The sequence below is a fragment of the Pseudophryne corroboree genome, chromosome 8 (genome assembly GCF_028390025.1).
Source record: "Pseudophryne corroboree isolate aPseCor3 chromosome 8, aPseCor3.hap2, whole genome shotgun sequence".
Taxonomy (NCBI): Eukaryota; Metazoa; Chordata; class Amphibia; order Anura; family Myobatrachidae; genus Pseudophryne; species Pseudophryne corroboree.
Genome location: NC_086451.1, coordinates 478,380,593 through 478,668,950, shown reverse-complemented (window position 1 = coordinate 478,668,950; position 288,358 = coordinate 478,380,593). Strand labels below are relative to the sequence as shown.

Sequence of the window (288,358 nt, the reverse complement as noted above, 5' to 3'; positions counted from 1 at the left end):
TAACCTTCCCCTCCTGCAGTCTAACCCTAACCGTCCTCTCCTGTAGCCTAACCCTAATCTCCCCTCCTGCAGCCTAACCTTAACCGTCCCCTCCTGCAGCCTGACCCTAACCTCCCCTCCCCTCCCCTCCTGCAGCCTAACCCTAACTTCCCCTCCCACAGCCTGTCCCTAACCCTCCCCTCCCGCAGCCTAACCCTAACCTCCCCTCCTGCAGCCTAACCCTAACCTTCCCTCCTGCAGCCTAACCCTAAACTTTCCCTCCCACAGCCTGACCCTATCCGTCCCCTCCCACAGCCTAACCCTTACCTCCTCTCCCGCAGCCTGACCCTAACCTCCCCTCCTGCAGCCTAACCATAACCTCCCCTCCTGCAGCCTAACCCTAACCATCCCCTCCTGCAGCCTAACCCTAACCTCCCCTCCCGCAGCCTGACCATAACCTCCCCTCCCGCATCCTAACCCTAACCATCCCCTCCTGCAGCCTAACACTAACCTCCCCTCCTGCAGGCTAACCCTAACCTCCCACCTGCAGCCTAACCCTAACCTCCCCTCCCACAGCCTAACCCTAACCATCCCCTCCTGCAGCCTAACCCTAACCTCCCCTCCTGCAGCCTGACCCTAACCGTCCCCTCCCACAGTCTAACCCTAAACGTCCCCTCCCACAGCCTAACCCTAACCCTCCCCTCCCGCAACCTAACCCTAACCTCCCCTCCCGCAGCCTGACCCTATCCGTCCCCTCCCACAGCCTAACCCTAACCCTCCTCTCCCACAGCCTAACCCTAACCTTTCCCTCCTGCAGCCTAACCCTAACCGTCCCCTCCCACAGCCTAACCCTAACCGTCCCCTCCCACAGCCTAACCCTCCCCTCCCACAGCCTAACCCTAACCCTCCCCTCCCGCAGCCTAACCTTTCCCTCCCACAGCCTAACCCTAACCATCCCCTCCCGCAGCCTAACCCTAACCTCCCCTCCCACAGCCTAACCCTCCCCTCCCATAGCTTAACCCTAACTGTCCCCTCCCACAGCCTAACCCTAACCCACCTCTCCCACAGCCTAACACTCCCCTCCCGCAGTCTAACCCTAACCTCCCCTCCCGCAGTCTAACCCTAACCATCCCCTCCTTCAGCCTAACCCTAACCTTCCCCTCCCACAGCCTAACCCTCCTCTCCCGCAGCCTAATCCTAACACTCTCCTCCTGCAGCCTAACTCTCCCCTCCTGCAGTCTAACCCTAACCGTCCCCTCCTGCAGCCTAACCCTAATCTCCCCTCCTGCAGCCTAACCCTAACCGTCCCCTCCTGCAGCCTGACCCTAACCTCCACTCCCCTCTCCTCCTGAAGCCTAACCCTAACTTCCCCTCCCACAGCCTGTCCCTAACCCTCCCCTCCCGCAGCCTAACCCTAACCTTCCCTCCTGCAGCCTAACCCTAACCGTCCCCTCCCACAGCCTAACCCTCCTCTCCCACAGCTTAACCCTAACTGTCCCCTCCCACAGCCTAACACTCCCCTCCCACAGCCTAACCCTAACCTCCCGCAGCCTAACCTTCCCCTCCCACAGCTTAACCTTAACTGTGCCCTCCCACAGCCTAACCCTAACCCTCCTCTCCCACAGCCTAACACTCACCTCCCGCAGTCTAACCCTAACCATCCCCTCCCACAGCCTAACACTCCCCTCCCGCAGTCTAACCCTAACCTCCCCTCCCGCAGTCTAACCCTAACCCTCCTCTCCCGCAGCCTAACCCTTACCGTCCCCTCCCACAGCCTAACCCTAACCGTCCCCTCCCACAGCCTAACCCTCCTCTCCCACAGCTTAACACTAACTGTCCCCTCCCACAGTTTAACCCTAACTGTCCCCTCCCACAGCCTAACACTCCCCTCCCACAGCCTAACCCTAACCCTCCCCTCCCACAGCCTAACCTTCCCCTCCCACAGCCTAACCCTAACCATCCCCTCCCGCAGCCTAACCCTAACCATCCCCTCCCACAGCCTAACCCTCCCCTCCCACAGCTTAAACCTAACTGTCCCCTCCCACAGCCTAACACTCCCCTCCCACAGCTTAAACCTAACTGTCCCCTCCCACAACCTGACACTCCCCTTCCACAGCCTTACCCTAACCCTCCTCTCCCACAGCCTAACATTCACCTCCCGCAGTCTAACCCTAACCATCTCCTCCCACAGCCTAACACTCCCCTCCTGCAGTCTAACCCTAACCCTCTCCTCCCACAGTCTAACCCTAACCCTCCCTTCTCTCTGCCTAACCCTAACCCTCCTTTCCCTCCATCCTAACCCTAATCCTCCCCTCCCACATTCTAACCCTAACCCTCCCCTCCCGCAGTCTAACTCTAACCCTCCCTTCCCTCCATCTTAACCCTAACCCTCCCCTCCCACATTTTAACCCTAACCCTCCCTTCCCTCCACTTAACCCTAACCCTCCCCTCCCACAGTCTAACCCTAACCCTCCCTTCCCTCCACCTAAACCTAACCCTCCCCTCCTGCAGCCTAACCCTAACCCTCCCCTCCCGCAGCCTAACCCTCTCACCTGCAGCCTAACCCTAACCGTCCCCTCCCACAGCCTAACCCTAACCCTCCCGCAACCTAACCCTAACCATCCCCTCCTGCAGCCTGACCCTAACTGTCCCCTCCCACAGCCTAACCATAACCGTCCCCTCCCACAGCCTAATGCTCCTCTCCCACAGCTTAAAACTAACTGTCCCCTCCCACAGCCTAACACTCCCCTCCCACAGCCTAACCCTCCCCTCCTGCAGCCTAACCTTCCCCTCCCACAGCCTAACCCTAACCATCCCCTCCCGCAGCCTAACCCTAACCGTCCCCTCCCACAGCCTAACCCTCCCCTCCCACAGCTTAATCCTAACTGTCCCCTCCCACAGCCTAACCCTAACCCTCCTCTCCCACAGCCTAACACTACCCTCCCGCAGTCTAACCCTAACCATCCCCTCCCAAAGCCTAACACTCCCCTCCCGCAGTCTAACCCTAACCTCCCCTACCGCAGTCTAACCCTAACCATCCCTTCTCGCAGCCTAACCCTAACCATCCCCTCCCACAGCCTAACCCTCCCCTCCCACAGCCTAACCATCCCCTCCCACAGCCTAAACCTAACCCTCTCCTCCTGCAGCCTAACCCTGACCGTCCCCTCCTGCAGCCTAACCCTAACCGTCCCCTCACACATCCTAACTAGTGATGAGCGGATTACTAATCCTAACCCTCCTCTCCCGCAGCCTAATCCTAACACTCTCCTCCTGCAGCCTAACCATCCCCTCCTGCAGTCTAACCCTAACCGTCCTCTCCTGTAGCCTAACCCTAATCTCCCCTCCTGCAGCCTAACCTTAACCGTCCCCTCCTGCAGCCTGACCCTAACCTCCCCTCCCCTCCCCTCCTGCAGCCTAACCCTAACTTCCCCTCCCACAGCCTGTCCCTAACCCTCCCCTCCCGCAGCCTAACCCTAACCTCCCCTCCTGCAGCCTAACCCTAACCTTCCCTCCTGCAGCCTAACCCTAAACTTTCCCTCCCACAGCCTGACCCTATCCGTCCCCTCCCACAGCCTAACCCTTACCTCCTCTCCCGCAGCCTGACCCTAACCTCCCCTCCTGCAGCCTAACCATAACCTCCCCTCCTGCAGCCTAACCCTAACCATCCCCTCCTGCAGCCTAACCCTAACCTCCCCTCCCGCAGCCTGACCATAACCTCCACTCCCGCATCCTAACCCTAACCATCCCCTCCTGCAGCCTAACACTAACCTCCCCTCCTGCAGGCTAACCCTAACCTCCCACCTGCAGCCTAACCCTAACCTCCCCTCCCACAGCCTAACCCTAACCATCCCCTCCTGCAGCCTAACCCTAACCTCACCTCCTGCAGCCTGACCCTAACCGTCCCCTCCCACAGTCTAACCCTAAACGTCCCCTCCCACAGCCTAACCCTAACCCTCCCCTCCCGCAACCTAACCCTAACCTCCCCTCCCGCAGCCTGACCCTATCCGTCCCCTCCCACAGCCTAACCCTAACCCTCCTCTCCCACAGCCTAACCCTAACCTTTCCCTCCTGCAGCCTAACCCTAACCGTCCCCTCCCACAGCCTAACCCTAACCGTCCCCTCCCACAGCCTAACCCTCCCCTCCCACAGCCTAACCCTAACCCTCCCCTCCCGCAGCCTAACCTTTCCCTCCCACAGCCTAACCCTAACCATCCCCTCCCGCAGCCTAACCCTAACCTCCCCTCCCACAGCCTAACCCTCCCCTCCCATAGCTTAACCCTAACTGTCCCCTCCCACAGCCTAACCCTAACCCACCTCTCCCACAGCCTAACACTCCCCTCCCGCAGTCTAACCCTAACCTCCCCTCCCGCAGTCTAACCCTAACCATCCCCTCCTTCAGCCTAACCCTAACCTTCCCCTCCCACAGCCTAACCCTCCTCTCCCGCAGCCTAATCCTAACACTCTCCTCCTGCAGCCTAACTCTCCCCTCCTGCAGTCTAACCCTAACCGTCCCCTCCTGCAGCCTAACCCTAATCTCCCCTCCTGCAGCCTAACCCTAACCGTCCCCTCCTGCAGCCTGACCCTAACCTCCACTCCCCTCTCCTCCTGAAGCCTAACCCTAACTTCCCCTCCCACAGCCTGTCCCTAACCCTCCCCTCCCGCAGCCTAACCCTAACCTTCCCTCCTGCAGCCTAACCCTAACCGTCCCCTCCCACAGCCTAACCCTCCTCTCCCACAGCTTAACCCTAACTGTCCCCACCCACAGCCTAACACTCCCCTCCCACAGCCTAACCCTAACCTCCCGCAGCCTAACCTTCCCCTCCCACAGCTTAACCTTAACTGTGCCCTCCCACAGCCTAACCCTAACCCTCCTCTCCCACAGCCTAACACTCACCTCCCGCAGTCTAACCCTAACCATCCCCTCCCACAGCCTAACACTCCCCTCCCGCAGTCTAACCCTAACCTCCCCTCCCGCAGTCTAACCCTAACCCTCCTCTCCCGCAGCCTAACCCTTACCGTCCCCTCCCACAGCCTAACCCTAACCGTCCCCTCCCACAGCCTAACCCTCCTCTCCCACAGCTTAACACTAACTGTCCCCTCCCACAGTTTAACCCTAACTGTCCCCTCCCACAGCCTAACACTCCCCTCCCACAGCCTAACCCTAACCCTCCCCTCCCACAGCCTAACCTTCCCCTCCCACAGCCTAACCCTAACCATCCCCTCCCGCAGCCTAACCCTAACCATCCCCTCCCACAGCCTAACCCTCCCCTCCCACAGCTTAAACCTAACTGTCCCCTCCCACAGCCTAACACTCCCCTCCCACAGCTTAAACCTAACTGTCCCCTCCCACAACCTGACACTCCCCTTCCACAGCCTTACCCTAACCCTCCTCTCCCACAGCCTAACACTCACCTCCCGCAGTCTAACCCTAACCATCTCCTCCCACAGCCTAACACTCCCCTCCTGCAGTCTAACCCTAACCCTCTCCTCCCACAGTCTAACCCTAACCCTCCCTTCTCTCTGCCTAACCCTAACCCTCCTTTCCCTCCATCCTAACCCTAATCCTCCCCTCCCACATTCTAACCCTAACCCTCCCCTCCCGCAGTCTAACTCTAACCCTCCCTTCCCTCCATCTTAACCCTAACCCTCCCCTCCCACATTCTAACCCTAACCCTCCCTTCCCTCCACTTAACCCTAACCCTCCCCTCCCACAGTCTAACCCTAACCCTCCCTTCCCTCCACCTAAACCTAACCCTCCCCTCCTGCAGCCTAACCCTAACCCTCCCCTCCCGCAGCCTAACCCTCTCACCTGCAGCCTAACCCTAACCGTCCCCTCCCACAGCCTAACCCTAACCCTCCCGCAACCTAACCCTAACCATCCCCTCCTGCAGCCTGACCCTAACTGTCCCCTCCCACAGCCTAACCATAACCGTCCCCTCCCACAGCCTAATGCTCCTCTCCCACAGCTTAAAACTAACTGTCCCCTCCCACAGCCTAACACTCCCCTCCCACAGCCTAACCCTCCCCTCCTGCAGCCTAACCTTCCCCTCCCACAGCCTAACCCTAACCATCCCCTCCCGCAGCCTAACCCTAACCGTCCCCTCCCACAGCCTAACCCTCCCCTCCCACAGCTTAATCCTAACTGTCCCCTCCCACAGCCTAACCCTAACCCTCCTCTCCCACAGCCTAACACTACCCTCCCGCAGTCTAACCCTAACCATCCCCTCCCAAAGCCTAACACTCCCCTCCCGCAGTCTAACCCTAACCTCCCCTACCGCAGTCTAACCCTAACCATCCCTTCTCGCAGCCTAACCCTAACCATCCCCTCCCACAGCCTAACCCTCCCCTCCCACAGCCTAACCATCCCCTCCCACAGCCTAAACCTAACCCTCTCCTCCTGCAGCCTAACCCTGACCGTCCCCTCCTGCAGCCTAACCCTAACCGTCCCCTCACACATCCTAACTAGTGATGAGCGGATTACTAATCCTAACCCTCCTCTCCCGCAGCCTAATCCTAACACTCTCCTCCTGCAGCCTAACCATCCCCTCCTGCAGTCTAACCCTAACCGTCCTCTCCTGTAGCCTAACCCTAATCTCCCCTCCTGCAGCCTAACCTTAACCGTCCCCTCCTGCAGCCTGACCCTAACCTCCCCTCCCCTCCCCTCCCCTCCTGCAGCCTAACCCTAACTTCCCCTCCCACAGCCTGTCCCTAACCCTCCCCTCCCGCAGCCTAACCCTAACCTCCCCTCCTGCAGCCTAACCCTAACCTTCCCTCCTGCAGCCTAACCCTAAACTTTCCCTCCCACAGCCTGACCCTATCCGTCCCCTCCCACAGCCTAACCCTTACCTCCTCTCCCGCAGCCTGACCCTAACCTCCCCTCCTGCAGCCTAACCATAACCTCCCCTCCTGCAGCCTAACCCTAACCATCCCCTCCTGCAGCCTAACCCTAACCTCCCCTCCCGCAGCCTGACCATAACCTCCCCTCCCGCATCCTAACCCTAACCATCCCCTCCTGCAGCCTAACACTAACCTCCCCTCCTGCAGGCTAACCCTAACCTCCCACCTGCAGCCTAACCCTAACCTCCCCTCCCACAGCCTAACCCTAACCATCCCCTCCTGCAGCCTAACCCTAACCTCCCCTCCTGCAGCCTGACCCTAACCGTCCCCTCCCACTGTCTAACCCTAAACGTCCCCTCCCACAGCCTAACCCTAACCCTCCCCTCCCGCAACCTAACCCTAACCTCCCCTCCCGCAGCCTGACCCTATCCGTCCCCTCCCACAGCCTAACCCTAACCCTCCCCTCCCACAGCCTAACCATCCCCTCCCGCAGCCTAACCCTAACCATCCCCTCCCACAGCCTAACCCTCCCCTCCCACAGCTTAAACCTAACTGTCCCCTCCCACAGCCTAACACTCCCCTCCCACAGCTTAAACCTAACTGTCCCCTCCCACAACCTGACACTCCCCTTCCACAGCCTTACCCTAACCCTCCTCTCCCACAGCCTAACATTCACCTCCCGCAGTCTAACCCTAACCATCTCCTCCCACAGCCTAACACTCCCCTCCTGCAGTCTAACCCTAACCCTCTCCTCCCACAGTCTAACCCTAACCCTCCCTTCTCTCTGCCTAACCCTAACCCTCCTTTCCCTCCATCCTAACCCTAATCCTCCCCTCCCACATTCTAACCCTAACCCTCCCCTCCCGCAGTCTAACTCTAACCCTCCCTTCCCTCCATCTTAACCCTAACCCTCCCCTCCCACATTCTAACCCTAACCCTCCCTTCCCTCCACTTAACCCTAACCCTCCCCTCCCACAGTCTAACCCTAACCCTCCCTTCCCTCCACCTAAACCTAACCCTCCCCTCCTGCAGCCTAACCCTAACCCTCCCCTCCCGCAGCCTAACCCTCTCACCTGCAGCCTAACCCTAACCGTCCCCTCCCACAGCCTAACCCTAACCCTCCCGCAACCTAACCCTAACCATCCCCTCCTGCAGCCTGACCCTAACTGTCCCCTCCCACAGCCTAACCATAACCGTCCCCTCCCACAGCCTAATGCTCCTCTCCCACAGCTTAAAACTAACTGTCCCCTCCCACAGCCTAACACTCCCCTCCCACAGCCTAACCCTCCCCTCCTGCAGCCTAACCTTCCCCTCCCACAGCCTAACCCTAACCATCCCCTCCCGCAGCCTAACCCTAACCGTCCCCTCCCACAGCCTAACCCTCCCCTCCCACAGCTTAATCCTAACTGTCCCCTCCCACAGCCTAACCCTAACCCTCCTCTCCCACAGCCTAACACTACCCTCCCGCAGTCTAACCCTAACCATCCCCTCCCAAAGCCTAACACTCCCCTCCCGCAGTCTAACCCTAACCTCCCCTACCGCAGTCTAACCCTAACCATCCCTTCTCGCAGCCTAACCCTAACCATCCCCTCCCACAGCCTAACCCTCCCCTCCCACAGCCTAACCATCCCCTCCCACAGCCTAAACCTAACCCTCTCCTCCTGCAGCCTAACCCTGACCGTCCCCTCCTGCAGCCTAACCCTAACCGTCCCCTCACACATCCTAACTAGTGATGAGCGGATTACTAATCCTAACCCTCCTCTCCCGCAGCCTAATCCTAACACTCTCCTCCTGCAGCCTAACCATCCCCTCCTGCAGTCTAACCCTAACCGTCCTCTCCTGTAGCCTAACCCTAATCTCCCCTCCTGCAGCCTAACCTTAACCGTCCCCTCCTGCAGCCTGACCCTAACCTCCCCTCCCCTCCCCTCCCCTCCTGCAGCCTAACCCTAACTTCCCCTCCCACAGCCTGTCCCTAACCCTCCCCTCCCGCAGCCTAACCCTAACCTCCCCTCCTGCAGCCTAACCCTAACCTTCCCTCCTGCAGCCTAACCCTAAACTTTCCCTCCCACAGCCTGACCCTATCCGTCCCCTCCCACAGCCTAACCCTTACCTCCTCTCCCGCAGCCTGACCCTAACCTCCCCTCCTGCAGCCTAACCATAACCTTCCCTCCTGCAGCCTAACCCTAACCATCCCCTCCTGCAGCCTAACCCTAACCTCCCCTCCCGCAGCCTGACCATAACCTCCCCTCCCGCATCCTAACCCTAACCATCCCCTCCTGCAGCCTAACACTAACCTCCCCTCCTGCAGGCTAACCCTAACCTCCCACCTGCAGCCTAACCCTAACCTCCCCTCCCACAGCCTAACCCTAACCATCCCCTCCTGCAGCCTAACCCTAACCTCCCCTCCTGCAGCCTGACCCTAACCGTCCCCTCCCACAGTCTAACCCTAAACGTCCCCTCCCACAGCCTAACCCTAACCCTCCCCTCCCGCAACCTAACCCTAACCTCCCCTCCCGCAGCCTGACCCTATCCGTCCCCTCCCACAGCCTAACCCTAACCCTCCTCTCCCACAGCCTAACCCTAACCTTTCCCTCCTGCAGCCTAACCCTAACCGTCCCCTCCCACAGCCTAACCCTAACCGTCCCCTCCCACAGCCTAACCCTCCCCTCCCACAGCCTAACCCTAACCCTCCCCTCCCCTCCCGCAGCCTAACCTTTCCCTCCCACAGCCTAACCCTAACCATCCCCTCCCGCAGCCTAACCCTAACCTCCCCTCCCACAGCCTAACCCTCCCCTCCCATAGCTTAACCCTAACTGTCCCCTCCCACAGCCTAACCCTAACCCACCTCTCCCACAGCCTAACACTCCCCTCCCGCAGTCTAACCCTAACCTCCCCTCCCGCAGTCTAACCCTAACCATCCCCTCCTTCAGCCTAACCCTAACCTTCCCCTCCCACAGCCTAACCCTCCTCTCCCGCAGCCTAATCCTAACACTCTCCTCCTGCAGCCTAACTCTCCCCTCCTGCAGTCTAACCCTAACCGTCCCCTCCTGCAGCCTAACCCTAATCTCCCCTCCTGCAGCCTAACCCTAACCGTCCCCTCCTGCAGCCTGACCCTAACCTCCACTCCCCTCTCCTCCTGAAGCCTAACCCTAACTTCCCCTCCCACAGCCTGTCCCTAACCCTCCCCTCCCGCAGCCTAACCCTAACCTTCCCTCCTGCAGCCTAACCCTAACCGTCCCCTCCCACAGCCTAACCCTCCTCTCCCACAGCTTAACCCTAACTGTCCCCTCCCACAGCCTAACACTCCCCTCCCACAGCCTAACCCTAACCTCCCGCAGCCTAACCTTCCCCTCCCACAGCTTAACCTTAACTGTGCCCTCCCACAGCCTAACCCTAACCCTCCTCTCCCACAGCCTAACACTCACCTCCCGCAGTCTAACCCTAACCATCCCCTCCCACAGCCTAACACTCCCCTCCCGCAGTCTAACCCTAACCTCCCCTCCCGCAGTCTAACCCTAACCCTCCTCTCCCGCAGCCTAACCCTAACCGTCCCCTCCCACAGCCTAACCCTAACCGTCCCCTCCCACAGCCTAACCCTCCTCTCCCACAGCTTAACACTAACTGTCCCCTCCCACAGTTTAACCCTAACTGTCCCCTCCCACAGCCTAACACTCCCCTCCCACAGCCTAACCCTAACCCTCCCCTCCCACAGCCTAACCTTCCCCTCCCACAGCCTAACCCTAACCATCCCCTCCCGCAGCCTAACCCTAACCATCCCCTCCCACAGCCTAACCCTCCCCTCCCACAGCTTAAACCTAACTGTCCCCTCCCACAGCCTAACACTCCCCTCCCACAGCTTAAACCTAACTGTCCCCTCCCACAACCTGACACTCCTCTTCCACAGCCTTACCCTAACCCTCCTCTCCCACAGCCTAACATTCACCTCCCGCAGTCTAACCCTAACCATCTCCTCCCACAGCCTAACACTCCCCTCCTGCAGTCTAACTCTAACCTCCCCTCCTACAGTCTAACCCTAACCATCCCTTCTCGCAGCCTAACCCTAACCGTCCCCTCCCACAGCCTAACCCTCCCCTCCCACAGCCTAACCCTTGCCTCCCCTCCCGCAGTCTAACCCTAACCCTCCCCTCCCACAGCCTAACCATCCCCTCCCACAGCCTAACCATCCCCTCCCACAGCCTAAACCTAACCCTCTCCTCCTGCAGCCTAACCCTAACCGTCCCCTCCTGCAGCCTAACCCTAACTTCCTCTCCCACAGCCTAACCCTAACCTCCCTTCCTGCAGCCTAACCCTAACCTCCCCTCCCGCAGCCAGACCCTAACCGTTCCCTTCCACAGTCTAACCCTAACCGTCCCCTCCCGCAGCCTAACCATACCCTCCCCTTCCGCAGCCTAACCCTAACCTCCCCTCCCACAGCCGAACCCTAACCTTTCCCTTCCACAGCCTAAGCCTAACCCTCCTTTCCCACAGCCTAACCCTTCCCTCCCACAACCTAATCCTAACCTCCCCTCCCACAGCCTAACCCTGACCATTGATAAAGCTAGATATTTATTTTATATAAAACCCTTTGTGAGGTCTAAGAACACTGTACGCTATCTACGTATGAAGTACCGTAAGGGTACGCACGTTGCGTAACAATCGCTTAGCCGTAGTCGAGACGCTCAAGCGTCACGTTCGCTCACGGCCAAGAGATCACAGGCAGCCACGTTATTGGCTGCCGACTAACGTAATGATTCGCTATAGCGTAGCGGACGCTCGGGACCACGAGGAGATCACCAGCGGCGCTGACGCTCACAATGTTAAACCTTTAAATCTAAACCATAAACCGTATAATATGCTGTAAAACCTTTTGTGTAGAAATAGGGTGTAGATGCAACCTAGTGTAACCTTATTAACTTAAAAGCTGTTTGAGCGTTACCGACGCTCTGAGAATACTTAGCACTATAAGTAATACACAGATACCGTGCTTAGGGTCCAACGCCTAACATATATATTATGAATGATATACTTGCAAAAGAATTAACACAATACAAGTCATACACTACAATATAACATAGACTACCTAACCAGATAACTACACAGGAAATACAATACAATTACGTTTTAAGGGAAAATAAGAGAGAAAGAGGAGAAGAGAGAGAGAGAGAGAGAAATGGCCCACAATAACAGTAAGAACAATATGGTTGCGGAGAAAAACTTACGCACAAAGGAAACGATCGCATGCGCCTCTGGACATCCAGCTCCCGATTTTCAGCAATGATAACCGTTGAAGAGTGAGAGCTGGATGTGATCGGCTTGTCTATTTATGCCCCACACACAATACAATTCAATGGTCCCTACAATCTCATTGTTCATTGGACACAGGAATATTCCTCCTCGCATTATAACAAAAGGTCATAGGTTGATTCATACAGGTGGGCCGTGACTATTTCCAACAGCTCAGGTGGGAGGGAAACTGGGTTTCCCGCCGCATGGATAAGTAAGTGCAAATACAGTAAATGTTCATAAACTTCTTATGTCCATAACTATTCGCACGAGCGATTAATCTGCTTCAAACCAACACCGGAATATTGCTAATTAAATACTCTTCCGATGGGTACTAAACACCACTGTATTACTTCTGTCTGACCCTTCGTATCAAACAAAGAGGGATTTCTCTGTTCACGAACATTCTATATTAACCAAACTTTCAGAATCTATCAAAGGGACCATGATCTACAAAATACATTATATAGTGAAAATATGTAACGATTGAGTCGCACGCTACGATCACACAAACTCTACCGTAAATACGCATACCGTGCGCCTGCGGGTGCCCGCGACTGTGAGTATGCGCACGTACGGGAGAGCGTACGCATGCGCAGCACGGACCTGTGTGAGGTGCAAATATGGTAGTGTGCATAGAGATATTTTTCTGACTTTGACACCGTCCCCTCCCACAGCCTAACCCTAACCCTCCCCTTCCGCAGCCTAACCCTAACCTCCCCTCCCACAGCCTAACGCTAACCTCCCCTCCCGCAGCCTAACCCTAACCATCCCCTCCCACAGCCTAACCCTAACCTCCCCTCCCGCAGCCAGACCCTAACCGTCCCCTTCCACAGTCTAACCCTAACCGTCCCCTCCCGCAGCCTAACCCTCCCCTCCCCTTCCGCAGCCTAACCCTAACCTCCCCTCCCACAGCCGAACCCTAACCTTTCCCTTCCACAGCCTAAGCCTAACCCCGTCTTTCCCACAGCCTAACCCTAACCCTTCCCTCCCACAACCTAACCCTAACCTCCCCTCCCACAGCCTAACCCTAACCGTCCCCTCCCACAGCCTAACCCTATCCCTCCCCTTCCGCAGCCTAACCCTAACCTCCCCTCCCACAGCCTAACGCTAACCTCCCCTCCCGCAGCCTAACCCTAACCATCCCCTCCCACAGCCTAACCCTAACCTCCACTCCCGCAGCCAGACCCTAACCATCCTCTTCCACAGTCTAACCCTAACCATCCCCTCCCGCAGCCTAACCCTACCCTCCCCTTCTGCAGCCTAACCCTAACCTCCCCTCCCACAGCCGAACCCTAACCTTTCCCTTCCACAGCCTAAGCCTAACCCTCCTTTCCCACAGCCTAACCCTAACCCTTCCCTCCCACAACCTAACCCTAACCTCCCCTCCCACAGCCTAACCCTAACCCTCCCCTTCCGCAGCCTAACCCTAACCTCCCCTCCCACAGCCTAACGCTAACCTCCCCTCCCGCAGCCTAACCCTAACCATCCCCTCCCACAGCCTAACCCTAACCTCCCCTACCGCAGCCTAACCCTAACCCTACCCTCCCACAGCCTAACCCTAACCTCCCCTCCTGGAGCCTAATCCTAACTGTCCCCTCCCACAGCCTAACCCTAACCCTACCCTTCCGCAGCCTAACCCTAACCTCCCCTCCCACAGTCTAACCCTAACCTCCCCTCCCGCACCCTAACACTAACCATCCCCTCCCACAGCCTAACCCTAACCTCCCCTCCTGCAGCCTAACCCTAACCCTCCCCTTCCGCAGCCTAACCCTAACCTCCCCTCCCACAGCCTTACCCTAACCTCCCCTCCCGCAGCCTAACCCTAACCATCCCCTCCCACAGCCTAACCCTAACCCTCCTTTCCCGCAGCCTAACCCTAACCTCCCCTCCCGCAGCCTAACCCTAACCTCCCCTCCCGCAGCCTGACCCTAACCATCCCCTCCCACAGCCTAACCCTAACCTCCCCTCCTGCAGCCTAATCCTAACTGTCACCTCCCACAGCCTAACCCTAACCATCTCCCCTGCAGCCTAACCCTAACCCTCCCCTCCTGCAGCCTAATCCTAACTGTCCCCAGGCATTGTGAAATGCTGCCGCTACTAATTAGCGGCAGAATCAGCAGTGGTAAGTATTGCAGGAACAGCTGATCATCAGATTGATTTGGGACAGTATTTTAGAATGCATTAGCGCAACAAGTGTTGGATACTTAATTATGGGGCCAATCGGTCCTTGGTAATGAATAGACCCCATAGACTTATACTTTATTCCCATTCACTGAAGCCTCGAGAGTGCCCAATGTGTATTGGGAAATGGCAGCAAATGATGGGAATGGAATGACGTGTGAACGAGACATACTGTACTTTTGCTGGTTTAGATGTAGTAGACGTTACGGGGTTTATGTACTAAGCGTTGGAGAGAGATAAAGTGGATGGAGGGAGCACCAACCATTCAGCTGCTAACTGCCATGTCACAGGCTGTGTCTGAAAAAATGACAGTTGGGAGCTGATTGGCTGGTACTTTATCTCCATCCACTTTATCTCTCCCCAAGGCTCAGTACATAGACCCCCTAAATACAGTATGTGTCCAGAATGTCTGTAAATAGAATATTAAAAAATAGTTTTTATTTTATGTTTGTTTTGCTAAAAATGAGATTACAGACAGATAAGTGCAGAATAGTGTTTCTATCTGGATCCTGGTTTGAGGTCTCCATTTGGAACACATAAAAAGTTATAGGACGTAAGAGGTTAATTTTTTTTCTTTTCTCCGATGTCCTTTTAAATGTTAAACAATACAAAATGCAAATGACTGATTTTTTCCCCTTTGCAACAGACAAATTATGCATCTTTAGAGCACAGTTCAGACAAAATGGTTTATGAATTAATTATTCTTTGCAGTGAACTGGTTAATGAACATAAATTGACTGAGAAAGCACTTACCGCACCAACCTGCTCCCTAACAAACAAAATCAGATAAAACGAACAAAAAAAAAAGGGAAAAAAATGCTTTAATCTAAATGTTTGCCTAAAACCAATAAAGATAAAAAGAAACCATTTCCACTCCGCAAACAGAATCATTTTTGTTTATTAACCAACAAACTACAATGTTTTATTTTTATTTTTATTTTTTTATTTTGAGAATGACATTTTCATTTCAACATCTTGATATTACAAAACATAAGACCCATTGAGCCTAATGAGCATTATGATTAAATCACTTACTTACAGATCAAAGAAGATTTTAATTATGTAAAGAAGTTGTTCTGAAACATAAAATGTTCCATTAAGCTACACAATTAATATATGCAATATTTATGAGCTTGAGATTTTTTTATTTTTTATTTTTTGCTGGTCTTAAAAAAAATAAAAAAATAAAGTTGCCGTTTACAAAATTCTGTAATACGCAGAAATCAGCATGAAAAAAAAAAAGTTAGAAAATGGGGCTATAAATTAAGGATTTGAACAATGCTTTTTATGACATATATATTTTTTATTTTCATGCAAAACCAAACACCTTGTCACCAGATGTTCATTACGGACGCAGGGAAACGCTCAATGCTCATTCCCTGTCTTCCTACACAGCAGGATGACTCTTGTGCGAGGCTTCAAATAAGAATAAGACAAGAAGCCGCCTCCCAAGACTGCCCATGACCTTTCATGTCCTTCAAACATTACCCATTCCCACCGCCGATCAATCAATAAACTCAAGGAACGCGGATGACAAAGGTGTGCATTAAGGCCGACGTACGGTTATATCTTCGCCAAGTATTTAAGTATAAAACATTATCTTCTAATTTCAGACATAAAACATGTTGTTCAACGGCTGCTCTGCAATATTAAAACCAGAAATTAAAAATCACCTTTAAAATATTTAGGACGGGTAAGCATCAAACCTTCAACGCAAAGTGCTTCGCCGAGGTGAAATGACTGAAACTTTAACGGAATGATAAAATATGTAAGCTATATTAGTTATAATTTATTTTCAGGCGACATTTTACAAGGGAAGCACCTCCAGAGAATAGTGGCTTGATGACACTAAATAATGGCAAAGAATTGGAATACAGTCGGTATGAGAGCAATTACTTAAAAATGATGAATACAAATTCGCAGTTCTAAAACCAAATCCAAGAAGACTTTTTTTTTTCCCTTCTCTGTTCCTTGGGATTTGGCCAAAAAAACTTTCAAAAACACCTTTAGTCGTCTCTTCTTTCTTCTGAGGTAGTTTGAAATACATCACAAAAAAAAATATATCTGGCAGTGACCTTTCCTTTAATTTATTGGTTCAAGATGCAGCAATGGCGCAGTTTCACACCTAGGCCTTTGTACGCTGGCATTTCAGCTTCGTTCCTTTCCAGTGCAATCCAGAGTCTAATCAGGGGAGCACTTTCTTCATTAAGGAGGACGTATTATAACACATTTCTCAAGCAATATAGCAGAATATCTGCACGCTAAGGTCGGCTGGAAGAGAGTAAAACATTCACAATGGAGGATCAGCGGAAGTTTAGAAACTTTAGCAGGACAACGCGAATGAGGGAACTTTATTCAGATTAAGGGTTTGATTCAGTGAGGATTGCAAATTCTTCTAATTAGCAGAACTTGCAATACTTTTGTTTGCATGCTGGTTGATTTCAATGCTCTAGTAAACGTCTTATTGCTATGGGATGCATGCGGCATGTGACCAATGCCAGAAACCCAATACCCCAGTACCCCTCAGGAGACCGACACCAGAACACTGACAGCCGACATCCCAAAGGTGAGTATAGGGGTGGGGGTTAGGGTTACGGGCCGGGGTGGGTGGGTGGGGGGGAGTTAGGGCTAGGCACTGGGGTGGAGGGGAGGTATCTGTAGCCGACACCCCCATAGGGTTAGCCATAGCCGACACCCTTGGAAGGTCAGCCCCTGGAGGGTTAGGGGAGGGGAGAGGGGTAACATACTTACCCCCATCCAGTGTCAGGAGTCTCACTGTTGGGATGCCGCGGTAGGTCATGTGACCACCTGCATCCCGACTGCTTGCATTTCATACCCAATCCGTCTTAATTTGTGCCACTTGCCAAGAGAAGGGGGGTTTCCAGGCAACCGGAACCACCCCTCCCTGCGTTTGCCTATGCACTCTCCTTGCAACATAAGTTTTTCACTCTCAAAAGCAGACAGGTAACAGGAAAGATAGTGCAATATCGCCAAATATCTGATGCTTCTGATAAAGGACTGTAAACTAAATCCGTCTAGCAGATGACGTCTGGAGACTTGGGGAAACCACTGAGGGAACCTACCTTTGCCTGACCAAGGAGCAGGAGCACCGGTGTCCGGGACTTGGCAGGTCCAGGTCAGTTTTATTTGGAGGAGGGTAATCGTGTGGTATCGGTTTGCAAGTGACCCTGTTCACCCACCCACTATTATTATTATTATTATCCATTATTTATATGGCGCCACATCGGATCCGCAGTGCCCAATTACAGAGTAAACAAATACGCAAAACATGAAGACAGTGACTTACAGTTCAATACAATATAGAACAAGTGCAGGGTATATAAACATAGCTGTGTCAGTAAACAGCACTGAAATAAGTAGCAAAAAATGGAGGGATTTGGTGCCATCAAAGGGAGTATTGAAAAGATGATAGGTTAAGTAAGAGACATAAAAGGCACATGAGGGAAGAGGGCCCTGCTCGTGAAAGCATACATTCTAAACTATTGTGGTGTTATAAGCTTTTATATGTATGTTAAATGTTTCATGTTTTCTGTTTGCTTCTGAAACTGAACAATTTACTTTGCAAGGCGAGTGTGCATTAAAATCATCTTGCCTACTATCCGACCATGCCCCAGTCACGCTCACACTTTCTCTTCGGCATCCAACCCCCAAACACTGGCGCTGGCGGTTCAATGAACAACTCCTTCGGGACCCTGTTTACCGAGCCCAGATTGAGAAGGCAATAGAGGATTACGTCTCTTTAAATATGACTGGTGATGTCTCCCCGGTAACGCTATGGGAGGCACATAAGTGTGTGATAAGGGGTAAGTGCATACAACTGGGCACACACCTGAAAAAACAAAATGGTGAGTGTAGAAACGCCCTACTAGAGAAAATAAAAAAATTAGAATTGGCACATAAATCCACGTTAGCGTCAGACACTTTTGCCGAACTCCAAACGGCGAGACAAGCTCTTAACACTTTGCTCAGCGATGGTACCCGCAGGGCATTTCATAAATGTCGACATAAATACCATAGGTGGGGAAATAAACCCGGTAAACTTCTGGCACGTGCTCTTAGAGCTCAGAGATCTTTAACGTATATATCTAAACTCACAGACGCTGACGGGTTGTCCCATGCCTCCGATACAGAGATAGCTGGGATTTTTCATACTTATTACTCGGCTTTGTATAATCTGACCTCTACATGTACATCGTCTGCACGCATAGATCACAAACACAACATACAAGCATTTCTAGAAGAAATTACTTTTCCGACTCTCCCAACGGGCGTTACTCAAGCCCTAGATGACCCTTTTACTGAGGAAGAACTGCTGGCCGCCCTAAAGTCATCCCCCAATGGTAAAAGCCCAGGACCGGACGGTTTCCCAGTCACATATTATAAGGCTTTTCAAGATAAGCTCGGCCCCCTTCTCCTGCAGGCCTGCAATGCCGTATCATCAGCGGTCCCTTTGTCGGGCCAGTCCCTGAGTGCCCATATTACTGTCATTCCAAAGACTCTAAAGATCTGACACTCCCTTCCAGCTATAGGCCGATATCGCTGCTGAATGTAGATATCAAATTATTTGCAAAACTCATGGCTAATCGCCTTAGGCCATTATTACCAGATATAGTACACCCTGATCAGGTCGGCTTTGTTATGGGCAGAGAGGCAAGGGATAATACTATCAGAGTCATTGATCTTAAAGCACACGCACAGGCAACTGATGCCCCTTTTATGCTCCTCTCCACAGACGCGGAAAAGGCCTTTGATCGGGTGGACTGGGACTTTATGGAAGCGGTGCTCAGACGTCTGGGTCTGGGAGATGTTTTCCTGCAGAGGATTCTCTCATTATATAGAGCTCCATCTGCTCAGGTTAGGGTAAATGGCGTTCTTTCTGATACAATACCAATATACAATGGCACGCGCCAGGGCTGCCCACTGTCGCCTCTAATATTTGTCCCATGTATGGAGGCTCTGGCCCGTGCAATCAGATGCAACCCTAACATTGCGGGCCTGCAAGTAGGCAAGGTTGACCACCGCCTGGCCCTCATCGCAGACGACTTATTGGCGGTCATAACGAATCCTTTGATCTCTCTACCCAAACTTATGAAAGAATTCAAACGATTCGGAAACCTATCAAATTTTAAAATTAATTATTCTAAATCTATGGCAATGAATGTTACGCTCCCACCTGCAACGGCCTCTCTCTTGGCGCAGTCATTTCACTTCACATGGCAAAAATCCCATATTACATATCTAGGGATTCAAATCCCTTCATCGCTCAACGCTGTAGTTGCCATTAACCACACCCCTCTTCTCCGCAAACTGCGACATTGGCTCACGCAGAGGTTTTCATGGCTCGGCCGTATCAATATAGTAAAAATGAACATTCTCCCCAGGCTGTTATATCTTTTTCAAACCATCCCTCTGAAACTCCCCCCTCAATTTTTAGCTGAAGCGCACAAGGCGATAAGCCACTTCATATGGGGCGGACGGAAACCTAGGTTTAAGCATAGCCATTTGTCTAGACTGAAATCTCAAGGCGGACAACAAATGCCTATGATTTCTGCATACTATCATACCACACTGCTGCATAGGATTGTAGATTGGTCCTGCCCCAGTCCATATAGGAAACAGTGGGTGGACCTGGAGGCCTTTTCCACCAATCTTAATTTACAAGCAGTGCCCTGGTCTCCTAAATTCAGCCGCTCATTCCATCCCACTGTGGGGCCCACTTTAGCTTTATGGCGGACGCTTCGTTTCAAGATGGGAGTCTCGTCTAGACGAACATCCCTTATACCTATTTTTGATAACCCGATGTTCCCCCTGGGAAGGTCCAATACGATTGCCTCTAGATGGGAGAGGGCAGGTATGACTAGGGTGATTCACTTGCTTGCACATGGCAAACCCAAAACATTCTCTGAGATACAGGCATTGGGCGATATACCTGCGAAAGACTATTGGTTCTACCTTCAGGTGAGCCATTTCATTACCTCGCAAAAAGGAGCGGTGGACCTTTATAAGGCTCTCACTCCCTTTGAATCCATGTGCAATCAGGAGATGGCCCCCTCACATGTCGTGTTGGGTATTTACAAAATCCTTCTGCAGGGCTGCTTCCCTGCTGTCCCTTCTTTCTGTGATGCTTGGGATAAGGACTTAATGCATGGGGCTTCAACCTGTGGCCCTCCAGCTGCTGTGGAACTACATATCCCAGCATGTGCTGACCCAGTTTTGCTAGTAAGGTGTGCTAAAACTGAGGCAGGGCATGCTGGGATGTGTAGTTCCACAGCAGCTGGAGGGCCACAGGTTGAAGACCCATGACTTAATGCATTGGGGAATCAAGATCAACTGGGACACACATTGCAAGGTTATGGCACAATGCTCCACTAGCCTGGAAGTTGTGGAAACACAATACAAATTACTGACGAGATGGTATAGGTGCCCGTCTCTCCTACATACATTTTACCCCTCAGTTTCTCCCATGTGCTGGCGATGTGGTAGGGATACTGGTATGTTGATCCACATTTGGTGGGACTGCCCGTCTATTGCCCCCTTCTGGAGCACGATTATTAAATTATCAATAGAAATTTTGGGCGGCCCAGTGCCAACGGGTCCGGATTTTTGGCTTTTATCACACTCAAATATCCCCCTGTCTCACTATAAGAAATCCCTCCTTAAACATTTAAATAACGCGGCAAGAGCTGTACTCCCAGTACACTGGCGATCCGTTAACCCGCCGACAATATGTGAGTGGTTCCAACGCATTCATTTTTATATGTATATGGAAGATGTTTACTTGCCGCCTTAGACAAATACTCAGATTACATAGCTACTTGGCTTCACTGGATAGAATTTAAGACCACTAAGACCTATGCTGATTACGCACCCCTGAATACACACTGAGGTTGGAACTTGCTGATGCCTCCTCTCTGGTTTCTGAATGAACCTCATCGGTGACCTTTTCCGCTCCCCCCCCTTCCCCCCCCTTTTTTCCCCCTTGTCCTCCCCTTTTTAATTTTTAATTGTTTCTAAATGTTTGCTACCTCACATTTTGTATAGTTACTATGTTACTGAGTGGTATTGTTACGAGGTGGTTTTTTTTCTCTCTTCTCTTCTTTATTTCAGATGCTATGTCTTATGTTAAATGACGTATAGCATGAGATGACGTATATGTATCTACTAACCTTTCTTTGTTGCCATCTTCGTAACCACAGTCACTATGCTATAGGACTACTATCTAAGTTCTATTTGTTTTTGTTTGACATATATGCTGGAATATATGGAAATTGTTTTAATCTGCAAAATGAAAATAAAGAATTTAATTTAAAAAAAAAAATCATCTTGCCTTATATAAAGGATTGCATTCTACCACAAGGACGGTGGAAAAAAGGAAATAAAGTCCAACTGCTCAATTTCTGCATCATTCAAAGAGTAAGACTTTATTTAACAAGCTGAATTATTTATGCTGTGGATGCGTCACTGTGGAACAATTGTCCACTTACCTGTATATATTTATTGGAGGTAAAGGTTCCATTGCGTCTTCACAGGCTGCAATCATAGGTGTTTGCTCAGATTTTAAATAAGTTTCTTTGTAATATTACAAAGCGGAATTGGCAGACTGATGTCCAGATGTACTAAGACTTGAAAAGTGATAAAGTGGAGAGTGATAAACTACCAGCCAATCAGCTCCTAACTGCCATGTCACAGGCTGTGTTTGAAAAAATGACAGTTAGGAGCTGATTGGCTGGTACTTTATCACTCTGGGCGAGATGTACTAAACGGAAAATGCGGTAAACTCCCTTTTACCGCATTTTCCTGATGTACTATCCCCCGGCCGGCAGGACAGCGGCGGGGTTCGCCAGCTTTTGCTGGCGATACCCCATAGAAGCCTATGGGCTTCTCTCCAGAATGCCTTGCGCCCGCCCCCGTCACCACGCACATGCGCAGACTGACTCCCGGGGCCGAATCCTGGAAGTCAGGCTGTCGCTGCGCTTCACGGAGTACAGCACTTATCGGAAGAGCTGTCCTCCACAATGCTGATCACATATGTAGTACATATATATATATATATATATATATAAAGAGACTTGTCATAGTTCACTTTCCACAGTTTTATCCTCTTCTCTACTATCCTCCTAGCGCCAATGACACTGCACATTTTGTATGAAGCTTGTTTTTAGAAACATCACTCGTCATTGGTAATTAATGTATGAGTATCATGAAAAAATGTATATTGAATGCATTTGGTCCTGAGTGGGAGAAAGAGGAGCTGATATAGCATCCGTCACTAAGATTCAGAAACAGGCATGAAAATAAAAATCTGAGTGATTGGCTTGCAGTCTCCTTGGTAATGTAACTGCCCTGTATTAAATTTACCAGATTCTAAAACATGAATCCAAAGATATATAAACAGCACCCAGTATATCATGCACCGCATAATAACTGATATTTCTATATGACTCCGATGCTACTGCTGAGATTTGAGATACTCCTGATAGTAGTGCCTTTAATAACATCTCCATCTTATCATACTGGACTTATTATTGGTAGGTGCTCCCCCAAGTTAGTAGCCTTGGGATCGCTACAACCTAAGGGGGTCATTCAGACCCGATCGCTGCTGTGCGTTTTCACACTGCAGAGATCAAGTCTGACCAGCGCATGCGCCAGCAGCGCAATGCGCAGGTGCGAGGCCCCGCCAGTGACGGGAGCGCCGGACTGCGACGGCATGGACGACAAAAGCGATCGCACCAGTGATCAAAAGAAGATTGACAGGAGAAGGCCATTTGTGGGAGTCAACTAACCGTTTCCAGGGAGTGTCCGTGAAAACGCAGGCGTGTCCAGGCGTTTGAAGGGAGGGTTCCTGACGTCAGCTCCGAGCCGATCATCGCAGTGGAAGCGTAAGTCCTGAGCTGTGCAGAGACTTCACAAACTTTTGTTTGTGAAGCTCTCTGCACATGCGATCGCATCCCTGCACAGCGAATTCCCCCTCCCTCTGTAGGCGGCGACAACCTGATCGCAGGGATGCAAAAAACGCACCCTAGCGATCAGGTCTGAATTAGGCCCTGAGTCCGGGACGATCACACCTAACATGCTAATCTGGTCTACATGTGGTGTGTACATTAGGTGACAATGAGAAGCATTAGCTGCATTTGCACAACATTTTAAGCCTTGTGTCTAAATGAGCCCATATTGTTTTGTCTAAAAATGAGGATTTAATGAAATGTACGGTGAGAGTCTGGGCCATTCTTAGGTCTTATAGTACCAGGGAACAACTAGAAAACAAACAAAAAGAAAATGAGTGGATGAAAATGGGCGAGGTTCTGCAGAGATTGACCACTGCCAGGGCAAATATGGGGCATAGGCAAATATATTTTTTGTTTTCCAGAATAGAGGTGACAGGATAGAGATGACAGGATGGATGTGACAGAATGGAGATGACAGGATGGAGGTAACAGGATGGAGGTGACAGGATAGGGGTGACAGGATGGAGGTGACAGAATGGAGGTGACAGGATGGAGGTAACAGGATAGAGGTGACAGAATGAAGGTGACAGGGTAGAGATGACTGGATGAATGTGACAGAATGGAGGTGACAGGATAGAGGTGACAGGATGGAGGTGACAGGATGGAGGTGACAGGATGGAGGTGACAGAATTGAGGTGACAGGATGGAGGTAACAGGATAGAGGTGACAGAATGAAGGTGACACGATAGAGGTGACAGGATGGAGGTGACAGGATAGAGGTGACAGAATGAAGGTGACACGATAGAGGTGACAGGATGGAGGTGACAGGATAGAGGTGACAGAATGGAGGTGACAGGATAGAGGTGACAGGATGCAGGTGACAGGGTAGAGATGACAGGATGAATGTGACAGAATGGAGGTGACAGGATGGAGGTGACAGGATGGATGTGACAGGATGGAGGTAACAGGATGGAGGTGACAGGATAGAGGTGACAGTATAGAGGTGACAGGATGGAGGTGACAGAATGGAGGTAACAGGATAGAAGTGACAGGATAGAGGTGACAGAATGGAGGTGACAGGATGGAGGTAACAGGATAGAGGTGACAGAATGAAGGTGACAGGATAGAGATGACAGGATGGATGTGACAGAATGGAGGTGACAGGATGGAGGTAACAGGATGGAGGTGACAGGATAGAGGTGACAGGATGGATGTGACAGAATGGAGGTGACAGGATGGAGGTAACAGGATAGAGGTGACAGAATGAAGGTGACAGGATAGAGGTGACAGGATGGAGGTGACAGGATAGAGGTGACAGGATGGAGGTAACAGGATAGAGGTGACAGGATAGAGGTGACAGGATGGAGGTGACAGAAGGGAGGTAACAGGATAGAGGTGACAGAATGAAGGTGACAGGATAGAGTTGACAGGATGGAGGTGACAGAATGGAGGTGACAGGATGGAGGTAACAGGATAGAGGTGACAGAATGAAGGCGACAGGATAGAGGTGAGAGTAGAGGTGACAGGATAGAGGTGACAGGATAGAGGTGAGAGTAGAGGTGACAGAATGGAGGTGACAGGATAGAGGTGTCAGGATAGAGGTGGCAGAATGAAGGTGACAGGATAGAGGTGAGAGTAGAGGTGTCAGGATAGAGGTGACAGAATGAAGGTGACAGGGTAGAGGTGACAGAATGAAAGTGACAGGATAGAGGTGACAGAATGGAGGTGACAGTATGGAGGTTACAGGATAGAGATGACAGGATAGTGACAGGATGGAGATAACAGGATAGAGGTGACAGAATGAAGGTGACAAGTTACAGATGACAGGATAGAGGTGAGTAGAGGTGACAGGATGGAGGTGACAGAATGGAGGTGACAGAATAGAGGTGACAGAACAGAGGTGACAAGATGGAGGTGACAGAATGGAGGTAACAGGATAGAGGTGAGAGTAGAGTTGACAGGATGGAGGTGACTGGATAGAGGTGACAGGATGGAGGTGACAGGATAGAGGTGACAGGATGGAGGTGACAAGATGGAGGTGACAGAATGGAGGTGACAGGATGTAGGTGACAGAATAGAGGTGACAGGATAGGGGTGACAGGATGGAGGTGAGAGCAGAGGTGACAGGATAGAAGTGACAGAATAGGGGTGACAGGATAGAGGTAACAGAATGAAGGTGACAGGATAGAGGTGACACTATGGAGGTGACAGGACACAGGTGACAAGATGGAGGTGACAGGATAGAGAGGACAGGATGGAGGTGACAGGATGGATGTGACAAAATGGAGGTGACAGACTGAGGTGACAGGATGGAGGTGACAGAAAGGAGGTGACATTATAGAGGTGACAGACTAAGGTGACAGGATGGAATTATCAGAATTAAGATGACATAATGAAGGTGACAGGATAACAGGACATATTGGTTTAAATGTTATCCTTAATGATATCTTGATAAATAGGACCTTTACTATAGGGAAGCAGCTTCTAAGATGTGAGTAAGACTTTGATAAATATCACCTACAGTAGCTATAATTGCATGAAGATCAGAGTAAATTGTGGATATCCTTTTCCCAATATATAAATCATCATTGTTATTGACAGTTCAGATGTCAGGGCCACCGATGTAAAGTGCTGCAATTTCCTGTGTACTTACTGTACAGGAAGTGTGTCTAAAAGCTTGGATACATTTCATGACAATGTTTCATGTAACTGGGACACTTAAACAATCCATCTGAAACACTGAGATGCAGAAAATACTGAACTAAAGTTACAATCAATAGAGAAGAGATCCAGCGTATTCAGGCTGGGAGACAGGACCGTTTGTGAGGCTTACACTGCTCTCTAGTGGATTCTGCTAAAGGACCACAACCACTGTATTATACACTCTGTACAAACAGCCTGTAAAGTTATCAACGGTTATTTAGGATTAGAGCTGTGCAGCGGACACTTTTCGTGTTTTGTGCTTTTGTTTTGGATTTGGATTAGTTTTGCCAAAACCACCTTTTCGAGTTTTGGTTTTGGATCTGGATATTTTTGAAAAAAACATAAAAACAGCTAAAATCACAGAATTTGTTTTTTTGTTTGTTTGTTCCTACAGTATTATTAACCTCAATAACATTCATTTCCACTCATTTCCAGTCTATTCTGAACACCTCACAATATTATTTTTAGGCCAAAAGGTTGCACCAAGGTCACTGGATGACTAAGCTAAGCGACACAAGTGGGCGACACAACCACGTGGCCCATCTAGGAGTGGCACTGCAGTGGCATAGAGGATGGCAGTTTAACAAACTAGACCCCAAAGAGCACATAATTCAAAGAACAAAAAGAGGTTCAAGATGGAATTGTCGTCGGGCTCTCCCACCCACCCTTATGTTGTATAAACAGGACATGCACAGTTTAATAAACCCATCATTTCAGCGACAGGTGGTCCCTCTGGGAAAAGCTCGCCAAGTTCTCCGAATCATAGCTAGCTACAAACATACCACCTCCATATTTGATGACTTTTCACATTATGAGAAGAGGCAAGAGGAAGAGGACAGTGTCAAGAAGGTGATTAAAAATTAGAGAGGCACACGCAATCTGGAACAACACACAGGCTTTCACCTCAACTCCTATATAGGTGTGGAACAGAAAGGACTTCAACCAAGCAAATATATAATTACCACATTATTGGATAAACTGAAAAACTAGGAGCCAAAGCCGCCGAATTTGTACCCCCTTTTCCATTTTCAGGGATTACGATAATCTCTGATTTGATGCTGGGATGCAAATAAACTGGTTTATACCACAGGATCAAGATTGGATATTTTCCCCTCCACAGAGTCTGTATTTTGTGAAAATCTTGTGGGTTTCTTTTTTTCCATTTTTTTTATTGCATTTTTATTTACGTATTTTGTGGCAGATGCCTTATTTTTCTTTTTCACAGCTCCAGTTACACGCATGTGAGCATACCTGTGTGTCCCAGTTACACTCATGTGAGCATACCTGTATGTCTTGTTTATTTTATTCATATTTTATTTTTAAATAAAGCAGCCCCTTAGATATTTTAGCAGCCCCTCGTGAGCCCCCACAGCAGCCCCGGATTGGGTAAATTGAGTTCGGGTGGGTTCGATGCAGTACTAAGCAGGACTGTGCAGCAAATATTATTTTTTTGAGCCCCTGCCCTAGTGGAGCTTACCACTCTAATCAAAACTCATTTCATATTACAAGTAGGACTGTGGGAGGAAGCAATGCTAACCTCTGTGCTACCAGCATACCTCAGCCTGGCAAGCCAGACAGCTTCCTGGCTGTAAGCCACCATGCGACTCCATACTGGGCCCTTATTCAGTAACTATTTGTGCCTGACAGGAGCTCCTGGCCCATCTAGTGCTGCAGTGCAATGGAAAGCTGATGCAATGCAAGATCACTGAAACTCTGTTCTTCTAACACCGCGAGGTCTTACGATAGCTCTACGCAGCCCTTACATTGTACAATAATTAAGGAGAAAACATTTACAAAATAAAGGAAAAGAACCCTGTACAACAAATGTGCATCTTGTAAATAATCCCAAAATGTGGAACATTAATAAATCAAAATTAAGGTTGACTAATTGGAGCCATTCATTTGAGTCCCTAACATGAAACAATTGAGAAGACCCTCTCTCTAATGCTGGGTACACAGTGCACACTAGAAGATATATCTACTAGAGATGAGCGAGTTCAGACAGAGCATCCCTGGAATTATATGGCAGACATATGGACATAAATGTGTTTGGAAAATCCAGTTTTCTCTGGCAGTTGCCAGAGAAAATGAAGTAGGAGATGTTGCCATGTCACGTCCTGCTGGATTATGATTCTGTCTCTTCTCAATCTGACTGACTTTGGCCACAAATGTGGTCTTTCCCCCACTTTATTGGAAAACACTTTGTTAAAATTGGAATTTCCATTTCCACCTTTGTGGCTATATGTTTTCACAAATCTGGTTTTGACGTTGAAGCTTGTTTCATATTCTGCTCTAGGCTTTAGTTTAAACTTTAAACTAGGGTCAAGTACAGCAGCACCCGTGGAATTATATGGCAGCTTCTCTGGATTTATACAGCAGATAGGCAGCATCCCTATATTTTTATAGCATATAGGACAGGGCCACAGCGTTCCTTTATTTTTACAGCACCCGACAGGGCCACAGTGTTCCTTTATTTTTACAGGACCCTTATATTTTTACACCATACAGGACAGTGCCACCGCATTCCTTTATGTTTACAGCACCCCTATATTTTTATAGCATACAAGACAAGGCCACACTGTTCCTTTATTTTTACAGCACCCGACAGGGCCACAGTGTTCCTTTATTTTTACAGCACCTGACAGGGTTACAGCATTCCTTTATTTTTACAGCACCCAACATGGCCACAGCGTTCCTCTATTTTTACAGCACCTGACAGGGCCACAGCGTTCCTTTATTTTTACAGCACCTTACAGGGCCACAGCGTTGCTTTATTTTTACAGCACCCCTATATTTTTACAGCACACTGGACAGGGCCACAGCGTCCCTTTATTTTTACAGCACCCCTATATTTTTACAGCATACAGTACAGGGCCACAGTGTTCATTTATTTTTACAACACCCGACAGGGCTGCAGCATTCTTTTATTTTTATAGCACCCAACAGGGCCACAGCATTCCTTTATTTTTACAACACCTGACAGGGCCACAGTGTTCCTTTATTTTTACAGCACCCTTATATTTTTACAGCATACAGGACAGGGCCACAGTGTTCATTTATTTTTACAGCACCCCTGTATTTTTACAGCATACAGGACTGGGCCACAACGTTCCTTTATTTTTACAGCACCCAACAGGGCTACATCATTCTTTTATTTTTATAGCATCCAACAGGGCCACAGCGTTCCTTTATTTTTACAGCACCCCTATATTTTTACAGCATACAGAACAGGGCCACAGTGTTCATTTATTTTTACAGCACTCCTGTATTTTTACAGCATACAGGACAGGGCTACAGCATTCTTTTATTTTTACAGCACCCAACAGGGCTACAGCATTCTTTTATTTTTATAGCACCCAACAGGGCCACAGCATTCCTTTATTTTTACAGCACCTGACAGGGCCACAGCATTCCTTTATTTTTACAGCACCCGACAGGGTCACAGTGTTCCTTTATTTTTACAGCACCTGACAGGGCCACAGCGGTCCTTTATTTTTATGGCACCCCTATATTTTTACAGCATACAGGACAGGGCCACAGCGTTCCTTTATTTTTACAGCACCCCTATATTTTTACAGACTATATGGTAGGGACACAACATTCCTTTATTTTTACAGCACCCAACAGGGTCACAGCATTCCTTTATTTTTACAGCACCTGACAGGGCCACAGCGTTCCTTTATTTTTACAGCACCCCTATATTTTTACAGCATACAGGACAGGGCCACAGCGTTCCTTTATTTTTACAACACCCCTATATTTTTACAGACTATAGGATAGGGACACAACATTGCTTTATTTTTACAGCACCCAACAGGGCCACAGCATTCCTTTATTTTTACAGCACCCGACAGGGTCACAGCATTCCTTTATTTTTACAGCACCTAACAGGGCCACAGTGTTCCTTTATTTTTACAGCATCTGACAGGGCCACAGCGTTCTTTTATGTTTACAGCACCCCTATATTTTTACATCATACAGGACAGGCCCGCAGCATTCCTTTATTTTTACAGCACCTGACAGGGCCACAGCATTCCTTTTTTTTTTTTTTACAACACCCCTATATTTTTAAAGCATACAGGATAGGGCCACAGCATTCCTTTATTTTTACAGCACCCGACAGGGCCACAGCATTCCTTTATTTTTACAGCACCCGACAGGGCCACAGCGTTCCTTTATTTTTACAGCACCACTGTATTTTTTCAGCATACAGTACAGGGCCACAGCATTCCTTTATTTTTACAGCATCCAACAGGGCCACAGCATTACTTTATTTTTACAGCACCCGACAGGGCCTTAGCGTTCCTTTATTTTTACAGCACCCGACAGGGCTACAGTGTTCCTTTATTTTTACAGCACCCAGCAGGGCCTTATTCCTTTATTTTTACAGCACCTGACAGGGCCACAGCGTTACTTTATTTTAACAGCACCCCTTTTTTTACAGCATACAGGAAAGGGCCACAGCGTTCTTTTATTTTTACAGCATCCCTATATTTTTACAGCATACAGGACAGGGCCACAGTGTTCCTTTATTTTTACAGCACCCCTTTATTTTTACAGCACACAGGACAGGGCCCCTAACAGTACAGGACAGCACCCTTGTACAGCACGGGATAGCAGCACCCCTGTACAGCACCCCTAACAGCACAGGACAGCACCCCTGTACAGCACAGGACAGCAACACCCCTGTACAGCACCCCTAACAGAACAGGACACCCCAGGACAGCACCCCTGTACAGCACTCCTGTACTGCACAGGACAGCAACACCCCTGTACAGCACCCCAAACAGCACAGGACACCCCTGTATAGCACCCCAAACAGCTCAGGACACCACAGGACAGCTCCCCTTTACAGCACCCATAACAGCACACATGACAGCACCCCTAAAGAGCACACACTGACCCCACCCAACACCACCCCCCACAGAGAGACAGAGGTCTGTCTCCCTCACTCTCCAAGTCTGGAGTGAAAATGGCGGCGACATGCGGCTCCTTATATGGAATGCAAAACCCTTGAGAATCTGACAGCGGGATGATGACGTTTTGCCTCGTTATGTTTTCTGAGTCTGGCGGGAAGTCCCGAGCTGGGCTCGGATCCTGAAGTCCGGGGGGTTCGGATCTCGGAGATCCAAACCCGCACATACCTATTTAAGATAAATAGAAAAAAATATAGTTATACATTATCCATCCCGGAGCTACTTCCAAACATGCAGCGATGGATGGATTTTGCATCTAAATCACATGTCTAAAATGCATCCAGCAAAAGGTGCATCCTTCCGTATTACAAGATGCATGCACAGAGCCGGCCATAGGCATAGGCAAACTAGGCAATTGCCTAGGGCATTTGATATGCCTAGGGGCATCAGCAGCTTCTGCTGATTAAAATGATATGTGGCATGCCTATATTCTGTGCGTAGCATTTCATATGCAGATATAGCCACAGTCTCACATAGTATATAGGCATGCCGCATATCATTTTAATCAGCAGAAGCTGCTTGTGCATCCTAGCCACATAGCAATGCAAATAATTTTCATTAAAAAAAAGGTGTGCCCGACGTTAGCATTGAGGCAAGATTTATGAGGACACATCTGTATCCAAGCAGAGGCAGAGGTCAGTGTTAGCGGCAGTGTGAGTGCTGTGTGCATGTGAGTGGGTTGGTTGTGCAGTAGTGTTCGGCATATGTGTGAGGGGCATTATGTGTGTCATGTAAAAATGCATTAATAATGTGCAACATATGTGTAAGGGCAGTATGTGTGTCATTATGTGTATAAGGGCACCAATAATGTGCGGCATATGTGTAACAGGGTACTACTGTGTGTGTGTCATTATGTGTATAGGGGCACTAATAATGTGCAGCAAATGTGTAGGGGGCACTATGTGTGTCATTATGTGTATAAGAGCATTAATAATGTGCGGCATATGTGTAAGGGACATTATGTGCAAAAGGGCATTAATAAAGGTTGTCATAATGTGTAAGGCGTATTATATTTATAAGGACATTAATAAGGTGTCTCATATGTGTAAGGAGCATTACTGTGTGGAATGTGTATAAATGCATTACTAATGTGTGGCATGTGTATAAGGTGCTCTACTATGTGGCGTTGCATATAGAAAGGGCACTACTGTGTCATCTAATGTGAATAAAGAGCAATAGGGTGTGGTGTAATGTGAATAAAGAGCAATTCAGTGTGATGTAATGTGAATAAGGGGCTCTACTGTGAGGAGTAACATTTATAAGGTAAAGTGATACTATGGGATGTAATATGAATTATGGACACTATCACATGATCAAATGTGAATAAAGTTGCAGTACTGTGTGGCGTAATTGGAATTGGGGTTACTATTGTGTGGCCATGCCCATTGCCAGCAAAAACACACCCATTTTTGGGCTGTGCGTCAAATGTGAGAAATGTTCCTAATTAAAATATAGGGGGCACAAACACCAAAATAAGGACTACTACCGGTGAGGGGTGATAGTGCTGGGAAAGAGGTGCAAGGTCAGAGGCGGAACCAGCGGTGGTGCTAGGGGGCACCAGCCAAAATCTTGCCTAGGGCATCATATTGGTTAGGGCCGGCTCTGTGCATGCAGCTCGGCAAGTGTAGCGTATGTGCCTGGTGTTCGTCTCAGAAAACAGCAGCGTATGTGTCTGATTTGCACCAGGAAATGTGGTTTAATAAAAAATAAATACACATTTACCATGTCAAAGGCAATTAAGGAGGAAATACAAAATAAACAGAAAACAGAGAGGGGAGTGCTTTCCCCCCTGGTATCCCCTGCACACTAAAAAGTACCTGCAACAATACTTGAATACTATATGGTTATAGAAATTCAGAGATATTTGTTGCATATATTTGCAAATACATGGTAAGCTGCCTAGTCCCTTCACGACTTCTCTGATCATCGGCAGTCCCTACACTGTATGATACCAGTGCCCACTTAGGCCCATGTAATTGCATATTGTATGGCCTCACGATAAAGGGCCATACAGAAATTTATCCAAATTGAGGGCTAGCTAACCTAGGAGCCACCCCTGGGATCTCCAAGTGACACTACAGGAACCAGCATGCCTTACAAATGATAATCCCATATAATGCCTCTCACAAGTGTACACACAGTGGAAGCTGCTCAATCAGTTTGGCAGCACTTATTAGGTGTATGAAAGGGAGGGGTCACAACTAACATTAAACAGAAAGGGGGCTGCTCCCCCCCTTTCCCCACCGGTATCCACTGAACGCAAAATAGTACTTGCAACAATACTTGAGAACTATATGGAAGGCATGCTGGTTCCTGTAGTGCTAAAGTACTTGGAGATCCCAGGGGTGTCCTTTAGGGACCTACAGTGGACAGTTGGCAAGTGTTCTATTCTATAATATATCAGTCTCTGTATTGAATTAATATACAGTATCACTTGCCCAGGATATATTTGAAAATGAGGGTAATATCATTGTATATGTTCCTGGAAAAAAAAAAAAAGTTTAATAAGAATAATAAGATGCAGCTAATAAACCAGTATCCGTAACCAGCATTGACTACGAAAATGTCTGAAAACCGCCAATATTTTTCTATGACCTTAAACACCAGAGCTGTTTTATATGTTCGTGATCTAAGCAAATTTCACAATTTAATGGGTCATTTAAATGGAAAATAACTTTTAACTACTTTGTGTACCCAAGATAACTATGTGATTGCTTAAAGGACAGATATGTTTTTTTGTGTTTTGTTTTTTTAAGTATCATTGTTAAAAAATTCTATTCTGTTTTTTAAGAAAGAATTTACAAAAATAAGGAAAAAAATCTTCTTTATTATTCTTATATACTGTACATAGTGAACCTCATCAATTTATTTAGCAGCTTTAAAACTTATACGTTATACTGTATATACTTTTGTTGGCAGTTTAATGAGTGTGGGAAATTTATTAAATACATCAGTGAATAAATGTCTTCATTTTATTTTACACATTTTATAATTCTTCTTCCTCTTCTCCTCCTCTTCCTCCTCCTTCTTCTCCTCCTCCTCTTCCTTCTTCTTCATCTTCTCCTCCTCTGTCTTCTCCTCTTCCTCCTCCTTCTTCTTCTTCTCCTCCTCCTCCTCCTCCTTCTTCTTCTCCTCCTCTTCCTCCTCCTTCTTCTCCTCCTCCTCCTCTTACTTCTTCTTCATCTTCTCCTCCTCATTCTTCTCCTACTTTTAAAATAATAACAGAAAATACATTTTTACAGTACAAGGAGAGGAACTTAGAAATGTCGGTCATTATGACCCAACTAGATACCAACAAGGAAAGTGGGGGACTTTTACAGTATTAGCAGATAGAACCAAAAGTAGTGTCAACTAATTATACTGTATCAGAAGTGTGATCATTTGGGGTGTTAGATGAAATTGGAACCTCTCGTGCTTCTATTATATGGGCTATCCAGGCAGGATAACCCCGTTTGTCTATGTTCGCTCCCCATAGAAGTGTGAAAAACAAACAAGGGTTTCCCTTCTCTATTTAGCAGTAATATGTGCAGCAGCATTGCGGAACGTTCAGACGGAACCTAGTGCTTAATAAAGAAGCTCATCGTATGTATAAAATCTGATGAAGAAGGTAATAGAACCTTGGTGGATTACATGTGTACAAAAAGTGTAGGTGAAAGCATCTAATCCAACGATTTCCATGAGAGTCAGGCAGCACAAAATCAGTTCACAAGATTGTCCAAACTTGATTTTGTTATTGAATGTCAAATTGCTATTTATAGCAATATATATGATTCCATATGTAGCTTGCTGCCTCACAGCACTGAGGTCTTTGATTCAATTCCCACTGAGAAGTGGAGTTTTTATGTTCTTCCCATGTTTGTGTTAACACTGATATGTGTGCATATTTTGGGACAGATCCAATTGAAGATGGGAAATTGTAAAAATCCTACGGTGCAGGGGTTTTCCCGCAGCCGCAGGGTTTTGGTATTCAATGAATGGGGTGAAAATGGGAAGCAGTGATTTCTATAAAAATGAAGCCAGCTGCTGGGAGAACTACATCTCCCAGCAGCCCTTACTCCTCCTAGCACCCCTGGAGCCGCCCAGCAGCCCCCAGTACTCTCAGCAGGCCCCTTCACAGTGGGAAGATGGAGGGGAGACCACCGGGAGCCATGGAGACCCCATAACTGTTTACAAATAAGCTAATAAGTAAATAGTAAAAATTCCCTCCTGGTTGCACCTACAAGTATTGAGGAGAGCCCTTCCCTAGTCACAAGATGACCTGGACAGGACCTGCCTTTGCAAAATGGTTAATCTATTTGGAAACAAACATCTTTGCCCCTCTCAATTCTGCAATTATAACACAGCACTTCAGCGAAGAATGATTAAATAACCGTACAATTAACTGTCATTAGGCAAAATAATTGCAACATAATTACAATGATCAGAAGTCTGCCTGTTCGGTGTGTATACGTCAATTACTTTCTTCTTACCTTAAAAATCTTTATTTTTATATGGCAGAATACAAACGCTGGTAGAACACCTAGCTTTGTGTCTGCAAGACTCCCAGCATTAATATTTAAATCACAAGAGCACTGGGGCTCAGAACACATTTATATAATTAATGCCAAAACCTTTTAATGTTTTCAAATGGATAAGCAGGACAAAACCACGAGAATGCGTTTTATTGCTTGCTATGTAAATTGGATGGAAAGGGAACAGAACACTATTCAGCCCTGTAACTATATAACAAAACAAATTACAGACCATGTTCTCCGTGTTAGAAGGCAAGAAACAACGTTGGAGTCTGCCAAAGACGGGTTTGTACGGATGCAGTTCTGTATAATGAAGTGGTATGTGACAACAGCGCCCTATAGAGGATTCTAGTAATGGTATAAACTACTACTAGTAAAAAAAAAGTGAAAAGGTATCGTCTTATAATCTCCAGCTATAATGCACCTCATTACTCTGACAGCTACTAGAACATGGATAGAGAATGGAAATCCCTAACTTGTACATTAAGGTGAGCCGATAGGGAGCACATTAAATTACGGCTGATTATTGATCAACTGTGCATGCATACAGATCGTAATGCGCAGGTGCGAGGCTAAACTGCGGAAAAAATCCTGCGTTGTTTTTATTGCTAGGCAAACGCAGGCTGACTGACAGGAAAGAGACGTTTGTGGGTGGTAACTGCCCGTTTTCTAGGAGTGTCCGGAAAAACGCAGGCGTTCCCAAGCATCTTCAGGGCCTAGTGTGTGACTTCAGCTCCGGGCCTGATCAACCTGTTTGTATCACACTGTAGGAGTAAGTCCTGGGCTACGCACAGAATGCACACACTGGAAAAAAACATTCGATGGTGAGTGAGTTGTGAACGGATTTGCAGCTGACTGGCATCTGCAAAGCTTTTTGCATGGCGTACGCAGACTTGCACTGGGCAAATTTTCACTCTGGCTGGGCTCCGACCATCCGATCGCAAACCTCTGCAAGTTCGCACAACAGTGATCAGGTCTGAATTAGTCCCTCGGTTGGGTCAGCATCCTGAATAGACTTAATATTTTTTTACATCAAGAATTCTGTTTTAATCTTATTTGATATCTTCAGTGATGATTCTTTCAGGGTTCACTGAAGTGTTTTTTCTTTGTCAACCAGGAAAATAGTTCAGTATAGACGTCGACCAGAGATAAACCACAAAGCAAATAGTTTCTGCTACAGGCAGGCTAGAAATATGACAGTTTGAAGCTGATTGGTTGATACTTTATCACCCTCCACTTTATCTCTCTCCAATATTTGATACATCTCCCCCGCGGTATGGCAGTCGTTGAGCAGGTTTCCCACTGACCCTCTTTGCACACTGTACTCCAAGAAACCTTTTTTTGCTTTATAGTTAATGGTTTCCATTTTTTGGAAATGGCGTTTGTCCACCATTCAATCAACAGATTATAGGTTTGACCATTCAATTACTTGTATTTATACTAGAAACTCAGGCAACTCTTAATAAGTTGCATATTTTAAACTTCTGAACAATATACAATAAACATTGAAACATTTACTGTATAGTGTCAGTGCTGTTGCTATCTTGCTCCATATATACATTGTAAGATACATTTTTAATATTTTGTTTTTCATTACAATAACTATTTGTGGCAAATGCAACACATTAATTTGCATTTGCTTTTATGTGACATCTACACAGCAAACTTTATTAACTATGCATACTGCATGTATGTACCATATCTATAAAGATATATTTATGCGTGGTTCTCTGAATAATATTTATTTTAGTTTTTTTTACTGTAGTAAATGGATTATTACAGGCTCTGACATTACATTGTGTTGGTGTTTGTCGTAGGAATGACTCTTGCCTCCACTCTTGTCTTTAGCAGGACTCTTGTTACTTCCCCCTTTCACATCACAACAGAGAGGCAAGGATTCCCCCCCGCCCCACCCCCACCCCCAGAGACAGACAGTAATCAGACCAGAAATTGTACCAAAAAAAGTAGTATCTATTAATAATAACACCACCAGATAGCCTAAGATGGGGCATGTGATTTGTAATGTTATTTGTGATAAGTGAATTGGCATAAAATACAAATAAACCTGAAATGATCTTACAATAATGCCACTTTTTAATTAACAACTCACTAATTCTATAAATAATGCTACTAAACAGATATAACACTACAATTGCTTACTTAGTTCGATATACACCACAGTAGAAGTTTAAGTATATTTTAAATCAAAATTATAAGCTTATGACTTGATTTACAAAAGGCCAAACTGCTAAGCACCTCTTTAGCTATCACCATCCTGACATTTTACAAGGTAAGACTCGAATAGTTGAATATTATGAAGATGTGGTCCTGTAAACCACCAGAAAACCTGACATTGGTTTATGAGCAGATCAGAGGGATTGATTTGAGTTAGAGGGGTCATGTGACCAGCCATATGAGAACAGGTAAGGAGAACTGTCTATTTTTTTTTTTTTTGTATATAGATTGCTAGCTCTCATGGGTAGGGCTCACATTCAGGTCCCACTTTTCTGCTGTTTTGCTGCCTACCCCTATTCTGTCCTCCCCTTTCCTATCAGTTAACTTAAGCCTGATAACTTTGGTACTGCTGATTGATGTATTTGTTTTGGGTGTATGTGTAGCTTGGAATGTGGATACATTTTATTAAAATAATAGAACAATAAACCCAGAGCCGTCTTAACAGCAATGTGGGCCCCTGGGCACAGCAATGCACTGGGGCCCCTACCCATCCTCCAGGGAAGGGGGTGCTATCAGCGGCAGCTTTGATGTCCCGCGGGCGGTAGGGGGTGTTCTATCTTCCACTCAGCATATAGGACCTGGAGCAGTAATTTCTGCTAATTACTACTTTACTGCACAGATGGGGTGGGAGGCAGTACACTAAAATGTAGAAGGTGGCATTGGGCTGAATGAAGGGGCCCCGGTACATGACTTCCAGGGTGATATGGGGTGTTTAATATGTAATGGAGGGGTTGATAGTGGAGTGGGCTTAATATTCATCATTTTCTGTTGAGAGAGCAGCTTGCATGACTGCAGATATCTCAAGTTCCTGGAAAAAGATTTCTTAGCTTTGGATGGGATAAAAAATTAGCGTGTCTCACCTGTCAGGAGGTACTGGGGACTTGGGGATCAGAGTTCAGGAGCCAGAGCAATCCACCAATGAATATATAAAACTGCATATTAGGCGTGTGGAGCTGGAGCAGGGACCAGCTGCTTGAAGGCTGATATCTCTGGTTCTGGGCATAGTAGAGACGAGCTGCCAGTGTCCACCAGAAGGGGAGAGTCCCAGCTTTTGAAATGTACCCACAGAAAAACTGTAATACAGAGCGTGAGATATCTGGTTGGGAAGAGCAATTAACAGGCTTGGATGGGGACCACTGCTTTGAAGTCAGATATCTCTGGTTCCTTATGGCCAATTTTCAAAAATCTGGTACCCCTGGAAAGAGGGGACCCTCAGCTATCATACTAGGGCCCTTATACTCCCGGGGCCCTTGGGCAAGAGCCCATTGAGCACATACGAAAAGACGGCCCTGAATAAATCAGTGTGGAATGGAGGCTGTGGAACAGGGTTAAATAAATATGAATCCAAAAGCAGTATAGTAGATAATACAGTAGGACAGACCAGAAATTAAGCATTGGAGGGGATCCGGGGCACTTAAGACAGGGAAGCCCAGGGGAAGGGAGGGTGTGTATATTAAATTGTGCATATCTTCCAACATTACACAATTTAAAAAATGCTCTCTACCTGTACTTCACTCTTAAAATATGATTGGCATCATCTGTGTTGAACTATTTAATTGATAAGAAAGGTATTTCAACAGATGGTGATTGCAATCATAAATTAAGAAGGAAGTCCAGGTAGAGAGCATTTTGCCCCTCCTGAAATGGGTCATGGTGGGAGGTATAAATTGTGTATATTAAATTCAAACCAATGGTGTATATTAGATTTTAACTAATAGTTTAATAATGCCTGGGTACTGTTTATAGCTCCAACTGATTGAGAGACAACAATTTTGTAAAGTTTTCTTGTAGTGACACAAATAAAACATAAAACAACATTAACATACACAGATAAATAAAATCTAAAATTTATCTTGCAAGAATATAATAGCAGGAGTTTCTGTACTACTTACACACTGGGACATGACTCAGGAGGACTCTATGTGTGTGTATATCTCTTTCTCTCTTTAGACTTAATGCTCCCATTAGATAACAGGTTACACAGGACCCAGACACCCTGGCATGGAGTAGGTGGCTGGGTCCTGTGTAACCTGTTATCTATCTCTCCTCTGGTCGGGAAGCTCCATCGGTATCTAAGGAAACATGATACTCCTGTGTCTCTGTCTGTACTGCATACTGTCCTTCTCACATTCTGGTTGTCTGGTTCTGCTGTTGCACAAGAGGGAGAGCTAGTGATGTCAGTGTGCTCTGGCCAGGGGGGCCACCTGTCAAAGGGGGGCCCGGGGTATAGTATGCCCTGCACACCATCTTAATCTGGCTATGCAGTAGGCAATGTGGCATTCAGTCTGTCCCAGTAGTGTATGGTTGTCATGCAGGCTGCTGGCAGCTTTTGGTAACAGCTGACAGGATATTAATCATATTTTAAAAGATAAAACAGTAGCTGAGAGCGGATGATGGGTGTCTGAGTGGATTCATAACTTATAAAATAATATACCTGTCACATTTTCGTACACAGAGTTGGTGGAAATGATTAGAACAGACTTGTGTGTATACATTGTTACACAGACACCAGACTCCATGTACCATTGTACAATATATTATCCTGGTCAGTGACTAAATTCTCCATGCTGATAGCGCAAATCAGATAAACTGGAATGCTTTATGCTAGTCTCTGGTGTTGCAGGCGGGTTGCAGTCAGGATCCACACAGCAGAATCCCAATGGTCAGAATCCTAATGGTGAGTACAGGGGTTAGAGTTAGGCACTAGGGGAGGTTAGGCTGTGGGGGTGGAGAGGTTTGGTTTAGGCAGTGGGGAAGGGAGGTTAGGGTTAAAATGCAGGGGGGGCAGAAGGTTAGTGTTAGGCTGTGGGAGGAATGGATTAGGGTTAGGTGTAGGGTTAAAATGGGTGTGGATCATTAGATCGACAGTGTCTAGGTCGACAATGTTTAGGTCGACCACTATAGGTCGACAGTCATTAGGTCGACAGGGTTGGAAGGTCTACAGGGTTTCTAGGTCGACATGTGCTAGGTCGACAGGTCAAAAGGACGACATGAGGTGTTTTTTTTTTTTGTGTCATTTTCTTCGAAGAGTGACCGGGAACCCAATTAGTGCACCGTGTCCCCTTGCATGGCAAGCGAGCTTCAGGCAAGGTGCCTCGCTCCGCTACCGCTTCACTCGGCACAGGTTATCATTCCAATCGTAGTCCACGTGGATCGTTAAGTATGAAAAAGTTCAAAAAGATAAAACATTTTGAAAAACTCATGTCGACCTTTTGACCTAGCACATGTCGACCTAGAAACCCTGTCGACCTTCCAACCCTGTCGACCTAGTGACTGTCGACCTATAGTGGTCAACCTTAACGTTGTACACCTAGACAGTGTCGATCTTCAGACCGGATCCCAGTTAAAATACTGGGTTCCATCTGGATTTTGACCATTGGGATGCCACTGTCGGCATTCTGACTGTCAGGATTGTGACTGTTGAGATTTCATACCCAACCCATTGCAGGCTGCTGCAGGGGGTCCACAAGGGTCTTCATAGAGGAGAAATAGTGTTCACAGAGTGTTTCCCATATCTGTCTACCTGAACATGAAAGGTCTGCTGGCCAACAAGCACATAGTAACTCATATTGTATCCTATTCTAGTGACGATTATTCTGGTATTTCTGAATGGAAGACCTGTCATTCAGAAACTTTATTTTTTTACTTATTATTATTAAATATTATATATAGGTGGCCTGTCACTCAGAAACAGTTATTATAATATATCTCCTATATAATAGCCCTATTCTGTGACCTTGTGATTCATTTGCTAACGCTGGGCGGAGTTACAACACTGGGCGGAGTTAGTCAAATGAGTCACAGAGATCTGGCCAAATCTACAGGAGACTAGGAGCAGAAGCAGATATCATGGGCATTGGGCATGGCACAGGCAGGGGTGCAGACCTCCCAGCTTTCTGCAGGAGCTTTATCCAGGCAGAAGGAGGGAAACACACTCGGCGAAAAGGGGGCGTGGCTTCACGGGAGGGCCCCGTTTTCGTCAGTGAGGGGGCATGCCCAGCGCTCTGTGAGCTGCTGGCATGCCCCCAGGGGCTGATTATGAGTCCGGGGGGCCCAGGGCACTTGAGACAGGGGAGCCCTATCTCATTGCTGTGCCTGCTGTGGGTTGGGGGCGTGGCCTAATCGCGGCCCGCGCGGCCACGCCCCCTTATGCAAATTCCGATTTTTTTTTTTTTTTTTTTTTTTTTTTTATGGGATTTTGACCCCTCAGCTAGGGCTAAATCCAGAGGACGTGGTCGCTCCCCCTACACACCCGCACAGGGAGAAGAAAGCAGGGAGACTGCTGCCTCCCTGCAACACCACAGACCTGCCAATATGCAGCAGCGTGTGCTGACTGTAGCACAATGCTGCCGCTGTTGCTGGCAGGACGGGGGGAGCTTCTGAGCTGGGACAGAGCTACTCCAGCCGGGAGGCCCCCTAAAACTGTGGGGCCAACGGTACGTATCCCCTGCCCCCCCCCCCCCCTTAATCCGGCTCTGCTACTGGAACCCCCCATTAATCCGTACCCCCTGATGCCCCCTCTCCCTCTGTCTCCACTATTCACCGCTGCTCTGCTAAGCAGAACAGCGAGTACAGGAGCTTTCCAACTGCCCCCCCACACCACCGCGGGACACTGCGACCCGCGGGTGGGACAGCGGGACAGACCCCAAAAAATGGGACTGTCCCACGAAAATCGGGACATTTGGGAGGTATGGGGGTGTGTGAGGGGTATGTCATACAGACAGACGGGCACCGGCTCACTGTGTGCTTGACCCCCCACATCGGCATACTCAGCAGGGGCTCTCTGGCGCGGAGGAGCGTCACTTTCTGGCACACTCCACACTTCTTAGCTGCAGTTTAGTGGGGCACCTGCCGCTGTGCAGGTTCCGTACTGCCTCTGTTATCTCCAGCCCCAGCAACCCCACCGCTAGCTGCAGCACTGCCACCCGCAGTGAGGTGCGCCCAGCTCCTTCACACACTTTAGCTGGCAGGTAGCGCTACAGAAATCCGAGCTGCTTGCAGGCTCCGGCCCCCTCCTCCCTCCAGCCGCAGCGTCTCCTGGCAGCTAACCAGTCACTCCCAGTCTCCCCTTACCACAGTGCCCGGAAGCCGTGAGGTCCACGCCACGTGCATGCTATGACCCCTTCCTCCCTCAAGCCGCAGCATCTCCTGGGGGCTAACCAGTCACTCCCAGTCTCACCTTACCACAGTGCCCGCCAGCTGCGCGAGGTCTGCGGTGTGTGACTGAGGAGGGGGGGAGGGATGCGGATGGGCAGAGGAAGCAGGAATCCAGCCTGAGAGAGTCAGCCATGCCAAGTCTCCAGCAGCAGCAGATCCCAACAGGTTGGAGTGGAACAGCAGCAGCCAGCAGCAGTGACTCCGGTAAGACACATCTGTCTGTCACCACTGTTTTGTCCCTAATACCAATCTCTCCCGTGCCCTGTGTTCTGTCATGTCCCTGTCACCCCTGGCCTTGCCCTGCCACCCTTATCCTGGCCCTTTCACCCTTATCCTGGCCCTGTCACCCTTATCCTGTCCCTATCATTTCTGTCCTGGCCCTGTCACCCCTGTCCTGGCACCGTCACCCCTGTTCTGACCCTGTCACCCCTGTCCTGGCCCCGTCAACCCTGTACTGACCCTGTCACCCCTGTCCTGGCCCTGTTACTGCATACCCTCCAACTACCTTTTATGGCATATACAGTACCCGCAGCGCCTCCAGACCTCTCCCCAATGCACCACACCTCCGCACCTTCCCCTCCACCACATGCGGCACTCCACCCCTCCCCCACATGCTGTGCCTCCAGACCCCCTACACCACCCGTGGCTCCCACTCCTCCACCCCTTCACCACCCACAGCACCTCCAGGCCCCTTCCACCATTCACCCCCCTTATATGCCTCCCCCCACACCTGCCCCCCTCCACCCGCAGCATCTGCAGACACCCTCCTCCATCAGCGGTCCCCCCCTCACCCACCCCTCCCCCACCAATGGCACCCCCGCACCTGCCCCTCCACCACCTGCAGCACCTCTGGACCTCCTTTCCCATCCGCCGCAACACCCGTACCTGCCCCTACCCTACCCATGGTGCCTGCGGTCCCCTACCCCACCCCCGGCACTCCCATCCCTTCCCATCCCACAGCACCTCCGGAACCCTTCATCCATCCACAACATCCCCACACCTGCCCCTCTCCCACCCGTGGCACCCCTGTCCCTCCCCCACCTTCAGTGCCTCTGGACCCCTCCCCCATCTGCATCCCCCACTCCTCTGCCCCTCCCCCACGCGCAGCACCTCCCGAACCTTCCCCATCCGGGCCCCACCCCCACTTCTGCCTCCCCTCCACCCGCAGCATCTACAGACACCATCCGCAGTCCCCCCCGCACCCGCTACATTCTGTACATCGTGCCCTGCAGGTGCTGTTCACGCCGTCGCAAGGGGCTGCGCCTCCTTCACCATCGCACGCCCTTTCATTGTGCAATATTTAACCACTAACAAAGGAATGCAGGTAATACTCCATATAATACAAATATTAAACCCCAGAAAGGCATGCAAGGGTTAAGGGGGCGTAGCCCCTTGCGACGGTGTGAAGAGCGCCCGTAGGGCGCGATGAAGCACCTAGTTACTATTTAAGAGGCCTGTCATTTAATAACATTATTATTATTATTATTATTATTATTATTATTATATATTACTATATAGGATGCCTGTTGTTTAGTAACTATTATTATTATTATTATTATTATTATTATTATTATTATTATTATTATTATATTACTATATAGGATGCCTGTCATTTAGTAACTATTATTATTATTATTATTATTATTATTATTATATTACTATATAGGATGCCTGTCATTTAGTAATGTATTATTATTATTATTATTATTATTATATATTACTATATAGGATGCCTGTCGTTTAGTAACTATTATTATTATTATTATTATTATTATTATATTACTATATAGGATGCCTGTCATTTAGTAATTTATTGTTATTATTATTATTATTATTATTATATATTACTACATAGGAGGCCTGTCACTCAGAAACAGTTATTATAATATTTCTCTTACGTCCTAGAGGATGCTGGGGACTCCGTAAGGACCATGGGGTATAGACGGGCTCCGCAGGAGATAGGGCACCTAAAAAGAACTTTGACTATGGGTGTGCACTGGCTCCTCCCTCTATGCCCCTCCTCCAGACCTCAGTTAGATCTTGTGCCCAGAGGAGAATGGGTGCACTGCAGAGAGCTCTCCAGAGTTTTCTGTGGAAAAAGAATTTTGTTAGGTTTTTTATTTTCAGGGAGTCCTGTTGGCAACAGGGAGCCTGCATCGTGGGACCGAGGAGAGAGAAGCAGAGCTGGCTTGTTAAGTTTGGCACTGTTTCTAAGGCTACTGGACACCATTAGCTCCAGAGGGAGTCGGAACACAGTTTTCACCTGGGGTTCGTCCCGGAGCCGCGCCGCCGTCCTCCTCACAGATGCCGAAGATAGAAGCCGGGTGAGTATGAGAAGGCAAAGAAGACTTCAGGCGGCAGAAGACATCAGATCTCCATGAGGTAAGCGCGCAGCGGTAAGCGGCGCGCCATTGCTCCCAGTCACACACACACAAGCAGGCACTGAAGGGTGCAGGGCACAGCGGGGGGGGGGGGGGGGGGGCAGCAATATTCCTCATTTTGGCATGGATACACATGGATTAGGCTGTGGCACAGTAAATCCGGTAACCCCCGCCATTTTTTCTATACAAAGTTGATGGGACCGAAGCCCGCCGTCGGGTGGGCGGGGCTTGATCCTCAGCACTAACCAGCGCCATTTTCTCCACAGAGACTGCACGAGGAAACGCTGGCTCCCTGTTCTCTCCCCTGCTGAGCTTCACAGGCTGGAAAAAAGAGGAGGGGGGCACTTTGGCGACGCAGTGAGTGGAGATTACAATTATATACATATAACAGCACTATCTGGTCATATATTCCAGTGTTTTTAAGCGCTGGGTGTGTGCTGGCATACTCTATCTCTCTGTCTCTCCTAAGGGCCTGGTTGGGGTTTTGTCCCCTTATAAGTAACTCCCTGTGTGTGTGGGGTGTCGGTACGTGTGTGTCGACATGTCTGAGGCGGAACGCTTCTCCAAGGAGGAGGTGGAGCAAATGAGTGGTGTGTCCCCGTCGGTTGTGCCGACTCCAGATTGGATGGATATGTGGCATACGTGGCATGCAAGTGTGGCATCTTTACATTAAAGGCTTGATAAGGCTGGTTTAGGGGGGACATCAGGCGGTCAATCCTCAGATTGGACCGACTCACAGGGCCCGTCGGGGTCTCAAAAGCGTCCCTTGACACAAGACACTACTACAGACACGGATTCTGATTCCAGTGTCGACTATGATGAAGTAAAATTGCACCCTAGGGTGACTAAAACCATTCAGTGTATGATTGTGGCAATAAGGGATGTGTTGCATATTGAGGATGAACCCTCGGTCCCCGACACAAGGGTACACATGTTTAAGGAAAAGAAACAGATTATTAATTTTCCCACATCTCATGAATTAAATGAGTTCTTTGGAAAAGCTTGGGAGACTCCGGATAAGAGACCGCAGATCCTCAAAAGAGTTTTTATGGCATACCCTTTCCCTAAGCAGGACAGGGAGATTTGGGAATTACCCCCCACTGTGGACAAGGCCCTGACGCGCTTGTCCAAGAAAGTGGCGCTACCGTCTCCTGACACAGCGGCCCTTAAGGACCCTGCAGATCGCAGGCAAGAAACTACATTAAAGGGTATTTATTCTCATACGGGTGCTGTGTTAAGACCGACGATTGCGTCGGCATGGGTGTGTAGCGCAATTGCAGCTTGGACAGATGAGCTGACAGATCAATTTGATACTATGGATAAGGATACTATATTCCTAACTCTAGCCCATATAAAAGACGCAGTCTTATTTATGAGGGATGCTCAAAGGGACATTGGATTGCTAGCTTCCAGGGCCAATGCCATGTCTATCTCAGCGAGAAGATCCTTATGGACTCGCCAATGGACGGGTGATGCGGATTCAAAAAAACATATGGAAGTACTACCCTATAAGGGTGATGTATTGTTTGGGGATGGGCTGACGGACCTGGTTTCCACAGCTACAGCAGGTAAATCTAATTTTTTACCATATATTCCCCAACAGCAAAAGAAAGCAACACCCTATCAGATGCAGTCCTTTCGGTCGCACAAGTCCAAAAGAGGTCGGGGATCCTCTTTCCTCGCCAGAGGTAAGGGCAGAGGCAAGAGAGCACCTGCTTCGGCAGGTGCCCAGGAACAAAAGTCCTCCCCGGCTGTTCCAAAACCCACAGCATGACGCTGGGACTCCCCTGAGGGAGTCCGCACCGGTGGGGGCACGTCTTCGACTTTTCAGTCAGGCCTGGGTCAGTTCGGACCTGAATCCCTGGGTGTTGGAAATAGTTTCCCAGGGTTACAAATTAGAAATCGAGGATGTGCCCCCGCGTCGATTTTTCAAATCGGCCCTACCAGCTTCCACATCGGAAAGGGATATAGTGTTAGCTGCAATTCAAACGCTGTGTATACAGCAAGTGATAATCAAGGTTCCCTTGTACCAGCAGGGAAGAGGTTACTATTCAACCCTATTTGTGGTCCCGAAACCGGATGGTACGGTCAGACCGATTTTAAATCTGAAATCCCTAAACCTGTACATAAAAAGATTCAAATTCAAAATGGAATCTCTCAGAGTGATAATAGCCAACATGGAGGAGGGGGAGTTTATGGTGTCTCTGGACATAAAGGATGCATACCTTCATGTCCCCATATATGCCCCCCATCAGGAATACCTGAGATTCGCTGTACAGGATTGTCATTACCAATTTCAGACGTTGCCGTTTGGACTTTCCACGGCCCTGAGGATTTTCACCAAAATAATGGCGGAAATGATGGTGGTCCTGCGCAAGCATGGAGTCACAATTATCCCATACTTGGACGATCTCCTGATTAAAGCGAGATCAAGGGAGAAATTGCTGAGCAGTGTGGTGCTCTCTCTGAGAGTGCTCCAGCAACACAGTTGGATTCTAAATCTACCAAAGTCACAGTTGATTCCGACAACTCGACTACCGTTCCTAGGTATGATACTGGATACGGAACAAATGAAGGTCTTTCTCCCAATAGAGAAGGCCCAAGACATCCAGAACATGGTCAGAGAACTGCTAAAACCGAAAAGAGTGTCAGTTCACCAATGCACTCGAGTTCTGGGAAAAATGGTGGCGGCCTACGAGGATGGGGAGCGGTCACACGGAAAGACTTTTCAGGGTCTTTGGTCAGACCAGGAGTCCTGTCTACACATCAATGTGTTGGAACTCAGGGCCATTTACAACGGCCTTCGACAAGCGGAGAGTTTTCTTCGAAACCTACCGGTTCTGATTCAATCAGACAATGTCACAGCAGTGGCTCATGTGAACCGCCAAGGCGGGACAAGAAGCAGAGTCGCGATGGCGGAAGCCACAAGGATTCTTCGCTGGGCGGAAAATCATGTAAGCGCTCTGTCGGCTGTCTTCATTCCGGGAGTAGACAACTGGGAAGCAGACTTCCTCAGCAGACAAGATCTCCATCCAGGAGAGTGGGGACTTCATCAAGAAGTCTTTGCAGACGTAACACGTCTTTGGGGAACCCCTCAAATAGACATGATGGCGTCACGCCTCAACAAAAAACTTCGGAGGTATTGCGAAAAAGGTCTCAGGACCCTCAAGCAGTAGCAGTAGACACACTGGTAACACCGTGGGAGTTCGAATCGGTCTACGTGTTTCCTCCTCTTCCTCTCATCACGAAAGTGTTGAGGATCATAAGACGAAGAAGAGTACAGACGATACTCGTTGTCCCAGACTGGCCTCGAAGGGCCTGGTACTCGGATCTACAAGAGATGCTCACAGGAGACCCCTGGCCTCTTCCTCTGAGGGAAGACCTGTTGCAGCAGGGGCCCTGTGTATTTCAAGACTTACCGCGGTTACGTTTGATGGCATGGCGGTTGAACGCCGAATCCTAGCAAAAAAGGGGATTCCGGAAGAGGTCATCCCTACTTTAATAAAGGCTAGGAAGGAGGTGACGATAAAACATTATCACCGTATCTGGTGAAAGTATGTGTCTTGGTGTGAGACCATGAATGCACCTACGGATGATTTTCATCTGGGTCGTTTTCTCCACTTCCTACAGACAGCAGTGGATATGGGCCTGAAATTAGGCTCGGTTAAGGTACAGATTTCGTCCCTCTCGATTATCTTTCAGAAGGAATTGGCTTCTCTTCCAGAAGTCCAGACGTTTGTAAAGGGAGTGCTGCACATCCAGCCCCCTTTTGTGCCTCCAGTGGCACCATGGGACCTGAACGTGGTGTTGCAGTTCCTAAAATCACACTGGTTTGAACCGCTTAACAAGGTTGAGTTGAAATTTCAGACTTGGAAGGTGGTCATGTTGTTGGCCTTAGCATCAGCAAGGCAAGTGTCAGAATTGGCGGCTCTCTCACACAAGAGCCCCTACTTGATTTTTTCATGTGGATCGAGCTGAATTGAGGACACGTCCGCAATTTTTGCCTAAAGTGGTTTCTTCGTTCCATATGAATCAACCTATTGTGGTGCCTGTGGCTACCGGTGACCTGGAGGATTCCAGATCCCTAGACGTAGTCAGGGCCTTAAAGATTTATGTAGCCAGGACGGCTAGAATTAGGAAAACAGAGGCTCTGTTTGTCCTGTATGCGGCCAATAAGATTGGTGCTCCTGCTTCAAAGCAGACTATTGCTCGCTGGATCTGTAATACGATTCAGCAGGCTCACTCTACGGCTGGATTGCCGGTACCAAATTCGGTTAAGGCCCATTCCACTAGGAAGGTGGGCTCTTCTTGGGCGGCTGCCCGAGGTGTCTCGGCTTTACAACTTTGCCGAGCGGCGACTTGGTCGGGGTCAAACACTTTTGCTAAGTTCTACAAGTTTGATACCCTGGCTGATGAGGACCTAGCGTTTGCTCAGTCGGTGCTGCAGAGTCATACGCACTCTCCGCCCGATTGGATGCTTTGGTATAAACCCCATGGTCCTTACGGAGTCCCCAGCATCCTCTAGGACGTAAGAGAAAATAAGATTTTAAACCTACCGGTAAATCTATTTCTCCTAGTCCGTAGAGGATGCTGGGCGCCCGTCCCAGCGTGGAAACTCTGCAAGACTTGTATATAGTTGTTGCTTACATAAGGGTTATGTTACAGTTGACATCGGTATAGGACCGTTACTGTTGTTTTTGTTCATACTGTTAACTGGTTATGTATGTTCCAGGTTACATGGTATGATTTGTGTGGGCTGGTATGAATCTTGCCCTTGGATTGCTAAATCCTGCCTTGTATTGTCCATCTCCTCTGGGCACAGTTCTCTAACTGAGGTCTGGAGGAGGGGCATAGAGGGAGGAGCCAGTGCACACCCATAGTCAAAGTTCTTTTTAGGTGCCCTATCTCCTGCGGAGCCCGTCTATACCCCATGGTCCTTAAGGAGTCCCCAGCATCCTCTACGGACTAGGAGAAATAGATTTACCGGTAGGTTTAAAATCTTATTATTACTATATAAGAGGCCTGTCATTTAATAACATTATTATTATTATTATTTATTACTATATAGGAGGCCTTTCATTTAGTAACATCATTTTTATTATTATTATTATTATTATTATTATAATAATACATCTCCATCATACATCTCCTCACTCATCTCAAAATATCTCCCTACCAGACCCCTCCGCTCTGCACAAGATCTGCGTCTCTCATCCAGATGTATTACCTGTTCCCACTCAAAATTACAGGACTTTACCCGGGCTGCACCCACTCTGTGGAATGTCCTTACTCGGTTTTACTCGGTTCTCAAAACCGAATCTTATTGGCTATCCAAAACACGTGACATCCGTGAGCCAATAAGATTCGGTTTTGAGAACCGAGTAAAACCGAGTAAAACCGAATCCGCTCATCACTCGGCGGCACAATAAGACTTTCCACTAGTCTCCAAACCTTTAAACGTTCCCTGAAAACTCATCTCTTCAGACAAGCCTACCAAATTCCTGACCCACATACATAACCTTCAATGCTTCCCTATCCAGTTACATTCCCTCTGCACAGTCCCCATAACCTCACATTTTGTCTTCCAACATTGCTGGGTGATCATATCATACAACCCATTAAGAACCTAGCAATCTGGGGAAACATTGGCCCTCATTCCGAGTTGTTCGCTCAGTATTTTTCATCGCATCGCAGTGAAAATCCGCTTAGTACGCATGCGCAATGTTCGCACTGCGACTGCGCCAAGTAACTTTACTATGAAGAAAGTAATTTTACTCACGGCTTTTTCTTCGCTCCGGCGATCGTAATGTGATTGACAGGAAATGGGTGTTACTGGGCGGAAACACGGCGTTTCAGGGGCGTGTGGCTGAAAACGCTACCGTTTCCGGAAAAAACGCAGGAGTGGCCGGGGAAACGGTGGGAGTGCCTGGGCGAACGCTGGGTGTGTTTGTGACGTCAACCAGGAACGACAAGCACTGAAATGATCGCACAGGCAGAGTAAGTCTGGAGCTACTCAGAAACTGCTAAGTAGTTAGTAATCGCAATATTGCGAATACATCGGTCGCAATTTTAAGAAGCTAAGATTCACTCCCAGTAGGCGGCGGCTTAGCGTGTGTAACTCTGCTAAATTCGCAATGCGACCGATCAACTCGGAATGAGGGCCTTTATGTAACAGGTAGCATCTATCCTTGTGTATCAATACCTATTTCCCTATAGATTGTAAGCTTGCGAGCAGGGCCTTCCTACCGCTATGTCTGTCTTTGCCCTGTTTTGTTCTATAACTGTTGTTCTAATTGTAAAGCGCAACGGAATATGCTGCGCTATATAAGAAACTGCTAATAATAATAATAATAATATATATTACAATATAGGATGCCTGTCGTTTAGTAACTATTATTATTATTATTATTATTATATTACTATATAGGATGCCTGTCGTTTAGTAACTATTATTATTATTATTATTATTATTATTATTATTATTTATTACTATATAGGAGGCCTTTAATTTAGTAACATCATTATTTTTATTATTATTATTATTATTATTATTATTATATATTACTATATAGGATGCCTGTCGTTTAGTAACTATTATTATTATTATATTACTATATAGGATGCCTGTCATTTAGTAACGTATTATTATTATTATTATTATTATATTACTATATAGGATGCCTGTCATTTAGTAACTTATTATTATTATTATTTATTACTATATAGGAGGCCTGTCATTTAGTAACTTCTTCTTCTTCATCATCATATTTATTACTTTATTGGATGCCTGTTATTTAGTAAATTATTATTATTATTATTATTATTATTATTGTTATTATTATTATTTAATTACTATATAGGAGGCCTATCATTTAGTAACTTATTATTATTATTATTATTATTAATTACATATTACTATATAGGAGGCCTGTCACTCAGAAACAGAAATTATAATATATTACTATATAAGAGGCCTGTCATTTAATAACAACATTATTATTATTATTATTATTATTATTATTATTATTATTATTTATTACTATATAGGAGGCCTGTCAGTTAGTGGCACATGCACAAAATTTTCCTTTTGGAGATCTTTTTTTTTTTTTGGGGGGGGGGGCATTCTTAATCTTGCCCTGGGCTTGGGGTGCATCATGTGTCAGCAAAAGGATGATGAGGTGCAGAATAGATGCGGGGACAAAAGTTCTGTGAGCATTGAAAGGTCATTGGACTTACAAGGCTTTGGGAATGAGTGGTAAAAGACAGATATACAGTATATTCTGGTGAGGACACAATCAGGTGGTGCCTGCCATTTGCACGAGTTCTGGCGAGGGGTTGGAACTGGGACCACCCATTACCAAATGTCTAGTTTCGCCTATGGATGTCAACACCTACCGTTTACTTCCAGGAGATTCCTTGAAGTTGTTTAAAACTGAACTTTCAATGATTCTACATTTTGTGGTTGAAAATAACATCATTCCTTCTGAACTTAGAGAGAGCCTGCTCATCCCTTAGTACCTATTTTTTATACTATACCTAAGTTTCACAAATCGATGGTTAAGCCCCCCCATAGACCCATCATTGACATGCATGGGGGTCTTTTTCAACCTACCTCAGCCCTTTATTAGGGAACATCCATGTTATCTGCTTGATACTTCATCCCTACTTACTAAATTGCAAGGACTTCCGATTCTTGACTGGTACATCTGCACGTTCACCTTCGATGTTTGTAACCTATATACGGCAATTCCCCATGAGATGGGACTGTCCTTTGTAAGACGCTTTCTGACACGGCATCCTTGTTATACTGGACCTGATGCTACCTTAATAATCAAGTTGTTACATTTGATTTTGACAAAGAACTTTTTCCTGTATGATAATTAGTTATATTTACAACAGATTGGTTGCGCAATGGGGGCTGCGGTAGCACCCCCATACACCAATACTTTATGTTTGATATTGAGGGTTCTGTTTTCTTTTCTGACCCACTTATTGCTAACCACATTCTTTTTCCCAGTTGCTATATTGATGTTAGCTTTAATATGGTTCATTTTTTAGATCTGGAAATTTAGTGCAAAGAGGGGGGTTGATATTCACTAGCCGACAGATAGAAACAATTTATTGTTTTCTACTAGATGTCATCCAAAAGCAATGATTAAGGGATTACCCTACTCCCAGCTTTTGCGAGTTAAGCACATAACGTCAGACCCCATCCAAGCGGAATTACAGATGGACATTATGATTGAAAATATATTGCACTTGGTTATAACCGGAGCCACTTACAACAAAGTAAACGTAAGGTTCTTGCTATTGATAGAGCCTCATTATTTACCCTTTAGAATAAAGCACAGTCTCCGGATTTACCTTGGGTCAATAAATGTAATCATGCAAGCCCAGTAATTAATAAAGTCTCAAAAAAACTTTGGCCCATCATTAAATCCGATACGGATCTTAACCTTACTGACACACGTATCATGCCACGCTATAGTCGGGGATGCAACTTAAGAGACATTTTGGTCAAAACAGATATTTCAAAAAGTATAGATTTAGGTATCACTGAGAAAAGTTGTACATATGTAACCTGCCATTTTTTCAATCCCAGGTGATACATTTTATCATCCTCATACTGAGAAACCATTACAGATTCTTTTTAGGCTCACATGAAACACCAAATTCCCTGTCTTTCAAATTATTTGTTCTTGTGGACTGTCATACGTTTGTCTGCCCATTGTTCTTCTATAAAAGCAGCTATGGTTGAAGGTACCAGCGAGGCATTTTGCCCATGCATCACACAGTCTTTTTACGATACCGTATGATTGGTCACATTCCACCATTAATACGTGGAGGTAATTGAGGTTTGCTTCTTTTATAATGTGAGGCACTATGGATTTTCCGCCTTGGGACGTTGGACCCAAAGCTTAATGAGCAATCTGGTATTAATATGTTGTCCATTTAAGTGCTTTAACTTTAGCCCCTCTGCTGACATTTATGTCTTTTATAAGTTCTATGTCCACTGCTGTATTTCTTCATTGCTGTCGGGTTTACATACTTATATATTTTTTGGGTTGGTATCGAAATCCTGGCTGTCGGGATCCTGACCGCCGGAATGCTGTCAGCGGGGCGAGTGCATGAGAGCGGTGGTGCGCTATCACGCTATTTAATCTCCCTCCAGGGGAGTCATGGACACCCCTGGAGGGAGAATAGGTGTCGGTATCCCGGCGACGGTATGCTGAGCACCGGGATCCTGACAGCCGGGATATTGAATGCCTCCCATTTTTTTGATAGCTGTAATATTGATATTTTGCTATTGATGTTATATATACGTTATGGTAAGATCTTACCATTGATAACGTTATTTCTCCTAAGTCCACAGGATCCCCAGGATAACAATGGGATATGATAAAGCGACAGCGGATTTGCACAAATCGGTCAAAGCTTTCCGGCCTCCCAGCATGCAACGGGTCCATCCATATATCCCCGCTTCCTGGCTCAGGCAAATCAGTTGTATTCCAAGGGTGTAGTACGGCTGACCGGCGGTCAGGAGACCGCCGGCCAGCTTACCGACGCCGGGATCCCGGCAGCATACCGACGCCGGGATCCCGGCGGAGAGGGGCGAGTGCAGCAAGCCCCTTGCGGTCGCCACGGGTTCTATTCCCACTCTATGGGTGTCGTGGACACCCACGAGTGGAAATAGTCCCTCTTGGTCGGCATGCCGACCATCGGGATAGTGAGTGGTCGGGATGGTGTAGGAGGTCATGTGACTGTCGGTCACCCGACCGCCGGTCACATGAATACCACCCGTATTCCAAAGCTCAAGGCAGGAGCATCATAGAGAGCCCTAATCAGGCGATAAGAACACACATGCACACCCTTCCATACAAGAAGGAAGAGGTTAGTGAGTAAAATGATCCTCAAATCAGGTGTATCAGGGTGGATCCTGTGGACTTAGGAGAAATACCGTTATCAACGGTAAGTTCTTACCATAACGTATATTTTTCCGGCAGGGTCCACAGGTTATCCACAGGATAACAATGGGATTTTAGTGGTGGGGACGCTCCTGAGTGGACAGGAGAATCCTTCTCCCGAATTCAGCGTCATGAGAGGCAAAGGTATCCAAGGCATAATGTCTAATGAATGTGTTAATGGAAGACCATGTGGCCGCCTTACATATCTGTTCTACTGAAGCACCACGTTGTTCTGCCCATGATGGACCTACGTTATGAGTAGAGTGAGCAGAGACATTAGCCGGAATAGGAAGATCAGCCTGACAATATGCTTCTGAAATCGTCATCCGAAGCCATCTTGCCTAGAGATGAGCGGGTTTGATTCGTCGAGATCCAAACCCCCCCGAACTTCACGTGGTTTATACGGGTCCGAGGCAGCCTCGGTTCTTCCAGCCTAACACGCAAAACCCGAACAGGGGAAAATGTCATCATCCCGCTGTCGGATTCTCGCGAGATTCTGATTCCATATAAAGAGCCGCGCGTCGCAGCCATTTTCACTCGTGCATTGTCGATTGAGTGGAGAGGACATGGCTACATTCTCTACCTGAAAAGCTCAATATCTGTGCTCAGTGTGCTGTATTGTGGTGACCACCAGTATATAGTAGTACAATACAGTAGGCCATTGCTGTATCTTGCAGCTCCGTGTCAGACTCAGTTCTAGTATCCTGACCAGTGCTCAATATCTGCTGCATTGTTGTGACCAGTATATAGTAGTGATGAGCGGGTTCGGATCCTCGGGATCCGAACCCGCCCGAACTTCACCTTTTTTTTCACGGGTCCGAGCGACTCGGATCCTCCCGCCTTGCTCGGTTAACCCGAGCGCGCCCGAACGTCATCATCCCGCTGTCGGATTCTCGCGAGATTCGGATTCTATATAAGGAGCCGCGCGTCGCCGCCATTTTCACACGTGCATTGAGATTGATAGGGAGAGGACGTGGCTGGCGTCCTCTCCGTTATAGTAGAAAAGACTGAGTGACTTAGTTATAATTGTGGGGAGGATTGGGGACGGGGAGCAGCTGTTAGGGAGTACAGTGCAGGGTTTTGATTATACCACCAGTGAGTTTAATCCGTTGTTTCTCTGCCTGAAAAAAAACGCTCCACCATATCTGTGCTCACTCAGTGTGCTGCACTGCTGCATATATCTGTGCTGAGTGCACTGCTCACACTGCCTAATTGTGGGGACTGGGGAGCAGTTATAGCAGGAGTACAGTGCACAGTTTTGCTGACAGTGACCACCAGTCCAGTATACGTTTGTCTGCCTGAAAAACACTCCTGTGGTGGCTTTTTTTTTCTTCATACTAGTTTAGCAGTCTGCTGACAGTGTCCACCAGGTCCGTTATTATTATACAGTATATTATATATATATATATAGCAGTACGGTAGGCCACGGCTGTACCTACCTCTGTGTCGTCAGTGCACTCGTCGTCCATAAGTAATATAATACTATACTATCCATCCATCTACATTGTATACCTGTGGTGGTTTTTTTTTTCTTCATACTAGTTTAGCAGTCTGCTGACAGTGTCCACCAGGTCCGTTATTATTATTATACAGTATATAATATATATATATATATATATATACTAGGTGCTTCATCGCGCCCTATGGGCGCTCTTCACACCGTCGCAAGGGGCTACGCCCCCTTAACCCTTGCATGCCTTTCTGGGGTTTAATATTTGTATTATATGGAGTATTACCTGCATTCCTTTGTTAGTGGTTAAATATTGCACAATGAAAGGGCGTGCGATGGTGAAGGAGGCGCAGCCCCTTGCGACGGCGTGAACAGCACCTGCAGGGCACGATGTACAGAATGTAGCGGGTGCGGGGGGGACTGCGGATGGTGTCTGTAGATGCTGCGGGTGGAGGGGAGGCAGAAGTGGGGGTGGGGCCCGGATGGGGAAGGTTCGGGAGGTGCTGCGCGTGGGGGAGGGGCAGAGGAGTGGGGGATGCAGATGGGGGAGGGGTTCGGAGGCACTGAAGGTGGGGGAGGGGCAGGGGTGCCACGGGTGGGAGAGGGGCAGGTGTGGGGATGTTGTGGATGGATGAAGGGTTCCGGAGGTGCTGTGGGATGGGAAGGGACGGGAGTGCCGGGGGTGGGGTAGGGGACCGCAGGCACCATGGGTAGGGTAGGGGCAGGTACGGGTGTTGCGGCGGATGGGAAAGGAGGTCCGGAGGTGCTGCAGGTGGTGGAGGGGCAGGTGCGGGGGTGCCATTGGTGGGGGAGGGGTGGGTGAGGGGGGGACCGCTGATGGAGGAGGGTGTCTGCAGATGCTGCGGGTGGAGGGGGGCAGGTGTGGGGGGAGACATATAAGGGGGGTGAATGGTGGAAGGGGCCTGGAGGTGCTGTGGGTGGTGAAGGGGTGGAGGAGTGGGAGCCACGGGTGGTGTAGGGGGTCTGGAGGCACAGCATGTGGGGGAGGGGTGGAGTGCCGCATGTGGTGGAGGGGAAGGTGCGGAGGTGTGGTGCATTGGGCAGAGGTCTGGAGGCGCTGCGGGTACTGTATATGCCATAAAAGGTAGTTGGAGGGTATGCAGTAACAGGGCCAGGACAGGGGTGACAGGGTCAGTACAGGGTTGACGGGGCCAGGACAGGGGTGACAGGGTCAGAACAGGGGTGACGGTGCCAGGACAGGGGTGACGGGGCCAGGACAGGGGTGACGGGGCCAGGACAGAAATGATAGGGACAGGATAAGGGTGACAGGGCCAGGATAAGGGTGAAAGGGCCAGGATAAGGGTGGCAGGGCAAGGCCAGGGGTGACAGGGACATGACAGAACACAGGGCACGGGAGAGATTGGTATTAGGGACAAAACAGTGGTGACAGACAGATGTGTCTTACCGGAGTCACTGCTGCTGGCTGCTGCTGTTCCACTCCAACCTGTTGGGATCTGCTGCTGCTGGAGACTTGGCATGGCTGACTCTCTCAGGCTGGATTCCTGCTTCCTCTGCCCGTCCGCATCCCTCCCCCCCTCCTCAGTCACACACCGCAGACCTCGCGCAGCTGGCGGGCACTGTGGTAAGGTGAGACTGGGAGTGACTGGTTAGCCCCCAGGAGATGCTGCGGCTGGAGGGAGGAGGGGGTCATAGCATGCACGTGGCGCGGACCTCACGGCTTCCGGGCACTGTGGTAAGGGGAGACTGGGAGTGACTGGTTAGCTGCCAGGAGACGCTGCGGCTGGAGGGAGGAGGGGGTCGGAGCCTGCAAGCAGCTCGGATTTCTGTAGCGCTACCTGCCAGCTAAAGTGTGTGAAGGAGCTGGGCGCACCTCACTGCGGGTGGCAGTGCTGCAGCTAGCGGTGGGGTTGCTGGGGCTGGAGATAACAGAGGCAGTACGGAACCTGCACAGCGGCAGGTGCCCCACTAAACTGCAGCTAAGAAGTGTGGAGTGTGCCAGAAAGTGACGCTCCTCCGCGCCAGAGAGCCCCTGCTGAGTATGCCGATGTGGGGGGTCAAGCACACAGTGAGCCGGTGCCCGTCTGTCTGTATGACATACCCCTCACACACCCCCATACCTCCCAAATGTCCCGATTTTCGTGGGACAGTCCCATTTTTTGGGGTCTGTCCCGCTGTCCCACCCGCGGGTCGCAGTGTCCCGCGGTGGTGTGGGGGGGCAGTTGGAAAGCTCCTGTACTCGCTGTTCTGCTTAGCAGAGCAGCGGTGAATAGTGGAGACAGAGGGAGAGGGGGCATCAGGGGGTACGGATTAATGGGGGGTTCCAGTAGCAGAGCCGGATTAAGGGGGGGGGGGCAGGGGATACGTACCGTTGGCCCCACAGTTTTAGGGGGCCCCCCAGCTGGAGTAGCTCTGTCCCAGCTCAGAAGCTCCCCCCCCGTCCTGCCAGCAACAGCGGCAGCATTTGTGCTACAGTCAGCACACGCTGCTGCATATTGGCAGGTCTGTGGTGTAGCAGGGAGGCAGCAGCCTCCCTGCTTTCTTCTCCCTGTGCGGGTGTGTAGGGGGGGAGCGCCCACCTCCTCTGGATTTAGCCCTAGCTGAGGGGCCAAAATCCCATCAAAAAAATAAAAATAAAAATAGAAATTTGCATAAGGGGGCGTGGCCACGCGGGCGCGATTAGGCCACGCCCCTAACCCACAGCAGGCACAGCAATGAGATAGGGCTCCCCTGTCACAAGTGCCCTGGGCCCCCCGGACTCATAATCAGCCCCTGGGAGCATGCCAGCAGCTCACAGAGCGCTGGGCATGCTCCCTCACTGACGAAAACGGGGCCCTCCCGTGAAGCCACGCCCCCTTTTCGCCGAGTGTGTTTCCCTCCTTCTGCCTGGATAAAGCTCCTGCAGAAAGCTGGGAGGTCTGCACCCATGCCTGTGCCATGCCCAATGCCCATGCTATCTGCTTCTGCTCCTAGTCTCCTGTAGATTTGGCCAGATCTCTGTGACTCATTTGACTAACTCCGCCCAGTGTTGTAACTCCGTCCAGCGTTAGCAAATGAATCACAAGGTCACAGAATAGGGCTATTATATAGGAGATAGCAGTACGGTAGGCCACGGCTGTACCTACCTCTGTGTCGTCAGTGCACTCGTCGTCCATAAGTAATATAATACTATACTATCCATCCATCTACATTGTATACCTGTGGTGGTTTTTTTTTTTCTTCATACTAGTTTAGCAGTCTGCTGACAGTGTCCACCAGGTCCGTTATTATTATTATACAGTATATTATATATATATATATATATATATATAGCAGTACGGTAGGCCATGGCTGTACCTACCTCTGTGTCGTCAGTGCACTCGTCGTCCATAAGTAATATAATACTATACTATCCATCCATCTACATTGTATACCTGTGGTGTTTTTTTTTTCTTCATACTAGTTTAGCAGTCTGCTGACAGTGTCCACCAGGTCCGTTATTATTATTATACAGTATATTATATATATAAGCAGTACGGTAGGCCACGACTGTACCTACCTCTGTGTCATCAGTGCACTCGTCGTCCATAAGTAATTTAATACTATACTATAGTATCCATCCATCTACATTGTATACCTGTGGTGGCTTTTTTTTTCTTCATACTAGTTTAACAGTCTGCTGACAGTGTCCACCAGGTCCGTTATTATTATTATACAGTATATTATATATATAAGCAGTACGGTAGGCCACGGCTGTACCTACCTCTGTGTCGTCACTCGTCCTCCATAAGTAATAAAATACTATACTATCCATCCATCTACATTGTATACCTGTGGTGGCTTTTAGTTGTGCGCATTAAAATATGGAGAACAAAAATGTGGAGGTTAAAAAAATAGGGAAAGATCAAGATCCACTTCCACCTCGTGCTGAAGCTGCTGCCACTAGTCATGGCCGAGACGTTGAAATGCCAAAAGATCAGTAAAATGACCCAAAAATCAAAATTAAAAGCGTCTGAGGAGAAGCGTAAACTTGCCAATATGCCATTTACGACACGGAGTGGCAAGGAACGGCTGAGGCCCTGGCCTATGTTCATGGCTAGTGGTTCAGCTTCACATGAGGATGGAAGCACTCATCCTCTCGCTAGAAAAAAGAAAAGACTTAAGCTGGCAAAAGCACAGCAAAGAACTGTGCGTTCTTCGAAATCACAAATCCCCAAGGAGAGTCCAATTGTGTCGGTTGCGATGCCTGACCTTCCCAACACTGGACGGGAAGAGCTTGCGCCTTCCACCATTTGCACGCCCCCTGCAAGTGCTGGAAGGAGCACCCGCAGTCCAGATAGTCAAATTGAAGATGTCAGTGTTGAAGTACACCAGGATGAGGATATGGGTGTTGCTGGCGCTGGGGAGGACATTGACAAGGAGGATTCTGATGGTGAGGTGGTTTGTTTAAGTCAGGCACCCTGGGAGACACCTGTTGTCCGTGGGAGGAATATGGCCATTGACATGCCTGGTCAAAATACAAAAAAAATCAGCTCTTCAGTGTGGAATTATTTCAACAGAAATGCGGACAACTGGTGTCAAGCCGTGTGTTGCCTTTGTCAAGCTGTAATAAGTAGGGGTAAGGACGTTAACCACCTCGGAACATCCTCCCTTATACGTCACCTGCAGCGCATTCATAATAAGTCAGTGACAAGTTCAAAAACTTTGGGCGACAGCGGAAGCAGTCCACTGACCAGTAAATCCCTTCCTCTTGTAACCAAGCTCCCGCAAACCACACCACAAACTCCCTCAGTGTCAATTTCCTCCTTACCCAGGAAAGCCAATAGTCCTGCAGGCCATGTCACTGGCAAGTCTGACGAGTCCTCTCCTGCCTGGGATTCCTCCGATGCATCCTTGAGTGTAACGCCTACTGCTGCTGGCGCTGCTGTTGTTGCAGCTGGGAGTCGATCGTCATCCCAGAGGGGAAGTCGGAAGACCACTTGTACTACTTCCAGTAAGCAATTGACTGTCCAACAGTCCTTTGCGAGGAAGATGAAATATCACAGCAGTCATCCTGTTGCAAAGCGGATAACTCAGGCCTTGACAACTATGTTGGTGTTAGACGTGCGTCCAGTATCCGCCGTTAGTTCACGGGGAACTAGAGAATTGCTTGAGGTAGTGTGCCCCCGTTACCAAATACCATCTAGGTTCCACTTCTCTAGGCAGGTGATACCGAGAATGTACACGGACGTCAGAAAAAGAGTTACCAGTGTCCTAAAAAATGCAGTTGTACCCAATGTCCACTTAACCACGGACATGTGGACAAGTGGAGCAGGGCAGACTCAGGACTATATGACTGTGACAGCCCACTGGGTAGATGTATTGCCTCCCGCTGCAAGAACAGCAGCGGCGGCACCAGTAGCAGCATCTCGCAAACGCCAACTCGTTCCTAGGCAGGCTACGCTTTGTATCACCGCTTTCCAGAATACGCACACAGCTGAAAACCTCTTACGGCAACTGAGGAAGATCATCGCAGAATGGCTTACCGCAGAATTGGACTCTCCTGGGGATTTGTGGCATCGGACAACGCCAGCAATATTGTGCGTGCATTACATCTGGGCAAATTCCAGCACGTCCCATGTTTTGCACATACCTTGAATTTGGTGGTGCAGAATTATTTAAAAAACGACAGGGGCGTGCAAGAGATGCTGTCGGTGACCAGAAGAATTGCGGGCCACTTTCGGCGTACAGGCACTGCGTACAGAAGACTGGAGCACCACCAAAAACACCTGAACCTGCCCTGCCATCATCTGAAGCAAGAGGTGGTAACGAGGTGGAATTCAACCCTCTATATGCTTCAGAGGATGGAGGAGCAGCAAAAGGCCATTCAAGCCTATACATCTGCCCACGATATAGGCAAAGGAGGTGGAATGCACCTGTCTCAAGCGCAGTGGAGAATGATTTCAACGTTGTGCAAGGTTCTGCAACCTTTTGAACTTGCCACACGTGAAGTCAGTTCAGACACTGCCAGCCTGAGTCAGGTCATTCCCCTCATCAGGCTTTTGCAGAAGAAGCTGGAGGCATTGAAGGAGGAGCTAAAACAGAGCGATTCCGCTAGGCATGTGAGACTTGTGGATGGAGCCCTTCATTCGCTTAACCAGGATGCACGGGTGGTCAATCTGTTGAAATCAGAGCACTACATTTTGGCCACCGTGCTCGATCCTAGATTTAAAACCTGCGTTGGATCTCTCTTTCCGGCAGACACAAGTCTGCAGAGGTTCAAAGACCTGCTGGTGAGAAAATTGTCAAGTCAAGCGGAACGCGACCCGTCAACATCTCCTCCTTCACATTCTCCCGCAACTGGGGGTGCGAGGAAAAGGCTACGAATTCCGAGCCCACCCACTGGCGGTGATGCAGGGCAGTCTGGAGCGACTGCTGATGCTGACATCTGGTCCGGACTGAAGGACCTGCCAACGATTACTGACATGTCGTCTACTGTCACTGCATATGATTCTCTCAACATTGAAAGAATGGTGGAGGATTATATGAGTGACCGCATCCAAGTAGGCACGTCAGACAGTCCGTACGTATACTGGCAGGAAAAAGAGGCAATTTGGAGGCCATTGCAGAAACTGGATTTATTCTACCTAAGTTGCCCTCCCTCCAGTGTGTACTCTGAAAGAGTGTTTAGTGCCGCCGCTCACCTTGTCAGCAATCGGCGTACGAGGTTACTTCCAGAAAATGTGGAGATGATGTTCATTAAAATGAATTATAATAAATTCCTCCATGGAGACATTCACCAGCAGCAATTGCCTCCAGAAAGTACACAGGGAGCTGAGATGGTGGATTCCAGTGGGGACGAATTAATAATCTGTGAGGAGGGGGATGTACACAGTGAAAGGGGTGATGAATCGGACGATGATGATGAGGTGGACATCTTGCCTCTGTAGAGCCAGTTTGTGCAAGGAGAGATTGATTGCTTCTTTTTTGGTGGGGGCCCAAACCAACCAGTCATTTCAGTCACAGTCGTGTGGCAGACCCTGTCGCTGAAATGATGGGTTCGTTAAAGTGTGCATGTCCTGTTTATACAACATAAGGGTGGGTGGGAGGGCCCAAGGACAATTCCATCTTGCACCTCTTTTTTCTTTCATTTTTCTTTGCGTCATGTGCTGTTTGGGGAGTATTTTTTTGAAGGGCCATCCTGCGTGATACTGCAGTGCCACTCCTAGATGGGCCAGGTGTTTGTGTCGGCCACTAAGGTCGCTTAGCTTAGTCACACAGCTACCTCATTGCGCCTCTTTTTTTCTTTGCGTCATGTGCTGTTTGGGGAGTATATTTTTGAAGGGCCATCCTGCGTGACACTGCAGTGCCACTCCTAGATGGGCCAGGTGTTTGTGTCGGCCACTAGGGTCGCTTAGCTTAGTCACACAGCTACCTCATTGCGCCTCTTTTTTTCTTTGCGTCATGTGCTGTTTGGGGAGTATTTTTTTGAAGGGCCATCCTGCGTGACACTGCAGTGCCACTCCTAGATGGGCCAGGTGTTTGTGTCGGCCACTAGGGTCGCTTAGCTTAGTCACACAGCTACCTCATTGCGCCTCTTTTTTTCTTTGCGTCATGTGCTGTTTGGGGAGTATTTTTTTGAAGGGCCATCCTGCGTGACACTGCAGTGCCACTCCTAGATGGGCCCGGTGTTTGTGTCGGCCACTAGGGTCGCTTAGCTTAGTCACACAGCTACCTCATTGCGCCTCTTTTTTTCTTTGCGTCATGTGCTGTTTGGGGAGTATTTTTTTGAAGGGTCATCCTGCGTGACACTGCAGTGCCACTCCTAGATGGGCCAGGTGTTTGTGTCGGCCACTAGGGTCGCTTAGCTTAGTCACACAGCTACCTCATTGCGCCTCTTTTTTTCTTTGCGTCATGTGCTGTTTGGGGAGTATTTTTTTGAAGGGCCATCCTGCGTGACACTGCAGTGCCACTCCTAGATGGGCCAGGTGTTTGTGTCGGCCACTTGTGTCGCTTAGCTTAGCCATCCAGCGACCTCGGTGCAAATTTTAGGACTAAAAATAATATTGTGAGGTGTGAGGTGTTCAGAATAGACTGGAAATGAGTGGAAATTATGGTTATTGAGGTTAATAATACTATGGGATCAAAATGACCCCCAAATTCTATGATTTAAGCTGTTTTTTAGGGTTTTTTGAAAAAAACACCCGAATCCAAAACACACCCGAATCCGACAAAAAAAATTCGGTGAGGTTTTGCCAAAACGCGTTCGAACCCAAAACACGGCCGCGGAACCGAACCCAAAACCAAAACACAAAACCCGAAAAATTTCCGGTGCACATCACTAGATATAGTAGTGCAGTGCTGCATTGTGCTGACCACCAGTATATAGTAGTACAGTGCTGCATTGTGGTGACCACCAGTATATAGTAGTACAGTACAGTAGTCCATTGCTGTATCTTGCAGCTCCGTGTCAGATTCAGTGCTCAATATCTGCTGCATTGTTGTGACCAGTATATAGTAGTACAGTGCTGCATTGTGGTGACCACCAGTATATAGTAGTACAGTACAGTAGGCCATTGCTGTATCTTGCAGCTCCATGTCAGACTCAGTTCTAGTATCCTGATCAGTGCTCAATATCTGCTGCATTGTTGTGACCAGTATATAGTAGTACAGTGCTGCATTGTGGTGACCACCAGTATATAGTAGTACAGTACAGTAGGCCATTGCCGTATCTTGCTGCTCTGTGTCACTTCTATTCTCCTGATCAGTGCTCAATATCTGTGCTGCATTCTGGTGACCAGTATATAGTAGTACAGTGCTGCATTGTGGTGACCACCAGTATATAGTAGTACAGTATAGTAGGCCATTGCTGTATCTTTCAGCACCGTGTCAGACTCAGTTCTAGTCTCCTGACCAGTGTTCAATATCTGCTGCATTGTTGTGACGAGTATATAGTAGTACAGTGCTGCATTGTGGTGACCACCAGTATATAGTAGTACAGTACAGAAGTCCATTGCTGTATCTTGCAGCTCCGTGTCAGACTCAGTTCTATTCTCCTGATCAGTGCTCAATATATGCTGCATTGTTGTGACCAGTATATAGTAGTACAGTGCTGCATTGTGGTGACCACCAGTATATACTAGTACAGTACAGTAGTCCATTGCTGTATCTTGCACTCCGTGTCAGACTCAGTTCTAGTATCCTGACCAGTGCTCAATATCTGCTGCATTGTTGTGGCCAGTATATAGTAGTGCAGTGCTGCATTGTGCTGACCACCAGTATATAGTAGTACAGTGCTGCATTGTGGTGACCACCAGTATATAGTAGTACAGTACAGTAGTCCATTGCTGTATCTTGCAGCTCCATGTCAGATTCAGTTCTATTCTCCTGATCAGTGCTCAATATATGCTGCATTGTTGTGACCAGTATATAGTAGTGCAGTGCTGCATTGTGGTGACCACCAGTATATAGTAGTACAGTATAGTAGGCCATTGCTGTATCTTGCAGCTCTGTGTCACTTCTATTCTCCTGATCAGTGCTCAATATCTGGGCTGCATTGTGGTGACCACCAGTATATAGTAGTACAGTATAGTAGGCCATTGCTGTATCTTGCAACTCCGTGTCAGACTCAGTTCTAGTATCCTGACCAGTGCTCAATATCTGCTGCATTGTTGTGACCAGTATATAGTAGTACAGTTCTGCATTGTGGTGACCACCAGTATATAGTAGTACATTACAGTAGGCCATTGCTGTATTTTGCAGCTCCGTGTCAGACTCAGTTCTAGTATCCTGATCAGTGCTCAATATCTGTGCTGCATTGTGGTGACCACTAGTATATAGTAGTACAGTACAGTACAGTAGGCCAATGCTGTATCTTGCAGCTCTGTGTCAGACTCAGTTCTAGTATCCTGATCAGTGCTCAATATCTGTGCTGCATTGCAGTGACCAGCATATAGTAGTACAGTGCTGCATTGTGGTGACCACCAGTATATAGTAGTACAGTACAGTAGGCCATAGCATTATCTTGCTGCACCGTGTCACTTCTAGTATCCTGATCAGTGCTTAATATCTGTGCTCAGTGTCAGTGCTGCATTGTGGTGACCAGTATATTACAGTACAATAGTCCAGTGCTGTTCTCACTGCTCAGTGTCAGTTCTCTGTAGTATTATCAGTGCTCAGTAAAATCAGTGATCAGTATAATCAGTGCTCAGTAAAATCAGTGCTCAGTAAAATCAGTGCTCAGTAAAATCAGTGATCAGTATAATCAGTGCTCACTATAATCAGTGCTCAGTAAAATCAGTGCTCAGTAAAATCAGTGCTCAGTAAAATCAGTGCTCAGTAAAATCAGTGCTCAGTATAATCAGTGATCAGTATAATCAGTTCTCAGTATAATCAGTGCTCAGTATAATCAGTGATTGATCAGTATAATCAGTGATCAGTATAATCAGTGCGCTGTTAGACGTGCACCCGTTTTCCGCCATTAGTGCATTGGGATTTAGACAATTGATGAAGTTATTGTGTTCCCGGTACAAAATCCCATCTAGATTCCACTTCACTAGGCAGGCGATAGCGAAATTTTACCAATTAATATCAGTGATTTATAATTATTAATTACAGTCATCTTGCCAAATAATTCCAGTGATTTTGTCATTTTCTTCCAGTGATTTTGACCAATAATACCATTGATTAGAACAAATAATTCCTGTGATATTGAGGTGTTTGTGTCGCTTAGCTTAGCCATCCAGCGACCACAGTGCACCTCTTTTTCTCTTTTCTTTGCATCATGTGCTGTTTGGGGACTATTTTTTAAATGCCATCCTGTCTGACACTACAGAGTCACTCCTAGATGGGCCAGGTGTTTGTGCCGGCCACTTGGGTCACTTAGCTTAGTCATCCAGCGACCTTGGTGCAAATTATAGGACTAAAAATAATATTGTGAGCTGTGAGGTGTTCAGAATAGACTGGAAATGAGTGGAAATTGTGGTTATTGAGGTTAATAATACTATAGGATCAAAATTACCCCCAAATTCTGTTTTTGAGGGTTGTTTGAAAAAAAAACCACCCAAATCCAAAACACACCCGAATACGACAATAATTTTTAAGGGAGGTTTTGCTAAAATGCGTTCGAATCCAAAACACGGCCGCAGAACCGAATCCAAAACCAAAACACAAAACCCGAAAAATGTCCGGTGCACATCTCTATTCTTGCCAGCGTCTGCTTATCAGTAGCCCATCCACTCTTGTGAAATCCGTATGAAGAGAGAATCTGTCTTTCTGATGGCACTCGTACGATCCACATAGATCCTTAATGCACGGACCACGTCCAGCGATGCAGCTCCCGCAGAAAGGCCCGGTACCTGAAAAGCCGAGACTACAATTTTTTCATTAAGGTGGAATTTAGACACCACCTTCGGAAAGATACCCAGATCTAGTCCTGAGAACTGCTTTATCTGGATAAAAAAAAGAATGGGGCATGACATGATAATGCCCCCAAATCTGATACTCTTCTAGCTGACGCCATAACCAGTAGAAAGAGAACTTTAGCTGTTAACCATTTAAGATCCACTTAAGATTGGTTCAAACGGGGCAACTTGAAGGGCTTTCAGGACTAGACTTAAGTCCCAGGGCACTGTAGGAGGAACAAAAGGAGGTTGAATGCGCAGCATTCCCTGGAAAAAAGTATGCACATCCTGTAAATTGGCAATTTTCTTTAGGAACCATACAGTCAATGCCGACACTTGCACTCTCAAGGAAACCACCTTCAAACCTTTATCCATTCCTGCCTGAAGGAATGCTAAGACCCTGGAAACTCTGAAAGACTTAGGGTCCATATTCCGTTCACTGCAGCAATGAATATAGGTTTGCCATATTCGGTGATAAATGCGACCTGAGGAAGCTTTCCTTCCTCTGAGCATAGTTTGAATTACCTGTTGTGAGAATCCTCTTGACTTCAGGATAGAGGTTTCAAAAGCCATGCTGTCAAAGACAGTCAATCCAGATGTTTGTGAAAACAAGGACACTGCATCAGTAGATCTGGACGTTGAGGGAGCAGAAGTGGAACATCCATCGACATCTATCATGGCACCTTTTCCTTGCTTTATCTTTCTCACCACCCTGGGTAATAGGGTGATTGGAGGAAACACATAAGCCAGATGAAAGTCCCATCTCACCGACAGGGCATCCACGATGATTGCTCTGGAATCCTTTGTTCTTGACATGTATGCGAGCACTTTGTTGTTCAGACGGGATGCCATGAGATCTATCTCTGACAACCCCCACTTGTCTGCTAGAGTCTGGAAGACCTCCGGATTCGCTTGCCTGAATGGCATGTCGACTGAGAAAGTCCGCTTCCCAGTTTAGGACTCCCGGAACGAACACTATGGACAAGGCTAGATGAAGTTCTGCCCACTTTAGTATGTGACTTACCTCCCTCATCGCTTTTTGGCTGCAAGCTCCTCCCGGATGGTTGAGGTACGCTACTGCTGTCGCATTGTCTGAGCGGATCTGGACTGGTTTTCCCTGAAGAACGTCCTTTGGCTGAATCAGTACCATGTATATGGCCCGAAGTTCCAATATATTTATTGGCAGGCAACTTTCTTCCTTGGTCCATTGCCCCTGAAAACACAACCTTCCTGACACTGCTCCCCAGCCCTGGAGACTGTCATCTGTCATCAGAATTTCCCAATCTGATATCCAAAAGGGTCTCCTCTTGTCCAGATGTGATGTCTGTAGCCACCAGGCTAATGACCTTCTTACTACTATCGTAAGAACCATAGTGTGTGTTTTCATCGTCTGATGCAACCCATTCCATTTGGCAAGAATCAGACGCTGCAGAGGCCTCAGGTGGAATTGTGCATACTCCACCATGCCGAATGTTGACACCATCAAACCCGTCACGCGCATTGCTGCGTGAATGGATACCTTTTGACTGTGTAACAAGTCCTGAATCCTTGACTGATCCCTGGATATCTTGTTCAGAGGTAAAATCACTCTCTGATGACTTGAATCCACTACAGCCCCCAAGTGCGTCATCCGCTGTGACGAAACCAGAGACGATTTTGCCCAATTTATGAGCCACCTGTGGTTCTGCAGACAGGTTATTGTCTGTTGCAGATGACATAACAGCAATTCCTGCGTATGTGCCAGGATTAAAAGATCGTCGAGGTATGGAAATATTCTTATCCCCTGCTGGCTGAGATAAGCTGCCATTACCACCATAATCTTGGTAAATACTCTGGGGGCTGTGGCTAACCCAAAAGGTAGGGCCTGGAACTGAAAATGCTGTTAAAGGATAGCGAACCTGAGATAGCACTGATGGGACAGTGCTATAGGAGCATGTAGGTAAGCATCCTGTATATCACGGGATACCATATAATCCCCTGGCTCCATGGCCAAAATGATGGAACGTAACGTCTCCATATGAAACTGAGGTACCCAAATGTATTTGATCAGCACTTTGAGATTGAGAGTTGGCCGAAATGACCCATTTGGCTTCTGAACTAAAAACAGGTTGGAGTAAAAACCCTGTCCTCGTTGTGCAGGAGGAACTGGAATGACTACTCCTGACTGAAGCAATTTCTGAACTGCCTGTAACAAGGCCCTGGCCTTCGTCTCTAATCGAGACGAAGCTGGTACAAAAACACCTTCGAGGAGAGTGCTTCTTGAAGGCAAAATCATAATATAGAGATACCGCTTCCTGCACCCAGGCATCTGTTGTAGACTGCTGCCAGATCTGTGCAAACTGAAGAAGCCAGCCCCCCACCCTTGGGTCCCCAGGTGGAGGCCCGCACCATCAGGCTAATGGCTTATTATCTGTTTTCCCAACCAGTCCTCTGGTAGCCGAATGCTTTTTAGTCTTACCAGACTTGTTGTATTGGGGCTGCTTGCCATCACTTTTTCCTTTAGCTTTTCCTTGAGACCGAAAGGGCTGAAAAGCCGGAACTTTAGGTTTGAAATTGTATGTGGAAGAAAACTTGACCTTCTTGGAGTCTGCTTCTGACTCCAGAATATCTGTCAATTCTTTACCAAAATTAATATCTCCAGAAAAGGGCAAAGAGTCCAAAACCTTCTTAGATTCTGAATCAGCTTTCCACGTACGTAGCCAAACTGCTCTGCGAGCAGCTATTGTTGAAGCTGATGCCCTGGAGGCAATAGTACCCATATCCAATGCTGCTTCTTCCAAGAACATTGCAGCCTGTTTTATATGTGCTATATGGGATTTTTGCTCTCTAGAAGCTATTGAAAAATCCCCCTCCAATGCATCAGCCCAGGCAGCCACTGCCTTTGCCATCCAAGCTGAAGCCATGGCTGGCCTTATTACTGCCCCAGACAGGGAAAAAATGTTTTCTCTAACGTCCTAAGTGGATGCTGGGGACTCCGTAAGGACCATGGGGAATAGCGGCTCCGCAGGAGACTGGGCACATCTAAAGAAAGCTTTAGGACTATCTGGTGTGCACTGGCTCCTCCCCCTATGACCCTCCTCCAAGCCTCAGTTAGATCTTTGTGCCCGAACGAGAAGGGTGCACACTAGGGGCTCTCCTGAGCTTCTTAGTGAAAGTTTTAGTTTAGGTTTTTTATTTTCAGTGAGACCTGCTGGCAACAGGCTCACTGCATCGAGGGACTAAGGGGAGAAGAAGCGAACTCACCTGCGTGCAGAGTGGATTGGGCTTCTTAGTAGAGATGAGCGCCTGAAATTTTTCGGGTTTTGTGTTTTGGTTTTGGGTTCGGTTCCGCGGCCGTGTTTTGGGTTCGAACGCGTTTTGGCAAAACCTCACCGAATTTTTTTTGTCGGATTCGGGTGTGTTTTGGATTCGGGTGTTTTTTTCAAAAAACACTAAAAAACAGCTTAAATCATAGAATTTGGGGGTCATTTTGATCCCAAAGTATTATTAACCTCAAAAACCATAATTTACACTCATTTTCAGTCTATTCTGAATACCTCACACCTCACAATATTATTTTTAGTCCTAAAATTTGCACCGAGGTCGCTGTGTGAGTAAGATAAGCGACCCTAGTGGCCGACACAAACACCGGGCCCATCTAGGAGTGGCACTGCAGTGTCACGCAGGATGTCCCTTCCAAAAAACCCTCCCCAAACAGCACATGACGCAAAGAAAAAAAGAGGCGCAATGAGGTAGCTGTGTGAGTAAGATTAGCGACCCTAGTGGCCGACACAAACACCGGGCCCATCTAGGAGTGGCACTGCAGTGTCACGCAGGATGTCCCTTCCAAAAAACCCTCCCCAAACAGCACATGACGCAAAGAAAAAAAGAGGCGCAATGAGGTAGCTGTGTGAGTAAGATTAGCGACCCTAGTGGCCGACACAAACACCGGGCCCATCTAGGAGTGGCACTGCAGTGTCACGCAGGATGTCCCTTCCAAAAAACCCTCCCCAAACAGCACATGACGCAAAGAAAAAAAGAGGCGCAATGAGGTAGCTGACTGTGTGAGTAAGATTAGCGACCCTAGTGGCCGACACAAACACCGGGCCCATCTAGGAGTGGCACTGCAGTGTCACGCAGGATGTCCCTTCCAAAAAACCCTCCCCAATCAGCACATGATGCAAAGAAAAAGAAAAGAAAAAAGAGGTGCAAGATGGAATTGTCCTTGGGCCCTCCCACCCACCCTTATGTTGTATAAACAAAACAGGACATGCACACTTTAACCAACCCATCATTTCAGTGACAGGGTCTGCCACACGACTGTGACTGATATGACGGGTTGGTTTGGACCCCCCCCAAAAAAGAAGCAATTAATCTCTCCTTGCACAAACTGGCTCTACAGAGGCAAGATGTCCACCTCATCTTCACCCTCCGATATATCACCGTGTACATCCCCCTCCTCACAGATTATCAATTCGTCCCCACTGGAATCCACCATCTCAGCTCCCTGTGTACTTTGTGGAGGCAATTGCTGCTGGTCAATGTCTCCGCGGAGGAATTGATTATAATTCATTTTAATGAACATCATCTTCTCCACATTTTCTGGATGTAACCTCGTACGCCGATTGCTGACAAGGTGAGCGGCGGCACTAAACACTCTTTCGGAGTACACACTTGTGGGAGGGCAACTTAGGTAGAATAAAGCCAGTTTGTGCAAGGGCCTCCAAATTGCCTCTTTTTCCTGCCAGTATAAGTACGGACTGTGTGACGTGCCTACTTGGATGCGGTCACTCATATAATCCTCCACCATTCTATCAATGTTGAGAGAATCATATGCAGTGACAGTAGACGACATGTCCGTAATCGTTGTGAGGTCCTTCAGTCCGGACCAGATGTCAGCATCAGCAGTCGCTCCAGACTGCCCTGCATCACCGCCAGCGGGTGGGCTCGGAATTCTGAGCCTTTTCCTCGCACCCCCAGTTGCGGGAGAATGTGAAGGAGGAGATGTTGACAGGTCGCGTTCCGCTTGACTTGACAATTTTGTCACCAGCAGGTCTTTCAACCCCAGCAGACCTGTGTCTGCCGGAAAGAGAGATCCAAGGTAGGCTTTAAATCTAGGATCGAGCACGGTGGCCAAAATGTAGTGCTCTGATTTCAACAGATTGACCACCCGTGAATCCTTGTTAAGCGAATTAAGGGCTGCATCCACAAGTCCCACATGCCTAGCGGAATCGCTCCCTTTTAGCTCCTTCTTCAATGCCTCCAGCTTCTTCTGCAAAAGCCTGATGAGGGGAATGACCTGACTCAGGCTGGCAGTGTCTGAACTGACTTCACGTGTGGCAAGTTCAAAGGGCATCAGAACCTTGCACAACGTTGAAATCATTCTCCACTGCACTTGAGACAGGTGCATTCCACCTACTATATCGTGCTCAATTGTATAGGCTTGAATGGCCTTTTGCTGCTCCTCCAACCTCTGAAGCATATAGAGGGTTGAATTCCACCTCGTTACCACTTCTTGCTTCAGATGATGGCAGGGCAGGTTCAGTAGTTTTTGGTGGTGCTCCAGTCTTCTGTACGTGGTGCCTGTATGCCGAAAGTGTCCCGCAATTCTTCTGGCCACCGACAGCATCTCTTGCACGCCCCTGTCGTTTTTTAAAAAATTCTGCACCACCAAATTCAAGGTATGTGCAAAACATGGGACGTGCTGGAATTTGCCCATATTTAATGCACACACAATATTGCTGGCGTTGTCCGATGCCACAAATCCACAGGAGAGTCCAATTGGGGTAAGCCATTCCGCGATGATCTTCCTCAGTTGCCGTAAGAGGTTTTCAGCTGTGTGCGTATTCTGGAAAGCGGTGATACAAAGCGTAGCCTGCCTAGGAAAGAGTTGGCATTTGCGAGATGCTGCTACTGGTGCCGCCGCTGCTGTTCTTGCGGCGGGAGTCCATACATCTACCCAGTGGGCTGTCACAGTCATATAGTCCTGACCCTGCCCTGCTCCACTTGTCCACATGTCCGTGGTTAAGTGGACATTGGGTACAACTGCATTTTTTAGGACACTGGTGAGTCTTTTTCTGACGTCCGTGTACATTCTCGGTATCGCCTGCCTAGAGAAGTGGAACCTAGATGGTATTTGGTAACGGGGGCACACTGCCTCAATAAATTGTCTAGTTCCCTGTGAACTAACGGCGGATACCGGACGCACGTCTAACACCAACATAGTTGTCAAGGACTCAGTTATCCGCTTTGCAGTAGGATGACTGCTGTGATATTTCATCTTCCTCGCAAAGGACTGTTGAACAGTCAATTGCTTACTGGAAGTAGTACAAGTGGGCTTACGACTTCCCCTCTGGGATGACCATCGACTCCCAGCGGCAACAACAGCAGCGCCAGCAGCAGTAGGCGTTACACGCAAGGATGCATCGGAGGAATCCCAGGCAGGAGAGGAATCGTCAGAATTGCCAGTGACATGGCCTGCAGGACTATTGGCATTCCTGGGGAAGGAGGAAATTGACACTGAGGGAGTTGGTGGGGTGGTTTGCGTGAGCTTGGTTACAAGAGGAAGGGATTTACTGGTCAGTGGACTGCTTCCGCTGTCACCCAAAGTTTTTGAACTTGTCACTGACTTATTATGAATGCGCTGCAGGTGACGTATAAGGGAGGATGTTCCGAGGTGGTTAACGTCCTTACCCCTACTTATTACAGCTTGACAAAGGGAACACACGGCTTGACACCTGTTGTCCGCATTTCTGGTGAAATACCTCCACACCGAAGAGCTGATTTTTTTGGTATTTTCACCTGGCATGTCAACGGCCATATTCCTCCCACGGACAACAGGTGTCTCCCCGGGTGCCTGACTTAAACAAACCACCTCACCATCAGAATCCTCCTGGTCAATTTCCTCCCCAGCGCCAGCAACACCCATATCCTCCTCATCCTGGTGTACTTCAACACTGACATCTTCAATCTGACTATCAGGAACTGGACTGCGGGTGCTCCTTCCAGCACTTGCAGGGGGCGTGCAAATGGTGGAAGGCGCATGCTCTTCACGTCCAGTGTTGGGAAGGTCAGGCATCGCAACCGACACAATTGGACTCTCCTTGTGGATTTGGGATTTCGAAGAATGCACAGTTCTTTGCTGTGCTGCTTTTGCCAGCTTGAGTCTTTTCATTTTTCTAGCGAGAGGCTGAGTGCTTCCATCCTCATGTGAAGCTGAACCACTAGCCATGAACATAGGCCAGGGCCTCAGCCGTTCCTTGCCACTCCGTGTCGTAAATGGCATATTGGCAAGTTTACGCTTCTCCTCCGACAATTTTATTTTAGGTTTTGGAGTCCTTTTTTTTCTGATATTTGGTGTTTTGGATTTGACATGCTCTGTACTATGACATTGGGCATCGGCCTTGGCAGACGACGTTGCTGGCATTTCATCGTCTCGGCCATGACTAGTGGCAGCAGCTTCAGCACGAGGTGGAAGTGGATCTTGATCTTTCCCTAATTTTGGAACCTCAACATTTTTGTTCTCCATATTTTAATAGGCACAACTAAAAGGCACCTCAGGTAAACAATGGAGATGGATACTAGTATACAATTATGGACTGCCTGCCGAGTGCAGACACAGAGGTAGCCACAGCCGTGAACTACCGTACTGTACTGTGTCTGCTGCTAATATAGACTGGTTGATAAAGAGATGTCTATGTAACTATGTATGTATAAAGAAGAAAGAAAAAAAAAACCACGGTTAGGTGGTATACAATTATGGACGGACTGCCTGCCGAGTGCAGACACAGAGGTAGCCACAGCCGTGAACTACCGTACTGTACTGTGTCTGCTGCTAATAATATAGACTGGTTGATAAAGAGATGTCGTAGTAGTATGTATGTATAAAGAAGAAAGAAAAAAAAACCACGGTTAGGTGGTATACAATTATGGACGGACTGCCTGCCGAGTGCAGACACAGAGGTAGCCACAGCCGTGAACTACCGTACTGTACTGTGTCTGCTGCTAATATAGACTGGTTGATAAAGAGATGTCTATGTAACTATGTATGTATAAAGAAGAAAGAAAAAAAAACCACGGTTAGGTGGTATACAATTATGGACGGACTGCCTGCCGAGTGCAGACACAGAGGTAGCCACAGCCGTGAACTACCGTACTGTACTGTGTCTGCTGCTAATATAGACTGGTTGATAAAGAGATGTCTATGTAACTATGTATGTATAAAGAAGAAAGAAAAAAAAACCACGGTTAGGTGGTATACAATTATGGACGGACTGCCTGCCGAGTGCAGACACAGAGGTAGCCACAGCCGTGAACTACCGTACTGTACTGTGTCTGCTGCTAATATAGACTGGTTGATAAAGAGATGTCTATGTAACTATGTATGCATAAAGAAGAAAGAAAAAAAAACCACGGTTAGGTGGTATACAATTATGGACGGACTGCCTGCCGAGTGCAGACACAGAGGTAGCCACAGCCGTGAACTACCGTACTGTACTGTGTCTGCTGCTAATATAGACTGGTTGATAAAGAGATGTCGTAGTAGTATGTATGTATAAAGAAGAAAAAAAAACCACGGTTAGGTGGTATACAATTATGGACGGACTGCCTGCCGAGTGCAGACACAGAGGTAGCCACAGCCGTGAACTACCGTACTGTGTCTGCTGCGACTGGATGATAAATGATATAAAAAATATATATATATCACTACTGCAGCCGGACAGGTATATATTATATATTATATAATGACGGACCTGCTGGACACTGTCTGTCAGCAGAATGAGTTTTATTTTTATAGAATAAAAAAAAAACCAACACACAAGTGAAGTCACACGACGAGTGTTTAACTTTTTCAGGCAATCACAATATAAGTATACTACTAACTATACTGGTGGTCAGTGTGGTCAGGTCACTGGTCAGTCACACTGGCAGTGGCACTCCTGCAGCAAAAGTGTGCACTGTTTAATTTTAATATAATATTATGTACTCCTGGCTCCTGCTATAACCTATAACTGGCACTGCAGTGCTCCCCAGTCTCCCCCACAATTATAAGCTGTGTGAGCTGAGCAGTCAGACAGATATATAATATATATAGATGATGCAGCACACTGGGCTGAGCCTGAGCAGTGCACACAGATATGGTATGTGACTGAGTCACTGTGTGTATCGCTTTTTTCAGGCAGAGAACGGATATATTAAATAAACTGCACTGTCTGGTGGTCACTCACTATATAATATTATGTACTCCTGGCTCCTGCTATAACCTATAACTGGCACTGCAGTGCTCCCCAGTCTCCCCCACAATTATAAGCTGTGTGAGCTGAGCAGTCAGACAGATATATAATATATATAGATGATGCAGCACACTGGGCTGAGCCTGAGCAGTGCACACAGATATGGTATGTGACTGAGTCACTGTGTGTATCGCTTTTTTCAGGCAGAGAACGGATATATTAAATAAACTGCACTGTCTGGTGGTCACTCACTAGTAAACTCTCTGCACTCTCTACACTTCTACAGTACTCCTCCTAGTCCTAAGCTCCAGTAAATCTCTCTCTCTTATAATCTAAATGGAGAGGACGCCAGCCACGTCCTCTCACTATCAATCTCAATGCACGTGTGAAAATGGCGGCGACGCGCGGCTCCTTATATAGAATCCGAGTCTCGCGATAGAATCCGAGCCTCGCGAGAATCCGACAGCGTCATGATGACGTTCGGGCGCGCTCGGGTTAACCGAGCAAGGCGGGAGGATCCGAGTCTGCTCGGACCCGTGAAAAAAAACCATGAAGTTCGGGCGGGTTCGGATTCAGAGAAACCGAACCCGCTCATCTCTAAGAGGGACGCGGGGAGGTAGGGAGGGGACAGAGACGCGGGGCATAGGGAGGAGGGGAAAGAGACGTAGGGCGGTAGGAAGTGGATACTGAGACGTGGGGTGGTAGGGAGGGGAAAGAGAGACGCGGGGCGGTAGGGAGGGGACAGAGAGTTGGGGCGGTAGGGAGGGGACAGAGAGACGCGGGGCGGTAGGGAGGGGACAGAGAGGTGGGGCGGTAGGGAGGGGACATAGAGACGCGGGGCGGTAGGTAGGGGACAGAGACACGGGGCGGTAGGGAGGGGACAGAGAGGTGGGGCGGTAGGGAGGGGAGAGACGCGGGGTGGTAGGGAGGGGACAGAGAGGTGGGGCGGTTGGGAGGGGACAGAGAGACGCGGGGCGGTAGGGAGGGGACAGAGAGACGGGGCGGTAGGGAGGGGACAGAGAGATGTGGGGCGGTAGGGAGGGGATAAAAACACGCGGGCGGTAGGGAGGGTCCCCAGTGAGGAAGCTGATGAAGAAAGGGGGGAAGTAGTGGAGGGGGTGGACTTGTGTAAAGTGGCGACCAGACATAGATACAGTGGCTAGGATGGTTGGAGGGACTCACCGTTGGGGCTGTGGGTGGCTGCTGCAGGCTGTGAAATAGTCCAGTATCCAGAGGCGTCACCGGGTGTGGGAGAGCAGTCTGTACTATGACATTTCCTCCCCCGCCCCCCCCTCGCACGGCGAAACGGGGCGTGGCCTAAAGTAAAAGGGGGCGTGGCCTCACGGGTATGTTCTCTCTCGCTTCGGGGGTGTTTCCAGCTTGCCTGTAGATGCTAGCAGCCTCCGGAGACTGGAGTGTGTGTGCCGGCTGTGTGACAGGAGGCGAGTGCTGCAGGAGATGACGTCACTGCAGCACTTGGCTCCTGTCACAGCAGGAGAGCGGACAGCTGGATGTGTGCGGAGGAGGCGGCGGGTCTGTGTACGCGGGGCAGGGAGGGCTATGAAGCCTTCTCCTGCGCCACCCTCCTAATGTCTATGCCTGTGGCAGCAGCTGTTGTTGTTCGGCCGGCGCCGTGGCCGGGGAGTCAGAGTTGCTGGGGGGGGGGGGGGGGGGAAGGGGTGTGAGATGGACAGGCAGCAGGAGCAGAGACTTGCTGCACATGTGGTGGGCGGGCTCTGTGACTCCGCCTACCGCTGTGACTCCGCCCAGCGTTACGGCCAGGCACAGAATCACAGACTTGGGCTAATATATAGGAGATGATGGCGGGGCAGGTTCAGGAGTGTTTGCTGGTGCTCCAGTATTCGGCACGCGGTGGCTGAATGCCGAAAGTGGCCCGCAATTCTTCGGACCACCAACAGCATCTCTTGCATGCTCCTCTCATTTTAAAAAAAAATCTGCACCACCAAATTCATTGTATGTGCAAAACATGGGACGTGCTGGAATTTGCCCACATGTAATGCACGCACAATATTGCTGGCGTTGTCCGATGTCACAAATCCCCAGCAGAGTCCATTTGGGGTAAGCCAATCTGCGATGATGTTCCTCAGTTTTTGTAAGAGGTTGTCAGCTGTGTGCCTCTTATGGAAAGCGGTGATACAAAGTGTAGCCTGCCTAGGAACGAGTTGGCGTTTGCGAGATGCTGCTAATGGTGGTGCCGCTGCTGCTGTTGTTGCTGCAGGAGGCAATACATATACCCAGTGGGCTGTCACAGTCATATAGTCCTGAGTCTGCCCTGCTCCATTTGTCCACATGTCCGTGGTTAAGTGGACATTGGGTACAACTGCATTTTTTAGGACACTGGTGACTCTTTTTCTGACGTCTGTGTACATTCTCGGTATCGCCTGCCTAGAGAAGTGGAACCTAGATGGCATTTGGTACCGGGGACACACTACCTCAAGAAATTCTCTAAGTCCCTGTGAACTAACGGCGGATACCGGAGGCACGTCTAACACCAACATAGCTGCCAAGGCCTGAGTTATCCGCTTTGCAACAGGATGACTGGCTCCAGGTGACGTATAAGGGAGGATGTTCTGAGGTGGTTAACGTCCTTACCCCTACTTATTACAGCTTGACAAAGGCAACACACGGCTTGACACCTGTTGTCCGCATTTCTGTTGAAATAATTCCACACTGAAGAGGTGATTTTTTTTTATATTTTGACCAGGCATGTCAATGGCCATATTCGTCCCACGGACAACAGGTGTCTCCCCGGGTGCCTGACTTAAACAAACCACCTCACCATCAGAATCCTCCTTGTCAATTTCCTCCTCAGCGCCAGCAATACCCATATCCTCATCCTGGTGTACTTCAACAGTGACATCTTCAATTTGACTATCAGGAACTGGACTGCGGGTGCTCCTTCCAGCACTTGCAGGGGGCGTGCAAATGGTGGAAGGAGCCACCTCTTCCCGTCCAGTGTTGGGAAGGTCAGGCATCGCAACCGACACAATTGGACTCTCCTTGGGGATTTGTGATTTAGAAGAACGCACAGTTCATTGCTGGGCTTTTGCCAGCTTAACTCTTTTCATTTTTCTAGCGGGAGGATGAGTGCTTCCATCCTCATGTGAAGCTGAACCACTAGCCATGAACAGAGGCCAGGGCCTCAGCCGTTCCTTGCCACTCCGTGTCGTAAATGGCATATTGGCAAGTTTACGCTTCTCCTCAGACGATTTTAATTTAGATTTTTGGGTCATTTTACTGAACTTTTGTTTTTTGGATTTTACACGCTCTCTACTATGACATTGGGCATCGGCCTTGGCAGACGACGCTGATGGCATTGAAACGTCTCTGCCATGACTAGTGGCAGCAGCTTCAGCACGAGGTGGAAGTGGATCTTGATCTTTCCCAATTTTACCCTCCAAATTTTTGTTCTCCATTTTTTAATGTGTGGAATTATATGCCAGTAATATATCAATAGCAATGGCCTACTGCACTGTACTACTATATACTGGTGGTCACCAAAATGCAGCGCTGTACTACTATAAGTATATACTGCTCACAACAATGCAGCACAGATATTGATACTTGAAGTGACATGGAGCTGCAAGATACAGCAAAGGCCTACTGTACTGTACAGCTATATACTGGTGGTCACCAAAATGCTGCACTGTACTACTATATACTGCTCACAACAATGCAGCACAGATATGGATACTTGAAGTGACACGGAGCTGCAAGATACAGCAAATGCCTACTGTACTGTACAACTATATATACTGGTGGTCACCAAAATGCTGCACTGTACTACTATATACTGCTCACAACAATGCAGCACAGATATGGATACTTGCAGTGACACGGAGCTGCAAGATACAGCAATGGACTACTGTACTGTACAACTATATACTGGTGGTCACCAAAATGCTGCACTGTACTACAATATACTACTGTACTACAATATATACTGGTCACACAACAATGCAGCAGATATTGAGCACTGATCAGGAATCAGGATACTGTCTAGAACGGAGTCTGACACAGAGCTGCAAGATACAGCAATGGCCTACTGTACTGTACTACTATAATATACTGGTGGTCACCACAATGCAGCACACTGAGCACATATATTTGCAGCACACTGAGCACAGATATTGAGCTTTTCAGGCAGAGAACGTAGCCACGTCCTCTCCGCTCAATCTCCAATGCACGAGTGAAAATGGTGGCGACGCGCGGCTCTTTATATGGAATACGAATCTCGCGAGAATCCAACAGCGGGATGATGACGTTCGGCCTCGTTCGGATTAACCGAGCAAGGCGGGAAGATCCGAGGCTGCCTCGGACCCGTGTAAAATACGTGAAGTTTGGGAGGGTTCGGATCTTGACGAACCGAACCCGCTCATCTCTAATATATATATATACATATATATATATATATATACACATCATGCTCCATCTAGGGCAGTAAGATGGCTTTTCTCTCTTGACCATGGAAATGAAACAAGCAGAGTTCTTCTTACTCTCCGGGAGACCACCTGCTCCCTCCGTTAGGAAGTAGGATGACAGTAGTAACAGGGGTCTTATCTGCAGAATTTGCCTAATAAAACAGCCGGAGACTTTCTGGTTCATCAGTCGGCGAGGATGATTGCAGAATAGACTATAAAATGGAATGATATATGTACGCTAAGTTTATACGCTAATTGACGGCTTCCATGAAACACCCAGCGCACGATCCAATCTAAGGAGGGAATAATGGGACCTGTTTAATTATGTGCAATAGCTCAACAATGGCCGTTCATTTAAGAGGCTGTTAACGATCAGAGTGACATGACATTTTATGGCTGAGCCCCAACTGTATTTTTAGAGTACATTTGTTACAGACATCTAAACTTCACAGCGAGCGGGACGTGAGCGAAACACGAGAGCTATTCTTGTGCAAAAAAACAAACAAAAACATTTTTATCGAACTAGCCCCTTAAAAAAGTTTCTCTATGTTGTCTCTGATATATATTTCTTTACACAGACTGAAACTTTTTATATACTGTATATTCATAGTAGCTTATAACAAGAGTTACTGACATTGCGCCTGATCAGAGACGGACGCAAACAAGATTTTTTGCAGTTCAGCGATTATCGGCCGAGTATGCATGCGTATCAGTCGCACTGTGTGCCGCGCAGTGGCGGAACTAGCGAGCGGTGGGCCCAGGTGCGACAAAATGCTTTGGGCCTCCCCCCCATCCCATCCAAGTCCACCCCCTCACCCCTGGAGAGGATCTGGTGAAGGGGACCTGCTCAGGGCCAGAGAAATGGATACCTAGCAACAGTGCCGTAACTAGACATTTTTGCACTGTGTGCAAGAAACGGCATCGGAGCCCCACCCTGCATGCAAAAAAAGCCGTAGGCGCGCGCAAAAATACATAGGGGCGTGGCTTCGTGGGGAAGGGGTGTGGCCACTAAATAATACCAATTCATAAAACGGTGCACAGTAGTCTCCATTATTCAAATTACGCCGCACAGTAGCACCACTATACCAGGTAGAGACCCTTTTACACCTTACGGCGGACACATTCCCCTTTTTACACATTACGGCAGACAGCGTGCCTTTTTTACTAGAGATGAGCGGGTTCGGTTCCTCGGAATCCGAACCCCCCCGAACTTCAGCCTTTTTACACGGGTCCGAGGCAGACTCGGATCTTCCCGCCTTGCTCGGCTAACCCAAGCGCGCCCGAACGTCATCATCCCGCTGTCGGATTCTCGCGAGGCTCGTATTCTATCGCGAGACTCGGATTCTATATAAGGAGCCGTGCGTCGCCGCCATTTTCACACGCGCATTGAGATTGATAGGGAGAGGACGTGGCTGGCGTCCTCTCCGTTAGAATAGATAGAGACACTTGAGTTGATTACTTAGTAATTTTGGGGAGCATTAGGGAGTACTCAGAGTGCAGAGTTTTGCTGATAGTTACTAGTGACCACCACCAGTTTTATTTATTATTTAATATAATCCGTTCTCTGCCTGAAAAAAAACGATACGCAGTCACATACCATATCTGTGCTCAGCCTCAGTGTGCTGCATGATAATATCATCTATATGTATATCTGACTGTGCTGAGTGCTCACTGCTCACACAGCTGAATTGTGGGGGAGACTGGGGTGCAGTTATAGCAGGAGTACAGTGCACACTTTTGCTGCCAGTGTGACTGACCAGTGACCACCAGTATATTGTCTGCCTGAAAAAGTTAAACACTCCTGTGATGTTTTTTTTTTTATTCTATAAACGCATTCTGCTGACAGTGACCAGCAGGTCCGTCATTCATTATATTATATAAATATTTACCTGCATTAGTGTTATATTTTTTTTGTTCATCTCTATCATCTTTATCATCTCTATATTAGCAGACGCAGTACGGTAGTCCATGGCTGTGGCTATCTCTGTGTCGTCAGTGCTCGTCCATAATTGTATACCTACCTGTGGTGGGGTTTTTTTTTCTATCTTCTTCATACTAGTAGTTTAGGAGTCTGCTGACAGTGTCCAGCAGGTCCATCATTATATTATATATACCTGCAGTAGTGATATATATATATTTTTTATATCATTATCATCTCTATACTAGCAGACGCAGTATGGTAGTCCACGGCTGTAGCTACCTCTGTGTCGTCAGTGCTCGTCCATAATTGTATACCTACCTGTGGTGGGTTTTTTTTTCTATCTTCTTCATACTAGTAGTTTAGGAGTCTGCTGACAGTGTCCAGCAGGTCCGTCATTATATTATATATACCTGCAGTAGTGATATATATATATTTTTTATATCATTATCATCTCTATACTAGCAGACGCAGTATGGTAGTCCACGGCTATAGCTACCTCTGTGTCGTCAGTGCTCGTCCATAATTGTATACCTACCTGTGGTGGTTTTTTTTTTCTATCTTCTTCATACTAGTAGTTTAGGAGTCTGCTGACAGTGTCCAGCAGGTCCGTCATTATATTATATATACCTGCAGTAGTGATATATATATATATTTTTTATATCATTATCATCTCTATACTAGCAGACGCAGTACGGTAGTCCACGGCTGTAGCTACCTCTGTGTCGTCAGTGCTCGTCCATAATTGTATACCTACCTGTGGTGGGGTTTTTTTTCTATCTTCTTCATACTAGTAGTTTAGGAGTCTGCTGACAGTGTCCAGCAGGTCCGTCATTATATTATATATACCTGCAGTAGTGATATATATATATTTTTTATATCATTATCATCTCTATACTAGCAGACGCAGTACGGTAGTCCACGGCTGTAGCTACCTCTGTGTTGTCAGTGCTCGTCCAAAATTGTATACCTACCTGTGGTGGGTTTTTTTTTTCTATCTTCTTCATACTAGTAGTTTAGGAGTCTGCTGACAGTATCCAGCAGGTCCGTCATTATATTATATATACCTGCAGTAGTGATATATATATATATTTTATATCATTATCATCTCTATACTAGCAGACGCAGTACGGTAGTCCAAGGCTGTAGCTACCTCTGTGTCGTCAGTGCTCGTCCATAATTGTATACCTACCTGTGGTGGTTTTTTTTTTCTATCTTCTTCATACTAGTAGTTTAGGAGTCTGCTGACAGTGTCCAGCAGGTCCGTCATTATATTATATATACCTGCAGTAGTGATATATATATATTTTTTATATCATTATCATCTCTATACTAGCAGACGCAGTACGGTAGTCCACGGCTGTAGCTACCTCTGTGTCGTCAGTCACTCGTCATCCATAAGTATACTAGTATCCATCCATCTCCATTGTTTACCTGAGGTGCCTTTTAGTTGTGCCTATTAAAATATGGAGAACAAAAATGTTGAGGTTCCAAAAATAGGGAAAGATCAAGATCCACTTCCACCTCGTGCTGAAGCTGCTGCCACTAGTCATGGCTGAGACGATGAAATTCCATCAACGTCGTCTGCCAAGGTCGATGCCCAATGTCATAGTACAGAGCATGTAAAATCCAAAACACAAAATATCAGTAAAAAAAGGACTCAAAAATCTAAAATAAAATCGTCGGAGGAGAAGCGTAAACTTCCCAATATGCCATTTACCACACGGAGTGGCAAGGAACGGCTGAGGCCCTGGCCTATGTTCATGGCTAGTGGTTCAGCTTCACATGAGGATGGAAGCACTCAGCCTCTCGCTAGAAAAATGAAAAGACAAGCTGGCAAAAGCACAGCAAAGAACTGTGCGTTCTTCGAAATCACAAATCCACAAGGAGAGTCCAATTGTGTCGGTTGCGATGCCTGACCTTCCCAACACTGGACGTGAAGAGTATGCGCCTTCCACCATTTGCACGCCCCCTGCAAGTGCTGGAAGGAGCACCCGCAGTCCAGTTCCTGATAGTCAGATTGAAGATGTCAGTGTTGAAGTACACCAGGATGAGGAGGATATGGGTGTTGCTGGCGCTGGGGAGGAAATTGACAAGGAGGATTCTGATGGTGAGGTGGTTTGTTTAAGTCAGGCACCCGGGGAGACACCTGTTGTCCATGGGAGGAATATGGCCATTGACATGCCTGGTGAAAATACCAAAAAAATCAGCTCTTCGGTGTGGAAGTATTTCAACAGAAATGCGGACAACATTTGTCAAGCCGTGTGTTGCCTTTGTCAAGCTGTAATAAGTAGGGGTAAGGACGTTAACCACCTCGGAACATCCTCCCTTATACGTCACCTGCAGCGCATTCATCATAAGTCAGTGACAAGTTCAAAAACTTTGGGCGACAGCGGAAGCAGTCCACTGACCAGTAAATCCCTTCCTCTTGTAACCAAGCTCACGCAAACCACCCCACCAACTCCCTCAGTGTCAATTTCCTCCTTCCCCAGGAATGCCAATAGTCCTGCAGGCCATGTCACTGGCAATTCTGACGAGTCCTCTGCTGCCTGGGATTCCTCTGATGCATCCTTGCGTGTAACGCCTACTGCTGCTGGCGCTGCTGTTGTTGCTGCTGGGAGTCGATGGTCATCCCAGAGGGGAAGTCGTAAGCCCACTTGTACTACTTCCAGTAAGCAATTGACTGTTCAACAGTCCTTTGCGAGGAAGATGAAATATCACAGCAGTCATCCTGCTGCAAAGCGGATAACTGAGGCCTTGGCATCCTGGGCGGTGAGAAACGTGGTTCCGGTATCCATCATTACTGCAGAGCCAACTATAGACTTGATTGAGGTACTGTGTCCCCGGTACCAAATACCATCTAGGTTCCATTTCTCTAGGCAGGCGATACCGAAAATGTACACAGACCTCAGAAAAAGACTCACCAGTGTCCTAAAAAATGCAGTTGTACCCAATGTCCACTTAACCACGGACATGTGGACAAGTGGAGCAGGGCAGACTCAGGACTATATGACTGTGACAGCCCACTGGGTAGATGTATTGACTCCCGCCGCAAGAACAGCAGCGGCGGCACCAGTAGCAGCATCTCGCAAACGCCAACTCTTTCCTAGGCAGGCTAAACTTTGTATCACCACTTTCCAGAATACGCACACAGCTGAAAACCTCTTACGGCAACTGAGGAAGATCATCGCAGAATGGCTTACCCCAATTGGACTCTCCTGTGGATTTGTGGCATCGGACAACGCCAGCAATATTGTGTGTGCATTAAATCTGGCCAAATTCCAGCACGTCCCATGTTTTGCACATACCTTGAATTTGGTGGTGCAGAATTATTTAAAAAACGAGAGGGGCGTGCAAGAGATGCTGTCGGTGGCCAGAAGAATTGCGGGACACTTTCGGCGTACAGGCACCACGTACAGAAGACTGGAGCAACACCAAAAACGCCTGAACCTGCCCTGCCATCATCTGAAGCAAGAAGTGGTAACGAGGTGGAATTCAACCCTCTATATGCTTCAGAGGTTGGAGGAGCAGCAAAAGGCCATTCAAGCCTATACAACTGACCACGATATAGGAGGTGGAATGCACCTGTCTCAAGCGCAGTGGAGAATGATTTCAACGTTGTGCAAGGTTCTGCAACCTTTTGAACTTGCCACACGTGAAGTCAGTTCAGACACTGCCAGCCTGAGTCAGGTCATTCCCCTCATCAGGCTTTTGCAGAAGAAGCTGGAGACATTGAAGGAGGAGCTAACACAGAGCGATTCCGCTAGGCATGTGGGACTTGTGGATGGAGCCCTTAATTCGCTTAACAAGGATTCACGGGTGGTCAATCTGTTGAAATCAGAGCACTACATTTTGGCCACCGTGCTCGATCCTAGATTTAAAACCTACGTTGTATCTCTCTTTCCGGCAGACACAAGTCTGCAGGGGTTCAAAGAACTGCTGGTGAGAAAATTGTCAAGTCAAGCGGAACGCGACCTGTCAACATCTCCTCCTTCACATTCTCCCGCAACTGGGGGTGCGAGGAAAAGGCTCAGACTGAAGGACCTGACAACGATTACGGACATGTCGTCTACTGTCACTGCATATGATTCTCTCACCATTGAAAGAATGGTGGAGGATTATATGAGTGACCGCATCCAAGTAGGCACGTCAGACAGTCCGTACGTATACTGGCAGGAAAAAGAGGCAATTTGGAGACCCTTGCATAAACTGGCTTTATTCTACCTAAGTTGCCCTCCCACAAGTGTGTACTCCGAAAGAGTGTTTGGTGCCGCAGCTCACCTTGTCAGCAATCGGCGTACGAGGTTACTTCCAGAAAATGTGGAGAAGATGATGTTCATTAAAATGAATTATAATCAATTCCTCCGCGGAGACATTCACCAGCAGCAATTGCCTCCACAAAGTACACAGGGAGCTGTGATGGTGGATTCCAGTGGGGACGAATTGATAATCTGTGAGGAGGGGGATGTACAAGGTGATGAATCGGAGGATGATGATGAGGTGGACATCTTGCCTCTGTAGAGCCAGTTTGTGCAAGGAGAGATTAATTGCTTCTTTTTTGGTTGGGGTCCAAACCAACCCGTCATTTCAGTCACAGTCGTGTGGCAGACCCTGTCACTGAAATGATGGGTTGGTTAAAGTGTGCATGTCCTGTTTATACAACATAAGGGTGGGTGGGAGGGCCCAAGGACAATTCCATCTTGCACCTCTTTTTTCTTTCATTTTTCTTTGCGTCATGTGCTGTTTGGGGAGTGTTTTTTGGAAGGGCCATCCTGCGTGACACTGCAGTGCCACTCCTAGATGGGCCAGGTGTTTGTGTCGGCCACTAGGGTCACTTATCTTAGTCACACAGCTACCTCATTGCGCCTCTTTTTTTTCTTCTTTGCGTCATGTGCTGTTTGGGGAGGGTTTTTTGGAAGGGCCATCCGGCCTGACACTGCAGTGCCACTCCTAGACGGGCCAGGTGTTTGTGTCGGCCACTAGGGTCGCTTAGCTTACTCACACAGCTACCTCATTGCGCCTCTTTTTTTCTTTGCGTCATGTGCTGTTTGGGGAGTGTTTTTTGGAAGGGCCATCCTGCGTGACACTGCAGTGCCACTCCTAGATGGGCCAGGTGTTTGTGTCGGCCACTTGGGTCGCTGAGCTTAGTCATCCAGCGACCTCGGTGCAAATTTTAGGACTAAAAATAATATTGTGAGGTGTGAGGTGTTCAGAATAGACTGAAAATGAGTGGAAATTATGGTTATTGAGGTTAATAATACTTTGGGATCAAAATGACCCCCAAATTCTATGATTTAAGCTGTTTTTTAGGGTTTTTTGAAAAAAACACCCGAATCCAAAACACACCCGAATCCGACAAAAAAAATTCGGTGAGGTTTTGCCAAAACGCCTTCGAACCCAAAACACGGCCACGGAACCGAACCCAAAACCAAAACACAAAACCCGAAAAATTTCCGGTGCACATCTCTACTTTTTACACATAGAGGCAGACAGCGTCCCCCTTTTTACACATTACGGCAGACAGCGTGCCCTTTTTACACATATTGGCAGACAGCGTCCCCTCTTTACACATTACAGCAGACAGCGTCCCCCTTTTTACACATTGCGGCAGACAGCGTGCCCTTTTGACACATTACAGCAGACAGCGTCCCCCTTTTTACACATCACTGCAGACAGCGTACCCTTTATACACATAGAGGCAGACAGCGTGCCCTTTTTACACATATTGGCAGACAGCGTCCCCTTTTTACACATTACGGCAGACAGCGTCCCCCTTTTTACACATTGCGGCAGACAGCGTGCCCTTTTTACACATTACGGCAGACAACGTCCCCCTTTTTACACATCACGGCAGATAGCGTGCCCTTTTTACACATAGAGGCAGACAGCGTGCCCTTTTTACACATATTGGCAGACAGCGTCCCCTTTTTACACATTACGGCAGACAGCGTCCCCTTTTTACACATTACGGCAGACAGCGTCCCCTTTTTACACATTGCGGCAGACAGCGTGCCCTTTTTACACATTACGGCAGACAGCGTCCCCCTTTTTACACATCACGGCAGACAGCGTGCCCTTTTTACACATTGCGGCAGACAGCGTGCCCTTTTTACACATCACGGCAGGCAGATTCCCCCTTTTTACACATTACGTCAGGCAGATTCCCCCTTTTTACACATTGCCGCAGACAGCGTCCCCTTTTTACACATCACAGCAGGCAGATTCCCCCTTTTTTACACATTACAGCAGACAGTCCCCCTTTTTGCACAGAAAGAAAGAAAGAAAGAAAGAAAGAAAGAAAGAAAGAAAGAAAGAAAGAAAGAAAAATACTTACCCTCTCCGCTGGCTCAGGCTCCTCGGTGCAGCTTCTGGCAGAGATCCCGGCCAGGAGAGAAGGAGGAGGAGGGAGGTGGAGGAGGGAGCCGCAGCAGTGTTATTGGTGGAGGCGCTGCTGCTGCTGTCCCTCTGCTTCACTATAGGCTGTTCTCCGCCGCTGTGAATGCTGGGATGCGCTTCACAGCGGCGGAGGGCAGCCTATAGTGAAGCAGAGGGACAGCAGTAGCAGCGCCTCAACCAGTAACAAAGCGCTGCTGCGGCTCCCTCCTCCACCTCCCTCTTTCTCCCTCCCCGTACCGCTGCGCTCCTCTCCTCTCTCTCCGGGCGGCTGTGTGCTGCGGGCACACAGTTCCGCCTCTGGTGCCGTGATGGTCCTGCAACTGGAGTCACAGTGAGGATTTATTTGCAAAGTAATTGACAGCCGGGGACCGTTTGGGGGAGGTTAACAGGGAGTGGAGGTAAAAACACAGGCGTGACGTGACTCGCAAAACTGCCGGTGGACGTTCCAATACAAATCCAAGCAGCTGCAGCATTTGCATCATTTTGCACAGTCGCTGCATACACATTTGCAGCTGTAGCGCATTAGCGTACATCTCTGTATTATGGGGCGGTCATTCCGAGTTGATCGCTCGCTAGCTAGTTTTAGCAGCCGTGCAAACGCTATGCCGCCACCCACTGGGGAGTGTATTTTAGCTTAGCAGAAGAGCGAACTCATGTGCAGCCAAGTTCTGCAAAAACAGTTTGTGCAGTTCCAGAGTAGCTCTGAACCTACTCAGCGCTTGCGATCACTTCAGCCTATTCGTGTCCGGATTTGACATCATACACCCGCCCAGCGAACGCCCGGCCACGCCTGCATATTTTCATACATGCCTGTGTTTTTGCAAACACTCCCTGAAAACGGTCAGTTGACACCCAGAAACGCCCCCTTCCTGTGAATCTTCTTGCGGACGTCAGTGCGACTGAAAACTTCGCTAGAACCTGAGCACAACCACAAAGGGCTTTGTACCCGTACGACGCGTGTTCGCATTGCGGCCCATATGCATGCGCATAAATGCTGGTTTTTCACCTGATCGCTGCACTGTGAAAATCGGCAGCGAGCGATCAACTCGGAATGATCCCCTATGCCCAGTGCGCTGTCAGATATTGGCTGGTCTGTGTTTTTAGCATGATTATAATAGAACTGCAATATATCACAGAATATTTGTTGTATGTCCACTATCATGTACCGTAGGATGAATCTTCTTCCTTTATACATTGGGGTGACACTTAATATTTGTGTATCCCCCAAAATTTGGTGTTTTGGGGAAATATGCCTCAAATATTAAATGATAAATAGGATACAGCGTATCTATTAAAATGTATCTTCTGTCTGTATTACTGTAGTTTGTACTTATGTATATTGTTGTCAGTTTTATCCCTTTGTACATCACTATAGAATCCTTGTGGCACCTTATACATAATGATGATGATGATGATGATGATGATAATAATAATAATAATAATAATAATTATAGAGCTATTTCTAATTAAATTATTAATTTTTTTTAGCATTTATAAAAGCTTTGAGTTTTTTTTGTGATGTGACATTATGGGTGGAATTCAATTCCAGGAGAAGGGTGCGAATTGCCAATGCCACAACTTCAAAACGCTGACAACGGCACTGCACCTTGTACCCATCACCCGGCCGAATGCCAAAATTCATTCAAATGCGCTCACAACACTATGGGGCATCAATCACTTTTGTGCAAGATCAGTGGCGTCAGAATGGGGGTGCGGGGGGTGCGGCCTGCTCCCAGGTGTCACCAAAATGCCGGCTTCTCCACAGTGACTGGGTCCAGGTGCTGCAGTGTAACATTCTCCTACTGCACCCGGCTCCTGTCATACCGGAGGAGCCGACACTGCATACAGCCCTGTCCCTGGGGGCAGCCGGCATCTCCATGGATGTTGGGCGCGCCTCCCGGAGTGATGAAACCGGGGGCTGACCGCAAAGCCACGCCACTTTCTAATGAGGCCATGCCCACTACACACAATTTCACTCAATGTCACGCCCCTCTGTGATAGGGCACACCCCTTTCCGGGTGCACGGGGGTGCCGCACCAGGTGTCACCTATACAAGTGCGAGATCAAGCTGCTATAAAGTGCAGCTATTGCCGCACTGATTCGGCTGGGTGAATGTATTCACCTGCAATTGAATTCCTCCCTGGGTGACAGAGCGGTGAGGAACTGAGTGACGTCTGACATTGTGTGATTTACAGTGTATGTGAGCAGTGGCAGATACTGGGGTACGGGGCTGCGGACACTACAAGGACTGGATGTGATGGACACCTGACAATGCCGGGATGGGTTACATGCATTACTCCAGCAGGTGGGACGTCGGCTATCTTCCAGAATGCCGGCAGCGGGTCGAGCGCTAAGAGCCCCATTGCGTGCTTAGTGGTTCGTTGTGCTCGCCACAGGATCTGTTGCCGTGGACACCCACAAGTGGGAATAGGCCTGGTGCACTGGGATTCTGCTGCCGGCATTGTCGGCTGTCAGGATTTCGTCTTCGGTATCCTGAATGCCGGAATCCGGACAGCCAGCATTTTAACTGCATCCCGTCTTCACAAACCCCCTCCTCTGAGGCCCCTACCCCATACCTCCGAAACAATTTTGCTCCAAAATGAGTCCAGATCGCTACTGGACCATACCGAAGATTTTTAACAGATCCCCACATTGTACTGTCCGTGTACTGTCCGTATACTGTCTGTGTAATGTCCGTGTAATGTCCGTGTACTGGCCCTCATTCCGAGTTGTTCGCTCGCAAGCTGCTTTTAGCAGCTTTGCACACGCTAAGCCGCCGCCTACTGGGAGTGAATCTTAGCTTATCAAAATTGCGAACGAAAGATTCGCAATATTGCGAAAAGACTTCTCTGTGCAGTTTCTGAGTAGCTCGAGACTTACTCTTCCAGTGCGATCAGTTCAGTGCTTGTCGTTCCTGGTTTGACGTCACAAACACACCCAGCGTTCGCCCAGTCACTCCCCCGTTTCTTCAGACACTCCCGCGTTTTTCCCAGAAACGGCAGCGTTTTTTCACACACACCCATAAAACGGCCAGTTTCCGCCCAGAAACATCCACTTCCTGTCAATCACACTATGATCACCAGAATGAAGAAAAAACCTCGTAATGCCGTGAGTAAAATACCAATCTCCATAGCAAATTTACTTGGCGCAGTCGCAGTGCGAACATTGCGCATGCGCAGTTAGCGGAAAATCGCTGCGATGCGAAGAAAATTACCGAGCGAACAACTCGGAATGACCACCAATGTCCGTATAATGGCCCTCATTCTGAGTTGATCGCAGCAGCAAGAAAGTTAGCAATTGGGCAAAACCATGTGCACTGCAGGGGAAGCAGATATATCATGTGCAGAGAGAGTTAGATTTGGGTGGGTTATTTTGTTTCTGTGCAGGGTAAATACTGGCTGCTTTATTTTTACACTGCAAATTAGATTGCAGATTGAACACACCCCACCCAAATCTAACTCTCTCTACACATGTTATATCTACCCCTCCTGCAGTGCACATGGTTTTGCCCAATTGCTAACTTTCTTGCTGCTGCGATCAACTCAGAATGAGGGCCAATGTCTGTGTAATGTCCGTGTACTGTCCGTGTACTGTCTTTGTACTGTCTATGTACTTTCCGTGTAATGTCCGTGTAATGTCCGTATACTGTCTGTGTAATGTCCGTGTACTGTCTGTGTGATGTGGTGTGTGAACATAAACTAGGACATCAGATAGAGCTCTGTACATACACCTATAAGCAGGACCTGTTCTTCCTTCTAAACAGAATGTTAAAAATGTATTCTTTGAAGCATCCGTCCAAAATTGCCGACACATCATATTTAGCACGAGAGCCTAGCCCACATTTCACCCGTCGCCTTACATTAGTCTACCGAGCCACTGATGCAAGATGATGCGGCTTATGACAACGCAATGTCAGCAATAAAATTTGACTAAAAGGTCCATTTTTTGTCCGAAAGAGATATAAATAAAACCCATCCAGCAATTTTCCTATAGACTTTAAATAAATTACCCCACAATTCAATTTGTTTGTAAAAGTTAGTTACATCACACATAACTTTGTGGCTGGAGCGTACAGATCTGTGCGCAGTATTCCAGGTCAATCGCCTCTTACTTATTCAAATTTATATTGACTCGCTTCGGGAAGCGAAGTTGACAAAATGATTAATTAGTCTACAGACATTTGCTTCTCCCCAGTCTAATAGAATTAGCCGAGCTCAAGTTCAGCTTTAAACACCATTATGATCCTCATATTAAAAGTGTCAGATTATATTTTTCATTGGCGGCCAAATCCAAGATGACGACTTCAAATTTATGATAAAAGAAGGAGAGAAAAAAATAAGACGGACAATTTGGTGAATCATATTCATAGTGCTCTAAGTGTCTTAGACTAATTAGGAGAAGGAGGAAATTGGGCAGTTACTGGGCTATAACTGCAGGTAATAAAAGGAGTCATTCAGGAATACAGCAGGGACATTTGGGGCTTATGCAGAAGGGGACGCAATGCATTGTTGCGGATGTATCTTGCGCTGCGGAACCGTGCAAATACACATGATGCTGACTGTTATCCGCTTGCGTCTGAAGTTGTTGAGGCTTATGCCGGTAGATATGGTTTAGAGAGGGTGTATTCATTTCTTTGTTAATAGAATTGCAGGCTACACCGGTTTTCCGATGGATCTTTTCCACCAAGCGTCGCAGAAATGCGTACAACTGAGTATACGTGCGAATATCTGCAATTATTTCTGTGCACGATATCTGGCTGCAATTACGGCTGAATTGCATTCAATGCTGCATTGGCAGCTTAAAAAGCACCTGTTACTTATATTGCTGGGGCTCTGCACATGTTACATCTGCCCCCCCCTGCAGTGCAGCATGGTTTTGCCCATTAGAGAACAAATTTGCTGCTGCGATCAGGTCTGAATTAGGCCCTATGTTCTTAGGTCCAATCAATTAGGTCTGCCCTTCTGCACACACAGGGACCAATCAGCTTGTTACATTTCTATGACTTACCTTATGTTTAAATAAAGAGAAGGAATTATAAGCTGATAATAGGGGACTCTTCTATAAACTGTGAGAGTTGGTTTAATTCTGACCAGGGCACAATCATTTGGAGGTGGAAGTGTGGTGCCTCAGACCCTGGGTGTACCTACTTATGCTGGGGACCCATGTTAATATATTTATTTGCATAAAAAGAATATGCATATTTGTTGTACCTGACAGAGCAACTTCACCCTTGGAGGGGTGTGGTTAAAGACTCAAACGCCTCTGCAGTGGGAGGAGCATGAGTGCAGCCGGCCGCCCCTTCCTAGCATACTGACCATTTACAGCCATGGTGGCAGAGAAGAGGCGGGGCTAATCATTGCAGCTGTCCTTGGTCCTGAAGTGTCAGCACATTGGAATGAGATGGGTACTCACACAAGCTCAGTCCAGCTATTGCACTGCACCTGCAAACTGCGCTGCGCACTGCAACAGCGGCTGGGCTTGAATAACCCCCTTAGTGTAAAAGGGTCCTTGAAAAATAACCAGTGTTGAGCGACCCTGGTATATAGGGCATTTGCGGCCATTTTTAGGCAAGGCCCTTACTTTACAATGGCGTCTTGTGCATGTAGCATAATGTATTTCTGGCCTCTGGCATTACGGTAGCGCCTTATTACAGAGTGCAGGCAACTCGCAGTTACCCAGGAACCCTATGAGTACGATGCTAGCACTGATTCTGCAATGCTTAGTTAAGCCTTTTCATTAGGCCGGCACATAAATGTACAATGGCTGCAGAGATTCACATTGGAAAGGATAATTTTCCAGTTAAATGCATTATTAACTCGCAAGGTACTATGCAAATGATAAATAATCTATAAGATATAGCATACCTGCCCTAATGGGGAATGCCGGAATTGTGTGTTCAGCATCTTCAGAATACTAACATGCTCCAAGCAGCCAGATTAATTATACTGACACCGTTAATTGAGAGCGGGGATTAGGAAATGCTGAGGGCTTTCAGGCTATAAAGATTATACCGCTCAGCATTATACATGTTATTTCTGCTGCTCAGCTGTCAGTGGCAGCGACCTCTCAGTGCGCCGGGAATCAGCTACTATAGACGCTGCAGCTCCAGCTGTACAGGACTATTGTAATTTATTTATGTATAGTGTTTTCTGCTTTTATTATGTGTGCACTGTACTGTATTGGGGCCCATATATCAAACAGCTATTGGGGCCCATATATCAGACAGCTATTGGGGTCCATATATCAGACAGCTATTGGGGTCCATATATCAGACAGCTATTGGGGCCCATATTCAAACAGCTATTGGGGCCCATATATCAGACAGCTATTGGGGCCCATATATCAGACAGCTATTGGGGCCCATGTATCAGACAGCTATTGGGGCCCATGTATCAGACAGCTATTGGGGCCCATGTATCAGACAGCTATTGGGGCCCATGTATCAGACAGCTATTGGGGCCCATGTATCAGACAGCTATTGGGGCCCATGTATCAGACAGCTATTGGGGCCCATATATCAGGCAGCTATTGGGGCCCATGTATCAGACAGCTATTGGGGCCCATATATCAGACAGCTATTGGGGCCCATGTATCAGACAGCTATTGGGGCCCATGTATCAGACAGCTATTGGGGCCCATGTATCAGACAGCTATTGGGGCCCATGTATCAGACAGCTATTGGGGCCCATGTATAGGACAGCTATTGGGGCCCATATATCAGACAGCTATTGGGGCCCATGTATCAGACAGCTATTGGGGCCCATATATCAGACAGCTATTGGGGCCCATATATCAGACAGCTATCGGGGCCCATGTATAGGACAGCTATTGGGGCCCATATATCAGACAGCTATTGGGGCCCATGTATCAGACAGCTATTGGGGCCCATATATCAGACAGCTATTGGGGCCCATGTATCAGACAGCTATTGGGGCCCATGTATCAGACAGCTATTGGGGCCCATGTATCAGACAGATATTGGGGCCCATGTATAGGACAGCTATTGGGGCCCATGTATCAGACAGCTATTGGGGCCCATGTATCAGACAGCTATTGGGGCCCATGTATAGGACAGCTATTGGGTCCCATGTATCAGACAGCTATTGGGGCCCATATATCAGACAGCTATTGGGGTCCATATATCAGACAGCTATTGGGACCCATATATCAGACAGCTATTGGGGATCATATATCAGACAGCTATTGGGGCCCATATATCAGACAGCTATTGGGGCCCATGTATAGGACAGCTGTTGGGTCCCATGTATCAGACAGCTATTGGGGCCCATATATCAGACAGCTATTGGGGTCCATATATCAGACAGCTATTGGGACCCATATATCAGACAGCTATTGGGGATCATATATCAGACAGCTATTGGGGCCCATATATCAGACAGCTATTGGGGCCCATATATCAGACAGCTATTGGGGCCCATGTATCAGACAGCTATTGGGGCCCATATATCAGACAGCTATTGGGGCCCATATATCAGACAGCTATTGGGGCCCATGTATCAGACAGCTATTGGGGCCCATGTATCAGACAGCTATTGGGGCCCATGTATCAGACAGCTATTGGGGCCCATGTATCAAACAGCTCTTGGGGCCCATATATCAGACGACTATTGGGGCCCATATATCAGAAACTATTGGGGCCCATATATCAGATGACTATTGGGGCCCATATATCAGAAACTATTGGGGCCCATATATCAGACGGCTATTGGGGCCCATATATCAGAAACTATTGGGGCCCATGTATCAGACAGCTATTGGGGTCCGTATATCAGACGGCTATTGGGGCCCATATATCAGAAACTATTGGGGCCCATGTATCAGACAGCTATTGGGGTCCGTATATCAGACAGGTATTGGGGCCCATATATCAGACAGCTACTGTGGCCCATATATCAGACAGCTATTGTGGTTATTCCGAGGATTGTGAAAATGAAACATATCGGAAAATTCCGATTTCACTGTTTTTGACCCAAAAATGACCAGAGTCGGCCAGTTGGGTATTTGTAACATGCAAGATTTTGCCGACTCCACAAGCATCGGATTGGCATCAGCATAAGGGATCTATCCTGCAGATGTACAGGCTGCATATGTCATTGGTATGGGACATCAAACTTGCTTATAGGCCACCTGTACAGATAGGATCATCCATGATGTATAATAAGGGGGTGCTCCCATGGTGGAGAGCTATGCCAAGTTTCAAAATATTCCAGTTCACAGTAGACCTGCAGGAAATTATTTACCAGTGCCCCTCACAGTGGCTTCAGGCATTTATAGAGCAGAATGCAATGGATTGAAGGTAATAATGGGGCAAATGGGATGGGTGGGGGGCATTATCTGTGCAGTAACACATTCCTAACCCCAATACAGACGGGATCATCACACTGATGTATTGTAGTGCAGAACACACATAGGGGGATATCCCATTAGGTCCGGTAAAACATCGGGTGCGAAAAACGTATATTTTTAGCGATTTTTCCTGAAGTTTCCCTGATTTTTTTTTCAGGCTATCCAGATTGGTCGCCTATAAAAAAAATGCCCTTTCTCCCAAAAACACACAGGCTCTGTGAAGCCTGTGTGTTTTCGGTAGAAACAGCCCCGTTTTCGCACGGAAACGGAGCTGTTTCTGGGGATTTGGTTTTGCCTGCAGGCGAAACAATATCCCTGATAAGTGGGACAACCTGGAGCGTCCCATGCCTGCTGCAACAGCAGCAGGCTGGGACTGCAGGCATCCGGAAGCTGCCCTTGGCGCGGTGACCTCCGGCGGAGAAGCGGGGCAGCGCCGTGACCGCATCCCCCCTCTCCTCCGACCCTGGCAGCGGTCACATGATGGGGGAGCGGCCATGTGACTAGGGGAGCCGGAGGAGCAGCGCTGCACTGCGCTGCACTGGGCACTGTCAGGAGCCAGCACCAGGTGCAGCTTCAGGTAACCCTCGTTAAGCCACTGCTCGTGCTGGCTTATCGGGGGTAATAGGATAGCCCCCGGCGGGACAATTAGCCCTCGTAAATTTCCAGGGCTAATTGGATATTCCCCATACTGTGAATCCAAATTCATGCACCCAAATTCTTATCAGCACTATTGCATTTACTAACAAACACAGTGGTAGCTGCTCAACCACACTGGAGATAATTATCAGGTGCTAGAAAAGAGGAGGGGTCACAGCTAACAGCGAAGTGGGTGCTCCCCCCCCCCCCTTGTTATCTTCCCAGCACACTGACTTATACCTGCAACACTACCTGAACCTCTCTGGTAATAGAATTTCAGAGATATTTGTTACATGAATTTGCAATTACATGTTAAGCTGCTGAGCCACATCAGGGCTTCTCTGATACCAACAGTCCTAACACTACATAAGAACAGTGCCCACACATGCAAACAAACACAGTGGTAGCTGCTCAATCACACTGGAGATACTAATCAGGTTCTAGAAAAGGTATTGTTGCGGGTATTAGTCAGTGTGCTGTGGGGATACCGTGGAGGGGGGGGGGGGGGGAAAGCACCCCCTCGCCTTTCTGTTTGCTGTTTGTTTGTGACTGCACTGGAGATACTTATCAGGTGCTAGAAAATAGGAGGGGTCACAGCAAACAGCAAACAGAGAAGGGGGTGCTTTCTCCCCCCCTGGTATCTTCTCAAAACACTGACTTATACCTGCAACAATACCTGAACCTATCTGGTAATAGAATTTCAGAGATATTTGTTACATGAATTTGCAATTACATGTTTAGCTGCTGAGCCACGTCAGGGCTTCTCTGATACCAGCAGTCCTAACACTACATAAGAGCAGTGCCCACACATGCAAACAAACACAGTGGTAGCTGCTCAATCACACTGGAGATACTAATCAGGTGCTAGAAAAGGTATTGTTGTGGGTATTAGTCAGTGTGCTGTGGGGATACCGGGGGGTATAAAAAGCACCTCCTCGCCTTTCTGTTTGCTGTTTGTTTGTGACCGCTCCCCTTTTCTAGCACCTGATATAATTATCTCCAGGAATGATTGAGCAGGGGTGTGGTATGGAGGGTCAACCCCACTTAGGTCGACAGTGTCTAGGTCGAGAGGGTTTCTAGGTCGACAGGGTTTCTAGGTTGACATGTTCTAGGTCGTCTGGTCAAAAGGTCGACATGAGTATTTTTTTTTTTTTGGGGTATTGTTTTCTCTGTACAGTGATCGGGAACCCCAATTAGTGCACCATGTCCCCTTGCATATCGAGCGAACTTCGGGCAAGGTGCATTGCTCCACTACCGCAGCATTCGGCACAGGTTACTATTCCCAATCGTAGTCCACGTGGATCATTATGTATGAAAAAGTAAAAAAAAAATGTGCAAAACTCATGTCGACCTTTTGCTCTGTCGACCTAGAACATGTCGACCTAGAGACCCTGTCGACCTAGAAACCCTGTCGACCAATAGCGGTCAACCTAGACATTGTCGACCTAAGTGTGGTCGACCTAGAAAGCGGATACCATTGAGCAGCTACTACTGTTTGTCTGCATGTGAAAACTTGAGAAGGCACTAAATGGAAGCAGCACAGCAGCATTTGGACGGCATGCTGGTCCTTGTAGTGCTAATGAGAGATCCTGGGGGATATTTGTACATATAGGGCTGAATTCAATTAGGCACTAAATGGCGGTAATTTGCCGCAATTGCAGTTTTCACTACTTTTTTGGCACGGGTATGCATGCTCTGGGAATTCGCCTATTCAATTAAAAATGGGATTACAGTGAAAATTGTTGATGCAAGTGCAAAGTGATTTTTAAAAAAAATCTGCCTGTACCCTCCAAAAAAGCTAAACTAACATCGGACAATAGTATAAAAGTTTATTATTGGTTATAATAAAGTATTTATAGTATTTAAATTAGGTCAAAGGTTATTTTATGTAAAAAAATGAAAGAAAGCTATTTCTTGCAGCAAAATAAGTGCTAAAATTAAATTTGGGATACATAAAAAAGGGTAATTTGGGTCATTTTAGGAGACTTTTTTAAACCTGCAAGTCCCACTCATATAGCACCGCAATATACCTGTCCCATACCTTGTACCCCAATTTCCATAATTTTGTACTTATTCTCCCAAAAATGACATGTCATTATTGGCCGTTCAAAAATAATAACTTCTAAGTGCCTAATTAGTAATTTAGGGGGTTGTCCAAGGGGTTCTGCACCAAAAGCCCGACATTTTTAACTTACTGTAAAATAGGGATTTTCCCAATTTTTGTCACCTGCTCAGAGTTGGTGAATTGAAATTCACGGTGAAATTACAGCAAAACCATTTTCGCGGACAATTGAATAGGCACTTTTTTCATGAATTTGCTGCGATTCGTTGTACATTTGCGTTTTTTACTGCAAAAATTGAATTGGGCCCTTAAACTCTGTATCATTCTGTAACCCCTAAAGACAACAAATACATAGTAAGATTATGTATGTTGGATTCTGAAGTTACCAAACTATTCACTGTGAGGAAAAACATAAAAACTGTAAATAAGTACTAAGAAATTACAAAGTACTTTATTTTTATGGCGGCAATTTGTTGTAATCAGCAATAAGGGAGAAACAAGAGCTAGAAGCCCTGCGTTCCGCGTTAGGGTAATGTCACTTTTTACTGGTCTTGGCAGGGATCAATTTTGGCCCTTTTACAACTTATTCCATGTTATCAAATACTCATTAATTTCAATCATTTTATGTGTCTCTATAATAGGAATTCAATCTCTACTTCCATAAGAGGAAGATAATTTGGACAACCTATTACCGTCACGCGGTGCGAGGTGTCAGGGTTTAAAGACGAAACACTTTTTTGATTTCACGGAAGGAAGAGGGTAACTTACAGGTCAGGCACATTGAATACAATGAGCAATTTAAATTATCCATGATTTCTCCCAGAACACTGATAATTCATTACCACATATCTCCAATAATAAGAGGTGGAATGACATTTACAGCAGAATATAAATATTTAGGGGATGACTGAATGATAACTTATCTCTAGGTCATCCTCTGCAGTTTTGTAATTGAACAATACAAGATGAATCAAAAATTGCAGATACATTAAACCTTCATTCAAAATCAGATTACAGATGGTATCTTCTTTTTTTTTCTTTTTCTTTAACAGTTCTGCAGTTAATGAGAAATTTGCTATAAATGTCAAATAGTTGTCTGTCCCGGGAAAGTCATATGGATCTCTGTGCCCGTTACTCGTACAGTATGTGCAGCGTGAGGGTCACGATCAATGGGCGAAGTCTTGTGTCTGTCTGCAGTGACCCTCGTGCTGTAATCCGGGGGTTCATTGTGTGACCTAGCTCGCATCATAAATGAATGTTTCCCCAAGTTGGCATTTTTGGTGCATTACGCAGGGTTATAAGTGTGCATTCTGTGGGAAGGACATGGTGATCCCCTTATATAATGTGGTCTCGCGCAGCGCATCTATTTAGACGTTCCCAATGTTTGGTGCTATACCATGCAGTCATTAGGTCAACAGTAACAGTGTAGATATTCTTAATGCTGACACTGCAATGCCGGCAGTTATGACTGTTAAAATGTCAACATGAATTGGGGTTAGGATGCAGGATGAGAGGGTTAGAGTCTAACCCTCTCATCCTGCATCCTAACCCCAATTCATGTTGACATTTTAACAGTCATAACTGCCGGCATTGCAGTGTTAGACACTAGGGTTAGGGATAGGCTGCAGGAGGGGAGGGTTGGGGTTAGGGTGCAGGACAGAAGGGTTAGGATTAGGCACTGGGGGAAGGTTAGGGTTAGGCACTGGGGGAGGGTTAGGGTTATGCACTAGGTAGAGGGTTAGAGTAAGGCTCTAGGGTGAGGTTAGGGTTAGGCTGTGTGGGTAGGTTAGGGTTAGGCACTATGTGCAGGGTTAGGGTTAGGCACTAGGGGCAGTGTTAGGCACTAGGGGAAGGTTAGGGCTAGGCACTGGGGGAGGTTAGGTTAGGCCCTAGGGGCAGGGTTAGGGTTAGGCACTAGGGTTAGGGTTTGGCACTAGGGGCAGGGTTAGGATTAGGCACTAGGGGCAGGGTTAGGCTTAGGCACTAGGGGGAGGTTAGGGTTAGGCACTAGGGGGAGGTTAGGGTTAGGCACTAGGGGGAGGTTAGGGTTAGGCACTAGGGGCAGGGTTAGGGTTAGGCACTAGGGTTAGGGTTAGGCACTAGGGGCAGGGCTAGGGTTAGGCACTAGGGTTAGGGTTAGGTACTAGAGGCAGAGTTAGTGTTAGGCACTAGGGGCAGGGTTAGTATTAGGCACTAGGGGGAGCAGTGCTGCCATCAGAAATGATGGGGCCCGGGACTGACAAATTTGGCAGGCCCCCCCCCTGCTTACCAATTCGTGGGGGCCCGGGTGGCAGCAGTGAGGATCGCGGGGACAGGCCTGCTGCCTGCGCACCGTCAGGGCAGGCAGCCACGGATGGATGCAAACACAGAGCTGCGGCTGTAATATTCTTTATACTGAGCCGGCCGTGAGCCAATCGGAGCTCACGGACCGGCAGCCAATCAGGAGCTCCAGCCGATCTGGAGTTCCCACCGTCCCCCCTTGATGGCGGGCCTGAGGGGGAGGTTAGGATTAGGCACTGGGGGAGGTTAAAGCTAGGGTTATGCACTAGGTAGAGGGTTAGAGTTAGGCTCTAGGTTGAAGTTAGGGTTAGGCTGTGTGGGTAGGTTAGGGTTAGGCACTATGTGCAGGGTTAGGCACTAGGGCCAGTGTTAGGCACTAGGGGGAGGTTAGGGCTACAGGATGGGATGGTTAGGCACTAGGAGGAGGGTTAGGGTTAGGCTGCAGGGGTAGGTTAGGGTTAGGCACTAGAGGTAAGGTTAGGCACTAGGGAGAAGGTTAGGGTTAGGCTCTAGGGGGAGGTTAGGTTTTGGCACTAGGGGTAGGTTAGGGTTAGGCACTAGGGGCAGGGTTAAGGTTTTGTACTAGGGGGAGGGTTAAGATTAGGCCCTAGGGGAAGGGTTAGGGTTAGGCTGCAGGGGTAAGTTAGGGTTAGGCACTAGGGGGAAGTATGGGGTTAGGTTCTATGGGGATGTTAGGGTTAGGCACTAGAGGCAGGGTTAGGCACTAGGGGAAAGGTTATGGTTAGGCTCTAGGGGGAGGTAACGGGTAGGCTGCAGGAGGAGAGGGTTAGGCCCTAGGGGCAGGGTTAGGGTTAGGCTGCAGGATGGGAGGGTTAGGATTAGGCACTAGGGGGAGGTTAGGGTTAGGCACTGGGGTAGGTTAGGGCTGGGCACTAGGGGGAGGTTAGGGTTGGGCACCAGTGGGAGTTTAAGGATAGGCTTCGGGGGTAAATTAGGGTTATGCACTAAATAGAGGGTTAAAGTTAGGCTCTAGAGGGAGGGTAGGGTTAGGCTGCCAGGGTAGGTTAGAATTAGCCACTATGAGCAGGTTTAGGCACTAGGGGGAGGTTAGGGTTAGGCACTAGGGGGAGGTAAGGGTTAGACACTGGGGGAGGTTAGGGTATGTGAAGGGTTAAGGCTAGGCACTGGGGGCAGGGTTAGTCACTAGGGGCAGGATTTGGGTTAGGTTCTAGGGGGAGGGTTAGGGTTATGTACTAGGGGGAGGGTTAGGGTTAGGCTCTAGGGTGAGGTTAGGGTTAGGCTGCAGGGGTAGGTTAGGGTTAGGCACTAGGGGCAGGGTTAAATTTAGGCACTAGGAGCAGAGTCAGGGTTAGGCACTAGGGTGAGGTTAGAAGAATTAGGCGCTAGGGGCAGGATTAGGATTAGGGTTAGGCACTGGGGGAGGGTTAGGATTAGGCACTAGGGGAAGGGTTAGGGTTAGGCTGCAGGGGTAGGTTAGGGTTAGGCACTAGAGGTAAGGTTAGGCACTAGGGAGAATTTTAGGGTTAGGCTCTAGGGGGAGGTTAGGGTTTGGCACTAGGGGTAGGTTAGGATTAGGCACTAGGGGAAGGGTTAGGGTCAGGCTGCAGGGGTAGGTTAGGGTTAGGTTCTAGGGGGAAGGTTAGGGTTAGGCTCTAGGGGAAGGTTAGGTTTTGGCACTAGGGGTAGGTTAGGGTTAGGCACTAGGGGAAGGGTTAGGGTTAGGCTGCAGGGGTAAGTTAGGGTTAGGCACTAGGGGGAAGTATGGGGTTAGACTCTATGGGGATGTTAGGGTTAGGCACTAGAGGCAGGGTTAGGCACTAGGGGGAAGGTTATGGTTAGGCTCTAGGGGGAGGTAATGGGTAGGCTGCAGGAGGAGAGTGTTAGGCCCTAGGGGCAGGGTTAGGGTTAGGCTGCAGGATGGGAGGGTTAGGATTAGGCACTAGGGGGAGGTTAGGGTTAGGCACTGGGGTAGGTTAGGGCTGGGCACTAGGGAGAGGTTAGGGTTGGGCACCAGTTGGAGGTTAAGGATAGGCTTCGGGGGTAAGTTAGGGTTATGCACTAAGTAGAGGGTTAAAGTTAGGATCTAGAGGGAGGGTAGGGTTAGGCTGCCAGGGGGAGGTTAGGGTTAGACACTGGGGGAGGTTAGGGTTAGGCACTATGTGAAGGGTTAAGGCTAGGCACTGGGGGCAGGGTTAGTCACTAGGGGCAGGATTTGGGTTAGGTTCTAGGGGGAGGGTTAGAGTTATGTACTAGGGGGAGGGTTAGGGTTAGGCTCTAGGGTGAGGTTAGGGTTAGGCTGCAGGGGTAGGTTAGGGTTAGGCACTAGGGGCAGGGTTACATTTAGGCAATAGGAGCAGAGTCTGGGTTAGGCACTAGGGTGAGATTAGAAGAATTAGGCACTAGGGGCAGGATTAGGGTTAGGCACCGGGGAAGGGTTAGGATTAGGCACTAGGGGAAGGGTTAGGCTGCAGGGGTAGGTTAGGGTTAGGCACTAGAGGCAAGGTTAGGCACTAGGGGGAAGGTTAGGGTTAGGCACTAGGGGCAGGGTAAGGTTAGGCACAAGGGGGAGGGTTAGGATTAGGCCCTAGGGGAAGGGTTAGGGATAGGCTGCAGGGTTAGGTTAGGGTTAGGCACTAGGGGGAAGGATGGGGTTAGGCTCTAGGGGGATGTTAGGGTAAGGCACTAGAGGCAGGGTTAGGCACTAGGGGTACGGCTAGGGTTAGGCAGTAAGAGCAGGATTAAGGTTATGCACTAGGGGGAGGTTAGGGTTAGGCACTAGGGGAGTGTTAGGGTTAGGCTACTGGGGTAGGATAGGGTTAGGCACTAGGGGGAGGTTAGGGTTAGGCACTAGGGGGAGGTTAGGGTTAGGCACTAGGGGGAGTGTTAGGGTTAGGCACTAGGGGGAGGTTAGGGTTAGGCACTAGGGGGGAGTGTTAGGGTTAGGCACTAGGGGCAGGGTTAGGGTTAGGCACTAGGGGGAGGTTAGGGTTAGGCACTAGGGGGAGGTTAGGGTTAGGCACTAGGGGGAGTGTTAGGGTTAGGCACTAGGGGGAGGTTAGGGTTAGGCACTAGGGGGAGTGTTAGGGTTAGGCACTAGGGGGAGGTTAGGGTTAGGCACTAGGGGGAGTGTTAGGGTTAGGCACTAGGGGGAGCATTAGGGATAAACCCTAGGGAAGGTTAGGGTTAGGCTACTGGGGTAGGATAGGGGTAGACACTAGAGGGAGGGTTAGCGTTTGGGTAGGGATTAGGGTTAGGGCCAGTATACTCACTGGAATGCCACTCCGTCAGATGACTACCCGTAACTGACCGTCACATGATCGCCAGGACCTGGAGCTGTCGGGAGCAGGTAAGTCACCTCTGGGGCACTAGGGATAATATTTCAATCTTCCATCATGTCGACATTTTATCAGTGTCTGTCTACAGTACATGATGAATGTCAACATGGCCAATGTCGAGATGCTAATTTATGTGGATGTTATGACCATGTCAACATTGCGAATGCCGACATACCTTACCACACCCCAGCACTGTAGCAGATTCCTATTTTCCTGTAGTTCGTTTTACATATTAAACCTGAGAACCAGTTCTGTGCATCCAACTAGTGTCTCTGCAAAGCAATTTACCGACCCACAAATAAGACGTCTTCTTTGTTTCATTATTCCTATTTGTAAGAAGGGAGCCATTGTATGTACAGATGTTGTAAAATTAGGTATAACAATTTAATATGTGACATGCGATACAACAGACAGAGGCGGCCGCTGAGTTACACGCCATTTGCCTCCGGGCAGATTTTGTACCTGGATATTGGACATTGCGATTAGTGACATTGGGGGTTCTTTTTGACTTGCCCCTTAGTTAATGTGTGTAAGCAGAACTGTAATGTACATGGAAGCTGTACGGCAGCCGGACACTCAGATGCATCTAACAAATGGAAATTCAGCCTAGTTCCTCTGTGTATCACCAGCTTGTTGCATATATTACATAGCAAACGTTTTGTAGGAGAAACCACACAGAGGATAAGAATCTGTGAATGGAAGAAGGAAGGTTTCACAGTCAGCACAGGAAGGAGTCTCTATTGTAAGGGCATTGAAGTTTTGGTTTGTTTTATACCACTTTAGATCAAAATAATTACAGCTTATAAAATGATCAGCTTAATAGTTCTGCCGACATTTTACCATAGAATCGTTGCAAATAATATGACCCTGACAGATTCTGGGGCTGATATTCAATGCTGATGTCCATTTGCCCACATCTATGGGACGGGTTGAGTATGAAATACCTGCAATCAAAATCCCAACGGTCAAAATACCGACAAGGTCAAAATAACGACATCTAAACTACAGACAAGGTCAAAATACCGACATTTAAAATGTCAACAGGTCGAAAAGTCGACACAAGTTTTTCATTGTGTTTTGTATGTCAACATAGGTCGACATGGACACCGTATACGTGTACCGCGTCCCCTCGAATGGTTCGCTGCACTCGCCATGCTTCGGGCATATTCCCCCTCCAGGTCCACTGGGATGGTAAAGTATGAACAAGTCGGTTTCAATGAAATAATCATGAAAAACTCATGTCGACTTTTTGACCTGTCAACAATTTAAATGTCCTATTTTGACCTTTTCGGTATTTTAAATGTCGATATTTTGACCATGTCGGGATTTTGACCTTGTCAGAATTTTGACCGTCAGTCAATGGTCGTCGATATTTTGACCGTCTGGATTTTGATTGTAGGTAAATTGACCGCATCCCCTATGGGACGCCTGGTTGTAAGTTCATTCCAATAGCCTGGAGGCAAAAAGGGGGTGGGTGGACAATAAAGCATGCAGAATCAGCACTCACTGGTGGCTCCCATCTCTCGGTCCAGCAGCAGCGGGTGCACTGTCACTTGCTGCAGCGCACGCTAAGCAGTACCAGGCGGGAACAGTCCTGACCCCCATTGCAGGTGTTAGCAGGGCTCCTGGGAGGCGCAGATTAAGTTTGCAGCAGCGCTGTGGGTGTGCCTCAGAGCTCTCTTGGAGGAGCAGCGGTCACACTTGATCCCGCTGTGAACCACACAGGTGCATCTGTACATGCAGGCGCCCCTTCAGAGCTTGGAGCCCGGAGACAGGTGTCAACTCCCAGGTGGTAACTCCCAGATTGCCTCTGGGAGTTACGAACCTGATTGTGACGACATCTATTAGTGTGCAGATGCACCATCCCTTTCCTTGGTGCAGGGGATCCACCTGAAAACAGCCGACTCGCCCACCTCTGAATAGCCGAAATTCCTGTCTCCATGCCCACAATGTGCTCACAGCACGCAGCAGACTTATTTTACATGGGAATGCCCCAATGCCTCCCAGTTACAGCCACTCAGTCACCAGTGAAGATTGGCTGCAATGACGACTCCGAATTGCCCGCAGTTGCTCACAGTCCCGTACGCAGGCTCCAATGAATGCGTAATAGTTGCAGCGAGAGCCGTTCACAGAGCAGACAAGCCGACAGTGCTGAATCAGGCCGTCTGTATCTAGCTATAACCTTTGTGTCACAGTTGTGCAGTGTAACAATGTCTGGCACCACAACTCCTGCGTTAGGCTTTATTTTCATGTAAGTTTGTCATATTTTTATTATGATCATTAAATTATATCATTATTCCACTCTTTGCTCATACTACAGATTACTCGTGTTTTAAAAACATTTCATTAGAATTTTTGTTCTAGAAATAAATATATAACATTTTGGTTCATGTCACTTAACTTTTATGTTGACTTTAATGTAGAGATTCTCCCAGTGAACACTGATTGTATAGACGTACAGTATTTCTTCCCCTTCACTATTTGCCGCTCCACAAGTACCATGAAGGAAAAAGAAAAAATGCAGGAGCACACATCATTGGAAGGGTCCCTAACAGGCCTAATACTAACTAGTCTCAGCATGATAGCACTTCTTATTATATCTAAAATGATGGTGTGCGTCCGAGCCTCCTCCCTCAGGGCCGTAACTACGTGTGTGCCAAGTGGGCTTGGCACACAGCGCAGTTGCCCTGAGGGCGCACGGCCAGCGGCATGTAATGAGTCAAATTGACTCATTACATGCCGCCTCTGAAGTCTGCGCCGTGCGCCGCGCTGTGGAGGGAGAAGTCAGCAGCGCCGGGCAGCGGAGAAGGAGGAGGAGGGAGGGGGACTGGAGCCGCAGCAGCGCTATTTCATTGGTAGTAAGCGCCGCTGCAGCATCCCCCTCTCCTTCCGTATTGGCTGCCCGGCGCTGCTGTGGGTGCTGTTATGCGGTTCCTCCATCCCAGCATCCACAGCAGCGCCGGGCAGCCAATACGGAAGGAGAGGGGGATGCTGCAGCGGCGCTTACTACCAATGAAATAGCGCTGCTGCGGCTCCAAAACCCCTCCCTCCTTCTCCTTCTCACCTGTCTGCACCGAGGGAGCTGCACGAGGAGCCTGTCAGCGGGGAGATGGTAAGTATGTCTCTCTCTCTCTCTCTCTCTCTGGGGGACACCGTCTGCCATAATGTGTAAAAAGGGGACTGGCTGCCGCAATGTGTAAAAAGGGGGACTGGCTGCCGCAATGTGTAAAAAGGGGGACTGGCTGCCGCAATGTGTAAAAATGGGGCCTGACTGCCGTAATGTGTAAAAATGGGGACTGGCTGCCGCAATGTGTAAAAATGGGGACTGGCTGCCGTAATGTGTAAAAAGGGGGACTGGCTGCCGCAATGTGTAAAAGGGGGACTGGCTGCCGCAATGTGTAAAAAGGGGGACTGGCGTAAAAAGGGGGACTGGCTGCCGCAATGTGTAAAAATGGGGACTGGCTGCCGCAATGTGTGAAAATGGGGACTGGCTGCCGCAATGTGTGAAAATGGGGACTGGCTGCCGCAATGTGTAAAAAGGGGGACTGGCTGCCGTAATGTGTAAAAAGGTGGACTGGCTGCCGCAATGTGTATAAAGGGGGACACCATCTGCTGTAATGTGTAAAAACGGGGACGCTGTCTGCTGTAATGTGTAAAAAGGGGATGCTGTCTGCCGTAATGTTAAAAAAGGGTTCGCTGTCTGCTGTAATGTGTAAAAAAGGGGACGCTGTCTGCCGCAATGTGTAAAAAGGGTCTATCTGCCACAATGTGTAAAAAGGGTCTCTCTGCCACAATGTGTAAAAAGGGGGCCTGGCTGCCGCAATGTGTAAGAAGGGGTCCTGGCTGCCGCAATGTGTAAAAAGGGAGACTGGCTGCTGCAATGTGTAAAAAGGGGGACTGGCTGCCGCAATGTGTAAAAAGGGGGACACTGTCTGCAGTAATGTATAAAAGGGGCTCTACCTGGTGTAGTGGCGCTACTGTGCAGCGTAATTTGAATAATGTAGACTACTGTGCACCGTAGTATGAATTGCTATTATTTTGTGGCCACGCCCCTTCCCCATGAAGCCACGCCCCTATACATTTTTTGTGCGGCTACGCCGCGCACTGCCCCTATCTTACATGGGGGGGCGCCACTGTCGTTTCTTGCACACAGCGCTAAAATGCCTAGTTACGGCACTGTCCTCCCTTCCCCTATAGTTGTGTGGTTGAAACTTCTTGAGTTTGCTATTAGCATTCCCCTTATCTACCAGCACAGGTTCCTACATCGCTGCCTACATATTAGAAAGGGCACTATTATAGGTAAGACCTGGATAAATTGATACTGTGTTAGTATTAGGAATGTCAGGGACCCATCTGATGAAGGTTGCCTGGACGTGGTGGATGGGCCCACAATTTTTGCCAAACGTATATTAAGAACTTCATTTATACTCTGTATTAATTGTGAGAGTTTCTCAAAATTGTTTTTAACTATCAGTATTCCTAGAGTGTGCATCTGCATTTTTATTTTACTCATGGTACTACAAGTTTCAGCTCTTAATTGGAGGAGATGCACTAAACCTTGGAAAGAGATACAATGCATGGAGATAAAGTACCAGCCAAGCAGCTTCTAACTGTCATGTTACAGGCTAAGTTTGAAAAATGACAGTTAGGAGCTGATTGGCTGATACTTTATCTCTCTCTACTTTATAACTCTCCAAGGCATAGTACATCCCGCCCCCTTTTCACTCCGAAAGTATAAATGTTACTACTTAGAGGGCAGGTTTGTTGTGGGGCAAGCGGCAAAAGCACAAGTTGACTCAACGGTTGTGATACAATATGGCGGGGGTCGGGATGCGGGCGTCACATGACCAGCACCAGCATCCTGACAATGAGAATGCTGACAGGGGATGGGGTAATTATTTTACCCCTCCCTTGCCCCTTACCCTAACCCGCCTGGTGTGGTGGCTAGGGCTAAGTTTCAGGGAGTGGCGGCTACGGCTAACACCCCCCCCCCCCCCTCTAGTGCCTAACCCGAATCCTGTCCCCCCGGGCCCTAACCCGAGAAGTCACCACGATACTTACCATTTGGATGTCAGCGGTCGATGTTCCGGCTCCAGGATTCCGAGTGGTGTCTGGATTTCGGGGTCGGGCAAATGAATAGAAAAAAACTCAGATTTTTCAGAGGAGACTCCATGACGAAATAATATATCCATGAATAACCACAGTACAGAGCCCTCGGTGCTCCCCTGGTAGCCTCACACCCAGGACTGTTCCATGCACCACCGCATTATCTCCGCTCTGCATACGTTGTACAGGCCCCACGGCAGAGAAACCACCGATTTACCTCCCACGAGCCAACTAAGGCTCCCGGATTACTTATCAGGTTATGCCGTTGAGTTATTTGAAGACATGATGACACGGAATTAGATTGCAGAAGTACAACCTTTACAATCTGTCACTTCCTTACATCCTTTATGTGCCATTGATGATATCTTGGAAATTTCAATCACCTTGGAGTGCACGGCTTTGGAAATTATTGATGTATGGGACACGGCTATACATCAAGGATACAATGACATTTCTCTGTGGATCCCGGCTTGTGTAGGTATTAAAGGAAATGAAATGGGAGATAAAACAGACAGCAAAGTATTGCAAAATAATTCTGGAGATAGAAATATTCTGTGATTTAAAGAGGTGTTTAATCTCTCTGGAAATGAGGCAATTTGGTGAAATAACACAGCGAAAAGGTTGAAAGAGGGGGAAAAAAATATCCTTTGATATTTTGATAATGTCCTCGGCGGAAACATAATAATTTGAGGTAAATATTGGACGGGGATGTTCTGTCGCAGTTGCGTCTTTTCAGCTAAATTATCCTATGGCAGAGAAAAACAATAACATATATTTTATACAGCACAAAATGGATGCCAGATGTTTGTGACCTGGGAAGTGTGTACATAAAATGGCTGCCGGTCAAATGGCTGGCTCTGTATAAATCCCTCAGAGAAACTGTTAATTATAAGGAGACAGAGAAAAAAAAACCCTGAAAAGAATATTTATCATGGATCTGACTCTTTACTCAGAATTCATTTGTAATAGAATATAGAATGAGTTGTCAGAAAATGGAGAATTTAAGGTTTTATTAATGTCACAGATGAGCGCTGAGAGGAAACCAGCTGTATTAAGTGATAAATATTGCAACAGCTCCTGTTCTACAACATCTGCAAATTATCCGTATTCTCTGATCATCAGGTTTGTGCGATCAGCCTGAGCACAAGTGGGCCGAACAGAACCAAATGCCTTTGCGTATGCGTCCCGATGATTACCGCCATTTTGGATGCGGAGAACTGGTATTTCAGTGGGCGTTACTGGGTGGTAAGAAGAGGGGTGGCTAGACAGGTGTGGGCTTGTTGCAGGCGTCCGCACTGGTGCTGTCTGGCATGTTCCGATGGACATATTGAGCAACAATAATGTTCGATGGTGCAACTGATATGTGACCAATGGTGGCGATGATGCGACTTTTTGCACAAAGCAGCGGAATAGGGAGGCAGTCATTGGGCCTCTCTGTATGAGCGCCATCTGCTGCAGCATTAACTTAGTCATGCTGCGAAAATAATGTCAGTCGCGAATGTATTTGCGTCCACCTCGGAGTTTCAAACCCAGCAACGTTTCCTAAGATCATCTCCTCCAGGAAGATGAGAACAGCTAGATCCACTCCCCAGATCTTTCCCCAACTAGATATACACTGCTCTACAGTAAGTGCTCTCTACAAGTACAGTACCTTCTTTTATTTTTTTCCTTGGATTGCAAGCTCTTTGGACCAGGAACATCATTACTCTTATGTCATGCTAGTATTTTGGGCCTGATATTCGCCAGAATGCGAGTATGTAGGAGTGCACATATCATTAAATGTGTGTCCAACCAACACTCGCCACGCACTTTGAACGTCGTTGTGAACATGTGCTTGGAGCGGTCATGCACGTGGGTGATTCAGTGGCCGAGGAAAACAGTGTGCCAAATAGTTGGTTAAATTAGTGGGCACCGTGTGTGAGTGGTCTGGCAAGCCATGGTGGTAATACCATGGTATCTTAGGCGTGCGCATGTCCAATCCCACTGCACACACGCCTGCTGCTGCCGCCGATTCCCATCTCTTGATGCCGAAGGGAGGAGAGCGTGTCTCTCCTGCCCCTCACTGTTTCCCATCTCCGGCAGGCATTTAAAATGTCTCTGGCTCTCAGCCAATCAGAGATCGCAGACCGGCTTTTGATTGGCTGCCGGCCCGTGAGCTTTGATTGGCTCACAAGCCGGTGCTATATTTCAAATGGCCGCCGGAGACAGGGATACTGTGAAGTGAGGCGCAGAAGAGACACACTGGCAGCAGGAAGGTGAGCACAAATGGGGGCATATATGTATCTGGCATCGCTGGGGGCATATGTATCTGGCACTGCTAGGGACATATATGTATCTGGCATCACTGGGGGCATTTGTGTATCTGGCACCACTAGAGGCATGTGTATCTGACACTGTGGGGGGAGGGTGGGGGGGGAATTTGGGTATCTGGCACTGCCGGGGGCATTTGATTATCTGGCACTGCTGGGGACATATGTGTATCTGGCACCGCTGGGGGCATTTGTGTATCTGGCACCACTGGGGACATATGTGTATCTGGCACCGCTGGGGGCATTTGTGTATCTGGCACTGCTGTTGGTATTTGAGTATCTGGCACCGCTGGGGGAATATGTGTATCTGGTACCGCTGGGGGCATATGTGTATCTGGCACTATGGGGGCATATGTTTATATTGCTTTGAGTGCCAATAGGCGGTGCTAGACATGCCCAGTAGGTGGTGCTAAACACACCCCTCCGATGGTGCACCCACTAATAAAATGTTCTGCGCACGTCTATGCATGGTATAATATACTTCCATTGAGTGAGGTGATGGGTGATTGGTGCGACCACCCTTGGGTCAGTTGCTTTGTAGGCCGTTAGGTGGCCATATGGTTTCACAAAGCATTTCCAAAAAAAACTCTCCTGGATGTTCCTGATCTTACCGCTGTCTCCATAGATTGGTTACCTCTAAAGACTGACTGATTAGTGCTCCAGTGACAGGTCTGTTCATAGCCTTCCACCCACGGGCATAACTAGAATGTTGTGGACCCCACAGCAAAATCTTGAAAAGGCCCCGCCGATGAAAATAACCCATGCCCAGCACTGCAGGCTCAGCCCCTACCGCCATCTTCACATGGCGGTAGCTGCAGGGGCCAGGATCGGATATGCATTCCTGAACTTGGAAAATCGGGCAGAATCGCATCCCCCATTAAAAACCTATGGGGGTAGCGGAAGCAGGCGTATCAGAGATATCTGCTGTGGTCCCTCCTACATACATTTAGGAGATCCTAAATATTTGCTGCTAACCCCCTAAAACTGGTGTATTTGGGGAAATAGCCACAAATATTTTTATTGTTAAATGGGACCCTCAGTGTCTCCCTATCTTCCTTCCCACTTATTCTATAGCGACCCCCCCCCCCCCCACACACACATACACACATTTCATTGTGTCCACTTTTTGCTACACTCATTACACTGAATATCTCCACTCACCCTACACTCTCCCCCGCTTACTCCATTGCAGGGACGAGTTGGGATGGAAAACTAGCCTGGGAAATTTCTGGAAGCAGCCCGAATGGAGGCGGGGTCTGTCGAAGTGGCAGGGTCTGTGAAGGGGGATACTCCCTCATACGGACTGATTATAAGTTGGACACTCCACTAACTTGATGACAATCTAAGCAACCAAAGAAATTATGGCCCTCATTCCGAGTTATTCGCTCGCTAGCTGCTTTTAGCAGCTTTGTACACGCTAGGCCGCCGCCCTCTGGGAGTGTATCTTAGCTTAGCAGAATAGCGAACGAAAGATTAGCAGAATTGCGAATAGAAAATTCTTAGCAGTTTCTGAGTAGCTCCAGACTTACTCCTACACTGCGATCAGTTCAGTCAGTTTCGTTCCTGGTTTGACGTCACAAACACGCCCTGCGTTCGCCCAGACACTCCTCCGTTTCTCCAGACACTCCCGCGTTTTTCCCAGAAACTCCAGCGTTTTTTCGCACACTCCCAGAAAACGGCCAGTTTCCGCCCAGAAACACCCACTTCCTGTCAATCACACTACGATCACCAGAACGATGAAAAATCCTCGTTAGGCCGTGAGTAAAATACCAAACTTTTGTGCTAATTTACTTGGCGCAGGCGCACTGCGAACATTGCGCATGCGCAGTTTGTGACTAATCGCTCTGTAGCGAAAAAAAAATAACAAGCGAACAACTCAGAATGAGGGCCAATGTGACATGGACATTTGGAGTGCCCCCTTCCTCCCCACTACTGGCTTCCAACGGTGGTGAAATAGAGAACTGTCATGGCTGCTTGGGCAAGTGTATGGATTGGGGTGGGTGGGGGCTCAGAGTCGAGATCCCTCAACCTGGCCAATATACTAGCAGTATATAATAGAATAACAATATACTGTATAATAGTCTCCAAACCTTCAAGCGTTCCCTGAAAACTCACCTCTTTAGATAAGCGTATCACATTCCAGAACCACTCACATAACTTTCATAAACCTTCCCATCAAATTGCATCCACTCTGTACAGTCCACACATATCCTCACATGTCTTCTCATTCTTCACTTTCCCTTCCTCTCGAACCCGGTTCATAATTGCTGTATGACCATATAATTCAGCCCACCAAGAACCTTTGCAATCTGGTGGACAACTATGCAATAGATAGCACCTTTCCTTGTATATACATGCCTATTTCCCTATAGATTGTAAGCTTGCGAGCAGGGCCTTCCTACCTCTATGACTGTTTGTTATCACCCAGTTTGTTATTGTTATTTCAAATTGTAAGGGTGTGTACACACGGTGAGATCTTTGCTATGTCCTATTTTTTCTTGAGATTTCCCTTGAACTCCCCGGAGGCCAGATAGTACAGATTTTGACTAACTTTTCTTGAGATCTGTGTTTGTGTGCTTAAGATTTTGGCTTATGTGAGATTTCGGCTTATGTGAGATTTCGGCTTATGTGAGATTTTGACTATCTCATTATAATAAGTGGGATGACATTACAGGGTTGGGGGAGTGTCTTTTTCTGTCATTAACTTAATGGAGAAGGGTCTGAATGTGTTAAAAAAGTACAAAATAAAAATGCGTGGGGTCCCCCCTCCTAAGTATAACCAGCCTCGGGCTCTTTGAGCCAGTCCTGGTTGTTAAAATACTGGGAAAAAATTGGACAGAGGTTCCCCGTATTTCGACAACCAGCACCGGGCTCTTAGTCCGGGCCTGGTTCCAAAAATACGGGGGACAAAAGATGTAGGGGTCCCCCGTATTTTTAAAACCAGCACCGGGCTCCACTAGCCAGGGACATAATGCCACAGCCGGGGGACACATTTATGGAGGTCCCTGCGGCCGTGGCATTACCCCCCCAACTAGTCACCCCTGGCCGGGGTTCCCTGGAGGAGTGGGGACCCCTTAAATCAAGGGGTCACCCCCCCTCCAGGCACCCAAGGACCAGGGGTGAAGCCCAAAGCTGTCCCCCCCATCCGTGGGCGGTGGATGGGAGGCTGATAGTCATGTGTTTAAAGAAGAGAATATTGTCTTTTGTTGTGGAACTACAAGGCCCAGCAAGCCTCCCCCGCTCGCTGGTACTTGGAGAACCTCAAGTACCAGCATGCAGGGAAATAACGGGCTCGCTGGTACCTGTAGGTCTACAACAAAAAAAATACCCAAATAAAAACACAACTCGCACACCGTGACAGTAAAAATTTATTAAAACACACTTACACAGTCACACATACTTACCTACATCCCACGCCGGTCACGTCCACTTGTCCAGTAGAATCCAATAGGGTACCTGTAAAAATGAGAGACAGATTACTTACCTACATCCCACGCCGGTCACGTCCACTTGTCCAGTAGAATCCAATAGGGTAGGGGTACCTGTAAAAAAAAAAAAAAAAACTTAACACATCCACAGGAGAGAGAGAGAGAGAGAGAGAGAGAGAGAGAGAGAGACTAACCTGCTGCTGGTGGGGAGAGCCGCATACACTGCAGGGCCATGCCGCTGCTCCTGTCAGTGGGAGGACAGAGCCGGCGGAGGAGGGGGGAGAGCCGCATGTGGGAGAGCCCCCCCAGTGCCAGATACATTGCCCCACAGTCCCAGATACATTGCTCCCCTAGTGCCAGATACGGTGCCCCCCCAGTGCCAGATACGGTGCCCCCCCAGTGCCAGATACGGTGCCCCACAGTGCCATAAAAATTGCCCCACAGTGCCAGATACGGTGCCCCTCAGTGCCAGAAAAAAACCCCCACACTGCCAGATACGGTCCCCCATAGTGCCAGATACATTGCCCCCCCAGTGCCAGTATACATTGCCCCACGGTGCCAGATATGCCCCTCAGTGCCAGGTTACATTGCCCCAGTGCCAGATATGCCCCCCCCCTAGTGCCAGTATACATTGCCCCAGTGCCAGATATGCCCCCCCAGTGCCAGTATACATTGCCCCACGGTGCCAGATATGCCCCGAGTGGCAGTATACATTGCCCCACGGTGCCAGATATGCCCCCCCAGTGCCAGTATACATTGCCCCACGGTGCCAGATATGCCCCCCCAGTGTCAGTATACATTGCCCCACAGTGCCAGATATGTCCCGCTATGGTGCCAGATATGTCCGTCCCCCCCGGTGCCAGATATGCCCCCCCCCCCGGTGCCAGATATGTCCCCCTATGGTGCCAGATATGACCCCCTATGGTGCCAGATATGTCCCCCTATGGTGCCAGATATATCCCCCCACGGTGCCAGATATGTCCCCCTCCGGTGCCAGATATGTCCCCCTATGGTGCCCCCCCAGTGCTGCCCCCCAACCCCGCTGCTGATATACTTACGTGTCCTTGGATGGTTTTCTCCTCCACGTGCTGCCGCTGCTGCTGCTCCTGAGTCCTTTCTTCCTCCGCGCTGTGAAGAAAATGGACCGGCGGGGAGTGGCCACGTGATGCTGATCGGCATCGCAAGCTCATATCGCAAGGTGCTAGAAACACTTGCGATATGAGCTAGATAGGACACCGATCTAGCAAGGATTGACTTGCCAGCTCGGTCTATCTTTTCTGCCGATGCCGACCGCGCGGGGCAGCGCATCGGCATCGGATAAGGATCGCAAGGTGACTTTCACCTTGCGATCTGCACTATCTTTTCTTCCGATTCTGACTATATAGTCAGAATCGGAAGAAAATATCTTACCGTGTGTACACACCTTAAAGCGCAACGGAATTTGCTGCGCTATATAAGAAACTGTTAATAAATAAATAAATAAAATAAATAATAATAGACCTCCCTCCCTTGAAGGTGGTGGGTCAGGGGCCTGAGGAGGTTTTCTGTGAAAGGGGGGGGGGGGGGGGGGGGTCTAGATGGGACTACAGGTTGAGTCTCCCTTATCCAAAATGCTTGGGACCAGAGGTATTTTGGATAACGGATTTTTCCGTATTTTGGAATAATTGCATACCATAATGATATATCATGGTGATGGGACCTAAATCTAAGCACAGAATGCATTTATGTTACATATACACATTATACACACAGCCTGAAGGTCATTTTTGCCAATATTTTTTATAACTTTGTGCATTAAACAAAGTGTGTCTACACACACAATTCATTTATGTTTCATATACACCTTATACACACAGTCTGAAGGTAATTTTTGCCAATATTTTTTATAACTTTGTGCATTAAACAAAGTGTGTGTACATACACACAATTCATTTATGTTACATATACACATTGCATACACAGCCTGAAGGTAATTTAATACAATATTATTAATAACTTTGTGTATTAAACAAAGTTTGTGTACACTGAGCCATCAAAAAACAAAGATTTCACTATCTCACTCTCACTCAAAAAAAGTCCGTATTTCGGAATATTCCGTATTTCGGAATATATGGATATGGGATACTCAACCTGTAGTATGAGATTTCTCCACTGATTCTGCTCTTTATAGATAGTAAGAATCTATTTATCTTGCTAACGGAAGAAAAGGTCTTTTTTACTTCTATAAATAAATCCCTAAAATTTTACATCAAGTAGAACAGTATCTGACTACTGTAATGCTCTGCTGTCCAGACAAATGACGGCTCATTATCATTTAGAATTTTTGCTGCCATCCAGTAGCTTCTGCCACCTAGTGTCTATTCCACTAACTTCCAGCACAGCGGCGTGCTCCTATTTCTTACCAGCAGCAAAGTACAAATCCCTGGTATTATGCGCCCTGACATACAGTACAGTATCTAGTTGAAAAGGTAAAAAAGTTATTTTGTGGCTTGTGCCTCTTTTCCACTGAGTGTCTCAGATTATTAAGCGTCCTGTAGATGCTTATCACTGGTTCTTAGAGCCCTTATGCTGCAGGGCCACAGACCATGATACAGTAATATTCCAGACATAATAACTCAGTCTTTAGAATGACAATAGATAACAGAAGGAAGCCGTGAAAGGTGCGCACAGGAAAAAGCAGAGCTTTATATTGTGACAGATTTCTGATTAATTTACAGAACAGTTTCGATAATTGCAAAAAATATCACATAGGTGGTCATTCCGAGTTGATCAGTAGCTGCATTTGTTCGCAGCGTAGCGTTCAGGCTAATAAACGTCAGTTCTGCGCATACGTATGCGGCGCAATGCGCACAAGCATCATACGGCCACACCGAACGATGCAGTTTTGCACAGGGTCTAGCGAAGCATTTCAGTCGCACTGCTGGCCGCAGAGTGATTGACAGGAAGAGGGCGTTTCTGGGTAGCAACTGACCATTTTCAGGGAGTGTTCGGAAAAACACAGGCGTGCCAGTAAAAACGCAGGCGTGGCTGGACGAATGCTGGGCGGGTTTGTGATGTCAAAACAGGAACTGAACAATCTGAAGTGATCGCAAGCGCTGAGTAGGTTTTGGGTTACTCTGAAACTGCACAAAAAATAAATTTCCAGTGGGCGTTTGCACGGCTGCTAAAAACTGCTAGCGAGCAATCAACTCGGAATGACCCCCATGGTGCGATGTCCTATCGATCGCAACAAACCCTGCTGCATCTGCGTATTACCACAGGTACACTGAAGGTAAGCAATAGGAGTGGCTCTATGCAGAAGGCAATATTTCTGCAGGAACCTAAGACTGGGAAACATTCTCACACGTGTCCCAGGGAAGGGAATTTGCAGCTGTAGTCCTGAGTGTGATGATCCAGAATACTGTCAGAGCCAGGCGGTGAGGGGCTTGGATGACAATCTGGCACCAGACCTGATCTTCGAGCAGTGGGTGCTGTCTTTGTGCTTCATCCAACTGGCGCTCACTATATATAACAATGTCACCAACATATAATAAAAGCCACAAGTGTTCTGTATATGGTAGATGTGATGCAGCGCCCATCTACAGGGACCAGGATAAATCATCCTCTTCATCCCGCACGTGGCATTAAGCTTAGCCCCACAAATGCCCCCGCAGTCACTAACAACCCCAAGTCTCTCCGGATGGGTTCCATCTGACATATTGACATTTGCAGTTATATAATCTCTAATCCATCTTGTCGACAGGTACTGTAGAATGTGGACTTGCAACGTGTCGACGCCTCTTTTCAACATTGACCCTAAACCAAACTCTACTGCTAACTATACTTCACCCCAAACCCTAATGCTAAACCTACCCCTAACAGGAACCCTAACTATGTCCATCCCCCCAACTCTAACCCTTACTCTACCCCTAACAGTAACCCTAACTATGCCCATCCCCCCAACTGTAACCCTTACTCTACCCCCTAAGAGGAACCGTAACTATGCCCTTCACCCCAACTCTAACCCTTACTCTGCCCCCAACAGGAACCCTAACTATGCCCTTGACCCCAACTCTAACCCTTACCCTACCCCTAACAGGAACCCTAACTATGCCTATCGCCCCAACTCTAACCCTTACTCTACACTTAACAGTAACCCTAACTATGCCCATCACCACAACTCTAACCCTTACTCTACCCCTAACAGTAACCCTAACTATGCCCATCACCCCAACTCTAACCCTTACTCTACCCCTAACAGTAACCCTAACTAGGCCCGTCACCCCAACTCTAACCCTTACTCTACCCCTAACAGTAACCCTAACTATGCCCATCACTCCAACTCTAACCCTTACTCTACCCCTAACAGGAACCCTAACTATGCCCGTCACCCCAACTCTAACCCTTACTCTACCCCTAACAATAACACTAACTATGCCCATCACCCCAACTCTAACCGTTACTCTACCCCTAACAGTAACCCTAACTATGCCCATCACCCCAACTCTAACCGTTACTCTACCCCTAACAGTAACCCTAACTATGCCCATCCCCCCAACTCTAACCCTTACTCTACCCCTAACAGAAACCCTAACTATGCCCATAACCCAAACTCTAACCTTTACTCTACCCCTAACAGGAACCCTAACTATGCCCATCACCGCAACTCTAACCCTTACTCTACCCCTAACAGGAACCCTAACTATGCCCATCACCCAAACTCTAACCTTTACTCTACCCCTAACAGGAACCCTAACTATGCCAATCACCCCAACTCTAACCCTTACTCTACCCCTAACAGGAACCCTAACTATGCCCATCACCCCAACTCTAACCCTTACTCTACCCCTAACAGGAACCCTAACTATGCCCATCACCCCAACTCTAACCCTTACTCTACCCCTAACAGTAACCCTAACTATGCCCATCCCCCCAACTCTAACCCTTACTCTACCCCTAACAGAAACCCTAACTATGCCCATCACCCAAACTCTAACCTTTACTCTACCCCTAACAGGAACCCTAACTATGCCCATCACCCCAACTCTAACCCTTACTCTACCCCTAACAGGAACCCTAACTATGCCCATCACCCAAACTCTAACCTTTACTCTACCCCTAACAAGAACCCTAACTATGCCCATCACCCCAACTCTAACCCTTACTCTACCCCTAACAGGAACCCTAACTATGCCCATCACCCCAACTCTAACCCTTACTCTACCCCTAACAGGAACCCTAACTATGCCCATCACTCAAACTCTAACCTTTACTCTACCCCTAACAGTAACCCTAACTATGCCCATCACCCCAACTCTAATCTTTACTCTACCCCTAACAGGAACCCTAACTATATCCATCACCCCAACTCTAACCCTTACTCTACCCCTAACAGTAACTCTAACTATGCCCATCCCCCCAACTCTAACCCTTACTCTACCCCTAACAGTAACCCTAACTATGCCCATCACCACAACTCTAACCCTTACTCTACCCCTAACAGTAACTCTAACTATGCCCATCCCCCCAACTCTAACCCTTACTCTACCCCTAACAGTAACCCTAACTATGCCCATCACCCCAACTCTAACCCTTACTCTAACCCTAACAGTAACCCTAACTATACCCATCACCCCAACTCTAACCCTTACTCTACCCCTAACAGTAACCCTAACTATGCCCATCACCACAACTCTAACCCTTACTCTACCCCTAACAGGAACCCTAACTATGCCCATCACCCCAACTCTAACCTTTACTCCACACCTAACAGTAACCCTAACTATGCCCATCACCCCAACTCTAACCCTTACTCTACCCCTAACAGTAACCCTAACTATGCCCATCACCACAACTCTAACCCTTACTCTACCCCTAAGAGGAACCGTAACTATGCCCATCACCCCAACTCTAATCCTTACTCTACACCTAACAGGAACCCTAACTATGCCCATCACCACAACTCTAACCCTTACTCTACCCCTAACAGTAACCCTAACTATGCCCATCACCCCAACTCTAACACTTACTCTACCCCTAACAGTTACCTTAACTATGCCCATCACCCCAACTCTAACCCTTACTCTACCCCTAAGAGGAACCGTAACTATGCCCATCACCCCAACTCTAACCCTTACTCTACCCCTAAGAGGAACCGTAACTATGCCCATCACCCCAACTCTAATCCTTACTCTACACCTAACAGGAACCCTAACTATGCCCATCACCACAACTCTAACCCTTACTCTACCCCTAACAGTAACCCTAACTATGCCCATCACCACAACTCTAACCTTTACTCTACCCCTAACAGGAACCCTAACTATGCCCATCACCCCAACTCTAACCTTTACTCTACCCCTAACAGTAACCCTAACTATGCCCATCACCACAACTCTAACCCTTACTCTACCCCTAACAGGAACCCTAACTATGCCCATCACCCCAACTCTTACCCTTACTCTACCCCTAACAGTAACCCTAACTATGCCCATCACCCCAACTCTAACCCTTACCCTACTGTATGTCACACATCGGGGTCTTCACCTCTCTTACCGCATGCTCTGACAATAATAAATAGGAGAATGCAATCACACTCATTCTGCTACTATAGTAACAGCCGGAGAGATGGAATGGGGGCTGTGGCGGCGTTCTCACGTGGACCGCGCAGTCACACAGATGTGCACCACGCAGGCCTGCAGATAAGCAGATATTTATAGGACTATTACGAGACTTAGAATTTGCACATAATAAAAGGCAGGTGTAAGTACATACTGATGGCTTGTAGCAAACCAGATGTGTATACTATACACAGGGGCGGTTTAAGAAAAGAGGGGGCCCCAAGTGCACACCTCCTCTCTGCGGCGCAGTAGACTCTGCAGATGCGCAAGTCTTTGGAAACGTGGCGGCTGCCATGTTCCCCGGCAACTAATAATTCTATTGTACATGCGCGGGTCTCCGGAAATATGGCACTCGCCATGTTCCCGGAGACAAATCTCTGTTGCGCATGCACAATCACCAGGACCAGGCCATTTTTTCTGAGTGATTTCTGCTGCAGCAGCAGCGCCGATGCAGGACTGTGGAGAGGTGAATGAATATGGGTGCAAGTGTGGATCCCCATGGATACAGGGGCCCGTGTGCAACGCACACACTGCATCTATGACTAAACACGTAGAGGCCGACAGACTGAGGCCAGGGAGGTGTGCGTCTGCTTATGTATGGAACTACGCAAGTTTTCCGTACTCGTTCCAAATCAGTGATAGATGCCCATTTTAGTGCTACGAAACAAGGGTCCTCATTCCGAGTTGATCGCTCGCTAGCTACTTTTAGCAGCTGTGCAAACACATAGTCGCCGCCCACAGGGGAGTGTATTTTCGCTTTGCAAGTGTACGAACGGCTTTGCAGACGAGCTCTGCAAAAACATTTTGTGCAGTTTCTGAGTAGGTCTGGACTCAGCCGCTGCGATCACTTCAGTCTTTTTGGTCCCGGAATTGACGTCAGACACCCGCCCTGCAAACGCTTGGACACGCCTGCGTTTTTCCAACAACTCCCAGAAAACGGTCAGTTGCCAACCACAAACGCCTTCTTCCTGTCAATCTCCTTGCGATCCGCTGTGCGAATGGATTGTTCGTTAAATCCATCGCTCAGCAACGATCCGCTTTGTACCCGTATGACGCACCTGCGCAGTGCGAAGCACACGCATGCGCAGTAGTTACCTGATCGCTGCGCTGTGAAAAACAGCAGCGAGCGATCAACTCGGAATGACGCCCAATGGAAATCGGAAAGTCAGATAGGAAGAAACAAGCAGCCTTAGAACATACCGGCTTTTACATATGTACGTTGGTTAAGGATACTCTCCGTCTACAAATGTTCTAGCACCATCTAGTGGAATAATTGTAGAAGTGGATGGTAATGTGTAGCGATTAACAGCGTCGCAAGCTTAAACAGGTACAGTATATAGCTGTCAGCATGGGAATATCACTTCCAGGGACACGTCGTTGATTGACAGCTGAGGAGGAAAAGACTTAGGGGGTAATTCCAAGTTGATTGCAGCAGGAAATTTTTTAGCAGTTGGGCAAAACCATGTGAACTGCAGGGGGGGCAGATATAACATGTGCAGAGAGAGTTAGATTTGGGTGGGCTATTTTGTTTCTGTGCAGGGTAAATACTGGCTGCTTTATTTTTACACTGCAATTTAGATTGCAGATTGAACTCACCACACCCAAATCTAACTCTCTCTGCACATGTTATATCTGTCCCCCCTGTAGTGCACATGGTTTTGCCCAACTGCTAACAAGAATCCTGCTGCGATCAACTCAGAATTACCCCCTTATTCCGAGCCTGATGCAATGTCCATGTTTGACGCAGTTAAGAGATTGTTTTCTTTTGCGTCTACTGTAAGTCGCAGCGCATAAGCATCCCAAGTCTATGTGCAGGAAATGTACTGGAGCGTTTGCCTGCGGCTTTGCTCATTTGGATGGCTTCCAGAAAAAACAAAAATCATCTCCGTAGTTGATAAACAGTCCCTAGAGGTATATTTCGCCCCTAAAAAACACTCGGACATCGACCGCACCATGGGATATTACAGTTACCCTATGGTTGCTCAGAATGTTCGTCAGAACACAGCCACCGGTGCCAGTGGAACTGTGTCTTTTAATGCAATCCCTGACCCAGACACGACGCCGACCGTTAGCAGTTCCCCCCCAGGGACCGCCTAGGAACGCCTATTGGAATGGCATGGACCTCCATGCCATTCCGATATGCAGCCCCCCGGTGGAAGCCATTGGTACGGATGCTATGTTTTGATTTTGTCCACCTCAGAGCTCTGTAAGTAACAAGCTGAATACAGAAGTCAGTCTATCACATGTAATGATTTCATTTGTAGAGAAATAATCAGAGGAATTCATAAGTAATTTAGTTAATGAATAATCTTCATCTAACCGCATCTTGTGGAATGTTAATCAATGGTAATGGGGAAAAGGAATAGCTTCAAAAATAACAAATATAATTAAAAGGATGAATTTCTTAGGCAAAAAGAGACTAATATGTAATTAAAATGCCAGGGCTAATGACTAGCAGTATCTATGGATCGAAGCAGTGTCTGTAAAAACAGCAATTAATCGTACGCATCTTGTTTTATAAATATAAATCTGTTCTCATCCAGTGTATCCTGCGCTCGAACCAGGGGCGGTGTAAGAGAGGCGGGGGCCGGAGTACAGGTCTCTGGCTTTGTGCCAAAGTCTACTACGCAATGCACATACACAGGTCTCCAGGACCATGGCGCCCAAGCCTTGTTCCTGGGGATATCTGCAAATCACTGAGAAAATTACTGCCGCGCCATGTTCCTGGTGATTTCTGTCTGCAGTGCCAGCTGCCACGGAACTCTAGAGGGGTAAGTGTCATATAGTAGTTTGGTAGGGTGGGTAGTGTATGTACAAAATGAAAGAAAAGGAATCAACAGTGGTGTAACTATAAAGGGTGCGGGGCATGTAAATGCTATAGGGCTCGGCCGCTTGATGGGCCCGAAGGCCCAGCAAGCAATCCTACTGCACCTTTCGCCAGGGAGGATGGGTGACAGGGAGCGAATTTATCCTACAAATGTAACGCTGCAGATTATGCAAACGGCAGGTGCTAGATATAATTCTAGACTGATATTCTGGCAAGAGTCACACACCACAAGTTTCAGTAGCACATTCTCAGATTGTACTGGCCATATGTAATTGTGGATGTATACATTTCCTTACTAACAGATTCAAATAGCACTTCAGTATGGGTGGTCTTCTGTATGCCGAATGTCGGGATCCCGGCGCACAGTATACCGGCGCCGGAATCCCGACACCCGCCATACCGACAACTATTCTCCCTCGTGGGGGTCCACGAACCCCCTGGAGGGAGAATAAAATAGTGTGGCGCGCTTAGCGCGCCACTGTGCCCGCAGTGTGGCGAGCGCAGCGAGCCCGCAAGGGGCTCCTTTGCGCTCGCCACGCTGTCGGTATGCCGGCAGTCGTGCTCCCGGCGCCGGTATGCTGGGCGTCGGGAGCCCGAGCGCCGGCATACCGTACGACACCCCTTCAGTATATATGTGTATAAGACTACTGTGTGCAGTTCTGATATGCAATAGATTCAAAAAACACCCCAGTTGATATATAAATGCGAAAGCTTCCAAAGACAGCCCGATGTACAGTACTGTGTGTTTGTGTGTACAGTATATATATATTGTTGTTTCTAGCCAATTTGGCTCCCAGTGCGAGACTTAAAAATGCACCCTCCCCTCCATTGACATAAAAAAATGTGTGCGCCCGGCAAGGGGACTTGACCTCGTTAAAATGGGCGTGGTCTCATTAAAATGGGTGTGGCTTCATGTTAAAAGATGCCCTTACACCCCAGTTTTTGTCTCTGCACTAACTGATCACGGCCACCACAGGAAATAAATTATAATTCCACCATAATAAGCCCCACATAGTAATGCCCCCTGCACCATAATATGCCACACACCGCAATGCCCTTGATACATTAAATCACCATTTTACACACTACGACAGGCAAGAGTCCCCATTTTGCACATTACGGCAGGCAAGAGTCCCCATTTTACACATTACGGCTAGTGATGAGCGGGTTCGGTTCCTCGGAATCCGAACCCCCCCGAACTTCACCCATTTTACACGGGTCCGAGGCATATTTGGATACTCCAGTATTGCTCGGTTGACCCGAGCGCGCCCGAACGTCATCATCCCGCTGTCGGATTCTCGCGAGATTCGGATTCTATATAAGGAGCCGCGCGTCGCCGCCATTTTTCACTCGTGCATTGGAAACGATAGTGAGAGGACGTGGCTGGCGTCCTCTCACTTTGTTTCAGAACTTTCAGGGGGCTGCAAATATCTTTATTCTGGGGACCAGCAGTATTATAGGAGGAGTACAGTGCAGAGTTTTGCTGACCAGTGACCACCAGTATTATACGTTCTCTGCCTGAAAAACGCTCCATATCTGTGCTCAGTGTGCTAAATATATCTGTGCTCACACTGCTTTATTGTGGGGACTGGGGACCACCAGTATATTATATAGGAGGAGCACAGTGCAGAGTTTTGCTGACCAGTGACCACCAGTATTATACGTTCTCTCCTCTGCCTGAAAAACGCTCCATATCTGTGCTCAGTGTGCTGCATATATCTGTGCTCACACTGCTTTATTGTGGGGACTGGGGACCATTAGTATTATATAGGAGGAGTACAGTGAAGAGTTTTGCTGACCAGTGACCACCAGTATTATACGTTCTCTGCCTGAAAAACGCTCCATATCTGTGCTCAGTGTGCTGCATATATCTGTGCTCACACTGCTTTATTGTGGGGACTGGGGACCACCAGTATATTATATAGGAGGAGCACAGTGCAGAGTTTTGCTGACCAGTGACCACCAGTATTATACGTTCTCTCCTCTGCCTGAAAAACGCTCCATATCTGTGCTCAGTGTGCTGCATATATCTGTGCTCACACTGCTTTATTGTGGGGACTGGGGACCATTAGTATTATATAGGAGGAGTACAGTGAAGAGTTTTGCTGACCAGTGACCACCAGTATTATACGTTCTCTGCCTGAAAAACGCTCCATATCTGTGCTCAGTGTGCTAAATATATCTGTGCTCACACTGCTTTATTGTGGGGACTGGGGACCAGCAGTATTATATAGGTGGAGTACAGTGCAGAGTTTTGCTGACCAGTGACCACCAGTATTATACGTTCTCTGCCTGAAAAACGCTCCATATCTGTGCTCAGTGTGCTGCATATATCTGTGCTCACACTGCTTTATTGTGGGGACTGGGGACCAGCAGTATTATATAGGAGGAGTACAGTGCAGAGTTTTGCTGACCAGTGACCACCAGTATTATACATTCTCTGCATGAAATACGCTTCATATCTGTGCTGCATTGTAGTATATAGTAGGAGTACAGTGCATAATTTTGCTGACCACCAGTATATAATATATAGCAGTACGGTACAGAAGGCCACTGCTCTACCTACCTCTGTGTCGTCAAGTATACTATCCATCCATACCTGTGGTGCATTTCAGTTTTGCACAGTTTGCTGACCACCAGTATATAATATATAGCAGTACGGTACAGTAGGCCACTGCTCTACCTACCTCTGTGTCGTCAAGTATACTATTCATCCATACCTGTGGTGCATTTCAATTGTGCGCAATATATATAGTAGTAGGCCATTGCTATTGATACTGGCATATAATTCCACACATTAAAAAATGGAGAACAAAAATGTGGAGGGTAAAATAGGGAAAGATCAAGATCCACTTCCACCTCGTGCTGAAGCTGCTGCCACTAGTCATGGCCGAGACGATGAAATGCCATCAACGTCGTCTGCCAAGGCCGATGCCCAATGTCATAGTAGAGAGCATGTAAAATCCAAAAAACAAAAGTTCAGTAAAATGACCCAAAAATCTAAATTAAAAGCGTCTGAGGAGAAGCGTAAACTTGCCAATATGCCATTTACGACACGGAGTGGCAAGGAACGGCTGAGGCCCTGGCCTATGTTCATGGCTAGTGGTTCAGCTTCACATGAGGATGGAAGCACTCATCCTCTCACTAGAAAACTGCAGTGCCACTCCTAGATGGGCCAGGTGTTTGTGTCGGCCACTTGGGTCGCTTAGCTTAGTCACACAGCTACCTCATTGCGCCTCTTTATTTCTTTGCATTATGTGCTGTTTGGGGACTATTTTTTAGAAGTGCCATCCTGTCTGATACTGCAGTGCCACTCCTAGATGGGCCAGGTGTTTGTGTCGGCCACTTGTGTCGCTTAGCTTAGCCATCCAGCGACCTTGGTGCACCTCTTTTTTTCTTTGCATCATGTGCTGTTTGGGGACTATTTTTTAAATCTGCCATCCTGTCTGACACTGCAGTGCCACTCCTAGATGGACCAGGTGTTTGTGTCTGCCACTTGGGTCGCTTAGCTTAGTCACACAGCTACCTCATTGCGCCTCTTTTTTTCTTTGCATCATGTGCTGTTTGGGGACTATTTTTTTGAAGTGCCATCCTGTCTGACACTGCAGTGCCACTCCTAGATGGGCCAGGTGTTTGTGTCGGCCACTTGGGTCGCTTAGCTTAGTCATCCAGCGACCTCGGTGCATATTTTAGGACTAAAAATAATATTGTGAGGTGTGAGGTGTTCAGAATAGACTGAAAATGAGTGGAAATTATGGTTATTGAGGTTAATAATACTATGGGATCAAAATGACCCCCAAATTCTATGATTTAAGCTGTTTTTGAGGGGTTTTTGTAAAAAAAAACACCCGAATCCAAAACACACCCGAATCCGACAAAAAATTTTCAGGGAGGTTTTGCCAAAACGCGTCCGAATCCAAAACACGGCCGCAGAACAGAATCCAAAATCAAAACACAAAACCAGAAAAATGTCCGGTGCACATCATTAATTACGGCAGGCAAAAGTCCCCAGTTTACACATTACGGCTGGCAAGAGTCCCAATTTTACACATTACAGCAGGCAAGTGTCCCCATTTTACACATTGCTGCAGGCAGAGTCCCCATTTTACACATTACGTCAGGCAAGAGTCCCCATTTTACACATTACAACAGGAAAGTGTCCCCATTTTACACATTATGGCAGGCACAGTCCCCTTCTACAAAGAAAGAGAGAGAGAGAAAAAGTTATACAGTACTTACATTTGCACTGCAGCGGAATCCGCTGGCCAGAGGTCCTCTTCCATCCCGCTTCCGGCTCTTCATTCGGCCCGCGGTGGGCAACCTCTCCCTCCATGTCCCGGGTGGCTCCTCCCCTTCATCAGTACCCCGCTCCGGGGCGGAGAGTTTTGTGTAATGATGCGTTTGCGTTGTGACATCACAACGCAAACGCATCATTGCATGAAACTCTGCCCCCCGAGCGGAATAGTAATGACGGAGAGGAGGGGGAGCACAAACAGAGCGACCTAGAGCCGTAGCAGGCGCCCCGTGCGAATTCACACCTCACCCGCTGCAAGAAACGGCTGTGTATTACCTGCATTCCTAGTTTTGTTAGTGGTTAAATATTGCAAGATGAAAGGATGTCCGATGGTGAAGGGGGTGGGGAGGGGTTGGGGGAGTGGGGGCCGCGGAAGGGGGAGGCGGTCAGGAGGCACTGCGGGTGGGGGAGGGGCAGGTGCGGGTCTGTCGCAGATGGGGGAGGGGTTCCGGAGGCGCTGTGGGTGGAGAAGGAATGGGGGATCCGCGGGTGGTGTAGGGGGTCCGGAGGCATCGAGGTTGGGGGAGGGGTGGGTGCAGCAGATGAGGGAGGGGGTCCATGGGTGCTGCAGGTGGGGGAGGGGCGGGTGCGTGGGGGCCACGGGTGGGGGAGGGGTGGTGCTGGTGTGTTAGGGAAGGCTGGGGGTCGGAAAGCATCGCGGGTGGTAGCAGCTGATGATTTGCTGGGGTCTGGGGGCACTGCGGGTGCCGCGTGTGGGGAACGGGCGGGTGCCATGGGTGGGGGAAGGGCGGGTGTGCCGCGGGATGGGGGAGTACCAATCCCCGTTTTTATTGATAATTGGTTGGGGAGGAGATGATGATGTGGATGTATTGTAATCTCTCCTGTCAGTCAGGGGTTACACATGGAGCTCCCTAAAGAACATAGGGGGGGGAGGGTGATTTGCGGCGATTCTCCTGTCAGGGGTTATACAGGGAGCCTCCTATATAAGGACATAGGGGGAGATGATGATTTGGGGTTATTCTCCTGTCAGGGGTTACACATGGAGCCCCCTATATAAGGACATAGGGAGGAGATGATGATTTGGGGTTATTCTCATGTCAGGGGTTATACAGGGAGCCTCCTTATAAAGACATAGGGAGGAGATGATGATTTGGGGTTATTCTCCTGTCAGGGGTTATATAGGGAGCCCCCTTTATAAGGACATTGGGGGGAGATGATGATTTGGGGTTATTCTCCTGTCAGGGGTTATATAGGGAGCCCCCTTTATAAGGACATTGGGGGGAGATGATGATTTGGGGTTATTCTCCTGTCAGAGGTTATACAGGGAGCCCCCCTCTTTACCTCAGGCAGAGTGAATGATTGGTGGACAGGCATGTGCTGCCGCCATTGGTGGTCTCTTCTCCCCACCACACCCTGTGCATTGCTGCTGCCTGGCGGCCGGGGTGGTGGTCGTGCAGGTGCGGTAGTACTGGCTGTCCCGGATGCTGCTGCTCTCATTAGTCGCGTCCTCCGGCCGCTGACAGAAAGTGGCCCCTGGGGGCTCCCCATCATGCAGCACACCCACAGCATGGCACCCCGACACGTCCGCTGCACAGCTCGGCTCAGGCAGGAGCGTGGAGGCCTCTCCGGGTTCCTCCATCACCCAACGGCGTCTGTCCAGCACCTGACGTTGCCAGGTATTACCGATGGGGGGTGAGGCCTCAGCTGCTGCAGAACCTATATATTAGGGCAGATCTGTGACTCTGCCCAGCGCTGTGACTCCGCCCAGCATTAGGCACACAGGCACAGAGTCACAGATCTGGGCTATTATATAGGAAAGTGTATATATATATATATATATATATATATATATATAGAAGAGAAATATTCGGCACTCGCACTTGTAGAGAAATTCACCTCACCGGGTGCCCTCCAAGCTAAGAAAGCTATGTAGGTAGACGTAATGGCGGCACTCTCGGATTTCTGCACTGCAGTAACGGAGATCACTCGGTGCTGCTCAGACTTAACGTTTCGGTTTTATTCAACCGTCATCAGAAGATACAAAATATCACATAAAACAATCTTACCTTTATGCTCTAAAACACCCCCACGTGCACAGTCCCCGGCTCACGCCGCCGGACTTACTTCCGGGTGCGTCATCACTTGGAGACCACAGAGTCAACGTGATGACGTTTACCCGACCAGTGAACTAAACCATCACCATGGAAACAGTAAAACAAGACAGAATCGTTTGCAGAACTGGAAACTAAGTTACATTCATGCTTTTTTACAAAAATTACGTGAGGTAGACAATCTCCCAGACACTTGCTGGTTATGTACGGCTGACGTAAATATATTAATGAGCTTGATTTGATGTTAGAGAAAGCTGTAAAAGAGGGGATTATTTCCAACAGCACACGTTCAGCACTCATGGTTTCGGCACCCTGTGTGCCAGTTTTTTACACAGATCTTCTGATGACGGTTGAATAAAACCGAAACGTTAAGTCTGAGCAGCACCGAGTGATCTCCGTTACTGCAGTGCAGAAATCCGAGAGTGCCGCCATTACGTCTACCTACATAGCTTTCTTAGCTTGGAGGGCACCCGGTGAGGTGAATTTCTCTACAAGTGCGAGTGCCGAATATTTCTCTTCTATAATATGAGCTCGTCTGCCATAACGAAGCTCCATTAAGGCACCACTATTTATGATTTGCCACCAGCATCATTCTGACAACTACATCATTTGATTTGTTTATCAGCAAGACATGATGGATACTTTGCATGAGGATATACCTGGATTCCGGCAAACGCGTTTGCCACAGGGAGAATTTCTTTCACTGTCGGACATTGATGCAGAGCGTATCCTCATTAAAGACAAGTTTAAATCCACAACAGCGGATGACTCGGCGGAACAGTTGTTTGCACAACTTTTGAAATTAAAGAACCGAGAAACGGACTATTATCTTCATGGGGTCTGTCTCTCAGATTATTACCGCGACAGGATGCTACCAAGGGGATTCCGGATACGCAACACTCCCACCATAGGGAGATTTAATCCGGAGTTCTGCCGCAAGTGGGCCGCAGTACTCAATAAGGCCTCGTTTGACCTCATCCTGCTAGTGGTGGAAGAAGCCACCAGGGAGCTAGAACAGACCCGGATCAAGATAAGGGAACTAGAATTAACCACTCTGCCAATCTTGAATGCTGACATTAATGGCGACTGGATGTCCAAGTTAACGCAACAGGTGGACAAATACAAAACAGACCTAATCAAATTTAAAACCAAGAAGCTAGCTACTGTCACAAAGGACTATGTGGAAAATAAAGTTTACAATTGGGCCAATAATCCATCAGTTAAAACCCACCCGTTTCGACAGAGGCCGTACAGGAGATCTCGACGCTTCCCGCTGGAAGAGGAAACCTCCAGTGGTACTTCTAACAGCGAATCTGACGCTGCTTCCTCACAACGACGTCCACGAGTGCAGCAGGCCCCTTTAGGGGTGAAAACCAGGGCGCAACGAGAAGGACCGGTCGAGCAAGAACCAGACGAGGCAGGCAATGCGAAAGGGAAGGGAGGAAAAGGAACAAAGTCCAAGAAGTAGTATACAATTTGTCTTCACGGACATTAACAGATGCTGAAGTCAGCATACTATCTAAAGGACTGAACTTTGTGCTTACAAATCCACATAAGACATTTAACAGCAAGGTGGATTTATGTAGATTTAACAGGCAATTACGCCTCAAAGAATTTTTTAATTCTAAGCCTGATGTATCAAAGATGGATGATTGTCCTGTGAGGCCAAAATCAACCTTTGATCCATATTCCACCAATGCAGCCATTAAGGTATTTACTAAAACTTTGTCTGATTGCATTGATACTTGTGATGTTAACAGTAAGAATCATACCTCCAATATTACACCAGCAGAGCGGGAGGCTTTATACCATCTTTCGACATATCCTGACATCACTGTGCGCCCCGCGGACAAGGGGGGAGGCATAGTGGTACAGGATCTTGCCGACTATAAAGAGGAAGCATATAGACAGTTAAATGACCTTTCTGTCTACACAAGATTGGTATCTGATCCCACGAGTAAATATATTAATGAGCTTGATTTGATGTTAGAGAAAGCTGTAAAAGAGGGGATTATTTCCAACAGCACACGTTCAGCACTCATGGTTTCGGCACCCTGTGTGCCAGTTTTTTACACAATCCCCAAGCTACATAAAGACCCAGTCCGTCCCCCGGGACGGCCGATAATATCAGCTAGGGGTTCTTTGTATACTAATGTATCCAAGTATGTTGATCATTTTTTGCAGCCTGTAATACAGAGTGAGGCAACCTATTTAAAGGACACCTCTACCTTTTTACAAAAATTACGTGAGGTAGACAATCTCCCAGACACTTGCTGGTTATGTACGGCTGACGTTGTCAGCCTATATACCAGCATCCCACATAGTCGTGGTCTGGAAGCAGTGAGTAACCTCATAGACGGTAATTCCAAATTTGCAGGTCCGGTGATTCAATTTTTTATGAGTCTAATGCAGCTTATACTTAACAGGAATTACTTTTTATTCAATAATGAATTTTTCCAACAAATAAAAGGCTGTGCGATGGGGTCTTGTGCCGCACCGGCATATGCCAATGCTTTTATGTTCTGTGTGGAACAGGCATTATTTTTCTCCAATCCCCAGTACAAATCCAATATAGCTATGTACACTCGCTACATTGATGATGTGTTCATGCTATGGACAGGGACACGCGAGACGTTTCTAGACATGATGCATCGAGTAAATTTGATGGATGATTCCATTAAATTTACTTTTGACATACAGGCAGAGACCATTAATTTCCTGGATGTGAAAATTATTAGAAAAAATGGCATATTCATCACCTCCATTTACCAAAAGCCGACTGATGTTAACAGTCTACTATTGGCCTCCAGCCATCACCCAAAACCCCTGAAAAGTGGTCTTCCGTACTCACAGTACCTACGGGTACATCGGATTTGTAGTAGTACGGATGAAGAATATAAACAAATGGAACTTATGACTTCCAGATTCCTGGAGAGGGGGTATAATAGTGACCTGTTACGATCAGCTAGAAAAAAGGCCATGTCTCAACCAAAAATTCCCGTTGCTGTAACGGCCTCAAAGAAAAAACAGGACAAGGACGTGATTGTCTGTGTAACTGATTATACCACATCTAGTCAAAGAATTAATAAAACAGCTAAAAGATTATGGCCGATAATACAGAGAGACCCAGATCTCTCTAGTATTAGTTCTAGTAAACTGATGTCATGCTATAGGAGGGGCAGCAACATACGAGATGTTGTTGTACACAATGACATCTCGCGATATGCTGCTACAGAGATGGCCACTTTTCTAACAAAAAAACCAGGGAATTATAAATGTATTGGCTGCGTTACTTGTCAGTATCTTGAAACCGGTGATTACATAACACATCCGCACACCGGCGTTAAGATCAAAATTAAACAAGTTCTTACCTGTACAAGTGATTTCGTAATATACTGCATCAAATGCCCATGTGGGCTCTATTATATAGGCAAAACGTCCTGCCCATTTAAAGTACGCATGGGCCAACACAGAAGTGCAATAAAACAAATACTGGAGGGTAAGCAAGTGGACCAACCGGTCGCTAAACATTTTAAAGCACATCAACACAGTCTTGATACCTTACGGTATAAAATGTTGGAACAGGTCCCTTTAACTAAGCGAGGGGGAGATAGACAGAAAACTCTGTTACAAAAGGAGGCACGTTGGATACACCGGCTTAATACGGTGGCTCCTAACGGCCTTAATGAGACACTGTCACGTGCTTGTTTCCTGTAGAGTAGAAGATGCATTGTGTATTAAATAGAAAATTCAATAGCCATTATAATTGTAATTTTGGTATTGTTAGATAGGTTCACAGTAACCATTTCAACATTGTGGTATTTAGAAATATACATAGTACATAAAGCATGAATGTTACTTAGTTTCCAGTTCTGCAAACGATTCTGTCTTGTTTTACTGTTTCCATGGTGATGGTTTAGTTCACTGGTCGGGTAAACGTCATCACGTTGACTCTGTGGTCTCCAAGTGATGACGCACCCGGAAGTAAGTCCGGCGGCGTGAGCCGGGGACTGTGCACGTGGGGGTGTTTTAGAGCATAAAGGTAAGATTGTTTTATGTGATATTTTGTATCTTCTGATGACGGTTGAATAAAACCGAAACGTTAAGTCTGAGCAGCACCGAGTGATCTCCGTTACTGCAGTGCAGAAATCCGAGAGTGCCGCCATTACGTCTACCTATATATATATATATATATATATATATATTAGAGATGAGCGGGTTCAGAACTTCACATTCCGAGCCTGAATCCGAGTCCAACTTGTGACTTACCGCCAGACTCGGAAACCAGGACGAGGCAAAACATCATCATCCCGCTGTCGGATTCTCACGGGTTTTGGATTCCATAAAAATAGCCGCACGTCACCACCATTTTCACTCTGTACTTGGAGAGTGAGGGAGACAGACCCCTGTCTCTCTCTGTGGGTGGTGGTGTGGGTGGGGTGAGTGTGTGCTCTCTAGGGGTGCTGTTCCTGTCACTGTGGTGTCCCTGTGATGTTAGGGGTGCTGTCCTGGCTGTCACTGGTGTTTCATGTGCTGTTAGTGGTGCTGCAACTGCACATGGGTGTTGCTGTCCTGGCTGCCATTGTGTTGTACTGGGGGCAGGGGCACTGTCCTCCTGTATGAGGTGAAAATACAGGAGTGCTGGGCCTGTCTTGTATGCTGTAAAAATTCAGGGGCGCAGTGAAAATAAATGTACACTGGCCCTGTCTTATATGCTCTAAAACTCAGGGGTGCAGTTGTTAAAATAAATGTACACTGGCCCTGTCATGTATGCTGTAAAAATCCAGGGGTGCAGTGATAATAAATGTACACTGGCCCTTTCTTGTATGTTGTAAAAATTCAAAGGTACTGTTGTTAAAATTAATGTACACTGGCCATGTCTTGCATGCTATAAAAATGCAGGGGTGCTGTTGTTAAAAAAATGTACACTGGCCCTGTCTTGTATGTTGTAAAAATACAGGGTGCTGTTGTTAAAATAAGTGTACACTGGCCATGTATGCTGTAAAAATTCAGGTGTGCTGTTGTTAAAATAAAAGTACACTGGTCCTGTATGCTGTAAAAATACAGGGTTGCTGTTATTAAAATAAAAGTACACTGGTCCTTTATGCTGTAAAAATACAGGGGTGCTGTTGTTAAAATAAAAGTACACTGGTCCTGTATGCTGTAAACATTACAGGGGTGCTGTTGTTAAAAAAAGTACACTGGTCCTGTATGCTGTAAAAATACAGGGGTGCTGTTGTTAAAATAAAAGTACACTGGCCCTGTATGCTGTAAAAATTACAGGGGTGCTGTTGTTAAAAAAAAGTACACTGGACCTGTATGCTGTAAAAATAGAGGGGTGCTGTTGTTAAAGTAAAAGTACACTGGTCCTGTATGCTCTTAAAATACAGGGGTGCTGTTGTTAACAAAAAGTACACTGGTCCTGTATGCTGTAAAAATACAGGGGTGCAGTGAAAATAAATGTACACTGGCCCTGTCCTGTATGCTGTAAAAATACAGTGGTGCTGTGAATATAAAGAGGTGCTGGCCCTGTCTTGTATGCTGTAAAATTACAGGGGTGTTGTGTAAATACAGAGGTGCTGGCACTGTCCTGTATGCTGTGAAAATATCACAAATCCCCAAGGAGAGTCCAAGTGTGTCCGCGGTTCCAATATCTAGGCCTGACCCTCACAACACTGTACGCCCTCTGCAAGTGCTGGGAGGAGCACTGCCAGTCCAGTTGCTGATATTGTGGTTGAGGATGTCACTGTAGAATTACACCAGGTTGAGGAGGATATAGGTGTAGTTGGAGTTGCAAAGAAAGTTGACAATGAAGATTCTGATGGTGATGTGGTTTGTTTGAATAAGGCACCAGTGGACACAGTTGTTGTCCATGGGATGAAAAGCCCATTGTGATGCCTGGGCAAAATACCAAAAAAGCCACCTCTTCGGTGTGGAATTATTTCTCCATAAATCCGGACAACAGGTGTCAAGCCATGTGTTGCCTTTGTCAATCCATAATAAGTAGGGGTAAGGACATTAACCACCTAGGAACATCCTCCCTTATACATCACCTGCAGCGCATTCATCAAGGGTCATTGTCAAGTTCAGAAACTTTGGGTAATAGCGTAAGCAGTCCACTGACACCTAAATAATGTGGTTTGTTTGAATATTATTTCTCTGTGAGGATGAGGATTGAAACACTGAAAGGGGGGAATCTGAGGATGAGGACGACATTGTGCCTCTGTAGAGCCAGTTTGTGCAAGGAGAGATTAATTGCTTCTTTTTTGGTGGGTGCCCAAACAAACCAATTATTTCAGCCACAGTCATGTGGCAGATCCTGTCGCTGAAATGATGGGTTTGTTAAAGTGTGGATTTCCTGTTTATACAACATAAGGGTGGGTGGGAGGGCCCAAGGACAATTCCATCTTGCATGTCTTTGCTTTGCCACATCAGGTGTGCTGCCCTACATGGGGTGCTGCCTCTCTGCCCTATCAGTCCAGGGGTGCTGTTGTCTGTCTGCTGTGCTGTGTGATTCTCCAGGGGTGCTGCCTATGCTGTATAAGTCCAGGGGTGCTGCCATATAATTCTAGGGGTGCTGTTGTACTTGATCCTAGGTTTAAATTAAAGCCTAGAGCAGAATATGAAACAAGCTTCAACATCCCAAACAGATTTGTGAAAACATAGCCGCAAAGGTGGAAATTAAAATTGCAATTTTGATTAAGTGTTTTCCAATGATACCACATATGTGGCCAAAATCAGTCAATCTCAGAAGAGACAGAATCATAATCCAGCACAACTGCCAGACAGGTAAAAGAGAGATTTTCTGCCGGAGCATTAGAGAGAGGTTCTTCTCAATTATTTCATATTAGCGACTCACTCAAATGAATGGCTCCAATTAGTCAACCTTAATTTTGATTTATTATTAATGTTCCACATTTTGGGATTATTTATTTACAAGATGCTCATTTGTTGTACAGGGTTCTTTTTCTAAGGGCTGCGATGGGTTATCGAAGAAGAACAGAGTTTCATCGATTTTGCATTGAATCAGCTTTCCATTGCACTGCAGCACTAGATGGGCCAGGAGCTCCTGTGAGGCAAAAACAGTTACTGAATAAGGCCCAGTATGGAGTCTCATGGTGGTGTACAGACAGGAAGATGTCTGGCTTGCCAGGCTGAGGCATGCTGTGGGCACAGAGGTTAGCATTGCTTCCTTCCACAGTCCTACTTATAGTATGAAATGATTTTCGACTGTAGAGTGGTAAGTTCCACTAGTGCAGGGGCTCAATAACAAAAAATTAACTGCACAGTCCTGCTTAGTACTGTACTGAACCAACCCGAACTCAACTTGCCCCATCTGGGGCTGCTGTGGGGGCTCAGGAGGGGCTGCTAAAACATCTAAGAGGTTGCTTTTAAAAAAAATTATATATGAAAAATAAACAAGACACACAGGAATGCTCACATGCGTGTAACTTGGACACACAGGTATGCTCACATGCGTGTAACTGGGAGCTGTGAAAAATGAAAATAAGGCATCTGCCACAAAATATGTAAATAAAAAGGCAGTAAAAAAATGGAAAAAAAGAAACCCACGAGATTTTCACAAAATAAGTCTCCAGACTCCGTGGAGGGGAAAATATCCAATCTTGATCCTGTGGTAAAAACCAGTTTATTTGCATCCCAGCATTATCTGAGATTATCTTAATCCCTGAAAATGGAGAAGGGGGTGCAAAATCGGAGGCTTTGGCCGCTCTTCACACCATTGTAAGCGGCTACGCCCCCCGTAACCCCTACAGAAAGGTGAAGGTGGATGGTGGCCCATGACTGTGTATAGAGGGGGCAAGGGGTAAGGGATGGTGTAGGTGCTAGGAGGTGTTGTACTTGTTGGATTTGTGTTTGTGGGGTAGACGGGGACAGGGGAGGGTGTTGGAAGGTGGCTTGGGTGGGGGAGTTGCACATGGGGAGTGTGGTGGGATGATGGAGGGTAATTGAGGTGGGGTCCTGTAAGGAAGGGGGGGTGGGGAGTGGGTTAGGGAGATGGTGAATGGGCTGTTCAGGTGTATGGGGTAATGGTTGGGTGGTGTATGTGTGGAAGGTGGGTGTTAGGTTGTTTGGGGGATGTGCTTGTGAGGTGCAGCGGGTGTGGGGGAGGTTGGTGAGTTGTAGTTGTGGGTGGGGTTGTGTTGAGGGGTAGGGGTTTGTTTGTGGTGGCAGTGTTACAGTGTGTAGAGAGGGATGGTCTTCTGTGCGGTGCATGTGGAGGATGGTTTTGTGTGAAAGGAGCGTGTGGATGGGGGTGATGTTTGAGAGGTGCGTGTGAAAATGTGGTGTGTACATGATGTGAGTGGTGGAGGGTTTGCTATGGGGGGGATGGCAATCAGGGAGGTTGAAGGCAAAGTGTATGTGTGAGGGAGGAAGGGTTGGTGGACAGGTAGGTTGAGAGGGGGTGCAGGGGGTGCCAAAGGCATGTGCAAGGTGGTGTTGGTGGGGGGGGGGAGGGTGTTGGTGGGGGTGTATGTGGGTTAAGGTTAGGGTCAAAGTTTGGATATGATAGGTTTTGGGTGGCTTTGGGCTGCATTGTGGAGGGGGGTGAAGGGACTGTGGTTGGTGGAGTGTTTTGTGTGAAGGGGTACATGGATTGGGCTGTCCCGAAGAAGGTGAGGTTGGTGGCTGACCAGAGGAAGGCTGGACGGTGGATGTGGTCCGGTCACTGTATACTTTGGGCTAGGGGTGAGGGTTGGGGGAGGGGGCCTGAGGTGTGGCATTTGGTGGAGTTGTAGATTAGTCAGATGGGTAAGGTTGTGCTGTGGTGCAGGGGGTGTTGGATGGGTGTTGTATTTGTGGAGGGTGGGTGGGAGGTATGGGGTTATTGGGGGTGTGGGATGGGCTTGCGGTGTGTGCGGGGGTGTTGGACAGGTGGTTGCGTGGGTGTGGGTTTGTTTGTTAAATGTAATGGTGGGTGTGTTTGTTTTCTTGCTGTTGGAATTGGAGTATTAGTGCCTTTAGGATATGGCAGTAGTGTTGTGGGGTAACTGGTGTATTGATGGTTTGACCGAATTAGTTGGTTGCAGAGGGAGGAAGGTGGGTGTGCGATAGGGATAGGGTGGTGTTGGGCTGGATTGTGGAGGGTGTTGATGGGAAGGTGCATGGTGGAGTGTTACTTGTAAGGGGTACGTAGTTTGGCTTGTGGTGTTCTGAAATGCTGTGGGGAATGATTTATGGTGCTTGGCCAAGTGTGTGGAGAGGGGTCGCTGCCTGTATATGTTTTTGCGTAGGGGTGAGGGATGGGGGTGATGACCGGAGGGAGGTGCAGTGTGGGATGGAGTGGTGGTTGTGGGTGGCAGGGGGATGTGGGAGGGGGATTGAAATTTGCATGGGTGGAGGAGGTGTAGATAGGAGGGGTGGGTGGATGGTGGAGTGTTTTGTGGGTTTGGTGTGTGCATGGGAGGGGAGGGGAGGTGTCTGGATTAGTTAGATGGTTAAGGTTGTGCTGTGGTGCAGGGGGTGTTGGATGGGTGTTGTATTTGTGGAGGGTGGGTGGTAAGTATGGGGTTATTGGGGGTGTGGGATGGGTTTGCGCTGTGTGTGGGGGTGTTGGACAGGTGGTTGCGTGGGTGTGGGTATGTGTGTTAAATGTAGTGTTGGGTATGTGTACTTTCCCCCCCCCCTAGTGGTGTGAGGGTGATGGGGGCAGGAGTGGTTATTGTTGGGTGGTGGTGTAGCCAAGATGGGTAAGGTGTTTTGTGTGGGGGGGGGAGGGGGGGGAAGGGGAGGGTGCATGCGTGTTGTTAGGAGTCTGGAGGGTGAGTGTGTGTGTGTGTGTGTAAGGTAGAAGTGGTTGCAGTGTTTGTGTGGTGATAGCGAGTGTTTGGCTGAGGTGGGTTTATACATTGTGGGATGTTTGCGGTCCGTTGTCCGGCGGAGGTGTTGGGAAAGACACATGCATTTGTTGGGTCTGGGGGCAGCAGACAGCGAACGCTGGTAGAGAGGCAGGTGCGGCGTGCTGTCAGGGTGCATGTACAGCAATGTGTTGCTCCGTTCCCGGTCAGCGTGTTCCGGCGGCTCCAGGCCAGCGTCTACATGTGGGAGCTGGTGACGGAGTGGTGCGGAGGGAGGGTTCCATGGTGCGGGGTGCGGGTGTCAGTCGGCTCCCGTCCAGCGTGTCCAGTCAGTGGCTGGATGTGGGAGCTGGGGATGAGGTGTTGCGGAGGCAGGTTTTCGTGGTATGGGGTGCAGGTGTCGGTGGGCTCCCGGGCAGTGTGTTCTGACAGTGGCTGGATGTGGGAGCTGGGGATGAGGTGTTGCGGAGGCAGGTTTTCGTGGTATGGGGTGCAGGTGTCGGTGGGCTCCCGGGCAGTGTGTTCTGACAGTGGCTGGATGTGGGAGCTGGGGACGGGGTGTTGCGGAGGCAGGTTTTCGTGGTATGGGGTGCAGGTGTCGGTGGGCTCCCGGGCAGTGTGTTCTGACAGTGGCTGGATGTGGGAGCTGGGGACGGGGTGTTGCGGAGGCAGGTTTTCGTGGTATGGGGTGCGGGTGTCGGTGGGCTCCCGGGCAGTGTGTTCTGACAGTGGCTGGATGTGGGAGCTGGGGACGGGGTGTTGCGGAGGCAGGTTTTCGTGGTATGGGGTGCAGGTGTCGGTGGGCTCCCGGGCAGTGTGTTCTGACAGTGGCTGGATGTGGGAGCTGGGGACGGGGTGTTGCGGAGGCAGGTTTTCGTGGTATGGGGTGCAGGTGTCGGTGGGCTCCCGGGCAGTGTGTTCTGACAGTGGCTGGATGTGGGAGCTGGGGACGGGGTGTTGCGGAGGCAGGTTTTCGTGGTATGGGGTGCGGGTGTCGGTGGGCTCCCGGGAAGTGTGTTCCGACAGTGGCTGGATGTGGGAGCTGGGGACGGGGTGTTGCGGAGGCAGGTTTTCGTGGTATGGGGTGCGGGTGTTGGTGGGCTCCCGGGAAGTGTGTTCCGACAGTGGCTGGATGTGGGAGCTGGGGACGGGGTGTTGCGGAGGCAGGTTTTCGTGGTATGGGGTGCGGGTGTTGGTGGGCTCCCGGGAAGTGTGTTCTGACAGTGGCTGGATGTGGGAGCTGGGGACGGGTGTTGCGGAGGCAGGTTTTCGTGGTATGGGGTGCGGGTGTCGGTGGGCTCCCGGGAAGTGTGTTCCGACAGTGGCTGGATGTGGGAGCTGGGGACGGGGTGTTGCGGAAGGAGGGTTCCGTGGTGTGAGGTGCGGGTGTCAGTTGGGGTGTGGGTGGCTGTGTTGCGGGGAAACCAAGGGAAGGGTGTATGGCGTGGGGTGTGGGTGTATATTGTGTTACCGTGCATGGTGGGGCGTCCTTCCAGTGGTGTTTTCCTGTGATGATGGTGGCCGGATTCTGTGACTGCTACTGCTGCTGCTGGCACAGGGCAGAAGCGGGTGACTCCGCCCAGCCCTGTGACTCCACCCAGCATTAGAGGCCCAGGCACAGAGTCACAGATTTGGCCTAATATAAAGGAGATTTTGTGGCAGATTCCTTATTTTCATTTTTCACAGCTCCCAGTTACACGCATGTGAGCATACCTGTGTGTCTTGTTTATTTTATTTCTATTTAATTTTTAAATAAAGCAGCCCCTTTAGATGTGTTAGCAGACCTTCTTGAGCACCCACAGCAGCCTCAGATGGGACAAGCTGAGTTTGGGTGGGTTCAGTACAGTACTAAGCAGGACAGTGCAGTGATTTTTTTATGTAAATAAATAATACCAAAATGTGGAACATTAATAATAAATCCAAATTAAGGTTGACTAATTGGAGCCATTCATTTGAGTGAGTCCTTAACATGCAATAATTGAGAAGAACCTCTCTCTAATGCTCCGGCAGAAAATCTCTCTTTTACCTCTCCGGCAGTTGCGCTGGATTATGAGTCTATCTCTTCTGAGTCTGACTGACTTTGGCCACAAATGTGGTCTCTTTGTAAGTCAAAATTGCAGTATCCATTTCCACCTTTGCGGCTATGATTTCACAAATCTGTTTGTGATGTTGAAGCTTGTTTCACATTCTGCTCTAGACTTTAATTTAAACCTAGAATAAAGTACAGCAGCACCCCTGGAATTATATGGCAGCACACCTAGATTTATACAGTATAGGCAGCACCCCTGGAAAATTGCATAGCGCAGTAGACAGGCAACAGCACCCTGGACTTAAACAGTAGTGAGGCAGCACCCCTGTACTGATAGGGCAGAGGGGCGGTACCCCATATAGGGCAGCACCCTTGGAATGATGTGGCAAAGAAAAGACGTCCCACCCACCCTTATGTTATATAAACAGGACATGCACACTTTAACAAACCAATCATTTCAGCGACAGGGTCTGCCACATGACTGTGTTTGTTTGGGCCCCCACCAAAAAATAAGCAATTACTCTCTCCTTGCATAAACTGGCTCTACAAAGGCAAGATGTCATCCTCATCCTCAGATACCCCCCCCAACCCTTTCAGTGTTTACATCCTCATCCTCACAGAGAAATAATTCCACATTATTTGGTATTTTGCCCAGGCATGAAAATTGGGCTTTTTCTTCCCATGTCCAACAACTGTCTACACTGGTGGCTTATTCAAACAAACCACATCACCATCAGATATAACTTTTGCAGAGAGTTAGATTTGGGTGGGTTATTATGGGGGTCATTCCGAGTTGTTCGCTCGCAAGCGGATTTTAGCAGATTTGCTCACGCTAAGCCGCCGCCTACTGGGAGTGAATCTTAGCATCTTAAAATTGCGAACGATGTATTCGCAATATTGCGATTACACACCTCGTAGCAGTTTCTGAGTAGCTTCAGACTTACTCGGCATCTGCGATCAGTTCAGTGCTTGTCGTTCCTGGTTTGACGTCACAAACACACCCAGCGTTCGCCCAGACACTCCTCCGTTTCTCCGGCCACTCCTGCGTTTTTTCCGGAAACGGTAGCGTTTTTTCCCACACGCCCATAAAACGGCCTGTTTCCGCCCAGTAACACCCATTTCCTGTCAATCAGATTACGATCACCAGAACGATGAAAAAGCCGTGAGTAAAATTCCTAACTACATAGCAAATTTACTTGGCGCAGTCGCAGTGCGGACATTGCGCATGCGCATTAAGCGGAAAATCGCTGCGATGCGAAGATTTTTACCGAGCGAACAACTCGGAATGACCCCCTATGTTTCTGTGCAGGGTAAATACTGTCTGCTTTATCTTTACACTGCAATGTAGATTTCAGTTTGAACACACCCCACCCAAATCTAACTCTCTCTGCACATGTTACATCTGCGCCCCCTGCAGTGCACATGGGCCCTCATTCCGAGTTGTTCGCTCGGTAAAAATCTTCGCATCGCAGCGATTTTCCGCTTAATGCGCATGCGCAATGTTCGCACTGCGACTGCGCCAAGTAAATTTGCTATGCAGTTAGGAATTTTACTCACGGCTTTTTCATCGTTCTGGAGATCGTAATGTGATTGACAGGAAATGGGTGTTACTGGGCGGAAACAGGTCGTTTTATGGGCGTGTGGGAAAAAACGCTACCGTTTCCGGAAAAAACGCAGGAGTGGCCGGAGAAACGGAGGAGTGTCTGGCCGAACGCTGGGTGTGTTTGTGACGTCAAACCAGGAACGACAAGCACTGAACTGATCGCAGATGCCGAGTAAGTCTGAAGCTACTCAGAAACTGCTACGAGGTGTGTAATCGCAATATTGCGAATACATCGTTCGCAATTTTAAGATGCTAAGATTCACTCCCAGTAGGCGGCGGCTTAGCATGAGCAAATCTGCTAAAATCCGCTTGCGAGCGAACAACTCGGAATGACCCCCATGGTTTTGCCCAACTGCTAACAAATTTGCTGCTGCAATCAACTCTGAATTAGGCCCATAAGCGAAGGCCTTAGCCTTTCCTTGCTGCTATGTGTCGTGAATGGCATATTGTCAATCTTACGTTTCTTATCAGATAATTTATTTTTCTTTTTTTTGGTTCTTAATTTTTGCTTCTTGGAGTTTACACGCCCTCTATGACATTGGGCATCGGCCTTAGCAGACAACGTTGATGGAATTGCATTGTCAATGTCATGACTGGTGGCAGCAGCAGCTTCAGCACTAATACTAGGAACTGGAAGGGGTTCCTGATTTTCCACTATTTTTTCTGCATAATTTGTGTTCTCTATGTCGTAGGACAGCACCCCTTTATTATTACGGCACACAGAACAGTGCCCCTTTATTTTCACAGCACCCCTGTAATTTTACAGCATACAACACAGGGCCAGTGTACTTTTATTTTAACTGGGTGGGTGTGTGACGTCAAATCCGGAACTGAATAGTCTGAAGTGATCGCAAGCGCTGAGTAGGTTTTGAGCTACTCTGAAACTACACAAACATTTTTTGCAGGCGCTCTGCGATAAAAATGTTCGCACTTCTGCTAAGCTAAAATACACTCTCAGTGGGCGGCGGCATAGCGTTTGCACGGCTGCTAAAAACTGCTAGCGAGCGATCAACTCGGAATGATCCCCATGGTCAGTCCCGTCGTGTCAGGGTTTAACTTGCCCAACTTATTTAGTAATTTGGTTGTATCTTTGAAATATGCTGCTTGAGTATGTTGTATACATGGGTTTAAAATGGCATCTACGTAGGTTGATATAAGTTGGTAGAGTGGCCCCATGGCAGAAATGATCGGTCTGCCAGGAGGGTCACTTAACCTCTTGTGCACATTGGGCAAAGTATAAAACATAGGCGTTACAGGATAATCAACAGTTAAAGCTTTTCTTAGATCCGCAGAGATCCACGAATGTTGTTCCGCATACAGTAAAATGATATCAAGTCCCTTTTTGTATTTAGCTGTAGGGTCCATACATAAAGGTTCATAGGTAGTCAGATCTAGTAATTGTTGCATACATTCTTTATTATAAGCGTATAGGTCTTATATCACCACAGCCCCACCTTTATCAGCACTGCGTACTACGATGTCCATGCTATTCCTTAGCGCTGTAATGGTCTCATATTCAGCGGCGGTTAGGTCAGTTGAATAAGTCCTTTTTGGACTATGATAAGATGAATGTTCCTCCTTCTCCAACACTCGGGAAAAAGTCTTGATAGAGGCACTAGTGGCGACCGGATCAAATATTGATTTCATTTTTATTTTCTTAACTTGATGGGTAATGGCCCTCATTCCGAGTTGTTCGCTCACTAGCTGCTTTTAGCAGCTTTGCACACGCTAAGCCGCCGCCTACTGGGAGTGAATCTTAGCTTATCAAAATTGCGAACGAAAGATTAGCAGAATTGCGAATAGACACTTCTTAGCAGTTTCTGAGTAGCTCCACACTTACTCGGCATCTGCGATCAGTTCAGTCAGTTTCGTTCCTGGTTTGACGTTACAAACACACCCAGCGTTCGCCCAGACACTCCTCCGTTTCTCCAGCCACTCCCGCGTTTTTCCCAGAAACGGTAGCGTTTTTTCACACACACCCATAAAACGGCCAGTTTCCGCCCAGAAACACCCACTTCCTGTCAATCACATTACGATCACCAGAACGAAGAAAAAACCTCGTAATGCCGTGAGTAAAATACCTAACTGCATAGCAAATTTACTTGGCGCAGTCGCACTGCGGACATTGCGCATGCGCATTAGCGACTAATCGATCCGTTGCAACAAAAAAATAACGAGCGAACAACTCGGAATGACCCCCAATATCCACAAGAGAAACCTCTTTATGTGTAGAACACTTATGTTTACCAAAATATTCTTTTAAACGTAAAAAGTGATTAAATGTATAACAATCTATTGGAGCTGAGGAGTGAGCTTCTGCCTCCGGCTGCCACTGAGCGGAAGGAGCCGGCGCCCGCTGGTAACAATATCTCAGCGGGCGCCCGGCATCTCCCTGCGGCTCCAGAGTCACATTTTGGGTTAGGTAAGCCGGAGGAGGCGGAAATGGTTCCGTCTCCAAATGAAACTAACGGAACGCAGTTCAGCCCCGTTCCGGCTCACTTTAATCTCTGTGCGCGGCGGCCATTTTCCAAGTGATTTTTGTCCGCACTGCATGGCCGCCACCATAGGACTCTATGGGTGCATGGTGTGCTGTGTGTGCTGTTAGGTAACTGTTAGGGCCCTGGGGCCCAGGAGGGTTATAGTTAGCCACTGAAGGAGGGGGGGAGGGGGGGGGGGGTTAGTTATGGTTAGGCACTGGGGGGCGGGTGGTAGTAAATAAGATACTAAAGAAAAGAAACTTTCACCATCAGTCAGAAAAAGAAAAAGTAAATGAGACTGAGAGAAGGACAGGGGTGCGGAGACGGGGAGCAGGTGTAACACTCAGGAGAATCAAAGCACTAAAGCTACACAATACTAAATTTATAGATAGATGAAAGATACTGAAGAATTCTTTGACCATGTGAGAATGGATGACAGAACACCAAGTGATTTCCAGTATCCATACATCATACCAGTATTTTACCCAGCGTTTCCTGTTTATTTATTTATTATTTTACTCTTTGTTTCCTCCTATGTCTCACTTTCCCTATTTGCCCCTTTCTGCTCCACCTGGTCCCTCAGTTTCTTCTTTATATCCAGCCCCTCATTCCTCCTCAACTGCTCTCTTCTGTCTCTTGTTGCCCCTCAATCTCTCTCTCTCCTGCCCCCCTTTCTCTTTCTCTCCAGTCCCTCATTGCCCCTCAACCTCTCTCTCTCCTGCCCCTTATTCTCTTTCTCTCCTGTCCCTCATTGCCCCTCAACCTCTCTCTTTCCTGCCCCTCATTCTCTTTCTCTCCAGTCCCTCATTGCCCCTCAACCTCTCTCTCTCCTGCCCCTTATTCTCTTTCTCTCCAGTCCCTCATTGCCCCTCAACCTCTCTCTCTCTCCTGCCCCTTATTCTCTTTCTCTCCTGTCCCTCATTGCCCCTCAACCTCTCTCTTTCCTGCCCCTCATTCTCTTTCTCTACTGTCCCTCATTGCCCCTCAACCTCTCTCTTTCCTGCCCCTCATTCTCTTTCTCTCCTGTCCCTCATTGCCCCTCAACCTCTCTCTCTCCTGCCCCTTATTCTCTTTCTCTCCTGTCCCTCATTGCCCCTCAACCTCCCTCTCTCCTGCCCCTCCTTCTCTTTCTCTCTTGTCTTTCAGTCTCTTTATCTCTAGTCTCTCATTGCCCTTGTCTCTCTCCTGCCCATCATTACCCCTCAGTCTGTTTCTCACCTGCTCCTCCGTCTCTTTTCTCCTACCCCTTGTCGTCTTATCTCTCACCTGCCAGTTGTTGCCCCTCAGTCTTTCTCTCCTGCACCTCATACTTCTTCCCCACTGTTTCTCTTCCACTTACATCCACAGATGCCTCACCACCATCCAGTCCCCAGTAGAGCATCATCAACCAGCTGGATGCACGTATGTCCTAGCGAGTACCACACGTGTGTGCCCCGCAGGTGACCAGTTATAGCGAACACTGTCTGAAGTGCTCCCCAATGCGATGACCTAAATTTATATCAGCGTTCAGTTTTATTATGTAGAATTATTAATTTATTCTTTATACTACATACATTTTAATTGGAAACAGAGCCAGTGATTTGTATGGGGTTATTTATAGTCACTTCTGTTGGACTCTCACTGACCTTTATACATTTCAGCAGGAACTATAACAATGACTGCTGCTCCCTGCAAGGATACCGCTGTTCTTCTGATCCGAGCTTCAATGCCGACATAACATTCATCCAGTCACCTATTGTGCTGTCTTATTTCTTTTGCTCAGTCTTACTATAAAACTATTATCTCTTCCCAGTTTCATAACTCCAGTCACCTCTTTTCCACCCTTCACCGCCTCTTCCTCATGCCTCAAGACCAATTACTATATGTATTTAGGGTTAGTGTTTTGGTGCATCTCACTGGCAAAGTCCATTTGGTGCAAATTGAGGATAGGTATATGTTGACACAACTGTTCTCTGCTCTTTTATTTTAAGGGGAAAATGAACTCCATCCATCATGGCAATTCCTCTGTAAGGCTCTCCCTCTTCTTCCACTTTTGCCCCCCTTGCCCTCTCTTACGTTCCTCCTGTCAGAAACTGTGAGGTCCTCTCATTCCTCTGTGACCCACTCCCTAACCTCATAAATTCCATGACTTCTCAAGCACTGCATGCTACTACTCATCAATTCCACCCTCCTACGACTTCACCTAGTAATTCTGCCATTGTTGCCTAACATTGTCTATTATTACTACCATCATCATTGCATACTGTCCTCTATCCTTATTCAGTCTGCACTAGGTCACCTGTTTATAATCTTCCCATACTACATCATCATGTCCCATCCCTCCTACCCTACCATCCATCCATCCCATCTCATTTGTTTTCCCACTTCTACTTGCCCATAATCCATTACCACACCCATTGTGGAGAAACCCTTCTCTTGACCCTGTGTCTCTCACCCTATAATCCTTTCCCTATAGTTTTATGAACTTCTCAAATTATCTCTCCATTCTCTCCCTTCTTGATCTTAAAATAGGCTTCCTCCCTCTCCACCAAGTGCCACTGTGACCTCTCTGTTACTTCCGACACAGCTCCTACTTGACATGCTTTGTGCCCTTGGTCTTCGCGGCACTGTCTTGTATAGGTTTACCTCCTAGCTCTCTTCCTCTTCCTCTATGAGCTCTACCTCTGGTGCCCCTCTCAGCATCTTCTCCTTTCTGGCCTACCTATCCCATGTCTGTCCCCTCTGCACTGTCCTGAATGTGATGCCATGACTAATGTTCCTCTCCTGCTGTTACTCTGTAGAGCTCTCCATTGGCCTCTAATTCACTCCGGAACACAATTCAAGCTGCGTACACTCCCCTATAATGTCCACCCTAACGTCTGTCCTTCCTACATCTCCAAACTTGTCAAGAAAACTCACACTCATCCACTACATTCTGTCAATGCCTTTCTCCTCTTCTACTGTATCTCCACCTCACACAGCCTTGGTGACTACTCCTGTTCTACTCCCCACATTTGGAAGAGCCTCACCCCCAGCCTCCAATTCTGCAAGTGCTCCCTTAACACTCTCCTATTCATGCTTGCGTACACCACCCTATACTAGACTGCTCCTTCCTACTATTCTTCTTGTCCTCTCCTTTCCCTCCATCCATGTCCTCTTCATTTCCATTGTCGGAATGGTGCGTGAAGGGCCCACTGGGGGAATGCAGGGGTAGAGGGCCATGCTTAAGAGACTTGGCCAACCTTTAGAGACAGTGGCGTAAGTTTGCCCCAGTCGCCTGGAGACATGATAAAATGTTGGTGCCCCCCCCCCACCCCTATACATATAGGGATATATATATATATATATATATATATATATATATATATCCTATATAATAGGCCAGGTCTGTGAATCTGTGCCTGGCCGTAAGGCTGGGCAGAGTCACAGTGGCTGGATTCAGGCCAGGAACAGTCCCCTCCCTCGGTCCGCCCATCCCCGCCCAGTCCCCTCACCATCTCCGCCCAGTGCCCTCTCTCCCTCCTCCCCGTACACTCCCCGCACCCTGGTGACACTGCAGCCGGGGACTGTAAGCGGGACTCTAAGTAACCGCCTCAGTCTTGCCGCACAGTCCGGAGGAGAATTGTGCCGTGGACGACCACTGACAGCCGCACCCGCCCCCCCTCCCACCCGTGGCACCCACAGCATCCAACAAATCCACCCCCGACCCGCGGCACACGGCCCGTGTCACCCCACACCCTCCCACCCGCAGCACCCACAGCATCCACCCCACCCGTGGCACACGCCCCTCCCCCACCCACGCCACTCCCGCCCCCTCCCCCACCCGCAACATCCTCCGCCCCTCCCCCACCCACAACTCCCACAGCACTCACCACATCCAGCCCCCACCCGCAGCACATGCCCCTCCCCCACCCGCCCCACCCCGCACCTGCAGCATCCACCCGCGGCACACACCCCTCCCCCACCCCTTCCACCCCCACCAGTAGCAACCACACCCCCCACCCGCAGCACTCCCCCACCCGCGGCACCCACCACATCCATCCCCCACCCGCAGCACAGCCCTCCTGCCCCCTCCCCCACCCAAAGCACCCACAACCTGCAAAACCCCCTGCCCCACCCGCAAAACCCCCGCACCACCCCCATACCCACCTCTCCCCCCGCTACACCTCCGCACCCTCCACCCCACCCGCGGCAGCCCCGCATCTCCCCCACTCCACCCCCATGCCCACCTCTCCCCCCGCACCCACCACCCTACCCACGGCATCCACCACATCCGCCCTCCACCCGTGGCACACGCCCTCCCTCACCCACAGCATCCACCACATCTGCCCCCCACCTGCGGCACACGTCCCTCCCCCACCCGCGGCACTCCCGCCCCCTCCCCCACCCAAAGGCACCCCCGCTCCTCCCCCACCCGTAGCACCCACAACCTGCAAAACCCCCTGCCCCATCCGCAAAACCCCCTGCACCACCCCCAACCACCCCCATACACACCTCTCCCCCCTGCTACACCCCCGCACCCTCCACCCCACCCGCGGCACTTCCGCACCTCCCCCACTCCACCCCCATACCCACCTCTCCCCCCCGCACCCACCACCCTACCCGCGGCATCCACCACATCCGCCCCCCACCCGTGGCACACGCCACCCCTCACCCATGGCACCCACAGCATCCCCCACATCTGCCCCTCACCTGCGGCACACATCCCTCCCCCACCCGCGGCACTCCCGCCCCCTCCCCCACCCACAGCACCCCCCGCTCCTCCCCTACCCGTGGCACCCACCACATCAATCCCCCACCCGCGGCACACGCGCCCTCCCCTACCTGTCGCACCCACAACCCGCAAAACCCCCCTACCTCCCCCACCTGCGGCACCCCCGCACCTCCCCCACTCCAACACCATTTCTCCCCCCCTCCTACACCCACAGCATCCACCACATCCGCGCCCCACCCACGGCACGCGCCCCCCTCCCATCCACAGCATCCACCACATCCACCCCCCACCCGCCGCACACGCCCCTCCACCACCTGCGGCACTCCCGCCCCCTCCCCCACCCGTATTACCCACACCCGCATCACCCCCGGCCCTCCCCTACCCGCAGCGCACCTTCCCCCATTCGCGGACCTACCACACCTTCCCTCCCCCACCCGCAGCACCTCTTGACCACCACCCACAGCACCTCCGGACCCTATCCACGGCTCCCCTGCAGCCACCCCTCCTCCACCCGCAGCACTTCAGGAACCCATCACCCAACCTCACCTCCCCTGCAAACCCCACCTCCCCAAACACCCCCCCATTACATCACCCCTCCCCCACGCACAGCACCTCCAGACCCCCTCCTTCATCCACAACCCCACGCACCTGCCCATCCACTACCAGCAGCATCTACAGACCCCATCTGCAACCCCCCACGCCCCCCACCCCTGGCACCCCAACCCCACCCGCAGCATCCCCTCACCCGCCCCCTCACACGCAACACTCCCCCACCTGCCCCTCCCCACCCGCATCAGCAGCACACCCGGACATCCACAACCGCCGCAACCCCGCACCCACCCCTCACTCACCCACAGCGCCCAAGGACCCCCTCCCCCATCTGTGGCATCCCCACACCCGCCCCTCCCCTGGTTGCGGCACATCCAGATCACCTACCCCACCCGCAACACCCCCGAACCCGCCACTCCCCCAACCACAGCACCTCCGGCCCCCTCCCCCACCCACATTATCTACAGACACCCTCCCCCATCTGCAGACCTCCCCCACCCGCCCCTCCCCCACCCACAACACCTCTGGACCACCACCAAAAGCACCTTCAGACTCCCTCCCCCATCCATGGCTCCCCTGCAGCCACCCCTCCCCCATCCACAGCATCTACATACCCCATCCGTGCCATCCCACACCCACACCTCCCCCACCCACAGCACTTCTGAAACCCATCACCTAAGCTCACCTCCCTGCACCTCCAAACGCACCCCCTACATCGCCCCTCCAACACACACATCACCTCCAGACCCCCTCCTTCATACACAGCCCCCCGCACCCACCCCTCTCCCACCAACAGCATCTACACTCCCCTTCCGCACCCGCCCCTTCCCCACCCGCAGCATCTCTAGACCCCCTCCCCCATCCGCGCCCCCTCCACACCTCCCCCTCCCCCACCCACAGCACCTCTGCACCCTTTCCGCCATCGGTGCCACTGCACCCACCCCTCCACCACCCACGACACCTCTGGACCCCCTCCCGCACCCACCCCACCACCACTCATAGCACCTCGGACACCATCCTCAGCCGCTACAAGTGATTCCCTGAATCGGGGTGATCAGCGGCACGGATAGGCACCTCCACCTCACTGAACCCACCCCCTTTCCAACCCCCCCCCCCCCCCCCACACACACTGAACTTCTGTGAGTATAGTTGCTACCAATGGACATTGGATTAATAAGAAACACTAATACTGTGGCCATTATGTGTCTAAGCGACACTGCTACCTGTGGGCATTGTGTATAAGTGGCGCTGCTACCTGTGGCCCTGTGTGTATAAATGCAGCTACTACCTGTGAGTATTGTGTGTATAAATGCAGCTACTACCTGTGGCCATTGTGTGTAGAACAAACTCTGCTACCTGTGGGCACTGTGTGTATACGCCACTCTGCTACCTGTGGACATTGTATATAAGTGGCGCTGCTACCTGTGGGCACTGTGTGTATACGCACCACTGCTACCTGTGGCCATTGTGTGTATAAACATCTCTGCTACCTGTGGGTATTGTGTATATAAACATCTCTGCTACCTGTGGGCACTGTATGTATAAGCGGCTCTGCTACCTGTTTGCACTGTGTGTGTATACGCGGCTCTGCTACCTGTGGGTATTGGGGGTCATTCCGAGTTGTTCGCTCGTTATTTTTTTCTCGCAACGGAGCGATTAGTCGCTAATGCGCATGCGCAATGTCCGCTGTGCGACTGCGCCAAGTAAATTTGCTATGCAGTTAGGTATTTTACTCACGGCATTACGAGGTTTTTTCTTTGTTCTGGTGATCGTAATGTGATTGACAGGAAGTGGGTGTTTCTGGGCGGAAACTGGCCGTTTTATGGGAGTGTGTGAAAAAACGCTACAGTTTCTGGGAAAAACGCGGGAGTGGCTGGAGAAACGGAGGAGTGTCTGGGCGAACGCTGGGTGTGTTTGTGACGTCAAACCAGGAACGACAAGCACTGAACTGATCGCACTGGCAGAGTAAGTCTCGAGCTACTCAGAAACTGCACAGAGAAGTCTTTTCGCAATATTGCGAATCTTTTGTTCGCAATTTTGATAAGCTAAGATTCACTCCCAGTAGGCGGCGGCTTAGCGTGTGTAATGCTGCGAAAAGCAGCTTGCGAGCGAACAACTCGGAATGACCCCCATTGTGTGTATAAGCGGCTCTGCTACTTGTGGGTATTGTGTGTATAAGCTGCGTTGCTACCTCTGGCCACTGTGTGTATAAGCGCCTCTGTTACCTATGGGAATTGTGTGTAGAAGTGACGCTGCTACAGGGGGCCATTGTGTGTATAAGCACCACTGCTACCTGTGGCCATTGTGTGTATAAACGTCTCTGCTACCTGTGGGCACTGTGTGTATAAGTGGCTCTGCTACCTGTGGGCACTGTGTGTGTATACGCGGCTCTGCTACCTGTGGGTATTGTGTGTATAAACGTCTCTGCTACCTGTGGGCACTGTGTGTATAAGTGGCTCTGCTACCTGTGGGCATTGTGTGTGTATACGCAGCTCTGCTACCTGTGGGCATTGTGTGTGTATACGCAGCTCTGCTACCTGTGGGTATTGTGTGTATAAGCTGCGCTGCTACCTCTGGCCACTGTGTGTATAAGCGCCTCTGATACCTGTGACTACTGTGTGTATATAAGCGGCTCTGCTACCTGTGAGTATTGTGTGTATAAGCTGTTCTGCTACCTGTGGGTATTGTGTGTATAAGCGGCTCTGCTACCTGTGGGTATTGTGTGTATAAGCTGCGCTGCTACCTCTGGCCACTGTGTGGATACGCAGCTCCGTTACCTGTGGCCACTGTGTGTATAAGCTGCGCTGCTACCTGTGTCCATTGTGTGTATACGCGGCTCTGATACCTGTGGGCACTGTGTGTATAAGCGGCTCTGCTACCTGTGGGTATTGTGTGTATAAGTGGCTCTGCTACCTGTGGGTATTGTGTGTATAAGTGGCTCTGCTACCTGTGGGCACTGTGTGTGTATACGCGGCTCTGCTACCTGTGGGTATTGTGTGTATTAACGTCTCTGCTACCTGTGGGCACTGTGTGTATAAGTGGCTCTGCTACCTGTGGGCATTGTGTGTGTATACGCAGCTCTGCTACCTGTGGGCACTGTGTGTATAAGCGGCTCTGCTACCTGTGGCCATTGTGTGTATAAGCGGCTCTGCTACCTGTGGCCACTGTGTGTATAAGCGCCTCTGATACCTGTGGGCTCTGTGTGTATAAGCGGCTCTGCTACCTGTGGGTATTGTGTGTATAAGTGGCTCTGCTACCTGTGGGTATTGTGTGTATAAGCGGCTCTGCTACCTGTGGGTATTGTGTGTATAAGCTGTTCTGCTACCAGTGTCCAGTGTGTGTATACGCGGCTCTGATACCTGTGACCACTGTATGTATAAGCTGCGCTGCATACACTAGCAGTATATACTACACTGTGTTATTTATTGTGCCCTGCGGCCACTCTTCACGCCCTCACAAAGGGCTACGCCCCCTTGACAATTGCACGCCCTTCCCCCTTGCAATATTTACCCACTAGCATAAAATTTTTTGCAGGTATTACTCCATCTAACAACAATTATAGCACAGCTGAAGCCCGTGCAGGGGTTAACGGGTTGTAGCCTCTTGCAACTGTATTTTCTCTCTAAAGGTGCATACACACGGAGCGATATAACTGAGCGATTTTGACTATATAGTCAAAATCGCTCAGAAAGTTAGTGCAGATCGCTCCGTGTGTACACAGGCAGCGATAGCGATGCGCGTCCCCGCCAGGTCGCTATCGCTGGGAAAAATAGTCAGTGCAGGCAAGTCAATTTTGGCTATGTCGCTGGGAAAGTTAGTTAAAATCGCTAGAGGCCAGCGATTTTTCCCAGCGATAGCGATGTTGGCGGTGGTGCGGGCGGCGGCGGGTGGTGGCGGCGGTGCGGGCGGCGGCGGGTGGCAGTGTGGGCGGCGGCGGGTTGCGGTGGCGGTGTGGGCGGCGGCGGGTTGAGGCGGTGGTGCGGGCGGCGGCGGTGCGGGCGGGGGAAATTTACCTTTATCTTGCAGAGTTTGGCAGCGGAGCGGTACCAGTTTCAAAAATGGCGCCTCAGCGTCATTTTTGAAATTCAAGATGGCCGCCGCGAGCCAATCACGGCTCGCCGCGTCATCGCCCCGCCCCCTCCCGCTGACTTATATAAGTCAGCGCGAGGCAGCGGCTTTCAGTCCGACGGCGGAGGAGGAGCGTAGAAGAGCTCCTGAAGACGCCGTGAAAGTCCTGGATGGGCGGCGCCTATGCAAAAGAGCTTAGCAGCCGCCGCCCACCAGGTGAAGATGCCGGAGCAAGACCCCAGAAGCCCTGGGGAGGTGGCGCCCCCCCAGGTGAAGACGCCGGAAGCCCTGGGAAGGCGGCGGCCATGCAAAAGAGCTTAAAGGCCGCCGCCCCCAGGTGAAGACCCAGTTTAATAAAGGATTTTTAAAAGAATGTGTTGTGTTTTCTTTTTATATTTTCTTTACAGGTGGACTACAGGTGCCAGCGGGCCCTTTATGTCCGGGCATGCTGGCACTTGTGGTTCTCCAAGTGCCAACATGCTGGGGCAGGCTTGCTGGGACCTGTAGGCCTCCTGTAAAGAACAATATTACTATTGAAAGGCTATCAGCCTCCCATCCACCGGGCCACGGATGGGGGGGACAGCCTCGGGCTTCACCCCTGGCCCTTGGGTGGCTGGAGGGGGGGACTCCTTGATTTAAGGGGTCCTCACTCCTCCAGTGTACCCCGGCCAGGGGTGACTAGTTTGGGGGGGTAATGGCACGGCCGCAGGGACCAATATAAAAGTGTCCCCCGGCTGTGGCATTATCTCCCTGGCTAGTGGAGCCCGGTGCTGGTTTGGAAAATACGGGGGACCCCTATGTCTTTTGTCCCCCGTATTTTTTAAACCAGGACTGGACGCAGAGCCCGGTGCTGGTTGTCTAAATATGGGGAAACCCTACTCATTTTTTCCTCTGTATTTTAACAACCAGGACTGGCTCAAAGAGCCCGAGGCTGGTTTTACATAGGAGGGGGGACCCCACGCAATTTTTTTTTTTAACTTTCAGCTATTTAAATACCAGCCACCCTGTAAAATCGTCCTATATATGACACTCATCCCCTTATTTAAATGAGATAGTCAAAATCTCCCATAGCCAAAATCTCCCATAGCCAAAATCTCTTGCATAGTTAGACAAAATCTCTGGTAAAGTTAGTCAAAATCTCCTACTGCCAGTTCAAGGGAAAAGTTAGTCAAAATCTCTCATAGCCAAAATCTCTCCGTGTGTATGCACCTTAACACCTTCCCTCTCTTTTTCCTCTCCCTACCACCCTGCCTCTCCCTATCCTTTACCGATCGCACAGCATTTCTGTACACTCCCTTTCTCCCACCCTCCCCCGGCCCCCTACGCCTCTCTATCTTTTCTCAACCGGACCCCATTTCTGTATGCCCTCTATACTGCCCTGTATTTCTGGATCTGTTATTTACTGGCCTGCGTATGTTCAAAGGCGTGCAGGGGGTTAATGGGGCATAGCCCCAAACGACTGTGTGAAGAGCGCCCGTAGGGCGCGATGAATCACCTAGTATATATATATATATATATATATATATATACGCCATATGTAGATATCTGGTACACAGGGTACTCAGGTGCCTTTCACAATAGTATAGATACACACACACACACACACACCTCTTTCACTTACACACACATGCCTCTTTTCCTTGCACACACACATGCCTTTTTCACTTAAAACACACACCTCTTTCACTTACACAAACACACACACACACACACACACATCTTTTTCATTAACTCACACGCCTCTTTCACTTACACACATGCCTCTTTCACTTACACACACGCCTTTCTCACTTACACACACACCTCTTTCACTAACTCACATGCCTCTTTCACTTACACACACACCTCTTTCACTTACACACACGCCTTTTTTACTTACACACACACGCCTTTTTCACTTACACCCGCCTTTTTCAATTATACACCATTACACACACACACGTCACTTTCACTTACACACAATTACACACACACGCCACTTTCACTTACACACACATGCCACTTTCACTTACACACACACATGCCACTTTCACACAATTACACACACACACACACACACACACACACACACACACGTCACTTTCACTTACACACACACACATGCCTCTTTCACTTACACACACACAATTACACATACACACACCACTTTCACTTACACACACGCCACTTTCACTTACACACAATTACACACACGTCACTTTCACCTACACACACACAATTACACAAACACACACATGCCTCTTTCACTTACACACACACACACACACACACACAATTACACACACACATGCCACTTTTACTTACACACAATTACACACAATTACACACACACACACGTCTTTCACTTAAACACACAACTTTCCTTTAAAAAACACAGACATACCTCACTTAAAAACATTTACACACAGAAACACAGTGCTGCCAACATTTATTAAAGATATCCCCAGTAATCACCCCCACACACACACACACACACACACACACACACACACACACACACACACACACACACACACACACACACACCCATACACCACTCACACACACCAGTGCCTACCTGTTGCTATCCTCATGACTGAGGAAGAGAGAGCTTCAGCCGGCCAGCTCTATTGGAAGTCCTGTGAGCAGCTGTGCGCTGGAGCTCCCTCTAGCTGCAGCCGGCTGTCAGCTGAACTCACTCTGTGCATACGAGGAGGCAGCTGCTGCTGCCGTGTCACGGCAGTGACACTGCTCCTCCGTCCACTCCAGTCAGATGCTGGGATGGATTGTCGGGTGGGAGGCAATGGAGAAGTGCCCCCTGCAGGTCAGTAGCCCGGCGGCAGCTGCCTCCATTGCCTCCCACAGTTCCGCCACTGTTTAGAGAGTCCATAACCTGCAGACAACATGGATACTACAATGCCTGGGCCCAGTGGCGTATCCAGGGGTGGGGGGCACTCGGGCCCGTGACCCCCCTGTCATTTGTGGCCTCCGTCCCCTGTGCCCTCCCGGCGACGGCGCCGCACAGGGAGATGTCGGGCACCTGCTGAGATTGTGTTACCAGTGGGCGCCCGTCTCCCTGCACAGCGGCAGCCGGAGGCAGGAGCTCAAGGGGGCTGGGGTAAACTACTGGGGTCATAACTGCAGGGGCATTATCACTGGGGGCATAACTACTAGGGCACTAAATCACTGGGGACATTACTACAGGCAACATTACTACTGGGGGCAATACGGGCATTGCATAAGGGGCACCACTACTATGGGGTCTATATAAGGGGCACTACCAGTACAGTGGACATTGCATAATGAGCGCTACAACTGTGGGCATTGTATAAGAAGCGCCACCTCACATGCACCAAAGCCGCATGCAAATATACTTGCCCCTTCCATGGTGCCCCCCTATCATTTTCTTCTGGATCCACCCCTGCCTGGGCCCATATAAATAGATAAACACAACCACTACATTTAATTAGCAGAAAGGCACATCTTAGTGTAATTTCGATAGAAACAAACCAAGCGCCCATGTTCATCCATCTTCCTGCTCTACAAGGTAACTGACCCTCTAATAGAGTAAGAATGTATAATATGAGTGCAGGCTGGAACCTGACATTAGGGAAGGGCTAGGGCCCACCCGAGATTTCCACTGCACCCCTATGGGCCATTCCGGCCCTGTCCATTTCCATACCCATCCTATATCTTTTTCCACCTTCACCTTCCTCTACTATCTCTCCACCCCTCTCCGTCTGCTTCCTCACCCCTCTAGAATACGAGGGGCAGTTTCCTGTGGCACTAATTATCTCCTGTCTCCTCGTCCTCTAGGGCGTTTGCGTAATTCTGCAGTGTCCTCTAACGTCAGGTGCCATTTCTGTTGTCTCATCTTGTATTAGTGTACTGTATACTGGTGCTATGTTTTCCCTCTGCATGTGGCGCTCAGCACAGCAGTTGCTGGAACAGGGAATAAGACTTGAAACACCTGTCACACCAGTGACCAATTAATCACTATGACAAGCGTTATACACAACAGAGTTGGCAAACGCCAGATGGAGCATGGAGACAGCTTGTCGCTGTGAGGAAACCAGCGTAGGGCCAGGCATCACTGCAACGATAACCTGCACCTTGGTATGTACCCAAAGCCAGAGTTTCCAACAAGTGCATTATAAGGTGATAATATATTTGGAAAATGGTGGAAAGCTGTTAATTTAATTGTAATAAAATAATATGTATTATATGAGTTATATTTCAGCAAAAAATCAATCACATTAATTGTCATTCACTGGTGTTCTGATTATATACATTACAGTAGTTTAACAGTGCGGAGTCATGGGGACATAAATCCAATTGCCCTGATCTTGGACCCCAAAAGGCACCGTGACCGAACAGAAAAAAATATCTTACGCAAACAGCCCGAGGGTGACCAGGACCATTTTCTGTGCCTTCTGTTTGTCGACAACATGTGTTGGGGTAATCCGGGTCATAGGTGAGAGCCTATGTTGCTTTTTGGATGGTGGGGCTCTGTTAAGTGGACAACCACTGTATTAAGGTATGAGTAGGTGACTTTATAGGGTGTTACATAACACATAAGGGGGAATTCAATTGTTTACGTGGGTCGCTGTGGGCAGCTATTCTAATGTTTCTGCTGGCGGGTGTGAGACCTGCAATTCATCTTGATAATCTAGGGGGTGGCTAGCTGAAATGTGCAAAAAGTGACACGTTTGGGCGCCCAAACGGGACTTTTTGCGTTGCTCCCATTCATTTAGTCGGGTTTTGGCAATTTACGCGAGGAACAATTGAATATCACCCAGCGATCTCCCGTCACTTTAGACGGAGATTGGGCACGATTAAATACCTGAACTCCCCCCATAGCTGTAAATGAGCTGGATAATGAATACTTGTGATTTGCCAATTATTGATTGCCACAGGACTGTTATATTAACTTTTCTAAAAGAGGCAGGAGGCAGAGAAACAAAGAAAACACAGTCACATTACATATGGAATTCAGTCATTGTTACTTTGGTATTTACTAAAAACAAACCTGACTTCCAGAGCAGCTCACAGGAACTTTCTGTATTTGTCTCCTGTAAATAAGCTGACGCTGCAAGTCCTAGTAATGACAGCGACCTGCCAGGAGATGGAGCCATTGAGTTACAATATATCTCCATGACTAATAAATGCAACACAGAACTTTCATAAAGGATCCAAATGAGTTGGTTTAGAAAATGTTCCCTGTATGGTATATTAGATCAGCAGTCAGATACACTGCTCACATCCTTCCTGTCTGTTCTGAGCATATAAACCCCAAAAACGTCCGGAAAGATTTTTCCCCCTATAATTAATAAAGTCCTACAGTATTTCTAGAACTGCAACTGAACATACTTCAGGGCCTCTGTGCAAAACCCAAGCAGGACCACCTGACATTGCACCCCCTCCTAATAACACCCACCACAGGGGCAAACACAGGATTCCAGGAGGGGGGAACAAAGCACAAAACCCATAAAAAGTGTTAATTACTCACATTGTGTAAGATGACGCCTAATAATCAGGATATTTTAAAGCTTGCAAATTTTTAGTGCTTAAAATAAGAATTTACTCACCGGTAATTCTATTTCTCGTAGTCCGTAGTGGATGCTGGGAACTCCGTAAGGACCATGGGGAATAGCGGGCTCCGCAGGAGACTGGGCACTCTAAAAAAAAGATTAGGTACTATCTGGTGTGCACTGGCTCCTCCCTCTATGCCCCTCCTCCAGACCTCAGTTAGGGAAACTGTGCCCGGAAGAGCTGACACAATAAGGAAAGGATTTGGAATCCCGGGTAAGACTCATACCAGCCACACCAATCACACCGTACAACTCGTGATACTATATCCAGTTAACAGTATGAATAACAACTGAGCCTCACGAAAAGATGGCTCATAACAATAACCCTTTAGTTAGGCAATAACTATATTCAAGTATTGCAGACAATTCGCACTTGGGATGGGCGCCCAGCATCCACTACGGACTACGAGAAATAGAATTACCGGTGAGTAAATTCTTATTTTCTCTGACGTCCTAGTGGATGCTGGGAACTCCGTAAGGACCATGGGGATTATACCAAAGCTCCCAAACGGGCGGGAGAGTGCGGGTGACTCTGCAGCACCGAATGAGCAAACTCAAGGTCCTCCTCAGCCAGGGTATTAAACTTGTAGAATTTTGCAAATGTGTTTGAACCCGACCAAGTAGCAGCTCGGCAAAGCTGTAAAGCCGAGACCCCTCGGGCAGCCGCCCAAGAAGAGCCCACCTTCCTCGTGGAATGGGCTTTTACTGATTTAGGATGCGGAAGTCCAGCCGCAGAATGTGCAAGTTGAATCGTGCTATAGATCCAGCGAGCAATAGTCAGCTTTGAAGCAGGAGCACCCAGCTTGTTGAGTGCATACAGGATAAATAGCGAGTCAGTATTCCTGAGTCTAGCCATCCTGGAAACATAGATTTTCAGGGCCCCGACTACGTCCAGCAACTTGGAATCCTCCAAGTCCCGAGTAGCCGCAGGCACCACTATAGGGTGGTTCAAATGAAACGCTGATACCACCTAGGAAGAAAATGGGAACGAGTCCTCAATTCCGCCCTATCCATATGAAAAATCAGATAAGGGCTTTTACATGAGAAAGCCGCCAATTCTGATACACGCCTGGCCGAAGCCAAGGCCAACAGCATGACCACTTTCCGCGTGAGATATTTTTGCTCCACGGTTTTAAGTGGCTCAACCAATGCGACTTTAGGAAATCCAACAATACGTTAAGATCCCAAGGTGCCACTGGAGGCACAAAAGGGGGCTGAATATGCAGCACTCCTTTTAACAAAAGTCCGAACTTAAGGCAGTGAAGCCAGTTCTTTTTGGAAGAAAATCGACAGAGCCAAAATCTGGACCTTAATGGAACCCAATTTTAGGCCCATAGTCACCCCTGACTGTAGGAAGTGCAGAAATCGACCCAGCTGAAATTCCTCCGTTGGGGCCTTCCAGGCCTCACACCAAGCAACATATTTCCGCCATATGCGGTGATAATGTTTTGCGGTCACATCCTTCCTAGCTTTAATCAGCGTAGGAATGACTTCCTCCGGAATGCCCTTTTCCTTTAGGATCCGGTGTTCAACCGCCATGCCGTCAAACGCAGCCGCGGTAAGTCTTGGAACAGACAGGGCCCCTGCAGTAGCAGGTCCTGTCTAAGCGGCAGAGGCCGAGGGTCCTCTGAGATCATTTCTTGAAGTTCTGGGTACCAAGCTCTTCTTGGCCAATCCGGAACAATGAGAATAGTTCTTACTCCTCTCCTTCTTATTATTCTCAGTACCTTGGGTACGAGAGGAAGAGGAGGGAAACATATAAACCGACTGGTACACCCACGGTGTCACTAGAGCGTCCACAGCTATCGCCTGAGGGTCCCTTGACCTGGCGCAATATCTTTTTAGCTTTTTGGTGAGGCGGGACGCCATCATGTCCACCTGTGGCCGTTCCCAACGGTTCACAATCAGCTGGAAGACTTCTGGATGAAGTCCCCACTAGAGATGTGCACCGGAAATTTTTCGGGTTTTGTATTTTGGTTTTGGGTTCGAACGCGTTTTGGCAAAACCTCACCGAATTTTTTTTTGTCGGATTCGGGTGTGTTTTGGATTCGGGTGTTTTTTTAAAAAAACCCTAAAAAACAGCTTAAATCATAGAATTTGGGGGTCATTTTGATCCCAAAGTATTATTAACCTCAATAACCATAATTTCCACTCATTTTCAGTCTATTCTGAACACCTCACACCTCACAATATTATTTTTAGTCCTAAAATTTGCACCGAGGTCGCTGGATGACTAAGCTCAGTGACCCAAGTGGCCGACACAAACACCTGGCCCATCTAGGAGTGGCACTGCAGTGTCACGCAGGATGGCCCTTCCATAAAACACTCCCCAAACAGCACATGACACAAAGAAAAAAAGAGGCGCAATGAGGTAGCTGTGTGACTAAGCTCAGCGACCCAAGTGGCCGACACAAACACCTGGCCCATCTAGGAGTGGCACTGCAGTGTCACGCAGGATGGCCCTTCCAAAAAACACTCCCCAAACAGCACATGACGCAAAGAAAAAAAGAGGCGCAATGAGGTAGCTGTGTGAGTAAGCTAAGCGACCCTAGTGGCCGACACAAACACCTGGCCCATCTAGGAGTGGCACTGCAGTGTCAGGCCGGATGGCCCTTCCAAAAAATACTCCCCAAACAGCACATGACGCAAAGAAGAAAAAAAAGAGGCGCAATGAGGTAGCTGTGTAACTAAGATAAGTGACCCTAGTGGCCGACACAAACACCTGGCCCATCTAGGAGTGGCACTGCAGTGTCACGCAGGATGGCCCTTCCAAAAAATACTCCCCAAACAGCACATGATGCAAAGAAGAAAAAAAAGAGGCGCAATGAGGTAGCTGTGTGACTAAGATAAGCGACCCTAGTGGCCGACACAAACACCTGGCCCATCTAGGAGTGGCACTGCAGTGTCACGCAGGATGGCCCTTCCAAAAAACACTCCCCAAACAGCACATAACGCAAAGAAAAATGAAAGAAAAAAGAGGTGCAAGATGGAATTGTCCTTGGGCCCTCCCACCCACCCTTATGTTGTATAAACAGGACATGCACACTTTAACCAACCCATCATTTCAGTGACAGGGTCTGCCACACGACTGTGACTGAAATGACGGGTTGGTTTGGACCCCCACCAAAAAAGAAGCAATTAATCTCTCCTTGCACAAACTGGCTCTACAGAGGCAAGATGTCCACCTCATCATCATCCTCCGATTCATCACTGTGTACATCCCCCTCCTCACAGATTATCAATTCGTCCCCACTGGAATCCACCATCACAGCTCCCTGTGTACTTTGTGGAGGCAATTGCTGCTGGTGAATGTCTCCATGGAGGAATTGATTATAATTAATTTTAATGAACATCATCTTCTCCACATTTTCTGGAAGTAACCTCGTACGCCGATTGCTGACAAGGTGAGCGGCGGCACTAAACACTCTTTCGGAGTACACACTTGTGGGAGGGCAACTTAGGTAGAATAAAGCCAGTTTGTGCAAGGGCCTCCAAATTGCCTCTTTTTCCTGCCAGTATACGTACGGACTGTCTGACGTGCCTACTTGGATGCGGTCACTCATATAATCCTCCACCATTCTTTCAATGGTGAGAGAATCATATGCAGTGACAGTAGACGACATGTCCGTAATCGTTGGCAGGTCCTTCAGTCCGGACCAGATGTCAGCATCAGCAGTCGCTCCAGACTGCCCTGCATCACCGCCAGCGGGTGGGCTCGGAATTCTGAGCCTTTTCCTCGCACCCTCAGTTGCGGGAGAATGTGAAGGAGGAGATGTTGACAGGTCGCGTTCCGCTTGACTTGACAATTTTCTCACCAGCAGTTCTTTGAACCCCTGCAGACTTGTGTCTGCCGGAAAGAGAGATACAACGTAGGTTTTAAATCTAGGATCGAGCACGGTGGCCAAAATGTAGTGCTCTGATTTCAACAGATTGACCACCCGTGAATCCTTGTTAAGCGAATTAAGGGCTCCATCCACAAGTCCCACATGCCTAGCGGAATCGCTCAGTGTTAGCTCCTCCTTCAATGTCTCCAGCTTCTTCTGCAAAAGCCTGATGAGGGGAATGACCTGACTCAGGCTGGCAGTGTCTGAACTGACTTCACGTGTGGCAAGTTCAAAAGGTTGCAGAACCTTGCACAACGTTGAAATCATTCTCCACTGCGCTTGAGACAGGTGCATTCCACCTCCTATATCGTGGTCAGTTGTATAGGCTTGAATGGCCTTTTGCTGCTCCTCCAACCTCTGAAGCATATAGAGGGTTGAATTCCACCTCGTTACCACTTCTTGCTTCAGATGATAGCAGGGCAGGTTCAGGCGTTTTTGGTGTTGCTCCAGTCTTCTGTACGTGCTGCCTGTACGCCGAAAGTGTCCCGCAATTCTTCTGGCCACCGACAGCATCTCTTGCACGCCCCTGTCGTTTTTTAAATAATTCTGCACCACCAAATTCAAGGTATGTGCAAAACATGGGACGTGTTGGAATTTGCCCAGATTTAATGCACACACAATATTGCTGGCGTTGTCCGATGCCACAAATCCACAGGAGAGTCCAATTGGGGTAAGCCATTCTGCGATGATCTTCCTCAGTTGCCGTAAGAGGTTTTCAGCTGTGTGCGTATTCTGGAAAGCGGTGATACAAAGCGTAGCCTGCCTAGGAAAGAGTTGGCGTTTGCGAGATGCTGCTACTGGTGCCGCCGCTGCTGTTCTTGCGGCGGGAGTCAATACATCTACCCAGTGGGCTGTCACAGTCATATAGTCCTGAGTCTGCCCTGCTCCACTTGCCCACATGTCCGTGGTTAAGTGGACATTGGGTACAACTGCATTTTTTAGGACACTGGTGAGTCTTTTTCTGAGGTCTGTGTACATTTTCGGTATCGCCTGCCTAGAGAAATGGAACCTAGATGGTATTTGGTACCGGGGACACAGTACCTCAAACAAGTCTATAGTTGGCTCTGCAGTAATGATGGATACCGTAACCACGTTTCTCACCGCCAAGGATGCCAAGGCCTCAGTTATCCGTTTTGCAGCAGGATGACTGCTGTGATATTTCATCTTCCTCGCAAAGGACTGTTGGACAGTCAATTGCTTGGTGGAAGTAGTAAAAGTGGTCTTACGACTTCCCCTCTGGGATGACCATCGACTCCCAGCAGCAACAACAGCAGCGCCAGCAGCAGTAGGCGTTACACTCAAGGATGCATCGGAGGAATCCCAGGCAGGAGAGGACTCGTCAGAATTGCCAGTGACATGGCCTGCAGGACTATTGGCATTCCTGGGGAAGGAGGAAATTGACACTGAGGGAGTTGGTGGGGTGGTTTGCGTGAGCTTGGTTACAAGAGGAAGGGATTTACTGGTCAGTGGACTGCTTCCGCTGTCGCCCAAAGTTTTTGAACTTGTCACTGACTTATGATGAATGCGCTGCAGGTGACGTATAAGGGAGGATGTTCCGAGGTGGTTAACGTCCTTACCCCTACTTATTACAGCTTGACAAAGGCAACACACGGCTTGACACCTGTTGTCCGCATTTCTGTTGAAATACTTCCACACCGAAGAGCTGATTTTTTTGGTATTTTCACCAGGCATGTCAATGGCCATATTCCTCCCACGGACAACAGGTGTCTCCCCGGGTGCCTGACTTAAACAAACCACCTCACCATCAGAATCCTCCTTGTCAATTTCCTCCCCAGCGCCAGCAACACCCATATCCTCCTCATCCTGGTGTACTTCAACACTGACATCTTCAATCTGACTATCAGGAACTGGACTGCGGGTGCTCCTTCCAGCACTTGCAGGGGGCGTGCAAATGGTGGAAGGCGCATGCTCTTCACGTCCAGTGTTGGGAAGGTCAGGCATCGCAACCGACACAATTGGACTCTCCTTGTGGATTTGTGATTTCGAAGAACGCACAGTTCTTTGCTGTGCTTTTGCCAGCTTAAGTCTTTTCATTTTTCTAGCGAGAGGCTGAGTGCTTCCATCCTCATATGAAGCTGAACCACTAGCCATGAACATAGGCCAGGGCCTCAGCCGTTCCTTGCCACTCCGTGTGGTAAATGGTAGAGATGAGCGGGTTCGGTTTCTCTGAATCCGAACCCGCCAGAACTTCATGTTTTTTTTCACGGGTCCGAGCGACTCGGATCTTCCCGCCTTGCTCGGTTAACCCGTGCGCGCCCGAACGTCATCATGACGCTGTCGGATTCTCGCGAGGCTCGGATTCTATCGCGAGACTCGGATTCTATATAAGGAGCCGCGCGTCGCCGCCATTTTCACACGTGCATTGAGATTGATAGGGAGAGGACGTGGCTGGCGTCCTCTCCATTTAGATTATAAGAGACTGAGAGAGATTTACTGGAGCTGACTAGGAGGAGTACTGTTACTGTAGAAGTGTAGAGACTGAGTGGAGAGAGTTTACTAGTGAGGACAGTGCAGTTTACTTTATAATCCGTTCTCTGCCTGAAAAAAGCGATACACAGCACACAGTGACTCAGTCACATACCATATCTGTGTGCACTGCTCAGGCTCAGGCCAGTGTGCTGCATCATCTATTATCTATATATAATATTATATATATCTGTCTGACTGCTCAGCTCACACAGCTTATAATTGTGGGGGAGACTGGGGAGCACTACTGCAGTGCCAGTTATAGGTTATAGCAGGAGCCAGGAGTACATAATATATTATATAGTGAGTGACCACCAGACACACAGTGCAGTTTATTTAATATATCCGTTCTCTGCCTGAAAAAAGCGATACACACAGTGACTCAGTCAGTCACATACCATATCTGTGTGCACTGCTCGGGCTCAGGCCAGTGTGCTGCATCATCTATATATATTATATATCTGTCTGACTGCTCAGCTCACACAGCTTATAATTGTGGGGGAGACTGGGGAGCACTACTGCAGTGCCAGTTATAGGTTATAGCAGGAGCCAGGAGTACATAATATTATATTAAAATTAAACAGTGCACACTTTTGCTGCAGGAGTGCCACTGCCAGTGTGACTAGTGACCAGTGACCTGACCACCAGTATATATAATATTAGTAGTATACTATCTCTTTATCAAGCAGTCTATATTAGCAGCAGACACAGTACAGTGCGGTAGTTCACGGCTGTGGCTACCTCTGTGTCGGCACTCGGCAGCCCGTCCATAATTGTATATACCACCTAACCGTGGTTTTTTTTTCTTTCTTTATACATACATACTAGTTACGAGTATACTATCTCTTTATCAACCAGTCTATATTAGCAGCAGACACAGTACAGTGCGGTAGTTCACGGCTGTGGCTACCTCTGTGTCGGCACTCGGCAGCCCGTCCATAATTGTATATACCACCTAACCGTGGTTTTTTTTTCTTTCTTTATACATACATACTAGTTACGAGTATACTATCTCTTTATCAACCAGTCTATATATTAGCAGCAGACACAGTACAGTGCGGTAGTTCACGGCTGTGGCTACCTCTGTGTCGGCACTCGGCAGCCCGTCCATAATTGTATATACCACCTAACCGTGGTTTTTTTTTCTTTCTTTATACATACATACTAGTTACGAGTATACTATCTCTTTATCAACCAGTCTATATTAGCAGCAGACACAGCACAGTGCGGTAGTTCACGGCTGTGGCTACCTCTGTGTCGGCACTCGGCAGCCCATCCATAATTGTATATACCACCTAACCGTGGTTTTTTTTTCTTTCTTTATACATACATACTAGTTACGAGTATACTATCTCTTTATCAACCAGTCTATATATTAGCAGCAGACACAGTACAGTGCGGTAGTTCACGGCTGTGGCTACCTCTGTGTCGGCACTCGGCAGCCCGTCCATAATTGTATATACCACCTAACCGTGGTTTTTTTTTCTTTCTTTATACATACATACTAGTTACGAGTATACTATCTCTTTATCAACCAGTCTATATTAGCAGCAGACACAGTACAGTGCGGTAGTTCACGGCTGTGGCTACCTCTGTGTCGGCACTCGGCAGCCCGTCCATAATTGTATATACCACCTAACCGTGGTTTTTTTTTCTTTCTTTATACATACATACTAGTTACGAGTATACTATCTCTTTATCAACCAGTCTATATATTAGCAGCAGACACAGTACAGTGCGGTAGTTCACGGCTGTGGCTACCTCTGTGTCGGCACTCGGCAGCCCGTCCATAATTGTATATACCACCTAACCGTGGTTTTTTTTTCTTTCTTTATACATACATACTAGTTACGAGTATACTATCTCTTTATCAACCAGTCTATATATTAGCAGCAGACACAGTACAGTGCGGTAGTTCACGGCTGTGGCTACCTCTGTGTCGGCACTCGGCAGCCCGTCCATAATTGTATATACCACCTAACCGTGGTTTTTTTTTCTTTCTTTATACATACATACTAGTTACGAGTATACTATCTCTTTATCAACCAGTCTATATATTAGCAGCAGACACAGTACAGTGCGGTAGTTCACGGCTGTGGCTACCTCTGTGTCGGCACTCGGCAGCCCGTCCATAATTGTATATACCACCTAACCGTGGTTTTTTTTTCTTTCTTTATACATACATACTAGTTACGAGTATACTATCTCTTTATCAACCAGTCTATATATTAGCAGCAGACACAGTACAGTGCGGTAGTTCACGGCTGTGGCTACCTCTGTGTCGGCACTCGGCAGCCCGTCCATAATTGTATACTAGTATCCAATCCATCCATCTCCATTGTTTACCTGAGGTGCCTTTTAGTTGTGCCTATTAAAATATGGAGAACAAAAATGTTGAGGTTCCAAAATTAGGGAAAGATCAAGATCCACTTCCACCTCGTGCTGAAGCTGCTGCCACTAGTCATGGCCGAGACGATGAAATGCCAGCAACGTCGTCTGCCAAGGCCGATGCCCAATGTCATAGTACAGAGCATGTCAAATCCAAAACACCAAATATCAGTAAAAAAAGGACTCCAAAACCTAAAATAAAATTGTCGGAGGAGAAGCGTAAACTTGCCAATATGCCATTTACCACACGGAGTGGCAAGGAACGGCTGAGGCCCTGGCCTATGTTCATGGCTAGTGGTTCAGCTTCACATGAGGATGGAAGCACTCAGCCTCTCGCTAGAAAAATGAAAAGACTCAAGCTGGCAAAAGCAGCACAGCAAAGAACTGTGCATTCTTCGAAATCCCAAATCCACAAGGAGAGTCCAATTGTGTCGGTTGCGATGCCTGACCTTCCCAACACTGGACGTGAAGAGCATGCGCCTTCCACCATTTGCACGCCCCCTGCAAGTGCTGGAAGGAGCACCCGCAGTCCAGTTCCTGATAGTCAGATTGAAGATGTCAGTGTTGAAGTACACCAGGATGAGGAGGATATGGGTGTTGCTGGCGCTGGGGAGGAAATTGACCAGGAGGATTCTGATGGTGAGGTGGTTTGTTTAAGTCAGGCACCCGGGGAGACACCTGTTGTCCGTGGGAGGAATATGGCCGTTGACATGCCAGGTGAAAATACCAAAAAAATCAGCTCTTCGGTGTGGAGGTATTTCACCAGAAATGCGGACAACAGGTGTCAAGCCGTGTGTTCCCTTTGTCAAGCTGTAATAAGTAGGGGTAAGGACGTTAACCACCTCGGAACATCCTCCCTTATACGTCACCTGCAGCGCATTCATAATAAGTCAGTGACAAGTTCAAAAACTTTGGGTGACAGCGGAAGCAGTCCACTGACCAGTAAATCCCTTCCTCTTGTAACCAAGCTCACGCAAACCACCCCACCAACTCCCTCAGTGTCAATTTCCTCCTTCCCCAGGAATGCCAATAGTCCTGCAGGCCATGTCACTGGCAATTCTGACGAGTCCTCTCCTGCCTGGGATTCCTCCGATGCATCCTTGCGTGTAACGCCTACTGCTGCTGGCGCTGCTGTTGTTGCCGCTGGGAGTCGATGGTCATCCCAGAGGGGAAGTCGTAAGCCCACTTGTACTACTTCCAGTAAGCAATTGACTGTTCAACAGTCCTTTGCGAGGAAGATGAAATATCACAGCAGTCATCCTACTGCAAAGCGGATAACTGAGTCCTTGACAACTATGTTGGTGTTAGACGTGCGTCCGGTATCCGCCGTTAGTTCACAGGGAACTAGACAATTTATTGAGGCAGTGTGCCCCCGTTACCAAATACCATCTAGGTTCCACTTCTCTAGGCAGGCGATACCGAGAATGTACACGGACGTCAGAAAAAGACTCACCAGTGTCCTAAAAAATGCAGTTGTACCCAATGTCCACTTAACCACGGACATGTGGACAAGTGGAGCAGGGCAGGGTCAGGACTATATGACTGTGACAGCCCACTGGGTAGATGTATGGACTCCCGCCGCAAGAACAGCAGCGGCGGCACCAGTAGCAGCATCTCGCAAACGCCAACTCTTTCCTAGGCAGGCTACGCTTTGTATCACCGCTTTCCAGAATACGCACACAGCTGAAAACCTCTTACGGCAACTGAGGAAGATCATCGCGGAATGGCTTACCCCAATTGGACTCTCCTGTGGATTTGTGGCATCGGACAACGCCAGCAATATTGTGTGTGCATTAAATATGGGCAAATTCCAGCACGTCCCATGTTTTGCACATACCTTGAATTTGGTGGTGCAGAATTTTTTAAAAAACGACAGGGGCGTGCAAGAGATGCTGTCGGTGGCCAGAAAAATTGCGGGACACTTTCGGCGTACAGGCACCACGTACAGAAGACTGGAGCACCACCAAAAACTACTGAACCTGCCCTGCCATCATCTGAAGCAAGAAGTGGTAACGAGGTGGAATTCAACCCTCTATATGCTTCAGAGGTTGGAGGAGCAGCAAAAGGCCATTCAAGCCTATACAATTGAGCACGATATAGGAGGTGGAATGCACCTGTCTCAAGTGCAGTGGAGAATGATTTCAACGTTGTGCAAGGTTCTGATGCCCTTTGAACTTGCCACACGTGAAGTCAGTTCAGACACTGCCAGCCTGAGTCAGGTCATTCCCCTCATCAGGCTTTTGCAGAAGAAGCTGGAGGCATTGAAGAAGGAGCTAAAAGGGAGCGATTCCGCTAGGCATGTGGGACTTGTGGATGCAGCCCTTAATTCGCTTAACAAGGATTCACGGGTGGTCAATCTGTTGAAATCAGAGCACTACATTTTGGCCACCGTGCTCGATCCTAGATTTAAAGCCTACCTTGGATCTCTCTTTCCGGCAGACACAGGTCTGCTGGGGTTGAAAGACCTGCTGGTGACAAAATTGTCAAGTCAAGCGGAACGCGACCTGTCAACATCTCCTCCTTCACATTCTCCCGCAACTGGGGGTGCGAGGAAAAGGCTCAGAATTCCGAGCCCACCCGCTGGCGGTGATGCAGGGCAGTCTGGAGTGACTGCTGATGCTGACATCTGGTCCGGACTGAAGGACCTGACAACGATTACGGACATGTCGTCTACTGTCACTGCATATGATTCTCTCAACATTGATAGAATGGTGGAGGATTATATGAGTGACCGCATCCAAGTAGGCACGTCACACAGTCCGTACTTATACTGGCAGGAAAAAGAGGCAATTTGGAGGCCCTTGCACAAACTGGCTTTATTCTACCTAAGTTGCCCTCCCACAAGTGTGTACTCCGAAAGAGTGTTTAGTGCCGCCGCTCACCTTGTCAGCAATCGGCGTACGAGGTTACATCCAGAAAATGTGGAGAAGATGATGTTCATTAAAATGAATTATAATCAATTCCTCCGCGGAGACATTGACCAGCAGCAATTGCCTCCACAAAGTACACAGGGAGCTGAGATGGTGGATTCCAGTGGGGACGAATTGATAATCTGTGAGGAGGGGGATGTACACGGTGATATATCGGAGGGTGAAGATGAGGTGGACATCTTGCCTCTGTAGAGCCAGTTTGTGCAAGGAGAGATTAATTGCTTCTTTTTTGGGGGGGGTCCAAACCAACCCGTCATATCAGTCACAGTCGTGTGGCAGACCCTGTCACTGAAATGATGGGTTGGTTAAAGTGTGCATGTCCTGTTTTGTTTATACAACATAAGGGTGGGTGGGAGGGCCCAAGGACAATTCCATCTTGCACCTCTTTTTTCTTTTCTTTTTCTTTGCATCATGTGCTGATTGGGGAGGGTTTTTTGGAAGGGACATCCTGCGTGACACTGCAGTGCCACTCCTAGATGGGCCCGGTGTTTGTGTCGGCCACTAGGGTCGCTAATCTTACTCACACAGCTACCTCATTGCGCCTCTTTTTTTCTTTGCGTCATGTGCTGTTTGGGGAGGGTTTTTTGGAAGGGACATCCTGCGTGACACTGCAGTGCCACTCCTAGATGGGCCCGGTGTTTGTGTCGGCCACTAGGGTCGCTAATCTTACTCACACAGCTACCTCATTGCGCCTCTTTTTTTCTTTGCGTCATGTGCTGTTTGGGGAGGGTTTTTTGGAAGGGCCATCCTGCGTGACACTGCAGTGCCACTCCTAGATGGGCCCGGTGTTTGTGTCGGCCACTAGGGTCGCTAATCTTACTCACACAGCTACCTCATTGCGCCTCTTTTTTTCTTTGCGTCATGTGCTGTTTGGGGAGGGTTTTTTGGAAGGGACATCCTGCGTGACACTGCAGTGCCACTCCTAGATGGGCCCGGTGTTTGTGTCGGCCACTAGGGTCGCTTATCTTACTCACACAGCGACCTCGGTGCAAATTTTAGGACTAAAAATAATATTGTGAGGTGTGAGGTATTCAGAATAGACTGAAAATGAGTGTAAATTATGGTTTTTGAGGTTAATAATACTTTGGGATCAAAATGACCCCCAAATTCTATGATTTAAGCTGTTTTTTAGTGTTTTTTGAAAAAAACACCCGAATCCAAAACACACCCGAATCCGACAAAAAAAATTCGGTGAGGTTTTGCCAAAACGCGTTCGAACCCAAAACACGGCCGCGGAACCGAACCCAAAACCAAAACACAAAACCCGAAAAATTTCAGGCGCTCATCTCTAGTAAATGGCATATTGGCAAGTTTACGCTTCTCCTCCGACGATTTTATTTTAGATTTTTGAGTCCTTTTTTTACTGATATTTTGTGTTTTGGATTTTACATGCTCTGTACTATGACATTGGGCATCGGCCTTGGCAGACGACGTTGATGGAATTTCATCGTCTCGGCCATGACTAGTGGCAGCAGCTTCAGCACGAGGTGGAAGTGGATCTTGATCTTTCCCTATTTTTGGAACCTCAACATTTTTGTTCTCCATATTTTAATAGGCACAACTAAAAGGCACCTGTCAAAGTCAGAAAAATATCTCTATGCACACTGCCATATTTGCACCTCACACAGGTCTGCGCTGCGCATGCGTACGCTCTCCCGTGCGTGCGCATACTCACAGTCGCGGGCACCCGCAGGCGCACGGTATGCGTATTTACGGTAGAGTTTATGTGATCGTAGCGTGCGACTCAATCGTTACATATTTTCACCATATAGTGTATTTTTTAGATCATGTTCCCTTTGATAGATTCTGAAAGTTTGGTTAATGTAGAATGTTCATGAACAGAGAAATCCCCCTTTGTTTGATACGAAGGGTCAGACAGGAGTAATACAGTGGTGTTTAGTATCCATCGGAAGAACATTTAAAGAGCAATATTCCGGTGTTGGTTTGGAGCGGATTAATCGCTCGTGCGAATAGTTATGGACATAAGAAGTTTATGTCCATTTACTATTATTTACTCTTACTTAGCCATGCGGCGGGAAACCCAGTATCCCACCCACCTGAACAGTTGGAAGTAGCCACAGCCCACCTGTATGAATCAACCTATGACCTTTTGTTATAATGCGAAGCCGAATTCCTGTGTCCAATGAACAATGAGATTGCAGGGACCATTGAATTGTATTGTGTGTGGGGCATAAATAGACAAGCCGATCACATCCAGCTCACTCTTCAACGGTTATCATTGCTGAAAATCGGGAGCTGGATGTCAAGAGGCGCATGCGATCGTTCCCCTTGTGCGTAAGTGTTTCTCCGCAATCATATAGTCTTTCCTTGTTGTTATGGGCCATATCTCTCTCTCTCTCTCTCTTCTCCTTTTTCTCTCGTAATCCCTTGAACGTAATAGTATTGTATTGTATTTCATGTATAGTTATCTGGTTAGGTGGTCTATGTTATATTGTAGTGTATGACTTGTATTGTGTTAATTCTTTTGCAAGTATATCATTCATAATATATATATTAGGCGTTGGACCCTAAGCCCAGGTATCTGTGTATTTCTTGTAGTGTTAAGTATTCACAGAGCGTCGGTGACGCTCAAACAGCTTTTAAGTTAATGAGGTTAGACTGTGTTGCATCTACACCCTATCTCTACACAAAGGTTTTACAGCATATTACATTGTTTATGGTTTAGATATAAAGGTTTAACATTGTGAGCGTCTGCGCCGCTCGTGATCTCCTCGTGGTCTCGAGCGTCCGCTACGCTATAGCGTAGCATTACGGTAGTCGCTCACCTATAAGTGTGCCCGATACCAACAGCGTATTCTCGTGAGCGTCTGTATCGCTCGAGCAGCCCGCTCCCGATACAGCGTCCGTTACGCTATAGTGAACCATTACATTAGTCGGCAGCCAATAGCGTGCCTGCCTGTGATCTCTTTGCCGTGAGCGAACGTGACGCTTGAGCGTCTCGACCACGGCTAAGCGATTGTTACGTAACGAGCGTACCCTTACGGTACTCCATACATAAATAGCGTACAGTGTTCTTAGACCTCACAAAGGGTTTTATATAAGATAAATATTTAGCTTTATCAATTGGAGGCTCGCCCGTCCTTCACATATCTGCACTAGGTAATTTCTGCAGACATTATCCAGCAGCAAAGGGCGGGAGGTCATATTCCTCGTAGTGCTGTTTGGATAAGCGTCTGCTTCGCTTAGTAAAGGGTGCTGAAGGAATCCGGGACCGGAGGTAAGAACAAAACGATAGTGCCTTTTTTTTTTTTTTTTTAAACTGTTTATTTCTGTCTTGCGTACACACGCACGCATATCTGCATTTCTTTTCATTCGTGTATTTTCATATATCACTCTCCTGTTTGCCATTGTATAATTGATAAACGTACTAAGAGAGATTTGCCGCTATTTCATAGTTAAAGAGTAAAGGTAATACAGTTAAGGTATAGAAATACACACAGCTCTACCTAAAGGTAAAAGGAGAGATTGGTGTGGTGTGCGGTAGATGATCGAGGATCATCTACATTGATAAAACGTGTTAGTTGTGTTACGGTGGACAAAGACTGGTGTACACGTGTCTCTAACCAAGGGAGAGACTCGCGTACGCAAAGGCCGACGCACGCAGCGTGAATTACGCAACGGAGCGTCTGAGTACGCCCACGTAACTCAAGTCACACGATAGTGTTGATTTTTAAATAACGCAACAGGCGATAAATAGCGCAACAGGCGATAAGTAGCGCAAATCTATTTTAAATTTGAAATTTAAATTAATAGATCCTTCTCCTAATTTGTAACACATCTGGTCTAAAGAGAAATTTCTGCGCAGAAATAGAAATAGAAGCAAAAGTGTACGTGTGGTGAGTGAGTGTTTTGTATATATAAGTTTATACAATTTTACAGGTTGAACCACAAGAAGTCGAGTTCTCGCAGAGGTACATACGTGTAAGTGACATACATGGTGGCTAGGGAGGCATCCTTGGTTAAACATAAAATTTGAGCATTAGAGTGTAGCAGACCAGGAGGTCATACTGTAACAGACCAGGAGGTCAGACCTGGAGGTCGCATAACAGACCAGGAGGTCTAGGTACAGCAGACAAGGAAGTCCGCTATAGAGACAAGTAGCACAACACCAAGAAGGGTTGGTGCAACACCCATATAGGCCATACAAGCTCTTGCTGAAGGAATTCGCAGCCGCAATTTTCGATTCCGCTGGTCGCTCCGTACATAAGATTAGTTGCTTATGTGCTGAACGATTGTACCGCACGTAATTGTGTGCATTAGTAAACCTGACCGGTACTATTTGTGTACGAAGGTCATAAACGCTATTTGTACATTCTAACGTGATTTGTGTAATTTTTTATTTTTTCAAAAAGGGAAGTTCGCTGGTCACTCAGGAACTATCTGACAACCACACCTTTACTGGAAAGGGTTAATGCTCTGCGGATCACACCCACATGTTCCAGTAAACAAAGGTTAATAGGGGCCCTGGGTCGAGTACGCCAGCACTATATCAGTGTGATCAGGTCGTATTGGTCGGCGTGGGCGAGTGAGTGAGGGGCTCGGTAAACTTCACCGCCAACCTATCGTGAATATCTTGGTTTTTTGTAAGGTTCCGTAACACCTGCAAATTATGGGGGCCAGTTGTTCAGGAAGGGGGCGATCAACCTCGGTTCGGGTTGATTCTATAAACCGACCAGTCGGGTCGGCAAGGTACGTAATGTGTGAAAAGTACGGAAGTCACACAGAAGCTTTATGTGATGAATGGGAGAGAATGACAGTACATGACGGGGAGAAATTCCCAAGAGTAGGTAGCTTCAGCACAGAAGTGTTAACGAATTTAAGGAGAAGGATATGTCTCATTAAATCAGCAAAGAGACGAATCAAGCATTATGATTATTTGCAGTTGTGGCAACAGGAGGGTGACATACAGAGAGGATTGGCTCAGGCGGCGGGATCTGGCTCTATCAGGAAACTGATAGCCACGGCCCCACCGCCACCATACATACCAGGGGAGAAATTGGTTGCGGAGAATGACGCACTAAGGTGTAACAAACAAACACTTAGCAACTGTGTAAATGTTAAAGATAATGTTAACCAATTAACCAATGCAAGTATTAACCCATGCAAGTTGTACCCTGTTTTGAACTTTCCCCAGGAGTGTGATCAAGAGGACGAATCGGCAACAATATCAGCGCTCTCTCTAGCAGCCACCATATCAGAAACAACAGTAGGCACGGCCCAACCCATAAGATTAGTAACAAAGCCCCCTAGCGGAGGGACAGGTGAGGTCGTATCAACGGGTAAGTACGGCACCATACACTATGCTGAAACTATTTCACCACAAACTGCAGAATCTACACAGAATGATGTTGTTAGAATTAATCCTGTTAAGGTAATAGTAGTGCCAAATGGGAAAACGGACACTTCAGGAGTCACTCCTGTTAGGAACATCGCCATGTATAGCCCGTTTACCCGAATGGAATTAAGGACCATAGTGTCTGAATTCCCTGACCCTAGAAAAGATTTAGTTGCTAGCCAAAAATACATCAGAGACCTAGGAAACACTTTAGAGCCCAATAATAAAGATTGGCAAGTACTGCTAAGAGCTTGTTTACCCTCCAACGTCGACGCAACTCAATTTCTAGTTGACTGTGGATTAGATCAGGATGTACCTCTTACAGATGTGTACAACAAAGATAATGTAAAAAGAATAAGCTTACAGTTAAAGGAGTATTTCCCAGCGGTAGTTAAATGGAACAAGATATTCTCCATTAAACAAAAGGAGTCAGAAACAGCTGCAGAGTATTTTCACAGAGCATTATCAGAGATGGCAAAATACACAGGCATAGAGGACATTAGAACAAACATAAACCATCGAGAAGTAGCAGTATCGGTACTGATGGATGGTTTAAAAGAGTCATTAAAGACTAGGGTACAGACCACACAACCATGTTGGCGAGGTCTGTCTGTGGCTACTTTGAGAGAGGCTGCTATTGATCACGACCGGAATATCACCAGACACAGGGAGTCACAAGGTGATAAGTTAATGTCAGTAAGTATACAGGCCCTGACCACAAAACAGCCTGTGTTAATATCACCAAACCCTGTGGGTAAGTCAAATGTGGTAACATGTTATTTTTGTCACAAACAGGGACACTTTGCACGAGACTGTAGATCGAGAAATGTAAAAAAATCTTATTAACCCCCTAGACAACGACACGACACATGACATTGGGATCAGGGTCCACAGAGACGGAGTTATGAGCCACATACAGGGGAAACAAAAAGATACCCCCCGAACAGAGACTGGCACGCCTCTGGTAGTTTCCAGCTAACTCCCTCACAAGTAGTTGCTGCCAGCGGGATTCAGGGAGGTCACCATACCCAATAGGGGTGTGGCCATACCTGTAATCTGCAGCCAGTAAAATTGATTGCAAGCCTTGGAAGTGAACCCGAAGTTGCAATTAATGTAGCTGGTAAATCATTAAACTTTCTTGTAGATACGGGGGCGGCCAAATCAGTGATAAATTCGACAGTGGGCATGAGAACCACTGGTAGGACAATTCCAGCCATGGGAGTAACAGGAGTAGTCCAGCATTACCCTGTTAGCAAGCCAGCCGAGATTACAATAGGGCCTTTACATACCAAGCATTCCTTTTTGCTGGCTGCATCGGCACCGACTAATCTCCTGGGAAGAGACTTACTGTGTAAAATGGGGTGCGTCATTTATTGTACTCCTGAAGGTGTATTCTTGGACATACCTGAGAATCACGCACAGGAAGTGCGAGACATGTTAGACTCCCCACCAAAATTAATGTCACATACCATTATGACAAATAGGACTCCCTCCCAAGTAGAAGAAATGACATCTCAGATACCAGAGTCACTTTGGACTAAAGATGGACAGGACACTGGATTAATGGCAAACGTAGCTCCGGTAGTTGTACAAGTAAAAGATGGTAGGATAGCTCCAAAAATCCCACAGTACCCTCTGAAGCTAGAGGTGGAGTTAGGAGTTTACCCAGTAATAGAGCGCTTGCTACAACAGGGCATTCTGGTAAGAACGTCCAGCACTGCCAATAGTCCCATCTTCCCTGTGAAAAAGAGTGGGGGGAGGGGTTACAGGCTAGTGCAGGATCTAAGGGGGATTAACAAAATAGTTGAGAGTCAGTTCCCCGTAGTGCCAAATCCAGCTGTCATCCTAATGCAAATCCCTCCCACTGCGAAATTTTTCACTGTTATTGACCTCTGCTCCGCTTTCTTTTCGGTACCTCTGCACCCTGACAGCCAATATTTGTTTGCATTCACATACAGAGGAGTCCAATACACATGGACTCGATTACCACAAGGATTCATAGATAGTCCAAGTATATTTTCTCAGGCTTTGCATGATTGTTTACAGTCTTTCCAACCAGTGAGTGGATCAGTATTAATACAGTACGTGGATGATCTACTACTGTGTTCTGATTCATTGGAAGCATCCCTGAAGGATACGAAACAGCTCCTGTTTCATCTTTCAGACACAGGACACAAGGTTTCCAAAGACAAGTTGCAATTATGCCAAACTAAGGTAAAATATTTGGGACACTGTCTAACACAAGGACTGAGACACCTGACCGCTGATAGAATTCAAGCAATTAGAGACATGACTCTGCCACAAACCCAGCAACAGATCAGAACATTTTTAGGAATGTGTGGGTATTGCCGTAATTGGATCCCAGGGTTTTCCATTCTAGCGTTGCAGGAGATGGTCTCCTCAAACAAACCTGATCGGATTTCACATACAGACGAGTCTGAGACGGCATTTGAGAGACTTAAACAGTGCCTAACGCAGGCACCAGCATTAGGTATGCCAGACTATGGGAAACCCTTTGAACTATACGGAACAGAAAGTGCTGGTTGCGCGGCAGGCGTCCTAACCCAAAAGCACGGTGATGCCAGCAGGCCAGTAGCATACTACAGCGCTCAGCTAGACACGGTAGCGCGATCCCTCCCCACATGCTTGCGAAGCGTTGCTGCGATAGCATTGCTAGTAACGAAAAGCGAAGACGTAGTGCTAGGTCACAACCTCACAATTCATACACCACATGCAGTGTCAGCCTTGCTAAATTCTGCCCAAACCAGGCACGTCTCATCAGCGCGGTTTACAAGATGGGAATTGGCACTAATGGCCCCCGTAAACATCACCATAAGGAGATGCAGTGCATTAAATCCTGCAACATATCTCCCAGGTGTGCCTGGACAGGCACAAAGGGTGGAGGATGAGAGTGGTGGGGAAGGAGAATTTAACACAAAGGAAGACACACATGATTGTATGGAATATTTGACCCAAAATTTTACCGCAAGGCCTGACATCAGTGACAATCCACTGGAAGATGTAGATCTAACTTTCTACACGGACGGTAGTTGTCACAGACAGTCAGACTCGGGAGACTTGTGTACTGGATACGCAGTCGTAGATGACCAAGGCACCATAGAAGCGGAACCGCTAGGCCCACCTCACTCAGCCCAGGTTGCTGAACTGGTCGCCCTAACCAGAGCATGTGAATTGGCTAAGGGCAAATCAGCCAATATCTACACCGATTCTAGATACGCATTCGGGGTAGTCCATGATTTCGGAGCCCTATGGCGCCTCAGAAATTTCATGACGGCAGCTGGTACACCGATAGCGCATGCAGCTCACATAAAAAGGCTTCTAACAGCGATACAGGAACCCGACAGAGTGGCTGTTATCAAATGTAAAGCACACACATATAGCCAGGACCCAGTATCACTTGGTAACAGCCGAGCAGACGAAGCTGCTAAGTTAGCAGCCGATACCCCCAGACAGACAGACACCACACAACTGATGGTATTTAATACCATCAACACACAGAAGTTGTGTGAGATGCAAAATTTGTGTTCCACACAGGAAAAGGCAGTCTGGAAGGCAAAAGGATATGGCCAGGAGTCCTCAGGACTCTGGACGGATGGACACGGTAAACCAGTGGCCCCCAGAGCATACCTTCCATGTTTAGCTGAGGCAGCTCATGGGCTGACTCATCTGGGCAAGGAAGGGATGTGCAAGTTGGTAAGAGCATATTGGTGTGCCCCAGGATTTTCATCTCATGCGAGTAAAAGAGCAATGTCATGCCTTACCTGTTTGAGAAAGAACATCGGAAAGGCAATACCTACAGAACCATCTCATATCCCACCTGCCGGCGGCCCTTTCCAGGTAATACAGATTGACTTTATACAATTACCCCCTTGTCGGAATTTGAAATATGTACTTGTTTGTATAGATGTTTTCTCAAATTGGGTTGAAGCATTTCCTGCGGCTACAAATACCGCTATGTTTACTGCTAAGAAAATTGTGCAGGAATTTGTATGTAGATATGGTATCCCTAGAATTATCGAAAGTGATAGGGGTACCCATTTTACAGGTGATGTCTTTCAAGGAATGTGTAAGTTGATGGGAATTGATAGCAAGCTGCACACTCCATACCGTCCACAGGCGAGTGCGAAAGTGGAAAGAGTGAATAGCACTATTAAAAATAAACTGAGTAAAGTGATGGCAGAGACAGGATTGACATGGCCAGAAGCTTTACCCATTGTACTGTACAGCATCAGAACCACTCCCAGGTCCCCTCTTAATCTGTCTCCCTTTGAAATCTTGTTTGGTCGACAACCGCATGTTATGATTAACCCTCAGGATGATTTGAAGTGTAACAATGAAGTGACTGTAAAATACTTGATTAACATGAGTAAACAGTTAAGGAATCAAAATGATAATCTGAAGTTAGTGATTCCTGATTTACCAGATAGTAATTGTCATGACATTGAACCTGGGGATTATGTAATGATACGGAATTTTTTACGCTCAGGTTGCCTTATTGACAGATGGGAAGGACCATACCAGGTCTTATTGACTAGCACTACAGCATTGAAGGTTGCTGAGAGAGAGACTTGGGTTCATTCGTCCCACTGTAAGAAGGTTGCTGATCCAGAGAGGTCCCGTGATAAGGAACAGACGGTAGAGGTTGTATCACTGGAGTGTCTGTTCCAGGAGGATTGAGGCGGCACCTGAGCATTGAAAATCACAAGACCAAAAGCAGTTGTCGATCCCCTGTTCCCTTTTATTGTTTTTCTCCAACTTCCCATCCCCTCTCCCTCAAATTATTTTTCCCCCCTTCTCATTCTTCTCCGTTTCCTCCTACAAGATGGACTTGCCCCAAGAGACTGTGATCCGGATTTTCCTGTTGACCATGATGTTGATCAGAACAGTCTGTCCCGGCGAGAGTACCATGGAGGTCGAGAGAGGTTCTGGAATGGGTTCTGATGATAAAAATGGAGGCGTAGTTTTCCGAGAACAACATAACCAACAAGCAAAGGCGAGTATCAGAAAACGATCCGATAGCATTGACCATAGAAGGAATTGTGAAGGATTGTTAGCTGAAGAAAACTGTATCTGTAGGCTCTGTGACAACGTAGTTGAGGATGGGTGCATCAAGAAATGCCAATCCAGTTTTAATATCCACATGGACCGGCATCCCTTGAGTGACTATCACTCTTTAGTGGGTAGTGTGTTAAATCAAACAGATTGTTGGGTATGCTCTCAAGTACCTCAAGGTCATAGCAAATCAGGACTAGTACCATTTCCTTTAACGATAGGGGAGGTACTTGAGCTAAGTGGTGGGAGGCCGGTGGACAGGAGGTTTAATATCTCCAGCCCTCCTAGTTTGAAGCTCCACCAATACCATGTGGATAGGTCCCTATTATGTTTTAACATCTCCAATCCCCGAAAGCCGGGAAACTGGGAAGTGTCATGGAGTAACCAAACCATGACCTTTTCGCATAGAGCAGATAGAATGCCTACAGATACAGAGCTTATACGCCACATAGCCAGTAGAGGAAAATCTTTCCGGTATAGGTATACCTTAGGAAATAGGATTACGAGAGTTGGAGAGGTATCACCAGGATACTGTGCACATATCGTACAACCTGATACGTGTACTAAGCAGATGGAAGAATTAGGGTTAGGAGATTTCACATGGAAGGTGTGTAATATGGTTATGTCCTACTCCGTCCCATATGTTCTCCCCGATGATGCATATTTCATATGCGGGAGAAAGGCGTATAAGTGGCTTGCCCCAAACTCTGAAGGATTGTGTTATATTGGAAAAGTACTGCCTGAAGTAATGACTGTATCACATGACAAAATGAAAGACATACACCGTGTTGCCCAAACTCCTTATACTCACACCCATTACGAGCACGTAGTTAAACGGCACCTGATAGAAAGAACAGAGCATCCGGCCTCTGACATGATCCATGAATCCACCGGGATTCAGTTTCTAATCGCGTTAGACATCACTCGCACCGCCAGAGGAGTGTTGAATTATAAATACATATCTGCGCTTGCAAATTTGTTAGATAATATCACTGAAATGTATGATGACACGTTTAGGTATACTGGAAGAGAACTTCAAGCTTATAAAACAGAACTGGTACAGCATAGAATGGTTCTTAATTACCTCACAGCAGTGACAGGCGGATATTGTGTCACACTGGCAACACAATACGGCGTGAAATGTTGCACATATATTACGAATAGCACCGAGGACCCGGTCGAGGTCATAGACCAAAAGATGGACGATATTCTCCAACTGAAGTGGGAATTTCGCAGGAGACACAATCTCACTCTTGCTGCTGTAGGTAATGAGCTGACTGGTTGGGTGTCATGGTTGAACCCGCGAAATTGGTTCTCCGGTTTAGGAGAATGGGCGCAAGGAGTCATAATGGATGTTGGGAAGTTTCTCCTATGTATCTTAGGTGTTATCATAACGATTGGCTTGATATTTAGATGCGGTCAGGCTTTAACGAAGTGCAAACGAAGTACCAGGGTGATGAGTTTAAGGAGTGAGGAAACTGTAATTCCCATGGATTTGATTTATGACCCAAATGTAGAAACAATGATGTGATGAAAATGCGATTTCTACGGTCCGTTTCTTTCACCTGTTTTTCCGTTTCCTCCAAGGTAAAAAGACCCACTTGGACGAGGAATTTGATGAGCCGATATACAGACAACAGATGGATTAAAGAAGAAGTTTTGACAACCTGATACACAGATTTTTGATGAACTTTGCCATAGATCCCCAGTTTCCCTAGAAATTTTAAAATTACGCTAGCCCAACACTTTTGTAAATCTATGGACATTGACAAAGCTTTTGCTCGCACCTTATGGGCAAAAGCACAAAGAAGACGGCATTCAACAGACACCGAACAAGACTTCAACCGACAAATGTTCATTTACCTGACATAGAATACCACTGCATTTACCATAAGTGTTCTTTATCTTCATTTCTACAACCCTCAGGTAATGACACACATAGTCGATAGGGAATACAGGCACAGATATCAGCAATCACATATCTCCCCCATTCATGTATCATCAACTAAAATGTGCTCCCCCATTTTGTTACAACCACAGCCGAAAAGAGCTCCGTAAAGTTTGACAGCCCATCCACAGACCCGTACCACGGGATAAGAAGGAATTCAAATGTATACTTCGCAATACCTCGAAGCTTGATTTAAAACATGTACGGCACGATGATACATGACCCCCAAACATGGATTCATACACACATGCTTCTGCTATCTCACTAGGTCATACCCTTTTCCTACCTTCTCCTCTCCTCCCCTACCCAACCATGTAAATGTATTAACCCCTGACATATATTTTTCTCTTTTTGAAATGTTTTAGGAAGTGGCAGTTATTGTTGACTGCCAAAGGGTGGACTGTCAAAGTCAGAAAAATATCTCTATGCACACTGCCATATTTGCACCTCACACAGGTCTGCGCTGCACATGCGTACGCTCTCCCGTGCGTGCGCATACTCACAGTCGCGGGCACCCGCAGGCGCACGGTATGCGTATTTACGGTAGAGTTTATGTGATCGTAGCGTGCGACTCAATCGTTACATATTTTCACCATATAGTGTATTTTGTAGATCATGGTCCCTTTGATAGATTCTGAAAGTTTGGTTAATGTAGAATGTTCATGAACAGAGAAATCCCCCTTTGTTTGATACGAAGGGTCAGACAGGAGTAATACAGTGGTGTTTAGTATCCATCGGAAGAACATTTAAAGAGCAATATTCCGGTGTTGGTTTGGAGCGGATTAATCGCTCGTGCGAATAGTTATGGACATAAGAAGTTTATGTCCATTTACTATTATTTACTCTTACTTAGCCATGCGGCGGGAAACCCAGTATCCCACCCACCTGAACAGTTGGAAGTAGCCACAGCCCACCTGTATGAATCAACCTATGACCTTTTGTTATAATGCGAAGCCGAATTCCTGTGTCCAATGAACAATGAGATTGCAGGGACCATTGAATTGTATTGTGTGTGGGGCATAAATAGACAAGCCGATCACATCCAGCTCACTCTTCAAAGGTTATCATTGCTGAAAATCGGGAGCTGGATGTCCAGAGGCGCATGCGATCGTTCCCCTTGTGCGTAAGTGTTTCTCCGCAATCATATAGTCTTTCCTTGTTGTTATGGGCCATATCTCTCTCTCTCTCTCTCTTCTCCTTTTTCTCTCGTAATCCCTTGAACGTAATAGTATTGTATTGTATTTCATGTATAGTTATCTGGTTAGGTGGTCTATGTTATATTGTAGTGTATGACTTGTATTGTGTTAATTCTTTTGCAAGTATATCATTCATAATATATATATTAGGCGTTGGACCCTAAGCCCAGGTATCTGTGTATTTCTTGTAGTGTTAAGTATTCACAGAGCGTCGGTGACGCTCAAACAGCTTTTAAGTTAATGAGGTTAGACTGTGTTGCATCTACACCCTATCTCTACACAAAGGTTTTACAGCATATTACATTGTTTATGGTTTAGATATAAAGGTTTAACATTGTGAGCGTCTGCGCCGCTCGTGATCTCCTCGTGGTCTCGAGCGTCCGCTACGCTGATAGCGTAGCATTACGGTAGTCGCTCACCTATAAGTGTGCCCGATACCAACAGCGTATTCTCGTGAGCGTCTGTATCGCTCGAGCAGCCCGCTCCCGATACAGCGTCCGTTACGCTATAGTGAACCATTACATTAGTCGGCAGCCAATAGCGTGCCTGCCTGTGATCTCTTTGCCGTGAGCGAACGTGACGCTTGAGCGTCTCGACCACGGCTAAGCGATTGTTACGTAACGAGCGTACCCTTACGGTACTCCATACATAAATAGCGTACAGTGTTCTTAGACCTCACAAAGGGTTTTATATAAGATAAATATTTAGCTTTATCACACCTCAGGTAAACAATGGAGATGGATGGATACTAGTATACTTATGGATGACGAGTGACTGACGACACAGAGGTAGCTACAGCCGTGGACTACCGTACTGCGTCTGCTAGTATAGAGATGATAATGATATAAAATATATATATATATCACTACTGCAGGTATATATAATATAATGACGGACCTGCTGGACATTGTCAGCAGACTCCTAAACTACTAACATGAAGAAGATAGAAAAAAAAAACCCACCACAGGTAGGTATACAATTATGGACGAGCACTGACGACACAGAGGTAGCTACAGCCGTGGACTACCGTACTGCGTCTGCTAGTATAGAGATGATAATGATATAAAAAATATATATATCACTACTGCAGGTATATATAACTAGGTGCTTCATCGCGCCCTACGGGCGCTCTTCACACCGTCGGAAGGGGCTACGCCCCTTTAACCCCTGCATGCCTTTCTGGGGTTCAATATATGGAGTATTCCCTGCATTCCTAGTTTTGTTAGTGTTTGAATATTGCACAATGAAAGGCCTTCCGATGGTGAAGGGGGCGTAGTCCCTTGCAACAGGAAGGGGTTTGGGGAGTGGGGACCGCGGATGGGGGAGGGGGTATGAAGGCGCTGTGGGTGGGGTAGGAGCAGGGGTGTCGCAGGTGGGGGATGGCAGCTGCAGGGCTGTTGCGGATGGAGGAGGGGTTCTGAAGGCGCTGCAAATGGGGAAGGGGTGGGTGCAGGTGTGCAGTGGATGGGGGAGGTGTGCATGGGGCGCGGTGGGTGGGGGAGGGGTGGATGCGGGGGTAACGTGGGTGGGGGAGTGGCGGGTGCGGTGCTGTTGTGAATGGTGTAGGCGATGCGGATTGGGAAGGGCCTGCTGCGTGGGTGGGGTAGGGGATCCAAAGGTGCAGTGGGCGGGGGAGAGCCAGATGCGGGGTGTGGCGGATGGGGGAGGGGGTCCGGAGGTGATGTAGGTGGTGGAGAGGCGGGTGGCATAGGGGGTCTGGAGGCGCCGCGGGTGGGTACCGGGGGAGGGGGCCGGGGGGGTGTTGTGTGTGGGGGAGGGGCAGGTGGGGGAGGGGCAGATGCTGGGCTGGATGGGGGAGGGGTTCCAGAGGTACTGCGGGTGGGAAAGGGTGTGGCGGGTGGGTAGGAGGTGTGGAGGCGTTGCGGGTGGGAGAGGAGGGGGTGCAGTGAATGGGGTTAGGGGTCCGGAGGAGGGAGGGTCCGTGTGTGTTGAGGTGTGGGGTCCGTAGGCGCTGTGGGTGGGGGTGCCACGGGTGGTGGAGGGACAGGTGTGTGGATTTGCGGTGGATGGGGGAGGGGGTCTGGAGGTGCTGCAGGTGGTGGAGGGGTGTGTGCGCGGGTGGGATAGGGGGTGGGTGCGGGGGTGCAGCGGATGGTGGAGGTGGTCCGGGAGTGTGGGAGAGGTGAGGTGCTGTGGGTGGGGGAGAGGCGGGTGAGGGGCTGTTGCGGATGAGGGAGGGGTTCCGGAGGCGCTGCAGGGTGGAAGGGTGCAGGTGTTGCGGGTGAGGTAGGGGGCCTGGAGGCGCTGCTGGTGGGGGTGCGGTGGATGGGGAGGGGCTGCAGGTGGTGGAGGAGTGGGTGGTGTAGGAGGTCCGGAGGTGCAGTGGGTGGTGGAGGGGTGGGTGCTGAGGGTGGGGTAGTGGGTCCGAAGGTGTTGCGGTTGCTGGAGAGGTGGGGGTGTAGGGTATGGGTCAGTGGGTGCAGAGGATGGGGGAGGGGTGAGTGCGGGGGTTCAGCAGATGGGGAGGGGGTCAGGGGATGCGGGAGGGGTGGGGGTGCTGTGGGTGGGGGAGGCGGGGGAGGGGCTGTTGCGGATGGGGGAGGGGTTCCGGAGGCGCTGCTGGTGGAGAAGGGTGCAGGTGTTGCGGGTGAGGTAGGGGGCCTGGAGGCGCTGCGGGTGGGGGAGGGAGGGAGGGGGTGAGGGTGCGGTGGATCGGGAGGGGCTGTAGGTGGTGGAGGAGCAGGTGGTGTAGGGGGTCCGCAGGTGGAGTGGTTGGTGGTGGGGTGAGTGCTGCGGGTGGGGTAGTGGGACCGAAAGTGTTGCGGTTGCTGGAGGGGTGGGGGTGCAGGGGATGGGTCCGGGGGTGCAGCGGATGTGGGAGGGGCTGCTGCAGATGGGGGAGGGGTTTGGAAGACACTGCGGGTGGGGTAGGGGGTCCGAAGGCGCAGTGGGTGGGGGTGCCACGGGTGGTGGAGGGGCAGGTGCGGGGGTTTGCGGGGGATGGGGAGGGGTCCAGGGGCGCTGCAGGTGGTGGAGGGGCAGATATCAGTGCACATAGTCTCTGTGGTAGTTAGTGAGGGTTGGTGATGGTGTAAGAGGGGTGAAGGCCAGTACACAGACAGGCAGTTAGAGAGCAGGATGAGGGTGACAGGGCATAGTGACGGGGAGTACTTAGCAGATATAGAGGTGGGCTACAGGTGTGATGTCACAGTGTGTGTACCTTTGCTCTCATGTATGAGGTATGTGAGGTATATGTGAGGTATATGTGAGGTATGTGTGAGGTAAGGATGTGCGGGTCGTGGTGGCCACTAACCTCCAGGCTGCTGCTGTGAGATGGTGACTGCAGAGGGAGGGAGCTCAGACCCAGCAGCAATGGGTCGTGGTCAGCATTCCTTCCTGGCCCCGTTCCGCCGCACACTGTCCGCCCCGTCTGACGGGCGTCATTCCTCCATCCTGCATGGCAGCGTCAGCTGCTGTGATCGCGGAGCATAGGTAAGCGTCCGGAGCCCTGTGGGCGGGCAGGCATGGTGTTTCCCAGGAGAGGTGCGGCGCGCGTCCTTAGGCTGCAGACGGAGGGAGCTCCGGCCCAGCAGCAATGTTGATTAGTGCGTTTCCCGTCCTGGCGCTGTCCCGCTGCACATGCTCCGCACCGCTTGCCGCTGAGCATGGCAGCCCTTGTGTGTATGCTGCAGATGCTGATCTAGCGGTGCCTGAGCTAGCGCCCTCTCCCTGGGGTGTGGGTGTCAGGCGGCAGGTATGGTGTGTAGGTGGGAGAGGAGCTGCGGGCGGCGACTCGCTGCCTGCAAGTACCCTCCATATCAGCGCTGTTGCCCTCCCTGCAGATAGTGTCAGTGGCCGTGGTGTACTTTTGCTACTGGTGGCCAGGGCCGGTGCTAGGGTGTTCGGCGCCCCCCTGCAAACTATGAATTTTGCGGCCTCCCATATTCCTTTGTTGTGCATCGGGAAAAGTGGTGTGGTCTCACAACTAAGGGGCATGGCCACACAATAGTACCCCCATTTAAAATTACGCCACAATGTAGCACAATCTTATTCATCTTATACGTAATGCCCCACCCGTAGTAGTAGCGTCCTTATACGTAATGCCCCACCCGTAGTAGTAGCGTCCTTATACGTAATGCCCCACCCGTAGTAGTAGCGTCCATATACGTAATGCCCCCCCAGTAGTAGTAGCAGTTATATGTAATGCTCCCCAACAGTAATAGTAGCGTCCTTATACATAATGCCCCCCCAGTAGTAGTAGCATCCTTATACGTAATGCCCCCCCAGTAGTAGTAGCATCCTTATACATAATGCCCCCCCAGTAGTAGTAGTGTCCTTATACAGAATGCCCCCCCCAGTAGTAGTAGCAGTTATATGTAATGCCCCACAACAGTAATAGTAGCATCCTTATACGTAATGCCCCACCCGTAGTAGTAGCGTCCTTATATGTAATGCCCCCCAGTAGTAGTAGCAGTTATATGTAATGCCTCCCAACAGTAATAGTAGCATCCTTATACGTAATGCCACCCCTGTAGTAGTAGCGTCCTTATACATAATGTGCCCCCAGTAGTAGTAGCATCCTTACAGGTAATGCCCTCCCAGTAGTAGCGTCCTTATATGTAATGCCAGTGCCGTAACTAGCCATTTTAGCGCTGTGTGCAAGAAACGACAGTGGCCCCCCCCCCCCGTGCCCCCCCCCCCATGTAAGATAGGGGCAGTGCGCGCCGCAGGCGCGTGCAAAATTTATAGGGGCGTGGCTTCACGGGGAAGGGGCGTGGCCACAAAATAACAGCAATTCATACTACGGTGCACAGTAGTCTACATTATTCAAATTACGCTGCACAGTAGCGCCACTACACCAGGTAGAGCCCCTTTTATACATTACAGCAGACAGCGTCCCCCTTTTTACACATTACGGCAGCCAGTCCCCCTCTTTACACATTGCGGCAGCCAGGCCCCCTCTTTACACATTGCGGCAGCCAGGCACCCTTTTTACACATTGCGGCAGCCAGACCCCCTTTTTATACATTGTGGCAGCCAGTCCCCCTTTTTACACATTGCGGCAGCCAGGACCCCATTTTACACATTGCGGCAGCCAGGACCCCATTTTACACATTGCGGCAGCCAGGACCCCCCCTTTTTACACATTACGGCAGCCAGTCCCCCTCTTTACACATTGCGGCAGCCAGGCCCCCTCTTTACACATTGCGGCAGCCAGGCACCCTTTTTACACATTGCGGCAGCCAGACCCCCTTTTTATACATTGTGGCAGCCAGTCCCCCTTTTTACACATTGCGGCAGCCAGGACCCCATTTTACACATTGCGGCAGCCAGTCCCCCTTTTTACACATTGCGGCAGCCAGGACCCCATTTTACACATTGCGGCAGCCAGTCCCCCTTTTTACACATTGCGGCAGCCAGGACCCCATTTTACACATTGCGGCAGCCAGGCCCCCTTTTTACACATTGCGGCAGCCAGACCCCCTTTTTATACATTGCGGCAGCCAGGGCCCCTTTTTACACATTGCGGCAGACGGTGTCCCCCTGAGAGAGAGAGAGAGAGAGAGAGAGAAAGGGAGAGAGAAAGAGAAAGAGAGAGAGAGAGAGAGAGAGAGAGAGAGAGAGAGAGAGACATACTTACCTTCTCCCCGCTGACAGGCTCCTCGTGCAGCTCCCTCTCGGTGCAGGCTGTGTGAGGTGAGAAGGAGGAGGAGGGAGGGGGAGCAGGGAGCCGCAGCAGCGCTATTTGATTGGTAGTAAGCGCCGCTGCAGCATCCCCCTCTCCTTCTGTATTGGTTGCCTGGCGCTGCTGTGGATGCTGGAATGAAGGAACTTATTTATGTTCATATGTCACATTATACACATCTTTTTCGTAGGTTTGCCTCCTATACATCGCTCTATTTATTTAATAGGATTAGTGACGTTATAAAAGTATTGTTTTTATAAATACTTTGGATGATTGATATTTTATTGTTACACACCTGTTGGGCATCAGCTGATTAAACAGGGTTTAAATAGATCCCTGAATCAGAGGGAGCTTTACTTCTGATGAAGCTAGGTGACCGTGCCTAGGGAAACGCGTTAAGTGTGAAAAAGCTGCTTAATACCAGTACTCCACATCATAACAGGATCCAGATATGGACTTATGCTAATCTAACCTTGGAACATCTGCCTTGGAATTATTCCCTGTGGGACATACACACTACAGCACCATTCGGAGAGACCCAGCTTGGATACAAGTGATACAGCTTGCCTGCTGTTTTTCAAAAGCATTTGGAAGCCTCCGCATATACGGGTAAAACCAGCTGTATTTCAACTCATTTCCCCAGGGAACTTTTGGTTCAGCGTTCCAGTCCGGGATCCTCAGTGGACACTCACTAGCAGCATATTTAGAATCTTTTCAGCTCCACATATGCCCTAACTTCATATGAATGTGTGAATGTTTATTTTATTCATGTTTTTATTCACTAATTAGTGTTTAGCAAATAAATACAAATGTTTTTTTCATCATCCATAGTTGTTTAATCATTTTAATTATTGGAAAGACAGCAAGCGCCAGCTCTAGTATCTTTTGTTGCAAAAACTCCTCCTCCTTGAACCCGGCGCTGGTCTCTCTCCTCCAGCGCGGCGCACGGCGCACACAGAGGCGGCATGTAATGAGTCAATTTGACTCATTACATGCCGCTGGCCGTTGCGCCCCTAGGGCAACTGCGCTGTGTGCCAAGCCCCCTTGGCACACACGTAGTTACGGCCCTGTGTAATGCCCCCCAGTATTAGTAGCGTCCTTATACGTAATGCCCCCCATAGTAGTAGCGTCCTTATACGTAATGCCCCCCCTATAGTAGTAGCGTCCTTATACGTAATGCCCCCCCTATAGTAGTAGCGTCCTTATACGTAATGCCCCCCCTATAGTAGTAGCGTCCTTATACGTAATGCCCCCCCTATATTAGTAGCGTCCTTGCATGTAATGGCCCCCCCAGCAGTGGCGTCCATAAAGTGCGCACACACAGACATACCTCACACACACACAATTCACACATACATACAAACACACACACCCCACCATATACACACACACACACACACCCACTATGTACACACACACACACACACACACACACACACACACACACACACACACACACTATATACACACACGCACACACACTATATACACCCCCCCCCCACTATATACACACGCACACACATTTCTCTCTCACCCTCCACTTACCAAGTCTGGCTGGCCGTCACTGCAATGCTGATTCCACCACTGTTCAGCTGTCTGGTCCCGTGTAGCTCCGCCCCTCTATTCCGTGTAGCTCCTCCCCTTCGTGACGCCGTAGCTCCGCCCCCTTTTCGGGACCCGCACTGCACAGCACACAGCCCGCTGTCACAGGTGATTGGGGGGGGGGGGGGGGACAGGCACAGCAGCCGGCAGCTAGTGGCCATCCTCACCTCCTATACTGTAAGGTAGGGTCTTGCACCTGACTGCTGCTGGCGCTGGGTATGGGGTAGCTCCCTGCAGCAGATGCAGTTGACTCCGCCCAGCTCTGTGACTCCGCCCAGCGTTACGGGCACAGAGTCACAGACTAAGGCAAATATATAGGAGATATAATGACGGACCTGCTGGACACTGTCAGCAGACTCCTAAACTACTAGTATGAAGAAGATAGAAAAAAAAAACCCACCACAGGTAGGTATACAATTATGGACGAGTACTGACGACACAGAGGTAGCTACAGCCGTGGACTACCGTACTGCGTCTGCTAGTATAGAGATGATAATGATATAAAAAATATATATATATCACTACTGCAGGTATATATGACGGACCTGCTGGACACTGTCAGCAGACTCCTAAACTACTAGTATGAAGAAGATAGAAAAAAAAACCCCACCACAGGTAGGTATACAATTATGGACGAGCACTGACGACACAGAGGTAGCCACAGCCGTGGACTACCGTACTGCGTCTGCTAATATAGAGATGATAAAGATGATAGAGATGAACAAAAAAAATATAACACTACTGCAGGTAAATATTTATATAATATAATGAATGACGGACCTGCTGGACACTGTCAGCAGAATGCGTTTATAGAATAAAAAAAAAAAACACCACAGGAGTGTTTAACTTTTTCAGGCAGACAATATACTGGTGGTCACACTGGTCAGTCACACTGGCAGCAAAAGTGTGCACTGTACTCCTGCTATAACTGCACCCCAGTCTTCCCCACAATTCAGCTGTGTGAGCAGTGAGCACTCAGCACAGTCAGATATACATAGATGATATTATCATGCAGCACACTGAGGCTGAGCACAGATATGGTATGTGACTGTGTATCGTTTTTTTTTCAGGCAGAGAACGGATTATATTAAATAATAAATAAAACTGGTGGTGGTCACTAGTAACTATCAGCAAAACTCTGCACTCCGAGTACTCCTAATGCTCCCCAAAATTACTAAGTTAGTAGTAAATCAACTCAAGTGTCTCTATCTATTCTAACGGAGAGGACGCCAGCCACGTCCTCTCCCTGTCAATCTCAATGCACGTGTGAAAATGGCGGCGACGCGCGGCTCCTTATATAAAATCCGAGTCTCGCGATAGAATACGAGCCTCGCGAGAATCCGACAGCGGGATGATGACGTTCGGGCGCGCTCGGGTTAACCGAGCAAGGCGGGAAGATCCGAGTCTGCCTCGGACCCGTGTAAAAAGACTGAAGTTCGGGGGGGGGGTTCGGATTCCGAGGAACCGAACCCGCTCATCTCTAGTCCCCACTCTCCCGGGTGGAGGTCGTGCCTGCTGAGGAAGTCTGCTTCCCAGTTGTCCGCTCCCGGAATGAACACTGCTGACAGTGCTATCACGTGATTCTCCGCCATCAAAGAATCCTTGTGGCTTCTGCCATTGCTACCCTGCTTCATGTGCCGCCCTGGCGGTTTACATGGGTGACCGCTGTGATGTTGTCTGACTGAATCAGAACCGGTTGTTTTTGAAGCAGGGGTTCTGCTTGACTCAGGGCGTTGTAAATGTTCCTTAGTTCCAGAATATTTATGTGTAGGGAAGTTTCCTGACTTGACCATTGTCCTTGGAAGTTTCTTCCCTGGGTGACTGCCCCCCAACCTCGGAGGCTTGCATCCGTGGCCACCAGGACCCATTCCTGTATGCCGAATCTGCGGCCTTCGAGCAGATGAGCACTCTGCAGCCACCACAGCAGAGACACCCTGGCCCTCGGGGACAGGGTAATCAAACGATGCATCTGGAGATGCGATCCGGACCACTTGTCCAACAGATCCCACTGGAAGATCCTTGCATGGAATCTGCCGAAGGGACTTGCTTCGTACGAAGCTACCATCTTTCCCAGGACTCGCGTGCAGTGATGCACCAACACCTGCTTTGGTTTCAGGAGGTCCCTGACCAGAGATGATAATTCCTGGGCCTTCTCCTCCGGGAGAAATTCTTCTGTTCTGTGTCCAGAATCATGCCCAAGAACAGCAGACGCGTCGCAGGAATCAGCTGCGACTTTGGGATATTCAGAATCCAGCCGTGCTGATGCAGCACTTCATGAGATAGTGCCACGCCGACTAGCAACTGCTCCTTGGACCTCGCCTTTATAAGGAGATCGTCCAAGTACGGAATAATCATGACTCCCTTCTTTCGGAGGAGCATCATCATTTCGGCCATTACCTTGGTAAATACCCACGTGCCGTGGACAGACCAGACGGCAACGTCTGGAATTGGTAATGACAGTCCTGTACCACAACCTTGAGGTACTTTGAACTTGAACTTTTTTATATAAATGTTCAAGGATTTTAAATTTAGAATGGGTCTCACCGAACCGTCTGGTTTCGGTACCACAACATTGTGGAATAGTAACCCCGTCCCTGTTGAAGGAGGGGTACCTTGATTATCACCTGCTGAAGATACAGCTTGTGAATTGCCGCCAGTACTACCTCCCTTTCTCTGAGGTCAGCAGGCAAGGCTGATTTGAGGTAACGGCGAGGGGGAGTCGCCTCGAACTCCAGCTTGTATCCCTGTGATACTACTTGCAGAACCCAGGGATCCATCTGTGAGCGAGCCCACTGGTCGCTGAAGTTCCGGAGACGCGCCCCCACCGCACCTGGCTCAGCCTGTGGAGCCCCAGCGTCATGCGGTGGACTTAGTGGAAGCGGGGGAAGATTTTTGATCCTGGGAACTGGCTGCAGCCTTTTTCCTTCTTCCCTTGCCTCTGGCAGAAAGGAAGCGCCTTTGACCCGCTTGCTTTTCTGAGGCCGAAAGGACTGTACCTAATAATACGGTGCTTTCTTAGGCTGTGAGGGAACTTGAGGTAAAAATTTTGACTTCCCAGCTGTTGCTGTGGATATGAGGTCCGAGAGACCATCCCCAAACAATTCCTCACCCTTATAAGGCAGAATCTCCATGTGCCTTTTAGAATCAGCATCACCTGTCCACTGCCGGGTCCATAATACCCTCCTGGCAGAAACGGACATTGCATTAATTTTGGATGCCAGCCGGCAAATATCCCTCTGTGCATCCCTCATATATAAGACGAAGTCTTTAATATGCTTTATGGTTAGCAAAATAGTATCCCTGTCGAGGGTAACACTATTATCTGACAGGGTATCAGACCACGCTGCAGCAGCACTACACCTCCATGCTGAGGCAAGTGCAGGTCACAGTATAGAACCTGAGTGTGTATATACAGACTTCAGGATTTCCTCCTGCTTTCTATCAGCAGGCTCCTTCAAGGTGGCTGTATCCTGAGACGGCAGTGCCACCTTTTTTGACAAACGTGTGAGCGCCTCATCCACCCTAGGGGATATCTCCCAACGTGACCTATCCGCTGGCGGGAAAGGGTACACCATCAGTAACTTTTTAGAAATTACCAGTTTCTTATCGGGGGAAACCCACGCTTCTTCACACACTTCATTCAATTCATCTGATGGGGGAACAAAACACTGGCTGCTTTTTCTCCCCAAACATAAAACCCCTTTTTAGTGGTACTTGGGTTAATGTCAGAAATGTGGAACACATTTTTTTATTTCCGAAATCATGCAACGGATGCCCCTAGTGGATTTTGTATATGTCTCAACCTCGTCGAAACTGGAGTCAGACTCCGTGTCGACATCTGTGTCCGCCATCTGAGGTAGCGGGCGTTTTTGAGCCCCTGATGGCCTTTGAGACGCCTGGGCAGGCGCGGGCTGAGAAGCCGGCTGTCCCATGGCTGTTACGTCATCCAGCCTTTTATGTAAGGAGTTGACACTGTCGGTTAATACCTTCCACATATCCACCCACTCTGGTGTCGGCCCCGCAGGGGGTGACATCACATTTATCGGCACCTGCTCCGCCTCCACATAAGCCTCCTCATCAAACAAGTCGACACAGCCGTACCGACACACCGCACACACAGGGAATGCTCTGACTGAGGACAGGACCCCACAAAGTCCTTTGGGGAGACAGAGAGAGAGTATGCCAGCACACACTAGAGATGAGCGGGTTCGGTTTCTCTGAATCCGAACCCGCCAGAACTTCATGTTTTTTTTCACGGGTCCGAGCGACTCGGATCTTCCCGCCTTGCTCGGTTAACCCGAGCGCGCCCGAACGTCATCATGACGCTGTCGGATTCTCGCGAGGCTCGGATTCTATCGCGAGACTCGGATTCTATATAAGGAGCCGCGCGTCGCCGCCATTTTCACACGTGCATTGAGATTGATAGGGAGAGGACGTGGCTGGCGTCCTCTCCGTTTAGAATTAGAATAGATTAGAGAGACACTTGATTTACTAATTTTGGGGAGCATTAGGAGTACTCAGTAGTGTACAGTGCAGAGTTTTGCTGATAGTGACCAGTGACCACCACTTTTATTTATAATCCGTTCTCTGCCTGAAAAAAGCGATACACAGCACACAGTGACTCAGTCACATACCATATCTGTGTGCACTGCTCAGGCTCAGGCCAGTGTGCTGCATCATCTATATATATTATATATCTGTCTGACTGCTCAGCTCACACAGCTTATAATTGTGGGGGAGACTGGGGAGCACTACTGCAGTGCCAGTTATAGGTTATAGCAGGAGCCAGGAGTGCATAATATTATATTAAAATTAAACAGTGCACACTTTTGCTGCAGGAGTGCCACTGCCAGTGTGACTAGTGACCAGTGACCTGACCAACAGTATATAATATTAGTAGTATACTATCTCTTTATCAACCAGTCTATATTAGCAGCAGACACAGTACAGTGCGGTAGTTCACGGCTGTGGCTACCTCTGTGTCGGCACTCGGCAGCCCGTCCATAATTGTATATACCAGTGACCTAACCGTGGTTTTTTTTTCTTTCTTTATACATACATACTAGTTACGAGTATACTATCTCTTTATCAACCAGTCTATATATTAGCAGCAGACACAGTACAGTGCGGTAGTTCACGGCTGTGGCTACCTCTGTGTCGGCACTCGGCAGCCCGTCCATAATTGTATATACCACCTAACCGTGGTTTTTTTTTCTTTCTTTATACATACATACTAGTTACGAGTATACTATCTCTTTATCAACCAGTCTATATATTAGCAGCAGACACAGTACAGTGCGGTAGTTCACGGCTGTGGCTACCTCTGTGTCGGCACTCGGCAGCCCGTCCATAATTGTATATACCACCTAACCGTGGTTTTTTTTTCTTTCTTTATACATACATACTAGTTACGAGTATACTATCTCTTTATCAACCAGTCTATATATTAGCAGCAGACACAGTACAGTGTGGTAGTTCACGGCTGTGGCTACCTCTGTGTCGGCACTCGGCAGCCCGTCCATAATTGTATATACCACCTAACCGTGGTTTTTTTTTCTTTCTTTATACATACATACTAGTTACGAGTATACTATCTCTTTATCAACCAGTCTATATATTAGCAGCAGACACAGTACAGTGCGGTAGTTCACGGCTGTGGCTACCTCTGTGTCGGCACTCGGCAGCCCGTCCATAATTGTATATACCACCTAACCGTGGTTTTTTTTTCTTTCTTTATACATACATACTAGTTACGAGTATACTATCTCTTTATCAACCAGTCTATATATTAGCAGCAGACACAGTACAGTGCGGTAGTTCACGGCTGTGGCTACCTCTGTGTCGGCACTCGGCAGCCCGTCCATAATTGTATATACCACCTAACCGTGGTTTTTTTTTCTTTCTTTATACATACATACTAGTTACGAGTATACTATCTCTTTATCAACCAGTCTATATATTAGCAGCAGACACAGTACAGTGCGGTAGTTCACGGCTGTGGCTACCTCTGTGTCGGCACTCGTCAGCCCGTCCATAATTGTATATACCACCTAACCGTGGTTTTTTTTTCTTTCTTTATACATACATACTAGTTACGAGTATACTATCTCTTTATCAACCAGTCTATATATTAGCAGCAGACACAGTACAGTGCGGTAGTTCACGGCTGTGGCTACCTCTGTGTCGGCACTCGGCAGCCCGTCCATAATTGTATATACCACCTAACCGTGGTTTTTTTTTCTTTCTTTATACATACATACTAGTTACGAGTATACTATCTCTTTATCAACCAGTCTATATATTAGCAGCAGACACAGTACAGTGCGGTAGTTCACGGCTGTGGCTACCTCTGTGTCGGCACTCGGCAGCCCGTCCATAATTGTATATACCACCTAACCGTGGTTTTTTTTTTTCTTTCTTTATACATACATACTAGTTACGAGTATACTATCTCTTTATCAACCAGTCTATATATTAGCAGCAGACACAGTACAGTGCGGTAGTTCACGGCTGTGGCTACCTCTGTGTCGGCACTCGGCAGCCCGTCCATAATTGTATATACCACCTAACCGTGGTTTTTTTTTTCTTTCTTTATACATACATACTAGTTACGAGTATACTATCTCTTTATCAACCAGTCTATATATTAGCAGCAGACACAGTACAGTGCGGTAGTTCACGGCTGTGGCTACCTCTGTGTCGGCACTCGGCAGCCCGTCCATAATTGTATATACCACCTAACCGTGGTTTTTTTTTCTTTCTTTATACATACATACTAGTTACGAGTATACTATCTCTTTATCAACCAGTCTATATATTAGCAGCAGACACAGTACAGTGCGGTAGTTCACGGCTGTGGCTACCTCTGTGTCGGCACTCGGCAGCCCGTCCATAATTGTATATACCACCTAACCGTGGTTTTTTTTTCTTTCTTTATACATACATACTAGTTACGAGTATACTATCTCTTTATCAACCAGTCTATATATTAGCAGCAGACACAGTACAGTGCGGTAGTTCACGGCTGTGGCTACCTCTGTGTCGGCACTCGGCAGCCCGTCCAAAATTGTATATACCACCTAACCGTTGTTTTTTTTTCTTTCTTTATACATACATACTAGTTACGAGTATACTATCTCTTTATCAACCAGTCTATATATTAGCAGCAGACACAGTACAGTGCGGTAGTTCACGGCTGTGGCTACCTCTGTGTCGGCACTCGGCAGCCCGTCCATAATTGTATACTAGTATCCAATCCATCCATCTCCATTGTTTACCTGAGGTGCCTTTTAGTTGTGCCTATTAAAATATGGAGAACAAAAATGTTGAGGTTCCAAAATTAGGGAAAGATCAAGATCCACTTCCACCTCGTGCTGAAGCTGCTGCCACTAGTCATGGCCGAGACGATGAAATGCCAGCAACGTCGTCTGCCAAGGCCGATGCCCAATGGCATAGTACAGAGCATGTCAAAACCAAAACACCAAATATCAGTAAAAAAAGGACTCCAAAACCTAAAATAAAATTGTCGGAGGAGAAGCGTAAACTTGCCAATATGCCATTTACCACACGGAGTTGCAAGGAATGGCTGAGGCCCTGGCCTATGTTCATGGCTAGTGGTTCAGCTTCACATGAGGATGGAAGCACTCAGCCTCTCGCTAGAAAACTGAAAAGACTCAAGCTGGCAAAAGCACCGCAAAGAACTGTGCGTTCTTTGAAATCCCAAATGCACAAGGAGAGTCCAATTGTGTCGGTTGCGATGCCTGACCTTCCCAACACTGGACGTGAAGAGCATGCGCCTTCCACCATTTGCACGCCCCCTGCAAGTGCTGGAAGGAGCACCCGCAGTCCAGTTCCTGATAGTCAGATTGAAGATGTCAGTGTTGAAGTACACCAGGATGAGGAGGATATGGGTGTTGCTGGCGCTGGGGAGGAAATTGACCAGGAGGATTCTGATGGTGAGGTGGTTTGTTTAAGTCAGGCACCCGGGGAGACACCTGTTGTCCGTGGGAGGAATATGGCCGTTGACATGCCAGGTGAAAATACCAAAAAAATCAGCTCTTCGGTGTGGAGGTATTTCACCAGAAATGCGGACAACAGGTGTCAAGCCGTGTGTTCCCTTTGTCAAGCTGTAATAAGTAGGGGTAAGGACGTTAACCACCTCGGAACATCCTCCCTTATACGTCACCTGCAGCGCATTCATAATAAGTCAGTGACAAGTTCAAAAACTTTGGGTGACAGCGGAAGCAGTCCACTGACCAGTAAATCCCTTCCTCTTGTAACCAAGCTCAAGCAAACCACCCCACCAACTCCCTCAGTGTCAATTTCCTCCTTCCCCAGGAATGCCAATAGTCCTGCAGGCCATGTCACTGGCAAGTCTGACGAGTCCTCTCCTGCCTGGGATTCCTCCGATGCATCCTTGCGTGTAACGCCTACTGCTGCTGGCGCTGCTGTTGTTGCCGCTGGGAGTCGATGGTCATCCCAGAGGGGAAGTCGTAAGCCCACTTGTACTACTTCCAGTAAGCAATTGACTGTTCAACAGTCCTTTGCGAGGAAGATGAAATATCACAGCAGTCATCCTACTGCAAAGCGGATAACTGAGTCCTTGACAACTATGTTGGTGTTAGACGTGCGTCCGGTATCCGCCGTTAGTTCACAGGGAACTAGACAATTTATTGAGGCAGTGTGCCCCCGTTACCAAATACCATCTAGGTTCCACTTCTCTAGGCAGGCGATACCGAGAATGTACACGGACGTCAGAAAAAGACTCACCAGTCTCCTAAAAAATGCAGTTGTACCCAATGTCCACTTAACCACGGACATGTGGACAAGTGGAGCAGGGCAGGGTCAGGACTATATGACTGTGACAGCCCACTGGGTAGATGTATGGACTCCCGCCGCAAGAACAGCAGCGGCGGCACCAGTAGCAGCATCTCGCAAACGCCAACTCTTTCCTAGGCAGGCTACGCTTTGTATCACCGCTTTCCAGAATACGCACACAGCTGAAAACCTCTTACGGCAACTGAGGAAGATCATCGCGGAATGGCTTACCCCAATTGGACTCTCCTGTGGATTTGTGGCATCGGACAACGCCAGCAATATTGTGTGTGCATTAAATATGGGCAAATTCCAGCACGTCCCATGTTTTGCACATACCTTGAATTTGGTGGTGCAGAATTTTTTAAAAAACGACAGGGGCGTGCAAGAGATGCTGTCGGTGGCCAGAAAAATTGCGGGACACTTTCGGCGTACAGGCACCATGTACAGAAGACTGGAGCACCACCAAAAACTACTGAACCTGCCCTGCCATCATCTGAAGCAAGAAGTGGTAACGAGGTGGAATTCAACCCTCTATATGCTTCAGAGGTTGGAGGAGCAGCAAAAGGCCATTCAAGCCTATACAATTGAGCACGATATAGGAGATGGAATGCACCTGTCTCAAGTGCAGTGGAGAATGATTTCAACGTTGTGCAAGGTTCTGATGCCCTTTGAACTTGCCACACGTGAAGTCAGTTCAGACACTGCCAGCCTGAGTCAGGTCATTCCCCTCATCAGGCTTTTGCAGAAGAAGCTGGAGGCATTGAAGAAGGAGCTAAAAGGGAGCGATTCCGCTAGGCATGTGGGACTTGTGGATGCAGCCCTTAATTCGCTTAACAAGGATTCACGGGTGGTCAATCTGTTGAAATCAGAGCACTACATTTTGGCCACCGTGCTCGATCCTAGATTTAAAGCCTACCTTGGATCTCTCTTTCCGGCAGACACAGGTCTGCTGGGGTTGAAAGACCTGCTGGTGACAAAATTGTCAAGTCAAGCGGAACGCGACCTGTCAACATCTCCTCCTTCACATTCTCCCGCAACTGGGGGTGCGAGGAAAAGGCTCAGAATTCCGAGCCCACCCGCTGGCGGTGATGCAGGGCAGTCTGGAGCGACTGCTGATGCTGACATCTGGTCCGGACTGAAGGACCTGACAACGATTACGGACATGTCGTCTACTGTCACTGCATATGATTCTCTCAACATTGATAGAATGGTGGAGGATTATATGAGTGACCGCATCCAAGTAGGCACGTCACACAATCCGTACTTATACTGGCAGGAAAAAGAGGCAATTTGGAGGCCCTTGCACAAACTGGCTTTATTCTACCTAAGTTGCCCTCCCACAAGTGTGTACTCCGAAAGAGTGTTTAGTGCCGCCGCTCACCTTGTCAGCAATCGGCGTACGAGGTTACATCCAGAAAATGTGGAGAAGATGATGTTCATTAAAATGAATTATAATCAATTCCTCCGCGGAGACATTGACCAGCAGCAATTGCCTCCACAAAGTACACAGGGAGCTGAGATGGTGGATTCCAGTGGGGACGAATTGATAATCTGTGAGGAGGGGGATGTACACGGTGATATATCGGAGGGTGAAGATGAGGTGGACATCTTGCCTCTGTAGAGCCAGTTTGTGCAAGGAGAGATTAATTGCTTCTTTTTTGGGGGGGGTCCAAACCAACCCGTCATATCAGTCACAGTCGTGTGGCAGACCCTGTCACTGAAATGATGGGTTGGTTAAAGTGTGCATGTCCTGTTTTGTTTATACAACATAAGGGTGGGTGGGAGGGCCCAAGGACAATTCCATCTTGCACCTCTTTTTTCTTTTCTTTTTCTTTGCATCATGTGCTGTTTGGGGAGGGTTTTTTGGAAGGGCCATCCTGCGTGACACTGCAGTGCCACTCCTAGATGGGCCCGGTGTTTGTGTCGGCCACTAGGGTCGCTAATCTTACTCACACAGCTACCTCATTGCGCCTCTTTTTTTCTTTGCGTCATGTGCTGTTTGGGGAGGGTTTTTTGGAAGGGACATCCTGCGTGACACTGCAGTGCCACTCCTAGATGGGCCCGGTGTTTGTGTCGGCCACTAGGGTCGCTTATCTTACTCACACAGCGACCTCGGTGCAAATTTTAGGACTAAAAATAATATTGTGAGGTGTGAGGTATTCAGAATAGACTGAAAATGAGTGTAAATTATGGTTTTTGAGGTTAATAATACTTTGGGATCAAAATGACCCCCAAATTCTATGATTTAAGCTGTTTTTTAGTGTTTTTGGAAAAAAACACCCGAATCCAAAACACACCCGAATCCGACAAAAAAAATTCGGTGAGGTTTTGCCAAAACGCGTTCGAACCCAAAACACGGCCGCGGAACCGAACCCAAAACCAAAACACAAAACCCGAAAAATTTCAGGCGCTCATCTCTAGCACACACCACTATTTAATCAGGGATTTACACTAATAGAAAGTGATTTATCCCTATAGCTGCTTTTTTATATACAGTTTTGCCTAAATTTAGTGCCCCCCCTCTCTTTTTAACCCTTTGAGCCTGGAAACTGCAAGGGAGAGCCTGGGGAGCTGTCTTCCAGCTGCACTGTAAAGAGAAAATGGCGCCAGTGTGCTGAGGGAGATAGCCCCGCCCCTTTTTCGGCTGACTTCTCCCGCTCTTATAATTGTATTATGGCAGGGGATTTTTACACATATATAGCTTACTAGGTGCTTCATCGCGCCCTACGGGCGCTCTTCACACCGTCGCAAGGGGCTACGCCCCCTTAACCCTTGCATGCCTTTCTGGGGTTTAATATTTGTATTATATGGAGTATTACCTGCATTCCTTTGTTAGTGGTTAAATATTGCACAATGAAAGGGCGTGCGATGGTGAAGGAGGCGCAGCCCCTTGCGACGGCGTGAACAGCACCTGCAGGGCACGATGTACAGAATGTAGCGGGTGCGGGTAAGGACTGCGGATGGTGTCTGTAGATGCTGCGGGTGGAGGGAGGCAGAAGTGGGGGTGGGGCCCGGATGGGGAAGGTTCGGGCGGTGCTGCGCGTGGGGGAGGGGCAGAGGAGTGGGGGATGCAGATGGGGGAGGGGTCCGGAGGCACTGAAGGTGGGGGAGGGGCAGGGGTGCCACGGGTGGGAGAGGGGCAGGTGTGGGGATGTTGTGGATGGATGAAGGGTTCCGGAGGTGCTGTTGGATGGGAAGGGACGGGAGTGCCGGGGGTGGGGTAGGGGACCGCAGGCACCATGGGTAGGGTAGGGGCAGGTACGGGTGTTGTGGCGGATGGGAAAGGAGGTCCGGAGGTGCTGCAGGTGGTGGAGGGGCAGGTGCGGGGGTGCCATTGGTGGGGGAGGGGTGGGTGAGAGGGGGACCGCTGATGGAGGAGGGTGTCTGCAGATGCTGCGGGTGGAGGGGGGCAGGTGTGGTGGGAGACATATAAGGGGGGTGAATGGTGGAAGGGGCCTGGAGGTGCTGTGGGTGGTGAAGGGGTGGAGGAGTGGGAGCCACGGGTGGTGTAGGGGGTCTGGAGGCACAGCATGTGGGGGAGGGGTGGAGTGCCGCATGTGGTGGAGGGGAAGGTGCGGAGGTGTGGTGCATTGGGGAGAGGTCTGGAGGCGCTGCGGGTACTGTACATGCCATAAAAGGTAGTTGGAGGGTATGCAGTAACAGAGCCAGGACAGGGGTGACAGGGTCAGTACAGGGTTGACGGGGCCAGGACAGGGGAGACAGGGTCAGAACAGGGGTGACGGTGCCAGGACAGGGGTGACGGGGCCAGGACTGGGGTCACGGGGCCAGGACAGAAATGATAGGGACAGGATAAGGGTGACAGGGCCAGGATAAGGGTGAAAGGGCCAGGATAATGGTGGCAGGGCAAGGCCAGGGGTGACAGGGACATGACAGAACACAGGGCACGGGAGAGATTGGTATTAGGGACAAAACAGTGGTGACAGACAGATGTGTCTTACCGGAGTCACTGCTGCTGGCTGCTGCTGTTCCACTCCAACCTGTTGGGATCTGCTGCTGCTGGAGACTTGGCATGGCTGACTCTCTCAGGCTGGAGTCCTGCATCCTCTGCCCGTCCGCATCCCTCCCCCCCTCCTCAGTCACACACCGCAGACCTCGCGCAGCTGCCGGGCACTGTGGTAAGGTGAGACTGGAAATGACTGGTTAGCCCCCAGGAGATGCTGCGGATGGAGGGAGGAGGGGGTCATAGCATGCACGTGGCGCGGACCTCACGGCTTCCGGGCACTGTGGTAAGGTGAGACTGGGAGTGACTGGTTAGCCCCCAGGAGATGCTGCGGATGGAGGGAGGAGGGGGTCATAGCATGCACGTGGCGCGGACCTCACGGCTTCCGGGCACTGTGGTAAGGGGAGACTGGGAGTGACTGGTTAGCTCCCAGGAGACGCTGCGGCTGGAGGGAGGAGTGGGTCAGAGCCTGCAAGCAGCTCGGATTTCTGCAGCGCTACCCGCCAGCTAAAGTGTGTGAATGAGCTGGGCGCACTCCACTGCGAGTGGCAGCGCTGCAGCTAGCGGTGGGGTTGCCGGGGCTGGAGATAACAGAGGCAGTATGGAACCTGCACAGCGGCAGGTGCCTCACTAAACTGCAGCTAAGAAGCGTGGAGTGTGTCAGAAAGTGACGCTCCTCCGCACCAGAGAGACCCTGCTGAGTATGCCGATGTGGGGGGTCAAGCACACAGTGAGCCGGTGCCCGTCTGTCTGTATGACATACCCCTCACACACCCCCATACCTCCCAAATGTCCCGATTTTCGCGGGACAGTCCCATTTTTTGGGGTCTGTCCCGCTGTCCCACCCGCGGGTCGCAGTGTCCGGCGGTGGGGGGGGGGGCAGTTGGAAAGCTCCTGTACTCGCTGTTCTGCTTAGCAGAGCAGCGGTGAATAGTGGAGACAGAGGGAGAGGGGGCATCAGGGGGTACGGATTAATGGGGGGGTTCCAGCAGCAAAGCCGGATTAAGGTGGGGGGGGGGGCAGGGGATACGTACCGTTGGCCCCACAGTTTTAGGGGACCCCCCGGCTGGAGTAGCTCTGTCCCAGCTCAGAAGCTCCCCCCCCCCCCATCCTGCCAGCAACAGTGGCAGCATTGTGTTACAGTCAGCACACGCTGCTGCATATTGGCAGGTCTGTGGTGTTGCAGGGAGGCGGCAGTCTCCCTGCTTTCTTCTCCCTGTGCGGGTGTGTAGGGGGAGCGACCACCTCCTCTGGATTTAGCCCTAGCTGAGGGGCCAAAATCCCATAAAAAAAATAAAAATAAAAAGCGAAATTTGCATAAGGAGGCGTGGCCACGCGGGCCGCGATTAGGCCACTCCCCCAGCCCCCAGCAGGCACAGCAATGAGATAGGGCTCCCCTGTCTCAAGTGCCCTGGGCCCCCCGGACTCATAATCAGCCCCTGGGGGCATGCCAGCAGCTCACAGAGCGCTGGGCATGCTCCCTCACTGACGAAAACGGGGACCCTCCCGTGAAGCCACGCCCCCTTTTCGCCGAGTGTGTTTCCCTCCTTCTGCCTGGATAAAGCTCCTGCAGAAAGCTGGGAGGTCTGCACCCCTGCCTGTGCCATGCCCAATGCCCATGCTATCTGCTTCTGCTCCTAGTCTCCTGTAGATTTGGCCAGATCTCTGTGACTCGTTTGACTAACTCCGCCCACTGTTGTAACTCCGCCCAGCGTTAGCAAATGAATCACAAGGTCACAGAATAGGGCTATTATATAGGAGATTAGGCTATATTATGTGTTGTTTGCCAAAGTTAAGGTACTCTAATTGCAGCCCAGGGCGCCCCCCCCCAGCTCCCTACACCCATCAGTGACCAGAGTATGTGGTGTGCATAGGGAGCAATGGCGCACAGCTGCAGTGCTGTGCGCTACCTTAATGAAGACCGAAGTCTTCAGCCGCCGATTTCCAGGACGTTCTTCTTGCTTCTGGCTCTGTAAGGGGGACGGCGGTGCGGCTCCGGGACCAGACGACCGAGGCTGGGCCTGTGTTCGATCCCTCTGGAGCTAATGGTGTCCAGTAGCCTAAGAAGCCCAAGCTAGCTGCAAGCAGGTAGGTTCGCTTCTTCTCCCCTTAGTCCCTCGTAGCAGTGAGTCTGTTGCCAGCAGATCTCACTGAAAATAAAAAACCTAACAAAATACTTTCTTTACTAGGAGCTCAGGAGAGCCCCTAGTGTGCATCCAGCTCGGGCCGGGCACAGATTCTAACTGAGGTCTGGAGGAGGGGCATAGAGGGAGGAGCCAGTGCACACCAGATAGTACCTAATCTTTCTTTTAGAGTGCCCAGTCTCCTGCGGAGCCCGCTATTCCCCATGGTCCTTACGGAGTTCCCAGCATCCACTAGGACGTCAGAGAAATATAGTTTTTTGGGGTGCATTTATTCAACTAATTTTGCAGGAAATCCCCGAAAATTGACATTTATGTAGCCCAGATTACCCTGATGATCCCGGATTACCCTAACACAGTTCTATCTATGGAGCTAATTCAGGTTGCCCGTCTGCGGGGGGAGGGCGCAGAAAATGCGCTCGCCTCTGCCTGTCAACCACGCAGAGGCGGTCGCGGGGACGGGTGTGGGGGGTGGCAAAGCTCCATTTCCAGGGCGGAGACGGAGCATTGCGGAGGCCGCCAAACGGGGGGGGGGGGGGGGGTGCGGCGCGAATGGGGGTGTGGCGGGGGCGTGATCACACATGACATCACATGCAGCCGCAGCAATAGGAAACAAGCAGAACTTGCGATGCGATCACAATTTCTGCTTGTTGAATGGGGGAGGCGGCGTTCAGCATGCTTACAGAAGGATTGCACATTAGCAGAATTTGCAATCCTTACTGAATTAGGCCCAATGTTTTCGACAGACAGAAGGGGGGAAACAGCTGCAGTTTCCCCCATTTCCAACCGCAATTGTAGCCCCTATAAGTTTCTGTAGGGGCTGCCATAAAGTCGGATTTATCTGTCACATTTTGGAGCCATTGTTGCCTTTAGGCTACAGATTGCACATTGTACAGGAAGAGGGGATCTGTAGGACCCTCCCCTGGTAATGGCCTCTTGCTCATGTCTGATGACCACACATGCGAAGTTGCGTCTCGGGAGTCCTGCAGCAGAAAGTCAGGGATGGACAGGGGCACCTGTCCCTGGCTGTGTTTCTTAATATATCCCGGCCGTATATCATATCTTATTGCCGTGATAAATCGTAATTACCCGGTGTAAAACCTGATCACTAATAACTAGGCCCCATAGTCTGTAAATGTCTCGTTGTTTATGTTACTGGGGTTGCTCTAAATGTAATGGCCATAAAATAAATGTATATAATATTGCTCTCATCCTTATTTCATTTACTATTTCCCGTCTTTTATCTGTCTACAGAAGACTATCACAATGGGCTCAATTCAATTTGATGACAGTTGAATAGCGCCGGGAATTAGCTCCCGGTGCTGTTCAGTACAGCGCAGTGGTAAGTCGGAGAATGCCCATTCTCCCGGACTAAACAGGGTGTTTTGTCAGGTGAACGGGTATTCTCCGACTTAAGTTCACAGCGCAACGCTGTTTCCGCAGCGCTAAGGGCAGAAATCCCAACTGTAACAAAAGTGCAGAAGGTTTTCCAGACCCCATTCTGCGTCCGCACTGCTCAGCACAAGGACTGTTCTTCGTCTTCCCTTCTTTATGCCGGTCATGTTCCTTTACCAAACGTAATTTTGCTGAAATGGATTTTGGTTCCTTATCCGTGTCCTCCAGACGCCGGTGTCCCTGGAATAGCATTTCATTGTGCTTCCAGCTTTATCTGCCGGGGATGTTAGCTGCTTGTATTTACTGGGATTACAAAGCAAATGTGAAAGAAGCGTCGTCTCCCGGCCAGGATCCTCTGACAAACTTATCAGCTGTGAAATTATCTGGACATGATATTAGCAGAAGTATCTCTGGCTTTGCTCTGGAGCACTTGGGATGTTAAGTGACTACTAATGGGCGCTATTTGTATTTAAAGGGCCGCTATTCAGCTTTTGCGTCTCTGTGATAGCTAAGATTACACACATGCGTGTTTGCGCCGCAGCCCGATACATACATACTCACTAATATGGGTGCCGCTGCGCTGGCCACTCATCCGAGTATCACCATGCTGGCTGCTAATCTCAGAGTCACCCTGCCAGAGGTCCAAGCAGTGTCGGACTGAGGCAGGAAGGGCCCACCAGTTGAATGCAGTGGCAGGGGCCCATGCTTGGTGATGCGGCCACCCTCTATAGAGGCTTGGCAAACTATTAAAGAGTGCATAATCTGGGCCCCTTTATATATATATATATATATATATATATATATAGTAAATACTGCTATACTGCTAATGTATCAGATTAATATCAGCAATGCACTGTAGTGTATACGCCATAGTCCTGTGCAGTATAATATAACATATGCATAATATATAATTCAAGTGCACACTCTGAAACCTGATCCCTAAATGAGAGGGTGGGCCTTCAGGCAGTGGGGTCCACCGGTCTTTTCCTCTGTACCCCTATGAGCCAGTCTGACCAGAGGTCCAAAAGGCGCCTGTTGCCTTACCAGAGGTCCAAGAGGTGCCAGCTGACTTGTCAGAGGCCTGAGAGGTGACTGTCACCTTGTCAAAGGTCCAAGGGGTGTTTATGAACTTGCCAGTGCCTGAGAGGTGCCTGAAGTCTGAGAGATGACCACTGCCTTGCCTGAGGTCCAAAAGGATCTATCTGCCTTTGCCTCCATACATGAGGTTTTGTCTGCCCACCTCTCTGGGCACAAGACTCTGTCTGTTCACATCTCCAGGCACAGGGCTCTATTTTCACTTTCCCAGCATGAGGTTCTGTCTGCCTGCATTTCCGAACATGGGGTTATGTCTGCCCAGACTGGTATCAATGGATGTATGCCACCAGTCCAGTGCTTCCAGTCTTGTCTGCTGCCAGTTCAGTGCATCAAGCACCTTCAGATAGTCTAGTGTCTCCAGTTTTGCTGCCAGTTGGTGATTCCTCTATCTGCCCATTTAGATGTCAAGAGATGACCTCAAAAGCATCTGGAATCTGTCTTCTGAAGGGGGCATTATATGTTAAGACTCAGTATGTTTCCCAGCCACCAGGGGTCACCAGGCCTCCTGACTGTGAGCGGCAGTTCTGTATTTTACCAGAGGTGCTGCTCTTCTGACAATGTTTAAGGTCATTTATTAAACATTCTTCAGCAAGGTTTGGGTCATTGTTTCCTGCTAAGTATCTAGTTTTGGTCAATGTTTCTGGACTTGTGTTCCTAGGAACTCCTGTGTTCTGTGCCTGCAATTATCCTCATTGACTTTTGTTAATTTTCAGTGTTTCTGCATTTCCAAGTGTTCTACATTCTCCTCCCTCCATAAACATCCTATGAAAATATTACTCTACCACACCCAGGGGGTTCATAACAGTGATGTGACCAGTGCCACCTCCCAGGGTATAAGGCTGAGCGGCCACTAGGCCATGCTCCTGTAGTGGGACATTTTAGGGGAGATACTGCATATCATGAAGGTGAGCCCAGCCTCTTGCGGCAGTGGTGACAAAGTGTTTCCCAACCTACCAACCAACTGCAGCTCGTGGGTGGGACACTGAACAGTGCCCTAAAAGTATGACTACGCCACTGAAATTGAGACAGTTGAGGGGTATGCTCTCATCCATTGCCTCTCCCTAACACCCTCTGTGTCTCCCTGTCAACCTTTGATTCTTCTTGTCACCCTCTACATCTCCATGTCACCCTCAACCTCTCCCTGTTGCCAACATCCTCCCCATCACCTAGTGACTTTCCCTGTCACCCTCTACCTCTCTCTGTCTCCCACTGCCTTCCCCTATCACTGTCTACCTCTTCCTGTCAGCCAATGTCTCTCCCTGTCACCATCTACCTCTCCCTGTCACCCAATGTCTCTCCCTGTCACCATCGACCTCTCCCTGTAACCCAATGCCTCTCCCTGTCACCATCTACCTCTCCCTGTCATCCAATGTGTCTCCCTGTCACCATCTACCTCTCCCTGTCACCCAGTGTCTCTCCCTGTCACCATCTACCTCTCCCTGTAACCCAATGCCTCTCCCTTTCACCATCTACCTCTCCCTGTCATCCAATGTCTCTCCTTGTCACCATCTACCTCTCCCTGTCATCCAATGTCTCACCCTGTCACCATCTACCTCTCCCTGTCACCCAATGTCTCTCCCTGTCACCATCTACCTCTCCCCGTCACTCAATGTCTCTCCCTGTCACTATATACCTCTTTCCATCAGCCAATGTCTCTCCCTGTCCCCCTCGACCTCTCCCTGTCACCCAATGTCTCTCCCTGTCACCATCTTCCTCTCCCTGTAACTCAATGTCTCTCCCTGTCACCATCTACCTCTCCCCATCACCCAATGTCTCTCCCTGTCCCCTTCTACCTCTCCCAGTCACCCAATGTCTCTCCCTGTCACCATCTACCTCTTCCTGTCACCCAATGTCTCTCCCTGTCACCATCTACCTCTCCCTGTCACCCAATGTCTCTCCCTGTCACCATATACCTCTCCCTGTAACCCAGTGTCTCTCCCTGTCACCATCTACCTCTCCCTGTCACCCAATATCTCTCCCTGTCACCATCTACCTCTCCCTTTTTACCCACTGCCTCTACCTGAAACCCTATACCTCCCCCTGTCACCCCTTGCAGTTCCCTGTCACCATCTGCCTCTCCCTGTCACCCACTGCCTCTCCCTGTCACCCACTGCCTCTCCCTGTCACCCTCTGCCATGTGGCATATTGTAAACATGGGGTGGGGCATATTTTTTTAAATTGGGCCACCTCTCACAAGTTCTGCCACTGGCCTGGTGGGTGAGAATCAGTTTCTGTACTGCGTAAAACATGATGGCAAAAGAATACACAGGAAATAGGATAAGAGACACAGGGAAACAAATGATGTCAGAATAATGCATAATAAAATTCTAAGATTGTTATACTGTAAATAAGACAGTCCTTTCCACAGACAATAAACCACACTGTTGCCATATTCTCTGCATATTACCTCGGAAAGGTCAGATTTCTGAAAATGTCATTAGAAGCAGAAGTTCAGGAAAACAGAATATGTTTGCGTAACACATGTAAATGGAGAGCGTTGGAAGATAGATGGGAGGTCTACGTGATGCAGTATCTGCATTGTAATACCACAGCCATGAAGAGATATGTAAGACAATAAACCTGTACTTCATTAATACCATATTATACATGGTGACAGCAGCATGGCAATGTAAATGCCTTACACAGATATGAAACGCAAAGACAGTTGTTGTGAAGGGTGGTCTTCAGTATGCCGACTGACGGGATCCCGGCGCTCAGTATACCGGCGCCGGGATCCCGACAGCCGGCATACCGACACTTATTCTCCCTCATGGGGGTCCATGACCCCCCTGGAGGGAGAATAAAATAGTGTGGCACGCGTAGCGTGCCACCGTGCCCGTAGCGTGGCGAGCGCAGTGACCCCGCAAGGGGCTCATTTGCGCTCGCCAGACTATCGGTAAGCCGGCGGTCGGGCTCCCGGCGCCGGTATGCTGGTCGCCGGGAGCCCGACCGCCGGCATATCGTAGTGAACCCGTTGTGAATGCTTGTCCTTATTGCTGAAAATCTGTATATAGCAAACACAATGAAAGTATGAGATATTAGTTTATATTCTAGCAAAACATTAAGCGTCACGAGTCTGCTATACTGCAAGTGCTAAATGCTTCATTTAGGGCTGTCACTTGTCTAGGATTTCACCAGACAGTGGGGGTAATTCTGAGTTGATCGCCGCAGGATTTTTGTTAGCAGTTGGGCAAAACCATGGGGGTGATTCCGAGTTGTTCGCTCGCTAGCTGCTTTTAGCAGCATTGCACACGCTAGGCCGCCGCCCTCTGGGAGTGTATCTTAGCTTAGCAGAATTGCGAACGAAAGATTAGTAGAATAGCGAATAGAAATTTCTTTGCAGTTTCTGAGTAGCTCGAGACTTACTCCTACACTGCGATTAGCTCAGCCCGTTTTGTTCCTGGTTTGACGTCACAAACACACCCTGCGTTCGGCCAGCCACTCCCCCGTTTCCCCAGACACTCCCGCGTTTTATCCTGGCACGCCTGCGTTTTTCCGCACACTCCCTGAAAACAGTCAGTTTCCGCCCAGAAACACCCACTTCCTGTCAATCACACTCCGATCACTTCAACTATGAAAAAAAGTTTTGAGCTAAAATACTTAGCGCATGCGCACTGCGTAACATGCGCATTTTCGCATTAATCGCTCCGTTGCGAAAATCGGCAACGAGCGAACAACTCGGAATGAGCTCCCATGTGCACTGCAGGGGAGGCAGATATAACATGTGCAGAGAGAGTTAGATTTGGGTGGGGTGTGTTCAATCTGCAATCTAATTTGCAGTGTAAAAATAAAGCAGCCAGTATTTACCCTACACAGAAACAATATAACCCACCCAAATCTAACGCTCTATGCACATGTTATGTCTGCCCCACCTGCAGTGCACATGGTTTTGCCCAACTGCTAACAAAAATCCTGCTGCGATCAACTCAGAATTGCCCCCCATGGGCCTAATTCAGATCTGATTGTAGATGTTCTAAATTTAGCACATCTACGAACAGCTTCCCTGACATGCGGGGGACGGGGGCGCCCAGCACAGGGCTAGTCCACCCCGCATGTCAGTACCCCCCCCCCCCCCCCCCCCCCGTCGCTCAAGTACAAAAGCATCACTCAGCTGCGATGCTTTTGTACTTGAAGAGGAGCTCCCCACCTCTGCAGCTCCTGGCAGGAAGCTACTCATCGCTGCTCAGGTTGCAGCAGCTGCGTTTGATGTCACGCAACCGCTGCGGCCCGCCCCCACACGGTCTGCGTTGCCCAGACCACTCCCCTAAAATGGCGACCAAACGCCGCAGGGCCGCCCCCTGCCGCCCAGCAAACACCTCTGCCTGTCAATCAGGCAGAGGTGATCGCAGGGCTGAGACGGCCGTCAGCTGTTTGGCATGCGCCGGCGCACTGCGGCACCGGCGCATGCTCAGTTTAGACCTGATCGGCTGCTGTGCGAAAACGCACCGCACCGATTAGGTCTGAATTAGGCTCAGTACGCAACTCAGCAGCTCAGACCGGTGCCAAGTTGCTGCCTAATCACAAACATGTTGTGTCCAGGAATCCCACGGTAGGACACGGAACTGGTGATGTCACTGCCATTGCATAATGCCAGCCCAGCCTTCTCCGCTTCTCCGCCTCCAGTCCATCCTGTGGAGAGAGACAGGGTGGACTATTACAGTTTGTCTTTAGATGAACTGGACCCTTCCAACTTTAATGGTGATTGGTGAAGATAAGTACGCCTTGAGGGGGCACTGGGCTGGCATATAATGTCATCAGGAGCTCTTAATGAGAATTACATTACATGGGCATAGTAGGGGGCTCTGGTGATGCCATATATAAAAGAACATGACTGAGGGGTCTTTGAGGCATGCAAAGCAGTGGCGTAGCAATAGCCCCTGCAGACCCTGCGGTGGCTTGGAGGCACTGGGTGGCTTGTGGGTGCTGGGGGTCAGCAGGGGCTATTGCTACACCACTGCCTGGACCTGGAGATACTTGTCTGCAGTCCTGTCGTGCCTGCCTCCATTGAAAATGTCCCTTCCAAAATGGCTGATACAGGCAGGTACTTTGAAAACTGCGTGCAAGTGTACCTAGAAGAACTGATGCTGTTTTGAAGGCAAAGGGCGCTCGCTCCAAATATTGATGTGATTTAGATTTCTCATCTGTTGACCACATTTTTTTAATTGATAAAAATAAACTATTAACACTACTATTATTTTTAAACGTTCTTATTTTGCAGCATTTTCTCCACACCTGCCTAAAACTTTTACACGGTACTGTATATAGGGCCTTACTCAAGGTTGATTGCAAAACAACATTTTCCTGTAATGGTCAAAACCATGCTGCACTGCAGGTGGGGCAGATGTAACATGTGCAGAGAGAGTTAGATTTGGGTGGGTTATATTGTTTCTGTGCATGGTAAATACTGGCTGCTTTATTTTTACAGTGCAGTTTAGATTTCAGTTTGAACACACCCCACCCAAATCTAACTCTCTCTGCACATGTTACATCTGCCCCGCCGGCAGGGCACACGTTTTTGCCCATTAGAGGAAAATTTTGTTTTGCAATCAACCTTGAATTAGGCCCCTAGGCATTAGAGGGATCTGCGGTATACTGTATATGATGCGGTTTTTGCTACACCCCTGTAGGGGAATCTGAAAATAAAAAGGTGATAACCCTAACTTCCAATGAGTCTCCTCAGTCATGGAGGCTGAGGTGCACCTACTGCTGGAATGTAAAGCACACCCACAAAGGCCTACTGCAAGCTCTGTGATTATATCTGCAGTCATTTATGAGGGGCCGTTCAAGTCAAAATTACAGCTTTCTGGATATAACATATAGCTAATTGTTGCTTTCTGGATATGGTGTAGTCATTGTTCTCTAATAGTATTCATTCCAGCCCCACCTGTATGTAGACCGTGCAGTTACATCTCCTCTCTCGCTGAGGCCTGGAAATGGCGCACAGAAGCCGATAACGATGATGCTCCAACCACACTGACCAATAAGCATGCATGTGATATGACAGATATTCATCAGATTGGTATTAGGGGTCCACATACTTCCATATCATATACAATAGCCAATATCTCTATGCCAGTACTAACAATGGGGGTCATTCCGACTTGATCGTAGCTGTGCTAAATTTAGCACAGCTACAATCAGGAACACAGACATGCGGGTGTACGCCCAGCACAGGGCTAGCCCGCCCCGCATGTCAGTCCCTGCCCCGTCACAGAAGTGCAAAAGCATCGCACAGCGGCAATGCTTTTACACTTCAGGAGTAGCTCCCGGCTAGCGCAGCTTTTGCGTGCTGGCTGGGAGCTACTCGTCACTGCCCGGGGTCGCAGCAGCTGCGTGTGATGTCACGCAGCCGTAGCGGCCCCCCCCCCCCCCCCCCCCGCATGCAGGAGTGGCTGGACCGCACCCATAAAATGGCTGCCAAATGGTGGCCAAATGCCGCCGTGCCGCCCCCTCCCACCCAGCGACCGCCTCTGCCTGTCAATCAGGCAGAGGTGATCGCTAGGCAACGACAGCCGTCTTCGCAGTGCAGAGATAAGGTCACAATGACCCTCTATATTCTTACAGGTCAAACATTCACAGTAAACATCAGTAGTGCGTCTCCCCCCAGGAGTGTTGTGAACACCCCAAGAGGGAGAAAAGTTGTTGGTATACCGGCGGTTGGGTTCCCAGCACCGGTATGCTGAGCGCCAGGTTCCCGACAGCCGGTATAATGAGTGCCATCCCCCATCTTACATATGCTTAAAAAAAAATGCAATTGCTTAAACACTGTCTGTAGTATTCATTGTGTATCTGTCCCATTGTATTGAAGTATTGTAACAATGAAACAATGGTTTGATCTTATCCAGCTTCCATTAGAACAACAGGTTAGATGACTAGGGGGGTCATTCAGACTGGATAGCTGCGGCGGCAGCGATCGCAGCCTGAATCTTTTTGTGGAGTGCGCACCCTGGGAGGCCAGCGAGATGCTATTACCATCTCCGGGTTGCGATCGCCTCTGCCTGATTGACAGGCAGAGGCGATCGCGGGGTGGGAGGGGGCGTGCCAATGGCATTAGAATGCCATTGGCGGGAAGCGTTCTGGACAACAGAGTTGGCGGGGCAGGCTGCGACGACTGCGTGATGTCACACGCAGCCGTTGCAACCCGGGATGCGGTGGTTAGCCCCCTGCCAGCGCGCAGTAGCTGCGCTGGCAAGTAGCTACTTGTCAGGTACAAAAGCATCGCCAACGTGCAATGCTATTGTACCTGTGCGGGGGGCAAGGGGGGTGGGTTCTGACATGTGGGGCAGACTAGCCCTGTGCTGGGCGTCCCCCCGTATGTCACTGTGCCTGACAGTAGATGTGCTAAATTTATCACATCTACGATCAGGTCTGAATTACCCCCATAGATCAGATCTCTTTGTTGCAACGTTTCGCTGCGTGTTTTCCCCTCGCCAGTCTCACTACATATAAATTAAAGTTTCAGATATAGCATTAACTTTTTCTGTGTTTCATTTAGAGTCAATGAGAGGGTAAACGCGGGCACAGAGCAGGGTAGCGGCTGTTCTCGCTCCGGACTCACTGACACACAATGAAAACAAAATCGATTGTCTCTCATGCACATTTTGACGGGAATGTCAATAAAAAAACTATTAGTCTTGCTTTCGATACAGCTTCTATTGACTCGCTGGAGCTCAGAAGGTGTATTGTTTTCTGACAGAAGTAGCCACTGATCTTTCCTTTGTGTAACTTCACAGGTTCCATCTCCAAATTCATTTTCCCATTCTGAAACAATGTAACGATTGTTCTATTCTTTTGTTGCGAGACAGAGACCCTTTCCGGCCTGGTAAATACAGTAGAATATAAAAAATAAATCACTAGCCTTGTCAGATAATGAGGGCTGACCCATTGGGTGCTGGTCCAGCACCTGTTATACAGCAGCAGCGGTCACTGCTTTCATCTCTGTGCTGGGTAATACAGAGACACCGTCCCTTCCTCCTCATTGGCGGTTAGATGGGAGGCAGAGTAACAATTTAAAAGCAGGCGTCACGCAGGATGCACTGTTGTGCTTTCCCCGCTGCTTGTCTGACCTTACATAGCATAGGTGGTGGTAGAGAAATGGTATCCGGGCTCTAGGTCGACCTTAATTAGGTCGATAGTCTATAGGTCAACCACTAATGGTCGACGTGGTCAAAAGGCCGACATGGAAAAGGTTGGCAGTGCAAAAGGTAGACATGTACAAGTGGTAAAAACAAGGTTGATACAGTATTTTTTTGTTTTTTTGCTGTTGTTCCCTGTGTCTGGGGGTGTAAGTCCTTGCCTCACTGCTGTGGTGTGAAGAAGAGAAATAACAAGGGCTCTGCAGAAGATTGGTGCCAGAGCAAGAAGCTGTTACCTTGTATCCTACCTCAAGCAGGTAACATCAAGCCTGTCTTATCCACCATAACAATTGTAACACATACAGTATGAATATATTTGGGGTACCACGTCTACTGTGTCAACAAAGAGATGCGGTGGGGGATAAAGAGGGGTGGGGTAGGTGTGGGGGGGAAGGAGGAGGAAAGCAATGGGAATTAATGTCAGTGGTACAGTAGGTTAAACACTTTCCACTGTCAATAATGATGTAGTGAAATTGTGTCATAAGTATTCACTCAGTTGACAACCCCCACCTCCTCCATCACAGCTCATTCTCCTATTACTGAGGAAGATACTGCTTTCTGTCTCATTTGCCTCCTCCCCTTTCCTTACAAACAACTTGAGTGGCTTATGCCCAGTAGACTGATTCTCCATTCCCACTTCAACCCGCAGCAATCCGGATCCCACCCTCTGCACCCCACTGAGACTGGTGTCACTATGGTCACCAATGGCCTATTCATAACAAACATAACAAAGCATGATGTCTCCCTACACATCCTTCTTGACCTCTCTGCTGCTTTAAATACCATTGACCTTCCTCTTCTCATTCACCGCCTCACTCCTATGACGTTCACGTCACTGCTCTTTCCTGGTTTACCTCTAAATGTTGTCCGTTCCTTCAGTCTCCCTACTAGTAACACATCCCCCGTTCCCGTTATGTGTTGTGGTCCCTCATGCTCTGTTCTTGGCCATCTGATTTTCTCTATTGACTTCTCATCATTGAGTCTCCAGACTCTATGGTTAAAATAATAGTGAGGACTGATGGAAGTAGGGTAATAATAATATATACACAGATTAAACCATTTTCTGGAGCCTTGCTTCCATTACACTGCCAAGGAACTTACTGTTTGTTGGACGATATAAACTTGTAATTACTCTTCCTAAGGCGTAGCTGGTTAAAGTGAGGAATGATGTTGCTAATGGACTTCCGGTGGATGGGTCAAGGAACCTTGGAACCTTTTTCATACCCGCAGCCATGTCATTTATCCATGGAATTCCTGTCTCTGAGTCCAAAGACATGTTTCCAAATTGGTTTATAGCTTGACTGTCAGTAGTAGAAAGTGTACTATGGATGGTGCTTTGCATTGTTGCCCCTCTGAAGCTTTCTCCACCTCTTATATATACTCCCTCACAAGATAGACCCTATATATATATATACGAATGACTGGGGGACTTACTAAATTGACCTCACAATTCCCCGACATGGGACTGCCTTCTATCGACAAAACTGTTGAGAAAAAGTAATTGGTGATGACAGTTTATTTCATGACTTAATTTAGACTAAATTAGACTAAAATAAAAACTGAGATTCACTGACTAAATCTTGACTAAAACAAAGCAAAAGATAAATAAAAAAAAGTGACTAAGACTAAAACTAAATTCAGGCATACTTCATCCCTAAATTGAAGTATCACATTGGAGACTCGTAATTTAAATTGCTAGAAATGTCACCCGTCAGAGGCAGATATCTTCCACTGTTTGCTGTCATGTTCTTGGTTACAGGGGTTTTGAGTTTAGGTCCAAAGGTATATTGCACATGTTCTCTTTATATGTTTTACTGTTAATGTAAATGGGCTGCCCTACAGTATCTCACTGCTTAACCATATAGGCACACCTTGGGCACAGAACCATTACTAATTAAGGTTATGGCAGCAGCAAAATAGACCATTCTCTCATAGTGGACCTCTAAATAGGTTCCTGTCTGTTAGGGTCTCCTGCCCTGTGCTGCCACGTCGTCATGGCAACCGGGAGACAAGTGCTAGTGGAGTAACCTGAGCGCAGCTGATACTCCGGTTCGGGTCTTTTGCTGTGCAGTGGTTATAGGCTCTGTGCACGGCAGGGGATCCGGTGCTGGTTTTTGTGCTCACAGTCTGTGAGGTCTGAGTGGGGCGTGGACAGCACCTGCTTTATAAGGCCTCTTTTCAGGGTAAGCAGATGCTGCTGAATCTTTGTTGGTTAGTCAGTTCATGAAAGTTAGCCAGTACTGTGTAGCTTTGTATTTGTTTGTTGCTTACTGCAAATAGGCCTGGGGATTTGGTATTACACTCTGCCAATCCAGACCTAGCAGTAAGACTGGAGTCAGTCGTTTAGCTTGCTGGGGTTCTGTTACTACTCTGTGAACCTAGCAAGTTTGCGGCTGTATTCTAAGTCTTGCCTGTCTAATCCTGTCTCACTGTGCTAGGTGTCAGGGGTCAGTTTAGTGGCAGTAAGCTAAAACCTGTGCACTGCAAGTGAGAAATAGGATTGTGGAGACTCTCCTTGTGTCTATCATTCCATCTCTGACCAAGGAGTTTACTGCCACACCCGTTGGTAACCCTTTAGGGTTTTGCTGTTGCCCTTAGCAACAGCATTTCGGGTTCTCTACGTATTAAAACACAACATCTTGCTTTTTACATCTGAGCAGTTCTAATACAAGGGAGATACCCAGTTCCTTAGCCTCTGGGCTTCTCTGTTCACTTTGTGTGTATTTTGTTACCCTATCACCTTCTGTGTACGTTATGTCATATTCCCCAGTTTGTCTGTGAGTCCATTTGTTTTGCATAACAGTTCAAACACCAGTACATTCCTGCAGACACTGGAGTGCATAACAGTTCTGACACCAGTACTTTCCTGCAGGCACTGGTGTGCATAACATATTCAGCAGCCTAATACTCCTGTTGAAATTTTGTGGGAATATGGAGCATACCCCTCAAAATACGTTGCAACAGGTGGTCGATCAGGTGCAGGTCCTGACTCGACAATTTAATGATTTGTCCATTAAAATGCACACCTCCCAGGCTGCTGGCGGATCTCCCGCAGCAGCAGCACCTGCAGGGGTTAAGGAGCCGAAAGTAAATCTCCCGGATCGTTTTTCTGGAGATCGCTCGCAGTTCTTTTGTTTCAAGGAGAGCTGCAAGCTATACTTCCAGCTTAGGCCTCAGTCTTCTGGGTCGGAGATTCAGCGGGTGGGCATAGTGATTTCCTTGCTACAAGGAGACCCACAGGTCTGGGCATATGGGTTGCAGCCTGACTGTCCGTCGCTTAAAAGTGTTGATGCTTTTTTTACGGCACTGGGCATGTTGTATGATGACCCTGACAAGACGGCCTCAGCCGAGGCTCAGATTTCGATCCTTAAGCAAGGGCGAAGGCCAGTTGAGGTTTACTGTACGGAGTTTCGGAGGTTGGCCCATGATACCCAGTGGAATGACCCAGCCCTGAGACACCAGTACCGAAGAGGTCTTTCTAACCAGATAAAGGACCAACTGGTACAATATCCCTTGCCTGATAGCTTGGATCAGCTCATGCAGTTATCCATCCGGGTGGATAGACGGCTGAGAGAGCGTAGGCTTGAAAGGGAGACTGAGATTTCCTTCCTTCCCAAGGGAACCTCAGACTCTGAGGAATTTTCTGAGGAGCCTATGCAGATTGGGGCTACCCGCCTCTCCTCGCGTGAGAAGACGCGGAGGAGACAGCAGGGGTTGTGTTTGTACTGTGGGAATAAAGGTCATGTGGTAGTATCATGCCCAGAAAAGCCGGAAAACTTCAGGGCCTGAGGGTGATGGGAAATATCCTGTCAGGCCAGAAGTCAGAATTTCCCAAGAAGACTTTTATCATTCCGGTGACCTTGAAGATCCTCGGTCAAACTGTCAAGACTGAGGCCTTTGTGGACAGTGGGGCCGACGGGGTTTTTATGGACCGCCAATTCGCCCTGAAACACTCTGTTCCCTTAGTACCCTTGGCATCGGAAATTGAGATTTGTGGGTTAAACGGGGAACCATTATCCCAAGGTAAAATTACCTCTTGCACTAGCCAGATTTCTTTGTTTATTGGAGCCACACACTCTGAAAAATTGTCCTTTTATGTGACTGTCTGTACTTTTGCCCCATTGGTGTTGGGGTTACCCTGGTTAAGGGCCCACAATCCTCAATTTGACTGGGTCTCTGGGGAGATTCTTAGTTGGGGTACTGATTGTTTCAGGAGTTGCTTGAGCCTTCCAGTCAGGCTCTCGCAGCTAAGTTTGCCAGGATTGCCAGGGTGTTATGCAGATTTTGCGGACGTGTTCTCCAAAAAAGTTGCAGAGGTACTACCTCCCCATCGCCCCTATGACTGTGCCATTGATTTGTTGCCAAATGCTAAGCTTCCCAAGAGCAGGTTGTACTCCCTGTCACGTCCTGAGACTCAGGCTATGGCAGAGTACATTCAGGAGAACTTGGCTAAGGGATTTATCAGACCTTCACAGTCTCCAGTTGGGTCGGGGTTCTTCTTCGTGGGTAAAAAGGACGGTTCGTTGCGACCCTGCATCGACTTCAGGGAATTGAACCGTATCACGATTAAAAACTCATACCCACTGCCTCTCATTTCGGTCTTGTTTGACCAGCTTCGTACTGCCACCATTTTTTCTAAGATTGACCTACGCGGTGCGTACAATCTAATCCGAATAAGAGAGGGGGATGAATGGAAGACTGCCTTTAATACCCACTCAGGGCATTATGAATATTTGGTGATGCCTTTTGGGCTCTGTAATGCCCCGGCAGTCTTCCAGGATTTCATGAATGATGTGCTCAGGGAATATTTGGATAGATTCTTAGTTGTATACTTAGATGACATCCTAATCTTCTCCCATTCCCTGGAGGAACATCGGAAGCATGTACGCTTAGTCCTCCAGAAACTCAGAGACCACCGGCTTGGGGCGAAGCTGGAGAAGTGCGAATTTGAAGTTCAGCAAATCGCATTTCTAGGATATATTATCTCCCCAGAAGGTTTCCAAATGGAGGGTTCCAAGGTACAGGCAGTCCTGGATTGGGTGCAGCCCACTAGTTTGAAGGCGCTTCAGCGTTTCCTGGGCTTTGCGAATTTTTATAGACGATTTATCGCTGGATTTTCGTCTATAGTGGCGCCCTTGGTGGCACTCACTAAGAAAGGGGCGGATGTTGCTCACTGGTCTTGTGAGGCTAAAGCGGCTTTTGCCCGTCTCAAAAGGGCATTTGTTTCGGCCAAGGTACTGCGACACCCAGATCCAGAGCGTCCTTTTGTGGTGGAGGTGGATGCCTCTGAGATGGGTATTGGGGCAGTGCTTTCTCAGATGGGAGTGTCTGATAATCGCCTTCATCCCTGTGCTTACTTTTCCCGTAAATTTTCGCCTGCCGAGATGAATTATGACGTGGGTAACCGGGAATTGTTGGCTATTAAGGATGCACTGGAGGAGTGGAGACACTGGCTTGAGGGGGCTAAGTTTGTGGTCTCAATTCTCACTGACCATAAGAATCTGGCATATTTAGAGTCAGCGAAGCGTCTCAATGCCAGGCAGGCACAATGGGCTTTGTTTTTTGCTCGCTTTAATTTTTTGATAACATATCGCCCTGGGTCAAAAAACATCAAGGCTGATGCGCTCTCGCGGAGTTTTGCTCCAATCCAGGAGACCACCGAGGAGCCGTTGCCCATTGTTTCCCCATCATGTATTAAAGTGGGCATTACCCAGGACCTCTTATCATTAGTCCTTAGAGCACAGGAGCAGGCTCCTCCAGACCTTCCGGTAGGTCTTTTGTTTGTGCCTCCTAGGTTAAGACAGCGAGTGTTCCTGGAATTCCATGCCAAGAAGTCGGCAGGTCACCCGGGTATTGCCAGAACTTGGGAGTTGCTATCTAGGGCGGTGTGGTGGCCCTCGGTGGCTAAGGATGTGGATCAGTGGGTTCGGGCATGTGACATCTGTGCCCGAAATAAGACTCCTAGAGGGGTTCCTGTTGGCCCATTACATCCACTCTCTATCCCATCTAAGCCATGGACCCACATTTCAATGGATTTTGTGGTGGACTTGCCCAAATCCTCGGGGATGACAGCCATCTGGGTTGTCGTTGACAGGTTTTCGAAGATGGCGCACTTCGTTCCACTGGTTGGGCTGCCATCAGCCAGACGCCTGTCTGAATTATTTATGCTGCATGTTGTGCGTCTCCACGGGTTGCCACTTGATGTGGTCTCTGACCGCGGATCCCAGTTTGTGGCCAAATTCTGGAGGGCATTTTGTTCCGATCTCCAGATTTCTGTCAGCTTGTCGTCAGGCTACCATCCGCAGTCTAATGGGCAGACTGAAAGGGTGAACCAGTCCTTGGAGCAGTTCCTCAGGTGTTATGTCTCCAAGTGTCAGACTGACTGGGTTGCTCATCTGTCCATGGCGGAGTTTGCCTATAACAACGCGGCTCACTCTGCTACAGGGATCTCTCCCTTCCTTTGTGTGTATGGGCATCATCCTAAGGCCAATTCTTTTGACCCCCTGGACTCCACGCCTGGTGGTTCCTCTGTGGTTTCGGTCCTTAGAGGTATTTGGCGGAAAGTGAAGAAAGCCCTTGTGTCTGTGTCATTAGTGACCAAAAGGGTTTTTGATAAGCGGAAAAGACCCTGCAGCTTCAAATTAGGAGACTTCGTCTGGTTGTCTACCAAGAATTTGAAGTTGAGACAGCCATCTCATAAGTTAGGGCCCCGGTTCATCGGCCCTTATAAGATCACCAGGGTTATCAATCCGGTGGCATTTCAGTTAGATCTGCCCCGTTCTTTGGGTATCAATAAAACATTTCATTGTTCCCTTTTAAAACGGGCGATTAGTAATCCTTCTTCCAGTGGAAGACCTTCCCCTCTTCTGATACGTGGCCAGAGGGAGTTTGTTGTTGAAAGGATTCTTGACTCCAAGGTGGTTCGGGGTCGGCTGTCATTTTTGGTGCACTGGAAGGGGTATGGCCCGGAGGAGCGGTCGTGGGTGCGCAGTTGTGATCTTCATGCCCCCAGACTGATACGCTCTTTCTTCTCGCAGTTCCCCGATAAACCCGGTGGTAGGGGTTCTTTGACCCCTCGTCAGAGGGGGGGTACTGTTAGGGTCTCCTGCCCTGTGCTGCCATGTCGTCATGGCAACCGGGAGACAAGTGCTAGTGGAGTAACCTGAGCGCAGCTGATACTCCGGTTCGGGTCTTTTGCTGTGCAGTGGTTATAGGCTCTGTGCACGGCAGGGGATCCGGTGCTGGTTTTTATGCTCACAGTCTGTGAGGTCTGAGTGGGGCGTGGACAGCACCTGCTTTATAAGGCCTCTTTTCAGGGTAAGCAGATGCTGCTGAATCTTTGTTGGTTAGTCAGTTCATGAAAGTTAGCCAGTACTGTGTAGCTTTGTATTTGTTTGTTGCTTACTGCAAATAGGCCTGGGGATTTGGTATTACACTCTGCCAATCCAGACCTAGCAGTAAGACTGGAGTCAGTCGTTTAGCTTGCTGGGGTTCTGTTACTACTCTGTGAACCTAGCAAGTTTGCGGCTGTATTCTAAGACTTGCCTGTCTAATCCTGTCTCACTGTGCTAGGTGTCAGGGGTCAGTTTAGTGGCAGTAAGCTAAAACCTGTGCACTGCAAGTGAGAAATAGGATTGTGGAGACTCTCCTTGTGTCTATCATTCCATCTCTGACCAAGGAGTTTACTGCCACACCCGTTGGTAACCCTTTAGGGTTTTGCTGTTGCCCTTAGCAACAGCATTTCAGGTTCTCTACGTATTAAAACACAACATCTTGCTTTTTACATCTGAGCAGTTCTAATACAAGGGAGATACCCAGTTCCTTAGCCTCTGGGCTTCTCTGTTCACTTTGTGTGTACTTTGTTACCCTATCACCTTCTGTGTACGTTATGTCATATTCCCCAGTTTGTCTGCGAGTCCATTTGTTTTGCATAACAGTTCAAACACCAGTACATTCCTGCAGACACTGGAGTGCATAACAGTTCTGACACCAGTACTTTCCTGCAGGCACTGGTGTGCATAACACTGTCTTTAATGTCATGCTCAGGGCCGTCTTTTCGTATGGGCTCAATGGGCTCTTGCCCAAGGGCCCCAGGAGTATAAGGGCCCTAGGCTGATAGCTGAGGGTCCCCTCTTTCCAGGGGTATCTGATTTTTGAAAATCGGCCCTGGGGTACCGGAGATATCTGACTTGAAAGCAGTGGTCCCCAACCAAGCCTGTTAATTGTTCTTCCCAGCCTGATATCTCGGATTTTGTCTAACTTAGAGTATTTCTGAGGGTATAAGCCAAAAGCTGTGACTCTCCCCTTTTAGTGGACACTGGCAGCTTGTCTCTAGTATGCCCAGAACCAGAGATATCAGCCTTCAAGCAGCTGGTCCCTGCTCCAGCTCCACACGCCTAATATGTAGTTTTAGATTTTCATTGGTGAATTGTTTTGGCTCCTGAACTCTGATCCCCAAGTCCCCAGAACCATCTGAAAGGTGGGACTCTCTAGTTTTTTATCCCATTCAAAGCTAAGAAATATATTTTCAGGAACCTGAGATATCTGCAGTTAAGCAAGCTGCCCTCCCACCGGAAAATTATAAATATTAAGCCCACTCCACTATCCACCCCTCCCCAATGTATTAAACACCCCCTACCACCCTGGAATCATGTACCAGGGCTTCTTCATTCAGCCCAATGCCCCCTTCTACAGTTTATCTCCATCTGTGCAGTAATAGAGTAATTAGCAGAAATTACTGTTCCAGGTTCTACACACTGAGCGGAAGATAGAATACCCTTTACCGCCCGCGGGACATCAAAACTACGCTGATAGCACCCCCCACCCCTACCTCTGGAGGATGGGTAGTGGGCCAAGTGCATTGTTGTGCCCAGGGGCCTACACTGCTGTTAAGACAGCCCTGGTCATGCTCCCCAGATTGTTTTTATTATTCTATAGATGAATATTAATGAGGAGGGTAGAGAAGAGGTTATCTGAACTACTTGGCCCCCTTACAGCACAGTATAACCATATTCTCTCTCTCTCAAAATCAGATTCCTCCTTAAAAAAAATGTTTTGATATGGACATCATGATATTCTGTTGAGGATCTTCCTTATCGTTCCCCAGTTCCTCGTTCATTACTTTTGTCTTTCTTTCTCTCTATTTCTTCCTTTTCATGTTGCAGATATATAAATACTTTAGATCTCTCTAAAAAATTTGCTTTTTTATGGACAACCTTCCGCTTCTTCAGGCAGTGGAGTACAAAGATGCAGAAAGCTTTACATTAAAGGCCTAGCAACTAATTATCAAGTCAGATATATTTATTTTGATTTTCAACTTTTTTCATTTTATGTTATATTATTCTGCACATTTCTTTAAAAGCCATTTGTTTACTATGTGACTGCGATTTTCTTTTTCTTTTAATTTTTGTCCTGGAACTGTCAGAAACTGTGAGAAAAGTCTTCATGACAACACCTTGTATTTGGATGAGCAATTGTATGGGGGTTTGAACTGGCCGCAACCCTCAATTTTAATGGAATGGAATAAAGGAAATGATTGTTTCCAATAATACTGGATGCGTATTCCAGTACTGTTGTATAGCTCACCATTAGTGAGTAAGGTTGGGCTGATTTTCATTTACAACCACACACTGTCTCTAGTGGAGGTCTTAAAATGGAATTATAAATACTTGTGGTCTACATGCCCTCTAAAATCTACATATCCTTGGTACAGCGATGGGAATCAGATTCGCACCAAGTTTCACGATCCGCCTGGAACAACAACTCATCTGGAATGCAGCTTTCACTGCGAATCTGTTTCTCTGCTGTCATTTTATCAGCAACCCGTTCTTCATTTGGGAAGAGATACTCTTTCTGTCACTAAGGCCCAGATTTATCAAGCTTTAGAGAGTGATAAATTAGACGGTAATAAATTACCAGCCAACCAGCTCCAAACTGTCATGTCACAGGCTGTATTTGAAAAGTGACAGTTAGGAGCTGATTGGCTGGTACTTTATCACAGTGCAATTTATTACTCTACAAGGCTTGATAAATCTGGACCTAAGTTTGTTGATTATTTTGAGAACTTTTTGTATTGTGGTCTTTTACTTCATCTGAATGCAGGATCCTACACATATCCATTATTTAGATGTTACTTTGGAGATGATGGAGGATATTATTTGTACGTCAACCTTTAAGAAACCTGAGGGTGTCTGTAGTTTCATTCCATATTCTAGTAACCATAAGAAAGGGTTAAATAATGTACCTTAAAGCCAACTACAGCGCATTCGGAGATAGTGACCTTACACATTATATTTAAAACACAAGCTATTGGTTTAATTATAACCACTTTGCTAGTTCTTTTAGTGGGATGTGTCTTCATGATTGTTTTTGTATTTTTAATTTTGTATCTGTGTGTATTTTATGGTATATCCACTACAATATTATGTATCTATTCTTGCTACTTTGTAATATCATGCAGCTTGCTGCAGAATCCATGTATCTGGCTGAACTTTGTCTCCGGAACAATTGCTGACAGAACCACCTGTGGATAATTGACACTTCCGCTAGAGATCAGTGTAATTTCCCGGCGGATGGGATGCCGATAGTCAGAATACCGATGCGGCATCTTAACTGCATCCCTTCTACTAGATATTCTTCTCTGCAGCATTCACTACTACTTCTGCTTTTTGAAAAAGCCTCCAGTGTGCGGAGAAACGCGTTACACACATGGAGAATACAGGTTGTACTGGCAGAGCCAAGATCCTCTCAAGCGTTATTGTATTGCCCACTCCACTTGGGAGCAGCGTGCCTAATGCCGCCATCTGCTGGTAGCCACGTCAGTATTGTATTGCGCAGTGCTTAGTGAACCGCCCTCCCTGTACAGAAGCTGCGTGTTCCATCTCCTGGCCTGGAGTGTGGGATCATTAATCCTGCAGCTGGGACGCTTCTAAGCGACAGCACTGGTTATGCTGGTGGATTTTGTTATACAGTATTCATTTCTCTGCCAGAATGACACTTTCCTAACCCTATTGGTTGAGCTACTATTTATTAGATATATATTACTGTGTTCTGTTTTATGTATATATTGATATTGCATATGCCAAGAATCTGTTGCTCCGCTCCCGTGAGTTATGCATTTAAATGCATTTTATCAATATTGTGCAATATGTTTTTACAATAAATGGTTATTGACAATCAGTAAGTATATGTGTGGCTGACCCTTACTGTATGTGTATAGAGCCACCTGATTTTCTGCATCCACTTATTTTGTCTCGAGTGACAACGTTTCAACTTTTATGAATGTTCCTGACACAATTTATTTTATTCTAAACCCAAATTATCGCAAAACTTTTTATGTTATTTCTCATCACTGGAGGACCAATATCTGTGCATGGATTTACCCTCGGGTCACATTGGAAGAACCGTATCCCCTTAGCTGCAGATAGATGTAACCCCAATGGCCACTTGCTTTATTCTGTTTTTCCAGTACTTTAGTATTGTTGTTTCCCTCTTATTTCTCTGTCATTCATCATTGTCCTATCGCCGTAATCCTGGAGACTCATGGATACTTGTCCCAATGTTATTCCCTGCTTTCTTCTTGTGTTTCTGATACTCAAATAAAATATGTTGCAAAGAGTTGCGATCAGGTGCTGGAGTTATGACGCCACCTGCTGGTCACTGCTGAAACACTGAGAACAGGAGAACATGCATTTACTCCTCATTTACCCCCTTTCTCAGGTAGGTGTCTCTAAATCTCTGCTCTTTCTTTAAACTAGTGTTTAAAGAGTATATTTTACACAAAAGAAAAAAAGACAGATGACAAGAAAGGTAAAACAAAGTTGCAGAATGGTACACAGCATGAATAGTCATCTGAGGGTGCAGTCCATTTACATACACTTTATTTATAATCACCTCTGGTACAACCTACATATCATTTCAAGATCATTCAACTATAGAATTTAGGGGGTCATTCCGAGTGGATCGCTAGCTGCCGTTGTTCGCAGCACAGCGATCAGGCTAAAAATCTTCATTTCTGCGCATGCGTATGCACCGCAATGCGCACGCGCGATGTACGGGTACAAAGTCCTTTGTTGTTTTGCACAGGTTCTAGTGAAGTTTCCAGTCACACTGGCGGCCGCAAGAAGATTGACAGGAAGGGGGCGTTTCTGGGGGGGCAACTGACCGTTTTCAGGGAGTGTTTGGAAAAACGCAGGCGTGCCAGGGAAAACGCAGGCATGGCTGGGCGAATGCTGGGCGGGTGTGTGACGTCAAAAGCCGTCCCGCCAACGTTAGAATCAACGCACACGAACAGTAAGTCCGGGGCTGGTCCTGTTTTGCACAAAATATTTTGTAGGCACTCTGCTGCACAAGCGTTCGCACTTCTGCAAAGCGAAAATACACGGCGACAATGCGTTTGCACGGTTGCTAAAAGCTGCTGGCAAACGATCAACTCGGAATGACCCCCTTAGAGCACTTGGGCCAATTCAGTGTTGTATATTAAACGAAAGTCCGCTTTGTCAAACCGATGCTAATTCTAACCACATTTGGAGTTCTTTTTACTAATGACCCATTACCCCTTTTGCCCACGATAAAGGCTGTATGAGCTGTGTTCTGTATTTAGTAAACAGCGTAGCATGTCTTGCGTGAGTTGTCAGTGCACACACACGCTCAGGGAACGGCGTATGGAAAGTTTTAGGCAGGTGTGGAAAAATCCTGCACAGTAAGAGTGCTTTCAGAAATAGAAGTGTTAATAGTTTTATCAATTAACAAAATGAAAAGCGATTGAACAGAAGAGAAACCTAAACCAAGTCAATATTTGGTGACCACCCTTTGCCTTCAAAGCAGCATCAATTCTTCTAGGTACACTTGCACACAGGTTTTGAAGGAACTCGGCAGGGAGGTTGTTCCTAACATCTTGGAGAAGTAACCACAGATCTTCTGTGGATGTAGCTTGCTCAGATCCTCCGTCTCTTCATGTAATCACAGACAGAGACGATGATGTGGAGATCAGGGCTCTGTGGGGGCCATATAATCACTTCCAGGACTCCTTGTTCTTCTTTACACTGAAGATAGTTCTTAATGACATTGGTTGCAGGGCTTAAAGTGGTCCTGGAGAGGTAGGGGAACTCATCTCCCACGCCACCGGTGTGTGTCGCAAAATGGGAGTGTGGCCTTACTAGGAAGGGGTATGGCCACACAATAGTACCCACAATTGAAAATGACACCTCACAGTAACACAATCTTATTCACATTGCCCCACATATTAGTGCCCTTTACACACACACTGCCCACAGTAGCAGTGCCACTTATACACACAATGCCCACAGTAGCAGTGCCGCTTATACACACAATGCACACAGTAGCAGTGCCGCTTACACACACAATGCCCACAGTAGTAATGCCGCTTACACACACAATGCCCACAGTAGTAGTGCCACTTATACACACAATGCCCACAGTAGCAGTGCCGCTTACACACACAATGCACACAGTAGTAGTGCCGCTTACACACACAATGCCCACAGTAGTAATGCCGCTTACACACACAATGCCCACAGTAGCAGTGCCGCTTACACACAATGCCCACAGTAGTAATGCCGCTTACACACACACTGCCCACAGTAGTAGTGCCACTTATACACACAATGTCCACAGTAGCAGTGCCCCTTATACACACAATGTCCACAGTAGTAATGACACTTACACACACAATGCCCACAGTAGCAGTGCCGTTTACACACACAATGCCCACAGTAGCAGTGCCACTTACACACACAATGCCCACAGTAGTAATGCCACTTACACACACAATGCCCACAGTAGCAGTGCCGTTTACACACACAATGCCCACAGTAGCAGTGCCACTTACACACACAATGCCCACAGTAGCAGTGCCGCTTACACACACAATGCCCACAGTAGCAGTGCCGCTTACACACACAATGCCCACAGTAGTAGTGCCGCTTACACACACAATGCCCACAGTAGCAGTGCCACTTATACACACAATGCCCACAGTAGCAGTGCCGCTTACACACACAATGCCCACAGTAGCAGTGCCACTTATACACACAATGCCCACAGTAGTAATGCCGCTTACACACACAATGCCCACAGTAGTAGTGCCACTTATACACACAATGGCCACAGTAGCAGTGCCGCTTACACACACAATGCACACAGTAGTAGTGCCGCTTACACACACAATGCCCACAGTAGTAATGCCGCTTACACACACAATGCCCACAGTAGCAGTGCCGCTTACACACAATGCCCACAGTAGTAATGCCGCTTACACACACACTGCCCACAGTAGTAGTGCCACTTATACACACAATGTCCACAGTAGCAGTGCCGCTTACACACACAATGCCCACAGTAGTAATGCCACTTACACACACAATGCCCACAGTAGCAGTGCCGCTTACACACACAATGCCCACAGTAGTAATGCCACTTACACACACAATGCCCACAGTGGCAGTGCCATTTACACACACAATGCCCACAGTAGCAGTATCGCTTACACACACAATGCCCACAGTAGTAGTGCCGCTTACACACACAATGCCCACAGTAGTAGTGCCCCTTACACACACAATGCACACAGTAGCAGTGCCGCTTACACACACAATGGCCACAGTAGCAGTGCCACTTACACACACAATGGCCACAGTAGTAGTGCCGCTTACACACACAATGCCCACAGTAGCAGTGCCGCTTACACACACAATGCCCACAGTAGCAGTGCCGCTTACACACAATGGCCACAGTAGCAGTGCCGCTTACACACACAATGCCCACAGTAGCAGTGCCGCTTACACACACAATGGCCACAGTAGCAGTGCCGGTTACACACACAATGCCCACAGTAGCAGTACCGCTTACACACACAATGCCCACAGTAGCAGTGCCCCTTATACACACAATGTCCACAGTAGCAGTACCGCTTACACACACAATGCCCACAGTAGCAGTGCCCCTTACACACACAATGCCCACAGTAGCAGTGCCCCTTATACACACAATGGCCACAGTAGCAGTACCGCTTACACACACAATGCCCACAGTAGCAGTGCCATTTACACACACAATGCCCACAGTGGCAGTGCCCCTTACACACACAATGCCCACAGGTAGCAGTGCCCCTTATACACACAATGTCCACAGTAGTAGTGCCGCGTACACACACAATGCCCACAGTAGTAGTGCCATTTACACACACAATGCCCACAGTAGCAGTATCGCTTACACACACAATGCCCACAGTAGTAATGCCGCTTACACACACAATGCCCACAGTAGCAGTGCCGCTTACACACAATGCCCACAGTAGTAATGCCGCTTACACACACAATGCACACAGTAGTAATGCCACTTACACACACAATGCCCACAGTAGCAGTGCCGCTTACACACAATGCCCACAGTAGTAATGCCGCTTACACACACAATGCACACAGTAGTAATGCCACTTACACACACAATGCCCACAGTAGCAGTGCCGCTTACACACAATGCCCACAGTAGTAATGCCGCTTACACACACAATGCCCACAGTGGCAGTGCCCCTAACACACACAATGCCCACAGTAGTAGTGCCACTTATACACACAATGTCCACAGTAGCAGTGCCGCTTACACACACAATGCCCACAGTAGTAATGCCACTTACACACACAATGCCCACAGTAGCAGTGCCGCTTACACACAATGCCCACAGTAGTAATGCCGCTTACACACACAATGCACACAGTAGTAGTGCCGCTTACACACACAATGCCCACAGTGGCAGTGCCCCTAACACACACAATGCCCACAGTAGTAGTGCCACTTATACACACAATGTCCACAGTAGCAGTGCCGCTTACACACACAATGCCCACAGTAGTAATGCCACTTACACACACAATGCCCACAGTAGCAGTATCGCTTACACACAATGCCCACAGTAGCAGTGCCATTTACACACACAATGCCCACAGTGGCAGTGCCCCTTACACACACAATGCCCACAGGTAGCAGTGCCCCTTATACACACAATGTCCACAGTAGCAGTGCCGCTTACACACACAATGCCCACAGTAGCAGTGCCACTTACACACACAATGCCCACAGTAGTAGTGCCGCTTACACACACAATGCCCACAGTAGCAGTGCCGCTTACACACACAATGCCCACAGTAGCAGTATCGCTTACACACACAATGCCCACAGTAGTAGTGCCGCTTACACACACAATGCCCACAGTAGCAGTGCCGCTTACACACACAATGGCCACAGTAGCAGTGCCGCTTACACACACAATGCCCACAGTAGCAGTGCCGCTTACACACACAATGCCCACAGTAGCAGTACCCCTTACACACACAATGCCCACAGTAGCAGTGCCGCTTACACACACAATGCACACAGTAGCAGTGCCGCTTACACACACAATGCCCACAGTAGTAATGCCGCTTACACACACAATGCCCACAGTAGTAGTGCCACTTATACACACAATGCCCACAGTAGCAGTGCCGCTTACACACACAATGCACACAGTAGTAGTGCCGCTTACACACACAATGCCCACAGTAGTAATGCCGCTTACACACACAATGCCCACAGTAGCAGTGCCGCTTACACACAATGCCCACAGTAGTAATGCCGCTTACACACACACTGCCCACAGTAGTAGTGCCACTTATACACACAATGTCCACAGTAGCAGTGCCCCTTATACACACAATGTCCACAGTAGTAATGACACTTACACACACAATGCCCACAGTAGCAGTGCCGTTTACACACACAATGCCCACAGTAGCAGTGCCACTTACACACACAATGCCCACAGTAGTAATGCCACTTACACACACAATGCCCACAGTAGCAGTGCCGTTTACACACACAATGCCCACAGTAGCAGTGCCACTTACACACACAATGCCCACAGTAGCAGTGCCGCTTACACACACAATGCCCACAGTAGCAGTGCCGCTTACACACACAATGCCCACAGTAGTAGTGCCGCTTACACACACAATGCCCACAGTAGCAGTGCCACTTATACACACAATGCCCACAGTAGCAGTGCCGCTTACACACACAATGCCCACAGTAGCAGTGCCACTTATACACACAATGCCCACAGTAGTAATGCCGCTTACACACACAATGCCCACAGTAGTAGTGCCACTTATACACACAATGGCCACAGTAGCAGTGCCGCTTACACACACAATGCACACAGTAGTAGTGCCGCTTACACACACAATGCCCACAGTAGTAATGCCGCTTACACACACAATGCCCACAGTAGCAGTGCCGCTTACACACAATGCCCACAGTAGTAATGCCGCTTACACACACACTGCCCACAGTAGTAGTGCCACTTATACACACAATGTCCACAGTAGCAGTGCCGCTTACACACACAATGCCCACAGTAGTAATGCCACTTACACACACAATGCCCACAGTAGCAGTGCCGCTTACACACACAATGCCCACAGTAGTAATGCCACTTACACACACAATGCCCACAGTGGCAGTGCCATTTACACACACAATGCCCACAGTAGCAGTATCGCTTACACACACAATGCCCACAGTAGTAGTGCCGCTTACACACACAATGCCCACAGTAGTAGTGCCCCTTACACACACAATGCACACAGTAGCAGTGCCGCTTACACACACAATGGCCACAGTAGCAGTGCCACTTACACACACAATGGCCACAGTAGTAGTGCCGCTTACACACACAATGCCCACAGTAGCAGTGCCGCTTACACACACAATGCCCACAGTAGCAGTGCCGCTTACACACAATGGCCACAGTAGCAGTGCCGCTTACACACACAATGCCCACAGTAGCAGTGCCGCTTACACACACAATGGCCACAGTAGCAGTGCCGGTTACACACACAATGCCCACAGTAGCAGTACCGCTTACACACACAATGCCCACAGTAGCAGTGCCATTTACACACACAATGCCCACAGTAGCAGTGCCCCTTATACACACAATGTCCACAGTAGCAGTACCGCTTACACACACAATGCCCACAGTAGCAGTGCCCCTTACACACACAATGCCCACAGTAGCAGTGCCCCTTATACACACAATGGCCACAGTAGCAGTACCGCTTACACACACAATGCCCACAGTAGCAGTGCCATTTACACACACAATGCCCACAGTGGCAGTGCCCCTTACACACACAATGCCCACAGGTAGCAGTGCCCCTTATACACACAATGTCCACAGTAGTAGTGCCGCGTACACACACAATGCCCACAGTAGTAGTGCCATTTACACACACAATGCCCACAGTAGCAGTATCGCTTACACACACAATGCCCACAGTAGTAATGCCGCTTACACACACAATGCCCACAGTAGCAGTGCCGCTTACACACAATGCCCACAGTAGTAATGCCGCTTACACACACAATGCACACAGTAGTAATGCCACTTACACACACAATGCCCACAGTAGCAGTGCCGCTTACACACAATGCCCACAGTAGTAATGCCGCTTACACACACAATGCACACAGTAGTAATGCCACTTACACACACAATGCCCACAGTAGCAGTGCCGCTTACACACAATGCCCACAGTAGTAATGCCGCTTACACACACAATGCCCACAGTGGCAGTGCCCCTAACACACACAATGCCCACAGTAGTAGTGCCACTTATACACACAATGTCCACAGTAGCAGTGCCGCTTACACACACAATGCCCACAGTAGTAATGCCACTTACACACACAATGCCCACAGTAGCAGTGCCGCTTACACACAATGCCCACAGTAGTAATGCCGCTTACACACACAATGCACACAGTAGTAGTGCCCCTAACACACACAATGCCCACAGTAGTAGTGCCACTTATACACACAATGTCCACAGTAGCAGTGCCGCTTACACACACAATGCCCACAGTAGTAATGCCACTTACACACACAATGCCCACAGTAGCAGTATCGCTTACACACAATGCCCACAGTAGCAGTGCCATTTACACACACAATGCCCACAGTGGCAGTGCCCCTTACACACACAATGCCCACAGGTAGCAGTGCCCCTTATACACACAATGTCCACAGTAGCAGTGCCGCTTACACACACAATGCCCACAGTAGCAGTGCCACTTACACACACAATGCCCACAGTAGTAGTGCCGCTTACACACACAATGCCCACAGTAGCAGTGCCGCTTACACACACAATGCCCACAGTAGCAGTATCGCTTACACACACAATGCCCACAGTAGTAGTGCCGCTTACACACACAATGCCCACAGTAGCAGTGCCGCTTACACACACAATGGCCACAGTAGCAGTGCCGCTTACACACACAATGCCCACAGTAGCAGTGCCGCTTACACACACAATGCCCACAGTAGCAGTGCCGCTTACACACACAATGGCCACAGTAGCAGTGCCATTTACACACACAATGCCCACAGTGGCAGTGCCCCTTACACACACAATGCCCACAGGTAGCAGTGCCGCTTACACACACAATGCCCACAGTAGCAGTACCGCTTACACACACAATGCCCACAGTAGCAGTGCCATTTACACACACAATGCCCACAGTGGCAGTGCCACTTACACACACAATGCCCACAGTAGTAATGCCGCTTACACACACAATGCCCACAGTAGCAGTGCCGCTTACACACACAATGCCCACAGTAGCAGTATCGCTTACACACACAATGCCCACAGTAGCAGTGCCGCTTACACACACAATGCCCACAGTAGCAGTGCCGCTTACACACACAATGCCCACAGTAGCAGTACCGCTTACACACACAATGCCCACAGTAGCAGTGCCATTTACACACACAATGCCCACAGTAGTAGTGCCGCTTACACACACAATGCCCACAGTAGTAGTGCCATTTACACACACAATGCCCACAGTGGCAGTGCCCCTTACACACACAATGCCCACAGGTAGCAGTGCCCCTTATACACACAATGTCCACAGTAGCAGTGCCGCTTACACACACAATGCCCACAGTAGCAGTGCCACTTACACACACAATGCCCACAGTAGTAGTGCCGCTTACACACACAATGCCCACAGTAGCAGTGCCGCTTACACACACAATGCCCACAGTAGCAGTATCGCTTACACACACAATGCCCACAGTAGTAGTGCCGCTTACACACACAATGCCCACAGTAGCAGTGCCGCTTACACACACAATGCCCACAGTAGCAGTGCCGTTTACACACACAATGCCCACAGTGGCAGTGCCCCTTACACACACAATGCCCACAGGTAGCAGTGCCGCTTACACACACAATGCCCACAGTAGCAGTACCGCTTACACACACAATGCCCACAGTAGCAGTGCCATTTACACACACAATGCCCACAGTGGCAGTGCCCCTTACACACACAATGCCCACAGGTAGCAGTGCCGCTTACACACACAATGCCCACAGTAGCAGTGCCGCTTACACACACAATGCCCACAGTAGCAGTGCCGCTTACACACACAATGCCCACAGTAGCAGTATCGCTTACACACACAATGCCCACAGTAGCAGTGCCGCTTACACACACAATGCCCACAGTAGCAGTGCCGCTTACACACACAATGCCCACAGTAGCAGTACCGCTTACACACACAATGCCCACAGTAGCAGTGCCATTTACACACACAATGCCCACAGTAGTAGTGCCGCTTACACACACAATGCCCACAGTAGCAGTGCCGCTTACACACACAATGCCCACAGTAGCAGTGCCACTTACACACACAATGCCCACAGTAGCAGTGCCACTTACACACACAATGCCCACAGTAGCAGTGCCACTTACACACACAATGCCCACAGTAGCAGTGCCACTTACACACACAATGCCCACAGTAGCAGTGCCACTTACACACACAATGCCCACAGTAGCAGTACCGCTTACACACACAATGGCCACAGTAGCAGTGCCGCTTACACACACAATGCCCACAGTAGTAATGCCGCTTACACACACAATGCCCACAGTAGCAGTGCCGCTTACACACACAATGGCCACAGTAGCAGTGCCGCTTACACACACAATGCCCACAGTAGCAGTGCCATTTACACACACAATGCCCACAGTAGCAGTGCCGCTTACACACACAATGCCCACAGTAGCAGTGCCGCTTACACACACAATGCCCACAGTAGCAGTGCCGCTTACACACACAATGCCCACAGTAGCAGTGCCGCTTACACACACAATGCCCACAGTAGCAGTGCCGTTTACACACACAATGCCCACAGTAGCAGTGCCGCTTACACACACAATGCCCACAGTAGTAATGCCGCTTACACACACAATGCCCACAGTAGTAATGCCGCTTACACACACAATGCCCACAGTAGTAGTGCCGCTTACACACACAATGCCCACAGTAGTAGTGATGCTTACACACACAATGCCCACAGTAGTAGTGATGCTTACACACACAATGCCCACAGTAGCAGTGCCCCTTACACACACAATGCCCACAGTAGTAGTGCCGCTTACACACACAATGCCCACAGTAGTAGTGATGCTTACACACACAATGCCCACAGTAGTAGTGATGCTTACACACACAATGCCCACAGTAGCAGTGCCCCTTACACACACAATGCCCACAGTAGTAGTGCCGCTTACACACACAATGCCCACAGTAGTAGTGATGCTTACACACACAATGCCCACAGTAGTAGTGATGCTTACACACACAATGCCCACAGTAGCAGTGCCGCTTACACACACAATGCCCACAGTAGCAGTGCCGCTTACACACACAATGCCCACAGTGGCAGTGCCCCTTACACACACAATGCCCACACTGGCAGTGCCCCTTACACACACAATGCCCACAGTGGCAGTGCCCCTAACACACACAATGCCCACAGTAGCAGTGCCGCTTACACACACAATGCCCACAGTAGCAGTGCCGCTTACACACACAATGCCCACAGTAGTAGTGCCGCTTACACACACAATGCCCACAGCAGTCCGCCCCCCCATTTTAGATGTGGTGTACAATGTTACAGGATATGCTGAACAACCTTTGCTCACCTCTATTACAGTATGTCTTCCATGTGTCCCTTCTGTTTCCTTTGTCTGTCACTCTCCTCATGTGTCCATATCATCATATTAGGTAACCCTCTCACTCTCTGTATACTCTCCTTTGTATCTAATCACATGCATCTTTTTCTCCTGTACTTACCCCGACACCTCCCCCTCCCTGCTACCCCTTCAGCCTCTGCATCTATCTTACCCCCTGCACCTCTCACTCCTGTGCCTCATTCCCCTGCTCCTCTCACTCCCCTACCTCACCCCCCTGCACCTCTCACTCCCCTATCTAACCCCCTGTACCTCACTCCCCCATCTCACCCCTGCTCCTCTCACTCCCTGCTACCCCTTCAGCCTCTGCATCTATCTTACCCCCTGCACCCCTCACTCCTGTGCCTCACTCCCCTACCTCACCCCCCTGCTCGTCTCATTCCCCTATCTTACCCCCTGCACCTCTCACTCCTGTGCCTCACTCCTCTACCTCACCCCCCTGCTCCTCTCATTCCCCTATCTTACCCCCTGTGCCTCACTCCCCCATCTCACCCCTGCTCCTCTCACTCCCCTACCTCACCCCCTGTGCCCCACTCCCCCATCTCACCCGCTGTGCCTCACTCTCCCATCTCACCCCTGCTCCTCTCACTCCCTGATACCCATTCAGCCTCTGTTTCTATCTTACCCCCTGCACCCCTCATTCCCCTATCTCACCCCCTGTGCCTCACTCATCCATATCACCCCCTGTGCCCCACTCCCCCATGCCTCACTCCCCCATCTCACTTCCTGTGCCTCACTCACCCATCTCACCCCCTGTGCCTCACTCCCCCATTTCAACCCCTGTGCCTCACACCCCCATGCCTCACTCCCCCATCTCATCTCCTCTGCCTCACTCCCCCATCTCACCTCCTGTGCCTCACTCCCCCATCTCACCCCCTGTGCCTCACCCCCCTATCTCACTCCCTGCTCCTGACATCTCCCTGAGACACACCTCTGTCTGTGCTGGTGCGGGGCGGAGGAGGAGCAGGGAGCATCGACTGGGTCCCGGGTGCAGTGCAGTTTTAAGTTGTCAGCAGCCGCCAGCCATTCCTGCGAAACGGCTGCTGATCAAAAGAAAGGGGCCGCTCTTTGAATCTGGTGTCAATTGCGCGCCAATCATGGCTGGCAGTGTGCGAGCCGTGATTGGCTCACACCAGCTTTCTTTTAATTGGCAGCCAGTCCGCCCGTGAGCCAGGACCTGATGCTAGTGGTTCTGCCTTCAATTAGAAGTGACGGAACGCAGTTCCGCCCTGTTCCGGCCCACTTTAACCACTGATGTCATTGTCCTACTGCAGAAATTCAGAATACATTTGGAGCTAATCAGATGCTTCTTTGATGGTATTGCATGATGGATAAGTACCTGCCTGTATTTCTCAGTATTGAATCACTCCTTCTGACCCAGGAACCTATAGTCAGGGTGGTTAAAGTGGCTGAGAAAACCACTGGTCAATCCTTGCCCAAGTTGGAGGACATTTTTGCAAGCACAAGTTTATAAAAGACTAATAAGATCGTTGCTGATCGCAGTCATCCATGGCACTACCCATTGTCATTATTGCCTGCTAAAAACATTATAGACGTCTTATATGCTGTACCAGTGCGCTGTGAAATACTTTCTATCCTTCAGTGATGGCTAATTTACATTTATAATTTCTTGTGTTAGGTGGTTTTTATCAGGGCCAGTTCTAGACCTTGTGGTTTCCTGTGGCGCCACCCCCCTCCCGGTAAAATAGAGCTGGTGTGCGCCAAGGGTGCGCGCCCCAAAACAGAGGCGTGGCCACAGTTATTCCCCTGGACTTGTGCCCCCCTGTAGCTGTGCCCCCAGTAGTTGTGCCCCCAGTTGCAGTGCCCCCAGTAGTTGTGCCCCCAGTAGATTTTCCCCAGTAGATGTGCCCCCTGTAGCTGTGCCCCTGTAGTTGTGCCCCCTGTAGCCGTGGCCCCAGTAGTTGTGCCCCCCTGAAGCTGTGCCCCCAGTAGTGTTGCCCCTTGTAGCTGTGCCCCCAGTAGAGTTGCCCCTTGTAGCTGTGCCCCCAGTAGCAGTGCCCCCTGTAGCAGTGCCTCCAGTAGCTGTGCCCCCTTTAGTTCTGCCCCCTGTAGCTGTTGCCCCAGTAGTTGTGCCCCCTGTAGTTGTGCCCCCTGTAGCTGTGCCCCCTGTAGTTGTGCCCCCTGTAGCTGTGCCCCCTGTAGTTGTGCCCCCTGTAGCTGTGCCCCCTGTAGTTGTGCCCCCTGTAGCTGTGCCCCCTGTAGTTGTGCCCCCTGTAGCTGTGCCCCAGTAGTTGAGACCCCTGTAGCTGTGCCCCCTGTAGCTGTGCCCCCAGTAGTTGAGACCCCTGTAGCTGTGCCCCCTGTAGTTATGCTCCCTGTAGCTGTGCCCCCTGTAGCTGTGCCCCCTGTAGCTGTGCCCCTGTAGTTGTGCCCCCTGTAGCTGTGCCCCCAGTAGTTGAGACCCCTGTAGCTGTGCCCCCTGTAGTTATGCCCCCTGTAGCTGTGCCCCCTGTAGCTGTTCCCCCAGTAGTTGAGACCCCTGTAGCTGTGCCCCCTGTAGCTGTGCCCCCTGTAGTTCTGCTCTCTGTTGCTGTGTCCCCTGTAGTTATGCCCCCTGTAGCTGTGCCCCCTGTAGTTGTGCCCCCTGTAGCTGTGCCCCCTGTAGTTGTGCCCCCTGTAGCTGTGCCCCCAGTAGTTGAGACCCCTGTAGCTGTGCCCCCTGTAGCTGTGCCCCCTGTAGTTCTGCTCCCTGTTGCTGTGTCCCCAGTAGTTATGCCCCCTGTAGCTATGCCCCCTGTAGCTGTGCCCCTGTAGGTGTGCCCCCAGTAGTTGAGACCCCTGTAGCTGTGCCCCCTGTAGCAGTGCCCCCTGTAGTTCTGCTCCCTGTTGCTGTGTCCCCTGTAGTTATGCCCCTTGTAGTTGCGCCCCCTGTAGCTGTGCCCCCTGTAGTTGAGACCCCTGTAGCTGTGCCCCCTGTAGTTCTGCTCCCTGTTGCTGTGTCCCCTGTAGTTATGCCCCTTGTAGTTGCGCCCCCTGTAGCTGTGCCCCCAGTAGTTGAGACCCCAGTAGCTGTGCCCCCCAGTAGTTGAGACCCCTGTAGCTGTGCACCCAGTAGTTGAGACCCCAGTAGCTGTGCCCCCCAGTAGTTGTGCCCCCTGTAGCTGTGCCCCCCAGTAGTTGAGACCCCTGTAGCTGTGCACCCAGTAGTTGAGACCCCAGTAGCTGTGCCCCCCAGTAGTTGTGCCCCCTGTAGCTGTGCCCCCCAGTAGTTGAGACCCCTGTAGCTGTGCACCCAGTAGTTGAGACCCCAGTAGCTGTGCCCCCCAGTAGTTGTGCCCCCTGTAGCTGTGCCCCCCAGTAGTTGAGACCCCTGTAGCTGTGCACCCAGTAGTTGAGACCCCAGTAGCTGTGCCCCCCAGTAGTTGTGCCCCCTGTAGCTGTGCCCCCCAGTAGTTGAGACCCCTGTAGCTGTGCACCCAGTAGTTGAGACCCCAGTAGCTGTGCCCCCCAGTAGTTGTGCCCCCTGTAGCTGTGCCCCCCAGTAGTTGAGACCCTTGTAGCTGTGCCCCTAGTAGCTGTGCCCCCCAGTAGTTGAGACCCCTGTAGCTGTGCCCCCTGTAGCTGTGCCCCCTGTAGCTGTTCCCCCAGTAGCTGTGCCCCCTGTAGCTGTGCCCCCTGTAGCTGTGCCCCCCAGTAGTTGAGACCCCTGTAGCTGTGCCCCCTGTAGTTGTGCCCCCTGTAGCTGTGCCCCCTGTAGTTGCGCCCCCTGTAGCTGTGCCCCCTGTAGTTGCACCCCCTGTAGCTGTGCCCCCCAGTAGTTGAGACCCTTATAGCTGTGCCCCCAGTAGCAGTGCCCCCTGTAGCTGTGCCCCCTGTAGTTGCACCCCCTGTAGCTGTGCCCCCTGTAGTTGCGCCCCCTGTAGCTGTGCCCCCTGTAGTTGCGCCCCCTGTAGCTGTGCCCCTGTAGCTGTGCCCCCTGTAGCTGTGCCCCCCAGTAGTTGAGACCCCTGTAGCTGTGCCTCCTGTAGCTGTGCCCCCCAGTAGTTGAGACCCCTGTAGCTGTGCCCCCTGTAGTTGCGCCCCCTGTAGCTGTGCCCCCTGTAGTTGTGCCCCCTGTAGCTGTGCCCCCCAGTAGTTGAGACCCCTGTAGCTGTGCCCCCTGTAGTTGCGCCCCCTGTAGCTGTGCCCCCTGTAGTTGTGCCCCCTGTAGCTGTGCCCCCCTGTAGCTGTGCCCCTGTAGCTGTGCCCCTGTAGCTGTGCCCCCCAGTAGTTGAGACCCCTGTAGCTGTGCCCCCTGTAGTTGCGCCCCCTGTAGCTGTGCCCCCTGTAGTTGTGCCCCCTGTAGCTGTGCCCCCCAGTAGTTGAGACCCCTGTAGCTGTGCCCCCTGTAGTTGTGCCCCCCAGTAGTTGAGACCCCTGTAGCTGTGCCCCCTGTAGCTGTGCCCCCTGTAGTTGTGCCCCCTGTAGCTGTGCCCCCTGTAGTTGTGCCCCCTGTAGCTGTGCCCCCCAGTAGTTGAGACCCCTGTAGCTGTGCCCCCTGTAGTTGTGCCCCCTGTAGCTGTGCCCCCCAGTAGTTGAGACCCCTGTAGCTGTGCCCCCTGTAGTTGTGCCCCCTGTAGCTGTGCCCCCAGTAGTTGAGACCCCTGTAGCTGTGCCCCCCTGTAGCTATGCCCCCTGTAGCTGTGACCCCAGTAGTTGAGACCCCTGTAGCTGTGCCCCCTGTAGCTGTGCCCCCAGTAGTTGAGACCCCTGTAGCTGTGCCTCCTGTAGCTGTGCCCCCAGTAGTTGAGACCCCTGTAGCTGTGCCCCCTGTAGCTGTGCCCCCAGTAGTTGAGACCCCTGTAGCTGTGCCCCCTGTAGCTGTGTCCCCATTAGTTGAGACCCCTGTAGCTGTGCCCCCTGTAGCTGTGCCCCCTGTAGCTGTGCCCCCAGTAGTTGAGACCCCTGTAGCTGTGCCCCCTGTAGCTGTGCCCCCAGTAGTTGAGACCCCTGTAGCTGTGCCCCCTGTAGCTGTGCCCCCAGTAGTTGAGACCCCTGTAGCTGTGCCCCCTGTAGCTGTGCCCCCAGTAGTTGAGACCCCTGTAGCTGTGCCCCCCAGTAGTTGAGACCCCTGTAGCTGTGCCCCAGTAGCGCTGCTTACAAACACACACAATAAAAAAACAAAAAAAAAACTACACAATAGTTACCAGCCCCGCTCCTGCTTCCGGACCGCTGCTGCGCTGCCCTCCATCTCTGGCCGCCGTCTCCTCTCTAAGAGTCATGACGTCTCTCTCATAGCAGCGCTGCACTGACACTAGAGGTCAATTATGACCTCTAGTGTGTGTCACTGGAGCCGGTTGCAGCGGGCACCCACACAGCCCACAGCGCCTGCTGCAGCCGGGGAGAGGGGAGCAGGGATCAGTAATGGCTCTTGCCACGGCGGTGCCCTGGGGACAGCGGTGCCCCGGGCAAAAAGCTTGCTTGCCCGTGGCAAGAACCGCTACTGGTTTTTATATGCTGTGAGCTTTGAAAGATCACTATGTTATTTCAGCTATGTATTTTTATTGAGATTTTAATTGAAAATCTATATATATACTTATGGGTAACGGGGGGAAGGGGGAGAGTTAGGATTAGGCTGCTGGAGGGAACTGATAGGGTTAGACAGCAAAACTGGTGGGTTAGGATTAGGAATGAGCGGGTTCGGTTCCCTGAGAACCAAACCCTACCGAACATCACATCCCGAGCCCGGATCCGAGCCCGCGTCAGGTTTTCCCGCTGTCTGATTCTCGCAGACTGTGGATCCCATATGAAAAGCCGCGCGTCGCCGCCATTTTCACTCCGGACTTGGAGAGTGAGGGAGACAGATCTGTGTCTCTCTCTGTGGGTGGTGGTGTCGGGTTAGTGTGTGGTCTGTAGGGGCGCCGCTGCAGTCACTGTGGTGTATCCGTGCTGTGTTAGGGTTGCTGTCCTGGCAGCTGTACACATGTGTTGTACAGGGGGCAGGTGCACTGTGACATATAGGGGTGCTGATGTCTTAATAACATTACAATGGCCCTGTCTGCTATAAAAATTCAGGGGTGCAGTTCTTACAAATTAAAAGCACACTGCTCCTGTATGCTGTTAAAAAGGATAAGATTTCCGAGCCCACCCGCTGGCGGTGATGCAGGGCAGTCTGGAGCAAGTGCTGACATCTGGTCCGGACTGAAGGACCTGCCAAGTTCCAACGATTACTGACATGTCGTCTACTGTCACTGCATATGATTCTGTCACCACTGAATGAATGGTGGAGGATTATATGAGTGACCGCATCCAAGTAGGCACGTCACACAGTCCGTACTTATACTGGCAGGAAAAAGAGGCAATTTGGAGGCCCTTGCACAAACTGGCTTTATTCTACCTAAGTTGCCCTCCCTCCAGTGTGTACTCCGAATGAGTGTTTAGTGCCGCCGCTCACCTTGTCAGCAATCGGCGTACGAGGTTACTTCCAGAAAATGTGGAGAAGATGATGTTCATCAACATGAATTATAATCAATTCCTCCGTGGAGACATTCACCAGCAATTGCCTCCAGAAAGAACACAGGGACCTGAGATGGTGGATTCCAGTGGGGACAAATTAATACTCTGTGAGGAGGATGTACACAGTGAAAGGGGTGAGGAATCGGAGGATGATGATGAGGTCGACATCTTGCCTCTGTAGAGCCAGTTTGTGCAAGGAGAGAATGATTACTTCTTTTCTGGTGGGGGGGATTAATTGCTTCTTCTCTTGTGGGGGCCCAAACAACCCAATCATTTCAGCCACAGTGTGGCAGACCCTGTCGCTGAAATGATTGGTTTGTTAAAGTGTGCATGTCCTGTTTATACAACATAAGGGTGGGTGGGAGGACCCAAGGACAATTCCATCTTGCACCTCTTTTTCTTCTTTGCATCATGTGCTGTTTGGGGACTAGTTTTTTTAAGTGCCATCCTGTCTGACACTGCCGTATAAGTCCAGGGGTACTGCCGTATAAGTCCAGTGGTACTGCCATATAAGTCCAGTCCAGTGGTGCAACCGTATATATCCAGGGGTACTGTCGTATAACTCCACCAATATTGTGCGTGCATTACATCTGGGCAAATTCCAGCACTTCCCATGTTTTGCACATACAATCAATTTGGTGGTGCAGAATTTTTGGAAGAATGACAGGGGCGTGCAGGAGATGCTGTCGGTGGCCCGAAAAATTGTGGGCCACTTTCGACATTCAGCCACTGCGTGCCACTCCTAGATGGGCCAGGTGTTTGTGCCGCAGACTTGTGTCGCTTAGCTTAGCCATCCAGCGACCTCATTGCACCTCTTTTTCTTCTTTGCATGATGTGCTATTTGGGGCCTATTTTTTAAGTCTGCCATCCTGTCTGCCACTGCAGTGCCACTCCTAGATGGGCCAGGTGTTTGTGTCGGCCACTTGGGTCGCTTAGCTTAGCCATCCAGCAACCTCGGTGCAACCTTTTGGCCTAAAAACAATATTGTGAGGTGTGAGGTGTTCAGAATAGGCTGGAAATGAGTGGAAATTATGGTTATTTTTAGCTTTTTTTTTTTCAAAAATCATCCAGATCCAAAACCAGAACCAAAACCCGAAATGGTGGTTTTGGCAAAACCAATCCAGATCCAAAACGCGAGCGGGGATCCAGATTCAAAACCAAAACACAAAAAGTGCCCGCCGCACTTCTCTAATTAGGATATATAATATTCCTTTATTCTGGGACACCTGTGATTTACACAGGTTCTGTGGCCTGCTAAATTCAAGACATTTCACCTGTTTTTAATCAGCCAACGAACGTATAAATTATAAGTGGACTGAATTAGAGGGATTTTATGGCACTTTATAAATGCAGTATATGTTTTGGTTTTGATTCTACTTCATCACTGGGGCAAAACCATCCTCAAACACGTTTTGGTTCGGCTTCGGGGTATTGCTTTGGTAAAAAATAGATAAAAACAGCTAAATTCATGTAATTTTTGTAATCCAAAACCCAAAATTCGGATTTAAAATCCAAATTCCAAATTGTGGGAAGATCCAAACTTGTACTCGGTTCGGATCGAATTTCCTCTGGAGATCAGGACCGGGTTTTGAATTGGTTCGGATCCACAAAATATGGGTGGGTTCGAGTTTCTGGAGAACTGAACCGCACATCTCTAACATAATATACCAGTTAGCAGACGTATCTTATGCAACTATTAACCTATTACAGGATGGGGCATGTTCCTGCTTATGATGAGGCGTTGCGATAAACCAGACGCATCTTGAGCTGCAAATATCTGATGTTTCTCTTGAGTCCTGTACTATGGAGGTCATTCCGAGTTGATCGTTCGCTAGCAGTTTTTAGCAGCCGTGCAAACGCATTGCCGCCGCCCACAGGGAGTGTATTTTTGCTTTGCAGAAGTGCGAACGCCTGTTCAGCAGAGCGCCTGCAAAATCGTTTTGTGCAAAACAAGACCAGCCCTGTAGTTCCTCTTCATGTGCATTTATTCTAAAGATGGTGGGACGGCTTTTGACGTCACACACCGGCCCAGCGTTCGCCCAGCCATGCCTGCGTTTTCCTCCACGCGTCTGCGTTTTTCTAAGCACTCCCTAAAAACGGTGGGTTGACACCCAGAAACGCCCACTTCATGTCAATATTCCGGCGTTGTGCCCTGCGACTGAAAGCTTCGCTAGAACCTGTGTAAATTCACAAAAAACTTTGTACCCATACGTCGCGCGTGCGCATTGCGGTGCGCATTTAGCCTGGTCGCTGCGCTGCGAACAACGGCAGCTAGCAATCAAGTCGGAATGACCCCCTATATGTCTATTTTATGTCCAACTTTGCAGCAGTCACTTATTCCGGAAATGGACACAGTGAGGAAACACGTCGGTGTATATTTGGGTGTGGGATGTATATTTGAGTGTGGGGTCCATGTTTTTAATGTACGTTTTGGAGGAAGTTCAATGGAAAAACATTTCTCAAGAATTTCCGTTTAGAGGGAAAGATAAAACCTATTTGCTAACAGACAGGGGGCAGTGGAAAGAGGATGTCGGCAATTTTCCTGTATCCCACAAACCACTTGGCGGGACAAGTCTGGCCAGGGTTACGTGTGGACATAAGACATATATACTGTATACTGTTAATTACAAGGCGTGGATATTTTCTGCTGAATCACAATAAAGGTAAGAGGGAGTAAGACGCTGCGAGGATTCTGTTGTGTATGCAGATAGAGTCACACGCCATAAATACGTAGAGTCGCGGGAATATACATCCCTGCTGCAGTCTCTGCCATTCTCCTCTGAAATATGTCACCATCAGTAAAACGCATTGTGGGCAGAATGTCACATTTCAGCATTTTCAGCAATATGAAGCCGTTTACTGTATTATATACATCACTTAGGCAGCAGAAATGAAATTAGCATTATAACGGCTTTCAGAATGCGAAACTGTGCTTATTGAAGTGCAAAACATATTCATTCATTGTAGCACCCATCCCTTTTACAGAGAGTAACTGGTACCAGCGCCTTCCTAAAGGTTCTATGTACATTATTCATTCCTTTTATTATGCATTCCTTTTGTAGTCTGACAGGCTAAGAGAATACGGCACAAATCAATTTGTATCAGTCAGAGTTACCTGAGAGCTGTCAGTTTAGCCGGGAATTGCGTTAGTGTCTCCTCTTATGTTACAGTACTGTACACTAAGGGTTAGATGTAATAGGTTCCAATTTTTAGGGTTGAAATTTAAATGGTATGTGATTTGAAGTGATTATTAGTAAAGGAAACATGCGTTTTTTTGTACGTTTTCATTACTTTGTGTGATTTAGCCAGAAGCATGCACAGATCAGTGAGAAAGAAATAGGCCCGGGTTCTCTGGGGGGAGTGGGGACCCCCCCATTAAAGGGCCAGGGATGAGGCATGGGGCTGTCCCTGGCACCCCTGGGCCGTGGGTGTCAGGCTGAAAGCAAACATTTGTGTAAAAATAAATAAATAAATTAACATTGTCAATAGGTCCCAGCAAGCCTTCCCCAAATGCTGGTACTTGGAGAACCACAAGAACCAGCATGCAGGGCATAAAAGGGCCCACTGGTACCTGTAGTTCCACAACACAAGAAATATTCAAACAAAGACACGACACACACACCGTGAAAATAAAACTTTAATAAACCACTCTTGCACACTCACATATACTTACTTACATCTCATGCCGCCATTCACGTCCACTTGTACAGTAGAATCCATAGGGTACATGTAAAAAAATAAAAAATATATACTCACCTATGTCCAGTGTAGTTCTGTCCTCTTGGGTCCATGTAGGCATCCACAGGGAGAACAAAAAAAAAAAAAAACGGACTGAGGAGCAGCATGTGTTGTTACATGCTGCTCCTCTGCGCAAATGATGGGTTTCCTGTCACTGGGAAACCCCTGAGCCAATCAGCTTAGAGCACCGGAGGAGCTCCGCTCAGGATTGGCTGTGGGCGTCTCATAGAACTCAGTGTTAAGTAAATAAAATTGAGACTAATGCATGGGAACCAGCGTGTGTGGCTGACCGCAAACTTAATTGCACAAAACCATAAGGTGAGTAGAAGTCAGCCACATGCGCAGGTTCAACATTGCAACCTATTACATTTAGCCCAAAGTCTTTTTATCATCATTTTTAATGTATACTAGGTGCTTCATCGCGCCCTACGGGCGCTCTTCACACCATCGCAAAGGGCTACGCCCACTTACCCTCTGCCGCCTTACCCTGTGCAGACCTTTCTGGGGTTCAATATTTGCATTATATGGAGTATTACCTACGTTCCTAGATTTGTTAGTGGTAAAATATTGCACAATGAATGGGCGTCCGATGGTGAAGGGAGCGTAGCCCCTTGCGATGGCATGAACAGTGCCTGCAGGGCAAGATGTACAGAATGTAGCAGGTGCGGGGGGGACTGCGGATGGGGGAGGGTGTCTGTAGATGCTGCAGGTGGAGGGGGCGGATGTGGGGGGGTGTATGGAAGAAGGAGGGGGTCGGGAGGTGCTGCGGGTGGGGGGGACGGGGGCCGCGGATGGGGGAGGGGGTCCGGAGGCGCTGCGGGTGGTGGAGGGGAGGGAGAGGAAGTGGTGCCACGGGAGGGGGAGGGGCGGTTGTGGGGGTGCCATGGATGGGGTCCGGGGGTGCTGTGGGTGGGGGAGGGGCGGGAGCGCCACAGGAGGGGGGTGCCACGTGTGGGCTAGGGGGTACGAAGGTGCTCTGGGTGGGGAAGGAGCGTGGGTGCGGTGGATGGAAGAGGGGCAGGTGCGGCAGATGGGGGAGGGGGTCCAGAGGTGCTGCGGGTGGTGGAGGGACTATTGCGGGGGTTGCTGCGGATGGGGTCCAGGGGCACTGTGGGAGGGGCGGGTGCGGGGGTTGGCATGGTTGGGGGAGGGGCAGGCGGGGGTGCTGTGGGTGGGGGAGGGGCAGGTTCGAGGTGCGGTGGATGGGTGAGGGGGGCCGGAGGCACTGCGGGTGAGGGAGGGAAAGGTGCATGGGTGCTGCAGATGGGGGAGGTAACTGGGTGGCTGCAAGGGTGCCACGGTTGGGGGAGGGGTGGGTGCGGGGGTGCCGCGGTTGGGGGAGGGTGGGTGTGGTGGATGCCACGGGTGGGGTAGGTGGTCCGAAGGTGCCGTGGGTGGGGGAGTAGCGTGGGTGCCGTGGGTGGGGGAGGGACAGGTGTGGCGGATGGGGCACTGAGGTGCTGCGGATGGTGGAGGGGTGGGTTTCGCGGGTGGCATAGGGTTCTGGAGGTGCCGCGGATGGGGGAGGGGCGGGTGCGGGGATGCCGCAGGTGGGGAAGGGGGTCAGGAGGTCCCCGGGTAGGGGATGGGCGGGTTGCCACGGATGGGGGATGGGGTCTGGGGGAGGTGCAGGGGTTGCTGCGGTTGGGGATACCATGGGTGGGGGAGGGGCGGTTTTGGGGGTATGGTGAATGGGTGAATGGGGAAGGGGGTTCGGAGGCACTGCGGGTGGGGGGAGGGGTGGCTGCGGGGGTGCCGTGGTTGGGGGAGGGGTGGGTGCGGGGGTCCCATGGGTGTGGGAGGGGCGGGTGCAGGGTGCCGTGAGAGGGTGGGTGGAGGGGTGGCTGGCGGGGGTGCTGCAGGTGAGGGAGGGGTGGGTGCGGGGTATTCCATACCTCTGGTCCATGGCTTGAACTATGTAATGTCCTCAGCTGCTGAAGACATGATGGTGGTGGTATTCTACGGGGTGGAATACGGTGGCCGGGTGCTGCGGGTGGGGTGGTGCTGTTTCCTGATCCCCGGGTCACGCAGCATGGTGCACAGAGAGGGGCAGCGTCTGGAGCGCTGTGCCCCGGGCAGACCGCCAACCAGGGAGAGTGCCTCAGCCCCCCTTGCCCGCAGCCATGCTGGGACACTAGAGAAAGTGAATCCTGGGCTGGTTGTTCATTTTCCCATCTCCTATATAATTGCCCAGATCTGTGACAGTGACTCCGCCCAGCGCTGTGACTCCGCCCAGCGTTATACACACAGTCACAAAGTCACAGATCTGGGATATTATATAGAAGATTTATGGTTAGTTATAGACAAACAGTAACGCTGGGCTGACGCTGATTTGGCCGCCTTTGTTCCACAAGATGCAGGCGCACTTTGGGCCCGATTTATGTTTGTAAGGAATTGCAGAGCTGCAAGAAAGCCATTTGGTTGGCGTACAAATATGAATGTGTTAACTGAAAAAAGCTGCAGCATCTTATATACTTCATAGAGTATATAAAATCTGCAGCGTTGCATGTACCAGTGCCGACACTAGGCGTGTGCCGATGGTGCCTTGCCCACAGCGCACATGCACTGAAGGCGCACCATCGGCAGCACATCCCCTCCCCCCCGCACGGCCGCAGCCACACTGGCAACATTCACTATACAGTCTAGAGCCGCCTCTCTGAACGGACCTTGTGCGCCACATCTCCCTCTCCTCCCCCCCGCACGACGCGCTGTCAGGTCTACAACTACCGCAAGCACTTGTCTCCCGCCTGCGCCGCCGCCTCTGCAGGGGATTCGGGAGTGCAGCCGCCAGCTCCCGGGTCTCTCCCTTCACACTAAACCACTTCTCTCTGCCCTGGTTGCCGGATCGCTACCCCCGCAACTCGGGAGCCTGTCCCGGCTTACTCTGTCTCCCTGCGCCCCGCCAAGCGCTGTGAGGAGCTGCCCTGCTACAGTGGCTTTGAGAGGAGGAGGACACACTCGGGCAGGCTGCAGTTTTCCATCCCCTTTGAGTTGTTTGTAGCAGCACTGCAGTGCCACATACAGTATATATATTTTATCACCAATTGTGAAAGGAGAGTGCTTCTCATTTCTGCCGTAATGTGTAAAAAGGGGGACGCTGTCTGCCGTAATGTGTAAAAAGGTGGACGCTGTCTGCCGTAATGTGTAAAAAGGGGGATGCTGTCTGCCGTAATGTGTAATAAAGGGGACGCTGTCTGCCGTAATGTGTAAAAAGGGGGATGCTGTCTGCTGTAATGTGTAAAAAAGGGGACGCTGTCTGCCGTAATGTGTAATAAGGGGACTTTGTCTGCCGTAATGTGTACAGTAGGGGACTGTCTGCCGTAATGTGCAAAAAGGGGGACGCTGTCTGCCGTAATGTGTAAAAAGGGGATGCTGTCTGCCGTAATGTGTAAAAAGTGGGACGCTGTCTGCTGTAATGTTTAAAAAGGGGACGCTGTCTGCCGTAATGTGTAAAAAGTGGGACGCTGTCTTCCGTAATGTGTAAAAATGGGACGCTGTCTGCCGTAATGTATAAAAAGGGGGACGCTGTCTGCTGTAATGTGCAAAAAGGGGGACGCTGTCTGCCGTAATGTGTAAAAAGGGGATGCTGTCTGCCGTAATGTATAAAAAGGGAGACGCTGCCTGCTGTAATGTGTTAAAAGGGGGACGCTGTCTGCCATAATGTGTAAAAAGGGGGACGCTGTCTGCCGTAATGTGTAAAAAGGGGACGCTGTCTGCCGTAATGTATAAAAAGGGGACGCTGGCTGCCGTGAAGTGTAAAAGGGGCTCTACCTGTTGTAGTGGTGCTACTATGCAGCATAATTTGAATAATCGAGACTACTGTGCACCGTAATATGAATTGGTATTATTTTTATGGTCACGCCCCTTTCCCATGAAGCCACACCCCTATATATATTTTGCGCGCCTGCCTGCTGCGCGCACTGCCCCTGTCTTATATGGGGGGGGGGGGGGCGCCAATGACAATTCTTGCACACAGCGATACAATGCCTAGTTACGTCACTGGCATGTACTTCATAGAGTATATAAAAGCTGCAGCGTTGCATGTACTTCATAGAGTGTATAAAAGCTGCAGCGTTGCATGTACTTCATAGAGTGTATAAAAGCTGCAGCGTTGCATGTACTTCATAGAGTATATAAAAGCTGCAGCATTGCATGTACTTCATAGAGTATATAAAAGCTGCAGCGTTGCATGTACTTCATAGAGTGTATAAAAGCTGCAGCATTGCATGTACTTCATAGAGTGTATAAAATCTGCAGCATTGCATGTACTTCATAGAGTGTATAAAAGCTGCAGCATTGCATGTACTTCATAGAGTGTATAAAAGCTGCAGCATTGCATGTACTTCATAGAGTGTATAAAAGCTGCAGCATTGCATGTACTTCATAGAGTGTATAAAAGCTGCAGCGTTGCATGTACTTCATAGAGTATATAAAAGCTGCAGCATTGCATGTACTTCATAGAGTATATAAAAGCTGCAGCATTGCATGTACTTCATAGAGTGTATAAAAGCTGCAGCATTGCATGTACTTCATAGAGTGTATAAAAGCTGCAGCGTTGCATGTACTTCATAGAGTATATAAAAGCTGCAGCATTGCATGTACTTCATAGAGTATATAAAAGCTGCAGCATTGCATGTACTTCATAGAGTGTATAAAAGCTGCAGCATTGCATGTACTTCATAGAGTGTATAAAAGCTTCAGCATTGCATGTACTTCATAGAGTGTATAAAAAAGCTGCAGCATTGCATGTACTTCATAGAGTGTATAAAAGCTGCAGCATTGCATGTACTTCATAGAGTGTATAAAAGCTGCAGCATTGCATGTACTTCATAGAGTGTATAAAAGCTGCAGCATTGCATGTACTTCATAGAGTGTATAAAAGCTGCAGCGTTGCATGTACTTCATAGAGTATATAAAAGCTGCAGCATTGCATGTACTTCATAGAGTATATAAAAGCTGCAGCATTGCATGTACTTCATAGAGTGTATAAAAGCTGCAGCATTGCATGTACTTCATAGAGTGTATAAAAGCTTCAGCATTGCAGGTACTTCATAGAGTCTATAAAATCTGCAGTAATGCATGTACTTCATATGGTATATAAAAGCTGCAGCATTGCATGTACTTCATAGAGTGTATAAAAGCTTCAGCATTGCAGGTACTTCATAGAGTCTATAAAATCTGCAGCATTGCATGTACTTCATATGGTATATAAAAGCTGCAGCATTGCATGTACTTCATAGAGTGTATAAAAGCTGCAGCGTTGCATGTACTTCATAGAGTATATAAAAGCTGCAGCATTGCATGTACTTCAAAGAGTATATAAAAGCTGCAGCATTGCATGTACTTCATAGAGTATATAAAAGCTGCAGCGTTGCATGTACTACAAAGAGTGTATAAAAGCTTCAGCATTGCATGTACTTCATAGAGTATATAAAATCTGCAGCGTTGCATGTACTTCATAGAGCATATAAAAGCTGCAGTATTGCATGTACTTCATAGAGCATATAAAAGCTGCAGTATTGCATGTACTTCATAGAGTATATAAAAGCTTCAGCATTGCATGTACTTCATAGAGCATATAAAAGCTGCAGCATTGCATGTACTTCATAGAGTATATAAAAGCTGCAGCATTGCATGTACTTCATAGAGTGTATAAAGGGTGTGATTCCGAGTTGTTCGCTCGTTAGCTGCTTTTAGCAGCATTGCACACGCTAAGCCTACGCCTACTGGGAGTGAATCTTAGCTTAGCAGACGTGCGAACGAAGGGTTTGCTAATTTTCTCATAATGATTACCCCGCAGTTTCTGAGTAGCTCCAGACTTACTCAGCCATTGCGACCAGCTCAGTCCTTTTCGTTCCTGGTTTGATGTCACAAACACATCCAGCGTTTGCCCAACCACTCCCCCGTTTCTCCAGCCACTCCTGCGTTTTGCAACTCGAACGCCTGCGTTTTTCCGCACACTCCCATAAAACGGCAAGTTTCCGCCCAGAATCACCCACTTCCTGTCAATCACACTACGATCAGCAGAGCGATGAAAAAACTTTGTTACGCCATGAGTAAATTACCAAACTTTTGTGCTAATTTACTTGGCGCAGGCGCTCTGCATACATTGCGCATGCGCAGTTTGCAACTAATCGCTCCGTAGCCCAGGTCCCCCCCCTTCCCCTTACCTGGCAGCACCAGCTGCAGCTCTTCTCAGCCCAGCATATGCTGCTATGTCTGCAGTGTGGCCGGGGAGACGCTTAAAATACATTTTTTTCTGTATTTTTTTCTAAGGGTGCATGGCCACGCCTCCTGAGGTTAGGCCACTCCCCTGCCCCCAAAAGTACCTGGGCCCACAGGAAATATGTATGTGTGTTGTTGGAACCGTAAAGCAGTTTGACATTAGAGATATTCCAGGAATCATACTGCACAGGGAAAGTCTTACTGCATTACTGATATATGATTGGTATTAATAATTACCTACGTTATAAAAGCCTGAGGTGTGTTTAGGTATTCTGGCGTCAGATCTGTGGTACCCCTCTCCCTTGCTACCGGCCCCTGCCGCAGTCTATAGGGAATTATCAGACATCCCAGTGTGCGCCCCTAGTTATACCGGTTGATAGAAAACAAGAAAAAGAGAATTATCACGGACTAGATGGGAGAACGTGTTTTATCTCTGATCAGGAGAAACTGCAGAACTCTCTAGTAAGCGCCAGGGAGGGAAAGTGTGAGAAAAATAACAATATGGCTCAGCGGCTGCGGCCTTCTCTGCCAAAGGTTATCACAATGTTAGGACACTGGGCGCACATGTGGGTTTAAGCATCATAGACGGTACTTTAATACAAACCTACCCTGACATAGGATATGTGCTCAGACGCACGTGCGATGATGACGCAGCCTCTGGAATAACACAAGAACAATGTACATTCAGGCCGCTTGTTGACTCTGCAAACAGAAAGTTATCAGGAGATTTTCCAAACTCTTATTTAATGAAAGAATTTCTCACTGAGCTTAATGTAATCTCTGCACATGTCCCCACGGGGAACAGAATGAATATGATCATGGTACAATTCGCCAGATATGGGCTTCCGCAGTCCGCCGCGCAACACAGTGCGTCCGTCCCAGCGGACATGGTGGAAACATTCTGTTTTTGTTAATGTAATTCAAGGTAGACAGAGGCGAGACAATGTAAAAAATCCAGCGTCTTGAATTAAAGGAAAAACAGCACTGAAATAAACATTTTTTTTAAAGGAGACAATTTTTAAAGCTTTAAATTGCATATACCGTAAGTGTACGTGGAGTGCAGCCAGGTTACGGTGAACACAGAGAACCTCACTCAGGAATTGGACTCAAATGGAATTGTGAAATGAATATGAAAAAAAAATTGCATGCGCAATTATTTCGCTGCGTCTCCCTTTCCCCTACCTGGGCCAGATGCGTCTGGAGTGCAACCGGAGGCGTCACTATGAGTGCGACATATCATAGCGCACCATGAAACACATTACAGCGAATGGCCGAATAGCGCAGATAATAAGCACCCAGGTCGCTTACATTTGCATCCTCATAAAACTATGTGGAGGGTAAATTTATACTTTTTTATGTCAAGACTTGAGAATATACAGTATGGGGGTAATTCGGAGTTGATCGCAGCAGGAACTTTGTTAGCAGTTGGGCAAAACCATGTGCACTGCAGGGGGGGCAGATGTAACATGTGCAGAGTAGTGATGAGCGGGTTCGGTTCCTCGGAAACCGAACCCCCCCCGAACTTCACCCATTTTACACGGGTCCGAGGCATACTCGGATTCTCCCGTATGGCTCGGTTAACCCGAGCGCGCCCGAACGTCATCATCCCGCTGTCGGATTCTCGCGAGATTCGGATTCTATATAAGGAGCCGCGCGTTGCCGCCATTTTCACTCGTGCATTGGAAATGTTAGGGAGAGGACGTGGCTGGCGTCCTCTCCGTTTATTAATGTTGCTGCAAATATCTGTGCTTATTGCTTAATTGTGGGGACTGGGGACCAGCAGTATTATATAGGAGGAGTACAGTGAAGAGTTTTGCTGACCAGTGACCACCAGTATTATACGTTCTCTGCCTGAAAAACGCTCCATATCTGTGCTCAGTGTGCTGCATATATCTGTGCTCACACTGCTTTATTGTGGGGACTGGGGACCAGCAGTATTATATAGGAGGAGTACAGTGAAGAGTTTTGCTGACCAGTGACCACCAGTATTATACGTTCTCTGCCTGAAAAACGCTCCATATCTGTGCTCAGTGTGCTGCATATATCTGTGCTCACACTGCTTTATTGTGGGGACTGGGGACCAGCAGTATTATATAGGAGGAGTACAGTGCAGAGTTTTGCTGACCAGTGACCACCAGTATTATACGTTCTCTGCCTGAAAAACGCTCCATATCTGTGCTCAGTGTGCTGCATATATCTGTGCTCAGTGTGCTGCTTTATTGTGGGGACTGGGGACCAGCAGTATTATATAGGAGGAGTACAGTGCAGAGTTTTGCTGCCAGTGACCACCAGTATATATAGCAGTACGGTACGGAAGGCCACTGCTGTACCTACCTCTGTGTCGTCAAGTATACTATCCATCAAGATTCTATACTTGTGGTACATTTTAGTTTTGCAGTTTGCTGACAGTGACCACCGGTATATATAGCAGTACGGTACGGAAGGCCACTGCTCTACCTACCTCTGTGTCGTCAAGTATACTATCCATCTAGATTCTATACCTGTGGTGCATTTTAGTTTTGCAGTTTGCTGACAGTGACCACCAGTATATATAGCAGTACGGTACGGAAGGCCACTGCTCTACCTACCTCTGTGTTGTCAAGTATACTATCCATCTAGATTCTATACCTGTGGTGCATTTTAGTTTTGCAGTTTGCTGACAGTGACCACCAGTATATATAGCAGTATGGTACGGAAGGCGACTGCTCTACCTACCTCTGTGTCATCAAGTATACTATCCATCTAGATTCTATACTTGTGGTGCATTTTAGTTTTGCAGTTTGCTGACAGTGACCACCAGTATATATAGCAGTACGGTACGGAAGGCCACTGCTCTACCTACCTCTGTGTCGTCAAGTATACTATCCATCTAGATTCTATACCTGTGGTGCATTTTAGTTTTGCAGTTTGCTGACAGTGACCACCAGTATATATAGCAGTACGGTACGGAAGGCCACTGCTCTACCTACCTCTGTGTTGTCAAGTATACTATCCATCTAGATTCTATACCTGTGGTGCATTTTAGTTTTGCAGTTTGCTGACAGTGACCACCAGTATATATAGCAGTATGGTACGGAAGGCGACTGCTCTACCTACCTCTGTGTCGTCAAGTATACTATCCATCTAGATTCTATACTTGTGGTGCATTTTAGTTTTGCAGTTTGCTGACAGTGACCACCAGTATATATAACAGTACGGTACGGAAGGCCACTGCTCTACCTACCTCTGTGTCGTCAAGTATACTATCCATCTAGATTCTATACCTGTGGTGCATTTTAATTTAGCAGTTTGCTGACAGTGACCACCAGTATATATAGCAGTACGGTACGGAAGGCCACTGCTCTACCTACCTCTGTGTCGTCAAGTATACTATCCATCTAGATTCTATACCTGTGGTGCATTTTAGTTTTGCAGTTTGCTGACAGTGACCACCAGTATATAGCAGTATGGTACGGAAGGCCACTGCTCTACCTACCTCTGTGTCGTCAAGTATACTATCCATCTAGATTCTATACCTGTGGTGCATTTTAGTTTTGCAGTTTGCTGACAGTGACCACCAGTATATATAGCAGTACGGTACGGAAGGCCACTGCTCTACCTACCTCTGTGTCGTCAAGTATACTATCCATCCATACCTGTGGTGCATTTCAGTTGTGCGCAGTATATATAGTAGTAGGCCATTGCTATTGATACTGCATATAATTCCACACATTAAAAAATGGAGAACAAAAATGTGGAGGTTAAAATAGGGAAAGATCAAGATCCACTTCCACCTCGTGCTGAAGCTGCTGCCACTAGTCATGGCCGAGACGATGAAATGCCATCAACGTCGTCTGCCAAGGCCGATGCCCAATGTCATAGTAGAGAGCATGTAAAATCAAAAAACAAAAGTTCAGTTAAATGACCCAAAAATCAAAATTAAAAGCGTCTGATGAGAAGTGCAAACTTGCCAATATGCCATTTACGACACGGAGTGGCAAGGAACGGGTGAGGCCTTGGCCTATGTTCATGGCTAGTGATGAGGATGGAAGCACTCATCCTCTCGCTAGAAAACTGCAGTGCCACTCCTAGATGGGCCAGGTGTTTGTGTCGGCCACTTGGGTCGCTTAGCTTAGTCACACAGCTACCTCATTGCACCTCTTTTTTTCTTTGCATCATGTGCTGTTTGGGGACTATTTTTTAAATCTGCCATCCTGTCTGACACTGCAGTGCCACTCCTAGATGGGCCAGGTGTTTGTGTCGGCCACTTGTGTCGCTTAGCTTAGTCACACAGCGACCTTGGTGCATCTCTTTTTTTCTTTGCATCATGTGCTGTTTGGGGACTATTTTTTTGAAGTGCCATCCTGTCTGACACTGCAGTGCCACTCCTAGATGGGCCAGGTGTGTGTGTCGGCCACTTGTGTCGCTTAGCTTAGTCACACAGCGACCTTGGTGCATCTCTTTTTTTCTTTGCATCATGTGCTGTTTGGGGACTATTTTTTTGAAGTGCCATCCTGTCTGACACTGCAGTGCCACTCCTAGATGAGCCAGGTGTTTGTGTCGGCCACTTGTGTCGCTTAGCTTAGTCACACAGCGACCTTGGTGCGCCTCTTTTTTTCTTTGCATCATGTGCTGTTTGGGGACAATTTTTTTTAAAGTGCCATCCTGTCTGACACTGCAGTGCCACTCCTAGATGGGCCAGGTGTTTGTGTCAGCCACTTGTGTCGCTTAGCTTAGCCATCCAGTGACCTTGGTGCAAATTTTAGGACTAAAAATAATATTGTGAGGTGTGAGGTGTTCAGAATAGACTGAAAATGAGTGTAAATTATGGTTATTGAGGTTAATAATACTATGGGATCAAAATGACCCCCAAATTCTATGATTTAAGCTGCTTTTGAGGGTTTTTTGTAAAAAAAACCCCGAATCCGACCAAAAATTTTCAGGGAGGTTTTGGCAAAATGCGTCCGAATCCAAAACAGCCGCGGAACCGAATCCAAAACCAAAACACAAAAGCCGAAATATTTCCGGTGCACATCTCTAGTGCAGAGAGAGTTAGATTTGGGTGTGGTGTGTTCAATCTGCAATCTAAATCGCAGTGTAAAAATAAAGCAGCCAGTATTTACCCTGCACAGAAATAAAATAACCCACCCAATTCTAATTCTATCTGCAAATGTTAGATCTGCCTCCCCTGCAGTGCACATGGTTTTGCCCAACTGCTAAAAAATTTCCTGCTGCGATCAATTTGGAATTACCCCCTATGTTAAGATTTCCCCTTCCCCTACTGAGTACGGGAACCCTGCACATATATTTATAGGTGTTGTCATATAAATAAAAAGAATGCTGTGAAAAGGGAAACTTAAAGCACTGTTCCATCTATTTTACTGCATTTGCATAAGTGGGTGTGTTTTTAATGAGTGCGACCAATCAGACACAGTCGCCACATGTCATCATCAGAGTGCAATTATTTACACCAGCGCTATGTCCCTCGCAAGTCACACCCCTCCAGCCAGCTACTGTGACACTTCTCAACGACCATTTACAGATGGGTCCATGTTTATCTTGACCTTTAATAGGATTAACTGAGACTGGCCAGTCGGACTTAATCCCCTGCAGTATTGTTCTCTGTGTTGTATTGCAGCTGAGAACAATAGATGAAGGTTTTATGTTAATAAACCATGTTGTGCCCAGGCGCAGCAAACTAGTCAAGATAACCGTGGACCCATCTGTAGGTCACACGCCCACGCCACACCCTTAATACACTTTGGCTTTGTCTTCACGCCCACTGCCCGTGTCTGCACTCCTATGCCAGTCTCACCCCCTTACGGTGGCACAGTCTCAGGTCCGGCGTACTCCTGATAAAAACAAGTTGCACAAATGATCAGTAAGGAAAAATGCAAGTTGGGTTTATGTCTGCCTCTGATTACGGACCAGGGCCTATAATTACCAAGTGCCCAGAATCCAGGACTATACCTGTTCCTGTATCTATAACCATGTATCCCCAACACCAGTCGCTGTGCAATTGTTATTCCGCTACCATCTGTATCTTGTGATCCCCACCTCTTAGATTGTAAGTTCATTTGGGCAGGGCCATATACTGTACCTTTCATTTCATGTATTGTGTCATGTTCCGGCCTGGGAGAGTGTGGGGGTTCTGGGACTTACCCGTCCAAGAGCTCTGGCAGGGTCCACCTGGCGGAAGTGTGGGCTGCTGGCGGCAGGTGCAGTGTGGGAGTCTCTGCGGGCCATCTCTAGTCCCTGGAATGGGGCAGGCTGAGCTCTGATCTGGCAACAGCGGTCACTTCATCGCAGGGAGCCAATCCGGTTCCAGGAAGGGTCTGTTGACTCTGACAGCCAGTGGGATTTCTTCTACAGGTATAAACAAGGAAGCTGAGTGATTAGAAATTGCCAGTGTAACGTTTAACACAGCTAGACTGTGTATCCAGTTCTCTGTGCTTCACAGCAATTCCTGTGCATCTTTCAGAGTTCTGTATTCCTGCAACCTACCAGTGTGCAAGAAGCCAGTCCTGCCGAGGGCCCTGCCTGCTTTGGATCACGATTATTCCGATTCCACGTTGCCTCTCATAAGGGCCGGAACGTCTCCTTCTCGTTTCTTAAACTACCAATGAAAGTCAGTGTTTCCTATGCAGAAACCCAGCTTATTTCACCTCTGTCCAATAATAAATTCCATGAAAAGAACCTTTATACACCCAGCCCATCTTCTGTACAAAGAAACCACATTCCCTTACTCTTCAGCATCCAACCCGGATCCACAATCCGCACCGAGCGTGACATATTGTATGTCAATTATTGTTTGCCCGTCAATGTGCAGCGCTGTGTAAAACAGTAAACTGTGTGTGCATTATATATAAAAGTTAAATAAATTATAAAAGAAAAATTGCAGCCCCCGGGGGAAGACTAAGGCGGCACTCTTGGCTTCATGCAAAAATAGCGTGCATTTAGTTTTTGCAGAAAGCCAGGAGTGTCACCTTAGTCTTTCCCAGTACTGCATAGCTCCATAATGAAAGTGTGGACTAAACATTATTTTGGGAAGAAATCCTGCATTTGCAGCATTGACCTAGAGTGCCAAACTACCCTCTCTGTCTCTCTCTCCATAGATAGATAGATAGATAGATAGATAGATAGATAGATAGATAGATAGATAGATAGATAGATAGATAGATAGATACACAGTATATATTAGAAATTAATGGGAGCTCTTACACATTGCTCTGTCTGTGTGCCTAGCTATAACTATATGCACTCATCACACACGATCCACATTGCCAGTAAATAATATTCTGATTTCTGCTTTTGAGTTACAATCTTGACATTTAACTGCGTAAATTGTGACATTTAATTAACATGTATTAGTGTGCCTGGATTAACAGCATTACTGGGCATATTCCAGTACTCTACAAACACTGCAACAATGTCGTTTTTAAACATAGCACACCATCGATATATAACATACACAAATACTGCAAGCCATGTATAATAATAAGCTCTGTTTTCACACGTTGAGGTCAGGTGACTTCTCCTGGATTTTGTGAAAACAAGAACGTTTCACGAGTGTGTTTCCTGACCTCTCTGTTCTCACACAATCGGTTTCCTCCACCACTCACCTTAGCCAAACCCGAGCCTAAGCCCTGACATAGATCATGGGAATATCACAGGGTATTGAGGACCAGGCGTGATTTCGCTGACGTCTGCACATTTATCAACCTCTAGTCTTGGCCGAGCCTGACACAGAAACATGATTTCTCCCGGAGAGCAATCTGAATAACACGTAAAAGGCTAGACCTCTGGCTTCCACCCCACAGTGCAATGGGGGTAATTCCAAGTTGATCGCAGCAGGAATTTTTTTAGCAGTTGGGCAAAACCATGTGCACTGCAGGGGAGGCAGATATAACATGTGCAGAGAGAGTTAGATTTGGGTGGGGTGTGTTCAATCTGCAATCTAAATTGCAGTGTAAAAATAAAGCAGCCAGTATTTACCCTGCACAGAAACAAAATAACCCACCCAAATCTAACTCTCTCTGCACATGTTATATCTGCCCCACCTGCAGTGCACATGGTTTTGCCCAACTGCTAAAAAAAAAATTCTGCTGCGATCAACTTGGAATTACCCCCAATGTGTACAGTGTGCAGATAATTGCCAGGCCTGTGTAGTTACTAGTGGATGACGTATCAAATACTCACATTGAGAGAACTGTTACGATTCGTGCCGGAGGATACAATTGTATCATGTCGTATTGGCGCTGCAGTATTTTGCATCAAGGTCATGCTTGGCTATTCCAAGAGAAGGATAAGTTTGAGGGAGTTCGCCCAGACTAATGGACAGGGGGCCATTCTCCATCCTCCCCATTTCCTTGGTGCATCTGCTAATATATTTCCCCCTATAGGGGCAAACATCAGATTAAGGGACCGATTTATCGAATGGTGGCATGTCATAAAATCAACCTAATCCACACTGCAATAGTTGATTACATTGCACGGATGTATCAATTATCGCATGCAGGGACAGAGCTTTTGCGAGCAAGCTCTGTCCCTGCGATAACAATCCGCAACAGTATCTGGGTATTTTTCAGGAAGAAAACCCCGATGTCCTGCTGCGCATGCACCGCCACCGCCAACATCACTGCTGCCGGGTCGACCTCCCTGTTGCGACTGCCCCCCTGCGCCGCGGACCCCCTCACAGTAAATATACTTACCAGTCCAGGGAGCCGGTGATCGCTACTCCTGCAGGGCTGCTGGGCGCCGGTTCCTGTGCGCTGGTGTGACCTCCAGTGCTGTAAAGTGAGCTGCCATTTCACAGCGCACCATATGGAGGACCCGGCGCCCTGCAGCCCGCACCAGAGCACCGATCACTGGCTCCCTGGACTGCTAAGTACTTTTACAGGGTTTATTACTTTTTTTTTTTTAACCAGTGATCAGCTTGAGTGTCCATCGGATCACACTGCCGGGTCCCTGCACAGCTTTCTCTGCCAGGGGGCAGGGAAAGCTGGGCAGAAGGCAGCTTATTGTGACTTTCCCAGTCTGAGCTGGCATTATTATCACAGGGCACACTGCAGTGTTTTTTAAAAAATTTGGGGGGTAAATGCGGCCCAGATCGCATTTAAGGGTTTGGAGCAGTTTTTCACGAAAACTGCTCCAAAAACCCTTTAATACATTTCAGTGATACTAAAATAATGCGAAACAGATGTGAAAACTGAAAACCCCCCTTTTCACATTTTTTTTTTGGAAAAATAATGTTAATAAATCGGCCTCTAATTCCCTGGATCAATCTCTTCTATTGAGGATCAGGAATATGGGAGACAGTTACTTCCTAAGGACTTTCCTGGCTTCCCTCCTAGCAGTAAGGTGCATTGTCGGACTGGGGTCTGAAGGGCCCACCAGGGAATGCAGTGGTAGGGATCTAAGCTTCAAGGGTGTGGCCAGCCACCACAGGGGGTGTGGCCAGTCACCACCAGGATCTTTGGCCAACCATTAGAGAGGACATGCAAGGAACAGGGCCCCTTTATAAAGGAGTGAACAAGAGTAAATCAGGACCAACCACTTTGATTGGCGGGAGGTCTAATCTTGGAATAGTTTCCATGGTGCTTCAGCATTTTCCTGAAATGTCAGGAAAATGGCCTCCATGCCATTTTCCCGGTGATTTGTGTGGCGCTGCTACAGCTGACGCAGGACTCTGAAGGGGTACAGTATGTATTCAAGAAATGGGTGCAGGGTGTGCGGTGTGGGCCCAACACCAGTCACCCGCACCGGGACCCGCTGCTACTTCCGCGTGTGGGTGGTTGGACAGCGGATACAGCACTTGATCCACTGTCCAATCAGAGGTGCCTAGCTGACATGGGGGTGGTGTCCCTGTCAGCGAGGCACTTGTATGTATGCCGCTTTCCCCATCTGTTTTGAATGGGCTTTTACAGCCCAGTGCTTGGCCCCGCCCCCCGCTCTGTTTCCGTTCCTATTACGTATGGGAGGCACTGTGTCAGTGCCTCCCAAAGTCATTTCAGGCCAGAAATGAATTAGAATTAAATAAAGGAGATATTTATAACACAGAATATGTGTCATAAGTATCGTCTTTGTATAATTTTAATAATTAATCACAGGGGAGGCACTGCCTCCTACCTCCCGTGCCTCCCCTACCTGCACGTCCCTGCTGTGTGCACTGCACACCTTGTACCTATTATAGGTGCAGCACTGAGTCTGAGCCTGGCAGGGTGGCCCTCCAAACGCTGGTGCAGCAACACCCTTGTCCTTGTGCCCTGGGCAGCGGCAACATAGGATTTGATGGCAGATAACCACTTAACCCACCTGCTCTGCCCTTAGCACATATACAGTACACACAGTAGGGTAATTTTTTTGTCAAAAGCCAATTAACCTACCAGTATATTTTTGGTAGAAATCAGAGTACCCAGAGGAAGACCACGCAAGTATGGAGAGAATATACAAACTCCACACAGTTAGGGCCATGGTCGGAATTGAACCCATGACCTCAGTGCTGTGAGGCAGTAACGCTAACCACTACACCATCCGTACTGCCCTTGGTATGGCCCTGTTTCCAAGTATAGTATGCAGTATATAATTCCTAGCATCAGGGCCGATTCTAGGTATTTTGGCGCCCCGGGCGGATAATAGGGGTGTGGCTTTGTACAGGGGGCGTGGGCAGTAGAGTTGTGCCCCCATTTGTGCCCCCTGTAGCGTAGCACACACACACACACACACACACACACAAATACTGGCAATCCCCGCTCCTGCCTGCTGCAGACCTCCGCCGGCGCCGCTCCTCTCCTCGGAGTTATGGGAGACACATCATGACGTCTCTCCCATAGCACAGCATACACAGACACTAGAGGTCAAATATGACCCCTACCGGCTGTCAGTCCCACAATGCTGTGCGGTGCGCGATGATGTCATCGCGCACCGCACAGCAAAGGTCCTCTCCACGAAGGGAAACTAGACGCATAGCGTCTAGTTCCCGTCACAGCGGGGGACACAGCGGGGGGCACAGTAGCGGACCTTGCCATGGTGCGGTACCCTCCGGATGGCGCCGGCGCCCTCTGGAAGGCGGCGCCCCGGGCAAAAGTCCTGCTTGCCCGTGGCAAGAGCCGCTACTGCCTTGCATATGCAGGTGGTTTCTGGGTAATCTCAGCAATTGGACATCCATGTGTGTACCAAGAAAATAGAAGTAAAGGTGCATTATTTGTACACTTGTGTAAAACAGTGGGTAATCACTAAATGCTCAATTACAGCACTCATCATTTTGAGGAAGTAATTGTGCCTTGAACAGTGTTTCACTGTTGCCCGCAGTGATGTCATTGGCATTCCCGTTGCATCAGAGTGGGTTACTGATCCGCAAAAAAGGAGAGAAATGTGAGACGATAATGTACACAACGATTCAACAACCTCTCATTCCACTCACCTTGCAATTTGAACATTTATATAAACTAGTGATGTGCACCGGACATTTTTCGGGTTTTGTGATTTGGTTTTGGATTCGGTTCCGCGGCCGTGTTTTGGATTCGGACGCGTTTTGGCAAAACCTCACCGAAAATTTTTTGTCGGATTCGGGTGTGTTTTGGATTCGGGTGTGTTTTGAATTCGGGTGTTTTTTACAAAAAAACCTAAAATACAGCTTAAATCATAGAATTGGGGGGTCATTTTGATCCCATAGTATTATTAACCTCAATAACCATAATTTCCACTCATTTCCAGTCTATTCTGAACACCTCACACCTCACAATATTATTTTTAGTCCTAAAATTTACACCGAGGTCGCTGGATGGCTAAGCTAAGCGACACAAGTGGCCGACACAAACACCTGGCCCATCTAGGAGTGGCACTGCAGTGTCAGGCAGGATGGCACTTCAAAAAAATAGTCCCCAAACAGCACATGATGCAAAGAAAAAAAGAGGCGCACCAAGGTCGCTGTGTGACTAAGCTAAGCGACACAAGTGGCCGACACAAACACCAGGCCCATCTAGGAGTGGCACTGCAGTGTCAGGCAGGATGGCACTTCAAAAAAATTGTCCCCAAACAGCACATGATGCAAAGAAAAAAAGAGGCGCACCAAGGTCGCTGTGTGACTAAGCTAAGCGACGCAAGTGGCCGACACAAACACCTGGCCCATCTAGGAGTGGAACTGCAGTGTCAGACAGGATAACACTTCAAAAAAAATAGTCCCCAAACAGCACATGATGCAAAGAAAAATGAAATAAAAAAGAGGTGCAAGATGGAATTGTCCTTGGGCCCTCCCACCCACCCTTATGTTGTATAAACAGGACATGCACACTTTAACGAACCCATCATTTCAGCGACAGGGTCTGCCACACGACTGTGACTGAAATGACTGGTTGGTTTGGGCCCCCACCAAAAAAAGAAGCAATCAATCTCTCCTTGCACAAACTGGCTCTACAGAGGCAAGATGTCCACCTCATCATCATCCTCCGATTCCTCACCCCTTTCACTGTGTACATCCCCCTCCTCACAGATTATTAATTCGTCCCCACTGGAATCTACCGTCTCAGGTCCCTGTGTACTTTGTGGAGGCAATTGCTGCTGGTGAATGTCTCCACGGAGGAATTGATTCTAATTCATTTTGATGAACATCATCTTCTCCACATTTTCTGGAAGTAACCTCGTACGCCGATTGCTGACAAGGTGAGCGGCTGCACTAAACACTCTTTCGGAGTACACACTGGAGGGAGGGCAACTTAGGTAGAGTAAAGCCAGTTTGTGCAAGGGCCTCCAAATTGCCTCTTTTTCCTGCCAGTATACGTGCGGTCACTCATATAATCCTCCACCATAATCCTCCACCATTCTTTCAATGGTGAGAGAATCATATGCAGTGACAGTAGACGACATGTCAGTAATCGTTGGCAGGTCCTTCAGTCCGGACCAGATGTCAGCACTCGCTCCAGACTGCCCTGCATCACCGCCAGCGGGTGGGCTCGGAATTCTTAGCCTTTTCCTCGCACCCCCAGTTGCGGGAGAATGTGAAGGAGGAGATGTTGACGGGTCACGTTCCGCTTGACTTGACAATTTTCTCAACAGCAGGTCTTTGAACCTCTGCAGACTTGTGTCTGCCGGAAAGAGAGATACAACGTAGGTTTTAAATCTAGGATCGAGCACGGTGGCCAAAATGTAGTGCTCTGATTTCAACAGATTGACCACCCGTGAATCCTGGTTAAGCGAATTAAGGGCTCCATCCACAAGTCCCACATGCCTAGCGGAATCGCTCTGTTTTAGCTACTCCTTCAATGTCTCCAGCTTCTTCTGCAAAAGCCTGATGAGGGGAATGACCTGACTCAGGCTGGCAGTGTCTGAACTGACTTCACGTGTGGCAAGTTCAAAGGGTTGCAGAACCTTGCACAACGTTGAAATCATTCTCCACTGCGCTTGAGTCAGGTGCATTCCCCCTCCTTTGCCTATATCGTGGGCAGATGTATAGGCTTGAATGGCCTTTTGCTGCTCCTCCATCCTCTGAAGCATATAGAGGGTTGAATTCCACCTCGTTACCACCTCTTGCTTCAGATGATGGCAGGGCAGGTTCAGGAATGTTTGGTGGTGCTCCAGTCTTCTGTACGCGGTGGCTGAATGCCGAAAGTGGCCCGCAATTCTTCGGGCCACGACAGCATCTCTTGCACGCCCCTGTCGTTTTTTAAATAATTCTGCACCACCAAATTCAATGTATGTGCAAAACATGGGGCGTGCTGGAATTTGCCCAGATGTAATGCACGCACAATATTGCTGGCGTTGTCCGATGTCACAAATCCCCAGGAGAGTCCAATTGGGGTAAGCCATTCTGCGATGATCTTCCTCAGTTTCCGTAAGAGGTTGTCAGCTGTGTGCCTCTTCTGGAAAGCGGTGATACAAAGCGTAGCCTGCCTAGGAACGAGTTGGCGTTTGCGAGATGCTGCTACTGGTGCCGCCGCTGCTGTTCTTGCTGCGGGAGGCAATACATCTACCCAGTGGGCTGTCACAGTCATATAGTCCTGAGTCTGCCCTGCTCCACTTGTCCACATGTCCGTGGTTAAGTGGACATTGGGTACAACTGCATTTTTTAGGACACTGGTGAGTTTTTTTCTGAGGTCTGTGTACATTTTCGGTATCGCCTGCCTAGAGAAATGGAACCTAGATGGTATTTGGTACCGGGGACACAGTACCTCAATCAAGTCTCTAGTTGCCTCTGAATTAACGGTGGATACCGGAACCACGTTTCTCACTGCCCAGGCTGCCAAGGCCTGAGTTATCTGCTTTGCAGCAGGATGACTGCTGTGATATTTCATCTTCCTCACAAAGGACTGTTGGACAGTCAATTGCTTACTGGAAGAAGTACAAGTGGTCTTACGACTTCCCCTCTGGGATGACGATCGACTCCCAGCAGCTACAACAGCAGCGCCAGCAGCAGTAGGCGTTACACTCAAGGATGCATCTGAGGAATCCCAGGCAGGAGAGGACTCGTCAGACTTGCCAGTGACATGGCCTGCAGGACTATTGGCTTTCCTGGGTAAGGAGGAAATTGACACTGAGGGAGTTGGTGGTGTGGTTTGTAGGAGCTTGGTTACAAGAGGAAGGGATTTAGTGGTCAGTGGACTGCTTCCGCTGTCACCAAAAGTTTTTGAACTTGTCACTGACTTATGATGAATGCGCTGCAGGTGACGTATAAGGGAGGATGTTCCGAGGTGGTTAACGTCCTTATCCCTACTTATTACAGCTTGACAAAGGCAACACACGGCTTGACACCTGTTGTCTGCATTTGTGTTGAAATAATTCCACACCGAAGTGCTGATTTTTTTTGTATTTTGACCAGGCATGTCAAGGGCCATATTCATCCCATGGACAACAGGTGTCTCCCCGGGTGCCTGACTTAAACAAACCACCTCACCATCAGAATCCTCCTTGTCAATTTCCTCCCCAGCGACAGCAACACCCATATCCTCATCCTGGTGTACTTCAACAGTGACATCTTCAATTTGACTATCAGGAACTGGACTGCGGGTGCTCCTTCCAGCACTTGCAGGGGGCGTGCAAATGGTGGAAGGCGCAAGCTCTTCCCGTCCAGTGTTGGGAAGGTCAGGCATCGCAACCGACACAATTGGACTCTCCTTGGGGATTTGTGATTTAGAAGAACGCACAGTTCTTTGCTGTGCTTTTGCCAGCTTAAGTCTTTTCATTTTTCTAGCGAGAGGATGAGTGCTTCCATCCTCATGTGAAGCTGAACCACTAGCCATGAACATAGGACAGGGCCTCAGCCGTTCCTTGCCACTCCGTGTCGTAAATGGCATATTGGCAAGTTTACGCTTCTCCTCAGACGCTTTTAATTTAGATTTTTGGGTCATTTTACTGAACTTTTGTTTTTTGGATTTTACATGCTCTATACTATGACATTGGGCATCGGCCTTGGCAGACGACGTTGATGGCATTTCATCGTCTCGGCCATGACTAGTGGCAGCAGCTTCAGCATGAGGTGGAAGTGGATCTTGATCTTTCCCTATTTTAACCTCCACATTTTTGTTCTCTATTTTTTAATGTGTGGAATTATATGCCATTAACTATCAATAGCAATGGCCTACTACTATATATACTGCGCACAACTGAAATGCACCACAGGTATGGATGGATAGTATACTTGACGACACAGAGGTAGGTAGAGCAGTGGCCTTCCGTACCGTATTGCTATATATACTGGTGGTCACTGTCAGCAAACTGCAAAACTAAAATGCACCACAGGTATAGAATGTAGATGGATAGTATACTTAATGACGACACAGAGGTAGGTACAGCAGTGGCCTTCCGTACCGTACTGCTATATATAGTATACTGGTGGTCACTGTGTCAGCAAACTGCAAAACTAAAATGCACCACAGGTATAGAATGTAGATGGATAGTATACTTAATGACGACACAGAGGTAGGTACAGCAGTGGCCTTCCATACCGTACTGCTATATATAGTATACTGGTGGTCACTGTGTCAGCAAACTGCAAAACTAAAATGCACCACAGGTATAGAATGTAGATGGATAGTATACTTAATGACGACACAGAGGTAGGTACAGCAGTGGCCTTCCGTACCGTACTGCTATATATAGTATACTGGTGGTCACTGTGTCAGCAAACTGCAAAACTAAAATGCACCACAGGTATAGAATGTAGATGGATAGTATACTTAATGACGACACAGAGGTAGGTACAGAAGTGGCCTTCCGTACCGTACTGCTATATATACTGGTGGTCACTGTGTCAGCAAACTGCACAACTAAAATGCACCACAGGTATAGAATCTAGATGGATAGTATACTTAATGACGACACAGAGGTAGGTACAGCAGTGGCCTTCCGTACCGTACTGCTATATATAGTATACTGGTGGTCACTGTGTCAGCAAACTGCAAAACTAAAATGCACCACAGGTATAGAATCTAGATGGATAGTATACTTAATGACGACACAGAGGTAGGTACAGCAGTGGCCTACTGTACCGTAATGCTATATATTATATACTGGTGGTCACTGGTCAGCAAAACTCTGCACTGTACTCCTCCTATATAATATTATACTGGTGGTCCCCAGTCCCCACAATAAAGCAGCACACTGAGCACAGATATGGAGTGTTTTTCAGGCAGACAACGTATACTGGTGGTCACTGTCAGCAAAACTCTGCACTGTACTCCTGCTATATAATACTGCTGCTCCCCAGTCCCCACAATAAAGCAGTGTGAGCACAGATATATGCAGCACACTGAGCACAGATATGGAGCGTTTTTCAGGCAGACAACGTATACTGGTGGTCACTAGTCAGCAAAACTCTGCACTGTACTCCTCCTATATAATACAGCTGCTCCCCAGCCCTCCCCACAATTAAGCAATAGTGCACAATCAAGTTCAACAATAACGGAGAGGACGCCAGCCACGTCCTCTCCCTAACATTTCCAATGCACGAGTGGCTGCTTATATAGAATCCGAATCTCGCGAGAATCCGACAGCGGGATGATGACGTTCGGGCGCGCTCGGGTTACCTGAGCCATATGGGAGAATCCATGTATGGCTCGGACCCGTGTAAAAAGGGTGAAGTTCGGAGGGGTTCGGTTTCCGAGAAACCGAACCCGCTCATCACTAATATAAACCTGGATCTCCGTTGTTTGTGAATGGATTTTTACTACTATCGCTAAATGCGGTAAATACCAGGCAAAACTAAATGAAGCAGAGGTAAAATTATCAAGAGGTAATGTAACCAGTGGCGAATTTCCTATTAGGCAGGTGTCTAGGGGCCGCACTTGTTTGGGGGCAGGACTTGGATGCTTGTGTTGGTGCTATCAGCCCGAATTGTACCAGTTGCTGCTAAATATTTCCCCTGTACTTTAAAATATAACACCTGGAATGGAGTGTAAATGGGCAGGACACGCACATACTGCCCCTATAAGCTGTTCTACTAAATATGTATACTGAACATACAGTAATAAAAAAAAATAAAAAAAATGTCATAGTGGCTTTTTTATTATTGTATTAAATTGGCTGTCATCAAAGGAGAGCTTATAACCAATCAAAGAAAATAATAAAATTAGGCGGGGAGGGCGGCTGTTACTATTGTGCCTAGGGGCGCCCTTATCCCTAAATCCGCCCCTGAATGTAACTTGGTGAGTGTTTAAGTTCAGTATGTTCAACTTCTCCACTTTAAGAAGGTTGTATATATCTCTCCCTAAGGGGCCAATCCAGAGCTGATCGCTAGGCTGCGTTTTCTCACAGGCTGCGATTAGATCTAAACTGCGCATGCACAAGCGCAACGGGCCGCAGCAACTGGGATCGCCAGTCAGCGACGGGATTGTGCAAAATTTCCGAATGCATGGGCGTTCGCAAGGAGATTGACAGGAAGAGGGCGTTTGTGGGTGGCAACTGACCGTTTTCAGGGAGTGATTGGAAAAACACAGGCGTGTCCAAGCGTTTGCAGGGAGAGTGTTTGACGTCAATTCTGGTCCCGGACAGGCTGAAGTGATCGCAGCGACTGAGTAAGTTTTGGGCTGTGCAGAGACTGCACAAAATCAGTTTGTGCAGCTCTGCTACACATGCGATCGCACACTTGCACAGCGAAAATACACTCCCCCTGTAGGCGGCGACTATCTGATCGCAGCAGTGCAAAAATCGCTGCCTACCGATCAGGTCTGAATTACCCTCTAAGTCCACCCCCATTCCTTCCCCCACCATCAGCCAAACACGGTTTTGCAAAAACTTTTCCCTGAACTTTCTCCAGATCTAAAAATATTGGTGGTCATTCCGAGTTGTTCGCTCGGTAATTTTCTTCGCATCGCAGCGATTTTCCGCTAACTGCGCATGCGCAATGTTCACACTGTGACTGCGCCAAGTAAATTTGCTATGTAGTTAGGTATTTTACTCACGGCATTACGAGGTTTTTTCTTCGTTCTGGTGATTGTAATGTGATTGACAGGAAGTGGGTGTTTCTGGGCGGAAACAGGCCGTTTTATGGGAGTGTGTGAAAAAACGCTACCGTTTCTGGGAAAAACGCGGGAGTGGCTGGAGAAATGGAGGAGTGTCTGGGCGAACGCTGGGTGTGTTTGTGACGTCAAACCAGGAACGACAAGCTCTGAACTGATCGCAGATGCCGAGTAAGTCTCGAGCTACTCAGAAACTGCACAGAGAAGTCTTTTCGCAATATTGCAAATCTTTCGTTTGCAATTTTGATAAGCTAAGATTCACTCCCAGTAGGCGGCGGCTTAGCGTGTGCAAAGCTGCTAAAAGCAGCTTGCGAGCGAACAACTCGGAATGAGGGCCATTATTCCATATGGCCGTAATCAGACCATACTGACCGTGTGTGATATCTGAACAATCCCTGTACATGACTGAGAGTTACTGTTACACACACACACACAGTAAATTCTTCATCAGACATTAACATTGTTATTTATTGATATTCCATGTACAACGCCCGCTCAGTTCCTTCACCATATGACACCTGGATTTGAGACTTGTTACAGAACTCACCCCCGTCATTACCATGCTCAGATGTTCACACTTGGACGTGTCTGCTGTCCGTACTGTAGCTACAGATGGCAGCTGAGAAATATTTGATTGCTCCATTTTTTTTCTCCTCAACGAAACGGTCTGTTCTAAATCAATGCCTCATCGTACAACATTAATGTCTATTCCATTCGCCTTGGAATACAGAGGGACTGAGTAATGTTACTTGGCAGCTATGTAGAACAAAATCAGGGGGGATTATGTATGCATGCTGGCAAGCCAGGACCCGTATCGCGGCATGCTGTGTCTGTATCAAGCCAGTACCCATTTCACAGCATGCTGTGTCTGTACCAAGCCAGGGCCCGTATCGCGGCATGCTGTGTCTGTACCATGCCATGGGCTCTTATAGATCTGGCTCTATTAGACAGTTATGTGAAAGGGTCTTGTATGTCACAAGTCCTTCTGCTCTGTTTGTAATGGGGAGACTGCATTCCCTTTGGCAATTAGGTGGTTTTAGACCACGGATCCCTATCTTTGCTCATTGGGATGCTTGCAATCTAGCAACAGCTGGTGGGTTAGGTAGCAACAGCGGAGTATCTGTAATAGGTGCAGGTTGTACATTGCAACCAGATCACTGGGTGCAACGGGGTCCCCATCGCGCACCCTACACCCATTTCAGTTACTTACCTCCTGTCCGTCCCATGCCATTATACCTTTGATATCTTGTCGCCATATTTCTAAAGTAATCAACACCACTGATTTATTTATTTTTTGTTTATTCTAGTTCTTTAACGTGCGTGTTGGTAATTATCATCGGCAGCAAGGACTTGCATCGGTGGTCAGCGATCGTGACAGGTGTATCTGCAGGTGTTTACCTCCTCTGAAAGTGCAACAGTGACGTGGACACTTCCTTATTGCACGTTTGCACGGCCCTCTCCCTCCGTCCTGCCTCTCCAGGTATAAAGAGTAGAAGTGTGAAAGGTGGCTGATGCTGAGAACACATGGATGGAAGGGTAAGCAGTCTTTGAGGCCATGGGGCTGATTCTCAGATGAGAGCACAGCAAATCAAGCAAGTAACTTTGTATCTGGAGCAAAAACGCGTTGCACTGCAAGGGGTGCAAATAAAGTTATTGCATGCAGGGTAAATACTGGCTGCTTTTGCATGTAGCCCACAGATGCTGGACAACTTTATTCTTACACTGCAATTTACATTTGAGTTTGGATACGTGCCCCCCTAAATATACTGTAAATCTCTCTGCACAACTTAAATCTGCCCCTCCCTGGTTTTACCAACGTGCAAAGTTACTTGCTCGCTACTCAGAAGCATCCCTCATGTGTGCTATACAGAAAGGCGTAAGTATAAAAAATATCAATAAAAAACTCAGCCCCTTAGCGTCCAATATGAAGCTGCTCGGTTTGTATTCAGCGACAGAGAATCACATTAGTCAGTGCTTTCCTCTGCAGAAATGAGGTTTTTCTGCCTTCCCTGCAGCCCAGATCCATACGAGGTAACGCGCCTTCCCTACTAACAAGGCTAGGACCACTGGACTGTGAGAGGCACAAGGGGCCTTTGGGGGAGACAATGATACATATGTAATACTTCACTAAATCGATAGCCCTTAAAGAACTGCTGAGTGCTGCCCCGGCACCTCCAGTAATTGTGTTTACGGCTCAGTGTCACAAAGTATCAGGACGTTACGGCTAGTGTGCCCTTTCCGGAATCCTATCGCTCATTCCCGGATGGTGAGACGAAGTACATGTGGGAGGCTAGGGAAATAATGTATAGAAAAACCCCATAATATAAAATCTCCATCCAGTATGTATGTCCTGTGTACAGACTTGTGCATACCGTCTGCCGCAAGACTACGAGATGAGTCCCGTACCGCAGAGTTTATTTGTGTGTCTTACACAGGTATGGGACTCAGGGTCGAAAGCAATTAGGTTGACACCCATTGGTCGACAGTGGGTAGGTTGACACTAGAAATAGGTCGACGCGACCATTAGGTCGACATGAAAAAAGGTCGACATGAGATTTTTTATGTTTCTTAAGTGTAGTTCTCTCCGTCAAGTGACCGGGAACCCCAATTAGTGCACCGCGTCCCCTTGCATGGGTCACGGCTGCGGACAAGGTGCCTCGCTCCGCTACCGATGCACTTTGCACAGGTTACCGTTCCCAGTCGTAGCCCACATGGATCATAAACTATGAAAAAGTCCCCCCAAAAAATATTTGAAAAATGCATGTCGACCTTTTTGCACATTGAGCTTGTTCATGTCAACCTAATGGCCACGTCGACATATTTCTAGTGTCAACCTATCCAATGTCGACCAATGGGTGTCGACCTAATTGGGTTGACCCAGAGTCCGGATACCGGATAGAGATATATTAATCTAATTTTTATGGCAGACAAACCGGATGTAGCTGCAGAAGATCTTGGGTGAAGTCTGATAGACGGGACTGCGCTCCAGCCCTACAGTATCTCCTGCATCAAAGCCAGATAGCCACCTGCCTGAAATGTGATATGCACAGACGGAATGGGGATGATATACCGGCTGACGGGATGCCGACTGTCAGTATACCGACAGCAGCAACCCGTGTTCCGGTATACTGGTAGCAAGGCAGTGAGTCCCCTCCTGGGCTTGCTGCATTCACCACACTTCATGCCCGGTTCTATTCCACTCGGTTGGTGGCATAGACCCACCATCCGAGTGGGAATTACGGGCGGGTGTCGGCATTCAGACCACGGTAAAATGTCGGCTGTCGGGATTCCGGCATTGGAATTTTTTTACTTAGTGCAGTCAGCACTATATGTCAGTGTCACCTATCAGCCGATGTATTGGACTATAACGTGCAGCGTAACAGACGCTAACCACTGCTCTGTTCAATTGTTTTGTTAATAAATGGAATTGTACAAATAACTTGGAGGGGTCATTCCGAGTTGATCGCTCGCTAGCAATTTTTAGCAGCCGTGCAAACGCTATGCCGCCTCCCACTGGGAGTGTATTTTATCTTAGCAGAAGTGCGAACGAAGGGATCGCAGAGAGTATGCAAAAAATGTTGGTGCAGTTTCAGAGTAGCTTCAGACCTACTCAGCACTTGCGATCATTTCAGACTATTCAGTTCTGGATTTGACGTCTCACACCCACCCACGCCTGCGTTTTCCCTGGCACGCCTGTGTTTTTCCGAACACTCCCTGAAAATGGTCAGTTGACACCCAGAAATGCCCACTTCATGTCAATCACTCTGCGGCCAGCAGTGCGACTGAAATGCATCGCTAGACTCTGTGCAAAACTGCATCGTTCGTTGTGCCCGTACATCAAACTTGCACAATGCGCCGCATACGCATGCGCAGAACTGCCATTTTTTAGCCTGAACGCTGCGCTGCGAACAAATGCAGCTAGAAATCAACTCAGAATGACCCCCTTGGTGCGTTACCCCCTCATACACATCCTGCTTAGGATTGCACAGCTCGGGACCATCCAGGACCAGTAAACTACACGGTGACCCTCCGGTGTAAGTAACATCCATCTTACTAGAAGTTTGTATTATCGTGTATGGCAGTCCCTGATGCTGTGCGCTCTGTTCATTTGGGGTGGATACATGATATTCTGTATACATGGAGTAAAGAAGAGTCCCCTGTCAGAACGGACCACATTGGGGCAAAGTGCATGAAAGCTTTGTTTGCGGTGAAACCACAGAAAATACAGATTTCAGAGGTTTGGACCCTTTTCAGTTGTGCACGAAGCTCTGGAATAGGATACATTCCGGAGCTTGGACCCAATGGGTAAAAATGGGTAACACCATCTTTAGAACATAAAAGTACAAATGAGCGAAACAAAAAAACAGCGACTTACAGTTCATGACAATGTAGGGCAAGTACAGGGTATATACACATCGCTGCATCAGCCGACAGGACACTGAGCTAAGCATCAGAGTGGCAGAATCAGAGGGCTAGGTAGTGTAGTAGTAAGTGGGAAGTAACAGAAGGAAAAGCATGTGAGGGAGAAGGGACTAGAGATGAGCGCCGGAAATTTTTCGGGTTTTGTGTTTTGGTTTTGGGTTCGGTTCCGCGGCCGTGTTTTGGGTTCGACCGCGTTTTGGCAAAACCTCGCCGAATTTTTTTTGTCGGATTCGGGTGTGTTTTGGATTCGGGTGTTTTTTTCAAAAAACACTAAAAAACAGCTTAAATCATAGAATTTGGGGGTCATTTTGATCCCAAAGTATTATTAACCTCAAAAACCATAATTTACACTCATTTTCAGTCTATTCTGAATACCTCACACCTCACAATATTATTTTTAGTCCTAAAATTTGCACCTAGGTCGCTGGATGACTAAGCTAAGCGACCCTAGTGGCCGACACAAACACCGGGCCCATCTAGGAGTGTCACTGCAGTGTCACGCAGGATGTCCCTTCCAAAAAACCCTCCCCAAACAGCACATGACGCAAAGAAAAAAAGAGGCGCAATGAGGTAGCTGTGTGAGTAAGATAAGCGACCCTAGTGGCCGACACAAACACCGGGCCCATCTAGGAGTGTCACTGCAGTGTCACGCAGGATGTCCCTTCCAAAAAACCCTCCCCAAACAGCACATGACGCAAAGAAAAAAAGAGGCGCAATGAGGTAGCTGTGTGAGTAAGATAAGCGACCCTAGTGGCCGACACAAACACCGGGCCCATCTAGGAGTGTCACTGCAGTGTCACGCAGGATGTCCCTTCCAAAAAACCCTCCACAATTAGCACATGACGCAAAGAAAAAAAGAGGCGCAATGAGGTAGCTGTGTGAGTAAGATAAGCGACCCTAGTGGCCGACACAAACACCGAGCCCATCTAGGAGTGTCACTGCAGTGTCACGCAGGATGTCCCTTCCAAAAAACCCTCCCCAAACAGCACATGACGCAAAGAAAAAAAGAGGCGCAATGAGGTAGCTGTGTGAGTAAGATAAGCGACCCTAGTGGCCGACACAAACACCGGGCCCATCTAGGAGTGTCACTGCAGTGTCACGCAGGATGTCCCTTCCAAAAAACCCTCCCCAAACAGCACATGACGCAAAGAAAAAAAGAGGCGCAATGAGGTAGCTGTGTGAGTAAGATAAGCGACCCTAGTGGCCGACACAAACACCGGGCCCATCTAGGAGTGGCACTGCAGTGTCACGCAGGATGTCCCTTCCAAAAAACCCTCCCCAAACAGCACATGACGCAAAGAAAAAAAGAGGCGCAATGAGGTAGCTGTGTGAGTAAGATAAGCGACCCTAGTGGCCGACACAAACACCGGGCCCATCTAGGAGTGGCACTGCAGTGTCACGCAGGATGGCCCTTCCAAAAAACCCTCCCCAAACAGCACATGACGCAAAGAAAAATTAAAGAAAAAAGAGGTGCAAGATGGAATTGTCCTTGGGCCCTCCCACCCACCCTTATGTTGTATAAACAGGACATGCACACTTTAACCAACCCATCATTTCAGTGACAGGGTCTGCCACACGACTGTGACTGATATGACGGGTTGGTTTGGACCCCCACCAAAAAAGAAGCAATTAATCTCTCCTTGCACAAACTGGCTCTACAGAGGCAAGATGTCCACCTCATCATCATCCTCCGATATATCACCGTGTACATCCCCCTCCTCACAGATTATCAATTCGTCCCCACTGGAATCCACCATCTCAGCTCCCTGTGTACTTTGTGGAGGCAATTGCTGCTGGTCAATGTCTCCGCGGAGGAATTGATTATAATTCATTTTAATGAACATCATCTTCTCCACATTTTCTGGATGTAACCTCGTACGCCGATTGCTGACAAGGTGAGCGGCGGCACTAAACACTCTTTCGGAGTACACACTTGTGGGAGGGCAACTTAGGTAGAATAAAGCCAGTTTGTGCAAGGGCCTCCAAATTGCCTCTTTTTCCTGCCAGTATAAGTACGGACTGTGTGACGTGCCTACTTGGATGCGGTCACTCATATAATCCTCCACCATTCTTTCAATGTTGAGAGAATCATATGCAGTGACAGTAGACGACATGTCCGTAATCGTTGTCAGGTCCTTCAGTCCGGACCAGATGTCAGCATCAGCAGTCGCTCCAGACTGCCCTGCATCACCGCCAGCGGGTGGGCTCGGAATTCTGAGCCTTTTCCTCGCACCCCCAGTTGCGGGAGAATGTGAAGGAGGAGATGTTGACAGGTCGCGTTCCGCTTGACTTGACATTTTTCTCACCAGCAGGTCTTTCAACCCCAGCAGACTTGTGTCTGCCGGAAAGAGAGATCCAAGGTAGGCTTTAAATCTAGGATCGAGCACGGTGGCCAAAATGTAGTGCTCTGATTTCAACAGATTGACCACCCGTGAATCCTTGTTAAGCGAATTAAGGGCTCCATCCACAAGTCCCACATGCCTAGCGGAATCGCTCCGTGTTAGCTCCTCCTTCAATGTCTCCAGCTTCTTCTGCAAAAGCCTGATGAGGGGAATGACCTGACTCAGGCTGGCAGTGTCTGAACTGACTTCACGTGTGGCAAGTTCAAAGGGCATCAGAACCTTGCACAACGTTGAAATCATTCTCCACTGCGCTTGAGACAGGAGCATTCCACCTCCTATATCGTGCTCAATTGTATAGGCTTGAATGGCCTTTTGCTGCTCCTCCAACCTCTGAAGCATATAGAGGGTTGAATTCCACCTCGTTACCACTTCTTGCTTCAGATGATGGCAGGGCAGGTTCAGTAGTTTTTGGTGGTGCTCCAGTCTTCTGTACGTGGTGCCTGTACGCCGAAAGTGTCCCGCAATTCTTCTGGCCACCGACAGCATCTCTTGCACGCCCCTGTCGTTTTTTAAAAAATTCTGCACCACCAAATTCAAGGTATGTGCAAAACATGGGACGTGCTGGAATTTGCCCATATTTAATGCACACACAATATTGCTGGCGTTGTCCGATGCCACAAATCCACAGGAGAGTCCAATTGGGGTAAGCCATTCCGCGATGATCTTCCTCAGTTGCCGTAAGAGGTTTTCAGCTGTGTGCGTATTCTGGAAACCGGTGATACAAAGCGTAGCCTGCCTAGGAAAGAGTTGGCGTTTGCGAGATGCTGCTACTGGTGCCGCCGCTGCTGTTCTTGCGGCGGGAGTCCATACATCTACCCAGTGGGCTGTCACAGTCATATAGTCCTGACCCTGCCCTGCTCCACTTGTCCACATGTCCGTGGTTAAGTGGACATTGGGTACAACTGCATTTTTTAGGACACTGGTGAGTCTTTTTCTGACGTCCGTGTACATTCTCGGTATCGCCTGCCTAGAGAAGTGGAACCTAGATGGTATTTGGTAACGGGGGCACACTGCCTCAATAAATTGTCTAGTTCCCTGTGAACTAACGGCGGATACCGGACGCACGTCTAACACCAACATAGTTGTCAAGGCCTCAGTTATCCGCTTTGCAGCAGGATGACTGCTGTGATATTTCATCTTCCTCGCAAAGGACTGTTGAACAGTCAATTGCTTACTGGAAGTAGTACAAGTGGGCTTACGACTTCCCCTCTGGGATGACCATCGACTCCCAGCAGCAACAACAGCAGCGCCAGCAGCAGTAGGCGTTACACGCAAGGATGCATCGGAGGAATCCCAGGCAGGAGAGGACTCGTCAGAATTGCCAGTGACATGGCCTGCAGGACTATTGGCATTCCTGGGGAAGGAGGAAATTGACACTGAGGGAGTTGGTGGGGTGGTTTGCGTGAGCTTGGTTACAAGAGGAAGGGATTTACTGGTCAGTGGACTGCTTCCGCTGTCGCCCAAAGTTTTTGAACTTGTCACTGACTTATTATGAATGCGCTGCAGGTGACGTATAAGGGAGGATGTTCCGAGGTGGTTAAAGTCCTAACCCCTACTTATTACAGCTTGACAAAGGCAACACACGGCTTGACACCTGTTGTCCGCATTTCTGTTGAAATACTTCCACACCGAAGAGCTGTTTTTTTTGTTATTTTCACCAGGCATGTCAGTGGCCATATTCCTCCCACGGACAACAGGTGTCTCCCCGGGTGCCTGACTTAAACAAACCACCTCACCATCAGAATCCTCCTGGTCAATTCCTCCCCAGCGCCAGCAACACCCATATCCTCCTCATCCTGGTGTACTTCAACACTGACATCTTCAATCTGACTATCAGGAACTGGACTGCGGGTGCTCCTTCCAGCACTTGCAGGGGGCGTGCAAATGGTGGAAGGCGCATGCTCTTCACGTCCAGTGTTGGGAAGGTCAGGCATCGCAACCGACACAATTGGACTCTCCTTGTGGATTTGGGATTTCGAAGAACGCACAGTTCTTTGCGGTGCTTTTGCCAGCTTGAGTCTTTTCAGTTTTCTAGCGAGAGGCTGAGTGCTTCCATCCTCATGTGAAGCTGAACCACTAGCCATGAACATAGGCCAGGGCCTCAGCCGTTCCTTGTCACTCCGTGTGGTAAATGGCATATTGGCAAGTTTACGCTTCTCCTCCGACAATTTTATTTTAGGTTTTGGAGTCCTTTTTTTACTGATATTTGGTGTTTTGGATTTGACATGCTCTGTACTATGACATTGGGCATCGGCCTTGGCAGACGACGTTGCTGGCATTTCATCGTCTCGGCCATGACTAGTGGCAGCAGCTTCAGCACGAGGTGGAAGTGGATCTTGATCTTTCCCTAATTTTGGAACCTCAACATTTTTGTTCTCCATATTTTAATAGGCACAACTAAAAGGCACCTCAGGTAAACAATGGAGATGGATGGATACTAGTATACAATTATGGATGGACTGCCGAGTGCCGACACAGAGGTAG

General features: G+C 48.5%; 1 protein-coding gene across 1 annotated transcript; it reads right to left on the bottom strand.

Annotated features, from left to right (window-relative positions):
* Positions 1-143,286: 143,286 nt before the first annotated feature.
* On the bottom strand, positions 143,287-266,847 carry LOC134949969 (uncharacterized). Its single transcript, XM_063938648.1, has 2 exons — positions 266,764-266,847; positions 143,287-144,276 (listed from the first exon to the last, which is right to left on the bottom strand). The coding sequence occupies exons 1-2, from the start codon at positions 266,845-266,847 to the stop codon at positions 143,287-143,289; spliced, it is 1,074 nt and encodes a 357-aa protein (XP_063794718.1).
* Positions 266,848-288,358: the final 21,511 nt, after the last annotated feature.

What these genes read in the sequence shown, in the direction of transcription:
- LOC134949969 (XM_063938648.1), bottom strand. Translation starts at nt 266,847, where the DNA reads ATGGCCCGCAGAGACTCCCACACTGCACCTGCCGCCAGCAGCCCACAC. An exon ending in CTGCCAGAGCTCTTGGACGG is followed by an intron (nt 144,277 to 266,763) that starts GTAAGTCCCAGA and finishes TCCCACATCCAG; the next exon opens with CCACTGTCAGAACACACTTC.